Source organism: Salvelinus namaycush, chromosome 13, assembly GCF_016432855.1.
Source record: "Salvelinus namaycush isolate Seneca chromosome 13, SaNama_1.0, whole genome shotgun sequence".
Taxonomy (NCBI): domain Eukaryota; kingdom Metazoa; phylum Chordata; class Actinopteri; order Salmoniformes; family Salmonidae; genus Salvelinus; species Salvelinus namaycush.
This window is the reverse complement of record NC_052319.1, coordinates 12748611-13017413: the sequence shown is the minus strand read 5'-3', so window position 1 is coordinate 13017413 and position 268803 is coordinate 12748611. Positions and strand designations below refer to the sequence as shown.

The window sequence follows — 268803 nt, the reverse complement described above, 5'->3', positions numbered from 1 at the left end:
CTGACCATTTTCAAGTTAAAAGTCTTCATTTTCTATTAGTTCTCAGTTGAATTTACTTCAAATTTAGGAAGCGAATGTAATGGATTTGTTTGCCAGTGCCAGTCTAGATAGCACTAGCTGTATTATTCCTACAACAGTGAAGTTTCAGTCCGCTAGTTGTTTCTCTACAGCATGGGCATATCTCTGGGTGACATGGACATTCCCATGAAACATAGAATTATAATAGATATTTGGTGAATTTATGAGTTATGTATGGAGTCTTTGCCACTCAAAATAATTTGTTATAGAATATTTAGAAATCTATTTCGTCACTCAAAATCTGACCAAAGCATATTCTGTAGGAGGGGTTTGTCACGTGTCTGAACTTATTTCCTTTGTTTAGTCTTTATTTAGTTGGTCAGGACGTGAGTTGGGTGGGTATTATCTATGTTGTCTGTTTCTATGTGGGGTTTTCTCGTTTGGCCTGATATGGTTCTCAATCAGAGGCAGCTGTCAGTCATTGTCTCTGATTGGGAACCATATTTAGGTAGCCTGTTTTCTGTTGGGGTTTGTGGGTGATTGTCTATGTGTAGTGTTTGTGTCAGCACTATTGTTATTTAGCTTCACGGTCTGTCACTTTGTTGTTTTTGTAGTGTTCAGTTTCTTTCATTAAATAATGACGAACACTTACCTCGCTGCGTATTGGTCCTCCGATCCTTCTCGCCTCTCCTCGTCAGATGAGGAGGACGAAGACAGCCGTGACAGGGTTAATATGAATTTAAAATCATTTGACATGATTTATATGAATCGGGTCATGAACATATGGACTTTGATTTGAACAAGGGAGAGGTTAAACGTAGGCTAAGTCTGGTATAAACTTATTCCCACACTTTACAATAACTCTGTTGCAGCGGTCTTAGGTAGTCTCCATATAGGCTATTCCCTCCATCGCAACACTGCTGCCCAGTTGAAGAGTTTGTGATCTCCATGCAGCACCACAGCACAATGCCCGTCTGGAGGCATGAAGCCATAGAGTCATTATACCCTAATGCAGGCCTATTTGCCTACTAGCCAACTAAAGTGCAGAGCAGGCATGATGCATGCAACTCATCATTCCAACATATTTGAACATTTAATTCATCCTTCACTCAGATCAGTCAGTATGTCATCCAATTTTGTCATTTGTCTGAGTTGCAATAGGAGAATAGAACTGCCTTATCCATTTGTTTATTGAAATCCATGTGTGTATTCAAAATTATCAAAATTCTACAAAGTTCTTTAGCCTATCACTTTAATAATTCCATGTTTAATTTTGACCTATCCAAATAAAAAAATAAGCCTTCAACTTGTAGGCATTGCAATTTAGGCTATCATTTTGAGTATTGGTGTCTGGCGGAATAATTTTAGAACTCTATTTGTGTTAACTGTTTTTATTATAGGCCTCCCCTTAAAAAGAGACCCTAGCTCACAGGCCTCTAAATATAGCCTCTAAATAAATGTTCAACAAAATAGTTGAGAAGCACATGCAGTGGCTAATAGGGAAAACAGATCTGGCAATAAGAATAGGCTATAGATCGTCTTGACCATTTGGGACCCCTTGGCTATTTCGCTCAGGACAGGTTATAGCCAAGACTTAATAAATATTTAGTTTTGTCTCAGTTGTTGACGTGGATATAGCCTCTGCGTGATGGGGTTGTGCAACACAAATGGCTATGACAAGTATACATACAGAGTGGAATTTGCAAATACAACAGTCAAAATGCCTAATATAAGGCCTTCAGTCTGTGCTCCCAAATACTGCAAAAAGTGTGATTCATTAGGTTAGATGATCACCACAGTAGCCCCACGCGGCTATAAAAATGTATTATGCAATTATTTGGCCATTAAATAACACACAACAGCAAGGCATATTTAGATAGTGGAATAGGCCTAGCATAAATCATATTTACTTTCTATTTTGCAGGTCAGGCGGTTATTCTAGACAAGGCTCTTCTGTGTCTTTATAGTATCATTCTCACACAAATAATTTGCTGAAGGCCCAAGCCTATACTACGCCATCTACTGGTATAACGTCGATATCGAATGCCATTGTAAAACAAGAACTAGACTTTTATTTTGGAAATGAAACCGGAAGCTGCAAAGCAACTCTAATGTCTGGGCTAGAGTTGCTTGATTGACTAGCTAACTTCAGCTAGCTACGTTCGGTTCATGTCCTTTGCAGATGCCACATCTTGACAAAAGTTTATATATATTAAAACTATCTGTAACCGAGTAAAGGGAGACGTAAAGTAAGAATTGAACGTGTAAATGCTCATTCATAGTCGTAACATAGGGTTTGTACATTTACAGATCTAATTTAACGGTTACATTTCATGTTTCAAGCATGGCTTTTCTTACGATCTTAACAATTTCCGTATGTATTTTCTTACGATCCTAATGATACGTACGTTCAACCTTTTGACAGCTATCTGGCTCCATAACACTGCCAGCAGCAGTCTTGGGGTTTCAAAAATGCACTGCAGCATTCTTGTAAGTGTAATTCTTGAGGGGACACTTCAAAGTTGTTATATAGGGACTTGCCACTGAAACTCAAAAGTAACCTATTGCAATGTCAAATCAAATCAAATCAAATGTTATTTGTCATATACACATGGTTAGCAGTTAATGCAAGTGTAGGGAAATACTTGTGCTTCTAGTTCCGACAGTGCAGCAATATCTAACAAGTAATCTAACAATTCCACAACAACTACCTAATACACACAAATCTAAGTAAAGGAATGGAATAAGAATATATCAATATGTAAATCCTTTCATATCTGATGAAAACAGTTTAGTGTAATTGTATTGTTTAATTTGCATTTTAATACTTGCTTTGATCACTTTCCCCAAATTTTTGGTTTCATTCATTTCCTTCCCAGCTACTTCAGTTTATTATTTCCGAGTTCATGGTTCATCCAAAGAGGAAGTGGAATCATTTGTCATGTTCCATCTTTGCTTTTCAACGTTTTTTGATAGCTCAATGTCTCTTCACATGCATTCGCTCTCTCCGAAAGTGCACTACTACACTGAGTGTGCTTTTTCAATGAACAGAGGATGCAATTTTAGAGACTCGTCATTGTGATTAATCAGAACTTGATGGTACAATTTGGGTATACAATATCTCTCAAGAACCCAAGTGGGTCATACCCAGTTTACAGCGGCCCCCTTGGGTTATAAGCTGACGATACTGATAACAGCTGGCTCCTTCCTGAACTACAACCCGGATGCTCTGTATAATCCCGATGTTGTCTAAACGCAAATAGGCCTCACTTGCGATACAGTTTTGGGAAACCTTTGGAACTTAAAGGAAAACAATCCCTCAAAAACCTTATTTTGATGAACCCGTTGATACAGTACCAAAAAGTGTTGCATGTCAGCAGAGCTGCCAACTCTGGCCCCTCCCCGGATTTTGTGATAAATACTCTACAACAAAGTTTTCTTAGTGTCCAACAAGCTTTCTCTACCCTTAACCTTGTTCTGAACACCTCCAAAACAAAGGTCATGTGGTTTGGTAAGAAGAATGCCCCTCTCCCCACAGGTGTTATTACTACCTCTGAGGGTTTAGAGCTTGAGGTAGTCACCTCATACAGGTGACTACCTCATGGCTACACTGTCCTTCTCTCAGCACATATCAAAGCTGCAGGCTAAGGTTAAATCTAGACTTGGTTTCTTCTAGGTTTCCTCTATCGTAATCGCTCCTCTTTCACCCCAGCTGCCAAACTAACCATGATTCAGATGACCATCATACCCATGCTAGATTACGGAGACATAATTTATAGATCTGCAGGTAAGGGGGCTCTCAGGCGGCAAGATGTTCTTACCATTCGGCCATCAGATTGGCCACCAATACTCCTTATAGGACACATCACTGCACTCTATACTCCTCTGTAAACTGGTCATCTCTGTACACCCGTTGATGCTTATTTATAAAACCCTCTTAGGCCTCACTCCCCCCTATCTGAGATATCTACTGCAGCCCTCATCCTCCACATACAATACCCGTTCTGCCAGTCACATTCTGTTAAAGGTCCCCAAAAGCACACACATCCCTGGGTCACTCGTCTTTTCAGTTGGCTGCAGCTAGCGACTGAAATGAGCTGCAACAAACACTCAAACTGGACAGTTTTATTTAAATCTCTTCATTCAAAGACTCAATCATGGACACTCTAACTGACAGTTGTGGCTGCTTTGCGTGATGTATTGTTGTCTCTACCTTCTTACCCTTTGTGCTGTTGTCTGTGCCCAATAATGTTTGTACCATGTTTTGTGCTGCTACCATGTTGTGTTGCTACCATGTTGTTGTCATGTTCTGTTGCTACCATGCTGTGTTGTCATGTGTTGCTGCCTTGCTATGCTGTTGTCTTAGGTCTCTATATTGTGTTGTGTTGTCTCTCTTGTCTTGATGTGTGTTTTGTCCTATATTTATATATTTTACATTTTTAATCCTCTCCTCCTTCCCCGCAGGAGGCCTTTTGCCTTTTGGTAGGCCGTCATTGTAAATAAGAATTTGTTCTTGACTGACTTGCCTAGTTCAATAAAGGTTAAATAAATAGAAAACTCTCACACATTCCCCATGAGACAGAAGCATTTGACCCTTCTCACGCTCAGATGGCACACTTCTTATATCTCACGCATAGAAAACTACTGCTTTTATTTTTATAATTAGTACATTATTGCGCAAACTCGTTTTGAAATCAGAGCATCTGCTCCTGCAATTTAACATCACGAGCAGAACATCTATCATTGTTCTGTCTTACCACAGCACTGTGAACTGTGGCACATTGAAGTATATGATTGGTCTAGTTATGTGAAGGATCAAGGCTATTGGATGCATGTTTTAAAGAAACGCCCATCAAGATTAGAGTGGAAGTGAATGGAGAGACAGAACGTTCTCTGCTGGTTTTATAGAGCTGTAAAAAGAGCAGCATAGTAGCGCTCTTTTATGTCAAATGTTGCCAACAAAATTATGTTGTCATAATACAGCCATAAATATATTGCAGAATGCAGCCTTTTGACAGCATGTACTAAAATCGATTTAATCCACACTCGCATTAGTCCCCTCATATGGTTTTAGCAGGGACATTTGGTAGTGACCTGATTTGTAACTATGAAAATTATTGTCAAACAGATTGTGAACCCAAAAGTGTATTTTTGATTCTGGAGTTGGAAGAAAATAGAATAATTATTTGGTTAGGGTGTAGGGGCAGATTTATGTTATTAAATAGATTGTATTAGCTATTTACTTTATTTAGTCTGATCAGTGGAACAATTCTCATTCTTAACAATGGGCTAAAATATATGGTAATTACTGTGCTTGTCAGCAAGAACAATACTGTTATTCCCCAAACGTATTTTATTATTCCACTTCTTCCCAATTTTGCCAGTGTAATCACATATTAGAAATCTGATATGCCAACTTGTGTCTTTGAAAATGAATGATATGAGGCTATGTATCTTTGCAGCCATTCATGGACAGTTTTGAAAAAGTCGTATAAATAAACATTGGATATTAAATGCTCAATGTATCAAATATAATTTTGAACATGTTAGTATTGTGCACATGTAACAGTTTAACTTTAGTCCGTCCCCTCACCCGGGCGCGAACCAGGGACCCTCTGCACACATCAACAACAGTCACCCACCGCTCCACAAAGGCTGCAGCCCTTGCAGAGCAAGGGGAACCACTACTTCAAGGTCTCAAAGCGAGGGACGTAACCGTTTGAAACGCTATTAGCGCGCACCACCGCTAACCATTTCACATCCGTTACACTCACCCCCCTTTCGACCTCCTCCTTTTCCGCAGCAACCAGTGATCCGGGTCAACAGCATCAATGTAACAGTTTAACTTTAGTCCGTCCCTCGCCCCGACCCGGGCGCGAACCAGGGACCCTCTGCACACATCAACAACAGTCACCCACGAAGCATCGTTACCCATCGCTCCACAAAAGCCGCTGCCCTTGCAGAGCAAGGGGAACCACTACTTCAAGGTCTCAAAGCGAGTGACGTAACCGATTGAAGCGCGCACCACCGCTAACTAGCTAGCCATTTCACATCCGTTACACACATGCTAGGCAGAGATGGTAGCATGTGCCCAACACTAAAATGTCAAAAATGATTTCCATCATAAGGCATTATTTCTTCTATGTAGAGTAACATGATGACAAGCATATTCAACTAGTGTACATAAACTACCTGAATATTAATATTCATTCGATTTTTCTTGAAGGTTAGGTGATTTAGAGAAATTAAATGTTGTAACAAGAACATTTTCAAACACCAAAACTTGGGAAACATAGATCAGGGGTGGCCAACCCTCCTGGAGAACTAGCAGGATTTTATTCCGGCCCTATTTTAAAGAGATAGTTCACCTAAATTACAAAATTACAAGGAGACTGCAATCTATGATTTGGTTACCCTCTGCCATCAACCATTAATATAAAAAAAATCCTGTGTAAAGCCGTGTTGTAGTGGTAACACTCCCCGGCACATGTTGCACACAACTTTCCACCTGAGAACAGGGATCAATCCCTGCTTCCAATCTTCCCACTGTTTCTAGTATTTACCTGTATGCCTATTTAATTTCATGACTTTCTGAATGAAGTGTCAAACCACCTAAAAAATATGTTTATAAAAATATTACCATACTTAAAATTTCAGCCCCCCAAAAGTAACAAAGTCGTCGAATTTTGCATTTTAATGCTCAAAGCATCCTGAATACACCTGACCAGTGGGAAGTCAAGTTTTCAAGATATTGGACATTCAAGAAACAAAGGCCGTGTCGAGAGGATCAGTTAAGCCATGAGTTATTATGAGATTTTTATCAGGCGAAGCCTTCGCAGGTTGCTATGGCAAACAAAATTGGTTGCTAAGAAGGCTTTTCCACACTTGCCTAGGAACATATGCAGCGTTCATGTGCTAGTCGGAACTAGGAAACTCTGAAATTTCCGACTTGCTACTGGTTGAACGCTGCACGTGTTTAACTACAACCAGTTAGCAAGTCTGAAATGTCCAACTTTCCTAGTTCCGACTAGCACGTGAATGCGGGAATACTGCCAGATGCGTCATAATAGCCTGGAAGTAAAGTAATGGGAACCACATTTTAAATGGAATACATTGAATACATGGAGCAAGGTGGAAAAAATTGCATTAAAACATGATTTAAATGTATTTTCAGAAGGGCTGTGGTCACCATTCATGACCAGTGTAGAACCATGACTATAGGACCTAGGCTTTCAGAGGGACCAAAAATCTTCCAACACATTGTAACAAACTCAAAAATCAAGAATATAACAGAAAAAATTTATTGGGAGTCCCATAGGGCGGCACAAAATTGGCCCAGCGTCATCCGAATTTGGCCGGGGTAAGCCGTCATTGTAAATATGAATTTGTTCTTAACTGACTTGCCTAGTTAAATAAAGGTTAAATAGGGAAGGAGGAGCAATGCTTTTTGATGACTTTCAAATCATATCAAATTTTATTTGTCACATACAACAGCTGTAGAACGTACCGTCAAATACTTACTTACAAGCCCTTAACCAACAATGCAGTTCAAGAAATAGAGTTAAGAAAGTATTTTCTAAATAAACTAAAGTAAAAAAAAAAATACAATCAAATTTGAAAGTAACAAAAGAAAATTACATAACAATAATGAGGCTATATACAGGGGGTACCGGTACCAAGTCAATGTGCGGGGGTACAGGTTAGTCAAGGTCATTTATAAAGTGACTATGCATAGATAATAAACAGCGAGTAGCAGCAGTGTAAAAATAGTCTGCGTGGCCATTTGATTAACTGTTCAGCAGTCTTATGGCTTGGGGGTAGAAGCTGTTAAGGAGCCTTTTGGTCCTAGACTTGGTGATTCGGTACCGCTTGCCGTGCGGTAGCAGAGAGAACAGCCTATGACTTAGGTGACTGGAGTCTTTGACAATTCTTTGGGCCTTCCTCTGACACCACCTTATATATAGGTCTATATGCAACCGCTCAGGATGCTCTCGATGGTGCAGCTGTAGAACATTTTGAGGATCTGGGGACCCAAATCTTTTCAGTCTCCTGAGGGGGAAAAGGTGTTGTCGTGCCCTCTTCACAACTGTCTTGGTGTGTTTGGACCATGATAGTTTGTTGGTGATGTGGACAACAAGGGACTTGAAACTCTCGACCCGCTCTACTTCAGCCCAGTCGATGTTAATGGGGGCCTGTTCGGCTCTCCTTTTTCTTTAGTCCACGATCAGCTCCTTTGTCTTGCTCACATTGAGGGAGAGGTTGTTGTCCTGGCACCACACTGCCAGGTCTCTGACCTTCTCCCTATATGCTGTCTCATCGTTGTCGGTGATCAGGCCTTCCACTGTTGTGTCGTCAGCAAACTTAATGATGGTGTTGGAGTCGTGCTTCGCCACGCAGTTGTGGGTGAACAGAGAGTACAGGAGGGGACTAAGCACGCACCCCTAAGGGGCCCCCGTGTTGAGGATCAGCGCGGCAGATTCGTTGTTACCTACCTTTACCACCTAGGGATGGCCCGCCAGGAAGTCCAGGATCCAGTTGCAGAGGGAGGTGTTTAGTCCCAGGGTCCTTAGCTTAGTGATGAGCTTTGTGGGTACTTTGGTGTTATTATGAATGAATCAACTGCATGAATCATGAATGACTCATAATGTCCACTAAGGTGGACATTGTGATTGAATCAAACAGGCCTGGCCGTTCTTCAGGTTGCAGCACACACAGAGACAGAACCAGCATGGACACAAGACACACATTATAAAATAATGCACTGTTTACACAACCTATGTTAGCCTAACACCACTATCACACTATCACCATAGCGACAACAACAGTGTCACATCAAAGGTGACTGTCACGATCTTTCAAGATCGAACCCAGAAGCAGACCAGGACAAGGAGCGTAGGAAGAAGGTGAGTATTTATTTACAGTGAAATGTGAAAAGGTAGATATATCCAGATGGCGTAGCGGGCAGCGGTGGTGAGTAGATGAGAGGAAATAGGTGAATCCAATGTAGTAGCAGAATCCTCTGTCAACCAGGCGGGAATGGAGTGAATGATCCAGGTGAGTAACTGAAGACAAAACAAACGGAGGTAAGTTCAAGGCAAGCAATACGTAAATGAAAACAACAAAACAAATTCTATCCAACTGGAGTCTGGTACTCAGGCACAACATACTGTTCATGGCTAACGATCCGGCAGGGAATGGAAGTCAGGTCAGAGCTTTTGAAGGGTAGAGATGATGATCAGGACAGGTGTGCAGATTACTGACGGGAAACAGGTGCGGGTGAAATCAATCTCCCAATGAGCTAATTCGCCCGGCAACCAGACAGGGTGCGTTCCAGGACACCTGAAACACACTCCAGGACAGACACACAGGCAAACCCAGACTCAGGAAGCGGGATTCGTGACAGTGACAGGCTCATGATGCTGAAAGGACAGTGACCGTAATACCTGTGCACTCCATGGTGCCGAAGGAAAGACAGTTTTTGTCAAACAAATAGACACGGCTGACAGACAGGCGTCACACACAGCATCAAATAATGTTAAAGTTACATTATGCAGAAATCGCTCCGCCATTGCCTGGTTGCTAAAAATCTAATAGCTTGGCTAATTTCAGTTTATGTGACAATAAGCTAGTAATAAAATATATTTTCCATAACACAAAATATTTGTTGTTTCAGCTATTTGAAGCTGGTGTACAAACTGAAAGTAAAAGAGGCAAAAATGAAACTTAAGCACGGGAAGCATATAAATTGCGCACATAGAACATATCTACTGCTTCTTAGACTTGCTTTCAAGTACACTGATAGATCTATATGTCACGACTTCCGCCGAAGTCGGCCCTTCTCCTTGTTCGGGTGGTGTTCGGCGGTCGACGTCACCGGCTTTCTAGTCACCATCGATCCATTTTTCAGTTTTGTTTTGTTTTGTCTGTATTATACACACCTGGTTTCAATTCCCCCCATCATGTTCCCTATTTAATCCTCTGGCTTTCATTTCTGTTTTGTCCGTGATTGTTTGTGCGTTAGTGGTTGTGGTTTATACGTGTATGTATTTGATTATTTCCATTTGTGGAATTTTGCCTTATTTTTGAGTAAAACACTGTGGTTTCGCTCAACACCTGTGTCCTGCGCTTGACTCCGAATATTCTCCGCACACAACCCTGACAGAATCACGGACCTTCTTCAAATGGAGTCAGCAGGCGCAGCCAGCCCTTCTCTCCCAGTAGAGGAGCAGGTTCAACAGCACGCGACCATGTTGCATAGTTTAGGGACAGCCATGGATCGCGTGCTGCAAACAATGGACAGATGGGAGAGAGGAGGTCTCCCAGTAAATCATACCCCAGCACCAATACCCGCACCTCAACCTACACCACCATCCATCCCTCCACCGGTCGGAACCAGTGGAATTCGGCTCTCGCTCCCAGGAGCGTATGACGGAACAGCAGCCGGGTGTCAGGGTTTCCTCCTACAGCTGGAGCTATACCTGGCATCTGTTCATCCGTCCCCTTCGGGACACGAGAAGGTGGGCGCCCTCATCTCCTGTCTGACTGGTAAAGCCCTGGAGTGGGCCAACGCCATCTGGGGAAGAGAGGGTTCTACCCTGGATAACTATGATGACTTCTCTCGCCGCTTCCGGGCAGTCTTTGATCATCCACCTGAAGGGAGAGCGGCGGGAGAGCGATTGTTCCATCTAAGACAGGGGATGAGGAGCGCTCAAGATTTCGCCTTGGACTTCCGTACTCTGGCCGCTGGTGCGGGATGGAATGAGCGGGCCCTGATCGATCATTACAGGTGTAGTCTACGAGAGGACGTTCGTAGGGAGCTAGCCTGCAGGGACACCACTCTCAACCTGGACCAGCTGGTGGATTTATCTATCCGGCTGGATAACCTGTTGGCCTCCCGCGGGCGTCTAGATCGGGGTCCGCCCATTCCATTACCCAGCTCCTTGGATCCAACCCCTATGGAGTTGGGAGGGGCTGCTAGGAGGGAGACCGGAGGGGGAACCACTCCATGTACCAACTGTGGACGCAGAGGGCACACTGCTGTCCGGTGCTGGGGTGTTTCTCCTGGAAGTCGAGGTAGCAGGCGGAGCACTGGTGGGTCGTCTCAGGTGAGTAGGCACATAACTCACCCAGAGCCTTCTGTTGCACACATGTGGTTACCTATAGAATTTCCTGAGTTTTCCCCACATCCCCAGCATAAGGCGCTAGTAGATTCAGGCGCAGCTGGGAACTTTATTGACCGCTCTTTGGCTCATAGCTTAGGGATCCCTATTATTCCTGTTGATGTTCCCTTCCCTGTACATGCCTTAGATAGTCGTCCTTTGGGGTCGGGGCTGGTTGGGGAGGTCACAGCGCCCATCGCTATGAGAACGCAGGGGGATCACGAGGAGAGAATTAGTCTCTTCCTGATCGACTCTCCTGCGTTTCCTGTTGTGTTGGGTCTTCCCTGGTTGGCCTCTCATGATCCGATTATTTCGTGGCAACAGAGGGCTCTCAAGGGATGGTCCTGTCAGTGTTCAGGGAGGTGTGTAGGTGTTTCCTTAGGTGCCACTACGGTGGAAAGTCCAAACCAGGTTTCCACCATGCACATTCCTCCCGAATATGCCGATTTGGCATTCGCCTTCTGTAAGAAGAAGGCGACTCAATTACCACCCCATCGACCGGGGGATTGTGTGATAGATCTCTTGGTAGACGCTACACTTCCCAGGAGTCACGTGTATCCTCTGTCACAGGAGGAGACGGTGGCTATGGAGACATATGTCACCGAATCTCTGGGACAGGGATACATTTGGCCTTCCATCTCACCTGTCTCCTCGAGTTATTTTTTTGTGAAGAAGAAGGATGGAGGTTTGCGCCCGTGTATTGATTATCGCGGATTAAATAAGATCACGGTAAAATACAGTTACCCGCTACCACTTATAGCGAGTATGACCGAGTCATTACACGGGGCGCGCTTCTTCACAAAATTGGACCTCAGGAGCGCTTACAACCTGGTGCGTATCAAGGGGGGAGATGAGTGGAAGACAGCATTTAGCACCACTTCTGGGCATTATGAGTACCTCGTCATGCCGTACGGGTTAATGAATGCTCCATCAGTCTTCCAATCCTTTGTGGATGAGATCTTTAGGGACCTGCACGGTCAGGGTGTAGTGGTGTATATAGATGACATTCTAATATATTCCGCTACACGCGCCGAGCATGTGTCCCTAGTGCGCAGGGTGCTTGGTCGACTGTTGGAGCATGACCTGTACGTCAAGGCTGAGAAATGTCTGTTTTTCCAACAGTCCATCTCCTTCCTAGGGTACCGCTTTTCAGCGTCAGGGGTAGAGATGGAGAATGACCGCATTTCAGCCGTGCGTAATTGGCCGACTCCAACCACGGTAAAGGAAGTGCAGCGGTTTTTAGGGTTTGCCAACTACTACCGGAGATTTATCCGGGGTTTTGGTCAGGTAGCGGCTCCCATTACCTCACTGCTGAAGGGAGGACCTGTGCGACTGCAGTGGACAGCTGGGGCGGACAGGGCGTTTGGTCAGCTGAAGGCTCTGTTTACCTCAGCTCCCGTGCTGGCTCATCCTGATCCTTCCTTAGCATTCATAGTTGAGGTGGACGCGTCCGAGGCAGGGATAGGGGCTGTGCTGTCTCAGCGCTCGGGTACGCCACTAAAGCTCCGCCCCTGTGCATTCTTTTCGAAGAAGCTCAGCCCGGCGGAGCAAAACTATGATGTGGGGGACCGGGAGTTGCTGGCTGTTGTCATGGCTCTGAAAGTGTGGAGACATTGGCTTGAGGGGGCAAGACACCCTTTTCTCATTTGGACTGACCACCGCAATCTGGAGTACATCCGGGCGGCGAGGAGAATGAACCCTCGCCAGGCAAGGTGGGCCATGTTTTTCACCCGTTTTGATTTCACCCTTTCCTACAAACCAGGTTCCCAGAACGTTAAGGCAGACGCACTGTCCCGGCTGTATGATACAGAGGAGAGGTCCTCAGATCCCACTCCCATCATTCCAGCCTCTCGCCTGGTGGCACCAGTGGTATGGGAGGTGGACGCGGACATCGAACGGGCGTCACGTTCAGAGCCCATTCCACCTGACTGTCCAGCTGGGCGTATGTACGTTCCGTTTGATGTCCGCGATCGTTTGATCTGTTGGGCTCATACGTCACCCTCCTCTGGTCATCCTGGTATCGGTCGGACGGTGCGCTGCCTTGCTGGGAAGTACTGGTGGCCCACTTTAGCTAAGGACGTGCGGGTTTATGTTTCCTCCTGTTCGGTATGTGCACAGTGTAAGGCACCTAGACATCTACCCAGAGGGGAATTACAACCCCTTCCCGTTCCACAGCGACCGTGGTCACACCTATCGGTCGATTTTGTGACGGATCTTCCCCCGTCGCGGGGTAACACCACGATCCTGGTCGTTGTGGATCGGTTTTCTAAGTCCTGTCGTCTCCTTCCTTTGCCCGGTCTCCCTACGGCTCTACAAACTGCGGAGGCTCTGTTCACCCACGTATTCCGGCACTATGGGGTACCTGAGGATATAGTTTCTGATCGGGGTCCCCAATTTACGTCTAGAGTCTGGAGGGCGTTTATGGAACGCCTGGGGATCTCGGTCAGCCTTACCTCAGGTTTTCACCCCGAGAGCAACGGGCAGGTGGAAAGAGTCAACCAGGATGTGGGTAGGTTTCTGAGGTCCTATTGCCAGGACCGGCCGGGGGAGTGGGCAGCTTACATCCCCTGGGCAGAGATGGCCCAAAACTCCCTCCGCCACTCATCTACAAACCTATCACCGTTTCAGTGTGTGCTAGGTTACCAGCCGGTCCTGGCACCATGGCATCAGAGCCAGATTGAGGCTCCTGCGGTGGATGAATGGTTTCGGCACTCAGAGGAGACTTGGAACGCTGCCCATGTGCGGTTACAACGGGCCATCAGGAGACAAAAGGCGAGTGCCGACCGCCACCGCAGTGAGGCCCCGGTGTATGCACCGGGGGATCGGGTCTGGCTCTCGACCCGAAACCTACCCCTTCACCTGCCCTGCCGGAAGCTGGGTCCGCGGTTTAAAGTCCTGAGGAGACTGAACGAGGTTTGTTATAGGTTACAACTCCCCCCTGATTACCGTATTAATCCCTCGTTCCATGTGTCTCTCCTCAGGCCGGTGGTGGCTGGTCCGCTCCAGCAGTCTGATGTGCGGGAGGTTCCTCCGCCCCCTCTTGACATCGAGGGGGTCCCGGCGTATATCGTAAGGGCCATCATGGATTCTAGACGTCGGGCGAGGGGCCTTCAGTACCTCGTGGAGTGGGAGGGGTACGGTCCGGAGGAGAGATGCTGGGTACCGGTGGAGGACATTCTAGATCCGTCCATGTTACAAGAGTTTCACCGTCTCCACCCGGATCGCCCTGCGCCTCGCCCTCCGGGTCGTCCCCGAGGCCGGTGTCGTCGCGCTGCTGGAGCCGCGCGTCAAGGGGAGGGTACTGTCACGACTTCCGCCGAAGTCGGCCCTTCTCCTTGTTCGGGTGGTGTTCGGCGGTCGACGTCACTGGCTTTCTAGTCACCATCGATCCATTTTTCAGTTTCGTTTTGTTCTGTCTGTATTATACACACCTGGTTTCAATTCCCCCCATCATGTTCCCTATTTAATCCTCTGGCTTTCATTTCTGTTTTGTCCGTGATTGTTTGTGCGTTAGTGGTTGTGGTTTATACGTGTATGTATTTGATTATCTCCATTTGTGGAATTTTGCCTTATTTTTGAGTAAAACACTGTGGTTTCGCTCAACACCTGTGTCCTGCGCTTGACTCCGAATATTCTCCGCACACAACCCTGACACTATAACTCACATTACTATGTGAATTTGGTTGAGTCGCCCAAAAAGTTACGTATTGCCACTTCACTCCAGTAGGCCCCATGAAATAATAACAATACAAAGGCACAGCCATTTAATTTCCAAAATTAAATAAACAAACCAGATATTACTTCCCATTGCAAATATATTTTATCACGTTCATCACACTAACAGGTGATCTAAAGTTTAAATGCAACAATTTTTCAGTCATTATTTTCAAAGAGATAGCTAACAGCAAGTGCGCTGCAACAAAAAAACAGTGCCACTCACCAGATGAGGATCATTTGTAAACGTTTGAAAGTTTGAAATAAAATCTTGAAAAGTGTGATGCTAACCAATTAGCAACAACATCCACCTTGAAGTTGATAACAGTTGCTGCAGCCGACATAGTCACACTACTACAACACAAGCTAGCTAACATTGTGACACTACTGCAACACAAGCTAGCTAATGTTACTAGGGTTAGCTTGGGAAAGACAGTACAGTATGAAGATAGGCAGAAACTGCTTCTCCAAAGAAAACCAGATCAGGCTTGCAGGCGATGTCATGGTGACGTTAGCTAGCTACATTCATGTACAGAAACACGTCATCGGGTCTAAAGGTCATCTCGCACTCCTTTGATATAAAGTAGTTTTTGATGAAAATTAAAACGTGTCAGTTCGTCACTTCACAAGGTTGTTTTTTTGGTCTTCTTGGGTATGGCGCTACAAGCTTGGCACACCTGTATTTGGGAAGTTTCTCCCATTCTTCTCTGCAGATCCTCTCAAGCTCTGTCAGGTTTGATGGGGAGCGTCGCTGCACAACTATTTTCAGGTCTCTCCAGAGATGTTCGATCGGGTTCAAGTCTGGGCTCTGGCTGGGCCACTCAAGGGCATTCAGAGACTTGTCCCGAAGGCACTCCTGCGTTGTCTTGGCTGTGTGCTTAGGGTCGTTATCCTATTAGAAGGTGAACCTTTGCCCCAGTCTGAGGTCCTGAGCGCTCTGGAGCAGGTTTTCATCAAGGATCTCTCTGTACTTTGCTCCGTTCATCTTTCTCTCGATCCTGACTAGTCTCCCAGTCCCTGCCGTGGAAAAACATCCCCACAGCATGATGCTGCCACCAACATGCTTCACCATAGGGATGGTGCCAGGTTTCGTCCAGACGTGATGCTTGGCATTCAGGTCAAAGAGTTCAATCTTGGTTTCATCAGACCAGAGAATCTTGTTTCTCATGGTCTGAGTCCTTTAGATGCCTTTTGGGAATCTCAAAGCGGGTTGTCATGTGCCTTTTACTGAGGACTGGCTTCCAATCGGGTTTTTGGTCACCTCCCTGACCAAGGCCCTTCTCCCCCGATTGCTCAATTTGATCAATGGAAACAGGATGCACCTGAGCTCAATTTCAAGTCTGATAGCTAAGGCTGTGAATACTTATGTAAATAAGGTATTTCTGTTTTTATTTGTTATAAATTTGCAAACATTTCTAAAAACCTGTTTTTGCTTCGTCATTATGGGGTATTGTGTGTAGATTGAGGCAATGTTTCTTTTTTAATCCATTTTAGAATATTGAAAAAGTGAAGGGGTCTGAATACTTTCCGAATGCACTTTATGTTGAGGGAATTATTTTATAAACACTTCCTTATGCCATTGAAACCAGCATTTTTTTCTATGGTTCTATTGGTTTTAAAATCAACTTTTTTTCATTGTCCAACAGGCAAAGACACAATCCTAGTCATATTAAAACACATGCTAGTTGTTGCATCTTTAGATCTCCTCTCTTTCTAACAGATATTTTCATCTCTGTCACATGAAAACACTTGCATGTGCGGTGTGCTTTTTAGAATGGTGTGTTCTAGCTAAATGCATTTTGGAACATTTGCGCCGTGTGTGCATTGCTGCGCTTATAATGTGAAAAGATTATCGTTAATCAACATTTTAAGTGCAACGTTCTGATCTGTTGCATTAGCCTCATTGTTAAAAAAAAACGATATACAGTAGTTCAATGAATTTCAGATCTATCGTCCCAAACTGTCCCAGAGTCCTATTGTCACGTTCCTGACCTGTTTTCTGTTGTTTGGTATGTGTTTAATTGGTCAGGGCGTGAGTTTTGGGTGGGTAGTCTATGTTATGTGTTTTCTATGTTGGGTTAATGGGTTGCCTGGTATGGCTCTCAATTAGAGGCAGGTGTTTGGCGTTTCCTCTGATTGAGAGTCATATTAAGGTAGGTTGTTTCACATTGTTTGTTGTGGGTGGTTGTCTTCCGTGTCAGTACATGTTACCACACGGGACTGTTTCGGTTTGTCTGTTCCTGCTCGTGTGTTCTTCGTTTCATGTAAGTTCGTAAGTTTAGGTCTGTTTAGTTCGTTTTGTTATTTTGTATTTCTAAAGTGTTATTTCGTGTTTCGTCGTTTTGTCTAATAAATCATTATGTCCACATACCTCGCTGCGTGTTGGTCTGATCCATGCTCCTCCTCATCCGAGGAGGAGGAATATGACGACAATCGTTACACCTATACATATTTTTGTATTGTTCCCAGGACAACGGGATGCAATGGTATCTATTCATGGATACCAAGAGAAGCCAAGCTTCCCCAAATATTTGACCAATGACAAAATAACAATTATAAAATAATTTATCTTTCGTCTCTCTGTGTTTTCATAATTTTCCATCAATTCGCAAGTGGCTGAATCTCACTGGTGAAATCATCCAAGTGAGGGAAACAGTGCCCCTCTCAGTATGAGTAGTCCATGTTTCTGATGCTTTCTGGAAGAAAAGAGTATGACATGTTGCCGCTGTAGCATTTGATTGATTGATTCCAGCAAGCATTGTTCCAGCAAGCAAGCTCTCATGATAAAATAATTAGCCAATCAGCGTTGAGCTGAGCTCAACTGTGGGTTGTCCTGGCACAGCAAAATGTCCCCAAAGAGAGGCCAGTTTGGATTTGGCTTCACACTAATTAAAATCACAACCGAAGCAAAACATCAACATTGTCAAACAAACTTGTCTGTTTCTGGTCTGCTTGTGTTGATGTCCTGCAGTAGTTAGCTCGCTGAATTGACCCTTTCCTAAACCATGGATGGAGATTTGGACTTTATTCTCTGTACTGTCCAATGATTATGATGGCGATTCAGATCTAAACATAAATTCATATATTGTGCCACTGGCCTGAGACGATTGAAGTTCAATATGTAGCCTAGATGTAGCCTAGTAAGCTCATGTTAACTAGATAGCTAACTTAGCTGGTTCATTATTGCCCATGCGAGGAAGTTAGGCTGGCAAGTATTTTAGCTACGTAGCCTATGAAAACAAAAACAAAAAGTATACCATATGACAAAGCCATAGACCGTAGACCGACAACATGAAATAGAGGAGGATGACATTAGTGTTCAACTAGTCTACAAGTAGGGTGAGTAAACTTTAAATGTTTTAACTTTTTTACACACACACACACACACACACACACACACACACACATACACACATACACACACACAAAGAAATCAGTACCATGTACAACCACATGATGTTTAGAAACATTGATTGGACTAAATAGTTTTTGTTATCTTTAAGTTTGTTTTCAATGTATTAAATGAACCATATATAGCCTTTTTGATTTGATGATGTTAAAATGTTTATGTTGAAATGGTGCTGGAATAGCGGAGGCAGTGCTCATGTTGTCTTTGTGCTGGCTTGTGGTAGTTCTGTGGTTCTAAATTAGGAGTTGTTTAGTAAACTGTCAAAAACACATTGACGTGCTTGGCCATGCTGCAAGTCATATAACTGTTTGTTACGTGCAATATTTGCTTTGTGGACTTCACCGGACAGATGTTGCTCGCTGGTTTTTGTGATGAAACAAACATATGTGTAGTTTAATTTATTCCGCCACTGTGTGACTATTGCCTTTTTGTTGTCACGGCAGCTTATGAACGGGTGGGTTATAGAGCAAAAAACACAACTATTACAACATAGGTTGTAATATGGCTTTTTTATTGCCTTGGCTTCCCCAGTGATTTTATTCACGCACCGTTACTGCGGGACTGTCACGTTCCTGACCTGTTTTCCTTTGTCATGTATTTGTTTTAGTTGGTCAGGGCGTGAGTTGGGTGGGTTGTCTATGGTTGATTTTCTATGTTGGGATTTTGTGTTCGGCCTGGTATGATTCTCAATCAGAGACAGCTGTCAATCGTTGTCCCTGATTGAGAATCATACTTAGGCAGCCAGGGTTTCACTTGTGTTTTGTGGGTGTTTGTTCCTGTGGAGGTTTTGTTGCCACACAGGACGGTTTCGGTTTTGTCACGTTGGTTGTTTTTGTATTTTGAAGTGTTTTGTTGATTTTCATTAAAAGAATGAACACTAACCACTCTGCGTTTTGGTCCCCACCTTCTGTCAGCGAGGACAGCCGTAACAGGGACGCTCTTAATTTCGAGCCCTGGCTACCCAAAGAGAAAGCACATCGTTCGATCCTCTCTCTCGCTCTCTAAAACTGTTGGATGATTATTTCTCAGTTTCTCTCTTGCTGTGTTGTCTCTAGTAATGATTGGTAGGACTGGGGGGCGGGCAGGATACAACGAATGATGCAAATAAGAATGTATGTATAAAGTATGTAGCTAGCTAGTGATAGTTCATTAATTTGTTGTTCTCCCATCACTGCCTGCTGCAGCGTTCTCTCAACACCAATGACTGTGCTCAACACACACACACAGCCCTCCGGCCTTCCCTCCCCACTATTCACTGACTCACTGCCTGATAGTCAGCAGTAGCAGGTCACAGTGCAATTACTATATATATATATATATATATTTTTTTCATGCCAGGGCAGCTGTGATGCAATATAGAAGTAGACCAAAAACCTGCAACCCGCGACCAATTTTTTATTTTTTTATTTCACCTTTATTTAACCAAGTAGGCCAGTTGAGAACAAGTTCTCATTTACAACTGCGACCTGCCCAAGATAAAGCAAAGCAGTTCGACAAAAACAACAACACAGAGTTACACATGGGATAAACAAACGTACAGTCAATAACACAATAGAAAAATTGATATACAGTGTGTGCAAATGTAGTAAGATTAGGGCGGTAAGGCAATAAATAGGCCATAGTGGCAAAATAATTAAAATCTGGAGTGATAGATGTACAGATGATGATGTGCAAGTAGGGATACTGGGTGCAAAAGAGCAAAAATAAATAACATGGGGATGAGGTAGTTGGGTGGGCTATTTACAGATGGGCTGTGTACAGGTGCAGTGATCGGTAAGCTGCTCTGACAGCTGATGCTTAAAGTTAGTGAGGGAGATATAAGTCTCCAGCTTCAGTGATTTTTGCAATTCGTTCCAATCATTGGCAGCAGAGAACTGGAAGGAAAGGCGGCCATAGAGGTGTTGGCTTTGGGGATGACCAGTGAAATATACCTGCTGGAGCGTGTGCTACGGGTGGGTGTTGCTATGGTGACCAGTGAGCTGAGATAAGGCGGGGCTTTACCTAGCAAAGACTTATAGATGACCTGGAGCCAGTGGGTTTGGCGGCGAATATGAAGCGAGGGCCAGCCAACGAGAGCATACAGGTTGCAGTGGTGGGTAGTATATGGGGCTTTGGTGACAAAATGGATGGCACTGTGATATACTGCATCCAATTTGCTGAGTAGAGTGTTGGAGGTTATTTTGTAAATGACATCGCCGAAGTCAAAGATCAGTAGGATAACCAGTTTTACGAGAGTATGTTTAGCAGCATGAGTGAAGGAGACTTTTTTGCGAAATAGGGAGCAGATTCTAGATTTAATTTTGGATAGGAGATGCTTAATGTGAGTCTGGAAGGAGAGTTTACAGTCTAACTAGACACGTAAGTATTTGTAGTTGTCCACATATTCTAAGTCAGAACCGTCCAGAGTGGTGATGCTAGTCGGGCGGGCAGGTGCGGGCAGCGATCGGTTGAAGAGCATGCATTTAGTTTTACTAGCATTTAAGAGCAGTTGGAGGCCACGGAAGGAGTGTTGTATGGCATTGAAGCTCGTTTGGAGGTTTGTTAACACAGTGTCCAAAGAAGGGCCAGAAGTATACAGAATGGTGTTGTCTGTGTAGAGGTGGATCAGAGAATCACCAGCAGCAAGAGCGACATCATTGATATATACAGAGAAAAGAGTCAGCCTGAGAATTGAACCCTGTGGCACCCCCATAGAGACTGCCAGAGGTCCGGACAACAGGGCCTCTGATTTGTCACACTGAAGTCTATCTGAGAAGTAGTTGGTGAACCAGGCGAGGCAGTCATTTGAGAAACCAAGGCTATTGAGTCTGCCGATAAGAATGCGGTGATTGACAGAGTAGAAAAGCCTTGGCCAGGTCGATGAAGACGGCTGCACAGTACTGTCTTTTATCGATGGCAGTTATGATATTGTTTAGGACTTTGAGCGTGGCTAAGGTGCACCCATGACCAGCTCGGAAACCAGATTGCATAGCGGAGAAGGTATGGTGGGATTCGAAATGGTCGGTGATCTGTTTGTTAACTTGGCTTTCGAAGACTTTAGAAAGGCAGGGCAGGATAGATATGGGTCTGTAACAGTTTAGGTCTAGAGTGTCTACCCCTTTGAAGAGGGGGATGACTGCGGCAGCTTTCCAATCTTTAGGGTTCTCAGACGATACGAAAGAGAGGTTGAACAGGCTAGTAATAGGGGTTGCAACAATTACGGGGGATATATTTTCACCCGCAACGTAATTTTCAAAGTAGCCCAATTTTTCAGGAAAACTGTGGACATGGCAACAATGGATGGCACTTTTTACAAATGTGGCCATGTGTAGGTTGTCTAGTATATCATGGGCAGGATAGGCTTTAACAATGGGAATTCCTACAACACCTATAATGTATCATGGGTAAATTGTGACTGACTGACTGATCTACAAATAATAATGAGTAGTTATTTATGATGCAAGGTTCTTTGTAGATCAATCGGTCAGAGGTCGCCTTCACTGTCGGCTGCAATGTCAAACAAACCTAAAGTGTCACTTGCTACATCATCATGATGATGCAAAACGGATCATCATGATGATGTGGCTGGTGACACTTTGCTTCTCGAAAGTCCAATATCTTGAAAACTTGAATGCTGGCATGCAAAACATTTTGGGACTGTTCCCCAAACTGTATGTCGTGGCGTATTTGCATTTAGACAATCATTAAAATGTTGGTGGTTTCTTGCCTGGTTTTCCCAATCCATAGGCTAAATGAGAGGATCACGACCCCCCCCCCCCCCTAGCTGCAGTGGCTATGGGTTGGGACAGGGTTCCATGCAGACTAAACAGCAGAGGGGGATGACCCCCCTGCTCCTTTGGGACTTCTTTCAGCATAACATGTGGTATGTGTTTGCACAACTATTATTTTCATTCAGTGCAATTTTCAATGTGAAGTCTGAAGTTGATAATATACTGTGTCAAATGGCACAGTAGTGTATTTTGGATCAAGCATACATTCATGTTAAAAAACTTCTTTGGGATCGGTGTCCCTTCCACGGGACTGTTGAGCTAACGTAGGCTAATGCGATTAGCATGAGGTTGTAAGTAACAAGAAAATTTCCCAGGACATAGACATATCTGATATTTGCAGAAAGCTTAAATTCTTGTTAATCTAACTGCGCTGTCCAATTTACAGTAGCTATTACAGTGAAAGAATACCATGCTATTGTTTGAGGAGACTGCCTAATTTTGAACATGAAAAGTTCTTAATAAACATAATAGGCACATTTGGGCAGTCTTGCCAAACATTTTTAACAGAAATGCAATGGTTCATTGGATCAGTCTAAAACGTTGCACATACACTGCTGCCATCTAGTGGACTAAATCTAAATTGCACCTGTGCTGGAATAATACATCATAGCCTTTATCTTGCATTTCAAAGATGATGGTACAAAAAAATACAAAATAACATTCTTTGTATAATCTTTTACCAGATCTATTCTGTTATATTCTCCTACATTCCTTTCACATTTCCACAAAGTTCAAAGTGTTTCCTTTCAAATGGTACCAAGAAAATGCATATCCTTGCTTCAGGGCCTGAGCTACGGGCAGTTAGATTTGGGTATGTCTTTTAGGCGAAAATTTGAAAAAAGGGGCATATCCTATCCTCAGCAGCACATAGATCCACAGACAAGTGATTGCCAGCAGTCCTGTAACCAAGATGGGAGAGACACTGCAGTGGCTGCAATGCAGACCAGCTCTTTCCCAGGCGAACATGCAACTTTCAGGATCTTATAGACATTTTCATCTTGCTTTTATCCCTCATCCACTACACAGTTCAAATATTATGTAGTTAGAATAAATGGCAAGATGCATGAACTCTTGTAAATTGTGTTGATTTCACTGGCTCAGTAGGAGTCAAGTTTCTATTTTGACAGAATGTTATTTGTCATGTGTTGTATGTGGGGCTGGTAACAGTGTGTTTCCTATTGTCAGCTCTATTAAGTACAACATTATACATTTTTTATCCAGTCTAAATTAGTATTTTATACACTCCGATCAGAAACATGTATTGATGCATGACGTCAAACTGAGTCTGTGGGGTTAAATGGTTTACTTTTCTTACTCATTTTAGAATAAGGTTGTCTTTGTTGATGGCAAATGTTTTGGTATTTGCTTTGTTATGCAGACAACCTGTGCTAAAGCATGATGTTCATCTTACATAGAAATTTTGTCCAGAGGGCTTGGCAAGCCTAGGGGAGGAAAATAATGAGGAAGTGTTTAACCTTGACCTGCATGCATAATCCTATGAATGACTCTTGAATTATATGGAGTGTATGTTATCTGATAGCAAATATATTAGTCCCTCAGTCTACCTGCCTGGTGTGTGATTAATTAAGAGCAATTTGATCAGTAAATATTTACCGACTACTACAGTTAAGTCACTGAATGCCAATCGATTAAATCTACCTGTCATTATACAATTAAATCTTGTTTCCCTCCTTCATTTTGATTTGGTGTTTGTTGTGACAATTATATGAAATGAACCTGACAGGTTCCCTCTCTGTGTTGCTGTCTTGCAGAGACAGGGGCATTCTTATACTGCTGGTACTTTAGCCTCACGCTGTCTGTAATGAATACTCAGGGAGAAAAAAGGTGTAGATTCACATGCAGAGGCCGGCAGGGGTTTATTTCGCCTTTGCAGAAGGCGATGGTCACGATGGTCATGGTCACAGGCAGGCAATGGTCATACACAGGTAGGCAAACAAGCAGGTGAATCAAAACTAGGACTGAAGGCTCTAACTGGTTCTCACAAACGAGCTAGGAAAAGGCTTAGTAGAGTCAAAACGAACAATACCTAAAAAGTCACAAACAGAATGAATTGAACTAAATAAGGAGCTGATGAGACCAGTTGAGTAACTAACACAGGTGAAATCAATGAACAAAAATGAAAGACAGGGCTACGTTCAAGAACACAAAGAAACAGAACACAAGGTTGACTAAGAAAATAAATACAGAACCTTACACTGTCCAGCTGGTCAAGGTAAGAGACAATTTTCCAAACAAGTGAGATTCATTCAATCAAACATCGGAAATTACGTCATTACAAACAGGTTGAAATATGGTTGAAATGACATTGTTACAAAAACTTTGAAATTTGGTTGAAATTACGTCATGACAAACAGGCGTTTTTCACATAATTGTGATTATCCTTCTCTCCTCAAAATGTCTGCTATCACACCTTTCTTGCTTTGATGCCTGGAGGACATTTTATGCTCTTGTAATGGACAGTCTTTTATCCCTTGCAATGGGTGTCTTTTATCAAATGGCCATGATCAGCAGTCCAGGCATTATTGTACAGAATCCTTCACTGCAAAACAACGCTGAGAGATGCAGAACAGAGCAATCTACCAGGAACAGACTGTGTGCCCTCATTAGAGGTTGTTACATTTATCCTTATCTGTTGCCAGTTGCTTTGCAATTTATGGGTGCAATTCTTTCCAAGACTATTTAAGAGCTTGACATGTTGTTGCTCAATTAATGCAATCTACTCATGAAACACTAGGAAATGGCTAGTTTGTTCACATTGCTTATTCTATTGCCGGTTGAGTAACTACCTCATAATAGCTAAATTATCTCATTCTTTCAGACTATACTGTAATGTACTGGTGTGTTTACGGGTGCCTGCAGTTATATGCACCTTTTAGTGGTGATTTAGTCTAAGGTCTTGCCACTACAGAGTAATTTTTTGGGGGGGAGTACTTCAGTTTCCATAGCAACCCCCCTTTGAGACTTGCAGTAAAATGATCTGTCTGCAGGTTTTGAAGAGCACTTTTAACCTGAGAATGGTAATGCCTTTTTCAGCTACTGTAAGAAATAAGTGAATAATAGTTTTTTATTCAAAATTGCTTACATTAAACATGGCTGTTTTTCTTCTAAGGATGAAAATAATTACATTCTCACATAATGCCTAATCTGTGGGTTTATGTAACTATACAGTAGGACTGTGGGTCTTTGAGAAGCTTGTCAATACATTCAGGGGCATATTTTTCTGCATTTCAATTAGGTTTGAATTAAGCAAGAATTTTTGCTTATCCAAATTGCCATCATAAGAGCTCAACAGTAGGTTTTAAGTTATCCACTACATTTAACCAATGAATGAGTTGAATTGTAACATATTGATGTGACGAGGTGGACTCCTTTCCCTTCCTTCCACTGAGCCTGGATGTTATTCTGCTGGTCTTCGTGCTCTTCTCCATTCACCTGAGTGGTAGGTGAAGGTTAGGAGACAAAGGCAGGAGCGCTCACTCCCATTTATCACCTGCCAGCCCCCCACCCTACCCCACCATCCCTCCCCCCTTTTCCCATGCTTTGTCTGAATGTCCCTACTAACCCAACCCTCTCCACCCTCCAAAAACAGGCCCTCTAAAGGCGTCCGCATGCTTCCCAGACAAAACATTATTTTCCAAAATTCTGGAGTACACTCCAAAATTTGTGGGTCCAACAAGGGTTCAACTAAGATCCTAAAAGTTCCTTGAAGAACCTTAGGCTTCTTGGCTTTGAAAAATGCCCAACAAAAGGTTCTTCCAAGAACCCCAAAGGAGGTGGGGTTCATCGAGGAACCTCCTGGGGGTTCTTGCAGGAACCTAACTGCCCAACTGAAACATTTGGATTTGAATTTGAGATGACAGCAGGTGCAGGCACTTAACTGAAAAATGTAAAGATCTCCTCTATGTTAGGTAAGGTTTCTCCCATGTATGATCTAAATGTATATTGTTTTATGATCATACCATATATATTTTCATATTTGTACAAATGGCAGTGTTGTTTGACACTTTCTCCCTTTGAAAAATATTTCTAAAACAGAAAATGGACACAATTTAATGGATATCAACCAACAAAGAGGTGTAAGAATATGTTAAAGGCGATAGCTGCATTTGGTGCAGATGACTGAACTGCTCACTTTTGTGTGTGTCTGAGTCTGCAGGTATACTGACCAGGAGGCACACAAAGGCATGTACAATTGGTATTGGTATGTTGTGCAGATTACATCTATCATCTACAGTTAATTATAGTTTCTCTTTAAAACCTTATAGAACTCAGTCACAGCAGCCTCCCTTACCTCTTCAATGAAATGAAAATCAAGGAGGCCTCTGCATTGTGCATTATACATAGACTACCGTTCAAAAGTTTGGGGTCACTTAGAAATGTCCTTGATTTTGAAAGAAAAGGACATTTTTGTCCATTAAAATAACATAAAATTGATCAGAAATACAGTGAAGACATTGTTAATGTTGTAAATGACTATTTTAGCTGGAAACGGCGGATGTTTTATGGAATATCTACATAGGCGTGGAGGCCCATTATCAGCAACCATCACTCCTGTGTTCCAATGGCACGTTGTGTTAGCTAATCCAAGTTTATCATTTTAAAAGGCTAATTGATCATTAGAAAACACTTTTGCAATTATGTTCGCACAGTTGAAAACTGATTGTTCTGATTAAAGAAGCAATTAAACTGGCCTTCTTTAGACTAATTGAGTATCTGGAGCATCAACTTTTTTGGGTTCAATTACAGGCTCAAAATGGCCAGAAACAAAGAACTTTCCTCTGAAACTCGTCAGTCTATTCTTGTTCTGAGATATGAAGGCTATTCCATGCGAGAAATTGCCAAGAAACTGAAGATCTCGTACAATGCTGTGTACTACTCACAGAACAGCGCAAACTGGCTCTAACCAGAATAGAAAGAGGAATGGGAGGCCCCGGTGCACAACTGAGCAAGAGGAAAAGTACATTAGAAAGTCTAGTATGAGAAACAGACGCCTCACAAGTCCTGGCAGCTTCAATAAATATTACCCGCAAAACACCACTCTCAATGTCAACAGCGAAGTGGCGACTCCGGGATGCTGGCCTTCTAGGCAGAGTTCCTCTGTCCAGTGGATGGATTTAACTTTAGCATGCAGCTTTGATATGTGCTGAGAGAAGGACAGTGTACCGTCTATCCATAATCCCAAGTACTTGTATGAGGTGACTACCTCAAGCTCTAAACCCTCAGATGTAGTAATCACACGTGTGGGGAGAGGGGCATTCTTCTTACCAAACAACATGACCTTTGTTTTGGAGGTGTTCAGAACAGGGTTAAGGGCAGAGAAGCTTTGTTGTAGAGCGTTTAACACAAAATCCGGGGAGGGGCCAGCTGAGTATGAGACTGTATCATCTGCATATACATGGATGAGAGAGCTTCCTACTGCCTATGTTGTTGATGTAAATTGAGAAGAGTGTAGGGCCTAGGATCGAGCCTTGGGGTACAGCAGTGGCTGAGATAACAGATGTTCTGACTTTATACACTGCACTCTTTGAGAGAAGTAGTTAGCAAACCAGGTCAAAGACCCCTAAGAGACACCAATACTCGTTAGCCGGCCCACAAGAATGGAATGGTCTACCATATCAAAAGCTTGGGCCAAGTCAATAAAAATAGCAGCACAACATTGCTTTGAATCAAGGGCAATGGTGACATCATTGAGGACTTTTAAGGTTGCAGTGACACATCCATAACCTGAGCGGAAACCAGATTGCATACCAGAGAGAATACTATAGACATCAAGAAAGCCAGTCAGTTGATTATTGAGTTTTTCAAACACTTTTGATAAACAGGGCCAAATAGAAATGGCCTATAACAGTTAGGATCAGCTTGATCTCCCCCTTAAAGGACGCACTGTGGCTGCCTTCCAAGCAATGGGAACCTCCCCAGAAAGGAGAGACAGGCTAAAAAGGTCAGAGATAGGCTTGGCAATGATAGGGGCAGCAACCTTAAAGAAGAAAGGGTCTAAACCATCTGACCCAGATGTTTTTTGGGGGTCAAGTTTAAGGAGCTCCTTTAGCACCTCAGACTCAGTGACCACCTGCAGGGAGAAACTTTGCAGCGGGGCAGGGGAAAAAGAGGGAGGAGCATCGGGGCTAGTCACATTAGAAGGGGTGGGAGATGAGGAAATGTTGGATGGGCAAGGAGGCATAGCTGAGTCAAATATGAATTCTGACTTAATGAAGTGGTGATTGAAAAGCTCAACCATGTTCTTCTTGTCAGTAACAACCACATCATCAACTTTAAGGGACATGGGCAGCTGTGAGGAGGAGGGTTTATTCTCCAGGTCTTAAACCGTTTTCCAGAACTTCTTGGGGTTAAACCTACAGAGAGAGAACTGCTCCTTAAAGTAACTAACTTTGGCCTTCCGGATAGCCTGAGTGCACTTATTTCTCAATTGCCTGAACGAGAGCCAGTCAGCCTGAGTATGCGTGTGCAATTCTTGAGGTGGAGTAACTCTGCAAGATCACGGTCGAAACGGGCTGAACCTGTTTTTAATTCTCATTTTCTTTATGGGGGAGTGTTTGTTAACAATACCACTGAAAATATTAAAAAAGAAGGAATAAGCGTCTTCGACAGAGGGGATCAATCTGATTCTATACCAATTTACAGAGGCTAGGTCATGAAGGACGGCTTGCTCATTAAAGTTTATTAGCAGGCGTCTATGACAAATTAGGACAGGTCGTTTCACTGAGCAGCCATTACAAACACAGGCTGTAAAACAGTGATCACTAAGGTCATTACAGAAAACACCAGACTGATTATTTGTGAGGATAACATCGAGGAGAGTAGCCTTTTCCGGGTATTTGGAGTCATACCTTGTGGGATTGGTAATAATATGAGAAAGATTTAGGGAGTTCCATTGCTTTAAGACTTGGTCAGGTGGTTTAAGCATATCCCAGTTTAGGTCACCTAGCAGAGCAAATTCAAACTTAGTGTAAAGGGCCAGGAGAGAGTTTAGGGCAGGTAGGGTACAGGCCGGTGCTGATGGAGGACAATAACACCCAGCAACAGTCGACAAAGAGCTATTTGAAAGTTTAATGCCAAATCAAATTGTTTAGGGACAGACTTGGTGGAGACAACTGAGCACTGAAGGTGATCCTTGGTAAAGATTGCCACTCCCCCAACTTTGGAAGATCTGTCTTGCCAAAAAAGGTTATAACCAGAAAGGTTTTATTGGTATTTATTTATTTAACCTTTATTTAACTAGGCAAGTCAGTTAAGAAGAAATTCTTATTTACAATGACAGCCTAGGAACAGTGGGTTAACTGCCTTGTTCAGGGGCAGAACGACAGATTTTTACCTTGTCAGCTCAGGGATTCGATCTAGCAACCTTTCGGTTACTGGCCTAATGGTCTTACCACTAGGGTACCTGCCGCCCCAGAAAAAAGGTTAACATCAGTATTCAAAACACTCTTCCTTAACCAAGTCTCAGTAATGACCAACACATCTGTATTGGAGCTGTGAACACTTTCAATTGATCCATTTTGGGTAATAAGCTCCAAGTGTTAACATGCAGAAAACCCAGGCTTTTACGAGAGCGGAAATCAGTGAAGCGGATATCAGAGCACAAGTCAGAATTGGGGCTAGCAACAGTAGATGGGCCAGGGTGTACATGCACATTTCCAGATATCATCAACAGTAATACAATCAAGGCAGAGGACAGGGAAAGCTCTGCAGTGTTGATTTATGACATCTGAATGTGCATCAGATGGCAACAAGATCATATTGTACAGCAATTTCATCAGGTAACATGAATACAAAGCCAGCGAGAGGTGATTAGAATAGGATGGGAGGCCAAAAGTCTGTGTAACCAGTAGAGAGTCCGTCCCACGTGTGGGAACAAACACAGTCTGTCCCACGGTTTGGTAAACAAGAAAGTTCATAGTCAACAAAGCTTGCAGGAGTCATGAGGCAAATAGCAAAATAGCAAAATGCACAAGAAAAAAAGTATAACGACTTGGAGCTAGTCATTGTAAGTCGAGAGTCACTTGCCCCAACAGTGCCTGTGTGCTGGAGGCGAGTGAAAGCTCGGGAGAGAGAGGGGAGTGTGGTGGGGGTACCTGTACCAGACAGCGGGAGACAAGCCAGGGCAGACGGTGAACAGATACCCAGGTGGAATCTAAGCAGCAGTGCAACAGGCAACGGTAGGTGTCAAACCCACTTGGGATAAGCTTTTATTTCTGGCGTCAGATTTCTTGTCGAAAATGTCAGTGGATGGTCTCTGAACAGCGGAAGAGGGCTTCAAATGCCTCTGGATTTGGGTGGGGTAGCCTGTGAGACTCCTGTCATTTGTTGGGCTCAAAGGCTTTGACACCTCTCACGTCACACCTCCATGCTAATTGAAGTTGTATCTGTTCTGTCTCAGTTCCAGTTTGGATGGTGTCCTCAGGTCTCTGCTGTTCATTTACCAGAGCACCCTCTGTAACGCTTGGAAAAATCAACCCTTGGTAGTAGTAATCCTTTCAGGTACTTTTGTCCAAAATAAGGTTTGGAGTTTTGATCTGGAGTGAAGGTTATGCATATGCTCCATCTTTCAACTCCAAACCCACCACTGGTGTGCGTGGACAAAGTGCTCTATTTTCGTCTCATCTGACCTAGCACCCGGTTCCAATCCAAGTGCCAATGCCATTTAACAAACTCCAGGCATTTACATTTGTTGGTTATCCCAATAAAGGCTTTTTTTTGGGGCAACCCTTCCAAGGAGCTTATTGGCATGGAGGTGGTGAATAATTGTAGATTTGGAGACTTGGTGACGCCAAGATGCGATCAAGTTCTGTAATTCTCCAACTGTGGGCCATGGATTTTTCTTTGCCTCCCGAACCATCGTCCTCACAGTGCGTGGGGACAAGATACACTTGCGTCCTCTACCAGGCAAGTTTACCACCGTTCCAGTCGTTTTAAACTTCATAATTGTTGCCCTAATAGTGGTAAGTGAATTTGGTTGATTGGCTAATGTTTACCCAATGCCTGATTTATGAAAGTGAACAACCATTTGTCTCTTTTCATTTGTGAGTTATTTGCCTTTCCCCATGGTGATGGATGACAAAGGGATTTTGCATGCGTGTAACCTCATTTTAATACCAATGAAACAGTAAGCCATGGAAAGCCACAATACAGTTCCTTAAACTGAGATTAATTTAAAATATATAAAACGTTAATGTAGATCACATTTTGTTTGATTTTATTTATATGAATCATAAGGGGTGCCAATTATTGACACTTATATTTTTTAGATTTGTTTTTATTACTTGTTAAACACTGCCAGGTCTCTGAACTCCTCCCTATAGGCTGTCTCATCGTTGTCGATAATCAGGCCTACCACCGTTGTGTCGTACAGGAGGGGACTAAGCACACACCCCTGAGGGGCCCCCGTGTTGAGAATCAGCATGGCAGATGTGTTGTTGCCTACCCTTACTACCTGGGGGTGGCCCGTCGGGAAGTCCAGGATCCAGTTGCAGAGGGAGGTGTTTAGTCCCAGGGTCCTTAGCTTAGTGATGAGCTTTGTGGGCATTTTGGTGTTGAATGCTGAGCTGTAGTCAATGAACAGCATTCTCACATACAGTTGAAGTCGGAAGTTTACAAACACTTAGGTTGGAGTCATTAAAACTCGTTTTTCAACCACTCCACAAATTTCTTGTTAACAAACTATAGTTTTGGCAAGTCGGTTAGGACATCTACTTTGTGCATGACACAAGTAATTTTTCCAACAATTGTTTACAGACAGATTATTTCACTGTATCACAATTCCAGTGGGTCAGAAGTTAACATACACTAAGTTGACTGTGCCTTTAAACAGCTTGGAAAATTTCAGAAAATTATGTAATGGCTTTAGAAGCTTCTGATAGGCTAATTGACATAATTTGAGTCAATTGGAAGTGTACCTGTGGATGTATTTCAAGGCCTACTGTCAAACTCAGTGCCTCATTGCTTGACATCATGGGAAAATCAAAAGAAATAAGTGATAAGGGAATTTATATGTTTAACTTCACTAGAGTAGGGGGCAGCATTCGGAATTTTGGATGAAATGCATGCCCAAATTAAACTGCCTGCTTCTCGGGCCCAGAAGATATGATATGCATATAACTGGTATATTTGGATAGAAAACACTCTAAAGTTTCCAAAACTGTTAAAATAGTGTCTGTGAGTATAACATAACTGATGTGGCAGGCAAAAACCTGAGAAAAATCCATTCAGGAAGTAGTTTTCTTTTGGTTTTGTAGTTTTCTATTCAATGCCATTACAGTATCCATTGACTTAGGACTCAAATTGCAGTTTCTATGCCTTCCACTAGATGTCAACAGTCTTTAGAAATTGTTTCAGGCTTGTATTCTGAAAAATGAAGAAGTAAGAGCAGTCTGAATGAGTGGACCCTAAAGTGTCACAGAGCTTTTTCATGCGCGCGACCGAGAGAGTGCGTTTCTTGTTTACCTTTTATATTGACGACGTTATTGTCCGGTTGAAATTTTATCCATTATTTAGGCTAAAAACAACCTAAGGTTTGAATATAAACATCATTTGACATGTTTCTATGAACTTTACGGATACAATTTGGATTTTTTTGTCTTCCTGTTTTGACTGCGTTTGAGCCTGTGGATTACTGAAGAAAACGTGCAAACAAAACTGAGGTTTTTGGATATAACGAGACTTTATCGAACAAAAGGAACATTTATTGAGTAAATGAATGTCTGCTGAGTGCAACCATATGAAGATCAAAGGTAAGGGATTAATTTGATCTCTATTTCTGACATGTGTAACTGTTCTACTTGGCTGGCTACTGTTTGTAATGATTTGTCTAGTGGGCTATGTTCTCAAATAATCGTAAGGTATGCTTTCGCCGTAAAGCATTTTTAAAATCTGACACCGTGGTTGGATTCACAAGAAGTTAATCTTTAAACCTATGTAAAATATGTTTTGTTTTCTGAATTTTTATAATGAGTATTTCTGTATTTGAATTTGGCGCCCAGCAGTTTCACTGGCTGTTGAAGACGTGGGACGCTACCGTCTCACGTGCACAAGAGAGGTTAAAGTAATGACTAAAGGATTCCACCCTGAAATCATATAATTGTAGGAAATGTGTTAGTAGTCATAATTCCATAATATGTGTGACTAGACCATTGTGTTGCTGTGTAGTGGTGTGAGAGTTGAGAGAACAAAGGACAACAGGAAAGAGGCTCCTTCCAAGGTCCCTCTTATCTGGGGAGGAAAAGAACGGCGAGAAGCTGGTAGAAAAGTGATAAAACTGTGTGTGTGTGTGTGTGTGTGTGCGTAGAGGGGTTTATAAAGACTGTTCAAATTTTGGTTGACTTTAGAACGTTCTCGTGAATAAAGAACCAACCTTTTGCGGAAAGTGAGTCTTTGCCTAATTATTATTAAACCCAGGGTCTTACAAACCTCGGGGATTGGTCAAAGCTTAAATAATTGTTTAGTTATCATCATTGGGTTTGAAAATTCTCGTGACAACTTGGTCCTTCGAGCCGGATCTCAATACCTGTTTCTGTCGTTCCATGGGAGCGCCAAAAACCGTGCACGGGCGGATCAGAGATCCGTAGATTAAAAACCTGGCCCCATTCTGAGGGTTCTTTACAGGCCGGTGGCGAACTGGTACACGACAGAAACGGTGACGAGATCCAACCAAAATTGAATCTCAGCTGCAAGGATAAGGTCAGTAATCTTTATTCAGTAGTTTGGGGTTAAATTCTAAACTTACTAAAAGTGACTTCATTGGTCAAGATAAGGATTTTAGCTGTAAAACTAACAGTATTGATTTGTATCGGGTATACTGTCCATATAATCTAATGTAGAGAAAGTTTAAATACAAAAGTATCTATGTTAGTGTTGGCGGCACTGGGTAACAGATCGGGGAAACAAGAGAACGGGTCCGAAATGATTCGTGGTAGTTAAGGCCATTACCAAAAGAAACTACCCGGTATCGAGATAGTCCAAGACTATTAAAAGTATACAGGGGGGATTGAACTTGTTGAGTATTGGTGTAGAGATACATTAAGATAATTAACAGACAGAAATCCCGCTAGGATTGAACTTGTTGAGTATTGGTGTAGAGATACATTAAAATAGTTAACAGATAGAAATCCAATTGAAAAGGGTTTAGGATTATTCTAAGAACGCGCGTAGGTAAATAACAACCATATAACCCTATACCGTATAGAATAATATTTTCTAAAAACCAATAGAGGATACCATGGGTGGAAGAGATGAGAGATATATGACACACACATAGAAAGAATACACATTAGAAAATAACTATAGTAATTGAGTAAGAAAGTAAAAAGCACACACATAGAAAGTTTTCAATTAGGAAAATAAGATAATTACTTGCGTCTAAGATAGATATATTAATCAGTCGAAAGTCATAAGAAACAACGGAAGAATGGGCTGTTAACCCTGGGAAATAGCTTATTGTTGTATACGTGTGAGACCTAATAATCTATCAAAAGTCTTAAAATAATTATTCTAAGATCCTAGGAGAGATCAACGGGAGGTATTTATCAACATAGAAAGTAAAAGCACATACATATAAATTAAGGATAATAACAAATTATAGAAACACACAAGAATAAGCATAATAACAACAATAGTAATTGAATAAACATGGGTGGCAAATCCTCGAAGGAGGTTCCGGAAAAGACTCTAGTGAGGAAAAGGAGGAGGTTCAGGATTCTGTTGTAAACACTGATTGTGAAGTTTTCGAATTGGCAACTATTGATTTGGCATTACAACAGGAACAGAAACCCTTTTTGACATTGACAGTAATGGGGAAGAAAATAAAATTCCTATGTGATACAGGGGCTTGTCGTACAGCAATCTGTGCAGACGACGCTCCCAACGGGGTAAAAGGTAATGGGGAAAAGATCATAGTACGGTCAGCATCAGGACATCAATTCATGGAACGGCTATCCGCTCCTGTAACACTGAAACATGAGTCATCTGGAACCCAAGACCTCAGGAAAAAAATTGTAGACCTCCAAGTCTGGTTCATCCTTGGGAGCAATTTTCAAACGCCTGAAGGTACCACGTTCATCTGTACAAACAATAGTACGCAAGTATAAACACCATGGGACAATGCAGCCGTCACACCGCTCTGGAAGGAGACACGCTTTGTCTCCTAGAGATGAACGTACTTTGGTGTGAAAAGTGCAAATCAATCCCAGAACAACAGCAAAGGACCTTGTGAAGAGGCTGGAGGAAAAAAGTACAAAAGTATCTATATCCACAGTAAAACGAGTCCTATATCAACATAACCTGAAAGGCCGCTCAGCAAGGAAGAAGCCACTGCTCCAAAACCACCATAAAAAAGCCAGACTACGGTTTGCAACTGCACATGGGGACAAAGATCATACTTTTAGGAGAAATGTCCTCTGCTCTGATGACAAAAAATAGAACTGTTTGGCCATAATGACCATTGTGATGTTTGGAGGAAAAAGGGGGATGCTTGCAAGCCCAAAGAACACCATCCTAACCATGAAGCATGGGGGTGGCAGCATCATGTTGTGGCCGTGCTTTGCTGCAGGAGGGCCTGGTGTACTTCACAAAATAGATGGCATCATGAGGTAGGAAAATTATGTGGATATATTGAAGCAACATCTCAACGCATCAGTCAGGAAGTTAAAGCTTGGTCGCAAATGGGTCTTCCAAATGGACAATGACCCCAAGCATACTTCCAAAGTTGTTGCAAAACGGCTTAAGGACAACAAAGTCAAGGTATTAGAGTGGCCATCACAAAGCCCTGAACTCAATCATATAGAAAATGTATGGGCAGAACTGAAAAAGCGTGTGCGAGCAAGGAGGACTAGAAACGTACTCAGTTACATCAAATCTGTCAGGAGGAATGGGCCAAAATTCACCCAACTTATTGTGGGAAGCTTGTGGAAGGCTCCCCAAAACGTTTGACCCAAGTTAAACAATTTAAAGGCAATGCTACCAAATACTAATTGAGTGTATGTAAACTTCTGACCCACTGGGAATGTGATGAAAGAGATTAAAGCTTAAATAAATCATTCTCTCTACTATTATTCTGACATTTCACATTCTTAAAATAAAGTGGTGATCCTAACTGACCTAAGACAGGGAATTTTTACAAGGATTAAATGTCAGGAATTGTGAAAAACTGAGTTTAAATGTATTTGGCTAAGGTGTATGTAAACTTCTGACTTCAACTGTAGGTGTTCCTTTTGTCCAGGTGGGAAAGGGCAGTGTGGAGTGTAATTGAGATTGCGTCATCTGTGGATCTGTTGGGGCTGTATGCGAATTGGAGTGGGTCTAAGGTTTCCAGGATGTTGGTGTTGATGTGAGCCATGACCAGCCTTTCAAAGCAATTCATGGCTACCGACGCGAGTGCTACGGGGCGGTAGTCATTTAGGCAGGTTACTTTCGCTTTCTTGGGCACAGGGACTATGGTGGTCTGCTTGAAACATGTTGGTATTACAGACTCAGTCAGGGACAGGTTGAAAATGTCAGTGAAAACACTTGCCAGTTGTTCAGCGCATGCTCGGCGTACACGTCCTGGTAATCCGTCTGGCCCCGCGGCCTTGTGAATGTTGACCTGTTTAAAGATCTTGCTCACATCGGCTACGGAGAGCATGATCACACAGTCGTCTGGAACAGCTGATGCTCTTATGCATGCTTCAGTGTTGCTTACCTCGAGGCAAGCATAGAAGTAATTTAGCTCGTCTGGTAGGCTTGTGTCACTGTGCAGCTCGCGGCTGTGCTTCCCTTTGTAGTCTGTAATAGTTTGCAAGCCCTGCCACATCCGACGAGGGTCGGAGCCGATGTAGTATTATTCAGCCTTAGTCCTGTTTTGACGTTTTGCCTGTTCGATGGTTCGTTGGAGGGCATAGCGAGATTTCTTATAAACGTCCGGGTTAGAGTCCCGCTCCTTGAAAGTGGCAGCTTTACCCTTTAGCTCAGTGCGGATGTTGCCTGTAATCAATGGCTTCTGGTTGGGGTATGTACGAATGGTCACTGTGGAGACGACGTCATAAATGCACTTATTGATGAAGCCAGTGACTGATGTACTCCTCAATGCCATCGGAAGAATCCCAGAACATATCCCAGTCTGTGCTTCCTCCTTTAGTATTTGCTTGTAAGCAGGAATCAGGAGGATAGAAGTATGGTCAGATTTGCCAAATGGAGGGCGAGGGAGAGCTTTGTACGCATCTCTGTGTGTGGAGTATAGGAGGTCTAGAGGTTTTTTTCCTCTGGTTGCACATTTAACATGCTGGTAGAAATGAGGTAAAACAGTTTCCCTGCATTAATGTCCCCGGCCTCTGGATGAGAGGTTTCCTGTTTGTTTATAGCTATATACAGCTCATTAAGTGTGGTCTTAGTGCCAGCATCGGTTAGTGGTGGTAAGTAGACATCCATGAAAAATATAGATGAACATTATCTTGGTTAATAGTGTGGTCTACAACTTATCATGAGATACTCTACCTCAGGCGAACAAAGCCTTGAGATTTCGTGCACCAGCTGTTAACAAATATACACAGACCGTCACCCCTTGTCTTACAGCAGTTCTATCTTGCCGATGCAGCGTAAAACCAGCCGGCTGTATGTTATCCATGTCGTCGTTCAGCCACGACTCTGTGAAACATAAGATATTACAGTTTTTAATGTCCCGTTGGTAGTATATTTGTGATCGTAGCTTGTCTATTTTGTTATCCAATGATTGTACGTTGGCTAATAGGACTGATGGTAGAGGCAGATTACCCACTCACCATCGGATCCTTACAAGGCACCTTGACCTACGTCCCTGATATTTGTAACGCTTGTTCTCCTCCTCTTCGTCCGAAGAGGAGGAGTAGGGATCAGACCAACATGCAGCGGGTTTAGAAAACATAATGAATTTATTAAACGACGAAGACGAACACGAAACAACACTTGGAATAATTACAAAATAACAAAACGAACGAAGACAGACCTGAACTAGAGAACTTACAAATAACACGAAGAACACACGAACGGGTATAGACTACAAACAAAAACGCTACAGTCCCGTGTGGTACGAACATACATACAGACACAGAAGACAACCACCCACAAACAAACAAACAGTGTGAACACCCTACCTTTATATGGTTCCCAATCAGAGGAAACGTCAAACACCTGTCTCTGATTGAGAACCATATAAGGCTAATTACCAATGACCTAAACATAGAAACACAAAACATAGAATGCCCACCCCAACTCACGCCCTGACCAACTAAACACATACAAAAATAACAGACAACAGGTCAGGAACGTGACAATCTTTGTCTCTTTCTCATATGAATGATGGGGATTTGGGCCTTGTCGGGTGTCTGAAGTAAATCCTTTGCGTCCGACTCGTTAAAGAAAAAATCTTTGTCCAGTACGAGGTGAGTAATCGTTGTCCTGATATCCAGAAGCTCTTTTCGGTCAAAATCCAATGTATTTTCCATGTAGATTCCATGTCACAATACGTTGACAAATAAAATTTCAACAACGTTGATTCAACCAGTTTGTGCCCAGTGGGATGCAACTCTTTCACCAAAGAAACGTGCTTACCAAATAGATTTTTTTTCCATTAAATGTGTTCTTTATTTAGTATTAAAGATTTTTTGTAAAATATTGTGTGGTATTGAATAAAAATGATTCAGTAGCTATTATTGTGTGCTTTTATGTTTGCTTATTTTCTAACTCTATGTAAAAAAAAAACTTTTAGGTATTTCATAGTGCTAAAAGTGTTTGGGACCTCATTTATATTTGTATAACAGATACTCAAATTAGGACTGTGGGGGATTTTATTTGGCCCCCAAGTTTTTAATTTTTTTTTTTAATGTTGGACATAAAAGACTGTAAAAACACCAGCAAATCAGCTCTAAGTGATCTAATTTTGGAAATATGTTCCAAAGTATTCCCACACATAATAGAGCGATATATGTGATATTATAGCAATGTTAGCAAGGTGTGAAATGATTGTTTTAATGAAATATTATATATGTTATGGCTTATTGACTAGTTAAATAAAGGTTAAATAAAAAAATATAACAAAATGATTGAGGTCAATTTGCAGTCTACAAATTATTTGTAATTATGTTCCAGCCCCCTGACCATCGGCTCAAGAAAAAATTGCTGAATCTAGTAGATGATTCCTGTTATAGATGGTTATATATCAGTCCGCTAATACAGGACTAGTAAAGGCACAGTGCACTAGTTTTGTGAGAAAAAAAAGATTATATATATATATATATATATCTATATTCTTTGCCTCAAGATTTTTCAGGGTGCTGTTCCCGCGGCTATGTTTGTATTACATATTTTATCATGTGTGTGCATGTCTATGTACTGCTGTATCAATTTCTAAATTAAATGTACACTGATAATACAGTATATAAATTATTATATTCTGTTCCACACAATTTGGATGGCTTTTTCACTAGTGACATTTTTGCCTAGGAGCATGAACCTCGCGATAATGTTTGCACACGATGCGTGACGTTTGATGTAAGGTAGTTTATTAAGTTAATTTTACAAAGGGAACTTAAAGATCCACCGCAGAGGTCTTAATGTGGTTGTGTCCAAAAATGTTACATTCCAACATTTTATGAGGTTACCGATGGCGCCTGGACTTCTGTCTAAATATTGCCAGGTTTTTAAAAAATCACAAGATTTCACTGCCACTGACAGCGGTGTTTGTTTGCTTTGTCGTTTCAAAAAGTAGCTTGATGAGTGTCCAAAGTAACAGTGGAAGTTTGGAGGGGACGCCATCTTGGTCCCAGATCTCCACGTCCCTTTCTCAGCAACATATCACGGCAGGGGTGAAGGCCAAGGGAGGTAAAAATAATATTATTGAAACAAAAGTATTTGCTAGTTACATGTTTTGTGTGTCGTTTTGTCGTACGTGTTAAGAGTCATCTTGAAATGAATTGCAACTGAGTAACACCGAAGCCATGGTGTGCAGCAGCCTGCTAGCTAGCCATTACAGACGAGTGTTTGCTGGTGGTGTCTTCAAATGTCCATGAGAAATAACATGAGGAACGTTAGCTAGTTAACATTAGCCACAGTACCTAAACTACTGATACATGTGTTCTTTGTTTGCAATATAAGTGAAGATTGTAGATGTTTACATGCTGAAGTGGAGTAGTTAGCTAGTTGGCTAACCGACTACAGTACTGTAGTAGCCTAAGTTATCAACACTAGAGAATTTGCTATCCAGCTAAGGTAGCTAGCTAATATAGCTAGGTAGTTTAATAACTACATACTGCTAGCTAGCTGTCTCCATTGGCTAGCTACGTTGACAGCGTTAGCTAGCTAGCTAGCTATTATCGGTTGTTGAATGTTGTATTTGCTAGACAGCAAGCTAATATGTCAGATTTAAATCAGGGTCGAGAGATGACATGGTGGACCTATGGATTCAGTATTGCCAGATCTAAACGGAATTCTGTGGACTGTATGAAATGATATACAAATATATATCTCAACAACATATCATAGTTAGCTAATGCATGTCTGGCGACCCTCCTTTCCTTTGACATGAAGTCGGGATGACACCTTTTTATTGCAGTAACCAGCTAGGTACACTGTGCTGTGGAAACACAATGTACAATTGACCATATCAGATTCAGAAACTGGGGGTTATAATTGTATTGCACTCATTGACTAAATTAGGTATCCAACTATTACTATGCTAATGAGGGCACACCATGTATTTTCAATGGCTTGCGTGGACAGGACGGTGGCAATAGTTTGTAATTGGGCAGTGTATTACTTCCGACACAAGTCTAGATGTTGAGGCGATGTAGCGGGCTAATGGGGTGCCTATTAGCCATTACATGTTAGGTACTGTTTGGTATCCAACTATTACACGGATTAGCACGGATTATTTGCCTAGCACGGATTATTTGACGGCCTTAAAGACATCCTCCAGTGCGTTTTTGAACATTTCCTGTTGAAAAGCGATATCCCAAGGATAAATACAGGAAAGTACACACACTAGGCACGACTGCCAACTTCAAGGAATAGGGCATTAATGGAGTTGGTTTTATGGGAGGTTATGTCATCGGCCTCCCCTTTGCTTAAAGAGCAATAGAGAACAAAGAAAGCCCCCCTTGTGCCATGTCATGACTTACCTGGACTACCTATTGATGTGCATTTTGTTAAGTAAATCAGGTGTTAAATGATGTGGAAAGGAGACTGGCGTGCCAATGTGTATGCCACAATCATGTCTATTTTCAAATCTTCCCTCATTGATCGAGACAGGTGAGTGCGATGATATGCAGCACTTTGGGGTGGACACCCATCTGTCTCAATGAGAGAAGATATGAAATGGACAAGATGGCAGTGTACATGCTGGATACCTTCATGGAGCAAAATTATTACATTTTAACTGAGTGTTTTCTAAATTCAAACAAACCCCCCCCCCCCCCCCCCCCCTGCAATTAGACTCTGGAGCAGTGGAAACGGGTTCTCTGGCGTGATGAAGCATGCTGGAAGCCAACGGACGAATCTGGGTTTGGGGGATGCCAGGAGAAGGCTAACTGCCCCAATCCATTGTGCCAACTGTAAAGTTTGGTGGGGGAGGAATAATGGTCTGGGGCTGTTTTTCATGGTTAGGGCTACGCTATGACATTCTAGACGATTCTGTGCTATCAACTTTGTGGCAACAGTTTAGTGAAGGCCTTTTCCTGTTTCAGCATGACAATGCCCCTGTGCACAAAGCGAGGTACATACAGAAATGGTTTGTCGAGATCAGTGTGGAAGGACTGGACTGCAGAGCCCTGACCTCAAACCCATCAAACACCTTTGGGATGATTTGGAATGCCAACTGTGAGCGTGGCCTAATTGCCCAACCTCAGTGCCCGACCTCACTAATGCTCGTGGCTGAATGGAAGCAAGTTCCCGCAGCAATGTTCCAACATCTAGTGGAAAGCCTTCCAGAAGAGTGGAATCTGTTATAGCAGCAAAGGGGGGACCAACTCCATATTAATGCCCAGAATTTTGGAATGAGATGTTTGACGACCAGGTGTCCACATATGTTTGGTCATGTAGTGTATTTAGAGCAAATGTTCTGTCAGCAGTGAATAACTGATTTCTAGACATTGTGCTAGTTGGTCACATTCCTTAGATGGCTATGTTTTTAGTTTGTTTGTTTGTAACCCTAACAATACTGAGCACAGTACCCCTTAGTATAGAAGGCCACTGATGTGAAGAAAGTAGACTAAACTGCATCAAAGTAGTACAATTGTCTAATGCGTACTAAACTTACTCTGTTCACTACCTAATCAGACGTTAAGACCTACATGCATGGGAAACATTTAGTGTTGAAATATGAGTAGATTAACTGCATCCTCTAGTTAGCCTATAGTTGAGTTGTCAAAGTATTGTAACCCAGAATATATGTTCTGGTGGATTTATACAAACTGTGTACAAATTGTGGCACTTATTTTGATCCGAATCTAAGCTATAGGCGTAGTCTTATGCTAACTGGATTTTTGAATGACTGTCCAAGTGTCTGTCGTCAACAGGTGGACACTATGTTGCACAGCATGGAGCTCAAATGACATCCACAGCATTCTAAGGGTTCAACCACTGGCCTGTGCAGGGGCTTGAATTTGGTTGCTTGGAATGTATTGGCTACTTATTTATGCAGAATGTCTAGGAAATCATCCCTTCTTGCCAAAGAGAGAGGGCTTACACTCCACGCTTTCCTGGCTTTTTAAAATATGAAAACGCTTGTAGATCAAGTGCGCTCAACGCAATATTATGCTTTTATTTGAAGAGGACCATAGTTTTTGTGGTGTGTTTACTACCAAGTTAATGGTGACACGTATGAGAGCATGCACTGAGATGCTGCTGTAAAGTGAGAGCCGTGTCTAGTAGCCTGGTTCTTCAGACCATCATAAGGAAATGAAAGTGACAATCTAGATCTTGTGGATTAAGCTTTTCCAGGTTACGAGTTGGTTCAAAACAGTTAGAGGGGTGTTTTCTCTAGCACCTGTCTGTGTGCTTCATTTCAACCCTAAAATCATTAGGCTATCTGAAGTAGATAATGATATTTGGCATTAAAGTCGAGTATTATTTACTGTGTTACATCATCCTTGTTACATGACATTTCTCAAGTTACTTCATGTTGCACTGAAATATCTACTGGCAAGCCATAACATTACCGCACTCCATCACCTTAACCTCGCTTGTTTTTGTTAGGCTATATTGTAAATGATGGCTGGTTTTTCATTTTGTCACATTCTTTCAACTGTTGATTAACTATAAAATGTTATTGTTGTGCATAACTGCTGCTTATTACAGTATTGGTGAAAAATACAAAATACCTTATTCCACAAGTTCCACTTGGGCAGCTGTTACATACAATTATATTAAATCAAATTCATCTTTCCAAAAGGAGATGCATAGCATTGTTGTACTGCACTGTCCTGGGTTTGTACATTGATTCTCTAGAGCCCAAGTGCACCACAGTTATTTCACCTCTACTCCACAAATGAGCTTAAGGGGCATCCATCTTGGGTGTCTTGGAACCTGCTGTGGTATCTGATCCTTTGTCCCCAGGGTGTTGTCTTTTTCTTTCTTTTGCATATTTCACTTTAGAGAGACTGCCTGCATCTGGTGTTGCAGCATCCACAGACTGCAGATGAAAAGGAAACTCTAATATAGATTACAGGGTAGTTGACGTCATAGAATGGTAGCACGTATATGATATTAGCTATACAATTAGGCAATGAAATATTTTTCTTGCAGTGGACATTTTTGTAAGATGAACAGGAGTGTTCCGTTTCTCAGGGGAATTTGAAATTGTAGGTGAGGAAAGTGGATTGGAACGATGGGTAGCCAGATGGTTCTTTTGGATTTTGATATGAAGCCAGTACAGGGAACAAATTACAATTGCCATGTCACTGGTGGCAGCACTTTAAAAACAGTAGCACTAATGAGCGATCAATGTAGGGGAACCATTATCTGGCCTAATTTTAGACAGTCTAGCTCTCGCATACATTTTTTTCAGAACAACCTATTTTGTACTTTATTTGATAGGTTGATGTAAGTGTGTTTGATTTTAAGAGAACTGCCAGAGAAGAATTTGATGTACGTTTTTTTCTCTGTTCCAGCTCTGATACGTTGGTGCTCTCTGTCAAAGCCAAGTGAAACAGCCAGGCCCAGGTCGCTTGGGCCTACTACACTTGTGGGAATTGTCTTGGAGACAGACCTGCATTGTTCTCCAGGCTCATATTAGACGAGGTGGAGGAACTGTCGTCTTGTCTGTGGGTGCTGTAAACCACAAGCTGGTGGGAAACCACCATGAACTGTACTGGCCAGAGTAAAGGGGCTTGTAATGTACACACTGACTGCTCTGAGGAAACCTGGTGTATGTAAAGGATATACATCTAGGGCTTTGGCTTTATTTAGGCGTTTCCTCCACCCTGTCTTTAACTTTACTGGATAGTTGAGCAGAATTCAGAAGATTTATGGCAGTACCCGAGATGTAGATTCACTTTTGACCGACATTGCATTTGGTAAGATATATGTAAATAATCAGTGTCTCTCTGGCATTAGTCCTATCTGTGCTCTGACAGAGGAAGTGTTGCAGCAGACATGATGCACTGACTGAACAGGTGTTAAGAGACCTCATAGCCCTTTGTTGATACAAAATGGAGCGCTTGTTAGAGAAAGGCCATGTCAGCTGTCTCCCAGAGGGAGACAGTCCAATTCTATTCTCTGTCTAGGATGTAGCCTACTAGTTTAAATCCTTGTTTACATGTGAAATGATAAAGATCTAGCATAGGCTATTATCGAAACTCATACACTACATGACCCAAAAGTATGTGGACAGCTGCTTGTCGACTGTCTCGTTCCAAAATCATGGGCATTAATATGGTGTTGGTACCAACATTTTGCTGCTATAACAGTCTCCACTCTTCTGGGAAGGCTTTCCACTAGATGTTGGAACATTGCTGCGGGGACTTGCTTCCATTCAGCCACAAGCATTAGTGAGGTCGGGCACTGATGTTGGGCGATTAGGCCTGGCTCCCAGTCGGAGTTCCAATTCATCCCTAAAGTGTTCGACGGGGTTGAGGTCAGGGATCTGTGCAGGCCAGTCAAGTTCATCCATGACTATCTCAAACCATTTCTGTATGGACCACGCTTTGTACACGGGGGCATTGTCATGCTGAAGGGCCTTCCCCAAACTGTTGCCACAAAGTAGGAAGCACAGAATCGTCTAGAATGTCATTGTATGCTGTAGCTTTAAGATTAAGGGGCCTAGCCCGAACCATGAAAAACAGCCCCACACCATTATTCCTTCTCCACCAAACTTTACAGTTGGCACTATGCATTGGGGCAGGTAGAACTCTCTTGGCATTCGCAAAACCCAGATTTGTCCGTTGGCCTGCCAGATGGTGAAGCGTGGTTCATCACTCCAGAGAACGTGGTTCCACTGCTCCAGAGTCCAATGACGGTGAGCTTTACATCACTCCAGCCGACGCTTGGCATTGCACATGGTGATCTTAGGCTTGTGTGCAGCTGCTCGACCATGGAAACCCATTTCATGAAGCTCCCTACAAACAGTTATTGTGCTGGCGTGGCTTCCAGAGGCAGTTTGGAACTCTGTAGTGAGTGTTGCAACCGAGGAAAGATGACTTTTAGGTGGTTTCGTTCTGTGAGCTTGTGGCTTATCACTTTGCGAATGAGCCGTTGTTGCTCCTAGACGTTTTGACTTCACAATAACAGCACTTACATTTGACCGGGGCAGCTCTAGCAGGGCAGAAATTTGACGAACTAACTTGTTGGAAAGGTGGCATCCTATGACTGCTACGTTGAAAGTCACTGAGCTCTTCAGTAATGCTATTCTACTGCCAATGTTTGTCTATGGAGATTGTATGGCTGTGTGCTTGATTTTATACACCTGTCCGCAACCGGTGTGGTTGAAGTAGCCTAATCCAATAATTTGAAGGGATGTCCACATACTTATATATTACACAAGTGTCTTCATATAGAGCACCTAGTGTCATGTTTGGTTTGCCTTGAACACTCACCATGCAGAATGTGGTCAGCCACGTACTGGGATTAAGCTATTTTAGTGTTTATAAAATGTTATCTTGAGTATAAATTTAGGACATTACATCTCCCTTTCTCTGTTCAGACATGGAGTAACCAGACATTTTGCCTATTAAACATTTCAGACTTCAGGAAATTGCTTTCAGCTGTTATTTTGTACGTGACAAGGGAACAATCCTCATTAGTTTTGCTTTATCACATCTTTTAGTTATAACTAAGTGGATAGCTCGTTGATAATGCCTTTTAACAGATTCTCTGCAACCTTTTATGGTTGGGGTATTCCTCAGGACAAATCTTCAAGCGTATTCTGAAGGTTTTCAGGATTCCTAGTCAATCCTGATGTTACCTTACAGTTAATCCTTAAGACTCTAAGCTGTTACTAAGAACATCATTTAGTTGTTTGATTTGGAATTTTAGGACCCCTTTTAACCTCCAGGAAGAATGACAACTTTTTTACATTTTCTGACAAGCGAGTACTTATTTGGTCGTTTTCATACTGTCGTTCCCAAACATTCTGTAAATGTGAAAATTCTATAGCAATATAGTGGAAAAGCAGGCTGTGCGTTTGGACAATTAATAGACAATGGAGTCAATAAAACCTAAACATCGGCCTCGTCCAGGATGGGAGTCTACAGACCGGTGTGCCATAGCCAACCAGAGCTACAGTAGGCCTTTATGCAAATAAGCCATTTGCCACAAGGGCCAGCCATCATTCACTTTGAACTGGACTGAGCTTTTACAGGCGGTAGCAACAGTGTGACTTTAGATCAGGGGTTCTTAAATTTTTTTAGCCTGGGACCCAAATGAGAAATTCTGTGTTTTTCCTGGGATCCAAGCTTAGGAACATATGCAACTATATGTAAATATTGGTACATTTCATTGCCCTTATGCCTAAAAAATGCAATATAGACAAAAACAAATAACAATGAAATGAAATGGCCATATAAATAGCTATTCATGTTTATTTTCCCCCATTAAAAATGCTGACATCTGTCTAGGTTGGAACTGTTGCTGTTTAAAATGCAATAAATAATTTTCATTCTGAACTGGAACAAACTGATAACAGAACAGACACGCAGGCTTTTTGATAGGGTTGCACTAAGTAACAGTACAGATGAGAAATGATCAGGCCTACTGTACATCTTACTGTAGAAATTATTGTCGAAAGAAAGTCATGGTTGGAGCTGTTGCTGTTATTAAAATAGTCCGTTTTTTTATTTATTCTGAACTGGAATAAACTGATCCAGGCTGTATCACCTCCGGCCGTGTTTGGAAGTCTAATAGGGCTGTGCACAATTATCCCAGCGTCGTCCAGGTTTGGCCGGGGTAGGCCGTCATTGTAAATAATGATTTGTTCTTAACTGACTTGCCTAGTTAAATTGAAATTATATATTTTGTTTTAAACAAGCACACGAATGTAGACCGTTAAAACACACACACAGTCCTAATTAGAGGTGTTTCAACAAGCAGGTCTATTCTGGGCTCAGTTTCTGACAGTGTATCACTGAGGTCATGCTCAGCATTGAGACTGTTTCTGAACTTGTTTAAGTAATCCAGAGTTGAGAACCCTGATTGACATAGGTATTTGGTGACAAACAGGACCAGAACATCTACTGCTTTCTCAGTTAGGCAGGAGACTGCTTCCTGCTGTAGATGAGCAACCCAGAACTGTGTGAGTGTGTTTGCTTCAAAAAGTATCTCGCTTCAATCAGTTTAAAAATGATGAATTGTATTTTAACAGCAACGGTTCCAACCTAGACTTGTTTTCAACAATCATTTCTACAGTAAGATGTACAGTAGGCCTGATCATTTTTCATCTGTACTGTTACTTAGCTAGCTACTGATAGGGTTGCTTGCTTTGGATGAAGTTAGCTATTAGCTGTGTACAAGGCCAGGGGATTGTTTGAAAGAGAAACTCACATATACTACTATGCGATAGTACTCCCTTATTTCTGCTTATCATCACCTTTTATAAAATGACATCAATGTCATTAGCTAGCTAGCTAGCTGACTTTTCCACTGTCGAAGCACTGTTTCCTGAAGCATTCTGCCCTGTTCTGAAATAATTATCTCGGTATACTGTCATGCTGTGGATGTTTGGTGTGATAGAGCCTGGATTCGAACCAGGGACTGTAGTGATGCCTCTTGCACTGAGATGCATTGCCTTAGACCGCTGTGTCCATGTGCGTGCGTGTTAACTATTTAACTGTACTAGAATGCTTAAGGCTGCTAAAATTTTAAATATTGGTATAGTTTTCTTTTTTTTTGGCAAGGAAAATATCGGTGCATCACTACTTATTTTTTACCCCCTTCTATCCCCAATTTCGTGGTATCCAATTGTTAGTAGTTACTATCTTGTCTCATCGCTACAACTCCCGTACGGGCTCAGGAGAGACGAAGGTCGAAAGCCAAGCGTCCTCCGAAACACAACCCAACCAAGCCGCACTGCTTCTTAACACAGCGCGCATCCAACCCGGAAGCCAGCCGCACCAATGTGTCGGAGGAAACACCGTGCACCTGGCGACCTGGTTAGCGTGCACTGCGCCCGGCCTGCCACAGGAGTCGCTAGTGCGCGATGAAAAATCTACCACCCACTCAGATTTTAACAAACAAAATATAGTTTTTTTTGCAATTACACCAACAAAACACAAAAGCAGATGAGTGTGCTTTGTAATATTCCTAAAACCATAAATGTACTACTAGTAAGATAATGTGGTATATTTAATTTCATACATTTTGTGACTGAAGTCTTCACAAAAATATTACAGTTGTGAGAAATTCACCTGCCCCTTTAAGTGCGGGAAGTTAACGTGGTAACGTGACTAGTCATATGTGCCTGTGAAATTGAGTATGACCAGTAGCAGCTTTTCTTTTTCTTCTCTTCCCTAGCAGTTGAAACTTAAACATTGATACTACAAGACCCAAAAGTATGTTGGTGTGTGGACAGCTACTAGTCTGTTCTGATTCCAAGTGTTATTTCATAGTTCTGATGTCTTCACTATTATTCTACAATGTAGGAAATAGTAAAAATAGATAGAAAAACCGTGGATTGAGTAGGTGTCAACTTTTGACAAATGGAAGTGAAATGCTCACTCTGTGGAGCCCTGACCACCCGCCAACATGGCTGGTGTTAATTTTAGGCCCTGAAAGCTGTGATCCCTTATTGATGTCATTTGGTAAATCCACTTCAACCAGTGTAGATGAAGGGGAGGAGACTGGTCAAAAGAAAGATTTTTGAATCCTAGAGACATGAATTGTGTATGTGTGCCATTCAGAAGGTGAATGGGGAAGACAAAATATTTAATTGCATTTGAACTGGGTATCGTAGTAGGTGCCATATGCACTGTTTTTCCTAATGTTTGGTATACTTCCATTCATTCTTTTTTTTTTTGTACTGATCCCGGCCTACCTTCAGACGAGCCGTGTGAGACTCGTGGGTGTCCTAGAGCAAAACAACAGACATGTTTGTGAGATTCTCACCTTTCCATAGACGGGTCATATTAGTGTGTAGCCCAAACTGGATGCTACAAACAAGTTGGTAGTAGTCGGTACCGACTACTAGAGTAAAACCAAGAACATCGCTGTGTTAGTGAGGGGCTCATCTTTCCATTGAGTGGTCATATTAGTTAGTATGCCAAACTGTTCGGATGATATAGACGGTTTCAATTTTTCGAGGCGTCTCGTGGTCTGACAAAAACAGCTGTACCTCGGCCACCTTCACCGCAGATTCGAAAGGCTGCCATTCGGTGGATTGAGATGCAGCCCATGCAACAACAAAAAATGACTGTTGCAGGGAGCAGTGGGAGAGGGAGGAGCAGCATGAAACAGCTGAGATTCAGACTTTCTCTCAGTACTGGTTTTCATATCAACTTTATTTAGTTGTCCGGAAGCCAAAGGCACAATCGTAGTCGTATGAACAACCCATCCTCGTTGTTGCATGTTTACATTTTCCCTCAAAGTTTCGAACGGAGATGTTCATCTCTGTCACATGAAACGGCTCGCATCAGATGCGTCTTTTTAGAACGGTGTCTTCCCGCAAATTGGATTTTGGCAAATGTTTGAAAATGTGTTCCAGTCTCTGCTTCATTACTATAGTTTCATGTTCAATAATATGAGAGGATAGGCTTGCTATTGTTGCATGTTTTTATTTTTTTTTATTTAAGCTTTTAATGAAAAATGTCAGTTCCTTCCATGCATAGTATTTTCTGTTTGTCACGTCATTTTACTGTTTGGAACGAATTTAACTGTTTGTTAATAGGGGTTGGTTAATCGGCAACGAAATTGGCCGAAATTTGCATCCCTTGAAGAAAATTTTGCGAGCCAGTGCTAACTAGCGTTGGCGCAATGACTGGAAGTCTATGGTACTGTATCTACTAGCATGCTAGCAGTTACTGTAGACTTCTTAATTTCGCTAACGCAATTTAGCAATTGCGCTAACGCTAGTTGGCAACTTTCTTCAAACTGCATGCAGAGACCTAAACATGGTATCCACAAGTTCATTGGACTCTGGGGAAGTAGATAAAGGGCTTCATTGCCAAAATCCTGAAGTATCCCTGTGTCTGAATTAGCTGTATACCTGGTCTCAGTTATGGTCGAAGCTTCAGATCAAGTCAATGAAATGCAACAGTTTTCAGATAGTGGTGGACTTCACTGTGCTTTCTGTAGTTTGTCTAAATTTTGTCATGAAGAAATTGTAAAAAGAGCCAGACATTCTGGTTTTCCTTGTATAGGCCTAAACGAATATGTAGATGTAAGGATACTGAGTAGGCTATACATTAAGATAGAGTTCAGTAAGGTGCAACATAAAAATTGTGATGTTACATTGCCTGTCCCAGTAACCCCCCCCCCCCCCCCCCCCCCATACAAGACTGTAGAACACAAACACAACTCAAGACACTTCCATTTGGACTGCATTGCCTCAATAACATTTCACCTTCAGAACGAACACAAGGGGACAGCTGTGAGTGGGAAAAAGCTCACAAACCAGCTTTGTGAGCCTTTTCTAACAGCTGTGAAATATGATTGACTGTAAAGCCTTTTTTGAGGCTTGGCATCCTACTCTAATGGTCACCATTCATAAAATGTCCTACTTAAACGTTTCAAATAAAGCCTGACATAGAAGTGATGATCATGATGCAGTCAGGTCTACTCTGCAGCGATGACTGAGGAATGTGAGGATGTAAGGAGGAGTAGGCAATAAGTGGTTAATATTCTGTGACGGTGTTTCTCTTCTCTTCCAGGCACCATGGAGGAGCTGCACAGCCTGGACCCCCGGAGACAGGAGCTGCTGGAGGCTCGCTTCATGGGCACGGTCACTGGCACTGGGGGCAGTACCGGGGGCAGCACTGGCAGCACCAGCGGGGGAACCAAAGTGTGTGCACTTGCCTCAAACCCCTGATCCCCATACACTTGGCTGCATGTTTTCAGCTAGTCTATTTGTCTGTTAGGCTTATTTTGTGTAACAAAAATAAAGTAAATAGTTGTCATGGTTTCTTTTCAGAAGAATGTTATGACGTACTTCTGTTTTTGATTTTCAGGGCATGATGAACAATGACTCTTCAAATCAAAGTTTTGGAAGCCTGGGGTCCTCCAGTGACAAAGAGTCTGAGGTATGTTTCTTAACATGGTGTTCTTACAGTTGTAATTAAACATTATATAATGAATCAATGTACATGTTTGTTTGAACAGGCTCTTGTCAGACAATATAACTGGTTTCCAAGGCTTTTCTGTTTTTTTTTGTCTTTGACATTCCATCCTTTGTTTGGATTAAACCTATGTTTTGATTGGATGTTAGATGTGGGCTGGTTGGTGTGAGCAGGGAGATCCCACAGAGGGAGAGAAGCTGGACCCTCATGATCCTCTGTCACTGGTGAAAATGTCAGACGCAACCTAAGATGGAGCTAGCTCTAGAGAGAATAAAAATGTGCGGAATCTTGTTGTAATTAAACTGCCTTCTTGTGACGCATCATGCCTCTCTGTACAAACACGGTCTGTGCCAGGGCAGCCTGATCACAGGCGTCATGCTGCGTCTGTACCTCCCTCCACGCTGTTTTCCTGTGTTTGGCAGCACAGCTCTACGCTAATGAAGGCAAAACACAAATGGCTTCCAACTTGGGAGGGGATCCAGTGTCGCAGCCTGTTTGTGTGGGGTGGTGGGCTCCAACATTGTGTGGAATAAAGAAGCCTGAACCACTGCAGTGGAGTGTGTGCGTATACTAGCAACCCGACTGTGCAGGTGACTGTCTGCTCCCTTCCCTTCTGTACAGTTTGACTGGGTTAATAAGTCACTGATGGAGGCCTATGTGTGAGCATGATCTAGGGGTGGAGAGGAGGCAGAATAAATCCTCTCTGGCCTCCTCTGCTGCTGAATCTGCACAGATGTCACCCACACAGATGCTACCATACGTCATACACTCCCTAATGATGCACTGTTGACACACTCAATCAGACTAGCACCTGTCAGAAGATTCTCTGCACAAGGCTCTGTCCTGGTCCTGGGGTTTTGCATAAATGTCACGGTTGAAGTGGGCTACTCCTTTTTGATTTAGTTTGGGTTTTCTCAGTTTAAGCATTTTAATGTTTTTCTTTTGTAGGGCAGAAAAAATCCTCATGTTATCTTGTTGGTTGGTAATTAATTAAATTAGTTGATCATGATTATTCCTTGTTATTGGGAGAGCTTGTTTTTTTTCCTCATAAGTTTATTTCCTGAAGGCTTCGTTTACACAGGCAGGCTATTTAACTAATTGGTCTTTTGACCAATCAAATCAGTTCTGAAAAAGATCTGTGATTGGTCAAAAGATCAGAATTTGGCAGTGTGTGTATACTCTGTCATTGAGATTTGAATCAGACATTAGAAAAGGCTACTTAGACCACTGCGCCACCCGGGAGGCTAAGGCACTGCATCGTAGTGCTAGCTATGCCACCAGAGACTCTGGATTCGAGCCCAGGCTCTGTCGCGGCCGGCCGCGACCGGGAGGTCCATGGGGTGACGCACAATTGGCCTAGCGTCGTCCGGGTTAGGGACGGTTTGGCCGGTAGGGATATCCTTGTCTCATCGTGCACTAGCGACTCCTGTGGCGGGCCGGGCGCAGTGCACGCTGACCAGGTCGCTAGGTGTTGCGGTGTTTCCTCCGACATATTGGTGCGGCTGGCTTCCGGGTTGGATGCACGCTGTGTTAAGCAGTGCGGTTGGGTTGTGTTTCGGAGGACGCATGGCTCTCGACCTTCGTCTCTCTCGAGCCCGTACGGGAGTTGTAGCGATGAGACAAGACAGTAACTACTAACAATTGCATACCACGAAATTGGGGAGAAAAAAAAAGAAAAGGCTAGTTAATCTTTGTGCCACAGTTACCTGCTGTAGTCGCTTTTCTAATCTTTATTTCTCACAGCCTGTGGCCCAAAACTGGCAACGGGCTGCATTGGCCGTAGATAAACATCCTCTTTCAACTGTTGAAATTATTTCATTACAGTCTTATTAAGGTTTCCAATACAATGAATCTGTCAAAACAGGCTAATTATAAACGATATTAGTTATGTATTTCATTACATTGAACTCATTCTCTGTACCCCTCTTGTGTTTGCAGAGCTCCGATGTGAAAAGGGGGAGCTCTCCTGCATATTCGGTAGGTACGCCATTGTATTTGGAATACTAGGCTATGTTCCCCTTCATTTGTCATCTGCTGGGCGGTAGACAGCAGTGGTCGGTCAGTTCACCTACATTCAGGAACTCCCTAGCAGGCTGTAGGTTAGGCATTTTGCTGCTGCTACAGTATATTCACAACGCTTTTGTTTTTCAAAACAGTCATTACATCCTCATCTTGACATTTCAAGGAATCAAAGTAACTGTACTTGTACAACCTACCAGATGATGGTGGTTATTGGTTAAAATCAGTTTTTTTTGGACAGACTCCTGAAAAGAAACACTCTGAATCATCCAGAGGAAGAAAAAGGAAACCTGATATCCAATCAGAGAGCAGCCAAGGTAACTTCCCTTAAGCTGTTTCTGTTATACTCCGGGTACATATAGTCACTGCTGTATGATGGCCATAATTTATAAATGAAAGTCGATGGTAAATGTATTTTCTCTCTCACAGGGAAGTCTATCGTGCGAGGACCCAAAATTAGTGATTATTTTGATGTAAGTTACATGAGTTGGGAGCATGCTAAATGTTTTTTAAATTTTAAGTTCTACTCTTAATGTCCCTGTGTGCTGGAGCACCACGTTTGGTGTTCATCTGAGAGGTGTTCTGTTTTGGAGAATATCAATGAAGCTCCATTTCACTCAGAGGCAGTAAACAGAACCTAACATAAAGGAGGCTTTCTGTGCCTCTGTTTTTGCCAAGTGGCAGGCAATGATGGCACTCACACTGGTGGCCTCTCTTTCTCCAGTTCCAAGGAGGGAACGGGTCCAGTCCTGTGAGAGGTCTCCCCCCAGTGATCCGCTCACCCCAGAACTCACATTCCCACACCGCGCAGGGTTCCAGTGTAAGTTACCCTATATCCACTTCAATTAATTTACCGCTTGTTGCCATTCGAAACAGAAGGTAAGTATCCTTGTCCAGGCCAGAACAGCCCAGAGCCAGACCGGCCTATTTTAAACAGTCAATGTTTATAAGTAATATTGATGGGACAATTAGATATGCAAACAATTGTTGTCCCTTGTGTTTCAGATTATGCAAAACAGCTCATCTCCTACGAGTCTGTCTTTTGGGGACCATGTGATGCATCCTAAGCAGTTAGCAGTCAAATGTGTGCAGGTGAGGATGACAACCATTAGTATGTGTATTCAGCACTTTTTGAATAACTGACATTGTGTTGGAGCATTTTAAGAATTTGTTCTATTTGTTTTTGTTGCAGACTGACCTGACGGGGCTCAAGTTGGCTGCCCTTGAAAGTAACAAGAACCTGGACCTTGAGAAAAAAGAAGGCAGAATAGATGATTTGCTTAGGGTAAGAAAAGCTGTCTAATGAGCACAAACAAAACCTCAGCATAAACTCAATGAGGGACTTAAGAACTTTAAGTGTCAGTGATATATTACTCTGGCACAACTGAACACAGATCAATTAAAACACAGCTCGGTGTGCTGCCAGTGGACTCAAGTACATACAAAAATGCATGTTATCCATGCTAGACTGACAGTCTTAATTCTGTTTAGATGTCCGAGGTGTTAGAATTGTAATGATTAACCTAATGTGTGTTTCTCCGTAGGCAAACTGTGATCTCAGGAGACAGATAGATGAACAACAGAAATTACTTGAAAAGTACAAAGAACGCTTAAATAAATGCATCACCATGAGCAAGAAGTTGCTCATAGAAAAGGTACTTTCACTTCAAAGTGGAATGTCTAAAGCCCGGCATGTCCTTTTGCATTTCCGTATGAGTAATCTGGTATTTCGTATCAGTCTGTGATGTTTGACATTGTGTATATGTTGCTTAGAGCACCCAGGAAAAGCAGGCGTGCCGGGAGAAGAGTATGCAGGACAGACTACGGTTAGGCCATTTTACCACTGTACGACATGGAGCCTCCTTCACAGAGCAGTGGACAGATGGCTTTGCCTTCCAAAACCTAGTCAAGTGAGTACCTTAGACTCCAGGTCAACTTGACTTTCAACTATGGTATGGTTGGCAAGCTACATGTATTTCTCTTTCAACCAGGTATCAAAGACTTCTGTAGAATTAGTACTAAAATGTATAATTTTCCTTTTTATTCTAAAGCCTTAGCCAGGGTTAAACACAAGCTTAGCGGAAATGGTATTGATTGCATATAACGTTATCTGCAGACAGCAAGAGTGGATAAACCAACAGAGGGAGGAAATCGAGAAGCAGAGAAAACTCCTAGCAAAGAGGAAACCCCCATCCTCCAGCAACTCCCAAGCACCAACCACAAACTCTGAGCCAAAGCAACGCAAAACCAAGGCAGTGAACGGAGCGGAGAACGATCCCTTTCTCAAGCCCAGCCTACCTCAGCTGTGAGTGCCCTTGTCCTCCTTACTTGTGGCTAAGCCTAAACACACAAGACGCTAGATATCTATGAACATGTATGCCTGATCCTGTTGCCTTCATTAGTCATTTATTTTGTTGGTTCATTCCAAAGGTTGACTCTAGCAGAGTACCATGAGCAGGAGGAGATTTACAAACTGCGACTCGGGCATCTCAAAAAGGTCAGTGTGTAGATGCCCAACCTGGCAGGGCCAGGCAACACGAGCTGACCTTTCATTGTTTCATATGTCACATTGTTCATCAAGACAATGAAATGGGGATAAGACATCCTGATATAGAACCACTATTAGTTTGACTGCCTAGAGATTCTGTTGACTTGTTTCTCTCCAAACCTTATAGTATATTGAATTATTAGTTTTCCTAGGGATTAAGCATCAGACGGATTTCCCTAGACAGACTTTCTACCACGTCAACCGTTAGTTTTTAAAATGACTTGTCAGCCTCGGTGTAGAAGTGGGTTTTGATGTGCTCCCCTCTCCTTGTAGTCAGTCCTCTGATGTTCCTTTTTATGTCTGTTTGTGTGAATCATTACAGGAAGAAGCTGAAATCCAGGCGGAGTTGGAGCGTTTGGAGAGAGTACGGAACCTTCACATTCGGGAACTTAAGAGAATAAATAATGAGGACAGTTCACAGTGAGTCTGATCACTGGAATGAATCTCTGTGACGACAACCATAGATTGTTCAGTGAGGCAGTAATGGCCATGTCATGGTGTTTTTCACAGTATGTTACAAATCATTCTGGATGTCAGTTTTCCATTCTGCAACTTGAGGTAAAATGAGCCAGTTTTTCACTACTAGCATTTCAGTAACAAGGTCTGATTTAATGTCTTTATAGGGATTACTAGTTTTTGTGTTGGTGGAAGTCCTACCATTTGACTTCGTTTGTAATGAGTTGGTTACCTTTTTCTTCTTTTTTCTCTCTCCTGCTAAAGATTCAAAGACCATCCGACTTTGAACGAGAGGTATCTACTCCTGCATCTTCTGGGAAGAGGAGGCTTTAGTGAAGTTTACAAGGTGAGTCTATCGGAGTTTTCATGTGTCATCAGTTCCCTCTGCAAGTCTTTGTTTGAATAGACCAGTCAGAACTTTTCTGTTTGTTTATTATAGGCGTTTGACTTGATTGAGCAACGGTATGCTGCTGTGAAAATTCACCAGCTCAACAAGAACTGGAGGGAGGAGAAAAAAGAGAACTATCACAAGTATGTTCAACATTAAATAATTGCCACTTTTGCCATGTTCTGTTCATCAACACTGTGAAAAGTAAGTTTTTTTTAAAGCATTGCTCTGCTTTAGATAATTTTAGAAAAGCAGAGTCAGTTTTATGAATTACTGTAACAATGGCACAGTTTTATGTGTAATTCGCTGGCTTTAAGACTTTGGTTGTTCGAGTCCGTAAGCTTTGTGTCTGGGTTAGCCAATCAATCAGTCATACCTCCACCTCTGCGCCCCTACTGTCTTGATTCATTCATTTGGTTGCCCATGGTAACACCGCTCACCTTGTTGCAGACACGCCTGTCGAGAGTACAGAATACACAAGCAGCTGGACCACCCCAGAATCGTCAAGCTGTATGACTACTTCTCACTGGACACAGACACGTAAGTGACCCTTCCTCATTATACTGACGATATGTTCTCATGACATCCTCTCATCACTGCCTTTTACACATTGCCCTCACAGGTTTTGCACAGTTTTGGAGTACTGTGAAGGAAATGACCTGGACTTCTACTTGAAGCAGCACAAGCTAATGTCAGAAAAGGAGGCCCGCTCCATTGTCATGCAGATTGTGAATGCTCTCCGATACCTGAACGAAATCAAGCCCCCCATCATCCACTATGACCTCAAGCCAGGTGAACAGACACACTTCACACACTGCAGGGATAGTATGGTTACCTTTCCATCTGTAAAGAGATCCCATGTTCTCTGAGGCAATGTGCTCATTTGTTCTGTTCCAATTTCAAGGTAACATCCTGCTTGTGGATGGCACAGCTTGTGGGGAAATCAAAATCACAGACTTCGGTTTGTCCAAAATCATGGATGACGACAGCTACGGTGCAGATGGCATGGACCTGACCTCACAAGGAGCAGGGACCTACTGGTAGTGAACTGCCACCATATATGGATAAATATGCAGTGTGCCTTCAAAGTATTCACACCCCTTGACCTATTCCACATTTTGTTTTGGTACAGCCTGAATTCAAAATGGATTAAGTAGATTTTTTTTTTCTCTCACCCATCTCATGATACCCCATAATGACGACGGTAAAACAAAGGGATTTTTTTTGCAAATGTAAATACAGAAATATGTAATTTACATAAGTATTCACACCCCTTTCCTTTGACATTCCAATTTCCTTTGATCATCCTTGACATGTCATTCCAACTTGATTGGAGTCCACCGGTGGCCAAATTGTATGGACAGGATTTAGAAAGAAACACACCTGTCTATGTAAGGTCCCGCAGTTGACAGTGTATGTCAGAGCAGAAATTCTACCATGAAGCCCAAAGAACTGTCAGTAGTTCTCTGAGATAGAATTGTGATGAGGCATATATCTGGGGAAGGGTATAAAACAATTTCTAGAGTGTTAAAAGTTTCCTATTACCACAGTGGTCACCATCATTTGGGAAAAGACGACAAATATGGAACTACCCAATCTCGGCCTAGAGCTGGCTGGCCAACCAAACTCAGCAACCGGGCAAGGAGGACCTTTGTCGGGGAGGTGACTAAGAACCCATTGACTACTCTGACAGAACTACAGAGTTCCTTAGCTGAGATGGGAGAACCTGAAGGACGACAGTCTCTACAGCACTTCACCAATCTGGTCTTTATGGGATAGTGGCCAGACGGAAGCTACTCCTGAGAAAAAAGCACATGACAGCATGCCTGGGGTTTGCAAAATAGCACGTGTACGACTCCGAGCATAAGACAAAAGATTCTGTGGTCTGATGAGACAAATGTAACTCTTTAGCCTGAATGCAAAGTGCTGTGTCTGTGCTGTGTCAGGCACAGCTCATCACCCATCTAACACCATCCCTACCGTGAAGCATTGTGGTGGCAGCATTGGGATGCTTTTCAGCAGCAGGGACTGGGAGACTGGTAGGGATAGAGGAAATGGAGCCAAATACAGAGAAATCCTTGATGAGAACCTGCTTCAGAGTGCAAATTACCTTTTAGATTTGCGTTCCAACAGGACAATGACTCCGAGCATACAGCCAAAGCAACACTGGAATGGTTTCAGAACAAGATTGAAAGTACTTGAGTGGCCCAAACTTGAATCTCATTAAAAAATGTGTGGAAACACTTGAAGATTGCTGCTCCCCATCTAACTTAACAGAGATTTAGAAAATCTGCATGGAAGAATGGGAGAAAATCCCCACATCTAGATGTACAAAGCTGATAGACCTAACCAAGGTGACTCAATGCTGTAATTGCCACCAAAGGTGCTTCTACAAAGTATTGACTCAGTGGTGTGAATACTTATGTAAATGTGATTTCTGTATTTCATTTTCAATAAGTTAGCAAAAATGTCTAAACATGTTTTCACTTTGTCATTATGGGGTATTGTGTGTAGATGGGTGAGATATATTTTGAATTTGGGCTGTAACACAACTTTAGAATAAGTCAAGGTGTACGAATACTTTCTGAAGGCTCTGTATCAGGACCAGCACATGATTTTGATGATATGATGCTAGACTTATGGACAGATTTTGTTTTGTGTTCTCTCAAAGGTACTTGCCTCCTGAGTGTTTTGTTGTTGGCAAAGAACCTCCAAAGATCTCCAACAAGGTGGACGTGTGGTCTGTTGGCATCATCTTTTTCCAGTGTTTATATGGAAGAAAAGTAAGTGTTAGAGAACTGGCTTTATCGACTAAAATAACTTATTTTCACAACACTTAACTCGTCGCCTTATTTTTTTTATCTTTCAGCCATTTGGTCACAATCAGTCTCAGCAGGATATCCTGCAGGAGAACACAATTCTTAAAGCAACCGAAGTTCAGTTTCCTGTCAAGCCTGTTGCCAGTAATGAAGCAAAGGTCTGTGGGAGAAGTTGTTCTGAATATTACCATCTGACTGCAACTGTCACTTCTATTTAATACTTTGGGATTGTTTTATGATTAAGCAATTCCTGTATAAACATTGCTTTTGTTGAGACCTCTAGTGTTCATATAAGAGACTGACATTACAGCCCCTTTTGAGATGCGTTTCTGTCCAGCCATAAGTCATGATCGCCATCATACTCAGCGTCTTGCTCCAATGTTTCATTTAATTGGTCCTGAGTGCTGTCTTTTGAATGATGTCTCCTTTATTCCCCAAGGCCTTTATAAAGCGTTGCTTGGCATACAGGAAGGAGGACCGGTTTGATGTTCACCAACTGGGAAGGGATTCCTACCTGCTCCCTCACATGAGGAGGTCCAGCTCTTCAGGGAATCTGCAGCTGGGTGCTGGTGGCTCAGGACCTGCCTCCTCCAGCATCATCTCATACTGAGGGCCGGCTGTGCACTGACTGACTGGCTGCACCACCACGCCTGCAGAGCCCTCTCCCCCCACCCACGCCTGCAGAGCCCTCTCCCCCCCACTGACTGACTGGCTGCACCACCACGCCTGCAGAGCCCTCTCCCCCCCCACTGACTGACTGGCTGCACCACCACGCCTGCAGAGCCCTCTCCCCCCCCACTGACTGACTGGCTGCACCACCACGCCTGCAGAGCCCTCTCCCCCCCACCCACACCTGCAGAGCCCTCTCCCCCCCACCCACGCCTACAGAGCCCTCTCCCCCCCCCACCCACGCCTACAGAGCCCTCTCCCCCCCCCACCCACGCCTACAGAGCCCTCTCCCCCCCCACCCACGCCTACAGAGCCCTCTCCCCCCCCACCCACGCCTACAGAGCCCTCTCCCCCCCCACCCACGCCTACAGAGCCCTCTCCCCCCCCACCCACGCCTACAGAGCCCTCTCCCCCCCCACCCACGCCTGCAGAGCCCTCTCCCCCCCCACCCACGCCTGCAGAGCCCTCTCCCCCCCACTCACGCCTGCAGAGCCCTCTCCCCCCCCACTCACGCCTGCAGAGCCCTCTCCCCCCCACTCACGCCTGCAGAGCCCTCTCCCCCCCACTCACGCCTGCAGAGCCCTCTCCCCCCCACTCACGCCTGCAGAGCCCTCTCCCCCCCACCCACGCCTGCAGAGCCCTCTCCCCCCCACCCACGCCTGCAGAGCCCTCTCCCCCCCACCCACGCCTGCAGAGCCCTCTCCCCCCCACCCACGCCTGCAGAGCCCTCTCCCCCCCACCCACGCCTGCAGAGCCCTCTACCCCCACCCACGCCTGCAGAGCCCTCTCCCCCCCACCCACGCCTGCAGAGCCCTCTCCCCCCCACCCACGCCTGCAGAGCCCTCTCCCCCCCCACTCACGCCTGCAGAGCCCTCTCCCCCCCACCCACGCCTGCAGAGCCCTCTCCCCCCCACCCACGCCTGCAGAGCCCTCTCCCCCCCACCCACGCCTGCAGAGCCCTCCCCCACAGGACCAGGTGTGTGGGAGAGGAGCTGCCTGCCAACCAGCGGTGTATGGAAGGCATTTGGACCCTGCAGACTGAATGGTGTTGAATTTGGCCTTTGCCTGGACTGTGCTGGATTTCAAATGGGTGTTTACTAAAGACTTATTAATGAATGGATGTTTAAAAGAACATGAGTATATTACCTTGTGAAGGTTGAATAGAGCACTGCTACAGACAGTACTTGAATAAATGTGACTGGACACTTGCTGGTGGAAGCCTTACAGGGCCTAAGGGATACCTGGCAGCCCGCCGTTTCGAAGAATGAACATTGTCCTGCCGGGGTGATTTAACTTCTAGGAGTGGACAGTCGTTTTTTTTTTTTTGTAGGTCTTTAATGATTTCACCATCAATTTGGCTGTATGTTTTTTATTTTCAGAAAGTGTTGGGTTTTGAGTTGTTCAATTAGCCATGAGAATGTAATTTTTAGCATATGTGGGATCTGTCATTTAGGCCCAGGCAGCATACTAATGTTGAATGCACAAAATAACCAAATGTCAATGTACAGAATCCTATGCAGGAAGATTTTAATGAATTTCTTTGAGAGTACATGTATATTTGCTGTACAGAAGACGATTTTCAGATTTCGAACTGCAGCTGTACCATTCTGTACAAATGTTTAAAGGCCCAGTGCAGTGATTTTTCCCTTTGTTTTGTATACACATTACCACACTGAGGTTGGAATAATACTGTGAAATTGTGATGATTATGATGATGCCCTTTAGTTTAAGAGCTGTTTGACAAGACCACCTGAAATGTTTGCCTGTGTGGTGGGATTGAGTTTTCGCCTGCCTGCTGACATCTCCAGGCAGTAAATTAGTTTATAGATCAATAAGAAAGAGTTCCAAACCTCACTGCTAATAACAGCTAGTTTTCAGTTTTTCCCTTCCCCACTCAGACCACTATCAATTATTTGCTTCAGAAATTGCTATGTTTTGTTTCTGATCATGTTTTCTATTAAAAATCTATTAAAGGTACTTATTTGTTACCCAGAAATGACTTGATATTGAGATAAAAATGGCTGCATTGGACCTTTAACAACTTCTCTTGTACTTTATTATTTTTTTCTCGATTTGTTTTAAATTTTTGCTGCTTTTGATGTTGCTCTTAATTTGTAGGGCTGTATGTTCCACTCTGGGTACAAAATGTACAGTTCTGTAAAAACAATAAATGATGACGATAAATACCAGGGAATCACAGCATGCTATACAATGGATTTATTTTGGAGACTACGATGGGAGGAGCTCTCCAGTGTTCTGTGACTTGTATGTTTTGATGGATGGATGAAGTTGGGCCTTTTCAGTCAGTGTAGTCCTGACATAAGTTACAAAGAATTCCAGTCCCATCTTAAATTACATACAGTGCATTCTGAAAGTATTCCGACCCCTTGACTTCCTCTTTTACGTTACAGCCTTAATCTAAAATGTATTAATTCACCCCCCCCCCCCCATCGATCTACACACAACCCCCATAATGACAAAGCAAAAACAGGTTTTTAGAAATGTTTGCAAATGTATTATAAATAAACTATCACATTTGCATAAGTATCTAGACACTTTACTCAGTACTTTGTTGAAGCACCTTTTGGCAGCGATTACAGCCTCAAGTCTTTGTTACGATGCAACAAGCTTGGCACCTGTATTTCAAGCTTCTCCCATTCTTCTCTGCAGATCCTCAAGTTCTGTCAGGTTTGATGGAGTGTCGCTGCACAGCTATTTTCAGGTCTCTAGAGATGTTCGATCGGATTCAAGTCCAGGCTCTGGCTGGGCTGCTCAAGGACATTCAGAAGCCACTCCTGCATTGTCTTGGCTGTGTGCTTAGGGTTGTTGTTGTCCTGTTAGGTGAACCTTCACCCCAGCCTGAACCTGCTCCAGAGCACTCAGGACCTTTCATCAAGGATCTCTCTGTACATCTTTCCCTCTCCTGACTAGTCTCCCAGTCCCTGCTGCTGAAAACATCCCCACAGCATGAAGCTGCCACCACCATACTTCACCGTAGGGATGGTGCCAAGTTTCAGGAAACAGGATGCACTTGAGTCTCATAGCAAAGGGTTTGAATAGTTATGTAAATAAGTTATTTCTGTTTTAATTTTTTACTTGCAAAAAAAATCCCAAAACCTGTTTTCACTTTGTCGTTATGGGGTGTTGTGTGTAGAAAAAGTCAAGGGGTCTGAATACTTTCCAAATGCACTAGCTTGTCTGGCTACCTTTTCTCAATTGTGCCAAAGGAAAATAGCTGTACTCCCAAACCTGTGCTTTTGCTCAATTGCATTTCCTGTACTTGTAAAGATTAACTTGTTGATTCTGCTGGAATTGTAGACGTAGCCCAGAGTAAACACCTCAACAATGTATATTTGGCTTCCTGACAATATTGGGGATTTTTGTATTGAGCCCTACTTGAAGGGCTCAATACAATTAACATGCAGCAGGCCGACAGAGTGAATCATACCAATTTCCATGTAACACTGAATGGGAATACTTGGTTTATACAGAAATTTGGAAAAATACATTGACAGCAAATATGTTAAATTTGCAATTGCATGTGACGTTTGAGGTATAATTAACTTTTTTGTAGCCAAGATGCACCAACTTGGTAATAGTAAGTGCAAAATGAATCTATCCCATTGCAAAGGAATCTGCTCAAGGTACATTGTGGGAAAATCTCAACTGCATCCTCTCTCCTCAAAACCCACTGGAGAAGGTCAGCGGGGCGGTACCTCTGGCTTTCTTATGATGGGTTGAGGATAGAAGACAGGATGAGTATTCCCATTCCTACACTGACACCCTGTGGTTTTCAGCAGTAAAGCACCATTTTTACACCAACCCAAGAACTACAGAACTGAGGTGGAAGTATGAGAAGTCAATTCTGCAGACGAGAAAAATAAATCAATTTATTCAAGAAAGGGATGTCTCAATTACACACTTTAACTCATATGTTTTAGTACTTTTTTATACAGCAAAAATAAAGACATGATTCTGCATTACAACAGGCTAAAGCAGATCTCTCACATAATAATTCTCACATTTCTGACCGCCCATCGTTCTTCCGAAGACCCTTGCTGTTGTTTCAGCCACCAAGGCTGCATCCCGATTCTCCACCCTTTTTCCAGAGTCTACACTCCCCATCATGGATTTAACAATGGTGGAAACTTCTCCAGCCAATGATTACACCAATCCAATGCTTGTAAATCCATAACAAGAAATGTGCAAATATATACACACTTCTGGAAAAGGGTGGATAATAGGGGATGCCGCCATAGTTTCAGGAGTACAACGGAGTGTTTCTTTCCTTGTTGAGTTTTAAATACAGTAGATCTTGTCGGTAAATGGTTCTCTGCTAGGAGGAGTCAAGTCACTGGTGCTTCTCTAGGTTCAGAGGAAGCCGCTGGTGTAGGGAGGAGTGTTTCTGTCAATGTGTCACTGACCACTGGGGCTCTGGAGGAGGATGTTGCGTCCAGGATGAGGGTGTCTGCTCATAGGAGATTGCCGCTTGCGGAGCTAGGTGGGAGAGTGAACTCAAATGGAGGCAGAGTTACTCCTGGGACCAGAGGCAGCTGGGAGTTGAGCATGGGGAGGAAGAGGGGCCAATGGAGGGAAACCTGAGGAGACAGGTGGAAAGTTACAGCAATACAGGAATATTACTAACAGTAGTATACAAATATCCATAAAACTACATCTTAAAAACCATCAAAGAATCTTGAAAACATTACCTGCTGGTGGCATCCCTCCAATACCTGGTAATGACACAGTGCCCAAGTCTGGTAAAGTGACATTTAAATTTGCCAGTTTGTAAAGGGGAGGTAGGCCTCCGGGTAACGACATTAGACCTGTGCAGGACATATGAACACAATGAAATACACCAAGCCACATAAACATAATACATGCATCATATTGTTCCCAAACTAGAACCGTGTCCAACAATGACCTGGTAATGTGGTAGCAGGGATGACTGGAGGTATAGTGCTTAGCAGGAGGCTGACTTGGCTAGGCAACATTGGCACAGTAGGTACTCCTTGGACAAAGATACAATCCATTGTTAATAACTCATCTCTTACTTGGTAATATCAAGTCTGTAAGCAATATGCATCTCAATGAAAAGTAGTGATACCTAGCATACCCGTTTGAAGAGTGCTCGGGACAGTGAGAGGAGCTGAGCTAACTGACAGGTCAAAGAGATTTTGTTCCAACCCAGTTGGAGCAGAAGGCACTGCAGATTGAGAACTGACAGCAGAGAGCTGTACCTGAGGAACAAATGAAAACTGGGATCAACACCCAGTGCTGTAGAATATTCTCATTCCTTCACGTGACTGGCAGATATTGGGAGTGAAAAGAAGTAGGTCATTTACAAAAAAAAATCTTACCTCTGTGAAGCCATCCTTAAGTGGGGAAACTGGTTCACTTGGAATATGTCCAGGGAAACTGATGTTCTTACCCTCTTCAAATGTATGTGTGGGTATCCTGTGCAGGTAGCCATAGCCAATCCCACAGCCTAGGCTGAAGAAGGGCACAGAGAGTATGTGTGCTATGGGCCAGCCTATAGGCATTTCAGCTAAATGAATTAACAAAACGTCAATGCCATACCTGCCCTCTCCACCCCATTCAAAGTTTGGAATGATAACCACATCCCGACAGTTGTCCGTGTCAGTGTTATACACATACAACTTAAGCCCTTTCCCTTCATGCGTCTCAATGAGGGAGAAGAGATCCTCAGACTGTGGGGAAAAGTCCAGACAAAAACCATAGTCAAACACTACATTAACAGCTTAGTGTAGGGAAAACATCATTGAAATGACACCTAAGAAAGGCATCCCACACACCTCGTTCATGACAGTGTCTGCACCTATGATGTAGTCAGTGTGTGGTCTCAAACCAGCCATGGCTGCAGGAGAGTTTGGCTCCACTTCCTAGGGACAAGAAATAGAATACAGACCGAAATTGTAAACACAGTGTACCGTGAAAAAGTATTTGTCCCCTTTCTAATTTTCTCTACTTTCGCATATTTTGATACTGTGTGTTATCAGATCTTCAACCAAAACCTAATATTAGATCAAGGGAACCTGAGTAAAAAAATAACAACAATGACATACTTCATTTATTTCATAAACAAAGTGCAACACCCAATGCCTCTGTGAAAAAGTAATTGCCCCCTTACACTCAATAACTGGTTGTGCCACCTTAAACTGCAATGACTACAACCAAATACTTCCTGTAGTTGTTGATCAGTCTCTCACATCACTGTGGAGGAATTTTAGCCCACTCTTGCATGCAGAACTGCTTTAACTAAGCGACATTCGTGGGTTTTCAAGCATGAACTGATCGTTTCAAGTTCTGCCACATCTCAATTGAGATTAGGTCTGGATTTTGACTAGGCCATTCCAAAACTTCAAATTTGTTGTCCAAAAAGGTATACTTTTGAATCATCTGTTCATAGAACATTCTTCCAAGAGTCTTGAACCATCCAGGTGCTTCCTTGTGCTTTTTGGCAAACTTCAGTCAACTTTTTGGACGACATGGGTCCAATTATGCCTGCCGAAAACAAAACACTGCATTCCACAGTAAGAACCTCATAGCAATGGTCAAGCATGGTGGTGGTAGTGTGATGGTTTGGGGATGCTTTGCTGCCTCAGGACCTGGACGACTTGCCTTAATAGAAGGAACCATGAATTTTGCTCTGTATCAGAGAATTCTACAGGAGAATATCAGCTATTCATCTGTGAGCTGAAGGGCAGCTGGGTCATACAGCAAGACAATGATCCAAAACACACACTCAAGTCTACATGAAAATGAATAAAAAGCAACAAATTTGAAATGGCCTAGTCAAAGTCCAGACCTTATCCCAATTGAGATGTTGTGGCCGAACTTAAAAACGAGCTTAAAAATGTTTGCAAAAATAGAGAAATTATTAAGGCAAATACATTTTCACAGCACTGTATATCGGGTCACTCCAAGTCTTCACATCAACAAATTTCCAGTTTTCCATTTATTCATATGTGCAGCTCTAAATGCTAAGGCGATTCACTCACCAGAACATGCCACACATTCTCATTGGCTCCTTCAAAGCTGCAGAATCGGATGCTGACACCCAGCAGCCCCTGACCTCCCCATATGTTGTTGGGTGTGACTGTTGCCTCCCTCAGCTCAATCGTCTTGCTGCTGTATACCAGCATCTTGATGGGTTTCTCCACATTCACCTTCAGCAAGTCTTTTAATGTGTCATCATCTTTGTTCTGACAAAAATGTACAGATGATGCACTTTAATTAACATCACCTGTAAACAAAGTTAGTCCACCTATAGGTTGTCTTGTAACCATGGCTTTGAATATAGTTGAGCTGCAATGGGATCTGACAGCTTCAGGATGTAGATAATTTGAGAAATGACAGTTTACCAATCTTGTGTCACTGATGGAAATAATAAAGTCAAAGAATGGTTCCAATCCTGCACGATGCCCAGGGGAATTCTCTTGCACCTGCAAATTGAGACAGGATTTTTGCGCATGGCATAAATAACATGATATTCATATTGCCTTTAAAAATTCAAAGACCACACTTTTACAGCGAACACACAGGTGCAATGCCCTTTGCAAATGTGTTCTGAATTGAAACGACATCCCACCCCCGTCATGCACATTGACAGACCCGTTGCTCGAGTCAAGTGACGACCTGGTACTAGTTAACTAACTAACTAGCTATCCAAAACAGCTTGCACAATTTCACTCGTCAGACATTGCTCTGTTTAATTGGTTAGACTACACCGTTTTTTTCTGAACGACAAACGTGGTGAATTACTCACATGGAGCACATAAATTACACACTGACATTCTACAACAACCTGATGACTGCAACAACATTATCGTCATTCACACTCATGACAAGTATTTATGTGTTACGTTCCCATCATCAACTAGCCCAGTTACAGCTCGTGGTTTAGCATGCTACTAAAGATCCATACTCTGAGGACGTGATAACCTTCGGATCCTCCTCCAGGTATTTCGATGCTCTGTGCACCCCCCATGTCTCCTCAAACCCTGGATATTATTCTGGTGAATAAATCAGTGTAGCTGGCTAGACACAGTAGCTAACACTTTCCGCCGGTTCCGGGATGATGCTAAAATCAAGATTGCCTACATAGCCACCCTTCCGGTACACTGTAAGAGAGCGTTTCTGGCATCATCTAAAATATTTAAAAAATACTAAAACCTTGTATCTTTCCTCTACCATATGTGTTCAGTGTGTTTTTTATATATATTTTTTTCTCTAATTGACTACCCAATCCCCGGCCTGGTCTTGGTCTGTTTCGCAAGCGTTCCCGGAAGTCTCGCGATATTGTGACTCGGGGTTTAGAATCTGTGCTATGCATTTATGCAATTTTATATGCTCTTATTTTAAGGATACTTAAGGTCCCTTTAAAAACGGTTAATGTTAAGGGTAATAGAAGGTTAAATGACCCTGAATTGGTTATTTGATATGTTTTAGAATGAGAGTGGAGCTGATGAAAGCAGTGTATGCTATGGTGTCTAGCTCATGATTGGGGAATCATCACACACAGGAGCCTTATTAATCTGTCTCACGTAATCCATCGTGTTCCAGGCTTTACGTATGATGAAAAAGGAATTTAATGTTGAACAATTGGATGATAGACGACATAAATGTAATGTGTTTTCCTCAACAAACTATCAGTGCCTTTGTCCATTGGGGCAACAACCAAACATTGTAAATGAAAACAACAACATCTTTGTTGATGCCATAGGTGCTGGATGGTGCTGTCTAATACAATCACTGGAAGGAGTATGGCATATTGCTATCATTTTAGAACAGGAGTGGAGGAGGCTGAGGTAAACTGTAAGGAACTTCGCTTGCACAAACAGATTAACCCTATCAGTCCTGAGACCCCAGCAAAAAAACAGCTTTTCATTTATCTGACTTTCATTTATCATCAAGCCCTCATATTTAGCCTCACAATTAATTGTTTTACCATTTTTATTTTCAGGAAAGCCAGGGCTATAAGTAGAACACAACATAATTTGACATTCATGAGTTTTATTGACATGTCAATTAAATAAATAAGGTCCACCAAAGCAAAAACCTGATAAAAATTCACTCACCAGAACATGTCACACATTCTCATTGGCTCCTTTGAAGCTGCAGAATCTGATAAAATGTATTTATATGAAGGCTGTAAGTACAGTAATTATTTGCTCTGTGGGAAATTAATATCCGACTAGTGACAACTGTTTGGAGTTTGTGACAGAAATTATGTGAGTTCATTACAGTATTATACAATGGGTGGGTCTAATCCTGAATGCTGATTGGTTAAAACCGCATTCCAGCCAGTGTCTAGTCTGACATTAAAATGCCAATTTTCTCTGTTCCATCTGACTGCGCAATCCACTACCTCATCAGCCCAGCCAGGCAATTTATAAGCTTCTCCACTATAAAAAGCATCTAGACATAATCTCACATTTCTTTTAGACTAACATTTAGTTTTCAACAGCGGAGATTTGTATTAACCTTGCTGTCTGTCTCTCCGACATTTGCAACATTGTTTCAATATTCAACTCCAGCTGTCCCAGAGTAATAATGAAGGTGTCGGGAGTCGGAACGAGACAGACAGGCAGTGTTTCTCAGCCAGTCTAAATCATGAATCAGCTGGCATCATTTTTATGAATATATACAAAAAAAGGTAAATTGAAAAAAAGTCAAAAGAAACAAAGTGCAGCTAGTTTGCAGTATTTCCAGCTTCAATTTAAAGTGATTGTGTTAGCTGTATTGTTGGCTAGCTCCTCTGAACAGCAGTATCCTGAGGAGAGAGCACATTTTCTATGCCAGGCGAAATCGCACCTCATTATCAAATCCAATCAAATCAAATTTTATTGGTCACATACACATGGTTAGCAGATGTTAATGCGAGTGTAGCGAAATGCTTGTGCTTCTAGTTCCGACCATGCAGTAATATCTAACAAGTAATCTAACAATTTCACAACAACTACCTTATACACACAAGTGTAAAGGAATGATTAAGAATATGTACATATAAATATATGGATGAGTGATGGCCAAACAGCACAGGCAAAATGCAGTAGATGGTATAGAGTACAGTATATACATATGAGATGAGTAATGTAGGGTATGTAAACATTATATAAAGTGGCATTGTTTACATTGATACATTTATTACATCCAAATGTTAGTTATAAAAGTGGCTAGAGATTGAGTCTGTATGTTGGCAGAAGCCACTCAATGTTAGTGTGGCTGTTTAACAGTCTGATGGCCTTGAGATAGAAGCTGTTTTTCAGTCTCTCGGTCCTAGATTTGATGCACCTGTACTGACATCGCCTTCTGGATGATAGCGGGGTGAACAGGCAGTGGCTCGGGTGGTTGTTGTCCTTGATGATATTTTTGCCCTTCCTGTGACATCGGATGGTGTAGGTGTCCTGGAGGGCAGGTAGTTTGCCCCTGGTGATGCGTTGTGCAGACCTCACTACCCTCTGGAGAGCCTTACGGTTGTGGGCGGAGCAGTTGCCGTACCAGGCAGTGATACAGCATGACAGGATGCTCTCGATTGTGCATCTGTAAAAGTTTGTGAGTGTTTTTGGTGACAAGCCAAATTTCTTCAGCCACGAGTTGAAGAGGCGCTGTTGCGCCTTCTTCACCACGCTGTCTGTGTGGGTGGACCATTTCAGTTTGTCCGTGATGTGTACGCAGAGGAACTTAAAACTTTCCACCTTCTCCACTACTGTCCCGTCGATGTGGATAGGGGGCTGCTCCCTCTGCTGTTTCCTGAAGTCCACGATCATCTCCTTTGTTTTGTTGACGTTGAGTGTGAGGTTATTTTCCTGACACCACACTCCAAGGGCCCTCACCTCCTCCCTGTAGGCCGTCTCGTCGTTGTTGATAATCAAGCCTACCACTATAGTGTCGTCTGCAAACTTGATGATTGAGTTTGGAGGTGTGCATGGCCACGCAGTCATGGGTGAACAGGGAGTACAGGAGGGGGCTGAGAACACACCCTTGTGGGGCCCCAGTGTTGAGGATCAGCGGGGTGGAGATGTTTTTTCCTACCCTCACCACCTGGGGGAGGCCCGTCAGAAAGTCCAGGACCCAGTTGCACAGGGCGGGGTTGAGACCCAGGGTCTCGCACTTAATGACGAGTTTGGAGGGTACTATGGTTTAAATGCTGAGCTGTAATCGATGAACAGCATTCTTACATAGGTATTCCTCTTGTCCAGATGGGTTAGGGCAGCGTGCAGTGTGGTTTCGATTGCGTTGTCTGTGGACCTATTGGGGCGGTAAGCAAATTGTGGCTCTAGGGTGTCAGGTAGGGTGGAGGCGATATGATCCTTGACTATTCTCTCAAAGCACTTCATAATGATGGAAGTGAGCGCTACGGTATGATAGTCGTTTAGCTCAGTTACCTTAGCTTTCTTGGGAACAGGAACAATGGTGGCCCTCTTGAAGCATGTGGGAATAGCAGACTGTTCACGTGCATCCTGTTTCTATTGATCATCTGTAAGATGTTTCTACAACTTGATTGGCGTCTACCTGTGGTACATTCAATTGATTGGACATGATTTGGAAAGGCACACACTTGTCTATATAAGGTCCCACAGTTGACAGTGCATGTCAGAGCAAAAACCAAGCCATGAGGTCGAATGAATTGTCCGTAGAGCTCCAAGACAGGATTGTGTCAAGGCACAGATCTAGGGAAGGGCACAAAAAAAATGTCTGCAGCATTGAAGGTCCCCAAGAACACAGTGTTCTCCATTATTCTTAGACTACTGCGCCACTCGGGAGCCCAAGGCACTGCATCTCAGTGCTAGAGGCGTCACTACAGACACCCTGGTTTGAATCCAGGCTGTATCACAACCGGCTGTGATTGGGAGTCCCATAGGGCGGCACACAATTGGCCCAGCGTCATCTGGGTTTGCCCGGTGTAGGCCGTCATTGTAAATAAGAATTTGTTCTTAACTGACTTGCCGAGTTAAATAAGGGTTAAATTAATAAAATAAAAAATATGTATTCTTAAATGGAAGAAGTTTGGAACCACCAAGACTGAGCTGGCCGCCTGGCCAAACTGAGCAATCGGGGGAGAAGGACCTTGGTCAGGGAGGTGACCAAGAACCCGATGGTCACTCAGACAGAGCTCCAGAGTTCCTCTGTGGAGATGGGAGAACCTTCCAAAAGGACAACCATCTCTGCCGCACTCCACCAATCAGACCTTTATGGTAGAGTGGCCAGACGGAAGCCACTCCTCAGTAAAAGGCACATGATAGCCCACTTGGAGTTACCCAAAAGGCACCTAAAGACTCTCAGACAATGAGAAACAAGATTCTCTAGTCTGATGAAACAAAGATTGAACTCTTTGGCCCGAAAGCCAAGTGTCACGTCTGTAGGAAACCTGGCCCCATTTTTCAGAGGCAGGGACTGGGAGACTAGTCAGGATCGAGGCAAAGATGAACGGAGCAAAGTACAGAGAGATCCTTTATTTTTAAAATATTGTTTTTACACCTTTTTCTCCCCAATTTCGTGATATCAAATTGGTAGTTACAGTCTTGCGGACTTGGGAGAGGTGAAGGTCGAGAGCCATGCGTCCTCAGAAACAAGACCCCGCCAAGCCGAACTGCTTCTTGACACACTGCTCGCTTAACACGGGAGCCAGCCGCACCGATGTGTCGGAGGAAACACCATACAGCTGGCGACATGAAGCCAGCGTGCATGCGCCCGGCCGCCACAAGGAGTCACTAGAGCGTGATGGGACAAGGACATCCAAGCCAGCCAAACCCTCCCCTAACTCGGACGACGCTGGGCCAGTCGTGCGCCACCTCATGAGTCTCCCGGTCGCGGCCGGCTGCGACACAGCCCGGGATCGAACCCGGATCTGTAGTGATGCCTCTAGCACTGATCAGTGCCTTAGACTGCTGCACCACTCGGGAGTCCTACAGAGAGATCCTTGATGAAAACCTGCTCCAGAGCGCTCAGGACCTCAGACTGGGGCAAAGGCTCACCTTCTAATAGGAAAACGACCCTAAGCACACAGCCAAGACAATGCAGGAGTGGCTTCGGGACAAGTTTCTGAATGTCCTTGAGTGGCCCAGCCAGAGTTCAGACTTGAACCCGATTTGAACATCTCTGGAGAGACCTGATAATATCTGTTCAGCAACGCTCCCCATCCAACCTGACAGAGCTTGAGAGGATCTGCAGAGAAGAATGGGATAAACTTACCAAATCAAGCTCGTAGCGTCAGAAGACTCAAGGCTGTAATTGCTGCCGAAGGTGCTTCGACAAAGTGCTGAGTAAAGGGGCTGAATACTTATGTAAATGTCATATTTCTGTTTTTTATTTTTAATAAATTAGCAAACATTTCTAAAAACCTGTTTTTGCATTGTCATTATGGGGTATTGTGTGTAGATTGATGAGGGGGAAAAAACTATATAATACATTTTAGAATAAAGCTGTAACGTAACAAAATGTGGAAAAAGTCAAGGGTTCTGAATACTTTCTGAATGCACTGTACATGTCACTATAAATCAGCTTAAACAAATGCAGCTACTTTGTTGTTATTCTCGCTACACTGTTTGACGTAACTGTAAGTTAGCCGTAATTTGCTAGCTAGCAAGCAAGAGATAAGAACATTGACAGCCAGTATGGCAATGGAACATTTAGAACGAACGACTGGGTTGCATCTCCGGTAACCGTACCGATAGAACGAATGACCAGCCACCTTGGGTATTAACCTTAGATTTGTGTCAGGAGTATATCTTGTGTAAGGATGAAATAGTATGAATAATGAAAATATGTCAACTTCGTCTCGGGCCTAACAACACCCGTGCCAATATATACTCCAAGCACTGGCTTCCCGGGCATTATCACTTAATTATAGACACTATGTCCTTGGATTTCCTATGATCTTCTATGATCTCCCCTTACCTTCTAACAACTCTTGTGTAGCTTGTGAGCATCATAGAGTAAAACATGTTACATGTGTGTTTTTGAGAGTCTCAGCTTTTCATAAATAGCTTTTAATAGTTTGTAGCTCGGACTCTACAAACGTTTTTGTAAAAAGACCCGGCCCCGGGCCCCTTCGGGATCTGCCCTTGTCTCACAAATACCTCTCTAGCTCAGCCCCTTTTAATCACACAGACTAATGGTGTTGAAAAGGGGTTAGTAGCCCAAATTGCGTTGGCGTCACAGTGGGACTCATTGAGTTAATGAATAGATAATTGAATATCTTTGGGATGCAAGTTTTATCATATCATTTGAAATAAAGTTGTTCAGAGTTATGCTTACACTCATCAATCATGAACAGTCCTTTTAGTCTGAATGTCCATGTGATCAACTTGATATGGGCATACTCTGATCTAGAGTAGCTTTCCACAGCAGCCTCTTGCAGTGGACAAAATTCCCGAGGAGCCTATATGTTGGAGTGAAATTCTACAGGTAAACAACTGTTTCCACTCTTGTTGTGGTGTGAAATTGAACAAACAGATAAGCATGGATTGTGGTAATACAATAAAACAGCTGAGATGAATCAACCAATGTGGAGGGCCGTATAACCATACCCCAAATGTAGAGGGTTGCTTGGACAGTGAAGTGAATCTCTCAATGTCAGAGATTGGGCCTACTAATCAATATTAAACCTTCTATAACTTATATATCAATTACCTTTATTTGTTTTGTAAAACATATAGTAATATACCGGTATTGATTAAGCAAATATATTAACTTTAAAATTAAGCTTAGCCTATTATTTCTCTTATAAAGAAGGAGATATATGAAAGGATTCAAGTATATTGCCTTCTGTACTGTATGTTGGGCTAGGCCTCTACAAACTGTGGTTGTAAAAGTTCCATCTTACTGGCCTTTCACTATTGTAAGGGGGAAAATGCATCATACTGGGATAATAATCTCCCCAGCGGAAGGATACCTTTATGCTCTGGTTTTGAGGCCAAATTACCCCCACTTCAAAGGATTACACCCATCATAGACTAGAAAGAAATAGTCATTATCTGCCCTCGTCCTTTAACATTATGTTGAAAATGGTCTCTGTCGATAATGCTTTCAAGGCTGGGAGGACAAGAATCATACTAGCGTCCTATGAGTAGTATGTTGAAATATCACCACCATGGCTTATGTAGCAATGACTCTGATAACAAACTGTAAGAATGAAATGCTTAATCTGCATTCCTGGTCATAAATGTATACAATATGTGTGCTTGTATGTGCATACTGAATTTACAATTTAATTCAGTACTATGGTAATAATGTTTGATTTATACATATGATTAATAATATATTTTGCTACAGTATTACATTTGTGACCTTAAAATTGTTGTCCTTTTCACTTTTAATCACTGAAGAATTCTCTGTCTACAGTGACGCTATCCTACTAGAAGTAAATAAATAAACTCAGTATTTCACTCGCAGCTTGCTGACACCTTAAGTCCCTGCAATCATCACTCCTCTCAGGGCCGCTCTATGTGGCTGTCAGGGATTTATATCCATTCAGTCCTCCAAGTAATTTACAATGCAAGTCTGGACTAGGGAATCTACTATTCTTAGTATACATGAAAATATATTTTTACAGCACTATAAAATATACTCTGGGGAGTTTTTAGGACACGGACTTGAACGTTTTGTGAGAGTCAACATTTTATGGTGTATATTACTGAAGAAGTACCAAATACGTTTGGGAATGTCAAAACTAGCTAATGCTAAACACTGAAACCTGTAAAATAAATGAGTATATTTTACTTATGAACTGGCAACAATCTGGGCAATAAAATTAGTATGTACATAGAGAAGATTACCAATATTTAACATTATGGCAATGTTTAAAATACTCTTTAGAGCGGAGCAAAAACATTACCCGTCTGGGTTAAACTTGGCAGTCAACGTGCTGGATCCTTCAGCGTGCACCACATGGCAAACAGCTGTGTCTTTTCTGGATTGCCATGCTGACCACACCAACTGCCTGGCCTGGCCTGGCTCCGGCCTGTCATGATGGCGGATGGACCTACCAGAGCTGTGCTCGCCAACCATGATCTCCTTCCTGTCTGTCTTTGGCTCTCTGCTTGTAGTCCAGTTGGAAAGCTAATGAGAGCCTTCCAAATGTATTCTGACAAAGCTTAGTGATTGCAGTCATAATCAAGCCGAGTGCAAAAATGAATAGAATTGTGCACTGCAGCGGGTTTGTATTTTAATGACATAAACTTAATGAATCCTCTGTGACAGGTCATTATCCCTGGGTAGAGAAAACTGTCAAAATAATGGGAGCCTGTGGTTAGAGGAGCTGTATAATCTCACAGACATACTGTGCTGGGAGGCAGAGATAAAGTGCTCCTCAGAGAGAGAGGGGGGGGGGGGTTAGCTGACAGTTCAGTACAGGTACCTGCTGGTGAAATGTTTATCACACAGACTGTTTACTATTTTCATTTCAACTACTGACACGATGTTCCCTGCCAGGTCAGTTCATGGCTTGTAGTCAGTATACGTGCAGTACCCTGGAAATGTCAGCCCTCCTCATGTTAGAAACAATTAACATTTAACAATTAGAGTGAGGCTGAGCACTGCATTACTGTCACATTCCGTGGGTCGTCTTGTTTCTTTAAAGCACATGATGGTAATCAGCATGCAAGGCCTGGTTGCAGTGTAATTGCTCTTGGCAAACACTAATTGCCTTTAGAAACTGTCCAAGACAGACATTTACTAGCAGTCTTTCAACTTTAACAAGAGCCCCATTAGGAGTTCAGACGTTATAGCCGGAGAGATGAGCAAGTTGCTGTTGATGCATTGTTAATTCTTCCATTTATACATTTGCTTTCTCCCAAGACAGATCAACCCTTGCACTGGGAGTGAACCACGAGGTCAATAAGAGGAGGCTATTTAGATAATTGTGAACTATTATCATTGCTTTAGGAGTGAAATGCCCAGGCCACCGGTTTGACAATTAATGTCAGTGTTACCTTCACTGCTAAAACACCCTTTAGAGAGTTACTGCCATGTTTGTATATCTGCTAAAGATTTAATGAATAAACTATGTTGATTTAAATAATACACTCCTCTCCACTTGGCCAAGATATGTGTGTGTGTGTGTGTGTGTGTGTGTGTGTGTGTGTGTGTGTGTGTGTGTGTGTGTGTGTGTGTGTGTGTGTGTGTGTGTGTGTGTGTGTGTGTGTGTGTGTGTGTGTGTGTGCGTGCGTGCGTTGCTAGAGAGAGACAGACAAAAGGGGGTTGTGTGGCAATGAGCCTCCATCAATATCATCATCATCATCATCACCATTTCATTAGACTAGCCGCGCACAATGGGAACGTCAGTATCTATCAGGAGCCTAATGTGGCAGTGATTCCCGGAGGTGGAAGATAGATCTGGCACATCAGGAACCCAATGACTAGACTCATGGATATATATGAGAGGAGAGCTTTACAGCTGAGAGGGGATAGGGGGAGAACCCCATTGTGGGGAGAACGTCTAGGACCTGAGTGATCATATGAGGACACTGGAGGTCCAAAGAGATACCAGTTGAGATGAAACTCACTGTGCTATGGTTAGGAGGAAAGATACTGCATCTCAGACCTGAAGCACAAATCAATATCTCACAAAATCAATGGAAAGATTGTATAACAAGCACATGCAACCAATACCATAACTATCAGGAAATTATTTATTTAACAAATAAAAACCACTTGGAGACCAGAGGTTCAGCTACATTAAAAGCCCAATCCAACCGTTTTTATCTCAATATCATTTCTGGGTAAGAATTACGTACCTTACTGTAATAGTTTTCCACTAACATTTTAAAAAAGAAACAAAAATAGCTGTTAAGCAAAAAAATATTTCTCAAGCAAGAATTCCGCTAGGACTGTCTCAGAGTGGCCTGAGTGGGGAGGGATATGTAATCTGAAAACTAGATTGTATTTTCAACAGGTAACTATCAAGAAATATAACACTGATCAAATTTCTTCACACTTTTACAGTGTTAGTTTAATCACCTGTTGTACAATATGATACAAAAAATAGGGAAAACTTAATTTTGACTGCACTGGGCCTTTAAGTTAGATTGGTTCATTTTCTGTTGGACATGAAAACTAAGCCTCTTTAGGACCACCATCTCCTCATAGGCAGTGTGTTAGACACAGAGAATCTTAAGTTGTGGATGGTGTGAAATGGAGGGTGGTCAGCGAGTCAGACAGCAGGCATTTCACAGTCTGGTGTTCATAGACAGTCTACCCCCAGAGACTGAGAAAATGGAGAGGAAATCAGCCATGCTTGTTATTTTCAAACGCCTGCTTTGGACTTGTTCAAAGTTTAATAATGCTTGTAATTGCGATTGATGGGCTTACTGATTGTTGGTTAAGGTGATGGAGCAATGTGAAATTCAATTCATTATGAATGTTATGTTCCATATATATCAGAGAGCTATTCCAAAGTGTACATTATAAAGGGTGTGAAGACAAGACAATGCAAATTAGAACATATTTCTCTTACATTTTTCAGTCAAAATAGACAGACATTCTGTTCAAACAATCTTGGGAATGCTAAAATAGCTCTGGAGATGATACATTTAGCATTGTGTGGAAGGACAAGCACTGATATTTATGTTCCAGTGTAGGTTGAGAATATAACTTACGGTGGGAGGCCATTCGTCTCTGCTTAGTCACTGGACTGTGACAGCTAAAGGAGCCAATTATTGGGAGATACAAAAGCTGGTTCAGGTACTGCAGTTCAATCTGGCTCCTTCATTTTCATTTACTTTCAATTATTTCAAGAGCCTCAGACACCTGCTTCCAAATTAGCTCTGTAATTATGCATCAGTTCAATTAAGCCCGGACAATATTATCACCATTGCTGATGCAAACAACTAACCACTTTGTTTAACACACTTCGATTCAAAGAAAATAAGGTTTTTGATTTTTGTTACCCCCTTAAGACTGTGATTTATCCAATCCTGTATTTTGTGTAACTCTACGAAACATCCAATGACATCAAGTCCATAATGATCACGACAGTGAAGGGTGGGGGGTAGGTAGTTGCTGGCCTAGCACCGCTCAAACACTCCGCTCCTGTACGACTGGATTCAGATAAAATGCACCCAGGCAGAGCCTTGAAATTGGCTTCTCTGAGAGATAAAAAATGTAAAGGAAGCACAGTGTGATGCGTTTTATGATAAATATCTTCAAAGTATGAGTAATGAGAGGAGTGGAGTACACAGCGGGGTCTCGTGAAAGCTCAGCTGTGAGATGATCAGCCAATAAAACTCCCCTCCAGGGTGATTAATTTGAGGAATGGGGAATGATAATCACATAGGCTCTTTGGAGAATTTGGACAAGGCACTGGAAATACATAGACATTTGCTCATACTAGATCTTCGGCCTGGGGGAGTGAGGGGCTAATCAGTTCACAGGCCATGGTTGAAAAAACCAATACATTAATTGCTCATTTCTACTGCCCATACTGGACTTTGATACTGCACCTTCCATTTCTGGGCTATCAGAAATATGAATATGTTGTAAATGCGGAGTATTTGAACATGCCAGTGTACCGTTGAGATAATTGCATTCTGTTGCCTCTGACGATGAATGGAAGGTGGGTGGCAAAGGCAGAGGGTCTTCTGAGGTAAATCATTTCAAAATTTCTCTCACATCATTGCTGTTCCCCATGGCTGACCCGCGTCCATAAAGGCAGGTCTGTCACCAAAAGCCTTTTTCTTATTCAGCCACCAAACACAGGACCCCAGAGGGAATATTACTGCACACTGTACGGAATTAAAAACAGCAAGCCATTTCACTCGTCGACCGGACTCATAGCCACAGATTTATTCATTGAAGATGATCATTGGACCTCATTAATAATAACTGCAAAAAATGCCCCAAAAAATGTGTTAAAGCTGAGATTTTTATTGGTGCTGTCAATAAGACAGTAATGTTCTGTACTTAGTATGAGGCTAAAGTGGCTACCTTGACAGGGGATCTCCATCCGACTCACCGAGGAATGTATTCAATCAATCTTATCGCAGAAACAAACTCATCATCATGACTGTGCGTTTGTTTTGTCAACATCTCAATGACAAACAATTGGTCTCTTACGGGATAATATTGACCACACGTGGGTCATATAAAGACCAGAAAATCCATGACATAGTTTATAGATTTGAAAGATTCTATATTTAATTAAATGGCCCCCTTCATTAAGTGAAATGCTTCAAAACAGTCAATGCATCACTGTTAAAATACAAACAATCCTTTGTCCCTACGATAAAAAATTTCCGCAGATGGTTTAGCATTTTGCTTCTCACTAAATAAGGGCTTTATTGAATCCGTATCGTGGAAGCTTAGCATTACAGCGTGATTTAAATTTAAAGGCAATGTTCCCGCATTATAGTGGAGACTGCATTCACGGTAAACGCTACATATGTCGGCTCAACGGGAAATGACCTTTCAATTTCTATTGCGCAATCTGCAACTCTTCAGCGATACAGATTGAATAGAGCCCTAAAGAACCAGCAAATTTGCTGCCAGAGCTCAGCTTCCCTCCCACAGCTAGTCGTGTGACACTATAACATTCAGTCAATGTGATTCACAATGACATATCACAGTTACACAACAAAGATTGCACTAAGGTTAAGGGTGGTGACTGAGTTACATATTCTTATATAAATATCTTAATCCATCTATTGGTTATATTAAGGGATTTATTTATATATATTTGTAAGTATACCCTTCTTTGGTTCACAAATACACTAAAATACCTTTAATATGCTTATTCGAAACACAGTAGCCTTTCAAAATACAAGTAAGGACACATTACAAATGGAATAGATAACAATATAAATAAAGTGATTAATCTATTAAATACTTATATTTAGTGGTTTTTATAATCATTTGAACATGTGTTACTGAAAAACTAGGACATATATTTGCCACAAAAGCAATGTAACAATACTATACACAATCTCGACAAAATTCATTAGCTCTAAAAACGCAGCAATAGAATACAGTACCTGTTACAATGACTGTTACATATTTCCTCTACTTAATATGAAAGGGGAAAACCAGATACAATGTGGTGTTGCATACAGTGCACCTGGCTTAATAACTACATAGACAACACACAGCACCAATATTCAGTACATTATAATATATATACAGTACCATTCAAGTTTGGACGCAGCTACTCATTCAAGGGTTTTTCTTCTTTTTTTCTTCTTTATTTTTACTATTTTCTACATAGTAGAATAATTGTGAAGATATCAAAACTATGAAATAACACATATGGAATCATGTAGTAACAAAAAAAGTGTTGAACAAATCAAAATATATTTTATATTTGAGATTCTTCAAAGTAGCCACCCTTTGCCTTGATGACAGCTTTGCACACTCTTGACATTCTCTCAACCAGCTTCATGAGGTAGTCAACTGGAATGCATTTCAATTATCAGGTGTACCTTGTTAAAAGTGAATTTGTGGAACTTCTTTCCTTCTTAATGCGTTTGAGCCAATCAGTTGTGTTGTGACAAGGTAGGGATGGTATACAGAGTATAGCCCTATTTGATAAAAGACCAATTCTATATTATGACAAGAACAGCTCAAATAAGCAAAGAGAAACAACAGTCCATCATTACTTTAAGACATGAAGGTCAGTCAGTACGGAAAATGTCAAGAACTTTGAACATTTCTTCAAGTGCAATCACAAAAACCATCAAGCGCTATGATGAAACTGGCTCTTATGAGGATCGGCACAGGAAAGGAGACCTCTGCTGCAGAGGATAAGTTCATTAGAGTTAACTGCACCTCAGATTGCAGCCCAAATAAATGCAGAGTTCAAGTAACAGACACATCTCAACATTAACTGTTTAGAGGAGACTGCATGAATCAGGCCTTCATGGTCGAATTGCTGCAAAGAAACCACTACTAAAGGACACCAATAAGAAAAAGAGATTTGCTTGGGCCAAGAAACACGAGCAATGGACATTAGACCGGTGGAAATCTGTCCTTTGGTCTGATGAGTCCAAATTTGAGATTTTTGGTTCTTTGTGAGACGCAGAGTAGGGAAACGGATGATCTCCGCATGTGTAGTTCCCACCGTGAAGCATGGAGGAAGAGTTGTGATGGTGTGGGGGTGCTTTGCTGGTGACACTGTCTGTGATTTATTTAGAATTCAAGGCACACTTAACCAGCATGGCTACCACAATCATTTGTTTTCAACAGGACAATGACCCAACACACCTCCAGGCTGTGTAAGGGCTATTTGACCAAGAAGGAGAGTGATGGAGTGCTGCATCAGATGACCTGGCCTCCACAATCATCCAACCTCAACCCAATTGAGATGGTTTGGGATGAGTTGGACCGCAGAGTGAAGGAAAAGCAGCCAACAAGTGCTCAGCATATGTGGGAACTCCTTCAAGACTGTTGGAAAAGCATGAAGCTGGTTGAGAGAATGCCAAGGGTGTGCAAAGCTGTCATCAAGGCAAATGGTGGCTACTTTGAAGAATCTCAAATATAAAATATATTTTGATTTGTTTAACACTTTTTTGGTTCCTACATGATTACACATTTCTACAACATAGAAAATAGTAATAATAAAGAAAACTCCTGGAATGAGTAGGTGTCTCCAAACTTTCGACTGGTACTGTATATTACAATACTGTACATATCTATGCCATGAGGTCCCTTGCATTGTCCTCTGTCTCTACTGAAAAGGTCACTCAAGGTCACTCAGTATGTGAATATGTATTCTCTTACATAGGCTATACTGTACAATAGTTAAATCTAACAATGGCATAGTCACTGCTAAAAGACAGAACAGACAGGAAACATATGAGACCCACATTTATTATTCTGAAGGTTACCTGTGGTCTAAAAAGACCTACAAGCAGCTGAAGATTCAAAGTCCTACATGATTGGTCAAGAGACAACAGGAATATGAAGCTCAGTGTAGCTCAGGGTCTTTTTAGAGCTGGACATGACAAAGCTGAGAACGAAAGGTCAAAGGGCAACATCCTCCTAATGGGTGTGGCCATTACAAGTCCTGCCCCAGTCTCTCAATCTCATCGGTCAAGAAGTCGATATCTGACCTGGTGGCGGCAGGATTGGAGATGACCATGCGGAAGAAGTTGACCTTGTCTCCCTGAGGCTGGTAGCCCACCATGGTGGTTCCAGACTCCATCATCAACGCCTTGATCTTGGGGGCCACCTGGTTTAGAGGCAAGGACAATTCAGAGAAATGTACAGTAGGTCAGTGCTGTCTCATCTGAATACAGAATATAGTCTTCATGGGCCGAAGCTGACGAGTCCTTTACTCCTTACCTTATGCAACTTCTCCCTCTTCTCCTGACCATCGGGCATGTCACGAATGCCTGGCGGAAGGTACCAGAAGCAGACATTCGTGTGCTGGGGCTGTGGAAAGAAAACAGCAACATTGTTTGTCCGTGTCTTTACTCAATGGAGTGTCTAAAGAAGAAGTAGCCAACCTCACTAAGAGACCAAATTGAGATCTGAGGCTCTGCAAGGCAAGTTCATAAATCCACAAGGAGTTCAACTGGGGATTCTAAAGCCTAGCACCACCTCTACAGGCAGACAGGGAGGAGAGTTGGCCTGCCTCACTACATTGTGTTGCTCAGAATACTATTGGGCATCTCAGTTAATGAGTTCATATTAATCAGATATGTAATTCCTCTCACGCTCTAATAGGGTAATCCATTAAAAGATATTGCTGTTTTTGGAAACAGAACCAAGTAGTAAATGAAGGGAGAAAAATCTCACCTCTCCATCGAACACCATCTGATAGCCCTCGCGACCCTTTATTTTAGTGTAGAGATAATGCGAGAGGTCCAAACACTTGTCGATGTGCTGTTCAAACCCTATTGTTCCCTGTTGGAGTGGAAATACACAAAACATAGACAGATCATTCATATCAAGAACTACCCGTTTTCTGTTCCATGAGCCAAGATCAGCATCCAAGATCAATCCCTGTTCCATGCTAACGCTTTAAAACCTGATTAAGTATTGCAATAAGAGCTTGGAGAGATTTGTGCACATTACCTTCGCTTTCCACATGAGCCAGAATTTGAAGATATCTACATGTCGTCCACACTGGATGGCCTTGTCCCCCGTGTCGTACGATACATCGTACTGTTTGTCTGGTTGGAAGAGGTAGCCAGCACACATGGAGTTGCAGCCTGATAAAACTCCCTGTAAAGATCAATGGTGTGGTTAACGGACAAGGACGAAAGGCAGACACTTCAAGTTCAACGGTGCCTTCAAACTGGGCTATATTCATAAGAATAGTAGCCAACTCTCTGTGACCTCTGACTTAACTTAAGTGTGGTTTCATGGCATTCATAAGGGATGATAACCCATCTATCAGAATTGCTCTTACCCTCTCTCTGACCAGAATGGCAGAGCACTGCAGTGGCACACCCATCATCTTGTGAGGGTTCCAGGTGACCGAGTTGGCCCTGTAAACATGGAACACAGACTGTAAGACAGGCCACAGTCCCCATCAATGAGTGTGTGTGATTGGTTTAAAAAGGATATCTTCTCAGGGCTGTAGCCTACCTCTCTACGCCACACAGCTTGTGCCTGTGCTTCCTGGACATCAGTAGGCCTCCTCCCCACGCACCCTGAACAAAGACAACAGTTTGTTTTGAGGATAAGGATTAGACACGCAAGTGGCTTATATGTTCAAACTAAAGCTCAGCCGACCATTGAAATGTGTTGCAATTAACCCTGAAATGATCTACATCACCCTAACCTTACTGTATTCATAGTAGGACGACGCACTTACATCCACATGTAACCACATGTTGTATTTCTCGCAGATGTCTGCAATCTCGTGGATGGGATCGAATGCTCCATACACGGTGGAACCAGCTGTAGCATTCACGAACATTGGGACACAACCCTGCAAGCACACACCATGAGAATGAATATGGAGTCTTGTATTATTGGAGTGAATTGAAATTGTTGCATTATTTTTCTGTAATCTTTTACCTAATATGAATGGGTTAGAGCAGATTTAAATGACATTGGACTATTTCTCTTGGCAAGCCTTTGTAACACCAGAACTGCACGTTCATTGCAGACAGCCTGCTATCACCTCTCTCCTGTAACGGAACTAGCTTCAGGAGACTGTGCTTTGGAGCTAGTGGCAGTAGGTAAGATAATACTTAAGGAGGCATAAGTACTAACCCTAAAATGAAAGTAGACATGTTTTTATTTTGTAAACATGTAAGATTACCTGACGACCGGAGTATTCAGATGACTAGATTCATATTAGGCAGCTGTTCTCATTAGAATTCAGTGTCAGTGCATCACATCATTGTGCAGAAACAAACAGAAGGTGTTTCATGTCTTCAGGGGGTACGAATCCACAGTTTGAAGTTGATTGGCTGACAGTTTGAAAACTCACCCTCGCCTTGGCATCGATGACCTTGGCTTCCAAATCAGCGGGAATGACTCTCCCTCTAGAGAAGCAAACAAGACATGTCAAAGGGATGTTCTCACTGGGTTGTTTCATTCAGTGCAGTGTATTGGACGTGGCTCCACAAACCTCTCATCTGTGCTCAACAGGATCAGGTTTTCTGTTCCAAAGCCCAGAGCAGCACTGGCTTTCTTTATAGAGTAGTGGCTCTGACAAAACACATGAGCATGACATTAGACTACGAACCTATCAGCTGAGCTCTGGCATATAGTCAGCTGATGTATTGTCCAATGGTTGTATTTGTTGTGTTGCTTTGAATCAGGCATGCCACAAACCCTTTCTACAGAATAGACAGGGTCAATCAAGCAGTGACAATAAATAACAATAAGACTTTGTCTTGGTAATACAATACTGCTTATGAGACTAGAGACCTGTTGTGTGGTGGAAATTAATGTTCTGCTCAGATGTTAGGATGAGATTTACATGCTCGGAGGTGAAGAGCACCAGTCTGGGGGCAGCAGTCATGCCTTTGGTCTTGACTTCAGGGAAGAACTTGTAGCGGGCGATCATCACACTGTACATGTTGGATATCGCTCCACCTGCACAAACGTTGCATATAATCTTTCCCTAAACTGCATTCGATTATCTGAAGGCTTGTGTAAGGAATATTCATCTGTAACGGTAGGTTTATTCCCATCTCAGATTCTCAAGGCATGGCTGAATTCATAACCGTTCATCAGAATTGGCTTCGCACTCACCTGGTGAGAATATCCCATCGCCCTCTCCATCAGGCCAGCCAATGATCTCCCTCATCTTCTTCAGAGTCAGCTGTTCCATGAGCACGAAGACTGGGGCGATCTCATAGGTGAACCTGAAACAGAGCACCTGTCTCCAGTTACCCACTACCAATAGAAATCCATTCTATCATTGGTCTAGAACTCTCCTATTGCCATTTGTTTCTCATATCTACATTGTCTATATTGACATAAACAGAATCAATGAAGGCAGGTGGCAGAATCCCAGGATAAGGCATCACCATGCATCACCATTGTGATGAAGGCCAATAATTGTAGATTATTTTGTCTATTTTTCTTTGTGCAAAATAGATTTAAATGGTGTTGTTTTGTTGAATTATCATTACATAAGTTTCTTATTGTGTATATTGAGCAATGCCACGTTGAAGCCAGAGAAAAGAATGGAACACGCTTACTACTTTTAACGCCGTCACGATTCAGTGATAGCTCTGTTACACTGTATTACCGATACCATTTGTTGGAGTGGAATGAGAAAGAACATCAATGTCACACAGTCTGAAGTCCATTAAGAATATTCCACCAAGAGGGAACGCCTGTCTCTGAGTTCGCAAGAAGAAGAGGCTAGGAAACGTGATGCAACACAATCAGAGCGTCATTGCCTTTGTGTCTGAGGTTTGTCTTGAGGCCAGCTTCCACTGAGCTTGTTTTGAACGTGTTTTTAATTAAAACAGTATATTACCCTCATGGCCCGTCTCTCAGAGAGTAATGATGGAAGAATGGTCGTTTCTCCTTTAGAATAGGAATTATATCATTACAATCATGTTTATTCAATGCAATCACAATTACAACATCAACGGATTGTTTCCATATCATTAGAAACTTCCTCCAGGGTAGTGCAATATCAATGTAGAATGAAATGGATCCCCATCTAACTCATCTATCTTCACTATGTCCTGCCCAATGCTCTTCTCATTACACTGCCTGTCTATTCATGCAATGAGTCAATGCATTAGTGGGGCAATGCAGTGTATCACACTGTGCCATACACACAGCACTTATTTTGTTTTGTTCTCTGGCTCATCATATCCAGCAGAAATGTTTAAAAATAGTCCGGAGCTATTGTCCCAAATGAATTTGCACTCGCTCACTTATGTAGAGTAATCCTGATGATAACCCTGGGACGTGATTGTCAACCTATTAGTGGCAATCAATACGTGTCAGGGGTAATTAATGATGATGGAGTAATTAGCTAATGCAAATAACAAATATGTATGCAGTCAGAGCCAACCCTCTGATTCAACTCATCCACAGTAGTGTTGATATATAGCATACGCAGGGTGGCAACACTCTCACCAGGAGATCTTCGACACCATATCAATCCCATGAGCTGGACCTGCTAAACACTCTTCAAAACACTGGGGGCAAAGAGGGATACATCCATTGAGGATTACAATACATAGAAGGTCAAGTCAGCCAGGCCATGTGTTGAACTTTTAATTAAGTCCAGGGCCAGGCAAAATGAATAATTGAACCCCTGACATGAAGAAGACCAGCCTTGGTGGTGAGCTTGTATTTCTGTGCTGTGTTTAGGCCAAAAAATGATGGAAATTGACCATGACCACACAGATTACTCTGGTTATTACCACTCAGAAATGCAATGTTTTATCAATGTTCACAACACAATATTTTTCATATCATGTGTTTTTTTGTAATGATGATTTTACAATGCTGTGACGGGTTCCCAGGCTGACATCATAGACAAGATCAGCATTGTACAGCAGCTGATACACTCTGACCGGTGCCTTAACTGACCTGGCAGCCTCAGCTGGTAATCTGTGTGTACTGGTCAACAATAGTCCATGGCCAACGAAGCATCAACTTTTCTCTTGGACAAGTCCCTGGGCACCTGGTGTATCACCATGCTGTCTCTTACAGATTTCCTTTCCCCCGGGAAAAGCAATATTGAATCACAATGTCTATTGTTCACATTTGCGCAGAAGATCTCAGGGGCATATCTCATTCTGTTGTGGAACCATTATCTCTGAGGCAAAGAGCATTCCATAAAACAACCACCCAATATAACTTTGAATGCTAATCAATGTGCAATTTAGTTTGCCTGCAGGGCTGTATTATCTGACTATAGCCACAGTGTCGGTCAACAACAATAATAAAGCAAACAGATAGTGAACTCACAACTCTCACTTTTTACTTGCTTAAAAGGCAGTCTGTAAGAGCATCCTTGGGATCTTTCACTTAGAAGCTTATGAAGGGCCCTAAATATGTCACTTCCACTGATCTTCATCTTCAAACGAAATCTTCTGAGGCAATTTGAAATGGTAGGAATTGTCATTTTTCTTCAACGCCTTAAACCAAACGAAATCCACTCTCTGCCAAATTAGATCCTTCAACCTCTTATCACAATCACAGCCTAAAACGAAAACTATGTTATGCAACTCTTACTAAGATCCTTTGTTTAGGCACATTGTTTACAAAATTGACAGGACTACTTTAATACTACAAAATCTAAAGTTCCTGTGACTTTCAATAATAAACATGTATAAATGTATTATAACAAATGTGTAATAACTGTGGGGAGATAAAGACCACTCACATGTTAGTGTTTGCAGTGGAGGTGAGCCATTCTCCTGACAAGCCAATGATGTCTAAGCCAGTAGATAGCTGATTGAAAAACCTGGGGTGACCTGGGAGGGAGACAACACCATTTGTCTTTAATACATTTCTCATGAAAGCTTCATCATTCAACTATGGGCTTATCTGTAATCATTAAACCACATTGTAGACAAATGAGAGATATTGATTGTGCTGGGGGGTTAGCCATGCTTTATGCCTCTGTCTCCTCTGTCCTCACCCGTTCTCACTCCATATTTCAGGGTATCCCTACAGTCCACCAGGATCTGCTCCAGAGATTCAGGTTGGTCAGACAGCTCCAGGTTGAAGCCCTCCATGCCTTCCAGCAGCTGGTGGGGGTGGTGGAAGTCCAGGACCTTGGTGGATCTGTCGAAGGTCTTCCGGACGTAGTTTGTGAGAATATCCACCACCTCCAACAAAAACTGCATAGTTGGCTCCTCTCCATTTTTAGCTGGTAATAAATCTAGAGTGAGAAATTGAAGCATGTCAACAATATTTGTGTTTTTCTCATTTTCGAAAAATAAATTTGTCACTTTTGTTTGCATCCTTCATCACTTGAGGATGTTTTTAAGAGCTTACTTTCACAATCTTCTGTAGAATGTGTCATGACTTCATTCTACTTCACATCTTGTAAACTATTTCTTTGGTTTTCCTCTCTAAAGCTGGTATAAATTATATAAATTAGAATGTCATTTTCAGCAACAAATGAATTACTCTTTTTGGTATTTCTCCAGTGAGTATCCCTGAGTAGCCTATGCTATTTTACAGCTATTACAACTTGATCTAGCCGGTCATTATGGTAAACCAAATGGTGAATATTGATTTCAAATAGGCATAGCAATCAATTCAATTTAAATTACTAACAACCTAATGATTTAGGGTTTTATTATTTTCCACAAAAAGTTTTTTTTTTTTAAAGACATTTTATCATCAAACATCACTAAATTGAAAGAAATCCCAGAGATTCAGACTGATTATAAAGATTTCGTATTTTCAAACCAGATCAAATCAGGCTAATCTTTGCATCAGTAACAACATTTAAGATTTTAAATTGACTCATGTTCCATGTAAAACAACTGAACAAAACGAACATCAACAAGTTCCCTACATCATTTTTATTCATAGGGCTACATTTCCCATAATGAAAATAATCCGGACATCTACCTCTAGCAAATAGATTGGAAAAGTCCGTCTCGGTGCGTCTGAAACGCGAATCCCTGTCGCTGTTATCCAGCAGGTCCTTAGACGATCTTTCCTTGAAGGAACTAATCTTCTCCTCGAGGTTGTTGTTCTTCTGCAAAAATCCTAAATTGTTGCAAAGGGCAGAGGATTGAAATGAGTGATTACTATCATCACTCCCAATCCCAAACATTTTGATGACACCCTTTTTACTCAAAACACATGCCTAAATGTCTCTCACTGATTGAGCTGACAATGACGTGGTGTGGGTTGGTTTTGAGAAAATTCCCATCCTGTCCCGGGAAGCCTTTTTATGGGAAGAAGAGTCAGTGGGAGGTTGAGCCCAGTGACAGCAGCACCAAAAGCCAGTCAAGCAAAAACAAATAGCCGTCATTTCGTGTAGCTGTAAATTCGTATTAATTCCCTCCGACAGATTCCACTTCAGTAAGCAGGGAACAGCACACAATGAAGTGAACCGATGTCCTTAAAGCCTGAAGTCAGACCTAATAGTTGGACTGGGCTGTGATGATATATGGGACATTTTATAGCCTATCTGCTCATAGACCTGTGGAGGACACCACATTAACTCAAATCTTATTTAACGAATACCGTTTTTTTTGTTTTTCAAAAATGTATTTCTAGGTTGGCCCTCGAAAAAAAGAACACCTATTCCAAATCTTCTGCTAAGATTATTAGTAATACAAATTCCTGCAATGTGATCTTATTTATGATCTTATTTTACAATCAACAACGCAATATTTCAGATAAACTAGCTAGGCCTACAAGATGTGAAACTCAACGATATGCCATATCCCACACCCTTTTAGAGTAATAAATAAAAGTACATAAAAGTGTATCAAGAGATGATAATTTGATGTATTTTTACTGTTAATTCATTTTATTTCGTTTTCAATATAGACTAATTGTAGATACTTCTATTATTTCATATTCAGAAAGGATATGTTAGATTATACCCCGAATAAGCATAAATCCAACATTTCACTAGGTCAAGTTTTTGATGTTGTTTTTAGACCAATATCATTGCACTTAATAAACAGAGATGAAAAGTGGAAAACGGGCCTATAGGCCTATAACTTGATAGTGAATCAGATAAAACCAAAACGTAAAAATTGCGTAAATATCGGATTGAAACATGAAACTTGATTTATCCTTTCCTTTCCGTAGGGCTCCCGAGTGGCGCAGCGGTCTAAGGCACCTCAGTGCAAGAGGCGTCACCCTGTTTCGAATCTATCATATCCGGCCGTGATTGGGAGGCCCATAGGGCCGTAATTGTAAATAAGAATTGCTTCTTAAATGACTTGCCTGGTAAAATTAAAATAGGTCTATACTGTTGGTCCTTGATTGGCCCTGATGGCACAATAGACTCAACGCTTGGCCATATCAGATAGGGCTAATGCATTTTGCTTCCACTTAATCGGAGCGTATTGTGGAGAAGACTGACAGTAGTCCTACTATCTCTGCAAAACAGAACCTTGACGAATTGCGATTTGAATTCCCTGGAGCAGAAAAGATGACTATCATGATGAGAGTAATCTTTTCTCTTCTGATGGACTCGCATCATGATAAGGACCGATACATATCATTCCACCAAATATAGCTCTTTAATAAATGACACCAGCTCAGAGGCTACCGATATATGTTGAGAAAAAGACAAAGGCAGGTGCGTATAATACAATATTAAGATTTGGCTCAGCAAATATAAAGATAGGCTATCTTACTTGTGGATAACTACAATGAATGTAGTAAAATCAACTGTACATGTTCATGTTTCAGTCGAAATTACCTAAAAATAATGAAAAGGGGGTTGCATAATTTAGCCGGCTATTTGTTTATTCCAAGGTCATTAAGCATTGGCAAACGTATATGTTTTTCCAGGTAGGCCATAAGAGGGCGCAATAGTACGATTTTATTAAGAATTCTATATTTTTTTTAAAGCAAGGTAAGAAAACACCCACATTGAAAACATACCCAAGGCTAAAGAGAGCTCATATTCCATTTTGGGACGTGCCAACGTAGACCTATAGTTCTTTTTGGACCAATAGCTAGTCTCTGCTGTTTTTCAAACTGATTTTAATATTGATTAAAAAACAGGTTTGTTACTATAAATTCAGTGGTAATAATCAATATGGCCATTTTGATTCTTTCTGCATGAAAACCCACTCATGCGACCAGAGAAAGAAGAAAAGGGGCAGAAGGCATTCAAAGAGCAAGTAATCACAGCCGCCCAGGCTGCACAGTCTTTGTGTATTAGCCCAAAACAGTATGGCTAATAGCCTATTCATCAGATATCAGAATGGTCTGCTTGCTCGACGTTGAGAAACACATAAAATATGCAACGTAGCCTACATTATGTAACCGATGATATTGATATAATTATTTTGACGTAGGACTAGTTGCATTCTAAAAGACACATAAGAACAAAAGCCTACATGAACATGTATTATGAGGTCCACGAAAATAAATGACATGAAAATAGTAAACTTACCACATATCTTCATTCCCAATTTTCTAGAACATCCGTGAGCAACTCCACACCAAGCGTCATAGCCTAAAATAATTTTGGAAAACTATTGAGAAGGCCCTTACATTAGGCCTGAAGTGCATATTATTTCTGCAAAAATACTCCCAAACTCAAAGTGATGGATGAGAAAATATTGAAGCATGTTGGATAAAACAATGCATACGACTATCAATTAACATGTATCTGTGTGTGTTGTAAATCATCTGCTCCATCCCAATGATACCACTATGGCCATAGGCCTATAACGTGGCATTTCAGCTGAACATTCCACGATTTAGCCATTTCTGACTGTGCTAAGGACCTAATTGGGTGAGAAGATGCTGAAAAGATCAGACATGCATCACCAGACATTGGCCAGTGACAAAAAGGGCTGAGCATTACGTCGCTATCAAGGACTTCCAGGGATTAAATTGGGGAGGTGGGGAGTTGGTGTGTGTCTGTGTCCCTTCCACTGGAAAAGCGGCCAGTGGAAGGGACAGGCAGCTCCACACAGAATGACGTTTAACCGCTGCTTAGGATCACAAATCAAATATATCTGGACCAAATCTACGCCAATGTTACACCCACGAAGGCAAATGCAAAGGCAACAGAAATATCTGAAATAAGACGTGTGTAATGCCAAATAATTATGCCAATTATGAGTGGAATAAACTTGAGATCCACGAGCATAATTCGGATTTTCGCGTAAGTCATGCATTGATGTCAAAAGAGATACAGACACAATTGAAGTTGCACATTAATAGATGTAGCCTAATACTGGCATGACAACAGTCTAATGGCTTTGGCACACCATCAAGCCCAAAGCAAGCAAATTCAGCCCTAATTGAATCCATTTTCTGGTGAGAAAAACGGAGGTGCAGTTTTTCTACATTTAAATCTGATCTGACTTCAAAATAAAATTTCGTGGTTTCATCTTTTACCTTTGCAAATGCATAATTTACATTGGAGTGTAGTCAATATCAAATCAGAGCTTTATGATATGTGAGAAAAATAGGACATTGGTGGCGAGCTTCGCATCAAAATATGAATGTGCTGGGACAACTCATTGGAATGTAACCTAGGCTATAGGTTAGTTATGTTTGTCTTCAATAGCTCTTGGATAATAAAAAGTATTGAGGCAGAGCTGTTGGCCGCTTACATCTCTACATCCCCCCTCAGCTGAAGGTACAATAAGGTGCTTGAACACATGCCATTAGGGCCAATTTAGTGTGGCTACAATTAACGCCACTTTGCACATAATAAATTAGCATTAAATTCACTCTCACTTTTTATTCAACCACGACGGAATAAATACACTGAAAAATATAGCCTACTATAGTCTCTTTATGGAAGGCAATAATAATAATAATAATAATAATAATAGGTTTATAACAGCAGAATAATAATTCAAGAAGACTGTATATTTTTTTGGAAGATTATGTTAAATTCTTTTGGGATTTTTGCATTTATCAATACCGACAGGATGGTACTAGTCTAGCCATTAGTATTTTCTAATTGCTTCAGTTCATGTTTTTAGAGGACATCACCTATTTTGACAGCAAGATCCGTCTATCAAGCAGATGCCGGGAGGTCTGCTGCGCATGCAATGATGCGGTGATTTGTTGCGTGGGAGGCATTTAGAATGGTACAGTTTTTTTCCTCCATGGAAATGATTAATGGCATTGCCCACAAAGTAAATAGCACAAGTGAAATAGCGTTTTATCTGTGATGGACCTACTTGAGCCTGGTGGTCGTAAATTTGTCGAGTTGGGATCCGGTTCGTTGCCAGACGAGGAAGGTGCAGACGCCGCCATCACTCCTAAGATACAGTACAAATGTCCTCACTCCAAAGCTCGCTGTCACTTTCTGCGAAACCTCTCTTATTTTATTCAAGATGAAAAGTCACATTCACTGCAAGGAGAGTAAAAAGAATAGCTGTCTCTGAGCCTTAAAATATATAAATAATGACATGCCTATCTAGGCTATTTTAAATGTATGAATATGATATTTTAAGATCGATCCCTCATTCAAACGCTGACAAAAATATCCACAACTACGAATAAGCAAGGAGACAGGACACGACAGACATGTCTACGACATCGTCTGGCAACCAGAGTAGCCTACAATTATTCTCAAACATCAATTAACAGGTTGGCTGAGGCTGCAGTGCACATGATTTTTTCCCTGAATCCATAGGCTACAGATATGAGAGAAAAAATGCTAAATAACTTATTGGCTATAAATACAATACATTTCATTAGGCTTTATCAAATCAACATCGACAATGATGCTCATTAATTCTCACCAATCCACTCTACAACCTGATCTCTGCTGTCAATGTGGATAATGAGGCATCACTGCAAGTGCATTTCTTTGTTTTCAGAGAGTTGTATATGTATCTGCCTTTGATGATAGGAAGGTAACCCGGGCAGTTGGGCAACAAATAGTTTAACCCTAAAACATCATGTATTGAAAGTGAAAATACTGAATTAGCCTTGATAAATGATCAACTATGCCATAACAGCTAATCTGGTGATTTATCACATAGGCAAATTAGGTGAACTGTCAAACCTCAGATAAATGAAGTATTCATTTTATAATAATGACAAAAAATATGCTATGTTTACATAATTGATTGACAAACAGGATAGTGACTCCTCAATTAAGAGGATGATTTGTAAATAGTGATGACCCTTATCCAGGTCAATGTCACTTCAAGGGAAAAGCATGCCCATGCAATGAAAAACCCTACGTCAAAGCTCAAAGAACTGTAGTTTAATGATACCACAATTGTATCAATCAATAACTTTAATATCAGCAAACAAATACTATGCATAGCTTGTTTTGTTCTCTGTGTCTATCTTACAAATCGTTTATGAAAGATGTTAAAACACCTGTTTGAGCTTCTCAAACGTCAATGTATCATAAAGCTTTAATGAACAAAGCACACTTATCCAGCTCTTGTAAGATAATAATCCCTGTTAAAAACCATCTTACCGTGCTGAGGGTGGGTACAGGTGACCAAGTAGAGCCCCAAAAAGAAACTATAGGACGATGGTGAAATAAAGTCCTTTGGCAACGCAACGCAACGTCTGGTGCGCTTTTGACACTTCAAGAAAAACAGGGTTTTGAATATCAGTTGTCTACAAAATCCCATCCACGGTGACCTTTTTAGAGAAGTAGCCTACGTTTGATTTGCTGATATTTAGAGCCGCGTGCATTGACTATTTATTCGTTACTACGCACGCATGAGTCACACCAATACCTCCTCTGGTGCTGAACATTCCCCCCCAATATCGAACAGATCCGCTTTGTCTGCAAATGTACACAGAATAGTGGCGCTTTCAGCTATAACGTGACTTTTGGTAAGTGTTTGATAGCCTTTGAGGCTATATACCTCGATTTGGAAACTGATTTGGAATCCCGGTCACGAACCTGGATTTGGGAAGTTTGATCCTATGCAACACATTACGCTCATATGGGATGAAGGAGGGGGGAGGAGAGAGGTCCTTGGCTTGTTCTTGTGAAATCGGAATAGTAGGGAACCATAATCAAAAGAACCATCTCCTTTTAGGTTATTGTTGGTCTTCTTCTGTGGGATTAATATGTTTTGTTGAAATCTCAGCGTGTATGGCATCATCTGTTTTTCGATGTAGGCTACAATAAATATATTATCAATAACGAAATTTATAGACAAGTAGGCTATTTTGGCCAAAGCTACAATGTCTTCTTTTCTTCCGAATTTTAAGATGAAAGCGCAACATTTATCTTATGTTTTTTGGTAAAGAAACAGTGAAATTCAAAGTCAGTGCGTAAAGGTTGAAACAAAGTCCACAAGGTGGCAGTAATGAATCATCAATGATTCCTCCCAGAACTCCACACAAATGAAGTGGGCCACTCCGCAAATACTTCACGAATCTAATAATAAACCAACACATTAATCAGATTTGCTACATACCAAAGCTACATGAGTGCAATGGAACGGAACAAGAATAGGCCCAGTGCGCAAGAATAAGATTCGAAGGAACAAGCTATTCATAGACTAGGCTATAGACTACAGGTTTAATCCTTCAATCAATTAAAATATAAATTCGTCATCATAAACTATCATTCATATAAATACTGGGCACATGGAATTTTTATCTTCATCTAGTATCTTGCATAATCAATAAGTAAGGTCAAAGTATTATGTTTGGCTGTAAGGTCAATAAATAAAGCCATTCAAAATGTCTGACTCTGAAGCCTCGTATATACCTGGTTCTAATATGTGTCCTATGTCCTAATCTTGGCCATATTCTGATTGTGCTCACATTTTCAGACATGTGTCTACACATCACAGGAGGTTGGTGGCACCTTAATTGGGTAGGATGGGCTCATGGTAATGGCTGGAGCAGAATGAGTGGAATGGTATCAAAGAAACCATGTGTTTGATGCCATTCTATTCGCTCTGTTCAGGACGTTATTATGAGCCGTCCTCCCCTCAGCAGCCTCCTGTGCTACACATGCTATTAAAATGTGTCTCTTATCCATCCACTGTGTCCACATTGTGACCAGATGTTCTGGTCCCTCCCTGTATGCAAGTTATTTGACAGGAGACATGCAGAGGCCAAATTGAGGTCCATTACACATTGGCGTGCACCTCGCAAAATGTTGCTCCGTATAGCGCCATATAGCTCCACATTGACATGGTTGGTTGACCGTAGGTGGGGGCGGGAGGTCCCGTATAAATACAAACACACTTTCTTGACAACTTCCTTCGGAACAGCTCTGCTCAACAGCTCTGCGCTGCTCCGCGAAGCGCAAGAAGTATGAATGCCCTCACTTCTGCAGAAGCCCAGCACGGTAAAATGCTGCACGGCCAATGCAGACGTCAGACCACGCAGCGCCTTTTAGCCCACTTGAGCCCATGTGACCTCAGCGGATCTTGGCTGTGCTTCTATGGAGTTTTCAGCACCTGGACAGCTCCTCCAACGGTTTCCAGTTGACGCTGTCAGACCTGTTATGGCAAACTCTATTTGGGCTATTTTTCAAGTCATTGTGATTGGCAACATACTGCCAATGTGATCCTGAATATCCCAATGTATCATGTTTGTGATTAATCTGTTTTGATACATTTATCATAATTAATCAAGTGACAGTCGTTAAAAATCAGACGTCAGATCTTCATTGACATCCAAAGGAAAGTGAAGGATGCAGTCCTCTATCGCGTTGCATAGATCTTCTTAACAGCAGTCTCCAGGAGATGGCGCTTCCTCCTACCATTGAAACCAGACAAACCTCGAACCCCAGTGTTGAAATCACCTTGAAAGTATTATAACCACGGAGAGATTGCCCACAGAATGCCGAGGGAAACACTATTGTAAAGCATTTAAGGGGAATGTGAGCATTAAAAACACATCTAGGCAGTAGCGTTCATAAATGAGTCTCTATTATTGATAATGTCGTCACTCATCAAAAGCTAGACTAGGCCTATTAGAGAAAAGGCTCAATGTTGATAACAAAAATGTTTGTTCCATTTCAGTGAAAAAACGGCTGAAGCAGTGGAGAGGTTTGGACATCAGGTTAGAGCCCCCGTGGTCATACAGTCAAACGACCATGACGTCTTTCATCTGCAAAGCAGAATTGCGCTATCCTGGGTTGATAGATCTACTATTACCTGGATGAAAGACCAGATGGTTCTGGAAGTGTCAGAGGGCCTAGGGGACACTCTTCCCTCTGACGGAGACCCCAATGTCCTTGGGTAGTGATAGGGACACTTCCCTGTAATGTGTGCTTGCTCTCTTTCAGTTGAGACGCCCTGACTCGGTATGGTCACTCAAGCTAAAAGTGGCAGGTTTGTGTTAACCCAGCTGGCTAAGGCTTATGTGATGCTGTGCCTTGTTTGTGATGAGATGCAAGACACATTTTGAATTATTTTCCCTACTTGAACCTCGTGCTATCATGGTCATTTATCCCCTGGTTTATAATTGATGATGCACGTTTCACCTCTAGCCCAGTCACAGAGCCAGTGGCACCATGACACTGCTGCCATCTTTACTTGAGTGCTTCACTGTTTCTGAATGTGAAAGTAGGATCCTTCTCTCTCTTCCTTCTTCCTCTGAAGGAGCAGCTGTCAGAGGATTCCCCTTAGCTGTCAGAGGGTGTCAATGGTGTCACACCAGTCATCTGCATCAACGTCTTTGCCACAGCAATCATTCATGTCTTCGCTCTGCTAATGTGGCATCCTTTGGATAGAAAAGAAGCCATAAACAATTTGGATGTACACGCTGATGTTGGCATAATCCAAGCATTTACACAACTTTTCAAACCAGTGTCACAAAATATGTTGTTTTGATATAACCGTGATTCTCAAGGTTATGTTTTATTCATAGGACTCTGAATGTGTAGGTCTTTGTGTAGAATAAAACCAATACATTCATCTGGGGAAAAAAGGTTATACAAGGTTATATACTTTTATTGATATACAGTGCCTTCATAAAGTATTCACCCCTTGACTTTGTGCACATTTTGCTGTTACAGCCTGAATTTAAAATTGATTAATTTGAGATTTTGTGTCACTGGCCTACACACAAAACCCCATAATGTAAAAGTTATGAATTAAAATAAGTATTCAAACCCTTTTTTTTATGTCAAGTCTAGATAAGTTCAGGAGTAAAAATGTGTTTAATAAGTCACATAATAAGTTGCATTGACTCCCTCTGTGTGCAATAATCATGTTTAACATGATTTTTGAATGACTACATCTCTGTACACCACAGATACAATAATTATCTGTAATGTCCACCAGTCGAGCAGTGAATTTCAAACACAGATTCAACCACAAAGACCAGGGAGGTTTTCCAATGTCTCACAAAGAAGGCCACCTATTGGCAGATGGGTAAAAATTAAAAATGAAGCATTGAATATCCCTTTGAGCATGATGAAGTCATTAATTACACTTTGGATGGTGTATCAATACACCCAGTCTCTACAAAGATACAGGTGTCCTTCCTAACTCAGTTGCCGGAGAGAGGAAGGAAACCGCTCAGGGATTTCACCATGAGGCCAATGGTGACTATAAAACAGTTACAGAGTTTAATGGCTGTGATAGGAGAAAACTGAGGATGGGTCAACAACATTTTAGTTACTCAACAATACTAACCTAAATGACAGAGTGAAAAGAAAGAAGTCTGTACAGAATAAAAAATATTCCATACCATGCATCCTGTTTGCAATAAGGCACTAAAGTAAAACTGTAAAAAATGATTGGGGCAAATCCAACACAACACATCACTGAGTACCACTTTTTATATTTTGGTGGCTGTATCATGTTATGGCATGCTTGTCAATGGAAAGGACTAGGGAGCTTTTTTGTTGATAAAAAGAAACAGAATAGAGCTAAGGACAGGAAAAATCCTAGAGGAAAACCTGGTTCAGTCTGTTTTCCATCAGACACTGATAGACAAATTCACATTTCAGCAGGGCATTTACCTAAAACACAAGTCTAAATGTACACTGGAGTTGCTTACCACGACATTGAATGTTCCTGAGTGGCCTAGTTTTTTACAGTTTTGACTTAAATCGGCTTGAAAGTCTATTGCTAGACTTGAAAATGGCTATCTAGCAATGATCAACAACCAACTTGACAGAGCTTGAAGAATTGTAAAAAGAATAGTGTGCAAATATTGTACAATCCAGGTATGCAAAGCTCTTAGAGACTTACCCAGAAAGACTCACAGCTGTAATCGCTGCCAAAGGTGATTCTAACATGTATTGACTCAGGGGTGTGAATACTTATGTAAATGAGATATTTCACTTTGTCATTATGGGATATTGTGTGCAGATGGGTGAGAAAAAATGTATGTAATCCATTTTGAATTCAGGCTTCAACAACAAAAAGTTGAATAAGTCAAGGGGTATGAATACTTTCTGAAGGCACTGTATGTACCATGCAATTGATATGTTTTGATGTGAGACAATGTCACGTACTGACTTTTTTAGATCCCTTTTCATCAAAATGGCATGAAATTCTCTCTCTATCATACATTTTTTTTTCTATCCTACTAGAATAAGTCAAAGTTAGAATCCAATTTAAGAATTTTGCACGGTTAAATACCCTGCACCCTCTTTCCTTAAAAGCCAATTAAAATATGCAAAAACACAATCCTTTAATTTTCTTATATCCTTTAATTTTCTTATAAAAATGTAAATGACTCACAAAAAAAGCTAGTTAAAATCTGAGGAATTATGATCAAACAATGAAAAAGAAACCTTTATTTCTTTATTGAGTTAAAAGCAATTGGATAATGGAGTAAAGATTGAAAGAAGATCCTTAGAGGAATAAATAAGGCATTATGGTGACATCCACGTGTTAGAACTAAAAAGTACCGCGACTGAAGACACTGTCACTGAAATGTTGTTTAGTAAACGGATTGGTCTAATACACCATTATATTTTATCAGTGCATTGCACATGGCCTATTAGCAATTCACTTATCCACCTGCAGCGTTGATATCTGATGTGCAACATTGAATTTGGGGATACTATGGATTATTGAAGATTTGTAATATTGGTAAATGGCTGCGCTAGATGTTTTGGAGGGAAAGAGTGTTGAGATGATTAAATTAGTGGAATTAAGTCAATCTCACATGGCTTTACTATGGTTGGTGTTTCACAGTATAAGACATTGCTACATTACACCTCAATAAGGACTACCTTTCATCTTTGCAAGCACAACCTAATCAATGATAAGTCAACAGTTATCAAGATAACTTGTTCAATAACGTGCTAATTAGAGATAAGGGAGAAAGTAGGCTCTGTCTTTCCAATGCCCCCATGGCTTTACAGTCGGTCCCTCTGTTGGGTTATGACAGAGATCCAGGTGGTCACGGTGTAACCCTGAAAATTACCCCTTATGTGTTTAAATCACTTCCAATACATTACACAGTAATACATCCTAATTGCTGTGGTGTGGTGGTGATTCCTGAAAACGAGCTAACAGGTCATGTGTACATGTTCATAGGCACTTGTTAAAATAGTTCACTTTTCACTTATTTCAACCTCAGCCTTGGCTCAGCTTCCTGTCATAGTAGACTCATGGTGGGTCCCTGTGGTACAAAACTTGTCCTCTTTCAGATTCTGCTGCTGTCCTAATTAATCAGTCATGAGTTCAATATAGCTCAAGATCACAAGCAAGTACCACACTTAACTCCTCCCCCTAACCAATCACTGCATATATACATGACATCTACCTGTCACTCATGTCTTCCTGGTTTCTGCACCCCACCTCACATCATCTCTCTGTTTTACAGGCCCTCAGGAGGTATATTGCGTCACCATCATGAGGAGACTCCACCAGTCTCCACCACACTCCACACTCTGAGCTATCCCACCAAGACCAAAGCTACTACTACTACCAGGATATCAGACACGTGTATAGTTACATAGGTTGAAGAACTTTTTTTGGGGGGTGTTTTGGAGACCAGTACTTCCTACTTCCCATCCTATCACCAGGGGTCTGGCACAACTGATCCATTCCATCTCCAGCTGATATGATGCCCATGGTCAGATCCCCAAGGCCCCTTAACAAAACAAGATTACCAGCCTCTTTACCAAACCAATAGGGCCCTCAAACTCAACTCTAGACCTCCAAGCCAGCTCCACTGCATATGTTCATTGTTCCCCTCTAATCAGGGACTGATTTAGAGCTGGGACACCAAGTGTGTGCAATTCATTATCAGGTAGAACAGAAAACCAGCAGGCTCCAGGATCTCATCGGATCGTAGAGTTGAATCTCTCTGCAATAAGGCCTAGATTAGCACTCCCTAAATTAAATTTTACAAGCAACTGCACTGATGTAAATGTATACCTCTATATGTCAGGTGAAGTCAAGAGATACAGAACATCAAAACAATATGATTAACTATTTGATCAAATCTAAGGATGTGTTGTAATTGTACAAACAATCATCTTAAGTATTGGAAGTTAATAACTCTGCACAACCAGACAGACTCTAATAGTATATTCTAACAATACAACTGAACTTAATGGAGTGAGTAGGCTTTGTATTTACAGCCATACAGTAAAAGAACACCCACAAACCTAGTGTAGCAGGAAGATTGGAATGTTGTGAACCAAGAGGTTGTGAGTTCTAATCCCAGGTGAGGACATGCTGCATATGAAATACTGTGTAAATAAACAAGCACAATGTAATCATGTATGTCAATATGTAAGTTAAAAAGAATGTATGTTAAAATCACTGTGTGTGCGTAACTAGTTCCACAACCTTTTTTTAGGCCAAATAATAATTTCTAGTTGAATGAACACGAGACATTTGTGCAAACATAATTTTATGTCGACTGAAATTTTGCCTGCGTTTTCTCATGTTGGAGCTAAGTTTGGGCCAACTAAAAATGTTAAGTTCAGGTAACACTTTGACCAAAAGGTTGAGTTAACAAAAAAAGGATGTCAAATCAAATGAATTTAGAAAGCCCCTTTTACATCAGCAGGTATCACAAAGTGCTTATACAGAAACCCAGCCTAAAACCAGTTACTTAATAACATTTAGTTGAAACAACTAGATCTTTATTTTTACAGTGCGTGCCCCCCCCCCCCCAAACAATCTCTATAATTCCACAGTTATTATAATCATGGCTATCTTGGACGTTTAAAGCCAATCAGTGGCCAACAAAGCCTTTGTCTGCCATTAGGAGCCTCCATGGATGAGTTCAACGCATCCTTAGAAGTCATTGCTTCATAATAGGATAATGAAATTTGGATCAAGACTTAAAAGTTCAAATGGTGAAAACTCCTTTCAATGATCACCACCGATGTATTTGGTTCACAATACCCCCTCCTCTTCCCTCCCCTCTTTTGTGTGATGAATGTACTGTAGATGACTATTGTTTGTCCGTGGAATGTGGAGAAGTCCTGTGGGAAAGCTGGATGAAGCACTCAATCTCATTAAGTGTTTAGATATGAATTTTCTCAAGTACTGAGTTTTAAGGTCCCTATTCAATCAAACACTGAGTTACTGGATCTCAGGCATAGGCCAAGTTGAAAAACCTCAATATGCTTGTGGCTCAAGAATACCCATTTGCATTCATGTGTCCAACATTTCGATGTTTACAGGATGATTTAAGTAGAGACTTATTTAGACTGCATATTATTTCAAACATGCTCTGTAGCTGCAGGGGAAAAGGCTGTCCGTTTTAACTGATCCCAAAACCTGGCCACTGCATTGGTTTCAGTAGGGCCTCAAGCTCGGAGTTCATATGACAGAGGTCTGTCATGGCTCTGAGAGTTTCTTCTGATATGTCAATGTTTATGGGCTTGGAGCTGTGCTTCACTGCTCTCAGAGGAGCCCTGCAATGGCTTCTTATTTTTTTTGTGACAATATTTATGATTGTTTGGTGACACAGTACCTACAGTCTAATCAATGCCTTACTTTAGTTTAGATTTTGAACTTAAATATGTGTGAGACTTCCAAGTAAACTAAATGTATTTCTCTAAAGAAATCTACAGCAGAAGAAAAGCTTTAAAGAACAATATGGTGCTCATAACACCTCCAATTTAAATATTTAATTCCTCTTCAGATCAACTTTTTCACTGTAAAATGGTACCATTTCAATATCATCTCTATTGCAGCCCAATAATATATGAACAATATACTGACTGGTTATTTCACACAGTATTTCTCATGTACTGGGTTGGGAACAACTGGTGGATATACATTCCTACTGGGTCTCAGGAAAAGCACTGGTCTTGGGCAATAATTATTCTGTTCATCTGGAGGGTCACAGAAAATGTACATCTTTAGGTGACATTTTTTAAGCATTTTTTTCTTGACATAACAGTCACAAGAAGAAGCTAGCTAGCTCGTATGTTCTGAAAGCCATCTGTGTTGCTGAATACAATTATGTTCATTATGTCATAACAATTAAACATACATACACTAACTTTTCATTTTAGTTGTAGTTGGACACCTTTTCTGCAGAGATAGTATGATTCTAGCTGATTAGTGCTGACATGATCATGTAGGCTGATGCACACTGCTGTATGTGATGTTTATGACCAGTTTCATTATCACAAATAACAACTTAGAGAACCTATGGTTTTACAAGCTCTATGTGCCAACATCACTGATCAAGGTCAGGGGGAATCCTCAGGCAGGAGCAACTTCATTTTTTCTTGAGTTTGAAAACCATATTTGCCTAAATGAATCTTCTAGATTTCAATTTGTGTGGTTTTCCATATTACTTGAAATGAATCGTTTTATATTCCTTCAAATTATGAAAATTCCATAATTCACTATTTTATCATCGGTTTGGCCAACTTCTCAGTTACAATTATGGCATACAACTTTTCCTATTATTAATATACATTCTCAGTCTAAGCAGCAGCAATGAGTGAATGGTCCGGACTATGGTAAACGGAGGTTAATCAAAGCGCAAGTCCTTACACAGGACTATAGTATAGTGTGTGTAGCAATATAAAGTTTGCTTTAACTATATATCTTTGTCATGACTACAACACAAAACATATTGAAACAGGGTGGAAGTTGTAGGATATATATATGTTTTTCAGGTAATATGTTAGGAAAAATTAAATGAGACTAATTCTGATATGGGACATTTGTATATTTTTTATTCTCACACAGTATTTGGGTCATATCAACAATAGCATATCTTTTCAAGAGCATGCTAAAACACCCCACATGGAGCGAAAACGGACACTTTCATTCAACAAAAGCTATTAAATATTATTTACAAGAAAGTGAAATCTTCCACCGAAGACAATGATCCAAACACAAGCTGAAACTTGTCTTTCTTGATATGGTTTATAGACATTGAATACTAGCCCATTGGGGTATTAAAGTAAGTTCACCAGGATCCCATGATAACTTTGAGACAGATGTCATATATACAACAACAAAAATCATCCTAAACAGACCTGCAATGTTAGAGAAATTGTTTTTCAGTACGTAAGAAAAAACAAAGTAACCAAAAATAATGGAAATGTCAGTTTGTACTTCAACTAAGTAAAGGACTTATATTGCACTATCTTGATTATGATATCAAATTGACTCTAATGTAGGCTACTACATGTTCCTCATATCTTCCCTTTTCACGTGATGATCAAACGTCTTCTCATGACACTTGTTTTTTTTGTTTTGGTGAGTTTTGACATGTTTTGCCAAATGGTCACTCCTCATGAACCTCTTGCAACAGTCTGGACAAACAAAGCGCTTCTCCCCAGTATGAGTCCTCAGGTGTCTCTGCAGCTCATCAGACCTGGTGAAACTCTTGCCACAGAAAAGCCAGTTACAAACAAATGGACGCTCTCCCGAGTGCCACCTCAAGTGCGCTTTGAGATGGGAAGTTTTGCCATAAACTTTCCCGCACCCTGGTATGTGACAGATGTGTTGCTTTTTCTTGCCGGGCTCATCGTTTGAGGTGGAGGACTGACAGTTTGGACACCTGCATCTCCGACATCTTCGGGCTGTTGCGAGGGGGGACTTGGTGTGAAGGAGGGCAGCGATTTGAGTCTGATACTGCGCGAAGTCTGTATGCCCCATCACCAAGCCCCTCTGCAGCTGGAAACGGTGGTGGCCAAGGGATTGAGTGGTGATTGAGTGGTGATGACTGACGTGGTTTCCCTGTTGGAGACTCCACCACGGAATATCCTCCCCTGGGCTAGGGGACAACTGCCTCTGTTGCTGATGCACAAGGCCAGAATGTCCCGTAACGAAACCTGGCATGGCAGTTGGCGCTGCGTAAGATACAGCAGGGACGTAGGTGGGTGGGCAAGAGGATTGTAACGACTGCATTGAGCACGGTAACATATTCACTGGAGAAAAGTCATAAGGATATGAAGGATCCGCTGGAGGGGTGAGAGGGAGCTCGTGGTGGGAAGTAAATGAACTTTGAATGTGGAGCTGGGATTTAGATGATAGTCCAAAAGTAGAATTGCTAGAGAGAGTGCTTTGAGGATTCCCCTCGTTACTCCAAGGATGAAAAATTCGCGATGGCGAGCCTAAAGTAGTGTCATAAGGAACCTGGAGGAAATCCGCCGGACTTGATCCGTGGTGGTGTCCGATCCGGTTACAAGTGGCAGCTAAGAGCGCCAGTGGAGAGTGCTTACAGTTTTCTGGAGAAGAGTTAGGAGTGCGGTCCTGCATATAAGTAAAACAAATAATGATTAATTATGTGTTGACTTGGCTCTAAACTAGAGTTGTAACTGTATTGAAAAAAATTGACACTCCGGCAATTAAAACGACATTGATTTGCCTAATATTAGTTTTAATGCACTCTCACTCCAGCAAAATGACTATAATACAAACATACAGTTGTAACATAATCATTGAATCCGTTATTATTCGCCACATACAGTAAATCAAACAGCCACATTTCCGTTATTATACAATACGTTTTTATAGATGAACCAGGTTCAAATTCGCATTATGCGCACACGCGTAATAACTAACAATACGCGCGGTCTAAACTATTTTTTTAAACTACCGTATACATACAGTAATATTTTGAGAAGGACAAATAAAACCACAACGAGAGCCAAAAGTTTTTAACAAACCTGAAGAAAAGCCTGGAGTGTTTCATTCCGCAGTACAGCCACTGCTGCCATGGTAAACGTCCTCTTTCTTTTTGTTAAAAACAGATCACAATATCAAAACTAATTGAGATAAATGTAAAACCGTAGAAAAATGTCTTGACGTGGTAAAGTCTTCACTCTCAATACTTCCTCTCCTCGAGATATCCTTGGACTATCTGGAGAGTGAGGGATCACTTCTTAGAATTTGATAAGGACTTTGGTGGGCCGCCAGCCAGTCAGAAATAAGATTTATTACTTTGAAGTTTGCCGCTGCCCAATCATCAAAGAATAGCGGCTCTATGAGAGGGGAAAGCAAATCCTTTGAATCCACAAAGCTCCTATGGTGTGTTTGTTGGTCTGGATAAAAGAGCTGATTATTAGGGGGGATGGGAAGGGAGGAGATAAAGGCGGGACAATTAATGAAGTAATCACTATGTGGGAAATGTATATACACAAATAATTGGATTTTCTTGATCAAAGACCCCCATGCCGCCTGGAGACCCTGGTATTGGATGCTGTAGTCATCTGATCCTCTTTTTGTAATTAAGGATTTGTAGCACGACCCTATGTGACAATGTAACATTGTTATCTCTGGAGATCTCCTGGCGCATAGCTGTTTGATAACTTCAAGAGGAGTAGCTAATGAGTGCAAATCAAGTCTCAACACAAAGTTAATGTCGTTGGGGAAGCATTTACCTTTTTTCTAAATATAAATTAAATACTTTTTTATTATAACAAACAATTATGATGTTGTTATTGTGTTTCCATGGAACTAAAATGCTCCTGATAGTTTATTAATCAAACACATGTCAACTGGCAGACTACAACATGTCTTGGAAGAAGATTAGTTGATACCCTGGCCTGCTTACAGACATGTCAATGTCAATATCACTTCACTTCTTTCATTCTTTGATAGTTAACCTCAAAAGCCCATAGTGGTGTCATTTGCGTTCTAGTGTGTAAAGTGACTTTTACGCACTAGTGGCAAAATTGGCTATGGATAAGTTGAAAGTGACAGAAGCAGTAGCCTAACAACTATATCCCATAGGCCACTTTCAGTAACGAAATGCAACTGTTGTAGCACTTCATTTATTTAACTACCAGAGTATTAACCATAACCTATTTAGATAGCCCTCAATTGATCCATGTGTCAAAAGTGGCAGATAGAGAGGGTGATGTCTCTATGTGTGTTTTCTAAAAAGTTGTGTCAGTTTCAGAGACCTGGGAAGGAAGGAGGAGTTCCCATCCGCAAGAAAGTGTAAACAATTCTGAAACCCCCTGCCTGCATCTCTGCCTTGAGCTTGTTGGGCTTTCATGGCCAAGGACCAACCTGGTCTCAGATAATTTCGTATTATTCTGTACGTAAATCCGAGAAACTGTACAAAAAAATGCAACATGTAAAGTGTTGGTCCGATATTTCATGAGCTGAAATAAAAGATACCAGAAATTTCCCAGAAGCACATAAAGCATATTTCCCTCAAATTTTGTGCACAAATTTGTTTACATCCCTGTTAGTGAGCATTTCTCCTTAGCCAAAATAATCCATCCACCTGACAGGTGTGGCATATCAAGAAGCTTATTAAACAGCATGATCATTACACATGTGCACATTGTGCTGGGGACAAGAAAAATGCCACTCTAAAATGTGCAGTTTTGTCACTTAACACAATGCTACAGTTGTCTCAAGTTAGGAGCGAGCGTGCAATTGGCGTGCTGACTGCAGGAATGTCCACCGGAGCTGTTGCCAGAGAATTTAATGTTAATTTCTATACCATAAGCCGCCTCCAACGTCATTTTAGAGAATTTGGCAGTACAACTGGTCTCACAATCGCAGACCACGTGTAACCACGCCAGCTCAGGACCTCCAAATTCGGCTTCTTCATCTGCGGGATCATCTGAGACCAGCCACCCGAACAGCTGATGAAACTGTGAGTTTGCACAACCAAATAATTTCTGCACAAACTGTCAGAAACTGTCTCAGGGAAGCTCATCTGCATGCTCGTCGTCCTCACCAGGTTCTTGTCCTGATTGCAGTTTGACATCGCAACCGACTTCAGTAGGAAAATGCTCACCTGTACCAGGCAGATGGCACACAACGTTGATGTCAACGTTGTTAACAGAGTGCCCCATGGTGGCAGTGCGGTTATGGTATGGGCAGGCATAAGCTAAGGACAATGAAGACAATTGCATTTTATCAATGGCAATTTGAATGCACAGAGATACCATGATGAGATCCCGAGGACCATTGTTGTGCCATTCATCCACCATCATCACCTTAGGTTTCAGCATGATAATGCACAGCCCCATGTCGCAAGGATCTGTACAAATTCCTGGAAGCTGAAAATACCCCAGTTCTTCCATGGCCTGCATTCTCACAAGACATGACACCCATTGAGCATGTTTGGGATGCTCTGGATTGACGTGTACGACAGTGTGCTCCAGTTCCCGCTAATATCCAGCAACTTCGTACAGCCATTGAAGAGGAGTAGTACAACATTCCACAGGCCACTACAACAGCCTGATCAACTCTATGCGAAGGAGATGTGTCATGCTGCATGGGGCAAATGGTGGTCACACTAAATACTGACTGGTTTTCTGATCCACGCTCCTGCCTTTAAAAAAAGTTATCTGTGACCAACAGATGCATATCTGTATTCCCAGTCATGTGAAATCCATAGATTAGGGCCTACTGAATTTATTTAAATTGACTGATTTCCTTAAATTAACTGTAACTCAGTAAAATCTTTGAAATTGTTGCATGTAGCGTTTTATATTTTTGTTCAGTGTAGTTTGATATGTTACATTTCATATGGTATGTATTCATTTGTGGATGTCCATATCCCATTTCGTATGATATGTTACGAATTACAATTCGTATTATATGTTACGAATTTACAAAACGAGTTATATGTTACGATTTGCAAAATGCGTTATAAGTTATAAGTTACGAATTTGAAAAACATACAATATGTAACGAATTTGCAAAACGTATGATATGTTATGAATTTGCAAACGTGTGATATGTTACGATATATTAACTAGGCTAGGTTTTAGGCGTTAGGGTTAAGTTTAGGAGTTAGGTTAAAGGGTTGAGGTTAGGGTTAGCTAAAAGGGTTAAGGTTAGGGTTAGGTGAAGGGTTAAGTTTAGGGTTTGGGTTAGTTAACATGGTAAGTAGTTGCAAAGTAGTTAAAAAGTAGTAAGTAGTTTAAAAGTTGCTAATTAGCTAAAATTGTCTGTGATGTGATTCGAACTCACAACTTCCCCCTAGTTGCTAATTAGCTAAATGCAAAAGTTGTCCGTGATGAGATTCTAACTTGCGACCTTTGGGTTGCTAGACCTTTGCCTTATAATCATCTGTCTTATGTAAACATACGAACCGTAACATATCATACTAAATGGAGTGTCTCGAATTTACGTATATAATAACACGAAATGCTCTGAGACCAGGTTGCAACAACATAAGCATATAAGACCTTAGTGCCTTCAGAATGACAGAAAGTGTTTGGAAATAGATGAAATAAAACAAAGAAACAAACTAAGGTTTTTGTTGTTATAAAGGAATATATTTTCTAATAAGAATTATAAACCATCTCATTAAGTAACAACAAAATACAACACTGAAAATAGTTTCAAAAACATTTGTAAAACTGTTGTAGTCTAGTCAACTTCAACTGTAGAGCAATGGAAGTTTTCTTCTATATCAACGCAGTGATCATTATCAGGCTTCCCTGCAGAAACAATCACTGTCCTCTCAAATACTTTGGAGCGGCTGATTTAGAATGAGATCTGTTCCTTTGAAGGGATTAATGTTCCGGTTCTCTCCCACGGCTCTACACACAGTCATGGGGGAAAGGGGGAGTCCTGTTGGGCCACGCAGAAACCCTGTTTCTCTGCAAAGCCATAGGCCGCTTGCTTGCAAGAGTGGGGAAGCTACACTGAATATATGAAATTAGTTTAGGCCTGATGCCTAAATGAATCGTATTTACAACTATGATCAATGAAGACCAAGTTACACAACATGTCAATAAGGATGTAATTTCCTACGCACATTATTGCTGCATAATATAGTGCACAGCAATCTTCATTTTCCCAAAATAATCTCACCACTAATCCACTAAACTGTATGGACTACAAGAGAGACGGCCATAGAACTGGTGTTTGCTAATATAAAGTTAGAACATGGTTTGAGGAAGAGCAAGTGCATTATTGTTTTTACATGAATTCTATTAGCGTACTGCATTTACAACCAACAATAAGTAACTCAAATATTCATATAGTTTGATATTCTATATAGTCTAAAAACATACATTTCTGGCATAAAAATGGTCTATAACTATGAATGCATCTTGTACTGTACATGTGACCTGGGTAGATGCCTGTGTGGTAGGCCTACTGACAGTTCAAACAAAAGGCAAAGATTTGAGTAATGTTGTATCTTTAATTTGTTTTAATCACTTTATTAGAATGGTACAAAACAATGTCGATACAAAGAAATATAGTGAGAACATGTACATGTAAAATCAGTATGCAGTGAGTTCACCAAAAAATGCCAATCTGCAAGTACTACTGGCTACAACTGATTCCACATTGGGGGTGAATTACACGTTTACAATAAGCTGCTATTTTACATTATACTGTATAGAGTGGAATACATACAAAAAATAACAGCAATTAAAGCCAGCCATTACACTAAAGGTGACTTAAGGTAAATTATTTAGAATGAGTTGTTTGATAAACCATGCTATTTACAATTTTATATCAATTTCATGTTTTTGGATAAGTGACATCAATGAAGACTATTGATCATGGCCTTCAAAATCACTTTTTTGGGGGGCAATTCATATTGCTAATCAAAATGCAGAGACGGAAACACACAATCACTTAAGAAAAGAACAGCTTTCACATCCACTTACAGGAAAATAAATCATCCACGGTCATTACTACAATATACAGTACAATTCAAGTCTGACAAAATATACAGGTCTTTTTGGTTGACGTCAGGTTTAAAGAAGGCAATCTGTAAAAGAAAGAGAGACCAAGCCAGTTACAATATGTCATACATTTCTTTTGTATTACTTGAACATAGTTGACTTCAAGTCCAGAGAATTAAGACCTGGAAATTAAACACTGAAATGCTTTTTCAACAGAGAACAGAGGGGTCATTTCCAGGCACAATGGCTTATAGACACAATGGCTTATTCCATCTATATACAACGTTTTTGACTATTCACTTTTATTCATAGGGCATGTTTCACATTTCAGGAACAAGTATTCCCTCCAAAATTGCAAATATGTGGAGTAAGTGAAAGTGTAGTTGCATCCGGTCTCATAGCATTGAACACATTGACAGTTAGAACTGCAGCTGTGAGGGAGTTGGGGGGTAATGCCACAACATGAACCCCTTTTTAACTATTCATATTCTCTGGACAGTTGGAGAGAAAACAGGTTCCACATCTGTCTCACACGAGAGACATGAGAGACAGAGAGAGGGGGGCTGAGAGGGAGAAAGCAAGAGAGGCGCTCGAGGCTACTGGATACTTGAGCCGCTATAATGGCGTCTCCTATGAGAAAACATCTGTGAATTTCCTCAGTGATCTACAACAAAGTATAACTCAGAGCAGTCACTCAGCAGACCTTTGAAGTTGCTCTCTGACAGAAAGCTGCCATTGTTCACAGCCCCCAACATAGAAGAGCTCCAACTTTGGTCTCACTAATATTCAAGATTTTCCCTGCAATGCGATACAACTCTTGTTTCTCCCCCAACCTATGCAGCAGAGGATCTCTGCATTTTCAAAAGCAAAGCCATGGCAATGTGCAGGCTGGCCCGAGGTCAAGGAAGGAGGGACAGGTCATTTCACCTACTCAGCCCACCCTGTGTGTGGTAATCCAGCCCTCCCATAATAATTCTCAGGGTCACAGCCTGATCTGCCAGGAAGGATGAGGAACAGAGATATCATATCAGGAGGCAATTAGGCTGAGTGATATGCCAGCCAGGGACAAGAGCACATCTTGCAGACTAACTTACTGCGTGTGAAAGTTCTCACTACTCAGATATGAGCAGATTGACATGTGGTCAAGCCAATACAACATGTAGAAAGACTAGCTTGTCTAACTTCACAATGTAGAAACATTGTGTAATGTTCTTACTTATATACAACACCAGGCAAAAGTTTGGACACACCCACTCATTCAAGGTTATTTCTTTATTGTTACTATTTTCTACATTGTAGAATGCTAGTGAAGACATCAAAACTATGAAATAACACATATGGAATCATGCATTTTATATTTGCGATTCTTCAAAGTAGCCACCTTTTGCCTTGATGACAGCTTTGCACACTCTTGGCATTCTCTCAACCAGCTTCGTGAGGTAGTCACCTAGAATGCATTTCAATTAACAGGTGTGCCTTGTTCCACCCTTTGCCTTGATGACAGCTTTGCACACTCTTGGCATTCTCTCAACCAGCTTCGTGAGGTAGTCACCTGGAATGCATTTCAATTAACAGGTGTGCCTTGTTAAAAGTTCAATTTCTTTTCTTCTTAATGCGTTTGAGCCAGTTGTGTTGTGACACGGTAGGGGTGGTATACAAAATAAACCCCTATTTGGTAAAAGACCAAGTCCATATTAAGGCAAGAACAGCTCAAATAAGCAAAGAGAAATGACAGTTAATCATCATTTTAAGACATGAAGGTCAGCCAAAACGGAACATTTCAAGAACTTTTAAAGTTTCTTCAAGTGCAGTCGCAAAAAACATCAAGCGCTATGATGAAACTGGCTCTCATGAGGACCGCCACAGGAAAGGAAGACCCAGAGTTACATTTGCAAATAAATGCTTCACAGAGTTCAAGTAACAGACACATCTCAACATCAATTGTTCAGAGGAGACTGCGTGAATCAGGCCTTCATGGTCAAATTGCTGTAAAGAAACCACTACTAAAGGACACCAGTAAGAAGAAGAGACTTGCTTGGGCCAAGAAACACGAACGATGGACATTAGACCGGTGGAAATCTGTCCTTTAGTCTGATGAGTCCAAATTTGAGATTTCTGGATCCAACCGCCGTGTCTTTGTGAGACGCAGAGTAGGTGAACAGATGTCTCCGCTTGTGTAGTTCCCACCGTGAAGCATGGAGGAGGAGGTGTTATGGTGTGGGGGTGCTTTGCTGGTGACACTGTGATTTATTTAGAATTCAAGGCACACTTAACCAGCATGGCTACCACAGCATTCTGCAGTGATACACCATCCCATCTAATTTGTGCTTAATAAGACTATCATTTGTTTTTCAACAAGACAATGACACAACACACCTCCAGGCTGTGTAAGGGCTACTTGACCAAGAAGGAGAGTGATGTAGTGCTGCATCAGATGACCTGGCCTCCACAATCACCCGACCTCAATCCAATTGAGATGGTTTGGGATGAGTTGGACCGCAGAGTGAAGGAAAAGCAGTCAACAAGTTCTCAGGATATGTAGGAACTCCTTCAAGACTGTTGGAAAAGCATTCCAGGTGAAGCTGGTTGAGAAACTGCCAAGAGTGTGCAAAGCTGTCATCAAGGCAAAGGGTGGCTACTTTAAAGAATCTGAAATATAAAATATATTTTGATTTGTTTAACACTTTTTTTGGTTACTACATGATTACATATGTGTTATTTCACCGTTTTGTTGTCTTCAAAATAATTCTACAATGTAGAAAAAAAATAAAAAATAAGAAAAACCCTGGAATGAGTATGTTTCTCCAAACCTTTGACTGGTACTGTATATGTGTTATACTATATCTTGTGTCTTAAGAAATTGACATTTATTCTTATAAAAGCCTACATTTCAACCAGTCAAGTCATGGATGCATCTGATGAGAATGTGATCTACAGTAAAATTAGGTTATTTCATGAAGCACCAGGTGATATGATCCTATTCCTCTTGGCGGTGGCAGAAAGACAGATTTCCCCATTTTGCCTCCCAAACTACAACAAGGCCGCAGTGATTCTCACACTGTTTCCCGCCAAGCGTTTATTCTATGGCAGCTGGTCACACCATCTGGGCGAGCAGTGCCGAGGCAAAAACAAAACAGGTTACACCTTTGGCCATGCCAAGTCTGCTTGTGCCCTGTTCAGTCCACAAACTGAGAGAGGCTAATCAGAATTTCATGCTCTGATTTGTCAAGCCCCATTCCAACACAACAACTTTTTAGGTAAACACATTTTGTAGGATACAGGATGAATGTTGTTTCCTTACGCTGTTTTGTATATTCCATTGCTAGCTTAAAACCCCTTACACTCGTGAGAATTGGCCTATATGGATAGGGCTAAATTGAAATGTTAATTACAAAATAAATATACAAATCATATGCATAACCATGGTTGCAATTAAATGGGAACAGTTTGGAGATTATGGGAAAATGATTAGACTAAAGGTGAGGACACAACACCTCACCCGAGACAAGACTGATTCCAAACATTACACTGTTGATTTTATGTGCATTTTACAAGTACTGTACTTTTTGCTGCATTTGTTAATAACAAAAACTGAAAATACTCTAGATACATCCAGTAACATGATAAGAATATTATTGGATAATTTGGGGTAGGTGCAACATAAGACAAAAAAATGATAAGGGTTTGAGTGAGAGGTCAAACTGAGGTTTCCAAGTGGCCACACAACTCTCCAAAGTGTACACATTTCCTAAGTTATTTTAATACATTCTTATGGCTCAAAGAAGAGTCTTCAACTATAAGGTGCTTTTTGGGGGGCTCTCCTAGCTGTGCCGTTGAGGAACTAGAGCAAGCACACTTGTAGTTGTTTTGAACACAACCCTGCATCCCCGCCGTCACACAATTACTGTTGTTGTTTTAGCAATCCAAAAACAGTCCTTTATAACCCGCAATTTGGGTCAGGTGGGCATAATTTGAAAGCTTGTTCCATTTGCCAACATGACTAGCTAAATTATAAAATATGATTTTACATTGTTAGGCTTTCACAAGGCAATTCAGAGAAGCAGATTTTTGGTGCGCTTAGAATGGAGTCATGAGAGCATTCACATGCGTGGTCCACTGCAAATGTTCTTCACATTACAACAAACACAGGCTCATTCTGTTCAGGACAACCCAGGGTATAACGCCATGTCATCTTGTACATCAAACATAATGATCATACATGTTGACACTGTATTACATGAGTTTCATGATATGGAAATGTGAAGTGAACGTTTGGACGTGTTTGGATCGCTTATATGACATCAAAGCGGTATTTATTCTAATCCTCAACGTCTCATGTTTTAAAATACATATAGTCCTCAAAATGTACAGCATTTCCCCAACTAAGACAACAAAACATTTGCAAAAGTTGCACAATTAGCAGGAGGATGGCTCTCAAGTTAACGGCGGCTGTCAGTCAAAACCCATACAGAGCTGTGAAGTGGAGACCCTGAGCTCTGACATCATGTATAGCATGTTACTGTATAGCCACTGCTTTCCAATTTAGGCGCTTATCAGTGCCAAAATCTGCAATTTTCAACCTGTATACGGGTACAAATGTAGAGGGCACGTTTCTCAAATAAAAGTCTTCTGAGGAGAACCGGTCATTAGCTACCCAAATTACAGGGGGAAACTTTCCAGGAAAGGTCCTCTCTATCCCATCACGCATACATTTTCTATTCATGCATTTTCTATTCATGCAAATGTGAGCATCTCAACTGTGCATAGAATGCCCTCAACAAATTGCAGGTGTGAGGAAGCTGAAACAAAAGCCACTGTAACTCTAATGGCGTCCCTTGTCATTAAGAGGCCTTTGATGTGCGTACTCAACAGACTCTTTTATCTCCTTCTTCCCTCTATCCCTCTTTACTCTGTATTCTCTCTCCCTGGCTCAACCAGTTTCTTTATTAATGCACTCTTCAGGGAATGTTCTTTTGCACAGAACCCTCAACACATCTGACATCTGTTTGACATTCATGCCTGCCCATTTCTTCAATCATTAGCTTGCTAAGAGCATCATCGAGTAAGGTAAGACTTTAACGCACCTGTTCAGTCCACAATGCACCCCCACCCCACCAAAGTAGAAGAAAACAAACACCAAAAAACACACAAAAATGACAAATTAAAATCCCTGACATAAGCTGTAACTTAAGATAGAAATGCATGATCATATTCAAATTATTACCATATGTCTACTTGGGTCCCTGTTGAAATTCTTTAATGCAAAGCGAAACATCTGTATATCAAAAGCACATAAACTTAATTAAAACAGAGTGTGTCTGCAAAGACTGCTGAAGAAACATTGATATTCAAAAACTCTCCCTTTGAACTCAAAGGATATAGAAACAGGACAATGTTGGCTTAATCGTGTTTGCTCTTTGAAGTAAGACATCACTATTAGTAAGACATCACTATTAGGAAAAAAGGTAAATGTGCCTGCTGTGGAAAATAAAAGCTTTTCATAATTTGTAAAGGCTGTAGCATGAGATATCAGATAGGTGGTGGTAGTATGAGACTTAGTTGATATGAATGTTTGTAGGCTGGCTGTAGGTTTAAAAACAACTTTATTTAATTAGGCAAGTCAGTTAAGAACAAATTGTTATTTACAATGACGGCCTACCCCAGCCAAACCCGGACGACCCTGGGACAATTGTGCGCCACCCTATGGGATTCCCAATCACGGCCAGTTGTGATACAGCCTGGAATCGAACCAAAGTGTCTGTAGTGACGCATCTAGCACTGAGATGCAGTGTCTTAGACCACCGCGCTACTCAGGAGCCCTGTGTTTGGAGCAAATAGTTAAAATGGCAAGAATAACATCAGTGGTAATGTTAACCACATTAAAGGAATCCTCTGTTCCACCAGATGCAGGCAGATTTAATGAGGGAAAAACAAAAGGGACCTGGGTTTTATGAAGAGGTAATAAACAAAACAGGTGGCAGACCTCAAGCCTTTACCTGACACACACACACACACACACACACACACACACACACACACACACACACACACACACACACACACACACACACACACACACACACACACACACACACACACACACACACACACACACACACTCTGGTTGGTGTCCACCTCTCCGTCCAACACCACCACGGCTACTTTGGCAGGCATATTCTAAGCTAAGAACAAACGGTGTAACATCGTTTACCATATGACACATAATCAAGTACCCAAGCTTGTTACATCCACAGCTCACCTCCTCTCATATGCTCAGGCAGACAATCAGCCAGGGACTTGATTTGGCAGAGAGAAAGAGGGAAAGTAACACCCACTTACAGCACCATATGTTACCACAGTCCAACCTTGTTATTACAACTAGTAAGCCTATTTGAAATTCCTCTCCATGGTTAAACAGGGCCAAAATAATCAAGGGAGCACGATCACACTTAATTGATTCAGTGTACTTTTAAGACGCTCTATTGGGTGCTGTGGTGACCTATTTTAGCCGGTCTTCAGAGGAACAAAATATCCCCAGTAAGGGGGTAATGCACAACTAGTATTATAATTACTGCTGGATCCGTTGCTGCACAACCGGAGGTGAAGTGCTTTTGAACTAACTGCACAATCGCCAAAGCCACATTATACTGAGGCCAATGATTCTTGGGGTATTTTTCTTGCAATTTCCATATGAAATACTCTCAGCGCAGTGTTGAAATGTAAAATTACCAAAGCACAAGGCGAGACCCAGATGCAGACACAGGAGGCAGATGGTTGGAGTCTTACAATGTAATCCAAAGGGTTAGGCAAGAGAATGGTCGTGGACAGGCAAAAAGGTCAAAACCAGATCAGAGTCCAGGAGGTACAGAGTGGCAGATACGCTCGTGGTCAAGGCAGGCAGAATGGTCAGGCGGGCGGGTACAGACTCCAGAAACAGGCAAGGGTCAAAACCGGGAGGACTAGAAAAAGGAGAATAGCAAAAGGAGTACAGGAAAAACACGCTGGTTGACTTGACTAAACATACAAGACGAACTGGCACAGAGAGACAGGAAACACAAGGATAAATATACTGTGGAAAATAAGCGACGCCTAGAGGGGGTGGAGACAATCACAGGAACAGGTGAAACAGATCAGGGCGTGACAATACCCCCCCCCCCCCCCCCCAGGCCTTGGTTGGCTCGCCCCGACTGGCCGATGACCCAATAAGGTTGCAGAATGCCTTCCAGAACTGAGATGAGAACTGAGTACCCCGATCGGAGACCATGTCTACCGGGAGTCCATAGATCCGGAAGACATGCTGCACCATAAGCTGGGCCATCTCCTTGGCCGAAGGTAGTTTGGGGAGAGGGATGAAATGGGCGGTCTTGGAGAACCAATCGACTACCGTCAGGTTTGACAGTGTTGCCATCATATGGAGGGAGACCAGTGACAAAGTCCAGAGATATATGAGACCAGGGACGATGAGGGACCGGTAGTGACTGAAGGAAGCCAGAAGGAGCTTGCCGTGGAGTCTTGTTCTGAGCACACACTGTGCATGCTGCGACGAAGGCAGAGACATCAGGAACCATTGTGGGCCACCAGAAACGTTGTTGGAGGAAGACTAGTGTACGACGGGACCCTGGATGACAGGTCAGCCTGGAGGAATGAGCCCATTCCAGGACCCGAGACCGGACAGGATTAGGGACAAACAGCCGGTTAGCCGGGTCCCCTTCAGGTCCAGGCTGGGAGAGTTGTGCCTCGCGGACCAGGTTCTCAATACCCCAATCCGCAGTGGCAGCAAGGCATGAGGTAGGGAGAATGGTTTCAGAGGTCGAGGGTGTGGCAGAGGAACTGTATAGGCGGGAGAGGGCATCAGGCTTCACATTTTTGACCCTGGGCGGTAGGAGATGGTGAAGTTAAATCTGGTGAACAGGAGGGCCCACCACGCCTGCCTGGAGTTGAGGCGCTTGGCTGTATGGAGATATTCCAAGTTTTTATGGTCGGTCAGGACCAGGAATGGCTGTTCTGCTCCTTCCAGCCAGTGCCTCCACTCTTCCAACGCTATCTTCACCACCAGGAGTTCTCGGTTGCCAACATCGTAGTTCCATTCAGCAGGATTGAGACGATGGGACAGGAAGGCACAGGGATGAAGCTTCTGCTCCTAGGCAGATTGCTGGGACAGGATTGCCCCCACTCCAACATCCGAAGCATCCACTTCCACCACAAATTGCGCGAGGGCTCCGGATGGATGAGGATGGGTGCTGTTGTGAACCGATGCTTCAGGTCCACAAAGGCTTTGTCGACAGCTGGAGAACATTTAAACAGTATCTTGGGAGAGGTGAGTGCCGAGAGGGGGGCCGCCAGTGTGCTGTAGTCCCGAATGAAACGGCAGTAGAAGTTTGCAAACCCAAGAAACCATTGCAACTGCACCCTGGACGTTGGTTGAGGCCAATCCACCACTGCTTTCACCTTTCCAGGATCCATCTGAACATTGCCCTCAGCAATGACATATTCCAGAAAGGTGATTGCAGAGCGGTGGAACTCACACTTCTCGGCTTTCACGAACAGTTGGTTCTCCAGGAGGAGCTGAAGGACCTGTCTGACATGAAGAACATGTTCTTGTGCAGATCGGGAAAAAAACTGGATGTCGTCAAGGTACACAAACCGGTTTAGCATGTCCCGAAGCACATCATTGACCAAAGCTTGGAAAACAGCGGGGGCGCTGGTGAGTCCAAATGGCATGACCTGGTACTCATAATATCCACTGGCTGTGCTGAAGGCTGTCTTCCACTCATCCCCTTGCGTATCTGAACCAGGTGGTAGGCATTTCGAAGGTCCAACTTGGAAAATATGGTGGCCCCCCTGGAGAGGTTCAAACGACGAGGAGAGGTCGGGGGTAACGATTCTTGATAGTAATGTCATTAAGTCCCCGGTAGTCAATGCACGGACGCAGGGTCTTGTCCTTCTTCTCCACAAAGAAAAACCCTGCGCCAGCAGGAGATGCAGACGGACGGACGGCCCCAGTGGCCAGAGTGTCCTCTATGAACTCCTCCATATCTTTGGTCTCTGGTCCAGACAGAGAATACAATCGACCCCGAGTTGGTGTAGTGCCTGGGAGAAGATCAATGGTACAATCATAAGGACGGTGCAGGGGGAAGGGAAGTAGCACGTGCCTTACTGAACACTTCCAGATGGTCATGGTATTCTGTGGGGATAGCAGAGACATCCACAGTCTTGCTAACATCCCGAGGAAGACGACTTGAGGATGGCTGTGCTGCTTGAAGGTAGTGGGAATGGCAAAATGGGCTCCAACCCAGGATGAAGCTTGTGGTCCAATCAATCATCGGATTGTGCTTTTGAAGCCAGGAAAATCCCAAAACAACCAGAACATGGGGAGATGCAATGAGGAGGAACTGTATTGTCTCACTGTGAAACCCATAATTGAACGGGCACAGGACTATGAGTGACTTCCCCTATAGAGCGGCCGTCCAATGCCCTAGCGTCCATTGGCAGAGAGAGGCTGAGTGGGAATACCAAGCTCCGAAGCTATCGTGGCATCCATAAGAGAATGTCTTATGGATGCCACTCGTAAACTCGTTTCTATAGCTGCCACTAATCAAGACTGGCCTCTGACTTATTAATAGCCAATAATCTTTCAATTCACTATTTACGCAGGCATGAATAACATTATTAGTACATATAAGAATAGTATGTCTCACCATGTGAAAGAAAGACACAACGTGTAAGCTAACTGTTAAACGTTTGGTAATCCCACAAAACCTGAATGCAACTCGACTTAGTTCTGACCCTTACGGTATGTAGTCTTCCTCTCCGATGGCCACCTAAAGCTTCTGAAACCAGAGTAAACCCTGTACTGTCTGTGGCTGGTCCTGCTATCTAGACAGAGCTCTAATGTTTTCCCCGCTGAGTACAAGGGATCTTCAGTCATACCACCCTACTCTTCCTATTAAGATCAAAATCTCAGCTTGAGCCCTGGGGTGTCAACAAAAGGAGATGCAGTAAATGATATGCAAATCAGGGGGGAAAAAAGCACTACAGATCAACTTGCCAGCCCTGCATTTCCGACACATCTTAAAAGGAAATTTCTATACTGTGGGTGAAATTCAGAGTTACGACTAGCTCTCTGTCTGCTTTTAGACAGGAAATGTTTTAGAGGTTCTAGTACACAGTATATACCACTCACTCCTTGGTATAATGATAATCATATGTTGCAACCATTATTGAAGAATTAACTGCAAAATGGTCAAAGTATAACATTGACTTTTCACATGATATCTCTATGCTCTCAATGCAGCATTTCAGCAAGGAGACTTGAATTGTAACACGTACTTTATTACACAACAGTGAACAGAGAATTGATTCAGTGACCATTAAATTATTACAAATTTATGAACACTGCACTGACTGAGGATGATGGGCACCTGTCTTGTTCTCAGAGTCTGGTTCCATGCCAGATTTCCATCTGAGCTCTAATTTGGCCCGAGCTTGGTGTTAATGGAGTCTTGGTCTATTGTTAACGTTCAGTGACAATGAAACTTTATAGAAAAAAAAACATGATTCAATATATATTTTTCTCTGCCACTAAACAGCAGTGTCATTTTCATGTACCATTTGTCAGGATTTTGAAAGACAAATATTTTTCCTAAGATGAGTCTCTTGTGTGAACCAGATAGAAAAACAAGCCTGAAGACGATTGAACGACACCATAACTAATCCCTACATTACTGGAGCCTATCTGCCTAAATTGAGAGGTGTGTGGGGGAGGTGGCAATGTACAAGGAACTGCTAATGAAAACATGGTAGCAGAACTATATTCAACAATCTTAACTGTGGAGTTTGCGTTCATCCAAATACACACATACAAGGGGAGCATCATTTGTCATTATTTTAAACTAATAGACATTTACTCTGGTCTCTTGTACATCACTGGCTCTTGTTATACATGGTGCATATGGAGGAAATGTTATTTCAGTATGTGTCTGGCTAGTGCTCTTTGACTCGTACCGGTTGACAGGGGTTGTAAGACTCAGCTCTGACTGACGAGTGGCCCTCTTGACAGGGTGGGAGGGGGCCCGGTCAAATAGTCTTCCTCAGGGATTGATTCCACCGTTGACAGTAATTTGTAGTACTCATCCTCTCCATCCAGTACTTTGATTTGGCTGTGATGTTCAAGACAGGGAGGGTATGAGGGAAAATAGACTGCTCTTCTAAGATGCCTCTGACCAGAAAAAGCAGAACATTTCACTTAAATAAGAGCAATGATATCTAACAAAGATAAGGCAGTGAGGAGTTAACCTGGTAGACTATAAACCAGGCTTTCATTTACAAATACAAGTCAGACCATCAGCAATTAAAATTAGCATGCTGACAAAGCCTTAATATGTAGCCCTCTCTAACGACACAAAGGAGCTTGTAAAAAGCTCTGTTATTTTCAGCACTCCATTTACATGATAGGAAAACAAAATCCATTTCTGGATTCTTCTATTCCACAAAGGGCCTGCTCTGTTTAGAGTTGCTGTAAGTAGGAAAGCAGTTATTTACCCAAGTTTTCTCGGCTTCCTCTTGCTCCCCTGGTAATCCAGAGTTCTCTGTGGAAAGGGCCAAGAGCACAGTCAAAAAGATGAGCAGAGAGTCATTCATTTTTAATTCAAAGTGATTTTGTGTTGAATGCGAGCAGATGCTGATAATATCAGAAGCATAATTTTTTGGGATCAAAGGGCTCAAGTGAGCCTGATGAAGCATGCATCTTGCTCAGCTTTGATAAACCACATCAATTATTCACCGTGAAGGCAGACATCCTGACATGAAAGCAACAGATAAAGAACATAAGCACATGTTCAAGACAAGAGGCAGAGAAGCGTGGGGGTGGGGCTCGAGGGTCTGGCACAGGTAGATTTAATTGTATTATCATCTGGAACCAAAGTCAGACAAAGGACTTTATCGCCACTTTGAACTCACATTTAGCTGGTTGTAATAGAGACTGTCTTCAGGGCTGTTCAGCAGTTTGGGCTGCTGGCCCCGCCGGCGAGGGGTTCGCTGCTGCAGCTTGAGCACTGGACCTGCAACAGAGACAAATCACTGAGAAACAGCACAGCAACAACACTCCCGCACTGATACACAGTGTGGTAACAGCCCCAATGGACACTGAGATGCATTCAGATTGCACTGGAACAAAACACAATGAGTTAACAAACCTCACAACAAATCATAAAGGCATAAAAACCATAAAAGCTGTAAAAGACGAGGTGAAAAGCAAATATTCCCACAGTCATGTCAATGGGGTTTATTCCCCTCTATGGGACTCGAGGAAAACCAAGCTCTCAGAGCTAACTATGCCAATATGGCATGAGCAGATCAATGACTCAAACTCAGATCCACTTCTTGAAGCAGAAGACTGTAGCATTGCCAATTTCATGTTGTTTTCTTTTCATGTTCAAAGCCGCATGATTGTTACTATTTATTATTCATAATACCATAGATGGTGATATAACATGGTAGGCTTTTGCAATTGATAATGACCCAGCTTACACAATCACCTGATTAATCAAACATAAGACAATTTAAATATTTTCTACAACTCTATGACTAAGTTAAGATTTCAGAGTAAAAAAAAAAACGTTTTTTAAAACTCAGACACCTTTACAACGAAGCATCTATTTTTAATGCCAGACAGCGTTTCATCTTCTACCCTTCGTTTTGGGTGAGACAGGACATTCCTTCATCATCTCCTGTTACTTCAGCTTCCCAACCTTGACTAAAGCTGCATTTACTTTTTGCAGCTTAACACTACTTTGTACTCACTTTGAACAGACCTCATCACATCTCAATCCTATACATCAAAGCTCAAGAGTTTTTTCCTCCGCTCCTTCTGCTTTCTTGATGTTATTCAAACCAGCGTAGATTTACTAAATTCACACAACCTTGAAAATGCCCATGGAGATGCTGTCATTTCTATATGTCTGCACTTCTAATGTAGATATTTTATTTATCAGGAAGCAGTCAGAAAGATTTCTTGTCCCAAAGAGTCAGGGCACAATTTCTCTCCAATGCTGTTGTTTATATATAAACTAAAATTATATAAACAGGGTGGAGAGAATCAACCTTCTTCATTAAAACAAAACTTAAGGTTCCTTTCGTAACCCCGGTTCTCTGATATTATGAGGGAGATATCTCACATGGAGGTTCGCTAGGACCGCCTACTCTCTTGGAAGTACCTATCGAAAGCGTCTGTTGGAGACAGGCAGGTAGAGTGGAGAATGAGGGGAGACCCTCACTTCCATTAAAGGAGCCACTTTCCCGCCCTCTGGTTATTCTCAAGCATGTTTCTCTTCCTCACGCTCATGCGAGCAGAGGAATGTGGTGAGATACCTCACTCACAATATCAGAGAACCGGGGTTACGCAAGTAACCTTAAGTTCTCTTTCAATTATTAGTTTTGATATCTCACATGTGGGTATATGGCCAATTCCCGTATCATAAAACATGCTCTCCGATACCAGAGTAGTCACAACATCAGCATCTCGGAGGTGCCGAAAAGGTGCAGAGACAACCCAACGGGGAAAAACCTCATAACAAAGTAAGGGGAAGCCCAATACAGGATGCATACAATCTCAGTTGAATGAGAAATGCCCCAAAAACCAGAGGATGCTCTCTGTACTAGCGGGCCCTTCCAGGCCCATTCGAAGGCTTTCACCCTCGCCATTATAAATCAATATTATGGTCCCCATGATCCGGCAGGATATCATTGAAAAGAGAACAGCCCACCCTCTTTGCCCAATGAGCGAAGAGCATGACACCATTGCCCGAGCACTCCTACAATCAAAGTTGATGCGAACTGCACCTACTGGACGACAACTAGGGCGCCCTTCTAGGGAAGGCAATACGTGAAAAGCCATAGGCTCCAAGGTGCAACAATGGGGGAAAAAGTCCTGCAAAGCACATAGGACCATGGAAAACAGAGTGTAGGGAGGAACAATCTGTCTAGTCACACAACTTCTCCATGACAAAAACGCACCAACTGTAAAACATAGAGCGTACAAAATGGGCTGGCACTCTTTTCCAAGAGTTGCGGGCCTGTCTCTTTCCTTTTTTAGTTCTCTCTCATTGGCTATGCCCAGAAAACTAAAGCATCCGAGTTCACTCGGGCAGGGGTTCCCAAACCTTTTCACTCGGGGCCCCCCCAGCATTGGGGAACATCCCACACCCACCTGCGTGTGCGTGCACGCGCCACGTCAATTTCTTATATATATTTTAAAAAGTCACCCCTTTTTTCTCCCCAATTTCGTGGTATCCAATTGGTAGTAGTTACAGTCATGTCTCATCACTGCAACTCCCGTACGGACTCGGGAGAAGCGAAGGTCGAGAGCCATGCGTCCTCCGAAACACAACCCAACCAAGCCACACTGCTTCTTGACACAATGCCCATCCAAACCGGAAGCCAGCCGCACCAATGTGTCGGAGGAAACACCGTACACCTGGCGACCGTGTCAGCGTGCACTGCGCCCGGCCAGCAACAGGAGTCGCTAGTGCGCGATGAGACAAGGATATCCCTGCCGGCCAAACCCTCCCTAACCCGGACGACGCTGGGCCAATTGTGCGCCGCCCCATGGGCCTCCCGGTCACGGCCGGCTGCGACAGAGCCTGGACTCGAACCCAGATGCAGTGCCTTAGACCACTGCGCCACTCGGGAGGCTCCACGTCTATTTCTAAGGGCACAAGCACTGTTCATGGCACAAACTGTTCACACCCCTCTTGTTGATGGAGAGAATTATTCAGGTTAAAGCTTATTTCCTGCAATTTTACACATTTTATCATGGGGTGCATTTTTTTCACCTATAGGGTCGTCACTTATACCAGGCTGCAGTAAATCAGTCTGGATTAGGGTTGCACATTTTGGGGAATATCCTGAGGTGGAAACTTTCCATGGGAATTAACGGGAATATATGGGAATTAACAAGAATATATGTGAATTAACAGAAATATATGCAAATTAATATTAATACCATTTAAATGTAGATGTTTTTTTGCATTGGATATATTTACCATATCATATGGAGACTTTAATTAAATGAGTTGACTCTTCACATGGGTTGATTTCACTGAACAACAAAAGGGAATATTGAATGATCCCCAATAATCCATCGCATCTCCCAAAAACGTGTTCAACATACATCTGTAAAATGATAGTCTAGAAACTAAAACTTAGGTTCTCTTCCTCTCAGGCTTCCATGTCTTCTCCCTGGACCTCCTCAATGTCCACCTCTTGAACATCAGACTCTGAGCCCTCATCTTCACTGTCACTTTCCAACCTTGTTGAGGATGGCTTGTTGTCAGGCTCAAAAAGCCTCAAATTTGTCCAGATGGCCACCAATTTTTCAACCCATGTATTGGTCAGCCTGTTGCGTGCTTTGGTGTGTGTGTTCCCAAACAAGGACCAGTTGCGCTCTGAGGCGGCTGATGTTGATGGGATTTGGAAGATGATGGCGGCAACAGGGGAAAGAGCCTCAGATCCACAAAGTACCTTCCACCAGATGGCTGATATTGGCACGACTGCCATATTGCATCTCCATCCCAAAGCCCTTGCTTGGAAGTGTACTTCGCCAGACTGCCAAGAACCTTGCCCTCATCCAGGCCAAGGTGGCGAGACACGGAAGTGATGACACCATAGGCCTTGTTGATCTCTGCACCAGACAGGATGCTCTTGCCAGCATACTTGGGGTCCAACATGTACGCTGCGGTGTGTATGGGCTTCAGGCAGAAGTCTCACACTTTTTGATGTATTTCAGACAGGATGGCATTGTCTCCCTCAATCCGTGCAATGGCTACTGCTATTGGTTTCAGGAGTTTCAGGCTGCTTACCACTCTCTCCCAAAATACATCATCCAGGAGGATCCTCTTGATTGGGTTGTCCATATCGGCAGACTGTGATATGGCCATTTCTTGGAGACTCCTTCCCCTCCAGGAGACTGTCAAACACGATGACAACACCACCCCAACGGGTGTTGCTGGGCAGCTTCAATGTGGTGCTCTTATTCTTCTCACTTTGCTTGGTAAGGTAGATTGCTGCTATAACTTGATGACCCTCCACATACCTAACCATTTCCTTGGCTCTCTTGTAGAGTGTATCCATTGTTTTCAGTGCCATGATAACCGTTAGGAGCAGATTCAATGGACTCCTCCATTTTAGACCAAGCAGCCTTCATGTTCGCAGCATTGTCTGTCACCAGTGCAAATACCTTCTATGGTCCAAGGTCATTGATGACTGCCTTCAGCTCATCTGCAATGTAGAGACCGGCGTGTCTGTTGTCCCTTGTGTCTGTGCTCTTGTAGAATACTAGTTGAGGGGTGGAGATGATGTAGTTAATTATTCCTTGCCCACGAACATTCGACCACCCATCAGGGATGATTGCAATACAGTCTGCTTTCTCTACGATTTGCTTGACCTTCACTTAAACTCTGTTGAACTCTGCATCCAGCAAATGAGTAGATAAAGCATGTCTGGTTGGAGGGGTGTATGCTGGGCGAAGAACATTCAGAAATCTCTTCCAATACACATTGCCTGTGAGCATCAGAGGTGAACCAGTTGCATACACAGCTAGAGCAAGACATTCATCAGCATTTCTCTGACTGCGTTCCTCCATTGAGTAAAAAAAAATCGGATTTCAGGGGGACCATGAGCTGTTGCTATCGATAAGGTATCTCATTCATCACTTTCACCTCAAATAGAAGTAGAGGGACTTTTGTCAGAGGTTGCTTGTTGTGAGCGCTGAGGGAACATTATGCACTTGGCCAGATGATTCTGCATCTTTGTTGCATTCTTCACATATGATTTGGCACAGTATTTGCAAATGTACACAGCTTTTCCTTCTACATTAGCTGCCGTGAAATGTCTCCACACATCAGATAGCGCCCGTGGCATTTTCCTGTAAAGACTAGAACAAAATTAGTAAAATAACAAACAAATGCAATTCCACGTACAGATAAATAGTTAAGCAGTTAGATTAAACAACTCCTTTGTAAGAATAAAAAAAAAAAATGAAACATGTATGGAAACAGGTGAATTAACACTCCTCAGTTTGCAGGCTCAAGAAAGCTAAAACCCACATGGTAGCAAAAACTAACTAGCAGAAATTGTTAACAAGTTACAATTATTTAAACACACTTTGCTGTAGGCTGCTATTTACTAGTAAACAAAAAATCATGTATGTCATATAAAATATATTCACCCCACCCAGTACTGTAATCAAAACTTACCAGAAAGCATGTAGTCCTTGGCTCAGACAGTGTAGTTGTGTGGGCTCAATAGCATCTCATTAGTGTGCAAGATCTTGAGAATCAGCTGTGATGGAAGAGTGATGGAAGAGTGCACTGCACATGTGATGGAAGAATGCACTGTGCATGTAGAGGGTTGCAATTCCATTGAATTGGGGATAGTTTAACCAAAATATGCTACAATACCTAGAATTGCATTATATGTATCCCACAAAAAAAGGTTCACTCTTATAAGCTAACTTTTTTGATGAATTTAAGCAAAATTCCCCAAATTCCAGGGCTTAACTTCCCATGGAAACTTTCCTGGAAAGTTTCTGAACCTTTGTAACCCTAGTCTGGATAGATGCGGGAAGCTCTCTCTCTCAGAACAGAGCAGCCAGCACCATGAAGGAAGATGTCAGGTAATATAGCCAGAGGAAGAAGGAAACACCGGCAGCGCAGTATTCCTTATATTCCTTATACTGGGCAGTAGGACAGCTACAAAACTGGTATGTCTTGGCCCTGCTCCATGGGTGGTCAAGAGTTGTTAGCCAGCTACTCACTCCCCTAAGATGGGGAGGCAGAGCAAGCAGTGGCCCGGTTCCGTGAACCAATCGCAGTAAAAAAAAGGACGAGGAAAGCCGAAGCTTTGTGGCCTCGGGAGTACCCTTTTCATCCAGACAGTAAAGTAAGGAATTACTACACTGACTGATCTCTAGCTCAATGGAGAGTGTTCTTCATAACAGAGCCAAGTAGTCTTTGCCAAGCAGAGGAAAAAAACGCCCCTCAGAATCCGTGGTGGAAAAAGTACCCAATTGTCATACTTGACTAAAAGCAAAGATACCTTAATTAACAGAAAATGACTAAAGTAAAAGTGAAAGTCACCCAGTAAAATACTACTTGAGTAAAAGTCTAAAAGTATTTGGCTTTAAATATACTGTAGGTATCAAAAGTAAATGTAATTGCTAAAATATACTTAAGTATCAAAAGTAAAAGTATAAATAATTTCAAATTCCTTATATTAAGCAAACCAGACTGCACGATTATTATTATTTTACATTTTTGGGGGATAGTGAGTCTGCCAGATCAGAGGCAGTAGAGATGACCAGGGATGTTCAATTGATAAGTGTGTGAAATGGACGATTTTCCTTTCCTGCTAAGCATTCAAAATGTGGGTGTCAAGGAAAATGTATGGAGTAAAAAGTACATTTTTTCTTTAGGAATGCAGTGAAGTAAAAGTAAAAGTAGTCAAATATATATATAGTAAAGTAAAATACAGATACCCCAAAAGACTACCTAAGTAGTACTTTAAATTATTTTTACTTAAGTACTTTACATCACTGCTCAGAGTACTAAAAAGGGCTGAGGGGGTTTTCAAGTGAACACTGGAATTCTGTCCAATCATAGAATGGGGCAGCAGAATGGTTAGGGTTTCCCTGTCTTGTACAAAGTAGCGGGCATCCTTTGACGGAGCACAGCATACCATAACTGGCTTGACTGTGATAGCTTGCGCCATATCAGTCAGAGGCAAAAGGTCATAGGCACGGGGAAAACAGTGCCACAGTGGATGGTGAGACAGATTTCTGTCCTGCTCCGTGTGTCGTGATGCTGGAGGGAAAGCTGACACGCTGACTTCTGTCCCTGGCTGAAAACCTCAGAAGGTGGCGGGGGGGGAGAGAGCCTCAGGGGGAAAAAAAAGTGTGTCCTCCATTTTTTCATGTGAGTAGGGTCACAAAAGTGAGCTGCTGCACAGATAATAGGGTTTTGTCTTAATGCAGCTCTGCCTTGCCACTGCTGCAAAACTCAGAGGGGAAGGAGTAGCGACCATTAAACCCGAAGAGAGAGGGTAAGGCAGAGAGTCGTTGGCCCTGGACACCATCCTCAGCTGCCAGGGCTGCGCCCTAGGTTGGCCGACCTAGGAGGGATAGCAGTCTGCAGTGATCACAGGACTCGAGAGCCTTCTGGGCATGTTCATTAGCCAAACAATTGATGCATAGAGGGTGGGCATCTTTCCCAGCAATCATGGAGCCGCAAGCACAAGAACGTGGGGGTTCAAGTGCTAGGCTTGTCCCGGGGCGGGATAGCAGTCGCCATTGCGAGGGACAAGGCTTGTTAGGGGACCGAGCAATGCTTGTTGCAAGAACAACGTGTAGACGGCGTAGGCTAGCAAGTTAGAAGCCCTGCGGCTTGTGGCTAGCAAATAGTATCTTATATAAATGGCGTACCAAGCTAGCTAGTTAGGAGCCTTGCCTCTAAGCAAGCCAACCTCACTAGCATACCCTACCAGCAACACGATAGCATTGCTAGCTCTGTTCTCTCGTCTAGTTGAACCTACAGTGCCTTCAGAAAGTATTCATACTCCTTGACTTATTGCAGGTTCTGTTGTGTTACAGCCTGAATTCAAAATGGATAAAAACTGGGGGTTTTCTCTCACCAATCTACACACAATACACCATAATGACAAAGTGCAAACAATGTTTTTTTGCAAATGTATTGAAAAATAAATACAGAAATTCTAATTTACATACATTTATTCACACCCCTGAGTCAATACATGTTAGAATCACCTTCGGCAGCGATTACAACTGTGAGTCTATTCTGTACAGGCTTCATTCTTTTCACTCTGTCAATTAGGTTAGTATTGTGGAGTAAATACAATGTTGATCTATCCTCAGTTCTCTCCTATCACTGCCATTAAACTCCGTAACTGTTTTAAAGTCACCAATGGCCTCATGGTGAAATCCCTGAGCAGTTTCCTTCTTCTCCGACAACTGAATTGGGAAGAACCCTGTATTTTGTAGTGACTGGGTGTGTTGATACACAATCCAAAGTGTAATTAATAACTTCCCCATGCTCAAAGGGATATTCAGTGTCTGCTTGATTTTTAATTTTTACCCATCTACCAATAGGTGCTCTTCTTTGCGAGGCATTGGAAAACAGAGATGAGGTAGTCATAAAAAAATTGTTTAACACTATTATTACTGTCGTGGAAAATTGCAAGATTATGTTATAATGCTTGTATTGCATTATAATGGTTGTTTTATTCGACAGAATAGAATATTCTGTTAACTATTGTGTGTGTGTGTGCACTGACAGAGAAGATTTACGATGTCTTTGGGTGATAAAACCTAAAGAGCCTAAAAAGGTACTTTTTCAAGGGTTCATTAGAGATAGCGCATCATTGAAAGTCAAAAAGGCTATTGCAAAGCTCTTATTAAAAAATATGTAATTTAAGTATAACTCTGACTGGTGTGTGAAGTTTGTAACTCTCCTCATTGGTAAAGCAGAAATATGCCACCACATTGCACACAGAGTGAGTCCATGCAACTTATTATGCAACTTTTTAAGCACATTTCTACTGCTGAACTTATTTAGGATGCATAACAAACGGGTTTGGATACTTATTGACTCAAGACATTACAGCTTTTCATATTTTATTGTAAAAATGTCTGAAAACATAATTCCATTTTGATATTATGGAGTATTATGTAGGCCAGCGACAAAAAAAAAGAAATACAATCAATTTGAAATTCAGGCTGTAACACAACAAAATGTGGAAAAAGTCAAGGTTGTGTTAACTAGAATGATTCTCTCAGCTTTCATGGCTGAAGGCTAGCTCGGTCACACGGTTTCTTTCAGCCAGCACTGAGCTAGCCACGGCACACCTTCGCCACGAGGTAGCTGCTAGCTAGCCTCGTGGCTATAGCGTTATTTGTTGCTCAATATTGCTAGCTGTTAGCTGCAAGGCACCTAACTAGCTAGTTTGGTACGCCATTAACATTAGATACTAGCCAAGTTAACCTAAGCCTTGCAGCGTGGGCTAACCCAGTCCCAATAGCTAGCAATGACGCCAACTACCAATGGAGACTGAAAAGTAGAAAAGGAATTTCTACTCGAAAACAAAAACCTTCCCGTTAGTACTCAACCTCTCAACAGGGTCTGAAGACCTACGCTCAGCAGCGATATCCTTCACGGTTTACTTGTGAGCAGATAAGAAGGCAAACAGGTATTCAGTCGATATGAGGAAGAGAAGTGAGAATAACCAGAGGGAGAGAGAGTGGCTCCTTTTATGGAAGTGAGGGTCTCACCTCATTCTCCACTCTACCTGTCTGTCTCCAACAGACGCTTTTGAAAGGTACTTCCAAGAGAGTAGGCCGTCCTAGCGAACCCTCACATCTGAGATATCGAAATTAATAACTGAAAGAGAACCCTATGCTACTTTTGACTTATACTGTTTGTCATATAATTCTAACTTGAGGTGTCGAATACATTTAGATTAGCAATTGGCAGCCGGGAATTGACAAAATGCCCTTAGGACACTGTTTCCTTCATGGTTTGATTCTGAATGTGTAGTAGGCGTACTAGTCAACCTCCTGTGCAAATACCATTCTGAAATGTATCTAAACAACCATTAGCTCAGCTGGTTGGAGCATGGCACTATTGGTGTAGGGATTGCGGTTTTGTGTATTATGCACCTTAGGTTTTTACAAAAAATATGTTATTTTAATGATGTCTGAAATGGGTTTGATAAGCAAATTTCTAATTCCCCTGAAACAGCATCAAAGCACTCAATCAAGAATAATGACGTCCTTGAACAAAGTTTCATAATGTAATCATACTGCAGAATAATGTAACTATATAGCAGCACGAACTGTTAATCACTGGAACAAAATATGTTGTTAAGAAAATTTTAAAAACTAAGAGTAGTCATGCTAGAGATAGCTAGTTAGCTGACATGCAATCTTGTTATTTCACAAGGTCTGTTCAGTCAGGCATGGCCCTTTCCTTTAAAACAAACAAACTAAGGACATCAGATGTTCATGGCAAAGCAACGATTCATCACAGCACTACACGACTGAATGGAGGAGATTTATGTTTGGGGTCTGAGGTGAGATGTTTTCTATATTCACATTAGACCCTCCATCCTGAGTGAATGATTGTAACTTGGCTGCTCTGATATACAGCTGGATCCCTGTGTGTCTGTGCAGTCTAGGAGTCAGAAACACAACTCTCAGTTCCAACATCCCCATTTATCCAGCATGACCCGCAGCGATTAAAGCGTGTAGCAGATCAGAGAAAGGGTCAGGCTTCCCATCTCCGCCTGTTTGGGAAATCACTGCCATTTGATCCAGGCCAGCCCCAGAGGAATGTTGTTGCCGCAGATATCTTACAGACACTGAGGCTGCCAAACGGGCTTCTGGCACGAGAGCATTTTGGACCCAGGTAGGTCTGGGAAGAGGTCAGACAGTGGCTCACACTAGGCTTGCTATATGATAATAGTGGGCACCATCTGATGTTTGCGGTGAGGAATAATGATCAGAGAATACAGAAGATTAAAAAATTCCAGCAGAGTTTGCAACAGACTTACATTTTCTACATGCTTGCTTCTCCAGATAAAAATAATTTTTTAGATAGGTACTTTCTTTCATTTTCAAAGAGGTTCAGATGATTCATAATACATGTCTAAATACCAGTATTAAATCCCTTGAAAATCAGAATGCTCCTCAGAAACAACATCGAAGAGCTGCTAAATGGGATTTTAGCCGAATAAATTAAAGAGATGTATCGATTTACTTCCTGAATCATGTGCTGTGATCACCTGACTTCTCCCAGACCCCAGTTATCCACTTGGGCTTTGTTTATTCAGATGGAGGGAGCCGAAGCACCAAAAGGCATGGATTATAATGAAAAATCATCAGTGGAGTCCTTTGATGTCTAAATAAGACATGTGGAGCCCATACCTCTCTTTTTCCCTCACAAACCCTCACATGCACGCACGCACGCGCGCACACACACACTGTTTATTGCTAACAGAAAGTCCCTGAATAGATAGCTAACTCTAGTCAAACTTCAATAGGAGTTCGAGAGCTTTTCAGGACTATTGTGATTTATTACCAATGTCTTAATTTGGTAAACCATGTGCTTTGAATTATAAGGCACACTAGGAAAATCACAAGGTTTTCCAGATAATGGTCCAAAGGGCATTTCCTGCATCTGTTTTTAACTAATGCAGGCAGAGGATGTTATTACTTACAACCAATTTTCAATTTTTCACACTGAAATCAATCATTTCCACTGATGGCAGATTTGGGGCTTGACTTCTGAACAAATCTTCATGTGCTGGGAAAATCCCACAGTTTTTTGGAAGTCAATAATTTGTCAGACCTCTGTATAATGTATCATTACAGCCTTCCAGATTGAGCAGTGAGTACATGTTGGTATGTTGCACAGGGGAAGTCGGGCAGTCATTGAGAAAACATCCTACAAGTGAACCAAGCAACTGAAATGTACTGTGATGGATAATATACATTCTTATAACCACTTCTAAAGATCAACAACTAAAGGACAACAACTTAAAAAAATGGGATATCTTAAACGGGATATCTTCAATATCAAATAATTTCTGGGTAACAATTATGCACCTTTCTGTGACTGTTTTCAAATCAAAATCGTAAAATATAAATAGCTTCTTAGCAAAGAGCAATTTCTCCAGCAAGAATTTTGCTAGGACTATCTGGGACAAGGTCTGAGTTGGGAGGGGAAAAGTGAAAACTAGCTGTTACTGGCAGAGAGGTTTGGAACTCTCTTTCTTTTGGTCTATTGTTGAATTTACCGCCTGATGATGTCACCAGGCAGGCCAAAACTCCATCCCACCAAAACAGGCTGACATTTCAGGCGGTCTTTTCAAACAGCTTTTACACTAAAAGGGCATTAGTATTATTATACAGTATTAATCCAACCTCATAGTGTGGAGATATACATAAAACACAGGATTTTTTTGACTGCACGGGGCCTTTAAAAGTTCTGGCATTACAAAACGTTCCAAATAACCCAAACCACTTGTACGATACTAAAAGAAAAGTTACAATATAATCTTATACCTTCATATACTACAGGTACGTTTGAAAAGATTATTCTGTAGAAATTGTGATGATGAGTAGTTTGGAAGTACATCCTGTTAACTACTCTCACTGACATTAAGAGGATTATGGTAGGTAGTGGCAGACAAGAGTCCTCCTTCCGTTAAGTTGAGTCTTCCTATCCACTCCAAATTTCAGCTACCTCTGCGACGCACCTGTAATTTCAGCCTCTATGATGGGTGGAGACAGACAGATAAATCAAAAAGGTTGAGAGACAGTGAGAGAGGGAGGGAGAGTATTTGTCTGAGGAACACGGAGAGGGTGGATCATTTGTCTTGCAGATGTATGTTGATATGGTGGTGTTGGTGAGGGTAGGGGCTGGACTGGGGGAGTAGGTTGCTCAGCTAGTGGGAGGACATGTGGTAAGTGGTGTCAGAGTTGCTGGTAATGAGCAAGTTGGACGGTAGGAAAGTGGGATGGATCAGTAAACGTGGGTTTTAGAACATTGCAACTGGGTAATTCCATGTCCTAATGCCGTGTTCCCATTGACCACTCACAGCTGCAGCACAGCTCAGGGTGCCAACCAAATCAAGGCACAATGACTAGACTAGTACACCCTATACAGATGTAGGATCTTCATTATTTTGTTGCTGAGAATTTTCCTGCACTGCAGGAAATGCAAACTTGTAGTATATTCAAGGTTTAAAAAGGCTTCTAAAGTTTGTAATTTCCACATTAAAATGTCGGACTTGGTTTGCCCTAACAAAAAATGTATCAACCCCTACAAAAAATTTCCATTAATTATAATTCACATAATAATTCACATTTTCTGTTGTTGCAGGATTATTTTCCTGCTGTAGCAAACTGGCTCAAATTAAGATGCTACATCTGTAGAGTCGAGGTACAGAACAATAACCTCGAAGGTACTGAGCCTTCCTCTTTTCCTTTCCTTTTTCTTCCCTACTCATCAAAAGACCAGGTTAAGTGTCTTTCTAGACGCAGCGGTAATTGGTCTCTGTGTTGTGACTCCTCTTTATCACTGTTTCACTTCTGACATGTATGTTTACCAGGACTATAATCTTCAAAAAGCCTGTTAACATAAGTAGCTCAGCTTTCATAAACCATAAAGTCAGCCTCTGACTGATCCTCGGCACCAGCCTGTTTACCACACTGAGGAGCGTAAACAGCACTCTGATCATATCGCCGCATTGCTCGCAGAGCCTTCGTCTGCTTGACTCATTTTGAATTATTATTCATATTGTATTAATATTCAGGCTAGTGAGACAGGGAGAGAAGTTACATACTGTAAGTGTTCTGTTTACATGAATGTTTGGTGGATGCACCTCACTGAACTTTTTTGGTGACAAAATGCTGCAAATCAAAGGTTGACACTTTTGTGTGTCAAGCTTTGACACAAACCACATCATTTCATCATGGAAATGTGGGTAATTTTTGGTTGAGACGTTGATCGATGAGATTTCAACCTTTCTTCACCCACTCAGAAAGACAGTCAGAAGTTTGTTGAGTTCCCAATGTGTTATCACTGCACTTTCAACCATTTAAAAGCACAACAAAGTTCAAATGGGAATACAATGTCAGATATTTTATATTTATACAACAACTTAATGTGTTATCACTGTATTTCATCTAATAGCACAACCAAATTACCAGGATTGTAGTTGAGATTACATTAAAAGTGCTGTTTGAAGTTCTGTGAAGATCGCCACAGACCTGCGACCTTTGCATGCTATGCTGAACATGCACACTTGATTACATAATAATACTTTTATAGTTACAGTAACCTCAAAATGTGGCCATGGATGAGTTACTCATTTTAAGGTTGAATAAAAACTGTTACATTAGTTTGTAAAATAGCCTCATTACAAAAGTCATTTCGATTTGTGTTAGGTTGACAACAGGGGGGGTTAACTCAGATAGGGGTCTCTACTTAATGCTGAGAGTTAGAATAGTAGAATACACAAGGTGCAATTTCAAAATTTGGTTGTGCTTCAGCGGTTTTTCTTGTTATGTCAGTCACTAACCACGTTTCCATCCAGTTTCTATGAGTAAAGTCATAATGTATAAAAACTAATTACGCCAGCTGGGATGGAAACAGGAAGTTGCGGTTAAATTGTATGCATTTTGGGGCGGCAGGTAGCCTAGTGGTTAGAGCGTTGGTTTAGTAACCGAAATGTTGCAAGATCGAATCCCCGAGCTGACAAGGTAAAAATCTGTCGATCTGCCCCTGAACAAGGCACTGTTCCTAGGCTGTCATTGAAAATAAGAATTTGTTCTTAACTGACCTGCCTAGTTAAATAAAGGTTTTAAAAAATGGTGTTAATGCTGACAGATAATTTGTTCGTTCGACATGGTGTGATCTTTTGTGTCGTTAAAATTAATAATGAGAGAAATGTTAGTGGAAACCCCTTTGCACAAATATTGATATAATAACCATCATGAGGAAGTAAACTTGGTGATATGTTGTGTGGTCCTCCCACTACGACTCGGGAAACCATGCAGTTTATTAGGCTACAGATTAAATAATTTCTGATGAACTTTACAGGGCGACTTACGTTCAGTCACTGGAAAATAAAGTAGACGTGATCAAGCCGAGAATCTCCTACCAGGGAGACAGAGACTGTAACATACTCTGTTTCACGAAAATGATGCCTCTCTCCGGATATACTGTACCCATACATACAGCCAGCTGGTTTCTCAGTACATCGCACAGACAGGAATAAAGAACTTTCCAGGAAAAGAAAGGCGGAGGTGTATGTTTGATGATTAACTACTCATGGTGTGATTGTGGTAACATATAGGAACTCAAGCCCTTTTGTTAACTCAACCTAGAATATCTCAAAATCAAATGCCGACCGCATTACCTCCCGAGAGAATTCCCTTTGGTCCTCATCACAGCCATGTATATTCCCCCTCAAACCGATACCACGACAACTCCAAAGGAACTACACTGAACTTTGTGCAAACTGGAAACCACATATCCTGAGGCCACAAGCTGGGGACTTTAATAAAGCAAATCTTAGTAAAACTCTACCAAACTTTTAACAACAAGTATCAACGAGTGGCCTGCGCCACTCGCGCTTCAAAAACTCACGACTATTGCTACTCTCCCTTCCGGGACGGCTACAAGGCCCTCCCTTGCCCTCCCTTCAGCAAATCAGATCACGCCTCTATCCCGCTCCTCCTTTTCTATAGGCAGAAACTCAAACAGGAAGTACCCTTGGTAACGACTGTTCAATGCTGGTTTGACCAATCGGAATCCATGCTTCAAGATTGTTTTGATCACGTGGACTAGGATATGTTCCGGGTTACCTCTGAGAATAACATTGACGTATACACTGACTGAGTTCATCATGAAGTGTATAGGGGATGTTGTTCCCACTGTGACAATTAAAACCTATCCAAACCAAATATCGTGGATAGATGGCAGCATTTGCGCAAAACTGAAAGCACAAACCACCACATTTAACCACGGCAAGATGACTGGGAATACGGAGTAGAAACAGTCCAGTTATACCCTTCATAGGCAATCAAACAGGCAAAATGTTAGTACAGAGACGAAGTGTAGCGGCAATTCAAAGGCTCAGACACGAGACGTATGTGGCAGGGACTCCAAACAATCACGGATTATAAAGGGAAAAGAAGCCACGATGCGGACACCGACGTCTTGCTCCCGGACAAGCTAAACACCATCTTCACTCACTTAGAGGAAAACACAGTGCCGCCGACGTGGGCCACCACCACTTCGCTAGACTGTGAGCTCTCGTTCTGCGTGGCTGACGTGAGTAAGATATTTAAGCTTTTTAACCCTTGCAAAGCTACAGGCACAGATGGCATCACTAGCTGCGTCCTCAGAGCAATTAAAATGCAAATTAATTACTTAAAAATCATACAATGTGATTTTCTGGATTTCTGTTTTAGATTCCGTCTCTCACAGTTGAAGTGTACCTATGATAAAAATTACAGACCTCTATATGCTTTGTAAGTAGGAAAACCTGCAAAATCGGCAGTGTATCAAATACTTGTTCTCCCCACTGTATATTAAAAACTTCCCCAAAAAATTTCCACCCTATTGCAAAATCTGTAGAATTGCAGGAAATACACTGTAAAAACTGCAAAATTTTCTCTCCATGCCATGGCAAAATGAGTAGAATTACATGAAATTATTACTATTATTCTCTACACCCCATGGTAAAATGTGTAGAATTGCAGGAATGTCTCCACTGTCAAGAGGGGGGCTGCTAAAATGTTTTGCTCGCAAGGGGTTTCCACAACAAAATTTCACCCAAAAGACTAGGACGGGTTCTAACAGCATGTGTGGGTATGGATGTGGGTACGCAGGCCCGCAAGTCACTGCAGCCCCTCATGATGAGTTCAGATTTTTAGTTGCCCCCACCCCCATCAAAGTTGCCCATCCCTGCTATAAATAAATCAACTCTCCAGTAGGATGTGCTGCCCAGTCTACTGTTTTTTTCTTCTGATAGTGGATATAACATTGAAGATCTGACATTGTTTCAAAGGTACAAATTCAACATATTATATACAAGTTTTGTCTATGTAGAATTGTTTTTTTACCATAATGACATAATGGTGATGACTTTCTGCAATCCAATGTATTTTCCACATAGATTCCATATTACAATACGTTGACATATTACATTGAAACAACGTTGATTCAACCAGTTTGTGCCCAGTGGGATGTAAAGAAGGGCTGCGTCTGTGGAGTGCTTTAATTCTCTCTTTCCTTCTTCCTTCCACAAAGACAGCACTGCAGGTATCTGGCTAAAGCTGGAGGATAGTCCCTTAGCCCTGTGTTAAACATACACTGAAACAGACATCTTTGAAACTAAGGGTAATCTCCCCTGTCTTGCTTTCACAAATGGGGCTGTCCTGGACCACACACCACAGCTGAGCTCAGTCAAATTACTTAGAAGGGACTTAGCGTCCATCAAACGCAGAGAGGTGCCGGGTCGTGCCACAGCTCTTTTGGCCAAACGCAAAGCGGATTTGAATTTCCTGGGCTAATTTTCAACTTTCTCTGTTGGTGTCCTGAAACACTCCAGGTTCACCTCAGCCCCAGAATATAAGTGTTCACCAGGGGCGTCGGCAGGATGAGACACAGGAAGAAGCCTGGTCTCCAAACATCTGGCAGGGCCAGGCTTCCATGACTCGCTCAACCTCAGGATAAAAAAGGCCTCAGATCTGCAGGGATCAAAGTGTACCCTGGGTGCCTGAGCCCGTGGCCTCCCTCAACGTATTCAAATATGCTTTCCTGAAAGCAACTTGAGCCATAAGCAGACCTCAGAATATAAACGTGGAGGAAAGAGATGATGAATACCTGAAAGTCTATGTGACCTCTACACACAACACAAGTGAAGCATTATGAAAGCCCATGGCTTACGGAAAATGAAAATGTTTTTATCACAGCATTTAGCATTTTGCCCCGAAACCAGCTACCCTGCTCTCAGGAGAAGGGAGTTTCAAACCTCATTAATGGACCTAGCTAGTTATAATGAATATTTTCCCAATTTATAATGGCATAACTGCTTAATTATTTTTGCTAGTATAAACCAGGGAACTACAGTGGGGGAAACACTTTAAATGCATATTTCAATGAATGAAATTAAACTCAAACTGCTATTCCTTCCAGCATTTCCCTTCATATTCACACATCATAAATTCTTAAAAGCAGTCCCTTGTCAGCGGCAGTGATGCTTCAGAGCGGGGGTCACCTGTATCCAGCATTACCGAATTAGCTGCTATCTAACCCAGACCTGCTGTGGCATGCTGACACTAATCCCGCGCCCGCTGGAGAGCCCTGTCTGTGTTATATTATCATGTCTAATCCACGTAATCTCCCGGTCGTGCAGCTAAACGGTATTCCACCTCCGTCTCTTACCTCAGTCTCGTAATAACATTAATGAAGGGCCGGGCCCCCATTACCCAGGCAGGCTAGTGGTGGGCTGGGTGACGGCCGTAATCAGCAGCCCCCTTCTCAACCACCCACTCAGCCTCCCAGGCAGCATGAATTAATGGAATTCAGCGCCTTGGGCAAAGAGCAAACCAAACATATGTTCAACAAATCAGGGTTTGTGTATTTTCTTGTCACCGTTACGATGGGTGTCTATTAGCGCCATTGATGAGATCTTTAGCAAAGGGCTTGGCGTGTAGGAGAATGAGGCTTTGAAGTGCTATAGCTCCACTTCTAAAACCCCTGCGATGAGACGTCGTTTATGACCAGTTGACCCAGGTTAAAATACCATATAAATATCACTCATAATACTTTCTCCCTTTGTTGTCAACAAAAAAAGGCAGGAAGGATTGGTAGGGATGAAAGGGTTCCTGAATTAAAAATGGCACTTTATCAATTAAAGCTGGATTTCTCCTGTCTCCTGTCTCCTTACGTAATTACCTGCACCCTTCAGCTCTGTGCTCGGGCTTACCTTGTTTACACTGTGTGTCTCGTAGGCTGCCTGTCTCCCTGCAAGGCTTCACTGTGTCTTCTCTGACTTTGTCTCTGCTGTCATTTCTCAGTTGTTTATCATGGCGGTCGGGAGCAACCTTTAAAGAAGAAGCATAAACACAGCCAGAAGAGTACTGTCAATGGAAACACAAAATACACAGACAGAAAGACACAAGTAAAAGCAGGCCGCCTATTTATTATTGTTTCTTAGTCATACTGGATTCAAATTCATTTATTTTTAATTTACTGTTTTGGCAGACACAACCCATGAAAGTGTTTTGCAATGTTAATCACATGCTAATGCAGTCGCATAGGCCCCGCTATTACCCCTACCTCCCTGCAAATAGCAGCACACTGACTTAATTGTGAGGTTGAAAATAACAACACAGACAGACCTCTCATATAAAGAAATTACCTTTGAATAAAAGAGCTATAGGAAAGTATTAATCTGCTTAACATTTCTAAGTACATCCTCCAAAGGATTTTGCTTTTTAAATCTTACATATGCTCAGCAGAGTTACTGCGTTTTCCTCATTTCATCCTTTCAACATCAAATGGTGAGCAGCAAAAATTGGATCAGACTTCAAAGACTGTGATGTGCTCCTAGTCACGGAGTGGCTCTTCTATTTCACATATTGAATTCGAGCAGGATATCAAAGTGCTACCAAAGAACCTCAGGTCTTTACCAAAAAGGGGTCTAACATCTGTAGAAAGAGAAGCGCAAAGACAAATCACCTCCGGGAACAGCGAGCATTTATTCTCAGCCGCGAATTTCCAGCCTTTTGATTCTCCCATTCCTGTACCACCCTGTCTCTCTATTGAGATGGAGTTTGGAGCAAGAGAAGTCTTTTGTCTCAAGGACTCAAAAAACTAATGAATAATCTATGTTCAAGGGGCTTTGTAGAAGTACAGTATTATGCTAAAATATTCATTTCTCTGATAAAAACTTACCTTCTCTCTGTGATCATTGGAAGTGTTTCTGCCATCATACCTACAAAGGTGAAAAAGAGAGTTTAGAGGACTGATCCTAAACCACCTATCACAATAGATTTCACATGGTACAACATAGATAATGATATACAAACTATTACGTAAGATTTACCATCCTTCATCTTGTCTCTCTTTCATATGACATATAGACACACGACTGAACACACAGTAGAGCAACAGAACAGAGCTGGGGAATATTATTCAGGTTGGGCAGTGTGATGCAATAGAAACCTTTGGAGATAGACACAAACGTAGACAGTGTGCAAGGCACTGAGTGATATAAAAGGGGAAAGTAACAGCGTGTAGGTAAGAGCCCACAGATCTTAAAAAGGGGAAAATGGGCCAGATCTCGTCAAAATAAATCTATATGGAGTGATTCCAACACTGATTAAACAGAATTGTTAAGTTGAGGTTTGAAGTTTTCTCACCAAGGAATATGATTGTAAACACGGAGAAAAAATTCCCAGAAGAAAAACTTCTCAGCCCGGGTATACAACAAGCATAACATTTTCAGATGTGGAAATCTAGTCTTTGAGTCTGGAGAGATGCATTGCCGCCCTTGACCGACAAATTCAATAAAAGCAGAAATGAATAAAGATTTCAGCTTCTCCAACAAAATGGGGGATCTGTGCATCAGTTGGCAATATACTTCCAAACCCAAGTACTGCCTATGTATTTACTTTCTTGAAAAATATATATATAATACCCTTAACATTTGAAGATGATGGAATAAACCAATAATATTCCAAATAAGAGAGAATCAATAGTGGTCTTGAATGAAAGAACAAGTGTTGAAGGAGAGTGGTGCGACAGTCAGCTCGGTTGGACTTGTGAGCAGGACTGGCCAGACACCATGTGTACTGCTGTTCAGCTGCTGCTCTCCTGCTTCACACATACTTCCTTAATGACTGGCCTGCCCATACGCTGAGTAAACACAAACTGCGTTCAGCTCTTACATCTGGAGACCAGCTCAGAGCCCAGCCCCGTTTGCGGTCAGACAAGTGCACTATCTTGGTGGAAAGTTATTTATTACATTTATAAAAAGGAGAGGTGGTGCAATAGGAGGAGCTTCCTCTAGTGGTTGAAACAACAGTACATTAACGAGGGGAGGAAAGAGGTCTGCGTAGTAGAGCTCAAGTTGAGTGACTGGTATGCAAACCCCTTTGCCCCATGACTGTGGTCTCTACCGGAGGTCCTTCTGTAACAACTTGAGAACGAGCTTGGCAGGGGTGCACACCAGGCTCAGATCTAATGGCCTTCAGAGACACTTAACACTAAAAAACTACAGTAAACCACAAACAAACATACAGAAACACAGAATATCATCCCTATGGAGATAGCTGAACCCTGCTGTCTGTGGCTAGACTTTGGAGCATCCTTATCATTAGGGCCTAATGGATACATCAACACAATCACACACTGACAAAAACATAGCTAACTGTTTTAGATCAAATATAACACTGGTAAAGGGATGAAGAAACTGACCCAAAATACTCGTTCCTGTCAGTGTGTCCTCCTGCCCCTGGGTGAGATCTGTGCCTCTGGATTCCATGGTCTTTACGCACTCGGTGGCCCCTGTATGCTGTGGATACAGTAATATGACTACCATCAATGCATTATTATCTGGGATTTAAATTAATTTCAGCGTATTAAGCTATGCTTAACTGCACAACTTAAACTTGATAAGACAAAGAAAAAGGACACAAGATGTTATTTGGAATAGTTTAAAGAACACTCATTAGTGTGGCTTGGGCAATTACTGACTGGCAACTAACAAAGCCTTGTATCTTACAATTTAGTAAACAAAGATGTTATCCAAGTGTAAAAAATTATACCAGTTAGTGGTACAAAAGTGCATCCATTTTTCCATCAATCCAAAAAGGAGGGATTCACTTTCAAAACAATATGTGATGACAAAAGGGGACCCTAATGGATGGCACTAAACAGAGCATGCCACGCTATTCAGTCAAAGGGCTTTGTGTTTTAGTTGTAAAATTACACACAGTGAAAAAGAATGTTGGGAGTACATTGTTGAGCAGCTCTATTTTCCATGGTCTAATCTGATCGATGGTTAGCATGCCCCCCAGGTCCTGCTGAGATCTGAGGAGCCACCAGACTCATACATTTGAAAGGCATCTGTTTATTTAAAAAATGCAAATGCGGCCCACCTCAAAGGCTATAAGCTGCAGTGAACACACAATGTGAGCGTGTTGGAGTGTTCCGTCGGGGGGCTGAGGCCCCACTTATGTCAGGTTTGGCCTTCTCCTCAGCCCGCCCGCCCACACACAAACACGTCAATGTGGAGTTCTACAAAGAGATAAAGAGCGAGGGCCGACAGCAGGGCTTTTCTCACACCAAAAAACCTGTTTACCTATTCCACAGCGTTATTTACAAGGGTTTTAATGGAGGACATTTACACAAGGTGTGCAGGCGACTGATATGCTCCGTGTGCCAGATGAGGGCAGCCCTTAGGAGAGCCACATAAAACAATGCCAAGTCTCCACCCCCCCAGCCCTCCTCTCCCCTGCCCCTCTTGGCACCGTCCCTTGTCCTCCAATGAGAGGCTCAAAGGAGTGGGGGAGGCCCGCAAAGGTTAATGTGCCCACTTTGATCTTCGTCAAGGCACACTGAGTACGAATTAATTTACATTTCAGATGAAAAGGTTGACAGTATAAAAAGGCATCTTGTTTCTGGTATGTGAGAGCAGTGTAATAGACTGGGAATTTGACAGAGGAAGTTGTGAGGAAACAGAAGGGATAACCCCCCTCTCTTGCCTTTACTGGGAAAGAGATGAAAGGAAAAAAAGGATCTCAATATGCACTGTTCTTCTGAATCATGGGGACCAAATGCTGCCCAAACTTTCAAAAGCCTTTCCTTATACATTATTAATTAATTATTACGGTTTCATGGGCTGATTATTGAGATCAAAAAGGTATTTCATCAAACCATAAGGTTTTCAGACCTTTATTCATTTTCTCTTAAAAATATATAAAGAAAAACTCCAAAGCACATAATTTGGATATAGAAGTACATGAAATTTTCAGAAGTGCCCTATTTTGTGTGTTGAGTACTTCTGAGAACAATTCAACCACATCTGCCATGCTTTACCTGATTGTATGCAAACAGCCGCGTCTTCCCTCTCCTTTCTGGTTCGCTTGAAATTCTGCCGGGTAGTGTGGCCCCTCCAGGCTACAGAGAGAAATAAGCTACTGATCAACCTCAGTCAAACAATATAGTCGGCACATACAACATGAGACCCCACTTCAAAACAGAACACAACCAGGTGGCAATGAACTCTCAGAGGTCTTATTATCTACTCTGAAGCATTGCTCTTTTGGCCTATATGGGTCACACTGTGGTTATCAAACTAATCTCTTTTATGAAGTATAGTCCTCCAGATTAGGCCAGGTGGATGGCTACCTGACTGGATGACGATGGCCCCACGGTTCCTCTTCTCCTTCTCTCTGCGGTAGCGCCTCGCCCCCAGCCAGCCCTTGGTGTAGGCCTGCATCACCATCACCCGTGCTATCAGCTCTCTCAGCAGCAGGTTCAGCTGCTCCACATGGTAGTACTTCAGGAACACCTGACATACAGTACACCCAGGGAGCTTAACATCGAAGCACCTCAATCCATGGACAAAGTTGCGATGCCATCCGTATGTTTTGAAACAAGAATCACTATAATTTCCCCTGGCTAATCATCATCACTTTACCTTTGTTTTCCCTAAGACCCAGTTCTCTAGTTTGGCCCGCTCCAGTATGGCAACGGCATTTTCTTTGCTGGTGTCAGGCATCTGGTGAGCCCGGAAAGCAAGGTAGTAATACCTATAAAAGCGGGGAGAGGGAAAGATATCTGACTTTTATCATATGTAATCATATTCTTTTGCTGTGATTCCCGTGTTTTCAGACAGTTCAGAAACGTGCCTTTCATACAACTTCCAAATATATTTATATCAAAATTAATTCAATCGCCATCCGTGGATCAGTGCACAAAGAAAACGAGGCTCGCTGAGGCATGAGTCACTAACAGAGGCCTATTGTCTGAGCTTTTCTGAATGGACTATGCGCTCTTATTTCAATCACCACACAGATGACGCTCATCTGTGTTAATCAGGTCCAGTGCATGTCTCTACTTCATTGTCTAAGGCCCTTGACTGTCCCGCCTGTCACAGTTTATAAAACACCCGCATAGGACAGAGCTGATATAACTGTTTGTTCAGGGACATCAAGGCTCCCAAACTGCTGGTTCATTCCTTGTGTTCTGGTGTTGGTCAAAGAAAAGAAAAACAACAATGGAGATGGAAGAAAATCGTCTTTGAACCCCCCCCCACCCCCCACCTCATCCTACAGCCTTTCATTCTAATTCCTGTTGATACCTGTTCTTTCTTTGATGGTAAATACAAAGCACACTCCTTCGCAACATCAGACGACTCTTTGATATGAGAGCACAAATTTAAATCAGTTTTGCACTAAAGGTGCAGTTTAACTATTCAGTCTGTCAGAATTATTTCTGCCTGGCTTGGATGGGATAGATTCAATGGCAAGGCTGAAAGCCAGGTACATGTCAGGATATGGTTTCCTATACTCCAAACAATAGATAGGTCAAATCAATCTAGTAACACAACAGGACAGTAGCTTTAAACACTGCTAAATGAGAATCTAGCCCCTCCCCCCTCCTCACACACACCTACACGTACACATTCATTCTATCTGAGGGTTAACAGGCGATTGTCAGGTGATGCACTCTCACTTTTAAAACCAAACTAAGTGAACCCTAAACTAAAATAGCCTCACCAACAATGTCGGAGAATTGGGACAGGCAGAAGAACGACATGTGGTCATTCAAGGTTTCCTGCTTGAAATCCGGCTAAATTAAACACACAATCTTTTAAAAGCTCCCCTAGAGCAGCGAAACTAACCAGCCGTCCCACTGCTTTTTACACAGGCCACAAGCACAAGCCCAAGCTAATTAAAGTGTACATCATATTAAAGCACCCCATTGGAGGTGCCTGGAATATTTTTCAAAGGATAATTGATCAAACGTAGGTTTCCTACGTTTTCCCAAGGACCTAGTTTGAGTATGTATTTTATTCTTGATGGGTCGAGGAAGGTTTAAATCCTTGTTTTTTTCAATAGATGGAATTCTTATTACAAATAAAAAACGTATCTAATATCCTGTATCTAACCCAATTTCTTCATTACTTCATTACCCACCTGGGGAATAATGGGGTTCTATCTCAGATATGGACTATATCTGAGACACTGAACATAAAAACAAACCCTTAATGAATAGTAAAGAAAGATTAATTAAAATGTCTATGGTCAGCCTCAGAGTTCCTCTCTGTTTGAATTGTGCCCTTATTTCCAAGTCCCGTGAAGTGAACCCACCAAGTTAAGAGAGTTGAACCCACGCAGTTAAGTGAGTTGAACCCACGCAGTTAAGAGAGTTGAACCCACCCAGTTAAGTGAGTTGTACAGGATGTAGTCTTACGCTATCACTAATGACTGCCAATTAGTAAGCCTATTGCTGTGCTCAAGTTAACTCCCATCTAATTAAGGAAGCCGTGTTTTGTGTGATGTAGCACACACAGTGCACGTGTTCTGCTCTACCACTGGGGTTGTGTCGGCACTCGGCGTGCACATCTAGCGCCGCGGCGCCCGGACTCACTGCAGTTGTTACCTGTTAACAAACTCTTCGAACAGGATGCGGTGGGAGTAGCCCTGGCGGCGGATGTTCACGGTCTCCAGGATCCCGGTGTAGCGCAGCTGCACCATCACCCTCTCCTTAAAGAAGCGTAGCGCCTGTCTGTCATCGTTGGGCTTTATGCAGCGCACAAAGTGGGGTTGACCCACCACCATCTTAGACAGCAGATCCATCAGGGAGTACTGCCAACGCAGTGAGGAGACAAAGCAAGGCGACGGGGGCGGAGCAAAGAAGTTAACAGGGATTATTCTTTGCATTATGCATTACTTCCTACTGTCATCGCGGAATTCACAGATTCTGTGCTGATGCAGTTTTGTTGTTGTGTCAGCAAAACAATATTTTTACTGACACGCTCTTCACTCTTTGATAGAAATCAACCCAGAAATTAAAACCCTTTTCTATTTTTGTACTGTATTAGAGGTCAATGAAAAACTTTGCCGAAACGGAATGGTTGGGTGTGGTGATGGTGATACATACCCGGAAGTAGGAGGCCACTGTCTGTCTCCTCATGTTGGTGGTTTCCTCAGGGTGTCGCATCATCTCCATGGTGTCCACCTAAACACAAGCTGTACCATTAATTCCTTCCTCACAATGGGATGGACATGAATACATTACATTGTTGCTTGTACTGTGTTGTCTGTGAAGGGTAGCAGCACCATAAACACTTAAAGCCAACAGTGTAGAGAATGGATGTGTACAGCTGAGGGGCATGGGAGAATTGCAGCTAGCGCTGCACTGTATAATGAGGCTTGCCATCTCAAACCAGATAGTCCTTCTAACAACGGATTAACGAGGACACAATATAAGCATTCTAATGGCCCTCACACTTCATGGCTTCATAAAAATGAATGACGCAATCAATATTTTATAGTAAGTCTACACAGCAAAGTGCATATCTTAATACTTTATTTCATCTTAGCACTGGGGGAAAGGTATGTCAAACATTTTCAGAAACAACTTCATGTAGTAATTGGATGTCTTGACAGTGTCTATGTTGAACGCTGTTCAGACAGAAGTACCAGCAATCATCCCCTTTCTGTTCAACTACTTCTGCCCGTGTATTTTAACAAGGGCCGTCCACACGTCTGCACTAGTTCAACCATTTGTTTGCAATGATAACTTTTACCAGCTTCTCATCTATTAACTGTTTAGAACTTTCCACAGATTTTGATTGGGCAAAGGAGAACATGCATTTTACATCAATCATATTTCAGAGTTTGACTCATCGTTACCATGTACTTTCTTTACACAGAGTAAGTATAGTAGTGTAGCTCATAAGGTGGTTTGATGCTTTACAAAGAGTGTATGAAAATGTCACAATGTTAAACCACAGAGAAATTTAACCCCTCCACATGATACCAGTAGCCAACCATTGGAAACAGTAGAAATGTTGTTAAAAATATTAACTGAGAAAAATAAGAAAGTCATGCAAGATAAGGTAGAAGGTAAAAAAAGAACCAAAGGCTGTTCTTACCTTCAATAAGTATTTGGGAGACTGAATACAGGAAGGTGTTGTTGAGAAACATGGAATGAAAGGAAACGATAAGAGGATAGACAAGAAGTAAAGAATCTGAAATCACCCTTAAGGGGTATAACACCAAAAATCATAATGTGAGTCATTTCTTAATATACAATATTTGACAATTGACAAAATCTTAACAGGACATTATGATTTTACTGCATGCTCCCTTTAAAAGAGGTTCGTTCAGACAGTGAGAGATGAATAGAGCAACAGAGTATTTTTCTTATAATTACTTTTATGATACACTAAGTCAGTAAAGTCAGTTAAGAACAAATTCTTATGTACAATGACGGCCTACCCCAGCCAAAACCTAACTTGGACCCCACTGGGCCAATTGTGCGCCGCCCTATGGGATTCCCAATCACGGCCGGTTGTGAGACAGCCTAGAATCGAACCAGGGTCTATAGTGACACCTCTAGCACTGAGATGCAGTGCCTTAGACTGCTGCGCCACTCGGGAGCCCAGAGCTTTGGATAAAAGCATCTGCTAAATGGCATATAGCATGATTATTTATTATATATTATGTTCACTACACTAGTTAATAGTGAAGATTTAAAACCAGATAACCCTTTCATAGGGCTGCAGCAGGATGTAATTGTTTATGGCCTAACTGTGGCCTCATTTTGGCTAGAGGCCTGTAACACGATGTTCCATCAAACGTCTACCATTCCACATGTTGTTCTTTATAATAGGAATTGTACGAGAAATCCGTACCAGCAGTCATCATTTAAAGCCTCCTTCCTAAAAGCTGTTGATGGGGTAAAACACTGAGATATGCCCCCTTTTAACGATGCATCTTTATAGTGTCAGGGGGATCCCAGTTAAGGGTAGAGCATGGTGCACTTAGACTAAAATCGTTCTCAATGTTCAAACGATTCAAATCGTTTTCAATGATCTCGCAAGCTGCTACAATGGACTAACAGCTCAAGTAAATACAATGTCAGTCACAACTGCCTGAATCTGAACAATACTACCAGACAGCGTGGAGATAGACAGCACCACGAGCAAGACAGTGAGGATAGCCAGTCACAAGGGAATGCTATGTTGTGTTTGATTTCTACAGTTTGTTTTTGATGTAATTCCTGTGAACTCATACACAGGGCTCTATTTTAACAAACCTAACATAATCGTCAATCTTAGTGTTGGGCGGTAGTGCTTTTGGTTCGGGTGATGTGTCAGAAATATTTGAGCTATTTTCACAAACACAATTATCGGCGCAGTTGCTGGCGTTGGCGCACAAGGGCTGGGTTTTGATGAATAAACAAGTTGTGGGTGTGTCGAGGCTTGGCCCCTAACTGGACAATCAGAACGTGCTCCATAGCTAAATATGTGGTTGCTTTGAGTTGTGTATTTAAGGTACTTATGTACTTGAAATCAACTCCAATTCCAATGTTAGTCCATTAAAGTTTGTTAAACAGCTTACAGAAACAAAATAAAAAAATGTACAGTAGACCTATCCCATCTTTGCTAAATATGTTAACTTGAACCTGTTTGCAGTCCACATTGTCCTCTCACTGTCAGCTGCGTTTATTTTCTGCAAACTTAACATGAGTAAATATTTGTATGAACATAAGATTCAACAACTGACATATAAACTGAACAAGTTCCACAGACATGTGACTAACAGAAATGGAATAATGTGTCCTTGAACAAAGGGGGGGCTAAAATCAAAAGTAACAGTCAGTATCTGGTGTAGCCACCAGCTGCATTAAGTACTGCAGTGCATCTCCTCCTCATGGACTGCACCAGATGTGCCAGTTCTTGCTGTGAGATGTTATCCCACTCTTCCAGCAAGGCACCTGAAAGTTCCCGGACATTTCTGGGGGGAATGGCCCTAGCCCTCACCCTCCGATCCAACAGGTCCCAGACGTGCTCAATGGGATTGAGATCCGGGCTCTTCACTGGCCATGGCAGAACACTGACATTCCTGTCTTGCAGGAAATCACACACAGAACGAGCAGTATGGCTGGTGGCATTGTAATGCTGGAGGGTCATGTCAGGATGAGCCTGCAGGAAGGGTACCACATGTGGGAGGAGGATGTCTTCCCTGTAACACCGTGTTGAGATTGCCTGCAATGACAACAAGCTCAGTCTGATGATGCTGTGACACACCACCCCAGACCATGACGGACCCTCCACCTCCAAATCGATCCCGCTCCAGAGTACAGGCCTCGTTGTAACGCTCATTCCTTCGACAATAAACGCGAATCCGACCATCGCCCCTGGTGAGACAAAACCGCGACTCGTCAGTAAAGAGCACTTTTTGCCAGTCCTGTCAGGTCCAGCGACGGTGGGTTTGTGCCCATAGGCGACATTGTTGCCGGTGATGTCTGGTGAGGACCTGTCTTACAACAGGCCTACAAGCCCTCAGTCCAGCCTCTCTCAGCCTATTGCAGACAGTCTGAACACTGATGGAGGGATTGTGCGTTCCTGGTATAATTTGGGCAGTTGTTGTTGCCATCCTGTACCTGTCCCGCAGGTGTGATGTTCGGATGTACCGATCCTGTGCAGGTGTTGTTACATGCGGTCTGCCACTGTGAGGACGATCAGCTGTCCGTCCTGTCTCTCTATAGTGCTGTCTTAGGCGTCTCACTGTACGGACATTGCAACTTATTTCCCAGGCCACATCTGCAGTCCTCATGCCTCCTTGCAGCATGCCTAAGGCACATTCACGCAGATGAACAGGAACCCTGGGCATCTTTCTTTTGGTGTTTTTCAGAGTCAGTAGAAAGGCCTCTTTAGTGTCCTAAGTTTCATAACTGTGACCTTAATTGCCTACCGTCTGTAAGCTGTTAGTGTCTTAACGACCGTTCCACAGGTGCATGTTCATTAATTGTTTAATTGTTTATGGTTCCATCTGGTGCAGTCCATGAGGAGGAGATGCACTGCAGTACTTAATGCAGCTAGTGGCCACACTAGATACTGACTGTTACTTTTGCATGTTCATTAATTGTTTATGGTTTATTGAACAAGCATGGGATTTTTACAAATCTTCTTTGAAAGACAGGATCCTGAAAAAGGGACGTTTCTTTTTTCGCTGAGTTTGGGTATATACTGTATTTCATACCATCTATTGCATCTTGCCTATGCCGCTCTGTCATTGCTCATCCATATATTTATATGTACACTACCGGTCAAAGTTTTAGAACACCTACTCATTCAAGGGTACTTCTACATTTTTACTATTTTCTACATTGTAGAATAATAGTGAAGACATCAAAACTATGAAATAACACATATGTAATCATCTAGTAACAAAAAAAGTGTTAAACAAATCAAAATATATTTCATATTTGAGATTCTTCAAATAGCCATCCTTTGCCTTGATAACAGCTTAGCACACTCTTGGCATTCTCTCAACCAACTTCACCTGGAATGCTTTTCCAACAGTCTTGAAGGAGTTCCCACATATCCTGAGCACTCGATGGAAGCTTTTCCTTCATTCTGCGGTTCGACTGATGCCAAACCATCTCAATTTGGTTGAGGTCGGGGGATTGTGGAGGCCAAGTCATCTGATGCAGCACTCCATCACTCTCCTTCTTGGTCAAACAGCCCTTACACAGCCTGGAGGTGTGTTGGGTCATTGTCCTGTTGCAAAACAAATGATAGTTCCACTAAGCCCAAACCAGGTGGGATGGCGTATTGCTGCAGAATGCTGTGGTAGCCATGCTGGTCAAGTGTGCCTTGAATTCTAAATAATTCACAGACAGTGTCACCAGCAAAGCACCCCCATGCTTCACGGTGGGAAATACACATGCGGAGATCATCCGTTCACCCACACGGCATCTCACAAAGACACGGCGGTTGGAACCAAAATCTCAAATTTGGACTCCAGACCAAAGGACAAACTTCCAACGGTCTAATGTCCATTGCTCGTGTTTCTTGGCCCAAGCAAGTCTCTTCTTCTTATTGGTGTCCTTTGGTAGTGGTTTCTTTGCAGCAATTCGACCACGAAGGCCTGATTCATACAGTCTCCTCTGAACAGTTGATGTTGAGATGTGTCAGTGAAGAATTTATTTGGGCTGCAATTTCTGAGGCTGGTAACTCTAATTAACTTATCCTCTGCAGCAGAGATAACTCTGGGTCTTCCATTCCTGTGGTGTCCCTCATGAGAGCCAGTTTCATCATAGCGCTTGATGGTTTTTGCGACTGCACTTGAAGAAACTTTAAAAGTTCTTGAAATGTTCCGGATTGACTGACCTTCATGTCTAAAAGTAATGATGGACTGTCGTTTCTCTTTGCTTATTTGAGCTGTTCTTGCCATAATATGGTCTTGGTCTTTTACAAAATAGGGCTATCTTCTGTATACCCCCCTACCTTGTCACAACACAACTGATTGGCTCAAACGCATTAAGGAGGAAAGAAATTCCACAAATTAACTTAAGGAACACCTGTTAATTGAAATGCATTCCAGGTATCTACCTCAGAAGCTGGTTGAGAGAATGCCAAGAGTGTTGAAAGCTGTCATCAAGGCAAAGGGTGGCTATTTGAAGAATCTCAAATATTAAATATATTTTCATTTGTTTAACACGTTTTTGTTTACTACATGATTCCATATGTGTTATTTTATAGTTTTGATGTCTTCACTATTATTCTACAATGTAGAGACAGGTGCAGGAATGCGTAATAGTTTTTTTTATTAAGCCCAAATTACGGCGTGCCGTGTAAAGTCACGGGGACGAAGACCAAGCAAACATGTAACAAAACACAGGGTAGAAACCAAAAACAAAAGAGCGAGGAGTATCTCGAATAAATAACACACGCACACAATGATTAACACACGGGACGAGACCTGTAATCATCTGCGCAATCTACAATGGCACGAAAGCCAAAACACACAGCACAGGTACTCACACGCACCAACGGACATTGTAACAATAATCGACAGACAATGGAAAGTGCACACTTATACAAATACTAATCAGTGGGAATAGGGGACAGGTATGCGTGATGAATGTTCCGGAGGGATCTGTGACAGTACCCCCCGACGCGCTGCACTAGCAGCGCAACGACACCGGCCTCGAGGACGATCACAGGAACGCAGTGCGGCTCGATCAGGACCCACTGCAGCTGCCGAAGTTGCGTCGTCGTCGGACGGGCCAGTTGCCGCTGCCAAAGTTGGACGGACCAGTAGTATTGGCGTCGGACGGACCGGTAGTGGCGGCGTCGGACTGGCCAGTTGTGGCTGCTGAAGTGGCGTCGTCGGACGGACCCATTGTGGCGACGTCGGACGGCCCAGTTGCAGGTGCCGAAGTTGCGGCGCCGGACGGACCAGTCGCAGCGTCGTCAGACGGGCCATTCCCGCTCCCTTAATGGTCGATTATTCTGTCAACGTTGGTAAAAGGGATCGGGAGACAGGCGCAGGAATGCGTAATAGTTTTTTTTATTATATCCAAAATTACCCGTAACAAAAACAAAGGGTTGAAACCCAAACAAAAGAGCGAGAGGTACCTCGAATAAATACAAACGCGCACAATGATTAACGCACAGGACGAGACCCGTAATCATCTGCGCAATCTATAAGGGCACAAAAGCCCAAAACACACAGCACAGGTACTCACACGCACAAACGGACATTGTCACAATAATGGACCGACGACGGAAAACAAAGAATACTTATACAAGTACTAATCAGTGGGAATAGGGGACAGGTGTGCGTGATGAAAGTTCCGGAGGGATTTGTGACAGGAGTGTATATATTCTTATTCCATTCCTTTACTTAGATTTGTGTGTATTAGGTAGTTGTTGTGGAATTGTTAGATAACTTTTTAGATATTGCTGCACTGTCGGAACTAGAAGCACAAGCATATCGCTACACGCGCAATAACATCTGCTATTCATGTGTATGTGACGAATACAATTTGATTTGGGAATGCGACGTTCGACGAGCAGGTGTCCACATACTTTTGGTCATGTAGTTTATAATGTTTTATATACATATTGGAACCATCTTACAGATCGCATTTACACTTCTCCAGAAGTTGCATTGCATGCGTGCCACGGACGTTCTCACCATAAAACCAGTACAGTGAATCATTCTAATAAGTAAAAAAAAAAATACAATTAAACGAAAAACAAACAGTTGGGGAATGCTCGCTGTTTTGCTCCTCTCAAACATGATCTTTTAATAAAGCTTTGCTGATTAAGATTTATCTCCAAGTGGTCTCGCGAGCCAAACACTTTATAAATGGTCTTGACTAGCCTACTTGATTAAATTGGCAAGGACAAAAAGAAAACAGCCTTCATTGAGAGGAGGGGGGCTATGCTTGGTTTTTAATAAAATAAATCGAAATGGGGAAAAAACATGACTGTTTTATGTTTCTAAATATGAAGTATCCAGGCACCAAAAGCACATCTTGTCCCATGTGCATATGGGCTGTGTGTGTCACGGCTGGATAAGCTGCATTTCCGCTGTCAAAATTCATGCCATAACCAACTTTGTTACCGCTAAAACCAGCTTTTGGTTGGTTTTAAACATCCTGACCAGCACTGCCTGAAATTAGCATTTTGGATCATGTTTTTAAGGACACACCTACAATATTTCCACCCCTCCCATCTGAGAGCAAGCGAGCTGATGTAAGACGGGTAAATTGCCGAATCTGGTGTTAGAGCTAAAAAAATGCCAGTGTGCCAGTTTTTACATGATGACATTGCAAACTAACGTAAGTTTAACACTAGCGCTGCTTTAACGCCAGCCAAATATAGAGCCGAAAGAGTGATATGGTCTCAACTTGGATGAAATAATAGCCCTTAAAAGGGTTTAAAGGATACTTCGGGATACTTCCCCAGAGCCAGATGAACTCATGGACAGCATTTTTAGGTCTCTGCATCCAGTATGAAGAAAGTTAATTTTGAGAGCCAATGCTCAACTTCCTTCAAAATGCACACAAAGACAAAAAATTGTATCCACGAGTTCATCTGACTCTGGGGATGTAGAATCTTGAAGTATCCCTTTAAGGGAGAGAGAGCCCACCTTGTTGCGTCCTGAGCTGAGCTGGGGTGGCAGTGACCTTGAGGCAGCAGTGACTCTCGCCCTGGAAGTGGCCAGATTACCTATTCAAACCAACACAGCAAAGAAACAAGTCAATACAATCCCACATACTCTTTCTATGACATAAGACTGACCAGGTGAACTATGATCCCAAATCAGTGTAGCTGAATGGGAGGTTAAAGAAGGATTTTTAAGCCTTGAGACAATTGAGACATGGATTGTGTATGTGTGCCATTCAGAGGGTGAATGGGCAAGACAAAAGATTTAGGTGCCTTTGAACGGGGTATGATACTGTAGGTGCCAGGCGCACCAGTTTGCGTCAAGAACTGGGTTTTTCACACAGTTTCCCATTTGTATCAAGAATGTTCCACCACACCAAAGGACATCCGGCCAACTTGACACAACTGTGGGAAGCATTGGAGTCAACATGGGCCAGCATCCCTGAGGAACGCTTTCGACACCTTGTAGAGTCCATGCCCAGCAAATCACGTTAACTGCTGCTTTCAACAAGCATGTCTCTTGAGAGCAGGCCAGTTCCATTGTGGAACAGTATGTTGGGTAACCCTTTAGGTAGACAGAAAGGGCAGTTTAGGACCTCACCAGTCTGAGCTGGATCTCACTGCAGTGCTACAGTCACTCCCAGACAGACGAGAGGATATGACCCGAGCATATGCAAGACAGTCTGAAACATTTCAAAGTTTCTGCACAAGATGTCCAAATGTTTTCTCTGGCTATATCTTCAGAGGCTAAACTGTGATTAATAGCAGCGAAATAAGCCTTTGAAGCAGGATTGGTGACATCAAAGTCCTAATCCATGGGTGGCAGGATTTTTATAATGAGTGGGAAGTATCTTAACACATTTCAAAGGGTTTACTCCATGAATAAACAATAGCTGCACAGATGTGCCGCACACACCTTAGAAAAATATGGCTACAGAAACAGGAGGCAGTATTAACCAGGCTGCAGTGTACACTCCGAAGAAAACCTTTGTTTTCGATGAAGCTAAAGCTGAATTGACAGACAAACAATCGTCCTAATTTCTTTAATTTTTCTTTTTTTCTCTTCTTTTTAAATTTTTTACCCCCTTTTCTCCCCAATTTCGTGGTATCCAATTGTTAGTAATTACTATCTTGTCTCATCGCTACAACTCCCGTACGGGCTCGGGAGAGACGAAGGTCAAAAGCCATGCGTCCTCCAAAACACAACCCAACCAAGCCGCACTGCTTCTTAACACAGCGCGCCTCCAACACGGAAGCCAGCTGCACCAATGTGTCGGAGGAAACACCGTGCACCTGGCTACCTTGGTTAGCGCGCACTGCGCCCGGCCCGCCACAGGAGTCGCTGGTAGGCGATGAGACAAGGATAAACCTACCGGCCAAACCCTCCCTAACCCGGACGACGCTAGGCCAATTGTGCGTCGCCCCACGGACCTCCCGGTCGCGGCCGGCTGCGACAGAGCCTGGGCGCAAACCCAGAGTCTCTGGTGGCACAGCTAGCGCTGCGATGCAGTGCCCTAGACCACTGCGCCACCCGGGAGGCCCTCAATCGTCCTAATTTCATATAGACCCGTACGTCCATAGACAAAGATGAGGTCATTCCTTTCACTATAATATAACACTTTAGGTCAAATCTCAAGGGTTAATGACTGAGAATGATCAACCTAAAACAACTATGGTGTTAGATCACAATTCTGTTGTTCCAAAAGACAAACAATCAGTTTATATTCTACAGTATGACTCATACAGTTTTGCATCTCTGGAGAGATAGAAATCAATTTGTGATGGATTAATTAAAAGTCAGATCACATCTAACTTTAGAACAGGAATGTCCTGCTCTCGCCAAAGGCTTTGTTTCAGGCCAAAAGGAATGTTTTGTCACATCACACTCACACAGCTGTAGTCAGGACAGTCCACAACATATGATGTCAAAAAGCATATATAGTAATTACATCGACGGTAATAACAATGACATTGTCTTTAGGGTCTGACAGTCACACACTTTACTGTTCATATGTCTGTAAGATCCAGCAACAATATTCACGATATGGTGTTTAGGAACTCTCCCTTATCTAATTCAAATTATAAACTGGGTAGTTTGGGTACTGGATGCTGATTGGCTGAAACAGCATTTCAGCCCTGTGTATATCAGACAATATACCATGGGTATTATGCAAAAATACTTGTTTAATGTTCTATTTATGTTGGTAACTAGTTTATAATAGCACTAAGGTACCTCTGGGCTTTGTGGTCTATAGCTAATATACTACAGCTAAGGGCTGTATTCAGGCACATTGCTACACGTCGTGTCTAAGAACAGCCCTTCGTGGTGGTATATTGGCCATTATAAACTGGGTGGTTTGAGCCCTGAATGCTGATTGGCTGACAGCCGTGGTATATCAGACTGTATACCACGGTTATGACAAAACATGTATTTGTACTGCTCTAATTACGTTGGTAACCAGTTTATAATAGCAATATACCACGGCTAAGGGTTGTGTCCAGGCACTCTGCGATGCATCGTGCTTAAGAACAGCCCTTAGCCGTGGTATATTGGCCATATACCACACCCCCTCGTGCCTTGTTGCTTAAATATACCACAACCCCTCGGCCATATTGCTCAAAGGCAATAAAAGCCCTTTATCTACTTCCCCAAAGTGGATACCATTTTTATGTATCTGTGTCCAGTTTGAAGGAAGATAGAGGGAGTTTCGTGAGCCAATGCTAACTAGCTTAGCACAAAGACTAGAAGTCTTCAGGTACAGCATGCTAGCTAGGGAAGTAGATAAAGGGTCTAAATGCCAAAATTCTGAACTATCCCTTTAAGTCTACCTCTACCTTATTACTTAATGCTACAATATGTAACATTTTGGGGCAATCTGACCAAATTCACATAGAAAGGCGAGTTATGGATCTTTAAATCTCATTGAAAGCAAGTCTAACAAGTGGTAGATCTGTTCTACGTGCACTATTAAATTTAGTTTTGGAATCTTTTACTTTCGGTTTTGTACACCAGCTTCAAATAGCTGAAAATACAATATTATTGGTTATGGAAAATATATTTTACAGCGGTTTAGATGGTACAATGATTCTCTACACAATGTCTCCTTGCTTTGTCACCTAAACTGAAATTAGCTATTAGAATTTTAACAACCAGGAAATGGCGGAGCGATTTCTGCATAGTGCATCTTTAAGTCTACATTTGGACATTTCAAACAAAAATAAAATAAAAATTGCACAGTATTGCAGAAATTATTCAATCATGTAAACAACCTAATCACTGTAAACAACCTAAAACAGGGCTAAGAAAAGAAATGTCAGAAATCATCATCTTATGACTGACGAAAAATAAACATCTTACGGGCCAAAATACACAAAGACGGATCTCTCAGAATGGTGCCCACAGACAAATGGTGTCAGGTAGCCCAGTGCTCAAGCAGGGACGCGCTGCAATTAGCCCAAAGTAAAGCTGGATGGATTAATTGGAGTCGGTCTTGTGCAAATGAAGAGCCCTCTCTCCTCTCCCCATTAGTGCTGCTGGGCCAGATCATCTGAGCACATTTGTCATGATGAATTAGTGGCTGAGTGTCGAACGGGCCCGTGGAGTGTCACGGTGCTTTCACGCCTCTCACTTGCATGACACCATCAAGGGGAGATGAAGGGGCTGTGTTATGATGAGGGAAGCTATGACAGTTGTACCTAAGCCTCAAAACAGACACTCTTCTACTGCTTTCTACATATATTCCTAGGCGGCTCTTATTAATTCATTATTTTGTGGTTCCTTATCGACTTATGACTACATGATTAGTGCATGGGTTAACTGTCTCTCCGCTCAAAGATGTCTTGAAACATGTTAACACCTGAGATGTCCAGCATAAAAAAAACATCCTTATATCATAAAACTGTAATGAAGTCAATGGCAGATTGAGAAACAGCGCGTTTCTGTCCGTTGGTAATTCTAGCATAGTATTCATACTGAGCACATACGGAGTGGGAAGAAGTCACCGCTGCACTTTAAAGGCAATGTGCCTGGAATGTAGTTTTACGTCTAGTATGTAAGCTTATGCCTTTTAATGTGCATGGGCCATCTGCAATTTTTTTTTTCAATTGCTTAGGTAATTCACCTCTCTGACTAAGCCTGCACCTTTTCTTTTTAAAACCAGATAACATCCTCTTACTAAAAGCCCACCATGCCTATTCTCAATGTTCGGAGTCATCATAACAACTGTACAAAACGGTATATATTCGCAAAGGGGTTAATCACTAGAGGCTGTAGGGGTGTTGTGAGAAGAGCGGAGGAAGTAAGGGGGTCCATCTCCCAACAGGTCATCCTGTCTTAGGGAGCAGGCGGTGGTGGAGGATCACACTGATCGCTTCTGCTTCACGCGTGTTGCTCTTGGCATGGGCTGCCGCCACAGATACACAGAGTGAGGAGAAGGAGAGGGAGAAAAGAGAAAAAGCCATCCCTGGCATCTGTGCGTACACTTTGAAAATTAAGCCCAGCAAGAATCCTATAGAAAAAAAGCTCAAGCTGGCAGTTGTATTGGGTTTCTATTGACAAGAATAGTCAATGTGCCCGGGATTAAAAAGCAATCCCACGTTCAATATGACACCTCCCTACATTCTTTTATGAGTGCCAGTGCGCGCCTTGTAGTTCAGAAGCTATGGATCGAGCTGTCGACACAGGGGACAATCAAAGTTGTAAGAGAGCAGCCTCTTAGAGCTGAGTTTGCAGAAGCTCCGTGGATATATCTCCCTTCTCTCCCGCTCTCTTTTTTGAATAAATGTGATCTGGAAACTCAACTCAGCAACCAAGCAAATGAGATTATGGCAGCCATACCGCCCCCACATAACCAGCACCCTTTACGCCCAGAGTTAGTTGATTTCAATGCAGAAAAGGGTCATCAGAATCTGACTGCTGACTAAAAACATTCCTGTGATTAGAGAAAATATAAAAAAGTATAACTTAAAGGAAAATTCCACCCCAAAACTAAAATTTGGGTGGATTGTTGATATGTCAGCAATCAAGTTTTCAAGACACAGTATATACAGTGATTTCGGAAAGTATTCAGACTGCTTGACTTTTTCCACATTTTGTTACGTTACAGCCTTATTCTAAAATGGATACAATTGTTTTGTTTCCTTATCAATCTACACACAATTGGCAAACTTGATAATGGTATTGGAGTCGTGCTTGGACATGCAGTCATGAGTAAACAGGGCGTACAGGAGGGGACTGAGCACGCACCCCTGAGGGGCCCCTGTGTTGAGGATCAGCGTGGCAGATGTGTTGTTCCCTACCCTTACCACCTGGGGGTGGCCCGTCAGGAAGTCCAGGATCCAGTTGCAGAGGGAGGTGTTTAGTCTAGGGTCCTTAGCTTAGTGATGAGCTTTCAGGGCACTATGGTGTTGAATGCTGAGCTGGAGTCAATGAATAGCATTCTCACATAGGTGTTCCTTTTGTCCAGGTGGGACAAGGGCAGTGTTGAGTGCAATAGAGATTGCTGTGGATCTGGTGGGGCGGTACGCAAATTGCAGTGGGTCTAGGGTTTCTGGGATGATGGTGTTGATGTAAGCCATGACCAGCCTTTCAAAGCACTTCATGGCTACAGACGTAAGTGCTATGGGTCGATAGTAAATTAGGCAGGTTACCTTAGTGTTCTTGGGCAAAGTGACTATGGTGGTCTGCTTGAAACATGTGCGTATTACAGACTCGGCCAGGGACAGGTTGAAAATGTCAGTGAACACACTTGCCAGTTGGTCAGCGCATGCTCGGAGTACACGTTCTGGTAATCCTTCTGGCCCTGCGGCCTTGTGAATGTTGACCTGTTTAAAGGTCTTATTCACATCTGCTAAGGAGAGCGTGATCACACAGTCGTCCGGAACAGCTGGTGCTCTCATGCATGTTTAAGTGTTACTTGCCAGGAAGCGAGCATAGAAGTAATTTAGCTCGTCGGGTAGGTTTGTGTCACTAGGCAGCTCGTGGCTGTGCTTCCCTTTGTAGTCTGTAATAGTTTGCAAGCACTGCCACATCTGATGAGCGTCAGAGCCGGTGTGTACGATTCAGTCTTAGTCCTGTATTGATGCTTTGCCTGTTTGATGGTTCGTCGGAGGGCATAGTGGGATTTCTTATAAGTTTCCAGGTTAGAGTCCCACTCCTTGAAGCGGCAGCTCCACCCTTTAGCTCAGTGCGGATGTTGCCTGTAATCAATGGCTTCTGGTTGGGGTATGTACAGCTCATTGAGTGCGGTCTTAGTGCCAGCATCTGTCTACGGTGGTATATAGACAACTACGAAAAATATAGATGTACGGTGGGGACGACGTCATCGATGCACTTATTGATGAAGCCAGTGACTGATGTGGTGTACTCCTCAATGCCATCGGAAGAATCCCGGAACATATTCCAGTCTGTGCTAGCAAAATAGTCCTGTAGCTTAGCATCTGCTTCATCTGACCACTTTCTTATTGACCGAGTCACTGGTGCTTTCTGCTTTAGTTTTTGCTTGTAAGCAGGAATCAGGAGGATAGAATTATGGTCAGATTTGCCAAATGGAGGGCGAGGGAGAGCTTTGTACGCGTCTCTGTGTGTGGAGTAAAGGTGGTCTAGAGTCCCCCCCCCCCTTTGCTTGCACATTTAACATGCTGATAGAAATTAAGTAAAACTGATGAGTTTCCCTGCATTAAAGTCCCCGGCCACTATGAGCGCCACCTCTGGATGAGCGTTTTCCTGTTTTCTTATGGCCGTATACAGCTCATTGAGTGCGGTCTTAGTGCCAGCATCGGTCTGCGGTGGTATATATAGACAGCTACGAAAAATATAGATGTAAACTCTCCTGGTAAATAGTGTGATCTACAGCTTATCATGAGATACTCTACCTCAGGCGAACAAAACCTAGAGACTTCCTTAGATATCGTGCACCAGCTATTGTTTACAAATATGCATAGGCCGCCGCCCCTTGTCTTACCAGAGGCCGCTGTTTTATCCTGCCGAAAAAGCTTAAAACCAGCTGTATGTTAATCATGTCGTCGTTCCGCCACGGCTCTGAAATATAAGATATTACAGTTTTTAAATGTCCAGTTGGTAGGATATAAGTGCTCGTAGTTCGTCTATTTTATCATCGATTGATTGCACGTTGGCTAATAGGACCGATGGAAACGGTAGAGTACTCTCTCGGGAACGGATCCTTACAAGGCACCCGGACCGTCGTCCACAATACCTCCGTCTTTTCCTCCTGTGAATGACGGGGATGAGGGCCTTGTCGGGTGTCTGGAGTAAATCCTTCCCGTCCGACTCGTTGAAGAAGAAGAATTCCTCCAGTACGGGGTGAGTAGTCGCTGCCCTGATATCAAGAAGCTCAGTCATTTTCGGTCATAAGAAACATTATCTACAAAATAAGTTACAAATAACATGAAAAAACATACACAATAGCACAATTGGTTACGGGATCGTAAAACGGCGGCCGTCTCTTTCGGCACCATTACATTCGTCAACATGAAAGAGAGGAGGATGCCGTTTCTCTACAAGTAGGGTGAGTCAACATGTTTTTCTACTTGCATGAACGTACACACACGCATGCACGCACACAGAAATCAGAACCATGGACAGCCACATCATATTTAGCTTACGTTGATTGAACTGAATTGTTCTTGGTATCGTTTAATTGTCACTGTATTAGACTAAGCAGATGTGATTTGATAATGTAGACCTGCTGAAGTTGAAATGGTGCAGGAATAGTGGAGGCAGCTCCTGTTTTCTTTGCGACTTACGGTAAGTCTCTGTGGTTCTAAATCAATAGTTGTTTCGTGGTCTGAAAATGTCAGAAACATTATCTTGCTTGACCATGCTGTAGATCATGTAACTGTTACTGTACATGCACTATGCTTTGTCGACTTCAATGGACAGAGGTTGCTATCCGGTTTTGTGATGAAACAAAGGTGTGGTTGAATTTATTCTGCCACTGTGTCTTCTTATTGTCTCGGCCTTTAGGCCTATATATCACGGCCGCAAGGCATATGAATTAATAGGTTATAGAGCAAACACAATTATCACAACACATATGTTGTAATATGGCGGGGGGGGGCTTGGCTTCCCCAGTGATTTACCCACACACCGCTACGGCATCCTACTCAGTGAATTTACATTTTTATTTAAATGGTGAAACATAAAAAAAGATACAACTTTCTTTAGATGAAACTATACTAAATATATTCACGTTAACAAATAACGGATTAACTTCTTTGGGATAGGGGGCAGTATTTTCACGTCCGGATGAAATGCGTGCCCAGAGTAAACGGCATGCTACTCAGGCCCAGATGCTAGGATATGCATATTATTAGTAGATTTGGATAGAAAACACTGAAGTTTCTAAAACTGTTTGAATGATGTCTGTGAGTATAACAGAACTCATATGGCAGGCAAAAACCTGAGAAAAGAATCCAACCAGGAAGTGGGAAATCTGAGGTTTGTAGTTTTTCAACTCTTTGTTTATCCAAGATACAGTGGAAATGGGGTCATGTTGCACTTCCTAAGGCTTCCACTAGATGTCAACAGTCTTTAGAACCTTGTTTGATGCTTCTACTGTGAAGTGGGGGCAAATGAGAGGGGATTGAGTAAGGTCTCTCCCAGAGTGCCACGAGCTGACCATGCGTGTTCATGTGAGAGTTAGCTTGAGTTCCATTGCATTTCTGAAGACAAAGGAATTCTCTGGTTGGAACATTATTGAAGATTTATGTTAAAAACATCCTAAAGATTGATTCTATACTTCGTTTGACATGTTTCTACGGACTGTAATATAACTTTTTGGACTTTTCGTCCGTACTTTCCGCTGGACTTGCACGCGAGTCGTGAGTTTGGATTGTGTACTGAACGCGCGAACAACAAGGAGGAATTTGGACATAAATGATGGACATTATCGAACAAAACAAACATTTATTGTGGAACTAGGATTCCTGGGAGTGCTTCTGATGAAGATCATCAAAGGTAAGTGAATATTTATAATGCTATTTCTGACTTCTGTTGACTCCAACATGGCGGATATCTCTTTGGGTTGATTTGTCGTCTGAGCGCCATACTCAGAATATTGCATGGTTTGCTTTATCCGTAAAGTTTTTTTTAAATCTGACACAGCAGTTGCATTAAGGAGAAGTGGATCTAAAATTCAATGAATAACAGTTGTATCTTTTATCAATGTTTATTATGAGTATTTCTGTAAATTGATGTGGCTCTCTGCAAAATCACCGGATGTTTTGGAACTACTGAACATAACGCGCCAATGTAAACTCTGATTTTTGGATATAAATATGAACTTTACCGAACAAAACATACATGTATTGTGTAACATGAAGTCCTATGAGTGTCATCTGATGAAGATCATCAAAGGTTAGTGATTCATTTGATCTATATTTCTGCTTTTTGTGACTCCTCTCTTTGGCTGGAAAAATGGCTGTGTTTTTCTGTGACTTGGCTCTGACCTAACATAATCGTTTGGTTTGCTTTCATCGTAAAGCCTTTTTGAAATCGGACACTGTGGCTGGATTTACAACAAGTGTATCTTTAAAATGGTGTAAAATACATGTATGTTTGAGGAATTTTAATTATGGGATTTCTGTTGTTTTGAATTTGGCGCCCTGCAGTTTCACTGGCTGTTGACGAGGTGAGACGCTACCGTCCCACATACCCTAGAGAGGTTAAAACAATTTTGCAATGAAGGTCCACATTAGCCTCAACAGCACTCTTTGGGGTAGCACCATGCTGTAGCCGGAGGACAGCTATTTTCCGTCCTCCTCTGGGTACATTGAAGTCAATTCAAAACCTAGGAGGTTCATGGTTTTCACACCGTTCCATAGAATCACAGTAATTATGACGACTTCCGGAGGACGTCCTTCAACCTATCAGAGCTCTTGCAGCATGAACTGACATGTTGTCCACCCAATCAAAGGGAATGTATCTAGTACTGAAAGCATAAGCTACAGCTAGCTAGAGAGAGAGAGCTATATTTCACTGTAGTTTTTTCACTTTCATTACCTAGCTAGCTAATGCAGCTGGCTAATTTAGCTTACTCAAACACCTGGCTCAAACAGAGAGGAATGCTATTTATGTTAGCTAGCTGGCTAAGGCGATCCAACACTGGAACTCGTCCAAGTCAAGGTAAGTTTTCGGTTTTATTAATTTATTGCCACAGAGGCCTGCCATTGTAATTGCTAAACTGTTTGCTGTACACTGTACTGTGTGATTGTAGCGGGTTTACTAATGCGTTAGTTCTAGTAGCTATGTTGACTATGATGTTAGCTAAAATGGTGACAACAATGTAGGTTGTGTGTAGCGGTTAGCGGTTATGATATGAAGGTTTGGCTTGGAAAGCTTTTTTTACCTGGTCACAGACAGCTGTTGTGTTGTGCACAAGTCCACAAGCGAAGGGAATAGGTAAGAGGAGGAGAGCGTGTAGATGCTAGAAGGAATTATACAACGAGGGATGCTATGAAAGTGAACTGTGTGTGCGGGGGATTTGGGGTATATTCATTCCGCTGATTCTGTAGAAAAACATTTCTTAAACAGAAGCAAACGGAATGAAACTGGGATAAATCTACCTGAACTTGTCCAATAGAAACTCTCGTTTCCAACTGTTTGGACTAATGATTTCACCCTAGATCAGCTAGATGCAGGCAAGAGTGTGCAAGGCTGTATTGAATGAGTCACTGTCTGTCACCTTGATTACTCCAATTTGTCTCTCGACCTGTGCACCTGATGATAAACATTAATTCGTCGGCTAGGTTGTAATAACCTCATGATAGGGAAAATTCAGAGTATCATATAGTAGCCTAAACCTATCGATGTTACATTGAGCTAGGTGAATGGAATATGAATGACAGTCATCCAATATGCTGTAATAGAAATAAGGCCATGGTTATAAAAAAAAAAAAACGTCCTCCCTAATCTTAAACGGTACAGACCGCCACTGACTCTGATGATAGAGATAAATGTGGAATAATCTGAAATGTGTAGTTCTGACTAGGCTCTTGAAGAGGTGATGATATTAAAGCCAAATAGTTATACATTTATTTAACAATTTATTTAACAACCCCCTTTATTTAACAACCATTGAAAACGGCACATAGTTGACAATGGTTTTAGCGGAGCTGGATGTCTCCTTTCCCCCCAGCAGCCAAATCGAACACTGCACCGTATTGACGTTTTATTGATAACGACAGAAAGTATCCCTATGAATGTAACCCAGTGGGATGAAAGCCAGACTACTAGCAGAGAACAAAGAGCACAATGTGTCATCATGCTGCACGGCTGAAGGAACATGTCAGTTCTTCACAAGAGAAACTCTTAACACGAAGAGAGGAACATTGTACTGTCTTGGAGTTGTGAAAATGTTGAACCAATATGTAGCTTTCATTTCGTACATTTCAAACATCACAGTGGAATTAAGTGCAGTAAACTCGAGCCATTACATTACTGTTGATGTACAGTATGCACAACATTGGAACATTCAGCCCTGTCTGGTATGTGAATAAAAATAATTTGCAAGAAATTAAAATCAGTCTCTGTGATCACTTTCTTCTAGGACGTTTGAAATGTAAGCTTGTGTATATACAATGAAAGTTACACGGCCCTACACACAGTATTAGCATTTTCTCTGCAATAAACTAAGGTTGCCACTAAAAAGAGTCGACTACAATGATACATGGCTAACATCCCAGAAATATAGATAAATATACATTATGTTAATAGAGTTTTAGTATCCGTGCCCATCTACACACTAGAGACTACTCTCCCATCCAATAAAAATATGCAAGTTAGGCAATTATAAATTACACACTAATTTACTTGTCATATTTTCACCAATAAGCCAAGGATACCTACCTAATAACTCAAAACGCACACAGATGATCCTGACACCAGTCATGTTCATATTACTGGGTTATTACTGTACATACAACATGGTTTATGTATGTACATACTAAAAGCCCTGTGAAATACATAATGCATATTAATATGGTGTGAGAAAGCAGAAATATATTGACTTCTGAGGTACAGTAGATGAATACGAGGAACCATGCACCATAGAAATAGAATTAGATCACTATGCCCTGCAGTCTGGTCTGGCAGAGTGAGGGCTGTCATAAGGTGCCATGGTTGTGTGCACTGTGATCTGCTGACACTAACCCTAAGGATACATACAAATCCTCTGACCGCAGGCCTCCCAGGCCTCACCGGACCATACACAGCTCAGCCAATTCAAGCACTCTGATCTGAGGGATCTGGGAAAGACCCTGGCTTAGAGGAATTTGTCCATGCAAATACATCCCATTTCCTCTGACAAAACCCCACCACATGCCCAAACCTCAAGGACCCTGCCTGATGAGATTATTCTAGGCAAAAGTGGTCCAACTATTCTGTCAAGGAAAGCTTTTCACTTTTTGGTTCCGCACGACTCTCAAGAAACTCTGCGTATAATCACATCTTACTTATCAATATGCAACATTTCAATTTATTTCAACATTTCTAGACCAGTCCCATTCCCAATTAGTAATATTTACTGTAATGTTCCAGGCAGTAAAGTGTTCACAGTATCTTCAATCATTTCGTATCCGAGATATCATTTGATAACAGTAAGGGTCACTTGCTTTGGTTATCTTGCCTCTGAATTATAATTTGATATTCACATTTGATAAGACAGATAAAATATAGTCAAGTAATCTCTATGTGTGGTGCCTCGTTCCAGACCCATCAATGTCCTTTAATCTCAAAAATGAACATGAGGATCAACGAGGCTGACACCTAGTGGTCATAAAAAGAGCCATCCGGTTGATACAGTATTCACAACTTGACAGCATAGAACTAAACCACCCGGGTTAAATAGATTTTCATCTGATCCCACAGATAGCAGTAATTTCACAGATAACACTGACTCTATAATATGAACTAAAATGCAAATTAAATTCCCCCAGATTTTACCCTGAAGAATCGAATTATCATCTTCCTCTGCTATTTTTCACTTAAAAGGGAACTCAAGCTTTTCCCACTTGATAAGCAGAAGTAGATTGTCTCATAGCTGTTATCTTATGTGATCATCTCTACCATCATGAAGTGTCAAGAAGACAGGACCTCTTTATCAGAGGGATGGTGAAGATTGAGTGAGGGCACCCTGTAGACATTTTTTAAAAGAGATGAGTTATGGAGGAAGATTCCATAACTGACGCACTAGACACTAATAACTCCCGAGTGGCGCAGCGGTCTAAGGCACTGCATCTCAGTGCAAGAGGCGTCACTACAGTCCCTGCTTCGAATCCAGAGTGTTTTACATCCGGCTGTGATTGGGAGTCCCAAAGGGCGGCGCACAATTGGCCCCGCGTTGCCCGGTTTTGGCCGGGGAATTGTAAATAAGAATTTGTTCTTAACTGACTCGCCTAGTTAAATAAAGGTTAAATAAAAAATATGAATAAAATAACAAAAACAGACGACAACAACAGTGGCTAGATTACAACTACACAGCAATATAACACTTTTACTGCAGTCAATCATGAAAATCCCAACTTGATACCTATTACCTACTATGCACTTGACCCAAAGACATTGCTGCAAATATGTCCCTTATGTGTTGTGCTGTAGACAAGAAAGCCTTCGGATGAGCTGAACCAAATTAGAGGCTTTTAGGCCTAATTGACACTATGTCTGTACCCATGAATGGTGAACCACATCTCTGCTGTCACTCATTACTTTGGAGTACCAAAGTGCAGTGAATTCTCCCCCCCGTTTCATTCTACCGAATTAACGTTCAAATGGTAGTGTATTTTTCTGCAATCAAGAAAAGAGTAGGATGGCCGTGGGCTCACCTTTTGCACTACCTCCCATTATTAAAACCTAGAGATTTAACACATGGATTTCTAATGGAGGCTAAACCAAGGTACACATCATAAATTGGAGCTGCTCTTAATTCGACTATAACTGAAAGCAGTCATAATATGGCTTAACTTAAGAAAAGTATGAAGTGCTGCATCTGGTAATTGAACACATCCATTAGCATTCCGGCTCAGCCAAGTGACCACGGGCACCAGCCACGGCTATTGACGAAGATATTACCACCTTCAGTTAACTGCACAGAAAAGACTGGAAAGAAGAGTAGCTTTTATGCTCTCTAAATACCGTTTCTTCATCCCCTGGGTATTTGGAAACCTTATCACAAAAATATCCCGCTGCTGCACAATCTGTAGATAGCAGCAAGCAGCAGGAAACCAAAAGGGACAGCTTAGTGAAAATAAAAACAGAGCCCTCCATGGAGAGCTGAGCCTCTCAGGAGATAATGGAGACTGGAGATTTATTCACACACAGTATCGGATCGCAGAGAGAGAGAGGGGATTTGAGTGGAGGACCAGGACGCTGTCGCGTCCAGAGAGTCTTTAAAAAAAATTACCTGAATGTTTATGGAGACATGAACCCTAGGAACAAACACACACTCACACAACACCGCCATCGGCTCCCCAATAACTTTCTACCACAGTGTAAACAGAGTGAAGATTACTTAGTTGTTTGTACAAAAAAGGGAAGTTTCCAAGTTCCTGTGTGGAATATGGGGCAGTAGTGTAATACCACTCCAAAGGAGTAAACTGCTGATGATAATGAATTCTACAACATTTTTATCACAAGTCTTGACACCTACCTGTTTTTGTCAATGGACTTGAAAACAGCTGCTGCAGAAGTTTGTTCTCTGATGTTCTCAGAACCACAACGATGTCTGCAGGGAGAGTGTCTCGGTTCTTCTCAAGAAACCCGTTCACATTGTACAACACCTGTGTGACAGCACAGGGACAGTCAACTCAAACCACACCTGACAAAAGACGACCTAACCAACTGTATCAGTGGGCAAACAGCAATGAAACATACTGATCCATACATACTGCGGTGATCTATACCTTGCCAGCATAATGCTGAATTCCAAAGCAGAGCTCAAAACGTTTTGGTCTCCAGAAGTACTTGTAGCGGAGATTGTCCTCAAATTTATCTGAAGAGAAAACATATTTTGTGGATAATATAAAAAAATATATAAACTGCTTGATCCAGCATAGATATTTTCAGAGCCTTCTACGTAAGGCTTCTTTCTAAGACTTTGGTTGTTTTAGTACACATGGACTTGAATCGGTCTGCTTGTGAGGCCATGTGTATATATAGTCTCACAAGGCTATATACAGTTGAAGTCGGAGGTTTACATACACCTTAGCCAAATACCTTTAAACTCAGTTTTTCACAATTCCTGACATTTAATTCTAGTAAAAATGACCTGTCTTAGGTCAGTTAGGATTACTACTTTATTTTAAGAATGTGAATGTAAACACACTCATGAATGTAAACACACTCACGCTACATTGACACTCACATAAAACCTACACACATTCACATACACTACATATGCACACACATAACAGACTCACGCATACCGACAAAACACACACATTTACACTCATAATTTGCTGCTGCTACTCCGTTCTTAATTTGACTCTTATTATTATCTATCTTGATGGCTAGCCACATTACCCTGCCTTCATGTACATATCTACCTCAAATACCGCTTTCTGCACATTGATCTGGTGCTGGTACTGTATATAGATCCATTATTGTGTAATTTATTCCTCTTGTGTTACTATTTTTATTTTTAGGATAATTTTTTAAACTGTGCATTTCTGGGAAGGGCTCATAAACAAGCATATCACAGTTAGACTACAGCCATTGTAATCAGTGTATGTGACAAATACAAATGGATTTGATTCGTCTTACCCACTAGGGTCTGGTCGGTGGCCTGGGGGAAGCGGCTCTCCTCATCCAGCAGAGAGAGCAGGCCCATGGGCTTCTGGAGGAACATGTCCAGGATAGGACGGTTGTCCTCATACTCCACCAGGCTGGCATCTACCCCCTCGCTCTGGTACTCCATCTAATTAAAACACACAGAATTTAGAACATTGCACAGTTAATGATTTCACTAAATAACCCAATTAAACAATCTAGGCTAAATAGGATTTGTGCATGTTTGTTTTTTTTAGTAAAAAAAAAAAAATACAGTCCTTAAGCAACAGCACCACTGTGATGCAGAGAAACACTCCAGTTACTATTTCTAAAGTCAGTCGCTGAAATTATACAGAACTGTTCTGAAATAACAGATAGAGCCACGTACTAATTCATAATTTAGTTCCATTCGCAAATAACCCAGAGTCATATCACATTATTGCATCTGCTTAATTTAGATCAAAAAGTTATTTTAAATATATATTTTACTAATAAAGTGGAACCAATGGATCTAAACCGTCCTCATGTTTAAATCATTAACTTAGAATAATCAGCTTCTGTGTACCACTGGATTGAAGCCATTTTCACATTATAAAAATCCCTTTTCCGCTAAGCACTAGCGCTACATCGAAAGCAACTAATACTTATACGTAACAAATCATGCAGGAAAGTTGCCTAGTTAAGAACCAGGAATTAAGTATGCCTAGTTAAGCCTTGGTAAAGTAAATATACAGGGCAGTTTCAGAACACAACCCCAATATAGTTCAGTTCTTCTCTATTCATTAGACTGAATAAAGTGATCACTTTATAAATACCAACTCTCTCTAATTCCCTTGAGAGGAATTGCTAAAGAGCCAACATTAAGACAAAAGGACACAAGAGCAAAAAGTGCTCTTGATTAATGTCTATACAGTGTTGTCAGTGACAACGAAAAGCTCCCACACTCCAGGGTAAAAAGCTTAATTAAATCAATTAAAGATGCACTATGCAGAAATCGCTCCGCCATTTCCTGGTTGTTAAAATTCTAATAGCTCGTCTAATTTAAGTTTATGTGACAAAACAAGCAAGTATAGCGCAGAGAGAGAATCATTGTACCATCTAAACCACTATTAAATATATTTTCCATATCCAAAAATATTGTATTTTCAGCTGTTTGAAGCTGGTGTACAAAACTGAAAGCAAAATATGCAAAAATGAAACTTAAGAACGGGAAGCATAGAAATAGCGCACATAGAACAGATCTACCGCTTCTTAGACTTGCTTTCAATGAGAATGACAGATTTATAACACAGATTTCTATGTGAATTTGGTCAGGTTGCCCAAAAAGTTCTAATCTCTAGTATGTAAGGGAGAAAAACATTCATGTTAACGTCATATAAACGCTATAAAGAAGATAACGCTGGATTACAATGTTTCATTAAGAGACACTTCCTCCGTGATTGATGAACAAGCCGGGATACTATAACGCGACTTTAAATATACAAAATGATGCTCAACAAAAATGGTCAACATGTACTACACACAACAAAAGGACATTTTCAGCAAAATCTAGTATACCTTCAATTGTCACTGTTAATGGACTTACTGGAGTTAGAGAAACAATTCATCTAGATTCTCTAAAACATGAGCCACCCCATCTGCAGGCTCACCTGTTCCAGGGCAAAAATGTGTTGGTTGAAGTAAAACTGAATCTGTTCATTTGCAATGTTGATGCAGAGTTGCTCAAAGGAGTTCTTCTTGAAGTTCTCGAATCCAAAGATGTCCAGGATTCCCACATTCATGCCACTTTCTGCCACACTTCAAAGGGGAAAACCAGGATAGACAAACAAAGTTCATCTTGTGTGGAACTGTGTGAACCACATTGACTTATGAAACTTTAACGATGAAGCAAGTTCAACCCAAATACAGAATATTTTGATCTGAATGGCCAATTCTACTGTTACGGGGGAGTCCTAATGAACTTTTAAACAAAAGTGCTGAAAGTTCAGAGATCCTTGACTATGATCAGTTAATCATAAAATGTTAATTGCTGGCAAGGGTTGTACAAACAGATTGATAGTAAAGCCTGTATTTAACTGTGATCGACACAATCGACACAATACTTCATTTAGGCCTACACTAAATACAGAGCTTACAACACATACGCACAGAGTGATTTCACTTTTTATTGCTAAGATCGAGAGACATCATTTCCCATAATCCCTTTCATTAACAAGACATTAGAGGTCACCTTTTGTCTTGGTTAACAGGTTATTAATGGCAATAACAGAGTGTACAGATGACTGAAGTGGAAACAGACCCTGTGGGCCTTCTACAGCTCAGAGAGAGAAGATGACTCCCTGACAGTCCACGCTCACATTTATGAGGGAATTCTTTTGGATCAATGAACAACCCTTTACAGTCTCTCTGAAGTCTTTTTAATCATCAGAATATTATTTCCTCAGCACGTAACTCTGCATAAAACATTTACTCTTATTTTTCTCCCTTTCTTGTCTTGTGATGTCCATTGCTATTCTACTCCACGTGGTTGGTTCTCTACTCAGACGTAAAGGTCACTAGAGCTTAATAATATGCAGCAGCATCCACACACACGGTAGTGTGAAGCACAGTGCAACAACCAAAGACAGAGATACCTTACACTTACCAGATATTCATATCAGGCTGCAGGAGGGCATTGATGCGGTTGACTATCCAGCTGAAGAGGCGTCCGTACAGAGCCTTGGACATGGCGTCCCGGACATCGGTGGCTTTGTCTACAGTATTGGTGCGGATGATTGTCTCTCCACGGGTCACCACACAGTGGGACGTCAGAGCCTCCGTGAGCTCCTCAGGGCCGATGCAGAGCAAGGCCGCAGCTGAGGGACAGGGCAGGTTCATGTCACAGTCACACAGAGTCCCAAGGAAACAACCATTCAGCCATATTGTGTAAATACAAAAAGAGGTGGGAATCTTACTATCAATTCTTAACCTGAGCAAGAAAAAAAATGTGTTTGCTAATAACACTGAAGTACAGTTGTCTTACCATTTTCCAAGGCTTCAACATTAGGCACTTCACTTTTATCAGTCTGGTGTTGGGAAGTAATGGCAGTGAATTCAATATTTCCTGTATTCAAAATGGCGCAGAGAATTCTGTATACAGAATTGACCTCCTGTTAAAAAAGGAAGCACAGAAATCAGTGTACAGTGAGTGAAGAAATGCTATGGATATTTAGACACAGTACCAGTCAAAAGTTTGGACACACCTACTCATTCAAGGGTTTTTCTTTATTTTTGCTATTTTCTACATTGTAGAATAATAGTGAAGACATCAACACTATGAAATAACACAAATGGAATCATGTAGTAACCAAAAAAGTGTTAAAGAAATCAAAATATATTTTAGATTCTTCAAAGTAGCCACCCTTTGCCTTGATGACAGCTTTGCACACTCTTTGCATTCTCTCAACCAGCTTCATGAGGTAGTCACCTGGAATGCATTTCAATTAACAGGTGTGCCTTGTTAAAAGTTAATTTGAGGAATTTCTTTCCTTCTTAATGCGTTTGAGCCAGTTGTGTTGTGACACGGTTGTAACGTTCGTCTTGTGGTGAATGAACGGACCAAGGCGCAGCGGGTGATGAATACATACTGATTTATTAAATGAAAGACGAAACACTAAATGAACACTAGAACAAACTACAAAACAATAAACGAAGGCAACAGACCTGAACAAACGAACTTACATATAGACGAAGAACGCACGAACAGGAACAGATTACCTAAAACGAACGAACAAACAAAACAGTCCCGTGTGGTATACACAGACACAGGAACAATCACCCACAAACAAACAGTGAGAACAACCTACCTTAATATGGTTCTCAATCAGAGGAAACATCAAACACCTGCCTCTAATTGAGAACCATACCAGGCCACACATTAACCCAACATAGAAAACACATAACATAGACTACCCACCCCAACTCACCCCCTGACCAACTAAACACATACAAAACAACAGAAAACAGGTCAGGAACGTGACAGAACCCCCCCCTCAAGGTGCGAACTCCGGGCGCACCCCTAAAACTCAAGGGGAGGGTCTGGGTGGGCATCTGTCCGCGGTGGCGGCTCCGGCGGTGGACGAGGACACCACTCCACCACTGTCTTTGTCCCCCTCCTTAGCGTCCCTTGAGTGGCGACCCTCGCCCCCGACCATGGTCCAGGAACCTTCACCAACGCCCCTCCTAAATAGAGGAGACAACTCCGGACAGAGAGGTAGCTCAGGACAAAGAGGTAGCTCAGGACAAAGAGGTAGCTCAGGACAGAGAGGTAGCTCAGGACAGAGAGGTAGCTCAGGACAGAGAGATCGCTCCGGACAGAGAGGTAGCTTAGGACAGAGGGACAACTCTGGACTACTGGCAGCTCCGGACTGAGTGGCAGCTCCGGACTGAGTGGCAGCTCCGGACTGTAGGGCAGCTCCGGACTGTAGGGCAGCTCCGGACTGTAGGGCAGCTCCGGACTGTAGGGCAGCTCATGACTGGAGGGCAGCTCATGACTGGAGGGCAGCTCATGACTGGAGGGCAGCTCATGACTGGAGGGCAGCTCATGACTGGAAGGCAGCTCATGACTGGAGGGCAGCTCATGACTGGAGGGCAGCTCATGACTGGAGGGCAGCTCATGACTGGAGGGCAGCTCATGACTGGCTGGCGGCTCTGGCAGCTCCTGACTGGCTGGCGGCTCTGGCAGCTCCTGACTGGCTGGCGGCTCTGGCAGCTCCTGACTGGCTGGCGGCTCTGGCAGCTCCTGACTGGCTGGCGGCTCTGGCAGCTCCTGACTGGCTGGCGGCTCTGGCAGCTCCTGACTGGCTGGCGGCTCTGGCAGCTCCTGACTGGCTGGCGGCTCTGGCAGCTCCTGACTGGCTGACGGCTCTGGCAGCTCCTGACTGGCTGACGGCTCTGGCAGCTCCTGACTGACGGACGGCTCTAGCGGCTCCTGACTGACGGACGGCTCTAAAGGCTCGGGACAGACGGGCGGCTCTAATGGCTCGTGGCAGACGGATGGCTCAGATGGCGCTGGGCAGACAGATGGCTCAGATGGCGCTGGGCAGACAGATGGCTCAGACGGCGCTGGGAAGACGGATGGCTCAGACGGCACTGGGCAGACGAGCAGTGCAGGCGGCGTTGAGCAGACGAGCAGTGCAGGCGGGGTTGGGCAGACGGCCGACTCTGACCTGCTGAGGCGCACAGTAGGCCTGGTGCGTGGTGCCGGAACTGGTGGTACCGGACTGGAGACACGTACCTTAAGGCTAGTGCGGGGAACAGGAACAGGGCACACTGGACTCTCGAGGCGCACTATAGGCCTGGTGCGTGGTACCGGAACTGGAGGTACCGGGCTGAGGGCACGCACCTCAGGGCGAGTGCGGGGAGAAGGAACAGTGCGTACAGGGCTCTGGAGACGCACAGGAGGCTTGGTGCGTGGTGCCGGAACTGGAGGTACTGGGCCTGAGACACGCACCATAGGGAGAGTGCGTGGAGGAGGAACAGGGCTCAGAAGACGCACCGGAAGCCTGGTGCGTGGTGTAGGCACTGTCTTAACCAGACGGCTAGCACGCACCTCAGCACGAGTATGGAGAGCTGTTCCCGGTGACATCAACTCCCCGACACGTTCAGTCGGGCGGATGTCGTGCCTTATGCACCAAACCAGTACATCCCTCATAACTCTCTCCTCCAATTTCCCCATTAACTCCTTCACTGTCTCTGCGTCGCTCACCTCCAATACCGCCCTGACCGGCTCCTTACGGTAAGCAAGGGGAGTTGGCTCAAGTCTACAACTTGACCCAGCTACACTCCCTTTTATCCCCCCCCCCCCCCCAAGAAATTTTTGGGTGAGCCTCTCGGGCTTCCAGCCGCTCTGCCTTGCTAGCGCCTCATAATGCCGCCTCTCCGCTTTAGATGCCTCCAGCTCCGCTTTGGGGCGGCGACACTCCTCTGGCTCTGCCCAGGGTCCTTCTCCGTCTAGAATTTCCTCCCATGTCCATTCCTCCTTGTACCACTGCTGCTGTCGCTGCTGCCCGTTAACCCGCTGCTTGATCCGGGTTTGGTGGGTGATTCTGTAACGTTCGTCTTGTGGTGAATGAACGGACCAAGGCGCAGCGGGTGATGAATACATACTGATTTATTAAATGAAAGACGAAACACTAAATGAACACTAGAACAAACTACAAAACAATAAACGAAGGCAACAGACCTGAACAAACGAACTTACATATAGACGAAGAACGCACGAACAGGAACAGATTACCTAAAACGAACGAACAAACAAAACAGTCCCGTGTGGTATACACAGACACAGGAACAATCACCCACAAACAAACAGTGAGAACAACCTACCTTAATATGGTTCTCAATCAGAGGAAACGTCAAACACCTGCCTCTAATTGAGAACCATACCAGGCCACACATTAACCCAACATAGAAAACACATAACATAGACTACCCACCCCAACTCACGCCCTGACCAACTAAACACATACAAAACAACAGAAAACAGGTCAGGAACGTGACAACGGTAGGGGGGTATACAGAAGATAGCCCTATTTGGTAAAATACCAAGTCCATATTAAGGCAAGAACAGCTCAAATAAGCAAAGAGAAATGACAGTCCATCATTACTTTAAGACATGAAGGTCAGTCAATCAGGAACATTTCAAGAACTTAAAGTTTCTGCAGTCGCAAAAACCATCAAGCGTTATGATGAAACTGGCTCTCATGAGGACCGCCACAGGAAAGGAAGACCCAGAGTTACCTCTGCTGCAGACGATAAGTTCATTAGAGTTACCAGCCTCAGAAATTGCAGCCCAAATAAATTATTCACAGAGTTCAAGTAACAGACACATCAACTGTTCAGAGGAGACTGCATGAATCAGGCCTTCATTGTCCAATTGCTTCAAAGAAACTACTACTAAAGGACACCCATAAGATGGACATTAGACTGGTGGAAATCTGTCCTTTGGTCTGATGAGTCCAAATTAGAGATATTTGTTCCAACCGCTGTGTCTTTGTGAGACGCAGAGTAGGTGAATGGATGATCTCCACATGTGTGGTTCCCACCGTGAAGCATGGAGGAGGAGGTGTGATGGTGTGGGTGTGCTTTGCTGGTGACACTGTCTGTGATTTATTTAGAATTCAAGGCACACTTAAAAAGCATGTCTACCACAGCGATACGCCATCCCATCTGGTTTGCGCTTAGTGGGACTAACATTTGTTTTTCAACAGGACAATGTCCCAACACACCTCCAGGCTGTGTAAGGGCTATTTGAACAAAAAGGAGAGTGATGGAGTGCTGCATCAGATGACCTGGCCTCCACAAAAGAGTGAAGGAAAAGCAGTGCTCAGCATATGTAGGAACTACTTCAAGAATGTTGGAGAAGCATTCTAGGTGAAGCTGGTTGAGAAAATGCACTGGAGAAGCATTCTAGGTGAAGCTGGTTGAGAAAATGCTTGTGCATTTTCTCAACCAGCTTCACCTAGAATGCTTCTCCAACATTGTGCAAAGATTGTGCAAAGCTGTCATCAAGGCAAAGGGTGGCTCCCTTGCAAAATCTAAAATATTTTGATGCGTTTAACACCTTTTTGTTTACTACATGATTCCATTTGTGTTATTTCATAGTTTTGATGTCTTCACTATTATTCTACAATGTAGAAAATATTAAAAATAAATGAAAACCCTTGAATGAGTAGGTGTGTCCAACCTTTTGACTGGTAGTGTATGTTCTCAGACAAGGCAAATAAAAATAATGTTCACACATTTGCTTTTAAATGAACAGAGAAACTGTACCTACCTCGTCAGTGAAGCCAATGATGCGGAAACAGTCCTGAATGGCATCAAACTGCTCCTTGTAAAGTTTACTGGAGACAATGTCCTGCATCACTTTGCCATGTTGATTTTCAATATATCTAGACAGAAACAGTTTTCAGTGCCAGTTTCTGCATTAGTCAAGTGATAGGAAATAACTCACTATATTCAGGCTATATTGAGGTGCCAAGTAATCAAAGCCAAGTAAAGTGATGAAATGCTAACCTGGGGGGTTTCTTGTCAGGTAATTTGTACTTCTTCAGCTTCTCTTGGTGATACAGACCGGCATAGATGTAGTAGAATATGTGGAAGTTTTTCTCTCCCCTAAGAGCATAAAGAGAAACGGTTAGCCATCTAGCCAGTTAACTTCAATTGAGGATGACAGTTGTGATGAATAATATCCCTAGCACATCTTTCCATTCTTACGTGGCCTGTTTGATGACCCTGGACTTCTCCAGCAGGTACTCTGAGATCTTGGCCCCCATGACGGCCCCGGTGGGGGTAAACTTCATCTCCAGGTACTTCCCAAAGCGACTGGAGTTGTCGTTAATGGCCGTGCACGCGTTGCCAAACGCCTCCACCAGGGGATTCACCTGGAGGATCTTCTCCCGCAGCGTCCGATTGTTTGCCTGGAATCACAGTCAATCTTTTTTTTTGTGGGGGGGCATAACTCCCTCCAGAGACAACACAAACTAAATGTGTAGGACTGAATCTATCAGTGTCCAGTCTGTCCATTCAATAATGAATTCCACTGAGGTTCAATATTTATGAACATGATGATGGACTGACAGCACCAGATGTTTTAGTAAACAAGCAGTACCTTTCCCAGAAAGGTGAGATGCTGGACAATCAGATGGGCACTCTCTGTCTTCCCAGCTCCACTCTCTCCACTGATGATGATGCACTGAAACATAAGGACACATCAACAACTTTGTCATCGGGATGTCTCTAACAAGCACATCACTAGATCTCTAAACAAAGAGAATATTTTTGTTTAACGCCAATGATAACATTATCCATATGAACCGGCATATCACTAAATAGGACTTCCTCACACAAAGTGTATCCCCCCTCAAGTACCTGGTCTTTGCAGAAGGTCACCATGCCCTGGTATGCTGCATCAGCAGTAGCAAAGATGTGGGGAGGATTGTCTGCTCGCTTCACCCCATGGTACAGCTTAGAGAACTGTGAACAGACACCCCACATTAGAATATCAATACTGTTCTGTCTTTACAGAGGTGTGAAGAGGAATTATGGCACACAATGGCACTGCCGTAGCAAACAAACCTGTGGAGAGTAGATGCTTAGAGTTTGAAAAGGATTGAGAGCGATGAGGATGTCTCCAACGTATGTGTATATCTGCAGCTCGTCATATCTCTTCGAGAGGTGTTTGATGATGGTCTCCTGTGGAGAAGAAGAACACATACAGTGGGTACTGTGTACAATACCTACATGATTCACATACCGTCCTCTAGTCCAACAACAACGAAGTCAAAGTATGAAATCTTACCTCATCTAAAAACTCCAGGTTCACCAGATCATCATCAGGACTCGTCTCTATTATGAGTGTTTTACGAGTATTGATTCTTTCATGCCTGTTGGAGTAAAGGACATAATACTGGGTTAGAAAGCATTACAGTGACGAAAGAATACAGATACATTACTAATACTAATCTGGATATAAAATCCATTCATTTAGATGGGTTGCCGGTTGGCCCATAAGGGTGTTCCCCAGGGAGATCTCCACCATTATCACAGGCTGTGATTGCACTTCATCTCCGTTTGACCTATCACTCTACAATGGGGCCTACCGGTCAGAGGTCAGCACGGAGGCAACTGCCTCATTGGGATTATGCAAACCCCCAAGGGCCTATTGCGGTGATGTTTGTTTGTTGGTGTGTGTGTGTGTGTGTGTGTGTTTGTGTGTGTGTGTGTGTGTGTGTGTGTGTGTGTGTGTGTGTGTGTGTGTGTGTGTGTGTGTGTGTGTGTGTGTGTGTGTGTGTGTGTGTGTGTGTGTGCACATGTAAGCGAATAGAGCACTTTTGTCAAAAACATAAAGCTCTAAAATAACAGTTATCACCACTTAAATATTGCACCCAGAAATTCCAGTCAAGTTCAGATACTAAACCTAACATGAACAATGAAATGGACCAACATGTCAGTCACAGAGTGTATCTATTCTATGATAATAAATAATAGATACACTGAGTGTACAAAACATTTCCATGACATAGACTGACCAGGTGAATCCAGGTGAAAGCTATGATCCCTTATTGATGTCACTTGTTAAATCCACTTCAATCAGTGTAGATGAAGGGGAGAAGACAGGTTAAATAAGTATTTTTAAGCTTTGAGACAGTTGAGACATGGATTGTGTATGTGTGCCATTCAGAGGATGACAAGACAAAAGATTTAAGTGCCTTTGAACGGGGTATGGTAGTAGGTGCCAGGTGCATCGGTTTGAGTGTTTCAAGAACTGCAACGCTGCTGGGTTTTTCACGCTCAACAGTTTCCCGTGTGTATCAAGAATGAGGCTGTTCTGAGGGTAAAAGGGGATGCAACTCAATATTAGGAAGGTGTTCCTAATGTTTTGTACACTCAGTGTATATGAAGTGAATAACATAATAGTAAATCCATCCTACGAGTGAACAATGATTTCCTATTTTGGAAGATTACATATCACAACATAGGCACAGACACATGCATATACACACACGATAACATACGCACTATACACACACGTACACATGGATTTTGTGTTGTAGATATGTGGTAGTGGAGTAGGGGTCTGAGGGCACACAGTGTGTTGTGAGATCTGTTATGAATGTATTGTAATGTTTTTAAAATTGTAGGACTGCCTTAATGTTGCTGGACCCCAGGAAGAGTAGCTGCTGCCTTGGATCCATAATTAACAAATATTCTGAGTAGAAATCCTACAGAAGTTCAACAGGGAAACATAATGTCACAACTGCCAATGGAGCACTGTGTAGTATGGAATCCTCAACACTTTCTTCTCCAGAGACATCCCTTCTGAAAAAGATTACAGGCCCTCAGCTTCTACCTTCTCTTACTTCGAAGCATGATACATGTTGTAAACCATTCCACCTACTTAAATCTGCCTGTCTCCTGTCTGTGCAGTGTGCTGATCTTTGGCACCAGTGACTAAAACTGGGAAAGCACAGTTCCTTTTCCTTCAAGCCTCTAATCTCATTATGCACTTTCACTGTGGACAGGGACATAAGATCACCATCTCACCACACACACACTCTGGAGTAAACAAACACATGGCATGGCATCAAGACTCTCTCTCATTCAATGGCACGTGTACTTAGCTCTTTTCTTTAGGGACACGGAAAAGTATTCCACCAACAGATCATTGGGGAAATAACAAGGTAAACATATTCGTTTTGCAAACACAAACAACAGTTTTTTAATAAAAGCTCATGGCATACCAGATATAAATCATTCAAAATTCTTAATTCAGTGATAATGCGACCTGCAAGGTTGAACAGTTAGCATTTTCCACAAGTAAATCAATCTGAGACTAAAGTGTTTTATTCCCTCATTGGTTTAATCATATGGGTGGAGGGCTGCTCTGTCCTAAATGCTCCTCGTTGTCACACTGTTAAAAGATCCATTGGGATAAAAAGCTTTTCTTAATCTAACTTTGAGTCAGCACAATCACTCATATCAAATTAGTTCCACTCCCCTAACTTATCTTTAATCACATCATTTTCATAACTTCGACTACACATCATACACTATATATACAAAAGTATGTGGACACCCTATCAAACTAGTGGATTCGGATATTTCAGCCACACCCATTGATGACAGGTGTATAAAATTGAGCACACTGCCATGCAATCTCCATAGACAAATATTGGCAGTATAATGGCCTTACTGAAGAGTTCAGTGACTTTCAACGTCAGTTCATCAAATTTCTGCCCTGCTAGAGCTGCCCTGGCCAACTGTAAGTGCTGCTATTGTGAAGTGGAAACGTCTAGGAGCAACAACGGATCAGATGCGAAGTGGTAGGTCACACAAGCACACAGAACTGCTGGGTGCTGAAGCGCACAGCGCGTAAAAATCGCATGTCCTCAGTTGCAACACTCACTACCACGTTACAAACTACCTCTGGAAGCAACGTCAGCACAATAACTGTTCGTCGGGAGCTTCAGAAAATGGTCTTCCATGGCCAAGCAGCCGCACACAAGCCTAAGATCACCATGCGCAATTCCAAGAGTTGGCTGCAGTGGTGTAAAGCTCGACGCCATTGGACTCTGGAACAGTGGAAATGCGTTCTCTGGAGTGATGAATCACGCTTCACCATCTAGCAATCTGACGGACGAATCTGGATTTGGCGGATGCCAGGAGAATGTTACCTGCCTGAATGCATAGCGCCAACTGTAAAGTTTGGTGGAGGAGGAATAATGGTCTGGGGCTGTTATTTATGGTTTGGGTTAGGCCCCTAAGTTCCAGTGAAGGGAAATCTTAATGCTACAGCATACAATGACATTCTAGACGATTCTGTGATTCCAACTTTGAGGCAACAGTTTGGGGAATGCCCTTTCCTGTTTCAGCATGACAATGCCCCCATGCACCCAGCAAGGTTCATACAGAACTGGTTTGTCGAGATCGGTGTGGAAGAACTTGACTGGCCTGCACAGAGTCCTGACCTCAATCCCATCGAACACCTATGGGATGAATTGGACTGCCGACTGTGAGCCAGGCCTAACCGCCCAACATCAGTGCCTGACCTCACTAACACGGAACCCAAACCGGCTGCGCGCGTGCGCAATCGTGCACTATCTTGCATAAATGTATTTTGTCCCACTACACCAAACGCAATCACGACACGCAGGTTAAAATATCAAAACAAACTCTGAAACAATGACATTAATTTGGGGACAGGTCGAAAAGCATTAAACATGTATGGCAATTTAGCTAATTAGCTTGCACTTGCTAGCTAATTTGTCCTATTTAGCTAGCTTGCTGTTGCTAGCTAATTTGTCTTGGGATATAAACATTGAGTTGTTATTTTACCTGAACTGCACAAGGTCCTCTAATCCGACAATTAATCCACACATAAAACGAGTCGTTTCTAGTCATCTCTCATCCTTCCAGGCTTTTTCATCTTTGAACTTATTTGGTGATCGCATCTAAACTTTCATAGTTTTACCACGACTACCAGCAAAACAGTTTGTCTTTCAATCACCCACGTGGGTATAACCAATGAGGAGATGGCACGTGGGTTCCTGCTTCTATAAACCAATGAGGAGATGGGAGAGGCAGGACTTGCAGCGCGATCTGCGTCAGAAATAGAAAGGAGTTCTATTTTAGCCCTGGGCGTCGCAGACGCTCGTTGGCTCGCGCGAGCAGTGTGGGTCCAGTAATTGAATAACATAGATTTCTAAATTTATTTTGCGATGCTCGCAACGCGACGTATCCGGTCTGGTCAGCATGTAATGCTCTTGTGGCTGAATGGAAGCAAGTCCCCGCAGCAATGTTCCAACATCTAGTGGAAAGCCTTCCCAGAAGAGTGGAGGCTGTTATAGCAGCAAAGGGGGGACCAACTCCATATTAATGCCCATGATTTTGGAATGAGATGTTCGACGCAGGTGTCCACATACTTTTGGTCCCGTAGTGTATCCATTACACTAGTTTGGACGGACACAACAGTTGAAGGAAATGAAACCCTGCCACCCACTGGTGAGAAAACACATCTCATCTCAGCATTTCATCCAGTTCACTCTGTCTTGCTCCATAGCATTGTCTCTCCAATGTAGATTAATTAATCAGCAATAACAGATACATAACATCATTGATTGATAGATTTAACAGATGTCATCTCAGAGAGATACATCAATGAGATCTGCAGAGGGGATTGTTTCAGAATTCTTTAACTGAGAATGTTAGCATTTCTCTGAGTAGACGACACACTTACTTGGTCTTGAGTTTGCAGCCCAGGTCTTGTTGCTCGCAGATTAGTGTGGACAGCTGTTGACCGAGAGCCATTTCTTTGCCATGGGCCTGCTTAATGAAGGGGTGTTCCAAGAGGTGGGTCACAGACGGACGAGTCTCAAAATCCTTTATCAGACACCTGTGTAGCGAGAGAACGCAATTACAACATCATAATACATCATAAAAAGTAAAAGTACAACCTTTTTTGGGGTTTAAACCCTCTGATCACTAATTCACTGATCACTAATACAATGACCTGAACATTTTACAAAGCGGATTTTTCTGGATTATCTCTGACACGAGTGTGTTCAGTAGGGTGCTTCTATGGAGCTTCTCATCAGTGCTTCTGTGTCTGGGTGACTGACCAATGTGTCCCCTCTTTGAGCACCACATGGTCTGGTCATCACCATGGCCCCCATTGCAAACAGGTCTGTTTCTGGATGGCCCCTATCTGCCCTGTGCAGTGTTTACTCAGAGACCACTTTTTGTCATAGTGGTCATATCCTAGCAAACCGGAAACATTCCCAGAACATTAGCTAATATTCCCATTAAGTTCTAGTTAGGGTTTTATCTAACATTAGGATGATAACATCCCCAAAACATTGTTTTTGATACAAATAAAAAATAATTCTCAAAATGTTTTAAATAAAATATCCTTGGAATGTTCTCTTAACATTCACTAAAATGTTGTGCACAACATCTGTAACTACCACAGAACATTTCCCAAACGTTCTCATTAAGTTTCCAGGTAATGTAATAACACAATGTACCAGTAATGTTTTAGAACATACTGCTGCAACAAAATGTGAGAGCAACGTTCTGGGAACATCAGGCGTATGTTTTATACAAACATTGTATAATCATCAGTACAACTGGACTGTTTTTGTGTTATGAGAAGAACATTTGCAGCAACATAACTAATGTTCTGGGAACTTTCACAGAACCAATTTTGGTTAGCTGGGATGTCACTATTCTACTGCTTTTACATTATGATATAATTAATATGAAATATTTTCAATCCAGAGGCAATACACTGTTGTTCAAATAACTTTATATCATAAGTAAAATAATTTGTAAAATATGTAGTCCATGGACATGGTGTGATACCGTTTCAAATGGCGAGGGTATTTAAACCAGCTGCCTAGCACTCCATTTGAAATGTATGTTTTTTTTAAACAAAATTATTCTGAAAAGACGTTACCAATAGTCATCGCACTGTATCTATCCCTTTCATTCAGAATATCCATCATTCCGTACCTAATCTAAACACTTAAACGCCTGAATATGTTTTGGTGTACTGCAACACAACAATGCAGGCAGGCGAGAGATAAGAGAATAATACCAATCTGACTCGTGCTACCTAATCTAGGCTGAAATTCTGCTTGCTCTTTCTATCAGTTTTTATGCTCTGGAAATTCATTCATAGAATTCATTAGTGTCAGGACATTAAGCAGAGGCTGCAGCCATTAGCTGAACTGTGCAGCCAGGATGCTAAACATCAGGCCACTTTGTTATAAAAGGCAGCTCTTTTGGCTGCACAGGGACAGACACTGGTGATGCATTTATTATCGAGAGCAATGACAGTAGTTACCTACCCACCCGCACACACACTGGTCTGGCTGAGAGCTGGAGAGTCCTCACAAACAGCCTGCCAGGCCTGATAACATTGTCCATGCTCCACACATTGTAGCCTGGTGGGCTTTGTTTGAGGAGATTATTTCTGATCTGATATCATACAATCCATTACCTCATACTCATGAGAAAGAGAGAGAAAGATTTTAAAAAGCACCTAATAAAATGCATTGTATCGGAATATGGAAAATGGTCAAATAGAAGAGGATTCATTACTATAACACAGGGATCATCAACTATAAACAGCTGCGGGCCGATGTTTTCTTGAGCGGATGGTCAGTGGGCCGGAAAATCATTACAAATCATTTGTAGACCGCAAATTGACGGAAAGAAGCCCAAACAGATATAATATTTCACTAAAACATAATCATTTCAAACCTTGCTTACAATCTGGAACAGGTTTCCAAAATGTAAATCACTTGGTGCTGATTTGCTGGTGTTTTTACAGTCTTTCATGTCCCCCACCCCCCTTGCTTAATGTTTTTGCTCAGAAAACTTGGCGAGGACAAATAAAATCGCCATCAGTTGGGGAACCCTGCTATAAGATGTTTCATTACATTTTTTGGGACGAATCAAGTAAAGGTTGTATGAGCTGTGTTCTCTAAGAATGTTCTCTAACTGAGTTTAAGAGAAGCAATAAAGACGTCAGGCAAAAAGGAAAACAATGAGGATCTTTACAATAAACAAAAAGTATTCACACCCCTTGACTTTTTCAAAAGTTTGAACCAAAAACCTATGTAATTTTTCAAGAAACAGAAACGGAAACAGAAACGAGAACGAAAGTAATCCGTACTAGGCCTCCCGAGTGGCGCAGTGGTCTAAAGGCCTTACTAGAGATCCGGGTTCGATCCCGGGCTGTGTCGCAGCCTGCCGCGACTGGGAGACTCATGAGGAGGCGCACGATTGGCCCAACGTCGTTCGGGTTAGGGGAGGGTTTGGCCGGCTGGGATGTCCTGCACTAGCGACTCCTTGTTGCGGCCGGGCTCATGCACGCTGACTTCGGTCGCCAGCTGTACGGTGTGTCCTCCGATACATTGGTGTGGCTGGCTTCCGGGTTAAACGAGCAGTGTGTCAAGAAGCAGTGCGGCTTGGCGGGGTCGTGTTTCAGATGACGCATGGCTCTCGACCTTCGCCTCTCCCGAGTCCGTACGGTGTACGGTGATGGGACAAGACTGTAACTACCAATTGGACATGATGAAGGGGTAAAAAGTACCAAAAGAAATCTATAAAGAAAGTGATCCATACTGTTCCGGAACAGAAACACATACTGTTCAACGGGACAGTTGTAAATCATGCAGCGCCTTGTGTCACCATTGCAGATTTTTAGAGAAACAACAAATGTTGGTACATATAAGTGTCTTATATCGGCTGAAAGCTTAAATTATTTTTAATATAACTGCACTGTCCAATTTACAGTAGCTTTTACTGCAAAAAAATGCCATGCTATTGTTTGAGAGCTCCTAACAACAAAACACTTTTTTCACTACGATAGGTTTGATAAATTCACCTCTGAAGGTGAAATGTGTACTTACATTCTGAACTTTTCCTCTGATTTATCATCCAAAGGGTCCCAGAGATAACATTAAGTGTTGTTTTGTTAGATAAAATCCTTTTTCATATCCTAAAAAGGTCCATATAGCATGCACGATCGATTTTGTATTTCCACTTGTTCAATTTGCAAAGAAAGGAATCTGTGAAAATCTAACTCTAAACGTTGTTTCAACCAGACAAATCACGTTTGTATGTATTCCTCAGAGATCCTCGAACGTAACCAGACTTCACTATATCATTAGGGGTGTAGTATATCCTATAGGACACCATATTTGGTCAGAGAGTGACGCCTTCATGGCACACCGATGACGTGGGCAGTCTTCACTTGAACAACTCTAACTTAGTCAAATAAGCACCAATCAAGGTCAAACGAAGCTAGCTAGATAGCCAATGAGTTGGGATTTACGTGATTATCTGGAAACCCTGTATCTGTGGTCAAATGTAGCTACTAACCTTGTGCGACAGCATGCCTTTTCCTTTTGGACAAAAATTATAAGAATATTCAGTTATGAATTTATGAAAACTGGTTGTTTTGCAAATCTTGAACTGATAATATGGCTACTAATACTGGAAAAACTAAGTCAAAGTCCAAGTATACAGATTTGACGATAATCTTGCAGAAAAATGTAATATGAATTCAAATGTCTCTTGTGGACACCATCAGAATTACAACCAGAGTGATGGCTAGAACTGGGACCTTTCTCTTGCATTTCAATGATGGTTGTAGAAAAGAAACGGTTGGTTTTTTCTTTGTATTTTCTTCTACCAGATCTATTGTATTATATTCTCCTACATTAAATTCCCATTTCCACAACCTTCAAAGTGTTTCCTTTCAAATGGTACCAAGAATATGCATATCCTTGCTTCAGGGCCTGAGCTACAGGCAGTTAGATTTGGTATGTCATTTTAGGCAAAAATTTAAAAAAAGGGGGCTATCCCTTAAGAATACTATAGGCCTAGTTATTAAGTTTCCCGTTGGATTTATTAACTACAAAAAGGAAGGAGGTTTTTTCAATTCTGGTGCTGCTCTGCACACACAAGAGTGTTAGCAAGCTAGCTCAAAGGACATTCAAAGTTCCTCCATAGAAGCCGCTCATCGTAGGCATAATTATGTGGACATAGCTATTTCAGATAATGCATGTCATAACAAGATGCCCAGCACTTCAAGCCTCTTCCTCAACCCTCTCTTAGGTTATGGCTAGAAGGGATCCAGCTTTTGTCAAATTAAAGTCAAAACTACAAATTAATGAAAAATAAAAAGCTGAAATGTCTTAAGTTAACAAGTATTCAACCCCTTTGTTATGGCAAGCCTAAATAAGTTCAGGAGTAAAAATATGCTTGACAAGTCACATAATAATTTGCATGGATTTTTGAATGACTACCTCATCTCTGTACCTCACACATACAATTATCTGTAAGGTCCCTCCGTTGAGCAGTGAATTTCAAACACAGATTCAACCACAAAGACCAGGGAGGTTTTCTAATGCCTCGCAAAGAAGGGTACCTATGGAGGGGTAAAAAAAAAAAAAAAAATCCCTTTGAGCATGGTGAAGTTATTAATTACACTCAGTTGTTGGAGAGGAAGGAAACCGCTCAGGGATTTCTCCATGAGGCCAATGGTGACTTTAAAACCGTTAGAGTTTAATGGATGTGATAGGAGAAAACAGAGGATGGATCAACAACATTGCAGTTACTCCACAATACTAACCTACCGGTAAATGACAGAGTGAAAAGAAGGGAGCCTGTACAGAAAATAAATATTAAAATATATGCATCCTGTTTGCAACAAGGCACGAAATAAATACTGTAAAAAAAAATAGCCTAAGCAACTCACTGTTTGCCCTGAATACAAAGTGTTATGTTTGGGGCAAATCCAATACAACACATTACGTACCACTCTCCATATTTGCAAGCATAGTGGTTGCTGCATCATGTTCTGGGTATGCTTGTAATCGCTAATGGAATAGAGCTAAGTACAGGCAAAATCCTAGAGGAAAAGCTTTTTACTAGACACTGGGAGATGAATTCACTTTTCAGCAGGACAATAACTTAAAACAAAAGGCCAAATCTACACTGGAGTTGTTACCAAGAAGACAGTGAATGTTCCTGAGTGGCCAAGTTACAGTTTTGACTTAAATGTACTTGAAAATCTATGGCAAGACTTGAAAATGGTTGTTTAGCAATGATCAACAACCAATTTGACAGAGCTTGAAGAATTTTGAAAAGATTAATGGGAAAATGTTGCACAATCCCGGTGTGGAAAGCTCTTAGAGACTTACTCAGAATGACTCACAGCTGTAATCGCTGCCAAATGTGTTTCTACAGTATTGACTCAGGGGTGTGAATACTTATGCAAATTAGATATCTCTATTTAATTTTCAATACATTTGCAAACATTTATAAAACACGCTTCCACTTTGTCATTATGGGTGAGAGAAAAATATATTTGATCCATTTTGAATTCAGGCTGTAACACCACAAAATGTGGAATAAGTCAAGGGGTATGAATACTTTCTGAATGCACTGTAAATGAGAAATCAGCTTCTTTAGGGTACCTATAACACAACAGCACCAACTATTTGTTACTGTTCATGTGGGCCTTGAACCATCTCCTCAGCTCTCCAGCTTCACCAAATTATTAAATAACAAGCCAAACAAAAGGTACAACATCTTAAAGCAGGGCTTTTCTACATGCATTATGAAACAAAAAGGCCTGTATGATAGGCCTTATGACAGGGGATCCATTCCAAGCAAAGCTTTAACAATATTATAACGCAGTAGTGTACAGGTCATGCAACTCTACATTGGACTCAGCTACAGCTTCTAATCCATCTCTGACAGACCTGGTGCTATGATAAATGCACGACTAACACAAATAAATGAGTCTATTACCCCTAATGGCTATGGGTTCACAGCTGTACTGTTTGATGTTTCCATTATTAATAATGAATTAATAACCACTGCCTTTCAATCTATTCCACCACTAATAATAACACGAAATTCCCCCCCACAAATAACCCCAGAAGAAATAGATTTGTTTCTCTCTCATTTACTTGCACTGCATGCTAGATATTAAGGTTGTATATTCAGCGAGACTATTATGGGCCAATGTTGACATGATTTGTTTTCCACACTGGAGGGACTGATTACTTATCTTGTCCTGAAGATATAACTGATAAGTCAGTAGAATGAGTTTTTTCCTGTGACAGATTTACGCAAATGAAAACCGAGGAAATGCGAGGAAGAGAAAAGGGTTGATAAAATCTATCTTAAAAAAAAAAGATCAATTTCTAGTCCTTTCCATTTCCAGTGATCAAAGGATGCCCAGAATCAAATGCGTAACCAGTGCATTCTGCCCCCTTGGCCAAATGGGAAAAGATTGAGGTCTCGCCATTGAAACCCATTCAAATAGGCTTGTGTTGTTTAAAAAGTAACAATGAATATATTTTGTTGTCATCACCATTAACCAACTGCATTAGAGCCAGTTGGTTGCAATCACTTCAAAGACTAAATAAACACAAATAAACATGTATAGATAAATTCTCCCACTGGATTAGACCCAACAACTTCCTTACTGTGTAAGTAAGTGTAGAGGAACACATTAATTTCAGCAGGAAGCAACTTCATTGTCATAGAAAGAGCAGGTTACTCACTGGGCAATGAAGTGACTGAAGCTTCTGCACCACTCCTCTGGGTTGCGTAACGTTGGGGAAGGGTTTCTGAAACGAACACACAACACAAAAATCAGTTGTTTAATTTCTTTTTTTTTCTTTCTTTTTTTTTTTTTTTTTTTTTTACATTGAACTGAAATGTTTAAGTTACTGATGGTGTTGTTGTTGGCCTAAACACGATAGTTCTCATGAGACTGGAGCGTCAGAATGGTTGGGTATAATCTGAGTGCTGAGTATAGTCAGTGACAAATGATAACAGCTCCTCAACTGTCTGACAGGAAGCATCTGCCAGCAGGAGCCAAAGTTATGGGAGCCAGTAATACCTCTGTCAGCAGCATTTAAAGAGACCATCTATAACGAGGCAAGCACCTCAAGACTAGTTCAGTGGATGATATCGGGACAGAGCCAGGGCAGTACCAAGGCTCAACAACAGGGCGCTACCATTCTTCAAGTTCAAAACATGCTCATCAAAGAAAATAAAGAAATAATGTAATGGGGAAGATAGTGATTAAAGTTATGATTTTGCTCATACTGTCATTTTGGATAGGGTGCTTTTGTACACTTAAGCTTTCAAACTTAATTTTCAAAGTATCATCAACTCATTTCTAAAATGGAGCCAGCTTTGTACATCTAAGGCATGCAGAAAACAACCAAGAACAAATGGTTCTAATTTATATGATAAGAAAACATTATCAATAACAAAGCTTTATGCTACACACATATGGGAGCCTATTAAATGAGGAAATGTGTCATTATTCCCAGCACTAAGTCACGCACGTCTGTGATAGAGACTCAGAGTCAGACAGTCCTTTCTGAAGTGCAGATCAAAGCCTAGTAATGGACTGCTTCAATGCAAAATATAATATGAGCCTGCAGCAATGCTCTTGCCTTGATGTTGTACCACTGCACTGCTTATATATTACAAAGTCAATACACCAGCACATTGGTGATAACACTGTCAAGTACCCTCATTGTGCTTAGAAAATCAGGCATTTTTCTTTCCAGTATATATGGGAGCACTGACTCATTTTGTAAACACAATTGGCTTATTTAAATTTAGGTCGGGGGACTCCTTGTGCTGTCAAACATGTGTCAAAGTGGATTGAGTCAAAATCAGTGGTTCTCAGCTCCACTTTTGAAGCCCTAAGTCTGCTACTAAGCTCAGGAAAAAGACAAAAAAGCATGCTCGTGAATATGATACTTTGTATGCAGAGCTCATAATTCTTCCCATTTTCCTAATAGATATAAAAAAGTCAGATAATTTCCATGAATCCTGACAGCCAATGTCATACAGTAGATATAGTTATAGAGCATGTTATAGAGCATAGCAGGGATAATCAACTAGATTCAGCCACAGGCTGATTTAGTCTTGAGCGGATGTTCGAGGGGCCGGAACATGAATACAAATTATTTGTAGATTACAAATTGATCGCAAGAAGCCCAAACAGATATAATATTTGACTAAAACATAATCATTTCAAACATTGCTTATATTTGTATACAATAACGTGTCTCTCTATCACGTGTGGGAATTACTGGGGAACAGATTTACAAAATTGAAATCGCTTGGAGCTAATTTCCTGCCCCCCCCCCAAAAAAAGAAGTATAAATACATTTGGGGGCCAAATAAAACCACCCTGGTTTTATTTGTTTATAGGATAGCCGCCAGTTGGGGAACCCAGAGTACACACAGTGCATCATGAAATAAAGACACTATCTGGCAGTGTTTGAACTTTGAGGGCCTAAAGAGCAGCACTACGGGAAACACAAGAAATACTCTTCTGTGGGCCAACCGCTCAAACTCCAGCTCATCTATCATCAGAGCGCACCGGCAGTTCTGTTGAGCACACATGAATGAACACGGAAAAGTGCTGCAACATTTTTCTCTACAGGATAGACTGTGAGGGTACATCAGTGTGCCTGCATGGAATAACTGCATAACAGACAGACAGAGGCATTCTAAACACAACCAATGTCACACCCCCAATATCCTATCACCTCAGAGGTCGAAACAGCAGATGTGTATTAGATTATGTTAAAAACAATAGGATATTGAACGAGGGAAAACAAGTAGTCAGTACAATACATTTTCTCTGAGATAGCTGTAGGATAATCACAAACAATTCAATATTATTTGAAGAAAAAATAACATAACTAGGTCAGAAACCTTTCCAGCCTGTGTTCTATTACTGCTACATTTCTCAGAACAACCAGTGAGGAGTTTCCAGAACAAATGACCACACAATGTTGAAAAATAATTGTGGCGAAGTAACTACATTCGTTTATAAGCCATAGCGTGACTCTAAATCATTACAAGACATTTGAAAAACGACCACTGATCGTTTGTCATAAAAAGTCCCACGGAGAGATACAAAACAGTACCCAGCAATAGTCTAAAGCCTTGTTCACACTGCAGGCCTTAATGCTCAAATCCGTTTTGGATTATTGACTGTCCAAACAGCAAGTTACAAGTGACGTGTCCAAAACGGATTTATGAGTGTTCAGACAGCAGTCATTTGTTGACACTAGCTATGCTAGTTGTAATGACGGGTGTGTGAGCAGTGGTGCAGGCTGATTAGTGGTGGTGCTCGTGCTTCCTATCACTCAAGAGGTTATGTAGCAAGCTAACGTAACAACAATGCCTGCCATGGACGTTTCCCAGTTTCTTTGAATGTTCAGAATCATAGTGTAAGAATGCTTTTAAAGCCTCACAGGATAAGATGTTCCAACTTTTTCCTGCAGGAAAAAGAACAGATTCGAATCGGATATGCAAAAAAAATAGGATTTAAGTCACTTCAAACTGCCAATGTGAACAAGGCTTTAGAAACTATGATGGATTCACCAGATGACATATTGCCAATAGTAATCTTCCACATACAAAATGCCAAACAATTGTTGTGAAAAGTACATACCAAAAGCTGTGTGAGGTTTACTTTGAAATTAACGTATCTCAATCTCAAAGACTCAGTTTATAGAAAAGTAAGCATAATTCTTAACCCCAACCCTAACCCCAGCCTTTCATGTGCATAAAAATCACCAAAATGTTACCAGGGCTGAATGTCAAGATTACAATACAAGAATCACAGTTTACATTCTGCTCAGACTTAAGTTTACATTTAACATTGAACCAAGGCCTGCATACTGTGCTGCTGATGGTCAGGTGTCAATTTCAAAATCTGACCCTTATCAAATACATTCCAAAATGGATAAACAGTATTGGTAAAAGAAAACAGTAAAAATGGTAGCGATGTCTTTCAATCTTGACTGTTCTGCTCTGCAACCTTTACATTACCTGTGGCTTTTGGCTGGGGTATTGCTTCTTGCCAACACTGGTTGCCCTATGATTTCATTAGCCTTTGTTGGCTCTGACAACCCATCATCTTCCTCACTTCACGTCTCCCTTCAGACAGATACAAGCCCAGTTACATACAGTGAGCTCCAAAACTATTGGGACAGTGACAGATTTTGTTGTTGTGTGCTGTAAGTGCTGTAATCTCTAAACGGTTCATGAGATATGGATGAAAATACCTTCAAATTAAAGCTGACAGTCCGCACTTTAACCTCATAGTCATTGTATCATTTCAAATCCAAAGTACTGGATTACAGAGCCAAAACAACAACAAAAATATTTACTGTCCCAATACTTTTGGAGTTCACTGTATTTTGCTAATATCCACTGGGATCTGGGCGAATAAACACAGCATTGGACTTCTTTGCCAATTACCTTTAACCTTCACAGACTTTATACATACACATTTCCCTATGACTTTACACAGGACTTTACTCTGGGTTTGGCAAATACAGCATGGAGAATATTGGCTCAAGCAATTAACCTTTCCACATATTGAATATCTGAGAGCATCGTCTCAAGTTTCCGTAATTAATTCTGCAGTTAACCGTTTTACAGCTTTACCCTTTTACATGCTCCATTACCCACATTCATGATAACCATGGGCCCCACATATATGACATACTATAAAGCAGGCAAAATCACATCCAATCTTCTCATCATGATATGCTGTAGGGCATATCATCTGTTTCCCGTAGAGGAGGATCTGTGATTGGCTCTTGGAGGTCTATCTACAACAGATTGGCTCCCGGGCCGGCCTTACTTTACTGTTAATAGTGATTTACAATGGTGTTGGAATCAATACAGTTCTTTCTATGTGATGCTATCTGTGGAAAAGAGCAAGCAGCAGGTATGAATGGAGTGGAGGAGCAGAGCAGCTTCCCTGACAGCGATCTGAACTCCTCTCATCACTTCACACTGGTCGCTGTGAAAGGGATACCATCTGTGCAAGTTCCCACCACAAATCTAAAGCTCTATCACGTGGCTTGCAGTAGTCCTGCCTGTATTCAGCCCCAGTGTCAATGGCCCCAGAGGCCTGGCTACGTTAATGGTGCTGTTGCTTTATCTACACGGTGAGTCCACACCCTAAGGCCACTCCATCTGCTGTATGACATGGAGGAGATAATGTAGTACAGCGAAGGGCATAGTCCTGAGCCAGCCAAAACAACCAGAACCCTCTCAGATCTCAACCCAGGGTTCACATACTGCCAGCTACATCACAAAAGGATATACAGTTGAAGTCGGATGTTTACATACACCTTAGCCAAATACATTTAAATTAAGTATTTCACAATTCCTGACATTTAATCCTAGTATAAATTCCCTGTTTTAGGTAAGTTAGGATCACCACTTTATTTTAAGAATGTGAAATGTCAGAATAATAGTAGAGATTTTCTTTTATTTCAGCTTTTATTTCTTTCATCACATTCCCAGTGGGTCAGAAGTTTACATACACTCAATTAGTATTTGGTAGCATTGTCTTTAAATTGCTTAACTTGGGTCAAACGTTACGGGTAGCCTTCTACAAGCTTCCCACAATAAGTTGGGTGAATTTTGGCCCATTCCTCCTGACAGAGCTGGTGTAACTGAGTCAGGTTTCTCCTTGCTCGCACACGCTTTTTCAGTTCTGCCCATAAAATTTCTATAGGATTGAGGTCAGGGCTTTGTGATGGCCACTCCAATACCTTGACTTTGTTGTCCTTAAGCCATTTTGCCACAACTTTGGAAGTATGCTTGTGGTCATTGTCCATTTGGAAGACCCATTTGTGACCAAGCGTTAACTTCCTGACTCATGTCTTGAGATGTTGCTTCAATATATCCACATAATGTTCCTGCCTCATGATGCCATCTATTTTGTGAAGTGCACCAGTCCCCCCTGCAGCAAAGCACCCCCCACAACATGATGCTGCCACCCCCGTGCTTCGCGGTTGGGATGGTGTTCTTCGGCTTGCAAGCATCCCCCTTTTTCCTCCAAACATAACGATGGTCATTATGGCCAAACAGTTCTATTTTTGTTTCATCAGACCAGTGGACACACTCCAAAAATATATTTTTCCCCATGTGCAGTTGCAAACCGTAGTCTGGCTTTTTTATGGCGGTTTTGGAGCAGTGGCTTCTTCCTTGCTGAGTGGCCTTTCAGGTTATGTCGATATAGGACTCGTTTTACTGTAGATAAAGATACTTTTGTACCTGTTTCCTCCAGCATCTTCACAAGGTCCTTTGCTGTTGTTCTGGGATTGATTTGCACTTTTTGCACCAAAGTACGTTCATCTCTAGGAGACAGAACGCGTCTCCTTCCTGAGCGGTATGACAGCTGAGTGGTCCCATGGTGTTTATACTTGCGTACTATTGTTTGTACAGATGAACGTGGTACCTTCAGGCATTTAGAAACTGCTCCCAAGGATGAACCAGACTTGTTGAGGTCAACAATTTTTTTTCTGAGGTCTTGGCTGATTTCTTTTGATTTTCCCATGATGTCAAGCAAAGAGGCACTGAGTTTGAAGGTAGGCCTTGAAATACATCCACAGGTACACTTCCAATTGACTCAAATGATATCAATTAGCCTATCAGAAGCTTCTAAAGCCATGACATAATTTTCTGGAATTTTCCAAGCTGTTTAAAGGCACAGTCAACTTAGTGTATGTAAACTTCTGACCCACTGAAATTGTGATACAGTGAAATAATCTGTCTGTAAACAATTGTTGGAAAAATGACTTGTGTCATGCACAAAGTAGATGTCCTAACCGACTTGCCAAAACTATAGTTTGTTAACAAGAAATTTGTGGAGTGATTGAAAAACGAGTTTTAATGACTCCAACCTAAGTGTATATAAACCTCCGACTTCAACTGTAGGTGAAGCCGGACAGAAGCATTAACTAGATTTAGATGGTGACACTGAATATGCAGTTATTGCCATATTTCATAAAAACATCCGTTGTGTTTTTCATAATGCTTATACCCAATATAGACCATGTTTGTCATGGTAATGTCCTACTCATAGGAATAATCTTGGGATTTACACAGCAGATTAATAAATACAGTGTGCCATTGAGTGGATTGTGAGATGGAAATACAGAAATGTGTGCAAAGACATACAATCTTATGTCATAAGGAATTATAAATTGGGTGGTTCGAGCCCTGAATGCTGATTGGCTTTATTTTATACCACGGGTATGACAAAACATTTATTTTTACTGATCTAATTACGCTGGTAACCAGTTTATAAAAGCAGTAAGGCACCTTGGGAGTTTGTGGTATATGGCCAATATACCACGGCTAAGGGCTGTATCCAGGCACTCTGCGTTGCGTCATGCGTGAGAACAGCCCTTAGCCGTGGTATATTGGCCATATACCACACCCCCTCGAGCCTTATTGCTTAAATATAGCATGTTTTAGTGTCCGTGGGATTTTTTATTAAAACCTATTATTCCCAAGGACAATACTCTATCAGGAGAAGCCACTGATTATGGCAATTTAAAGAGCAACTAAAGCATGCGTGGAACACTCACAGGAAACAACAATTTAATCTACCTCATTACAATTATTAAATCGATCTCATTACAATCATTAAATCGACATCATTAAAATCATTAAATCGACCTCATTACAGTCATTAAATCTACCTCATTACAGTCATTAAATCTACCTCATTACAGTCATTAAATCTACCTCATTACAGTCATTAAATCTACCTCATTACAATCATTAAATCTACCTCATTACAATAATTAAATCCACCTAATTACAATCATTAAATCTTCCTCATTACAATCATTAAATCCACCGCATTACAATAATTAAATCTACCTCATTACAATAATTAAATCTACCTCATTAACAATCATTAAATCTACCTCATTACAATCATTAAATCTACCTCATTACAATCATTAACTCTGCCTCATTACAATCATTAAATCTACCTCATTACAATCATTAACTCTGCCTCATTACAATCATTAAATCTACCTCAATACAATCCTTAAATCTACCTCAATACAATCCTTAAATCTACCTCAATACAATCATTAACTCTGCCTCATTACAATCATTAAATCTACCTCAATACAATCATTAACTCTGCCTCATTACAATCATTAAATCTACCTCATTACAATCATTAACTCTGCCTCATTACAATCATTAAATCTACCTCAAATCAGTCCTTAAATCTACCTCAATACAATCCTTAAATCTACCTCATTACAATCATTAACTCTGCCTCATTACAATCATTAAATCTACCTCAAATCAATCCTTAAATCTACCTCAATACAATCCTTAAATCTACCTCATTACATTCATTAAAGCAATATATTGTGTATCACTATAATTTCTGTGCTCAAAGTGCAGAATAAAAGTGCAACACACAGGTACACCATTTTGTAACACATGTCCTCTGTTTCAAATAGAACGCACATACAACAGACAGACACTGTCAGACAACCTTCCCTTATAAGTTTGACTGCCTTGTTGCATTGATGGGAAAATATATTTGAGACAGATGACATGTTAACAGAATCATTTCACGGTTCAGTGTGCCCGCACTGTGATTTATCCTGGCGCCGCCCAGCCAAAGGTCCCAATTCAAAAGATTTATGGGCCAGGGCCAAATATCTATTTTGATTTTGAAAAAGAAACCCCAGTCTTAACAATGGTAGATTGCTGCACGTGTCTAACTCTATTCATATCCAAATCTCTCACAAAGTCAAATTATTTCATTAAAAAGGTGATAAAGAAAAATGGATGAATGATAACAGAAGAGAAATGTACATGCCCTTCCATTGTTTATCATGACCTCTAGTGAATGTTATCTAAGGGCAATTCAAATCATTCACACAGAATGCAAAACCTGCTCTGGTACTGTATCAATAGCTGCATCTACTTTAGATGCTGTCTGCTGTTTTCATCCTTCTACCAAAACAGGCCAATCACCAACTCAGCACAATACAGAATTTAGGTGTACATCCCACTGAAAAGGTTCCATCCTATCAAATCAGATGACTGAATGCATGCTTCCCCACAGACCCAGTAGTGTTATTTCAGGCTCTGTGATTCGGGAGCATTCGTTTGACCAGGACAGCTTCCTCTGAGCCTGTAATTGCTGTGACCTGTTTTACCTTTCACTTGAGTTTGGTGTGATAAACCGCTGCTGTGGTTCCCATAACTACTACAGCGACACGATGCATGCTTGTTTCTCATCAGGTTTGGTGGGGTGGAGATAACACCGTGATGGGTGGCTGGTGACAGCCTCATCTCAATGTGAATGGAGCTAATCACCAATGCAAATTGCAATCAGAAGGGCACATCCTCACCAAACTGAGAGATAATTGCATGATTGTGCCAATAGTAAAAGGTCAGCCACTTGTACCATCAGAGCTTTTAAATAATCATTCATCAGAAATTGTGAATACATCAGAGGAGAGTTTTTAGATTAAATAACATATTTAAGGGTAAGGCCAAATGTTGTTCCATTAATTAACTCTTGATCAGTTCTGATCAGTTTATCATTCTGCAATTTTCAATTGAGTTTCCAATCTAGCCTTGTAGCTTGGAAACACGGATTGTAGAACGCTAATTATTTTCCTGATTTAATTCAACTATACCAGGTCTATCCTGCATTTCATGACCACACAAAATTACATTAAGAATCTTTACAATTTCTTGACATATTTGGCATTTCATAATTTTTCAGAGAAAGGGCTCTGTGACGATCCACTCTTAAATTCAGTTTACCATTGTCCTCCAGCCAAAATCAAAAGCTTCTTATGAGAGCGCAACTGCTGCTGCGTGTCTGGTCTGCCCCAGCCAGCCATGTGCAGAGGGAGCCCTCTAGTGCCTTACCGTGGGATCTTGAAGAGGGCTTTGACGGGGTGCATCTCGGACAACGGGGGGTCTCCATCAGCCAGCTCTATGGCTGTGATGCCCAGTGACCACACGTCACAGCGGGCGTCATACGTGGAGTCATACTGCTGCTCACAGGCGATGACCTGGGACGACACAGGCAGGACAAGCATGACACAAGCAGGTGGACACTTCTCATGCAAGTTGCTGCCATGTTTCTTACTGTCCATGATGATATGACGATAATGTCTTTACAACAGCGAGGTACTGACTTCATTATGGCCTCTTAAAAGTCTTTCAATTTTGTGGAGCTGAAATCCGATGAGCTTTGGGCAACAATTCAGAAGACGATCAAGTCATTTTATAATTGCCTGTGTTTGAAAAACGCATTGTAATGTTGATTTAAAAAGGGTACAGTTAAATTCATTCATCAGATAAGGTGCGTTGCAGCTAGTATTGAACCTCCCTTCTCTCACCGTCAAAAATCATTACTGAGATCAAAATGAACAGCCTCCTTTATTCTAATTGCCCCTGAGGACCCCTCCTACCAGCCCAATCATCATGCCTCATTTCTGCCAAACAGTAAGCTGGGGCAGCAGACTCCCAGCTATTAACCTTGGGGCGACCTCAAGAGCAGGGCGCGTGGAGGGGAATGCACAATGACAAGGGGGTGTTACATATTGAACAGCCTCAGCAGAGTACATAGTCACTCGTCTATCTCGCTCTACAGTCCACATAGCACATCTAATGCAACTCAATGGTGTCATCATGTAGGATATTTTGACGCTTAGTGTTCTCATGTAATTGCAAGCAAAGTGGTTTAGTTGGGCATGTAAAAAAAAAAGGCTAACCTCAGGTGCCATCCAAAAGGGAGTGCCAACGGATGTGTTTCTCCTCAAACGTGCACTCGTCAGCTGAGCAGAGACACCTGGATAGAATTCAAGCTAATTAATAAATCACCTCATTCTCAGTGCATCAGCGTTTGGTGCAAAATACGATTGTTTGTGTTATACCACATTACAGCCTGTTATAATTACATATTCACAGTTGTTTAATACGCTTTATGTGCATATTACATGATTATGAATTACAGAGGGAAAGTGTGTGTGAATCAATCAATAGCAATATGGCATATCATTTGGTGGGGCAACCTGCCATACCAACATAAATTGGCAATAATAATTTCAAATTAAGTGTGACAGATTTTTATCAGCAGGAGTCCACTTCATTCCCAACACACAAGGACATAAACATGCCCGGGGCAACTCAGAGTCATTTGCTAGAACAGCTTTCTTTTTATATGCAAAGGATCAAATAATGCAATTTAAATTAGCAATAATAGCCTTAGGTTAAGCTATGGTCCATGAAATACCAAGATGTTACATAGGGTAGGGAGGAAGCAAGATGTGGACTGCATCGAAGCATTGATCTCCACATGCTTGCATTCATCTTATACTCTTTACCAATAATATCACAGGCTTTTTTGTGGACAAAAAAACATGGATTAACTTCCATCTATTAATGATAAGTCATCTGTTAAACGAAGACCCAGACAGAAGAAACAGAGCCAACAAACAACTTCCCAGAGCCCCCCTGTAATATGCATGTATCTCTTTCTACAAGCCATCAATTAGCCAAAGTGCACCCACAACAAGATAACAAAAGCCATTACCAAAGTCAACAAGTTTGACCCCTCCCTCGGTGGTCAGAAGGATGTTGTTTCCTTTGACGTCACGATGGATAATCCGGTTGTTGTGTAAATGCTGGAGACCCTGGCAGGCGGGAGGAGGAAAGCAAAGGGGGGCTTAATAAGCGTCAGTAACCCCATTATCAACGGTTTGTGATTAGTACAATTTGAATGTGTTTCAAATAAAGCTGTCTACTGCCATGCATATCAAAGAGCTCCCCCTGCTGTTTAAAGGGATGGAAATCTATTACTCCCACACCCCGCCACCACCTGAGTCAATCCCCTGCCCACTGTGTGTGGATGCCACCCCTTTCCGTCATTAGGCGTTTTGCAGTTGGCCATCTCACCAAGAGGGCGCCGTATAAGATGTATGCGATAACGGGCTCCAGCAGTCGCTGGCCCCGCATGAGCAGGCCTTTGATGAGATCGGTGACTGAGCCCCCGTTGCACAGCTGTGTGTGAGAGAGAGAGAGAGAGAGAGAGAGTGTGAGTGAGTGACAGAGAGACAGAGAGAGACAGAGAGAGAGACAGAAAGCCACAGAGAGACAGACAAAGAGAGACAGAGAGACAGACAAAGAGAGACAGAGAGAGACAGAGACAGAGAGACAGAGAGAGACAGAGACAGAGAGAGGGAGAACAGTGGCTCCTCCATTACTCACTACTCTAGATTATGATTCATTACACAAGAGCCATCCCTCCCACACATACAACTAGACTGGTGTCACGGCTCTTTCTTCCAGAGCTTTTAAAACATACGATTTTTCCCAGTGTAGGAGGGTGACCTCCTCTCAGCTGATGTGATGGATTTCACTCCCGTGATATAAAGCAAACCTACTGTTTGTGATCCTTCTAATTCTCAAACAGACAACAACTATAAGACTACGTGATCATAGTGGAGGAGATGTAACACAGGAGAGAGATAAAGTGCAGCTACTTATATTGAGCACAAGCAGACTGTAATGTTTGACATGCAAACACCACTGGGTTATATTTCCTCCCGTGACAAAGTCATACAGTATGAGCACTTTAATGATTAACTCCATATGTGTAGTGCTGAAGATGCAGAGATGTTATAGATATACAGTTTTTGACAGGACTGTAAAGCTGGGCAAAGTCTTACTTTATAAGCGAGACAGAATAACCCAGGGGATCTCACCTCTAGAACCAGCCAGAGCTGTCCGCCTGAGAGGTCGTCTGACTTGTAGAACATGCCGTAGAACTTGACCACGTTGGGGTGGTTGGACAAGGTCCTCAGGATGTTGTACTCAGCCTCAATCTCCTCATCAACATCCTTTGTCAAAGAGGACACATTTACATCAGCGACACACCATTTTGACTGAGGACATTTGTCATAAATCACACAACAAACTGTATTGACACTTCTGACATTTAGAAGAAAAAAAAAAGGAAAAAAAGGATTTTGAAATGAGATTATAAGGAAGCGATAACACCTTCAATCAGAGCCCGGAACCATTAAACACAGGGGAAACTAGTTCTTGGTCAGAAGTGACAATTGAGCTTCTTCTATATCAGTTTAAATCTCAGTGGAAGTGAAGAGAAAGCGTCACAGAGGCAGAATTCCTCTTCCTGGATGTGTGAAATATACTGTCAGCGGTCTAATCAAGGAGAGGAATGAGCATGGAAGCAGCTGCATCTTCATAACTGGCCAGGCAGGGAGCTGCAGCAGGGGGCTAGCAAAGAGAGTCGCAAGAGGGATTGGAGCACCGACACAATCATAAACAAGCACTCAGCCCTGAATCTCACAAACACACAACATGGCGCCACTGCAGGGCCCATGGCCCCAGGCATCTTTACCACAGACAGGTCTGGCAGCTAACTGCACATCACTAAGGTAGCGACACATGCATAATGGGGAAGGTGGACACAGCGACTGGTTAGGACGACCGTGGAAAGCGGGTGTAGAAATGGGAGTGAAAATAGGTGAAAAAGGAAACAGGTGGGAAGTGGCGTGTCTAGAACATTTTGAATGGGGGTGGCCAAGGTGGGCCACAGACTCAGTTTACAGGGGGCCATAACATTTTGAACCTTAATCGATCAAAGTGGATTTTTCAATATAATTATGATGGTTCAATGCATGAAATGCTTCAGCTTAGGTTTGGTACATTTCCCTGTTAAAATAAATCATAAATCAATTCCAAAAGTATTGATACAGTGTCTGCATGTAAGGTGTGTGCGAATTACACCGGGACATTCGGGGGGGTCTCAATTCTTTCTACAGGACCTCCTATGAAAATGTTTAATGTGTTTTATAGTAAAGACATGGAATTTTACTGTACAAATGTATTACCTTTTCATTTGTCATGAACACGATGAGTCATGAAGTTTTCATCTGACTGTCAAACAAAATCACCTCAAAGTAGGTTACTTGCGTACTTTTGTCTACTCCAAAATAAGTCCAGCATCTGAACATGGCACTGTGCACCCGCCATTTGAATGGAAAGGGAAACTCTATTACAAACACCATAAGTTTAATGACATTCAGCCAAAAAAGTGGCGGCATCCCCAAAATGTTTTACAATAAAAAGAGAAAGAAACTTAGAAATGTCTCCTTCGTGTCTATCCGTGTTTAAAAATGTTCGCAAGAGGCTAATTCACAAGAGGCTAATTCACAAGAGGCATAATTCGCAAGAGGCTGAATCTATTTCACCAGAGAAAGCATCGGAGTGAGGCAAACATTGCCCCTCTGTCTTAGTATATGTAGGCCATGTATCTGATTTTGTCTAGCCAAAAAGAGTGTGACATGTCCAGACAGCATCAGATACATGGGCTACACATACTAAGACATAGGGCTGTTTCGCTCGCACGGATGCTTTCTCTGGTGAGATTGAGGAGTCTTGCTGTCAGTCAATATATTCACAGACGCCCTATGAGATCTCAGAATTTCTGGGGGGCCACTGGGGTGGCGAATCAGATTTCAGTGGAGGGGCGTGGCCAGCCTGGGCCACCCCCTGGACACGCCACTATAGGTGGGGAATCTACTACTGAACAGTAAACACAGGGGCAGGTACAGGAGGAGGGGTAGGCAGGTACAAGGAAATAAGCGAAGAAACTTACTCTGTTTGTATGCCTGGTATACTGAGACAAGCCAAACAATAGTAAAGAAAAACAGAGAGGATTTCCTTTATTAATTTTTTGGTTTAGTGTTGTCACAGGTCAGGGTTGACAATTCTAGGCGGGAGAGCACCTAAACTTGCTAGATCCATAGCAATTATGCTCCATGCACAAGGTGGCACATGCATTAATTGTATGTCTTTTGCAATTACTTACATTGATTGGGTCCAGGACTTTGACTGCTGCCTGACTCCCATCCTTCCTGTTGTTCACTCTGTAGACTTTACCATAGGTTCCTTTACCGATGGTCTCCGCAATGTCCCAGTCACCCGATGGATCCGCCAGGCTCTCCAGACCGATCATACTGGCCTTGTAAGGGTATAGTCCATACAGCGATCTCCTACATTGAATAATAGAGATCCAAGAGAAATGCTTCGTTCATGTACACACATTGGAACTAAATATGCATCCCTGCCAACACTTTCTCCTCTCTAGGGGAAGCTTTGCTAATCAAGGAAAGATGGCAGGCAACGTGTCACCATAACTTTAAGCTTAGCTTCAAAACATCACGCATATGGCTTTAACCACACTGATGTGCATGTAACGCTCCACCAAAACACACTTTCTCACTAGCGATATATCAACAGCAAAGATCCTAACAGCTTGCTATGTTATACAGTAGATTACTTCACCACGGACTGTGCTCAATGACACATCTATTTGGCCATGGGAGGCGCTTAACAGATTTAAAACTGATGAAGAGAAAGCAAAATACAAACCATACGACGGTACTTACATCGGGACTGTTATTTTCTGCTGACTCATTAAGCCTTGGGCAGTGCACACAAACGACTAAGGTGTTTCATAGTAAAACAAGACCCATACAGATGGCGCTCGCTTATCCCCGGGAGGACATGTAACAAGCAGCATTGCACCGGGACGCCGAATTAGCGCGCACCACAGGGACCCAGTCTATGCCCAAGAACACGCCACTAAGATCACTTCAATCTCTTTAGAATCAATTGGATTGGCCTGAGATTAACTTGACTGGTGCTTTTGTCTACCGCAGAACCAACCCCGCCCCGCAGGCTCCACACATAATCAAACTGAAAGAGTTTTCTAAAACAATTCCTTATTTCTTTCTCTCCGTTGTATCATTTTCAAATCTGACTTTGGTGTCTTTATCCGATGACAGGTCAAGCTCAAATCATACTAAGTAACTGCATAATGAGGGGCAGTTTCCCCGGACACAGATTAAGCCTAATCCTGGACTAAAAAGCATCTTCAATGGAGATTCTTAATCTTAATCTGTGTCCGGGAAACCACCCCATAGTGTCATAAATGAAAGATAAATCCCTATTATCAGAGCCGAGGGGTTAGGCCTGTAATAAATCATTCTGGGGTGTATACAGTGGGGGCATAACCAACATGACAGATATAATGGGTTAATGGTGCAAAGCAAGAGGTGTCAAAACACACACCTGAGTGAGCAGTTGTACGATGTGACCGATCAGGAAAACGTATTTACATATGTATATATTCCGTATATATTCCGTATTCCCTGAATGATTGATATTCTCAGTGAGAGGAGTTCAGTTCTCCCATCCCTTCAGTTTGTCACATAAGTGCAATGTATCACAGAGGTTGACTGACCCTGAGGGAGACAGGGGAGAATTTATTTTGAGTAGCGGTTCACGTGAAAAAAAATAAAAGATTTTTGGACCACCAGGGCTCTCTGCCACTGCACCAGCGTGGATAGATTTATGAATTGGCATAGGAGCAGGGTGAGTGATGGCTTGACACTAGATGGACATAACAGTAATTTGAGGAGATGTATAAACATGCAGAGCAAAGTGGTGACTGAAGTCCTTCAATTTGTCCTTCCTCAAAGAAACCAAACATAGCGTGGACAAGCGGGAGACAATAGCCTTCTTTGAAAGTGTAACATTAGGCAAGACCGCCTAATCATTTTCCCCACTGTCCGACTTAAGTAAAAAACAACGCTATCATCACCGATCATCCAGAAATTAATCTACCTGCTCAGTCCCGTTCAAATACAGTAAATCACACATGCCTTGTGCATCAACAAGGTCAACAAACTATTTTTGAGCCATTGATTACTCGAAACGAACGGAAACATTTTTGTTTCTAAGCATCTTTGAGTCTCAGTGCATTGAATACATTGTGGTTCCCTTGTTGCCCAGGCATCTATGCCAGGCTTTTGTAACAACAGTAGGCTCATATTGCTAGAGAGCAGCTGTGTGACCAAAGTGGCTGGCAGCATCAGACACCCAGTCTAGTATATCAACTTTCTCCTGGTGCTTCAAAACTAAGCTCAAGCCTCGGATCTGCATTAGTAACCTATTGCCAGTCCAGCTGGTACCGTTCTCATGAAAATACTCAATTAGTGGCTGAAATATATATTTTTGAAAATCATTTGTTAAAAGGAAAACAGTATGATAACACTATGACTGAAATGAAATACCACGCTACACACAACCCTTTACACCTCTCTAACGTCTCCTTTTGAATGTCAAACATCACACTGACAATAAGCACTGGTAGCATAACAAGAACGCTGAGATAAACACAAAAGAGAACATGTCAATATAACATCATCCATCCTTAATCAGAAATCCCACATCTCCTTTCACCTCAAACATTACATAACATACGTACAGTACGGTATACCACTCTGAATCTCAAACTGAACTCTCAAAAATATTTTCTGGTAAAAAAAGCCCATGCATACCTTGTTTGTGACAGTTGATTCCCTATCACGTTCTGCTAAAAGTGTGTCTCTGTGTCTACCCTAGCAACATGTCCCTGAACAAATCATGCTAATCAGCAGCGATCAATAATTCATCCAGTAGTAATCAGCAATGTGATCTAGTTTGAAATATTCAGGTGCCAGATGTATCCAGTCATAAACGAGGTAGATATGAAGCCTCTCAGGTTGCACACAGGTAACCAGGAAGTTCTGGATAGTTACGAGGTCACGTGACCCACACATGTCTCCAATCAGTAAATTAACTCTACCTCACTGACATACTCTTGATAAAATTCTTGACTTTGGATTCAGACAACTCTTGATCTTCATTGAAATTCTAAATGGCTAAAATACTAGATTTAATGTGCAGTTGTGTAATGTCTTAGTAGTACTTGTGTTGCAATGCATTGTACTCATTTGTTGAATGGTTAGCAGCAAAAACAAGACTTATTTCACATGAGCAACAAACACCAGCAGTCATGTTGCTATGAGTACAAAGCCCAGGGGGAACACAGAGATAAAAGACGATCACACTGACTGAACACAAAAGATAACCGCTGCCTCGCTTCCACAACAGCTTCCATTTCATACAGATAACTGTCAGTATACCATGAATAGATCAGATTTGAAATTGAACTGACGTTGTTGAATCTACCCCATGCAAACAATTCATACATTAACACCAAACGTGACCTGTTTTTATATAAACCCAAATTCGAGAGATTGATATATTCCCGACCCCTGAGACTATTGTGTATTAACAGCAAAATACTGTATATCTTATCACCACAGCAATGAGAGAGAAAATGTTCCTACAACCGTTCTCCCAAACGGATGTGAGATAAACCAATGTCTGGGAGACAAAGAAAGAGCGCTCTCACAGAACAGGACACCAGAACTGCCTGATGGCAAGGCTCTGGTTACTCATTGTCTACGACACTGTGTCAACAACATGTGGAAAATAAAAGACACGCCGTAAAGAATGCAATGCTGTTAATGCATGCAAACAATGCAGTTGGATACACCAGCCAACATAATCATGTATATAAAACATTATAAATGTATTACATATTTATGTGCACTCAGCATCATTGAAGGATAAAGCCAAAAGCATTTGCCAGGAGTTTACAATGCACTCAATATTGGAGCCAGTAGATGTGACAATACAACATGCAATGTATTTTCCTCTAGCTCTACAATGTGTTTCATCAGCTACTGTACATATACCGTATAGGTATATTTAGCATGGTTCACCAAATCACTATGATTCTTCATAGGCACAACCAAACAGGTGATGTGTGGACATGGTGGCAGTTACAGGTCATGTGACCAGTTACTAACACAGATTACCTTTGTGATGGCATTTTCCTGTATTACCAAATGAGGAGAGTTACAAACTACACACCAGTCAGAGTTATACTTAAACTTCATCTTTAATGAGCTTTAAGCTTTAGCCTTTGACTTTCAACAATTCACTATCTAAAATGAATTTTGAGAGTCACTACAGAAGAATACAAAGATCTTTTATAGCCAAGATACACCCCTCTCAACTTACATGACGAACCACAGATCTTAGGAACAGTTCACAAAGGTTAAGATTTGTATGAAAGATATCTATAAAACATAGCAGACAGTTACTGCTGTGTCAACAGTTCTCATTGTAAAGACCAGTGTCTGGCCCCCTCCTACTCCAAACTGGAACCCGTCTCACCCTGGTACGGTATAGCACAAAAACATTACCTTTACTATCTGGAATGCTCTTTAGGCTTTATTACCCAAAGACATCGTAAATCTCCTCTGTCAGTGCTATCTCAGAGGCCCATCCTCAGTGGAACACACACACACAATAGTCAACAGAATATTATATTCTGTCGAATAAAACAACCATTCTAATGCAATACAAAGATTATAATATAATCTTACAAACACTATAACATAATCTTGCAATTATCCACGACATCTTCCACACTGGACTGGAACCAGAGTGCAAGGTGTAAGAGGAGAATCTAACTCACACACTCTATATCCCAAGCTGACTGGTAAGTTTTACATGGTCTGTTGCAAAAATACTCAGTTCTTCCCAACTTTAATCCCTGTTAAGGGGATATGAAGGGGCTTTACAGTACTGTAAACCTCCATCAACGTGTCAAACTTGAATCGTCATGTCCTTGCAATAACCCTGTCTGACCAGTGACCACAGTCATGGAGAGATTACAGTGGTGGAGATGAAATGTGTTGCATCCCTCTATTCAAACCTCATCGTTTACAGGTAAGTACTTCTGTGCTGCCATTGGTACACTAGGTACTGATGTAACACTAATATCATACTACAGGACACTGTATGATAGCCTGATCCATGACCATCCTGAACGCTGCACTCTCGTTTCGTGTAGCGAAACAGAATGTAAACTGGCGAGACTTCAGGATGGTTGTACAGTAGGAGGCTAAGGCTAACTGTATGATATGTAGTGGTGAAAGCCAAAGTGGGAAGAACTGAGTATCTGATCTGGTCTCTCACCATATCCTGCCGTGTAGGTGGAAAAACTCTTTTGCCTTGAGGTGATTTTCCTCAGTGTTTCCATGTATCCTGAGCATTGAGTAAAAACGACACACCCTATTGTCAATACAGTACATGTATGCCATGTGTGCTGTATTTGATAATTTATGTTGATATGCGACATGAGTTTGTAAAAGGCAGTAGCCAAGCCTAAGAAAAAAAGCTTCTTAGCAAACAGCAATTTCTCAAGCAAAAATTGTGCAAGGACTGCCTGGGAGTGGTCTGAGTGGGGAGGGGAAAGCAAAAAGTTGCTGTTATTGGCAGAGAGGTTTGGAAGTCTCTTTCTTATTGGTCTATTGACTAATTTACCGCCTGGTGATGTCAGGCAGGCCAAAACTCTGTCCCACCTAAACAGGCTGAAATTTCAGGCGCACTTTTCAAACAGCTCTTACACTAAAAGGGCATTATCATTTTCACAGTATTATTCCAACTTCATAGTGTGGAAATATAGACTGAGTGTACAAAACATTAGGAACACCTTCCTAATATTGAGTTACACCACCCTTTGCCCTCCGAACAGCCTCAATTCATCGGAACATGGACTCTACAAGGTGTCAAACGCTTTCCACAGGAATGCTGGCCCACGTTGACACCAATGCTTCCCACAGTTCTGTCAAGTTGGTTGGATGCCCTTTGGGTGGTGGACCATTGTTGATACACGTGGGAAACGGTTGAGCGTGAAAAACACAGCAGCGTCGCAGTTCTTGACACAAACCAGTGCGCCTGGCACCTACTACCATACCCCATTCAAAGGCACTTCAATCTTTTGTCTTGCCCATTCAACCTCTGAATGGCAAACATACACAGTCCAGGTCTCAATTGTCTCAAGGCTTAAAAATCCTTCTTTAACCTGTCTCCTCCCCTTCATCTACACTGGATTTAAAAGGTTACATCTATAAGGGATCATAGCTTTCAACTGGATTCACCTGGTGAGTCTATGTCATGCAAAGAGCAGGTATTCCTAATGCTTTGTACACTCAGTGTATATAACACAACAGAAAAAACTCATTTTTTGACTGCAATGGGCCTTTAAAGCCTCTATGTAATCTTCATGTCAGCCAATTTATTCTTTGCTAGGTACTGTAATCATATGTTTGTTTTTGGTACAGCTGCTTAAAGAAAAAAATAACTTGATTTCCTTTCAGACTATTTACATTTAATTTCAAAATATTGCAGTCATGTATTTTGAATATATTTTTTATTAAAGCCTTACCCTGTCTTTGCTGCGTCAGTATTTCCATTTGTGAACCCGAACCCTGGAAATGTTTTAAATGATAGAAAAGACTCAAACAAATGAGAACTTATAAAACATCTTGACAGGCATAAAAAACTACTAACAACACATTTTCCTTTCAATTTGATAATTTGCGACACATGACATGGCCAGTTCAAACGCAGGCATCCCCATCTCAGGAATGCGGAGATAATGAACGACATTCCGACGTTTGTAACTACACTATGACAAACGTTTTTAGCATATTGTAGACAAGCATCATCCAATTAATACACTTTCTCTGTATCTTACCGTCCATAGCGACATATCCGAACTGATTTTCTCGGTTTTCTCACTAACCACAATCACCCGTCAAGGGTTTAATTATTAACAGGAACTTGATAAGCAATTGAGAGGAAAGAATATACCCTAACCTACTTGCTCTGCAAGCTACTGCTCCACATTCTGTATATGTCTTACTTAGGCTTATGTAATATAGCACATACAAAATGTTTTACAAATTCAAAAAATGGTTCAAATAAGATCTTACCAAAGCACGGAACCAACAAGTTCCTCAAATGTAGGGATGCCTGTGGCGGGTATTTCAGTGCTCGTGTGATCAGAGCGTGCGAGAAAAGCTCCATTTTAGAAAAAGGCCTTGGTTTAGCTAACTATTTAACAAATGTTGAAACTCTTAGGATTCCCTGCTGGCATCATCTGCATGTCTGACAAATTCCACTAATTAGAGATGATGCCATGACATAGAGGCTTTGTACAGTACTGTTCATTACGTTGAGAGGCCTTTTGTCTTTGAAACTTCAACCCAGTTTTCATCCAGTGCACAATATAATCTGTTGCTGTCATTCATAGTTCCTATTTGGCATGTAATATCCTCATTGGCTTGCAATGATGTATTGTGAATAGGACTCTGCCTTGTTTTTTTTCTCATTTAAAACGTGAGTTTCTCTTTAATTCTCACAGATGTCTGTGGTTTTATATCAAACCAAATTGCACAACATCCTTTATTTCTAACTACAAAGACATGTTTTCCACAGGCCACAGAGACTGTATAGGCGAAGTTTTTTTTATATTTAACTAGGCAAGTCAGTTAAGAATAAGAATAAATTCTTATTTATTTCAAATTGTACATTAAATCATATATTCAGTCAAAGCAACCAATGAGTAAATGACCCATAGTGCTCCCAGTCCCAGAACAATGATCTGTTCTATCTGCACATTTCTGCAACAATACCCAGAGACAAAATTCACTGTGGCAAGAAGTAGATCAATCTTAATCAATGATGTAATGTGTTTTATTTCGATTACAGTATGTTTTTTGACTTCTTGTGATGTAGTAGGCATATGTGATCATGTACATGGAAACATTGTAAGCACTAACAATACATTTCACAAAAATGAAATACAAATGACAGTTTTCAACATATGACCAAAAATGAAATACAAATGACAGTTTTCAACATATGACCAAAAATGAAATACAAATGAGTTTTCACCATATGACCAGAGCAGAACTTTGACCATGTGTCTGAGGTTGGGAGAAAGAATATTTAAAAGTTAGAATATTGCCTCTTGGCACTAACATGTACATCCTGCTCTTACAGTCAACCATGCACTCGAGCTGTGAGAAGAACCTGAACTGTCCAAATGGAAAATAATTATATTCAGCCCCAAATTGTGGCCGAATATTTGTGTATTATTCTTTTCCATTTTGGACAGTTTAGTTTCTTCTCACAGCTCGACTGTAAGAGCAGGATGTACATGTTAGTGCGAAGAGGCAATATTCTAACTTTTTTGGGCAACCCGAACAAATTCACAGAGAAAAGGTAGTTCTAGATCGGTCACTCAATGCAAGCAAGTCTAAGAAGCAGTAGATCTGTGCTATGTGCACTATTTTCTATGCTTACCGTTCTTAACGATTCTTCTTTGCTTACTTTAGGTTGTGTGCACCAGCTTCAAACAGCTGAAAATACAATAATTTTGGTTATGGGAAAATATATTTCAGCGCTGTTGCGATGGTAAAATGATTCTCTACACTGTACTTGCTTGTTTTGTCACAAACTGCAAAAATTCTAATAATTTACTGTTTGAAATTAGGAAAACTGAGTGCTTTTTACATAGTCCATCTTTAAGGGTTACCATGGAGCTAACCTCAATTTCAACTTGAGGTCCTGAGAAATCATAGTTAATGGCCTGAGTAGACAAAGGAAGCACAAGGGGCTTTGCTGCAGGCCAATTATGTTAATCATCTGAATGGAACGACAACACAAACCCACCGGAGAATAAAAATAGGATATATATTTGTTCCATATCGAATCTAAATGACATCAGCATGGAGAATGAAGATAAACGAGTCAGTGTGTTTATATTTTTATTAACATATGTTACATTTTGCAATAAATGTCCAAGTCACACTTTCTGATCCAACTCAGAAAGCCTGAATCAGCACCTACAGTAATGTACTGTATTCCTTCTGATTTTCATTCATACAGGAGAACAAAGAACTTTCAATTAGAACGTACACCCATCACTCATTGGATATTTTGTTGCAGTCATGTAGGCTACAAAGTAGGGACTGGCAAAAAAGAGGGAAGGGAATCTCAGAGTAGACAGATAAGCAGCATGCGTGGATGGAAACAAATATTCCCGAAAAGATTCCTCCTTCGAGCACGATGTGGACCAGCAATTCACAAAATACTTTCACCAGAATAAATCACCCAAGAATTTGAATGTGCTGTTTTTCACTAAAAGTTATCTTGCACGCACAAGAGGATAAGTAGGCCATCTACTCATCCAGTTGGTGACATTGTAATTTAAACTAAGCATTTAAGACCCAAACCTCAAAAAGTGTGACTAAAGTGTGACTGAAAAAACTATATGTCATGCATACATTGTGTATTATGGCTGAAGTCTGATGTCTAACATTGGAATGTATCCATGACCTAAGATAATAATTTAAACTTGGAGAAATTTAGGCATAGGGAAAGAGTCTTCCTTATAAAATACACTGTAATTATAACTTTTGGCAATCAAAAGCATACAAATAATCTGTTATTTGAAAGTATAAAAAAATGATATCATTGGACCACAAGTGTGGATTAAATGAATGACAAATTTGTTAAGATTAACGGTATTACACTTCGCAAAACCACCTACAATTACATCTACCATCATCTTCAACAATTTCCCAATTACTTGTCTTTACCTATGGTTATTTAAAGATGGGATCTTGCATTATGAGCCCATATACATTTACTATAACTTTACAGAGAAACTAAGGAAATGTGAAAATCAGGCCAAAAAAATTAATGAAACTGTATTTTAAAACTGCTAAATTCTTCACCAGCACAAAGGATGAAATGATTCCCATTCCCTTAAAGAAAGCCATATCAGTACAATAACTTTGAAATAAAAATATTTCAATTTAACTATAGCAAAATCCCATTGCACATGACATTCTGAGCAATGGAGATTTTGAGAAAAGCATGCCAATTACATTGGACAGATATACTCCACAACAGTCTTTTCTGTGTACTCTACTGTGGCCAGACTGGTGAGTGGGCATTGAGTTTCCTCAGGGACCCGGGCCGGAGGCGTAATGAAAGGCAGGACTGCAAAGACCAATAGAGATGACTGTCTCCCTCAACCTTGCAGCGAGCTGGAATCAACAACCTGTTGCCAGCCATCTACCATAAACAAAACTTTAATTTCTTAGAAAAAGAAAACAAAAATAATCTTTACAAAAGGTAAAATTACTTATTGGAACAATGAGCAGCAACATTTATTAAAAATATTAAAAACGTTGAATTTTAAACTACAGCAAAAAAATTATACCTGAGGATGAATTTAAAAAAAAAATTGCCTTTGCTTAACTGCAATAAACTCTTTGTTGATGAGCGGACTTGTGTCGCCTACCAGAATGTCCCAACACACACACTGAGCACACAATTTGCAATAACATTGGTATACTTATCAAGAGCTTTAAACTCATGCCAGCAGTACGAAGTCAAAAAATGAGGGATATGCATCAATTCGTACATGGTGACAAAGATGATAATCATTAACCTTACCAGGGGCAAATCTGTCATTCTATATACTCCAAATATCGAGTAGTTCGAACTCAACCTGTAAGCCAATCAGAGTGTACAAATATCCACCAGAATCTGAGTATTTTTTGGTGAAAAAAAAACTGTCTGTCTTCAGAACCTCTTCCAAACTAACTGGACAAAGTTCTGCTTTCAGGTTTCTCCCTGTTGAAATTCACACAGTAAATCACTTAAATAAAAACATACACACACACACACACACAGTTAGTCTTTAGGCATGATTGTACACCAAAATCCACATAATCCAAGGCTGTGGCAGTGACACTCACTGCATATTTGCTTATATCACATGATACATTTCCTATATGTTTAACAGAGGCAGACACATAAGCCAAAGAGATTCTTTTCCATCAGGGTGTGGGTTCAGGTAACCTTACAGTCCGTTGTAGTGAGGTCCCCAGCGCTTGTTAATGTGATCGAAGGTGTGCGAAACCCACTGTTGCTGCAGCACTCTATACCTCTCCACACATAGAAACAGGGGCTTGCCACGACTGCAAAAAGATTGTAAAAATGTAAATCACTTCAATTATCAGCATAGTCCGCACCACATCAACCGTTCAAGTGAGAACCTGACAATATCATTGTGTGAGATATGAAACTGAAGAAGTGTTCGGCAATGTGTCTATGGAGTGTGTTCGTACCGTAGATCGCGGTCCTCCTCTCCGTGGGCATCCAGGTAAACAGAGCCCCACAGGCAGAAGCGATGCCCTCGGATGATGATGATGACAGAGGCGTTGATCAATAGGAAGATGCCTGTTGCTGCACCACAGTGTTGAGAGTGCTAAAGACAGATATAAACAATCTCTTCACCTAATCAGTCATCTGCACACACAGCAGCACCACCCAAGCAAGCAAGTAATAATATCCATCAATGACCTAAAAATTAAGCACATCGGGCCACCCAATGAATAAGACATCTTTTAAAACACAGTATGAAAATCATGCTGTTTTTTCAGATATAGTCTAATATGGCCTTCGAAAAAGCAGGGCCACTCACCAAAACACATTCACAGATCCCCTGCTGCTTGCAGCACAGCCCTTTGAGGCAGACGAAGGCGCCACAGACGAGGCAGAGTGCTGGGTCCTTTGGCACCTTTTTGCAGGAAGTGCAGGCCTTCTTGTGGTAGTACTGGAAGATGATGTTGTAGTGGTCAGGTAAGTGGAGGAGGTGGGGGGACGCCCACTGTGGATCCTGGACAAGCAAGGTCTGGATGGAGAGGGAAAAAAACATGTTTGTCACAACATTCCAATTTTGAACTGCAACTTTGTGACCTAGGCAATCCATTGTAACAGCTTGGATGGCATAGGAGCTGGTGCTCACTATTGTGCCTTGTCCATGGTAGGCCTACCCTTCAGCTGCCTCATCACTTAAGAACAAAACCAATTCCGCAAGAGCTGACTCTGAAGTCCCTTTCATTTAGCCATGTGCTCTTCTGCGCTCTCTAACCTGTCAATAGAGTCTTAATCAGCGGACTCATCAGGTTGCCTCGGCAACCTTTAGACATGGAAGAAAATATGACATAGCCCTTTCATCCTGCTCCTTTAAGCATCACCCCCAAGAAACACTTAGGCTACTGTACATTCATTTCAGTTGGGGCATTGTCTCTCTCCACTTGTTACTAAAAGGGATTTAAGAATATAGGAAATTAAAGTAAGTTTTAAGCCTTCTACTGAATAACTTGTCAAGAGTTCCTAAATGCCACATTTTTCAGTATGCACTTCAACTCCAGGGTGTAATGTTGTGGGTTGAAAGGTATGTAGAAACAATCCAGAATGGCAGTGTGAAGCAATGTGAAGTTTCATCTTGTGATGTAAGGCAGCAAAGGTCAGTGCCGAGTGACAAAGGCAGGGTGGGGAAAACATTACTCTCGCAAGGGCTATATTCAGCACTGAATATACAGTAGAGGGGCTATACACAGCACTGGCTAAAATAAAGGGCCTGAAATGCCATGGCTCACACATGGTGTCAATACTCTTTTATAACACAATAGTGAAACACAAAATGACACCACCATTGATGCTTTGGAGACGTTATAATGGAGCACACCGATTGGTGGCGTTAAGTGCTCAGCCTCAAACCTACTATTGATTTCTTTGCCTGAGTGTCAGAGAGCCCCGTGACCTCAGAGCACCATTGAGTCATCAGGTCGAAAGCGTTGACCGTCCAGTCAAGACACGAGGCACTGTAGATGGGGTTGGATGGTTGAAGGGCCGGGGCCAGGAGCCCTAGACAGCCGGCGAGGCCTGAGAACTCCTCTACCTCCTGAAAAAGAAACAAATGGTCAGTATTAGTTAAAGCCGTGGGGTTGGAGCTGCTACGGTGCAGGCAGGTAGGTAGACAGACAAAGATGTGGAACAGTAACAGTACCGGGCAACCTGACAGTTTGTCCCCATAGAGGTGGTGCTGCAGGAGACAGGAGAGGCGGAGGTAGGGCAGGCAGAACTGCTGGAGGCTGTACTCTATGGAGTGTGGGGACCACACACTGGAGCTCAGCTGGGGAAGGAAGCACAGGAGTAATGCCTCATCAATAACCTTTCAACAGCTGGCTGATAATGGGGTGATATACATCTCCTTCAGAGAGCACAGATATCAAAGCATTGTTGTTCTGGGTAATGGCCAATTTATCATGTAAGAGAAAAGAGGAGAAAACCAGGGGGGGGGGTGGATTACCAAGAGAGATGGAGCTAGCCAAGCACAGAGTTCGGAAGCTTGGTTTTGAAACCCCAAACGCTATATGGCTTACCATAGACGGCACTTCAGTGTTCACATCATACACAGTCTTCACCTTGGACAGCTCACCGATGACATGGCTGAGAAGAGCGTCATAGGACTTCTCGGCATTGAAAGCATTCTGTGTGAGAAAAAGTCAAAAAGTAGTGGAGAGGTGACAGAGTACTATAGAATGACACTACTTTGAAACAATTCAGCTTGTGCCACTGGAACCGTTTCATATGATATTCAAGCAGTCAAATGTCAAGTATTTGAGATGTGCTGCGGTGTGCATATTTCCCCCTCAAAAATGTGCAGCACTGTATAATATCTTATGCAGAATAAGCCGAGGACACATTTTCATGCAATAAAATATTTCACCGTTGATAAGCGCCAAGACATTACTGAATGTGTGTTCTGATAAAATTAAACTGGTTTGACTAATATTCTATATGGAGTAAAGCTGCTAGCATTTATCAAGTTGACGGTGGGAGAATATAAACCATCAGCCAGTCTTATCTAGCCTGGCGTTCTCAATCCTAGATTTATAGCTGGAGGAATTTGGAGTCAGGATTTCCTTCCTCTGGGCTCGGGATCTCGGTTGAGACTTTGGCGTCTTTTTATCAACTGCAATTTAAATACAACGACATCCCTCCAAATATGGCCCGTGTTAACAATGAGGATTTCCGAGCGGTCTTAAATGACAGTGCTGCATTGTTCGTGACGGAGTGGGGGAAGATATTCAGCAGTGCCCCAATAGATAGAAAACACTAAAAGGGTGGGCATTTTGCTGTTTGCCCATTTACATTCCAACCAGCCACTTGCTAATACAGATTTAATAGACTGAAGATGAAAAGCCAATTAATGTCAGCCCTCTCCGGTAATCTCGCTCTCCTTGATAATGATGATCGATACATCTACAGCCCAAACTGCTTAAATTAACTAGGCCAGGGCTTAATCTTTATTTGCATTCACACTCATTTGCTACGGCTGTAAACAGTTCCTGGGAATAACAGGTAGAAAGTATAGAGACACCGCATGCATTGGCTTCTCAATCAAGGGAACTTTCCTAGTACAAGGCAGCAGTACGGTGAGGAGGGTGGGTGATATGTCCATTACCTTCTTGAGAGCTCCAGACGTGCTCCAGGCCTGCCTCTCCTCGGGGCTGAACTTGGCTGAGAGAGATGCCAGAGCCTGGGTGTACTGCAGGTTGTACAGCATCCTCACCAGACAGATGAAGTGTTCTGCAGGAACAGAGAGAGGAGACACCCATGTATAGTGTTGGGATACTCGCGCTACATCGTTTTGGTCAGACTTTCATTGTTTTGAGAAGAATAATGGATTCATAATTAAAGTTGTTGCCATTCTTATTCGAAGAACCACTCATGGATGAAAATCTGCATATCATAAAAACAGGAATATGATGGCAACAAAGTTAATCGTTTTGGAAGAATATGCAAATTACCGCCCTTCATTTGCATTTATCTTTTACAATAATTATGGGCATGGATAGAGCATCCAAGCAATCAGCAAAAACAGGAAATCACAACAGCCAAGATGTGTTCTCCACAGACGAATTACTAAGTGGAACAATACATTAATACAGGCATACAGTACATTATCTCTTCCCAGTGACTACTTTGAACACCTTGTTAAATAGAAAGCAGTTTCATCTATGTTCAACAGTAAAAGGAATTACTTAAAGGAGGCCTAGAATGACCTTTAAGAGCTGGACAATCAGGTTGCCTTCAAAGGAGATGAAGCCTTTTTATTGGGCTAGAAGACAAGTCAATAGGTTAAGTTTGGTCTCCAGAGGAACGATCCAGTGTTTATAAAGGCTCATCAAATAGACTTGTAATTAGCAGGAGGCAACGGGCTCAATAGGTGGGAGTTGGGATTTGGAGCAGGCCTTAGATTTGAACCGAAAGAAAAACAATTCCCCCTCCTTAGGAAAGTGGTGGTGGTGACAGGTCCACTGGGCTGGCCATTGTGTTGCCCCCCCCAACAATTCCCCCCCCCCAAAAAACCAACCTTTACTGCCATGAAGGACATACAGGCTGTTAGGAACCCCCCCCCCCCCCCCCCCCCGCCTCTCCCTCCTATCCACTCTAAATGAGACAAAAACCCAGACATGTCCTGACCTCCATCTCCATGCCACGGATATAATAAAAATACTTCATTCACACCCATCTCGCATAGTGATGTGTTAAAAATCAATTCTCCATGTCACAAGGAGGGCCATAATGATGCTTATTTGGCTTAATCAATATGGAATTGAAGACGACACAAAGTCCATCTAAAAGTGCATAAGACATTGAGGGCAGTTTTCCCCGACAGACTGAAGGGCAATGTAAGGAGGTGTTAATCAGTCAATAGGGAGAAGAGGTCTAACAGCTGTGAAATGGCTTTCTCTGGAGAAAAAAAACTTTAAAAAAAACTGTCACAGCTATATCAACTCACCAATACTATCTCAGGCTCTTTTTCACTCACCATGTACAATTATATTGTACTGTATATTGTTTACCAGAGTTAAGTATAGCCTATATTTCAGAGTATTCTAAATTTCTCCCCCATTTTGATGCTAGGATAGATCTTTAGGCCTCATACCGCCTCAGTGTCCATGGATTCAGGCAGTTCAGCACAGCACAGCTTTGTATGGCATGGCACCCATTAAGTAGGCCTATGATTGCTGCAATTTGGGCTCCAATGTAGTGGCCCTCCCCTCGGGCACAGGGCTGAGCCTGGAGGAGATCAAACAGGAAGCACTCAGCTGGAGATGAAGGGCATGTGAAGGGTGTACAGCCTCCATAAACAGGGCGATGTCACTCTGCTCCTTACAGCCAAAAATAGAGGGAACGGAAGAACAGATAAGAACTCTCCCTACATTCAGTCACGATTAGGACTGATAACGGTCTGTCATTCTGACCCAGCCGATGAGAAACCTCCCTCTGTAGCCTCGTTAACTCCCCTTCCCCTCACGTCCCTCGTCTGATTTAAAAAATATATATATTTTAATAAAAAAAATTATGGATAGTTAGTGACAGCACCTTTGCGTAGTGGCTGTGGCATGGTCAACACAAAGATGATGAGCAGGGATGGGCAGTCTCTGAACAGCATGGGGACCTCTGGCCTCTCGTCATCCAGGCAGCTGTAGAGAAAAACACACCTGAGGTAAGACTAAGACATATTGAAAAACATACAGTACATTCGCATTAAGATAAGAGTTAAGTATTCATTAAAACAAGAAATACCAGGTAGGTACACATACAGTGCATAAGGAAAGCATTCAGACCCCTTGACTTTCCACATTTTGTTACGTTACAGCCTTATTCTAAAATGGATTAAAGGAAAGAAAATCCCCAATCTACACACAATACCCCATAATGACAAAGCGAAAACAGGTTTAGAAATGTTTGCAAATTTATAAAAAATAAAAACTTTATTTACATAAGTATTCAGACCCTTTAGTATGAGACTCGAAATTGAGCTCGGCTGCATCCTGTTTCCATTCATGGAGTTTGCCAAACGGCACCTAAAGACTCTGACCATGAGAAACAAGATACTCTGGTCTGATGAAACCAAGATTGAACTCTTTGGCTTGAATGCCAAGCGTCACGTATTGAGGAAACCTGGCACCATCACTACGGTGAATAATGGTGATGGCAGCATTGGCAGGGACTGGGAGACTAGTCAGGATCGAGGGAAAGATGAACAGAGCAAAGTACAGAGAGATCCTTGATGAAAACCTGCTCCAGAGCGCTCAGGACATCAGACTGGGGTGAAGGTTCACCTTCCAACAGGACAATGACCCTAAGCACACAGCCAAGACAATGCAGGAGTGGCTTCGGGACAAGTCTCTGAATGTCCTTGAGCGGCACAGCCAGAGCCTGGACTTGAACCCGATCTAACATCTCTGGAGAGACCTGAAAATAGCTGTGAAGCGACGCTTCCCATCCAACCTGACAGAGGTTGAGAGGATCTGCAGAGAATGGGAGAATCTCCCCAAATACATGTGTGCCAAGCTTGTAGCGTCATACCCAAGAAGACTCGAGGCTGTAATTGCTGCCAAAGGTGCTTCAACAAAGTAAAGGGTCTGAATACATACTTCACTGATTTCCGTTTTTTTAGATACATTTTCAAACATTTCTAAAAAGCTGCTTTTGCTTTGTCTTTATGGAGTATTGTGTGTAGATCGATGAGGGGAAAAAAATATTTATCCATTTTAGTATACGGCTGTAACCTAACAAAATGTGGAAAAAGTCAAGGGGTCTGAAAACATCTTATTTTTCCCATGGGTGGAAACGGGACGGGATGAATGAGGGGGAATGCACCTTCCGGTTTAAATTTGAATACAATTGTGGGTAAATCCTTTGAACAGTTATTATTAAAATGTCCATTCAAAACATTGTGCTGTGTTGCTCTTTCAGAACGCACCTCAAACCTTGGCTCAAAGACATCTCCAACCAATGGGAATACACCTCAGTCTGTCCCTCAGGTAGGAAGCTAGAAACAGCGATGCTGAGTGACTGAACAGAAATAGCTTCTAATCAAAAGATAAGAGCTATTTTCGTAACTGCATGTAGGCGCCGGTATGTGCAAGACGCTATGGCCCAAGCTTATTAGCGTGCTTCGTTCAGGAAGACCACTCCTGGTATCTGGTACTTTTCTAATCCATCCTACTAAAGTAAATCAGAATGATTGTTTACAATATTGAACACCTTTAACTTGTTCATCTTGAATTCTCCATTAGCCTATAACAATTGAAAACTTCTTGATCTACCATAATATAACTTTTAAATGGCAACTCACTCAAATTCCTTTTACTGCTTCTATTCGCCCCACCACCTGACAAAGAACTGTATTATAAACTGTACATAAAAAAACTTTGAAAACAGCAGCAACAAGTGAAAGAGAAAGGAGGGGGAAAAGACAAACAAAAGAGGACATGGACAAGACTGGATGGAACTAACAAATAGAAAGAGCAGAGACATCAGATCAGTTTGCCAGTTCAACAGAATATATTTTTAGCAATCGCTGTTTAAGTGGACCCCTAGCTGGGTTTACCCATTCAATTATGTCAATTTCCACCCTGATTATTCCCAATAACTACTGGTAGGTGCAGGTAAGAGAGAATGTGCACGCTAAAATGCATTGAGCTGCAAAATAAATTGGGACAGTGACATCTTTTGCTGTTTTCTGCGCTCTGTACTCCAGCACTTTGGATTTGAAATGATAAATGACTATGGAGGTTAACGTGCAGACTGTCATCTTTAATAACACTTCTACATTAATGTGGATGTTGTCATGACTACAGATAATCCTGAATAATGATGAGTGAGAAAGTTAGAATCACAAATATTATAAACCCCCCTGTTGTTGTAATGGTGAGAAGATAGCATGTCTCTACAAATTTGTAGAGTCACAAGCTTGAGGTAGTCATTGCGTGCTATGAATATGGGACCAAATAGTTAACTATTTACTAATTTAATTTAAAGTGAATTTGTCCCTCAAATGGGGGGGACTATATATACACAAAAAGTGCTGTAACTTCTAAACGGTTCACCCGATATGGATGAAAATACCCTCAAATTAAAGCTGACAGTATGCACTTTAACCGCAGTCATTGTATCATTTCAAAGAGTACAGAGCCAAAACAAAAAAAGCATCACTGTCCCAATACTTTGAGCCCACCGTAGATGCCCATTGCCTTTATCTTCTCAGGGCCAAGAACAAAGTCCTCCCTTGAATATACTGTATACGCTGCACTCAGTGGAGGCTGCTGAGGGCAGGACAGCTAATAATAATGGCTGGAATGGAGCAAATGGAATGGCATCAAACACACAGAAACCATGCGTTTGATACCATTCCACAAATTCCGCTCCAGCCTTCACCACGAGCCCGTCCACCCCAATTAAGATGCCACCAACCCCCTGTGGCTGACCTTAATATGCTGTGCACTTAACTTGCAATGACGTCACACTTCCAATTGCCCTCGAGGAGTCCCCCACTTTAATGCAGTGGGAGAAAGCAAAACATTTTTCCTTATATCCCTTGACCCACTTCCATAATGCAACCCGAGCCACATATTGTTGTTGATTGCCACCTCCATTTAAAATGGCTGCTTTTCATCTGGCTGCCCATAGAGAGCCTCCATCTCCACTCAAGACCTCCGGGGACATCGAATGAAGGGAGGTGCACTTACACAATAATACATTCCATTTTGAAGGCACTCGCCGGTTAATTCTAGCGTGCAATAGAAGAAAACCTTTATGACGCAGCAATCTGCTTTTCATTCCATCATTCAAAAAAAGACCTGCCTACAGTGAACAGCCCACACAACAAAATATATGTTGCACATCTCAGTCAAATCCAGATGACTAATAAAATCACATGAGCAATGTAGTCTTTTGAAAATGAGACTTAATTAAATGTAAGGCATCCCACATAAATGGACATAAGAGAGCGGTTATGAAAAACAGATTGTGTTATAGTCAGACTAGGCAGGCACGGGCATCGACGTTCTCTGTCCTAGTTAAATAGAGGAACACGACTGGCAGGGTGTCAATGACATAGTTGCCTTCCGAATCTCTAAGGGATCTTGAACACAAAACTGCTCCTCTGAGACTCCTGCCTGGCTCAGAGCATTTAAATAGTAACAGGTGTAAAAAGCTGTCTTCCACTGCTAACAGGGAGGGAGAGAGGTCGTTAGGTCACCTAATAGTGCTAAGTGTTATACGACTGGGATGCTAATAGCTCTCAAGACTGGGAAGCCAAACTGTTCAAGACAGAGCACGTCTGACCAACAAAATCAAGCTCTGTAGCGAGAGCATGAATAAAGGGGAGACTGTGCTTTGTTACATTTCTCTGTTTCTCTGAACCTGTGAAAGATGAGGCTGGGCAGCGGAGGGCTGAGATGTGTGGTGCGGTTGTTTCTCGGTGCAGTGATCGTGACAGGGTCGTTTCGCTCTCTAACGAGCACCCGGTAATTTGCCAGATGCAGCAATTATTGGTATCTATGGCAACCACGCATGGTGCCTTCTCGGTTTTTGGCTCCTCTTTGTCTAGAGGAAAAGCTGCAAGGGCCAGGGGGGATGGTGGTGTTTAGCGTGAGGGGAGAGTGGCACTGTGATTACAGGAAGGGTGCGTGTGTTGCGTATGTGTTGAATGGGCTGTTCGGGTAAACTGGACTTAGGAGAGGGGTGTAGGGATGTCAGGTGGATCTGCACGACTCGGGGGGGGGGGGGGGGGGGGGGTCAGTGTGTGTAGTGGACCTGCAGGGCGAGGAGAGGTGAGAGTAGAGTACCGAATGTCTGTGTAGTGTAGCTTTAGGATGGCCGTCACTCACTCGTCTCTTCTCTGAGCCACCTGGGTCAACCTGGTCCAGGGATTGTACGCAGAATCAATGCTGTACAGACGCATGTGCATGGCAAGCACATGGAAAAGCTGATCTGAAAGACAGAAGAAAAAAAAAACACATGGATTTAAATGGTCAGCCAGATAGATCAAAACACTGGAGCAGATATGAGACGGCTAACTGTAGCTGGCCACCTGCATGTCCATTGGCCAGTGCCTACTGGCACACCAAGCTTGAGTGTATCAAAATGACAGATGCAGTTGACTTGAACTGATTGCACTGAGCTTAATGGTTTGGCTGGGTAGCGGCTGGGACAAAGCAGGCCAGATGGATAGACGGCACTACTCCGCTCCCAGCTATCCTCTCTGCTCAGGAGTCACACCTGTTCACTGTGGAACTAATGGAACATGAAGAGCGCCAAACCTTTCTCTCGCACTCACACACACAAAAAATGTAATCTCCTCCTGGAACAATGTCCTCCTTTAATATTAACACCAAAAAAACTCATGACATCTACTTCTCCTTAATGGCCCACTAAGGTAGTGCTCATTAGAACCAGAGTTAAATGTCTATTTGAAATCTGAAAAAAATCTACATTTCAAAATTACACCTGTAAAGCATACAATAACAAACCATATGTTCCTAATATAGAGGCCAGCGATCATGTTGGCTACTTTCTCTCACGAAGAACAACCAAGTGGTCTGAAATACTAACACAGTTCCAACATCCAACAGACCTGTAGCCCAATAGATATATTTTCTTCTGATAGTTATGACAGAGCTGTAATGCAGCAAAACATTGAATTCCAGTGCTGCAATGTGGACCTTCGGGTGAGTTGGCTCACACGGCTGTCAAACTAGAGCAACACTGCCCTCTACAGCTGACACATGGTTGCAGCAGGATACGACCCAGAGGTCGAAGGAGGTGAGTGACTCTGCTTCAGTCCCTCCGTCTGTCAGATGGGGTTAGAGTCCCTCCACTAGAGGACGAAGATATGTGAAGAGTGACACTGTGGTAGGAAGGATCACCAGTCAATGCCCTTCAAGCTGGCAGGGAACCAGGCTTCAATTGCTGCTCGCATGGCTAACACCTCTTCCATCAGTCAGCCCCTGCCTGGTATGTGCCTGTTCTCCTCTCCCAGTCTGCTGCGATGTTCTGTGCTCTGTACCCCCCCACAGACACACGGTCTGACAGCACCAATAGAGAGGTATTCAGTTTGCCGTCAGATATTGATCTGGCTCTGCTTTCTATTAAAGCTCATGCTATTTGCTATGATCTTTACCCCCGCACTTGTCATCCCTCCGATATAGATTTGTAATGGCTGTGTGACTTACGTTGGGATTAGATTACTTTAACACCCACCCTCCTGCAGACAAACACTTCAAATGAGAAATTCTCTTGGACACATCTCATCGTGATAGGCCGACACCTACCATAACAGTATTGTATTGGACGTTGAAGGCCATCTTCACTGTAAAGACCACATCACTAGACTTGCCTAATTCAAAAATGGCAGCTATACCAGAGGCGAGCCATTTGAAGGTGGACTCTCCACAGTTGATTTAACACGAGAGAGACTGCCGGCTCCACTCTCCAGCCCATGACATCCTCATCAGCTAAACGATATAAGTGCCTTGTGGGATATGGGCTTAGGAAGCCCCTTGGGTTGTAGTAGTTAGCGCATGTCCCCTGTACCCCCTTCCATATCCCATTCCCTACGAAGTGGCAACACTAATGTACTGCAACTGAGTAAATGTGTCCGCCGGCGTGGCTACACAAGTTAATGTAGCTCAGAAAACGGCAGTCCTCTAGTGTGAAATCTCTTTTGGCCCACTCAAGGATGACAGGCGTCTCACTAGAGCAGAACGAATTTATCGCCACTAAACAGAGCAGGAAAATGGACTGCTCTCATCCCCAGGCTCAGCTCTGATAGAACATAATGTTAAACACATCAAAAAAGGTCAAGTTCAAATGACAGACAAAGTAGAACCAAGGAGAAACACCTTGGGCATCTTGAGTCGACCATCCAAAAATCAGAACCTCGCATCTTCATCTGCACCTCTGAGCATAAGTGTGTGTCGTCCTCCAATCGACCACCAATGTCGGAGGCTTTGTCTTCGGCATTGTTGTCACAGCGGGCAGTCACAACGCTCAAGACGGCGACATCACTCGGTCTTCATTTCCAGTCCACCCCAGAGTGGACCACCCTTGCCACACAATCAACTAAAACAGCACTTGACACGTTCGTTTGCTTCATTTACCCTGACGACAGAAAGAGTCGGCAACAGCTCACTTGGGATAGCATTTCTCCTTCCCTACCACTGCTAAATTGACAATCTTTACCAACGGTCCAACGGTTACATGGACGAGCGGCTTCAATCTCACCTCAGACACTTTATTACACAAGGGCCGTTGGGACAAGGCTTCCCACCACCTCCGATTCCCTCAAGTCCCCATAATCAGCCTAAATTCCAATGGACCTTATCGTAAAAGAACAAAGACTAAAATGCTTCATTCTAATCTCTTTGAATCTAAAAAAATATTTCAAACTGTTGGTATACGAAACATGGGTCAATGGCTTTACACAAGGTCAACTTCGGATGTACACTATAGCTTAGTGGTCGAGTAGAGGGCAACACACTTCATATAGCACCGAGCAGACGGAAGGAGGCTTCATGCATGTTAATCTAGTGAGAAGCGAGGGGAGTGGTGTATTGTACTCACTGAGACAGGAGCGCTTGGCTGCAGCACTGGCTCCTCCAGAACACAGGTTCCCTCCACGGTGCACCAGCTCCAGCTCCAGGTTTGTCCTGAGGAAAACAACCATTACTAAGTACACACACAGTCAACTGCTTGGGCTTAGTGGGACAAGAGGAAGATTTTGGGGCATTTTCACAGGCATTTTTAGCTCAGGTAGTCTGACAGGAGTTTTTCCCCCCATTCAGAAACAGGACAAAACAGTGGACTATTAACATTCCTTCATGTCATCTACCTGCTATTGCAGTAGCGACCTAAGACGGGAGGGCTCGTAGCGACCTAAGACGGGAGGGCTCAACTAGCGAAATTATCACCAATATCTGGTGAGGTTACTGACTAAACCTCTATTTACCCGTTTTATAAGAAATATCAGATATAGAAGATGTAGCAGACATTGGCTGTTGTGTTTGTACCAGCAATTTCATATCAATAACAAAATGTTTAAATAGCTAGTCCATTGGCATAACAGCTGTTCCATCCAGTTTCCCTTGTATAATCTCGGCTGTGAATTTCCCATGCATATCCAAACACATTTAATTTAATATTTCAATTTCTGCCACCAAATAAAGAAAAGAAGACCATTAGAGAATAAATTGATATTAAAAGCATATAGGTGTCGCTTAAATTAGACTGAACAGGGGTTGTTTTGATCCTGCCACTGGACGTTTCCTCCCGTAGGCTGGGGAGGTGGGGGCAAATCCTCGGGCTTCCTGGGAGAAAAAGCAATTTCACATAGATAATGCAGCCATGCCGAGCTTCATCTGGCTGCTACTGATAAGAGCGCCCTTCCGACAGAGGAATTTTCCACTGCTCAGGCAATTTGCGCTGTTCACTGAAATTGTGAAAGCCAACAGGCACCCAGACACAGGGAGCAAGGACTTCTCTCTGCAGGGCACAGGTTGAGAGAAAAAGGTGAGGGGGAGGAGACTGGGAGGGGCCAAGGGCATCCCACAACCCTTTGCCTATGGTGAGAGAATAGAAATGACAGTTCCATTCTCTAGTCCCTGTAACGCATTATCAATTTCAGACGATGATAAAAGCATAATTTAACGTCATTTAGAGGAGCGTGTCCAAACACAAGCAGCAGCAAAACTGTGAATAAGTACTCTGGAGAAAAAGAGCTCAAAAATCAGTCGAAGAACGGCAGAGCGTTAAACCCATACAGTCAGAGGTAATAAAGGATGGTGGAACCAACCAGTCAATACCATTTTACTGCAGCGTCAACTGACAAAGCTGCCAATGTTGCTTAGAAGAATTTCCAGCGACACCTCCAGCCCCACACTGCAGTACAATCAGAGGTATGAATAAAGCCAATCAAAAAAATTCACAGCTACCGAGCAACTTCAAAAAACACCAAGTAATCTATATATCCGGTGCAGGTACAAAGACTAAAATTCAATACGACTGTACACTACAGATATTGTACAAAAGCCTTTTCAAGCGGCCCTCAAGCGAAGAAGTGCGCTCAATGGATAAATGCAACAAAACAAAAATACAACTAAGCTAAACTCAGGAAATGTTGCAGTTCTCTTTCTGTGCCCAGTCATTGTAATGCAAGGCAGGGAGCTGGCTTTCAGAGCACAAAAGGAGAGGAGCAGACAGGCCAGGTAGCCAGTGTTTTGGCCAGAGGCCACAAGACTAGAGTCAGCGGGCTGCATAACAGAGAGCAGTAGGAGGAGGACCTCCCTGTCTGATTGGATCACGCATAGGGGTCACTAGCCACGGGAACACAGGCCATTGCTCATCTCCCAGGCCTGCACGACTCACACCATATGTTACCAGGTGCACTTTCACTTAGTCTCATGGAGCTGGAAATGGAAAATTCTCCATATGACTGTGATAAATGGAGTTTCTCTTTGGTTTCATTATTTTGAAGCATCTCAGAGGAGTCTGTGGTGACATTTTTACTGCGTCATGTCCCTCACCTGGCCACAGAGTACATGAAGAGGAAGTCGTTGTCAGGGGAACCGGGGTTCTTGCCATAGTCCATGTACTTCCTCTGGGTGGTGTTCTTGATGTCCTTGATCACCGACTCCATTTCTTTACTCAGGTTGGACTCCGTCTGGAAGGGAAAGGTTGCAAAGTGACGAAGCAGGATCTCCATTTTGAAGTGTTGTTGACTATGGTAATATTGACAAATGGCCACCTACATGTATGCATTTGCAAATCATTGGGAGAGTACATGAAACAAACCATAGCAAATGTTTGGCAGGAGATGACAGGTGAAATATGTATTGAGGCCAAACTGGAGTAACACCAAAACAGCTACAATACTGTTGGCGTCAGTCTCATTTGTCCGGAAGTGTTAAGATGGCGTGATCGGGGTCAAGGGGATAGACTTGGGTGAAGCGGTGTATATCTCTCTGCCTTACAGTGGTGCTTACTGAGAAAAGCCCCAGCTGCTCCTGCAGGTCCTCCACCTCCTTCACCAGCACAGCGGTCTTCTTGTTGGTGGGCATGTGCCAGCTGACCACCTCGGTGCTCCGGCCCGGGCGGCAAGGCAGCACGCTGTTGGCAAACTGTCTGCACAGCGGGCAGGTGAACTCGCCCTTATCCACAGAGAAGCCCTGCAGCACCTGGTCATTCTGGGTAAAACAAATATATATATAAAAAATAATATGTGTGATTATTACAGGAAACAGGGCAGGTAGGACTGTCCTATGTTATGACCCTTATGTCAATCCATACTTTCATAAGGATACCCCTACCCGCAGAGACTCCATGTAGGACTTGTGGCAGTCTATGTGCAGGGTGTGTCCACAGGTCTGCACATACACACCCCCATCCCAGCCTATTGAGACCGACTGCAGACAGGAACTCTGCGAAACAGACAAGAGAACAGCTCAAGACAAATAAGAGTCTCTTAAGTTCCATAACGGTAGAATAGAAACCACAGGGGGTTGGCGGCACCTTAATTGGGGAGGACGAGCTCGTGGTAATGGCTAGAGCGGAATGAGTTGAATGGTATCAAATACATCGAACACATGGTTTCCATACACTCTGTTCCGGACATTATTATGAGCCGTCCTTCCCTCAGCAGCCTCCTTTGACAGAAATATATACAAGAAGTTGATTTAACTACATTTCTACAGCAGCATTTTTATGTGCGAAAAAGGCAGGAGGAGCCTTTTCTGGAGAAAGAGACAGGAAATGGCAGAACAGCAGCGCAGCTAACACCCGAAGACCGTGGCAGTGTTTCTTTGTCACGCTGACTAACTGCCTCAGAGCTCCCAGAGAGGGGTAGAGGAGGAGTGAGGGAGGAGAAGCTCTGTCAGGAGGTCTTAATCCTCCATGACCAATTCTCTCTGTTTTCTGGCTGCTGGAGTCTGGAGCTGCTGACAGACTGGCAGGCTGGAACACTTGGCTGGGGGCTGGGCTGCTGAATCACCTGAACCCAGCTCAGGAGGAAACGGTTCAACATGCATGATGGGAATCCACTCTATGTGCATAAAATAGGCTTAGAGAAAGACTTCAGAAACGGTAGTGCTTACATTGAAACGCTTCACTGTGTTACAGTGAGCCTTTACTAGCTAGATCCAAGCCAAGGACACAAGGGAGAAGTAGAGGGGAAGGGGGGGGGGGGGGGGGGAGGAAGGTGCGAGGTAGAGAGAGTGTGTGTTTAAGTGACTGGGTGCGTCAGTCAAGACACCTACATCTTTGAAGAAGCGTTGCATGAGAGCGAGTCTGACGTCTTGAGCCGCCCCGCACGTGTCCGCTGGGTAGATGTGCTCATCGTCAGTGGTAGGCAGTTTCTTCGTCTCGTCACTCTTGCATCGGTGTCCCAGCACTGAAACAAAAATCAGAGCACGGGGGCTCGCAGTGAGTGACAATGAGCTTTATTATAAATGTATTAGCATGAGTAATGAGCTCTCAGATTCCCATTTATAGATCTACATAACATTTATATAAAACAAATCAAGGGCAATGATTGCTTGGAGAACACGTCACGTTTTAGGCGTGCCTGTAGTCAAACGCAGATATTTTCCCCTTTCCACATCAGGAACAGAGGATAGTGACTGATACGTCAGTTGATAATGACAGCTAATCTCCCAAACATCCACTCAGTAAATCAGTGGCAGCCTGGGAAAAAAAAAAATTCTGCTTCAAATGATTAAGGCTATGAAAAGGACAATAAAGATCTGACAGATAATTCACTTAGTGTTTACACTGTCTTTTGAGAGGCGTAATATGAAATAGCAGGTGGCAGATCATATAAGGTGTTCTTTTGACCTCGAGGCGGCGAGTGTTCCCAAACCGCAACTAATTACTAATCAAACATCCCGTCTATTTTCATGACAGTGAATGATCCTGTCCGGCAGCACGGCATAGAAAGGCAGTATGAAAACTCGGCCAGGGATCAACATGAATGATAAATGAGCCAATTAAAACAACAGCTAACCTGCCTATTAAAATGTGATTTTCCAATACGCTGGTGCTAAGCTGCCATGAATAACGGTGTATCTTTTAACAGGCAAGGGCTGTGCTAAGGGGGGGGGGGGAAGTAGATTTTCATATCAATGAAATACACTACCTTTAATTTGACTCCGTATCGCCAGTTCATTTGTAGGTGGTTGAAATTGAACAACAAATCAGGACAGTGGTAAGAAAGGCAGACGGTGTAGGCCATTAATTCAGATGTGTGACACACTGAGGGGGATACAGTGCAGTAGTACCTGACGATGCCTGGAGGAGAACCACCAGGCCAGTGGGCCGGTCCTCAGTGGAAGGGCCACTCTGGCCACAGATCACACAGTCATAGAGGACCTCAGACTCCATCACCTCAGAGGCACCCAGGTCCATGGCTGCTTCAGCATCTGGAGATTCTGACAGAAAAATAGTTACTCTTGGGTCTTTAATAAAACACTTGATTAATACCACATTCAAAAGCTTCATCAGAAATGCATCGTATCTAGATGATATGTTGGAGCTGGATAGCAATTTTGCATTATTAACAGATTTTCTGATCAATTGACATTAAACTTAAAGCGAGAAGACACATTGGAATAAGTGCTTGGAGCTCAGGGAAGATATTGGCAAGCAATGTGCAAAAAATAAAAATAAAAAATAAAACTTTAGGAGGGTAATGTGGTGTGAAACTCTGCAGTCTTTGGGGCCGGCTAAAACCGGGTGCTAATAAAATGCCATTAGGAGGTGGTCACCGGCAGATATGCTCACATTCCTGCCTAGAAATAATACCATGCTCAATTACCTTGTTCTTTGCTAACTCAGAGCAAATCAATGACTAGTTCTATTAGAGTGAAGCAAACACGGATCTCGACATTTCCACTTTGGTGAAAAAGCATGTATTTTTCCCAAGAGCATTTTCTCAAATACAGGATGAGAAAGGGTGGGTAAAGAGGATAGGCATTGACAAAAGCACAGGAGGCTTTCAGACAACCTTGTCACTCCATTAGTACGCACATTACCACTCCACCTAATGTGTGCATTAGAGCACCACTCACTGTACTGTAGTGGAAAGGAATACAAACATCGGACTGTGCCTAGCATCAATGCTTCCAATAACCACACTTCAGCTCTCTGCTTCCTCTGTCCAAGGGATTGGCATGGCGCTAGAGATTAATTACTGATGTGAAATTAGTTTTAAAATGTTAAAGACCGTGTTCAATTTGAACAGTAGATTCTGCGTAGAAATGTCAACCCGTGTTGGAATTGATTTATTGCTTCAGGGTGCAATATGATCTCAGGAGAGGTCAGTGTGTTCCAGGGGAAATAAACAGTTTGCATTAGATGTCAATGGTACAGCTCAGGCCTCAGGCCCTCAGTATACACAGCACACACAGAGCTGGAGAAGGGCTGGGAGACAAGGACACCCGTGTTGCTATGCAGGACTACCGCCTTGCTAAGTTGCTATGCTATTTCTCTCTACTATACACACACACGTGTAAAATCCTACAGTCAATATTGTAGCGTGATTGTCGGTACAGCTATCTACAAACTCTATTTAAAAGCAGCACCGGGAGATTAATGCTTGAACAGATGCTCTTACTGTTGGACAAATTTGTCTGGTAAAAATTCCAGTGCAAATATTTATATTATCTGTGACCTTTGATTTAATGTAGCCCATGAGAAGTCAAGACCATTCTTTATACTGATAAGACACAAACACAAGCTAAAGCCGTTCAATAAATGTGGGTTAATGTCAGCCGAGACACCTACAAAAAAAATAAGAAAAATAGTGAAAGTACTAACTCAAATCACAAGAGTCTTAGCTGTGGTAGATTTCTTCAACGGCAGTGCACATTCTCCGTGTATATTGTTCAACCATATAGCCAATACATTTAGTTGTATTACATCTTTTGACAAAATCAGAAAACACAATTATCAATGAAGTTAATGTGCATCTCTGTCTGCCCCTAGTTGTGCCAATACAGTAGAGGTATGTGAGGTGGATGTTGTGTATGTGAAGCTTGTAGCCAGCCAGGCAGCAGTTAGCCTGAGGGAGATTAGAGACAATTCCCAAATGGCACACTATTTAGTTTATAGTGCACTACTTTTGACCGGGACCCATAGGACTCTGGTAAAAAGTAATGCACTATATTGGGGAAAGGATGCCATTTGGGATGTAGCCCTGCACACAAGGCGTCTTAGACTGCTTAGCCGGAGGCCCATCCGTAGCCCTGCCTAAGTGCTCCCTCTGATCAGAGACCATTATTCATCCACTAATCACGCTGTGTCAGGGTGGTCCCTGTGAGTCCATCCCACTATTAGTGCTTTGATCCGCAGTGCCCTCAACCAGCACGGCTCCAGTCTCAGAGGAGTGCTTTCCTCTCATTGCTCCTAACAGGCCTGGGGAAACCAGGGAGGCTGTGGCCAGTGTCACCTTGCCACATTGACATTAAAAAATAAAAAAAATAAAAGCAAAGCTGTATTTTTATCTTTTTTACTTTCCTTCAAGGACTATAATGGAACGTGTGCACAATACGTCCTCAACGTGAGTGGAGTCCACTTGAAAGTTATAGAGAACCAGGCCCTGTATCCAAGTGCTAGAATATAATAGCGCACCATGTAACAAATCTGACTATACATTAGTACATCTAAAAGCTTGGACAGGTTCTGAATAATAAACTTTCCTGTGTATTAGACAAACTGACCAAACATTCAGAATAGTTAATAGATGAGGGAACAACATGAATAAGCTTTGAGAATGAGAAATGCTGCTGGCCCAAACAGGGGGGGCACGGGTCACTCCTTACCGACATCCATGGCTGTTTCCATGAAACTCTTCTGTCTGGAGGCAAACTCAGCCAGTAGCTTCTGCTGTCTCTCTCGAGCCCTCTGACGCCTGAAAGACCAGGAAAAACTAAACTTAGCATAGAAGACTACATAGAAAATTGTCATCATGATACATCAGTCAATCCATTTTACGTAACTGTCAAAGTGTTGCATAGCGTGGAAAGTCTGAAACCACCACACAAAAACAAATAAACATCCTATCGCGCTATTCAATTCAAAATGTACTTAAAATAGAGTGCCGAGGCATATGGCCCAGACTTCCATTATTTTGATGCAGGAGTAATGCCTATTCTCTACACACTGAAGGGGTTAACCCCATCTCTATAGCAACAGCTTCTGTGGGTAAGTGGAAACGCTTGGTTTTATATAACACTGAAAGCCCTTCTCTCAATGACTAGCCATTAAATCACCACTACTCACCCACCAGTGCATTCTCATTTCCAGAGTGACTGTCTGACCGTCACAGATGCTCATTTCCCCCCTCAGACGCGCTACCACAAAGGCATACTATAAAGCCCTCAAACTCAACTCTGGACCTCGAAGCCAGTTCCACTGCCTTTTTCCATTGTTCCCCTCTAAATCAGGGTCTGATTTAGACCTGGGACACCCGACGGGTGTAATTAATTATCAGGTAGAAAAGAAAACAAGCAGGCTCCGGACCTCGTAGGGTAAGAGTTGAACACCCATGGTATAAAGTGTAAGATGAACTTTGTAGCATTGGACACAATACATACAAAGTAAGAGTCTGATTTGAATAAGGTTACAGTATGTGACTGGGTGCAGGGCTGGCAAGGTGATTATTTCCCTAATGTGGCAGACTGTAGCGCCTGTGCAGACTTCCAGAGAGCAGGGTTGAATGTAAATAGAGACTCCTAATAAGAGGACATAAACAAATTGTGACAGGAGTGCCACAGCTCAGTAATTCCCACTGACAGCTTCAGGGGCACAGACGGCCCGCCTGAGAAATGTGCAGCACCCCTTTCGGCTTTCCTCTGCCATTGGCTGGCCCACAGTCGCCCTGGCACCACCACGAGCGAGAGATGCTACCTTCGTCTGCGGGTCTAGTCAACCCAAAAATAGGTCATCATGGAGTGCTTATAGCCCATTCCATCATCTTTAGTGGTGGGAAGAGAATAAGGATGTTGTGGCCGGTGAATGTGAGCGGAACTGCCAAATCCGGCTTCATCTTCATTTCAAAACAGACTCCACAGTGGGGTGAAGGGGATTTACAAAATACAAAATCCCTCTGCAGAAGCCCTTTGAACAACTTCAAAAGAGGGACTCATTTCAAAGGCTAATAACCTTTTAACATTGTATTCATTTAAAGTGGTACAGATAAGTTGGTGTTCATGGTTTTGCAAACAGGACGGGAGCCTGTAACAAACCTCTCGTCCTTATCCATGGTCTTCTTGTCAGTGGGGCTGTTCTTCTTGGGAGCGACGGGAGGAGAGACCTTCCCACAGATCTCCTGGATGCTGCGCTTGCTCTGGCGGCTGCGCGTGGCTGCCTTGGTGAGGACGCGCTCGATGGCGGTGATGCCATCCCCGTGGGCGTGGCTGCTGGTTTCCATATCCTCCAGCCAAGTGGCCGACAGAGAGTTCTGCTTGGCCGACAGCTTCTGGTGCAGCTTGATGAGCAGGGAGAGCATGCTCTCGCGGATCTCCAGGATCTCTGTGACCAGCTGGGGAGGCGTGCCGGGCGGGACCCAGCGCGTAGAGCTGCTCTTGGGCCTCACCACCTGGCTGGCCTCGGTGCTGCTGCGGTTGATGATCTCCTGGAACTTCCTCCTGCGCTCAGCCACCAGGCTGAACACCTGCGCCTCCCGGACGTTCTACAACAGCAGAAAAACACATCAGATCTCTGACACACACACTTTCCCAAACCTGCAGTTCAAATAATGGCGCTCACTAAATACATGCAGATGATGTAAGCCGTTACATAACCAGCAGAAATACTGTAATCGGATTAGATACTTTTGAAAAACTAGATTACTTCTAGCATTACTTTTGAATTCAGAAAGGATGTTTACATTTTTTTAAAGATTAAAAATAAATAAATTAACAAGTTAAGTTTGTTTCCTGCCTGAGCAAGTGACCACAAGTCAGCGACCACTATGATGGCACACCAAATGCATTTTGATGCATCGCGGGGAAAGAACAGGAAAAGGCTTTTGTAGGCTAAAGTCCAAGATAGTTGCACCATTGGAAGAACAAAGATTATACATCAAAGTTGAATAACCAATTGGAGATAAGGATGACAGCAGTGGTGTAGCCTGCTGGTGATACAGATATCACTTATTATTGACCTGTACATAGCAAAATTATGTGAATCACACTGCTGCGCTCTAATTTTGCTATTTGCGCCTTACGGATTGTGGATAGCTGTATATAAAATTTATGAGCGTATTTTAACCCAATAAAATCTGTCTGTTTCTGACCGTTTGAGCAGACACATGCACATTTGTGGCCTGCTGGAGGTCATTTTGCAGGGCTCTGGCAGTGCTCCTCCTTGCACAAAGGCGGAGGTAGCGGTCCTGCTGCTGGGTTGTTGCCCACCTACGGCCTCCTCCACGTCTCCTGGTAGCGCCTCCATGCTCTAGACACTACGCTGACAGACACAGCAAACCTTCTTGCCACAGCTCGCATTGATGTGCCATCCTGGATGAGCTGCACTACCTGAGCCACTTGTGTGGGTTGTAGACTCCGTCTCATGCTACCACTAGAGTGAAAGCACCGCCAGCATTCAAAAGTGACCAAAACATCAGCCAGGAAGCATAGGAACTGAGAAGTGGTCTGTGGTCACCACCTGCAGAACCACTCCTTTATTGGGGGTGTCTTGCTAATTGCCTATAATTTCCACCTTTTGTCTATTCCATTTGCACAACAGCATGTGACATTTATTGTCAGTGTTGCTTCCTAAGTGGACAGTTTGATTTCACAGAAGTGTGATTGACTTGGAGTTACATTGTGTTGTTTAAGTGTTCCCTTTATTTTTTTGAGCAGTGTATATATATAAAAGAAACACACTACCCCATAATGACAAAGCAAAAACAGGTTTAGGAATTTTAGCAAATGTATTAAAATAAATACCACGTAAGTTCTCAGAACCCTTACTCAGTACTTTGTTGAAGCACTTTTGGCAGCAATTACACCCTAGTCTTCTTGGGTATGACACTACAAGCTTGGCACACCTGTATTTGGGGAGTTTCTCCCATTCTCTTAAGCTCGGTCACAGAGAGCTATTTTCAAATCTTTCCAGAGATGTTCGATCAGGTTTAAGTCCGGGTTCTGGCTGGGCCACTCAAGGACATCGAGACTTGTCCCGAAGCCACTCATGCATTGTCTTGGCAGTGTGCTTAGGGTTGTCCTGTTGGAAGGTGAACCTTCACCCCAGTCTGAGGTCCTGAGCACGTTTTCATCAAGGATCTCTCTGTACTTTGCTCCGTTCATCTTCCCCTCGATCCTGACTAGTCTCCCAGTCCCTGCCGCTGAAAACACCACCACAGCATGATGCTGCCACCACCATGCTTCACCTTAGGGATGGTGCCAGGGTTCCAGGGTTCCTCCAGACATGACGCTTGGCTTTTATGCCAAAGAGTTCAATCTTGGTATCATCAGACCTCAGAATCTTGTTTCTCATGGTCCAAGAGTGCTTTAGGTGCCATTTGGCAAACTCCAAGCATGCTGTCATTTGCCTTCTGAGGAGTGCCTTCCGTCTGGCCACTCTACTGTAAAGGCCTGATTGGCAGAGTGCTGCAGAGATGGTTGTCCTTCTGGAAGGTTATTCCGTCTCCACAGAGGAACTCTGGAGCTCTGTCAGAGTGACCATCGGGTTGATGGTCACCTCCCTGACCAAGGCCCTTCTCCACCGATTGCTCAGTTTGTCCGGGCGGCCAGCTCTAAGAAGAGTCTTGGTGGTTCCAAACTTCTTCCATTTAAGAATGGAGGCCACTGTTCATGGGGACCTTCAATACTGCAAACATTTTTTGTTACCATTCCCTAGATCTAGATCTGTGCCTCGACACAATCTGGTCTCGGAGCTCTACGAACAATTCCTTCAATTCCACATAGGCCGTTTAAAACCAGAGAAGTTGGTTCTAAGGGGCAGTTGACCTTTAAATGGGAAGTAATCAGATTAGGCAAACTCTAAAGTAATCCAAAAGTTATGTTAGTGATTACAATTTGACAAGTAACTAGTAACAGATTACATTTAGAAAGTAGCTTACCTAACACAGCAAACATATCAAAGTCACATTAAACACCCCTTAAAAAAAAAAAAAACTTGGCTGACTTTAAGAGAAGCGCAGAGTGCTAGTTCATATGCTGAGAGAAAATTCAACCCCTAACTTTAAAAACGAAAAATGTTTTAACGCTTGTGATTACCTACCCAGACAAAGGACCGGAGCACTGTTAAATGAACATACATCAAACAGCCCAGTCGGAGCGCCACCAATCAAAGTCACATGAAGTTAGAGCATTTACCCAGACTCACATTATACTGAACAAAAATATAAAAAACGCAACATGCAACAATTTAAAAGATTTTACTGAGTTACAGTTCATGTAAGGAAATCAGCCAATTTAAATGAATTCATTAGGCCCCAATCTATGGATTTCACATGACTGGGCAGGGACACAGCATTTGAGAGAAATAAGCTTTGTGCACATATGGAACATTTCTAGGATCTTTTATTTCAGCTCATGAAACATGGGACCAACACTTTACATGTTGCGTTTATATTTTTGTTCAGTGTAGTTTCAGCAGTCAAGAAGGAAACCCCATCAGAGCACTAAACAAACCAAGGCAGAGTGCAACCTCAATGACTAAAAATCATAAGACACACAAATATAACAGAGGAGAGAATAACGTAGTCATGAGGTTTTTCACACAACGGTCAGAACAGAACACACTCCAAGGCCCTGAGGAAATCAACCAGGTCTTCCTCTTCTTAATATGACCAAACAAACACTCCAATGCAAACAGCTACCTCTCTCCAATTCCCTGTCAGACGCCTGGAATTCTGTGGAGCAAAAGTACGGCAAACCAACATACGTAAAATGCTTCTAAAACATGACCCGCCAAAGAGCAACCTCTCCGCATCAGGAAGAGGATATGACAGGCTACATAATACAAAAATAACCAATATACCAAACGCATTGAATGAACATTATACCTTATCTACCCTGAGGCAAGCAATTCTGAGCCCACTCTGAACATGAAATGTAGTATGAATACAGAAGTAGTGGCAGTACCACCCGGTGTGCAGACAGGGTAGAGACAGATGTTTATCTGACCTGGCCGAAGTTGGATGCCTGAGCGCTGGTGCTGGGAGGGGGATCCTTCTCCCTCTTCACCTCGGGGGCAGTCTCAGGCACCCTCACCCTCACGTAGTTGATGACATGGTGCAGGTTGGACAGGAGGTTGGTGCCTGGGAACCAGCTGTCATGGCAGTGCTCCTCAATGCAAGGCTCCTAGTCACAGTACATGAGACAGATTAATGTGGAGAACACGTTGATGGTCCCTTAATAATACTAAAAACAAAATAACACATTGAGCAGTTGGGACTATAAAAGGTTCTATCTGCAAAAAAATGATTGGTTTTAAAGTTCTGAACCTTCATTGGTTTTAAAAAACAGTGTGAACTATTTTTTTAATCTAGTATTGTTTTGAACTTAACATGAATTGGGGTATTTAGAGTACCATATAGGTAGAACATTGACCAGAACAAGGCTATGTCAATAACACAACTTTGACAAAAAATGCAGGTAGAACCTAAACTCCCGACATGTTACCAACAATGTCTTCGAGTGGCTAAAGGTCAGATAGTGATCAAGCCAGTATACATCTTACCTCCTCCTCCTTGTCCTCTTGAACCTGGTTGTCCAAGCCCAGCTCAATCAGGTAGAGCACCATGCACAGAACATGCTCAGACATGTTGGAGTGATCCAGCCAGATCTAAAACAAAACATTACAGTTCTGCCAAATTCAAATCATAGGGCAATCTCACCATCAGTTTTATCAAACAATTACATTTTGATGGACAGGTGTTTCTTTGCATGACAAATTAAGCAATGAATAATATGAATGAAGAGAGCAGTTGGAAGGGTCACCTTGTAAAGCAGAGTGAAGATGACAATGTGAAGAGTCTTGCAGTGTAAAAGTCTGTCCAGGCCTTTGTAACATGGGTGCAGAGGAGTCCGCTCTTTGTACGGTGGCCATGGATTCCCTGTCGTGTGCATCCCAGACTGTTTCAAGCTGGGTACAACAACAAATCAGGTCAATTCCATGCAGTAATACAGTCAATTTAAAATAATATTCAATAGATATCCAACATCAAATGCATAGGTAATAATGTGACACGAAATAATCTGGAGTAATTGACCACACAAAATCTTTCAGTCTATGCAATGGAACAGCCAATCGGCTGAAAGTGTCACACTATTAGCCATGACAGGATTGCGGTTATATAAAACGTTGCCTGGCTGACAGGCAATCCATCATATTCAAACAGTGTGAACCAGTAACATAAGCCTGATGTCACAGACTGAGTTGGGGAAATATCAACTTGCTTCAAGTGGGAAATAAGCTATCGTGTGGTCATGACATCAGGTTTACTACATTCCGTACCAGAATGGTTTCTTTCAACGTGATGAAATGATAATCGAAAAATACCAAAACAGAAATGAAATCAGTATTTCTTGTTCAACATTGAAAGAATTGCTTGGATATCTAAATTGCCTTTGTTCAATATAGCCTACATTTGGTTTTGAAGAGACCAGAGGAAGAAAAGCACTTAAATCCATTACCAATGTTTGCTTTGCTTGCCCTTTGCTTGCCTGCTATTTCAAATGAATAAATGCTGCCAGGAGTACACTTCTGTACATTTAGTTACTTCACATCTTAAAGAGATCTTCAGGAAATTAACCTAACACTATCTCCTTCACCCCAACCATCACATTTGTCTTCGGAGACGTCCAACCTAAATCTAACAGGGGAAGGATTTCCTCAATTCTATTACAGTTTGCCTTGAAATATTGATTTTACGCGACAGAGAACTAATTGGAACCAACCCTATCACTATGTTAGCCTAACCCCGCTTTTCATTATGTTGGCCTAAACCCCCTCCTTCCTCCCTTCACTATGTTGGCCTAACCACTATCTTTCCTCCCTTCACTGTTGGCCTAACCACTATCTTTCCTCCCTTCATTATGTTGGCCTAACCACTATGTTGGCCTAAACCCCCTCTTTCCTCCCTATGTTGGTCTAACCACTCTCTTCATTGTTGGCCTAAACCCCCTCTCACTGTTCGCCTAACCACTCTCTTCAAGGGCAGGTGGGAAAAGCGACCCTGTAACATTCAGCAGGGCATGACATCCACCCACTCAGTTTGGCATGGCTGTTCAAACATTACCATCCCAACTGCAGAACTGAACGAAACAGAACTATATAAAAAGACACTAAATGTACTGTTAAAATACATAGGGTTTTGAATGGTTATTTATGAATACATAACTACTCACATGCTTTGAAAAAATGTAATAAACCATTCACTTCCAGGTGGAGGCAATGAGCTTCGTGACCGTTAACTTACAATGCTGAGTATCTGTCCATTGCTGACTGGACATCACGACGGTAGACTGTTCTGAGAACCACCATGATGGGGTCAAACTCCTTCTCCCACACCTCCTCTGGAAAACAGAAAGAAATCCTTTACACCCGCTAAAAAAAAAAGTCACTGACATACAAGTCATTCTTTCTTTTTTTCTTCTACTGAGCTATCAGAAAGTGGTGTTAGGCTGCCACCCAAGTGGAATGTGCAATGACAGTGAATGTGGAGTTGCAAAGACAATCTGATGCCTCCTATGACAAAACTAACGCTCTCCTGATTGTTACCAACCAACAGAAGAATCATATCAGCAGAGAATGGCCTCATAAAACAAATCGTATAGGAGGTGAGGTCTCCATTAGAAAAACCCATTTAAACTGGACATTGGGCCAAAATGGCTCAAACTACAAAGTCACAGGGCTGATATTAGGATAGGACACCTAATGAGACAAATCCTGATCTGATATCATAAACGCACAATGCTTTATAAGAGCCATTGACTTGAAAATACACACGTCTCTGCAGGCAATGCCCTATATTTGGTAACAGGGGAGACAAAGCGTATAGATGTAACTGCCTGAAGGGCATCACAATAACAAAGTCTTCCAGATGGACCTTGTTTTGATTTAGTCTTGTGAATTGTGCAAGTCCCTAGTTCTGTATGGTTAGAATTATAGTCAACTGTGGTGCATGAGTGCCCTCTCAAGGCAGACTGGTGAAAAAGCACCTGTGATTATGTTCAAATGGAAAACAACACGCTTGGTGATGATCCAACAAAGCGTTTGGACAGCATTAGTCACACATCGTAGCAAAACTTTTGCACTGTAGTAAAAAAAAAAATGCAAGAAAAAAAGAAAAACGAGTTCATTGGACAAACTCCGGGAGGTCCCTCCCTGTTAAGTTCCATTTGCTTCCATTCTGTAGCTAGTGAATTCACACCAGGCCATGAGATAAAAGGGACAACTTACCTTTAGGTGTGTACATGCCCTGCTGCATGGAACCCCCAGGTTCAAACACGGGGGCTTTGAAGTCAGCCACAGCAGACAGCATCTCCTCAAAGCTGCAGCTTCCCGGGACGATCCCACTCTTGGGGTTGGGATTCTCAGGAATCTGAATATTCACTTAAGGAAAGTATGCACCTAGGCAAATGTGCAGCATAATAAATGTGACCCCAAAAAAATGTTAAACGCAAAGACTGTTGGCTGTGTGTTAAAATATGGAATTTTACATTGATTAAACCAATCACAATCAGATTCACATGTAATAACAGGGGGAGGGTCTGGTGAAAACAAAGTGTTATTGGTGCTTTTTCCAATTCTAGCACATTCTAGCAAGGGAACAAACAAGCGTCTTCAGAAAGAGTTACCACTGACAACCACTGACACTACAAAATCCAGAGACTAAAAAGCCAGCTACAAACTCAATGAGAAAATACTGACCACGGGTTAGGATATTCAATTAATTCTGTGAATTAGAGGCTGATAAAGCAGTGAGGATACGAGGTCCAACAGTGAACTGTGGGTGCGGTCGTTCATGCACAGTTGGGAGACCATCTCGGCTCTGAGAATTTCATCATCTGCCATGCCTATCAATGAGAGGGAGAAATATTCATTCATGCATCTACGGATAACGCCAATATAGTCAGGATGATACAAATATTCCAATTGTTGTTCATGTACAATTTCCTTCTCCCCTGAATGCATCTGCACCTACCCAAGTGAATGCGAAGACTGGACAAGATGACAAGAAACGTCAAGGCTCCCTCCAGCATTGGCCTCTCCTGCTCACCGTCCAGTACTGCATTCTGGTGCACAGAGGCCATGGTCAACAGGTCCACCACTTTGAATCTGGATATGAAATACATGTTACTGATAGAGCTGTTGCGGTGACCATATTCCCACACAGGTAGTCATGACAGCAGTCAAATTCCACGTGACACGGCCATCTCCTCGTATACACTCTGGACATGCGTTGGTAGTACCCAACTCGCTAACGACCTGGTATTCAGGGCTCTATTGTCTCCCTAACATCAATGCAAATACAATCGAAAAACAAACATTTACCGTCAAAACAGTATCATGCTTTTTAAATCTCACCGTTTAGCTACATTTTTTTTGGACCTCACTGTGATAATTTGAAGTAAGACGTTCAACAACAGGTTGAAACAGAAGAATTGTGGATTGTGGATTTGTTTCAAAGACAAACAACGAAATGGACAGCATTAAGGTGATGATTAATTCAAAGCATTTAAGACATTTCATGTAGAACACCCATAGGCATAAGCTATGAGTCCACACCAGAAAAAAAAGAAAAAAAAACTGAATTAAAATAATTGTGCCGTTATACAATACATAGCCTAAGATTTAAGATGTCTGATCTAGCCTATAGTCCAAAATTAAACAAATTCTAGTAAATCGCCTTTGAGTGTGGACTGTATTATTATAACACACACACTGGATGAACTGGTTACCTTAAGCTATACTCCAAACGTTGGGAGAGAACATATAGGCCTAGGCAATGCCGTTGGTTCATTGATTGGGCAGGGCAGCTTATAGACATGCTGACCACACCGCTTGCGTCACGTGCGTTGCAAAATAAATGTACACATACATGTTATTCAAATCACAGCACCCAAAATGCTCGTGAGTGTCTGCGTAACCAGGTGCTAAAATAGAACTGGGTCTATTTGTGATGCTTGACAGGCTATAAGTCCCACCTCTCCCATCTCATTGGTTTTTAGGAACATAAACCCACGTGGGTGATTGAAAGATGAACTGAGGTACACACTCCAGTTGGTGGTGGTAATGCACCTTAAAGTTGGTTGCCAACCATCATATAAAGTCCAAAGAAGAAGCCTGAAGGAGGAGAGATTACTAGAAGCAAGTCAGTTTACCCTTTTATCTGTGGATTAATCAGAGTAGAGGACCTTGTGCATTTCAGGTAAAATAACAAAATCAACATGTGGGTGATGGCAGAAGCGCGAGCAGTCTAGTCAACATGTTACCCTACAATTATAGTGAATTTGCATTTGAATAGCCAAGTAATTGGCTGACATCACCTTAAACTACAGAATCTCAAAACCGTGCGTTTCCATCTCCTCCCCTTTCTCGAGCACACAGAGATAGGGGCTATCAACAGTTGAATTGTTGTGTTGTGAAAACATGTTACTATTGATGTTCCCGAACAGATTTCACTTTGTTTCACAAATTAAGCACTGGGTAGCTGCAGGAACATGGTTGGATCCCATGGCATACAGAGTTTGAGTAGAATGCAGGCTGCATGCTCCTTAAACAGTGGTTGATGCATGAAGTGAAAGACGTGTTCTTATAAGCCCAGACATGTCTATGTGCAATCATGTGAAAGTTGATGGTTGCCACTAAAAAGAGGATCCCAGCAGCTACTATATTTAGGCCTATCTCGTATGATTTAAACTGCAGGAAAGTGGCCTCCATTCGTTATTCAAGCAATCATGTGAAAGTTGATGGTTGCCACTAAAAAGAGGATCCCAGCAGCTACTATATTTAGGCCTACCTCGTATGATTTAAACTGCAGGAAAGTGGCCTCCATTCATTATTCGAGTACATACGGATAACGTATTATTCCCCCTGCTCCTACCCATTTGATAAAATGGGCCATTCTGCATCATGCAACCCATATATGTTTTGATTTAAGACATTAAGGTTTGTATCATTCACAACAAAATGTTCCAAATTCAAAAATCTAGCGTATAGGACCTGTTTCAAATTATCATTTTTACACTCAACATAGCCACTTCAAATGAACACTCACTCCTGAATGGAAAAAATATCCTTTCTATTTTATTCAGCTAAATTCAATTATATTATTCTTACAATAAAAACATAAAATAATGGCACAGGACTTAAGCATTTTCTTGTCAGCTAAAGGAACTAGCTTACAGCCTATTGCATGGCACATAGCCAGATAACATACAGTTGGCCGACTCATTTCGGTTATTCTGAAATATATTTTATTCATATCACAATGTTTCTTTAGACCTGCCTAAAATAAATAATGGATTTATTGTGATGGTGTATATTAAATAGATTTAGACGTTCCGAAGGCGTGCATCAGCAGCTTGGAGATGCTAATTAACGGTCAATTACCATTCAACTGGTCAGGATGCACCATTGAGAGCATCCTGACCGGTTGCATCACCGCCTGGTATGGCAACTGCTCGGCATCTGACCGTAAGGCGCTACAGAGGGTAGTACAAATGGCCCAGTACATCACTGAGGCCAAGCTTCCTGCCATCCAGGACCTACAGCTGAAGTCAGACATACACTTAGGTTGGAGTCATTAAAACTCGTTTTTCAACCACTCCACAAACTTCTTGCTAACAAACTATAGTTTTGGCAAGTCGGTTAAGACATTACTTTGTGCATGACACAAGTAATTTTTCCAACAATTGTTTACAGACAGATTATTTCACTTATAATTCACTGAATCACAATTCCAGTGGGTCAGAAGTTTACATACACTAAGTTGACTGTGCCTTTAAACAGCTTGGAAAATTCCAGAAAATGATGTCATGGCTTTAGAAGCTTCTGAGAGGCTAATTGACATCATTTGAGTCAATTGAAGGTGTACCTGTGCATGTATTTCAAGGCCTACCTTTAAACTCAGTGCAGCTCTGCTTGACATCATGGGAAAATTAAAAGAAATCAGCCAAGACCTCAGAAAAAAAATTGGAGACCTCCACAAGTCTGGTTCATCCTTGGGAGTAATTTCCAAATGCCTGAAGGTACCACGTTCATCTGTACAAACAATAGTATGCAAGTATAACCACCATGGGACCACGCAGCCGTCATACCGATCAGGAAGGAGACGCGTTCTGTCTCCTAGAGATGAACGTACTTTGGTGCGAAAAGTGCAAATCAATCCCAGAACAACAGCAAAGGACCATGTGAAGATGCTGGAGGAAACAGGCACAAAAGTATCGATATCCACATAACCTGAAAGGCCGCTCAGCAAGGAAGAAGCCATTGCTCCAAAACCGCCATAAAAAAGCCAAACTACGGTTTGCAACTGCACATGGGGACAAAGATCGTACTTTTGGGAGAAATGTCCTCTGCTCTGATGAAACAAAAATAGAACTGTTTGGCCATAATGACAATCGTTATGTTTGGAGGAAAAAGGTGGAGGCTTGCAAGCCGAACACCATCCCAACCACGAAGCACGTGGGTGGCAGCATCATGTTGTGGGGATGGTTTGCTGCAGGAGGGACTGGTGCACTTCACAAAATACATGGTATCATGAGGCAGGAAAAGTATGTGGATATATTGAAGCAACATCTCAAGAGATCAGTCAGGAAGTTAATGCTTGGTCGCAAATGGGTCTTCCAAAATGGACAATGACCCCAAGCATACTTCCAAAGTTTATTGCAAAATGGCTTAAGGACAACAAAGTCAAGGTATTGGAGTGGCCATCACAAAGCCCTGACCTCAATCCTTCAGAAAATGTGTGGGCAGAACTGAAAAAGCATGTGCGAGCAAGGAGGCCTAGAAACCTGACTCAGTTACACCAGGTCTGTCAGGAGGAATGGGCCAAAATTCACCCAACTTATTGTGAGAAGCTACCCTAAACATTTGACCCAAGTTAAACAATTTAAAGGCAATGCTACCAAATACTAATTGAGTGTATGTAAACTTCTGACCCACTGGGAATGTGATGAAAGAAATAAAAGCAGAAATAAAAATCACTCTCCTATTATTCTGACATTTCACATTCTTAAAATAAAGTGGTGATCCTAACTGACCTAAGACAGGGAATTTTTACTAGGATTAAATGTCAGGAATTGTGAAACTGAGTTTAAATGTATCGCTCCAATACCGCTTGCCGTGCGGTAGCAGAGAAAACGATCTATAACTTGGGTGACTGGAGTCTCTGGCAACTTCTGACTTCAACTGTATATAATAGGCGGTGTCAGAGTCAAGGCCCAAAAATTGCCAGAGACTCCAGTCACCCAAGTTATAGATCGTTTTCTCTGCTACCGCACAGCAAGCGGTATTGGAGCGCCAAGTTTAGGACCAAAAGGCTCCTCAACAGCTTCTACCCCCAAGCCATTAGACTGCTAAACAATTCATAAAAATCGCCACCGGACAATTTACCCCCCCCCCCCCCCCCCCCCCCCCATACACTGCTACTACTCGCTGTTTGTTTGTTACCTATGCATAGTCACTTCGCCCCCACCTACATGTAGAGATTACCTCGACGAGCTTGTACCCCTGCACACTGACTCGGTACCGGTGCCCCCTGTATATATCCTCGTTATTGTGTTACTTTTTATTATACATTTTTATTTTAGCCTACTTGGTAAATATTTTCTTCTTCTTGAACTGCACTGTTGGTTAAGGGCTTGTAAGTAAGCATTTCACGGTAAAGTCTACACTTGTTGTATTCGGCGCATGTGGCAAATAAAGTTTGATTTGAATTTGCATGACAATAACCGGCTGACAAAATGTCATGACCGCCACAGCCCTAGTTACTGCTATTAAAATTCTGTTTCGTTACATCTTGACTTTCAAAACTGGAGTTTAATGGGTGATGATAAACAAGGTCAATCAAGTTCAGCGAAAAATAACAAATTGCAAGGACTTTTACAACAGCTCAGACTATACCTCTCGAACACTGAAGAGATGAAGTAGTCGGGATCAAGCCTTGACGCACACACCTGTCCACAGATTGGGAAGAGAAATTATACAATGGAGTATACGGCATTCAAAACAGTCCATAATGTTGTGATCACCAGGAGTAGGTAAGTAGTCTTTACCTGGAGCAGAAAGATGTCTGGATCGATCATGGAGTTGCAGAAGTGAGACTGCACGTACGTCATAGCCTGTCCTTTGATCTGGAGACCATTTCTTACCCACATGTTACTGTGAATCTCTGACAGGCTCGCCTACAAGAAAACACGAGGGACATAAAATGCTAATTACATACTGTATACAAGGGATGGGCAACTGGCGGCCTTTTGAGAATGTGACTACAGCTAAGCGCTCAACACCATAGTCCCCTCGGGACTGGACACCTCCCTCTGCAACTGGATCCGGGACTTCCTGACGGGCCGACCCCAGGTGGTGAGGGTAGGCAACACCACCTCCGCCACGCTGACCCTCAACACTGGGGCCCCACAGGGGTGTGCTTAGTCCCATTCTGTAGTCCCCGTTCACCCACAAATGCGTGATCACGCACGACTCCAACACAATCAAGTTAGCTGACGACAGTGTTAGGCCTGATCACCAGCGACAATGAGACAGCCGACAGGACAACAACCTCTCCCTCAAACTCTTCCCAGTGGAGCGGGTCGAGAGCTTCAAGTTCCTCAGTGTCCAAATCACTAAGGACTTAACATGGTGCACACACACGTTGTGAAGGAGATTGAAAAGATTTTGAAATGGGCCCTCAAATTTCTACAGCTGCACCATTGACAGCATCTTGACTGGCTGCATCACTGCTTGGTATGGCAACTGCACCACCCTCGATTGCATGGCGCTACAGAGAGTGGTGTGGACAGCCCAGCAAATGTTTCTATCCACCCCATGGCAAAATGTGTAGAATTGCAGCAAACTTACTTCACAAATGCAACATGTTCTCTATGCTCCATGGCAAAATTGCAGGAAATGAACTAAAACGTTTTTTAAAAAAAAGTTTTATTATTATTCTCTCCGTTGTCAAGAGGGGAGCCGCTAAAACGTTTTGCTCGCAAGGTCGTAGGTGTCCAACAGAATTTCACTTAGGGACCCCAAAAAGCTAGGGCCGACTGACTGCATGCATGGTAAAGAATGTGGGTATGTGGACTCAAGCCACTGCGGCCCCTCATGACAAGTTCAGATTGTGGCTCCCACTCCCATCAAAGTTTCCCCATCCCTGCTGTGCATAGTACATTGAACACACTGTCATGACTCTCCTGTGAGGAGCCAAACGATCAGGTTACAGTGAATCAGCTCTACAGCGCTCTCTCTCCTTGGTGAGGATCAAAGATCCCCAGACCCACACCCCCCCACCCCTACCAAAGGGGGGGGGGGGTTGTGACTTAACCGGATCCTAAATACCTTGCAGAAAATGTATAACAAGATAACTCTGAAAGTGTACACATTTTAGTGATCAGGTTTGCTACTAAATGTTGTAAAAAACATTTAGTATTTAGTATTATGATTAAGCATAAGAATACTTTTGAAAATATAGAAATTTGATTTTAGCCTTCTAAATGGGATAATGGCTTTTCATATAAACCTGGGCTTAGTCAATAACCACGCCCACGTGAGCACAGACATGGTTCCATCATGTTGACATAGCCTTTCCGACCAGTGTACTTAAAAGGACTCTTAACTAAACGTACAAGAACAGACAGCGTGGAGCGGTGGCTACGCGGCTGGAAATGGTTAAACGTACAAGACCAGAAAATAGTAAGACCCTCAAACTCTTAACGGGTGACAAAGGTGAAGACTAGATTAAAACATGCACAGTCTGCAGCTCTGCGTGTAATGTAGTCTAGGACAATTGACCAAGAAGAGGGAAGGACAAATTCCTCTCACCATCATAGGTACCTCTGAGGTATCTATTCTAACGAACATAGGGAAATACAGATCCCTCTGAACACCACGTGGTACACACCTGATGTAGCCAATCTAACAAACAAGCCTACAACAAAAGGACATTGTGACCTTTGGTGGACAAACAGAGACTTACATTTAACCACTTCCCATAGACGGATCGAGTTCAACAGAAACATCCACACGTAAATACAGTTGAAGTCGGAAGTTTACATACACCGTAGCCGAATATATTTAAACATTTAATCCTAGTAAAAATTCCCTGTCTTAGGTCAGTTAGGATCACCACTTTATTTTAAGAATGTGAAATGTCAGAATAATAGGAGAGTGATTTTTATTTCTGCTTTTATTTCTTTCATCACATTCCCAGTGGGTCAGAAGTTTACATACACTCAATTAGTATTTGGTAGCATTGCCTTTAAATTGTTTAACGTGGGTCAAACGTTTAGGGTAGCTTTCCACAAGCTTCCCACAATAAGTTGGGTGAATTTTGGCCCATTCCTCCTGACAGAGCTGGTGTAACTGAGTCAGGTTTGTAGGCCTCCTTGCTCGCACATGCTTTTTCAGTTCTGCCCACAAATTTTCTGAAGGATTGAGGTCAGGGCTTTGTGATGGCCACTCCAATACCTTGACTTTGTTGTCCTTAAGCCATTTTGCCACAACATTGGAAGTATGCTTGGGGTCATTGTTCATTTGGAAGACCCATTTGCAACCAAGCTTTAACTTCCTGACTGATGTCTTGAGATGTTGCTTCAATATATCCACCTAATTTCCCTGCCTCATGATGCCATCTATTTTGTGAAGTGCACCAGACCCTCCTGCAGCAAAGCACCCCCACAACATGATGCTGCCACCTCCGTGCTTCGCGGTTGGGATGGTGTTTTTCGGCTTGCAAGCCTTCCCCTTTTTCCTCCAAACATAATGACGGTCATTATGGCCAAACAGTTCTATTTTTGTTTCATCAGACCAGAGGACATTTCTCCAAAAAGTACGATCTTTGTCCCCATGTGCAGTTGCAAACCGTAGTCTGGCTTTTTTATGGCGGTTTAGAAGCAGTGGCTTCTTCCTTGCTTAGCGGCCTTTCAGGTTATGTCGATATAGGACTCGTTTTACTGTGGATATAGAAACTTTTGTACCTGTTTTCCTCCAGCATCTTCACATGGTCCTTTGCTGTTGTTCTGGGATTGATTTGCACTTTTCGCACCAAAGTACTTTCATCTCTAGGAGACAGAACGCGTCTCCTTCCTGATTGGTATGACGGCTGCGTGGTCCCATGGTGGTTATACTTGCATACTATTGTTTGTACAGATGAATGTGGTACCTTCAGGCATTTGGAAATTGCTCCCAAGGATGAACCAGACTTGTGGAGATCTACAATTACTTTTCTGAGATCTTGGCTGAATTCTTTTGATTTTCCCATGATGTCAAGCAAAGAGGCACTGAGTTTGAAGGTACACCTCCAATTGCCTCAAATGATGTCAATTAGCCTATCAGAAGCTTCTGAAGGCACAGTCAACTTAGTGTATGTAAACTTCTGACCCACTGGAATTGTGATAGTGAATTATAAATGAAATAATCTGTATGTAAACAATTGTTGGAAAAATTGTGTCATGCACAAAGTAGATGTCCTAACCGACTTGCCAAAACTATAGTTTGTTAACAAGAAATTTGTGGAGTGGTTGAAAAACGAGTTAAATGACTCCAACCTAAGTGTATGTACATTTCCGACTTCAACTGTATATGCATTGCAATTAATTTCGAATGAGCGGTCGTTCATGTGCAAAGTATTCATATTCCCATGAGCATAGCTTCCACATGCATGTATGATAAGTCCACGCTCTTTGTCTCTCCCGCTCATAATCTTTCCCCACCCCCTTTCAACTGTGTAACAAGCCGTCATATCGGGTTAGTCCATTAGGGACTTTCATATACATTACCGTAATTTCCGGACTATAAGCCGCTACTTTTTCCCACGCTTTGAACCTTGCGGTTTATACAATGACGCGGCTAATTTATGGATTTTTCCCGCTTTCACAAGATTCATGCCGCCAAAAAACTGAGCACCGTCACATAATGTGACGTAAATCGAGCGCGCTCAAACTTCCCATAATTCTGATTACGGTAGTCATTTTGTCACCCTCATCATGGCAAAGACACGGAGAAATTGTCACGTTCCTGACCTGTTTTTCCTTTTTCTTGTATTTATTTGGTTGGTCAGGGCGTGAGTTGGGGTGGGTTGTCCATGTGTTATTTTTCTATGTCGGGTTGTTTGTGTTCGGCCGGGTATGATTCTCAATCAGAGGCAGCTGTAAATCGTTGTCCCTGATTGAGAATCATACTTTTTGTATCTCGTGTTGTATCTCGTGTCTGTATTCGGGTCGTTTCTCTTTTGTCATTTTGTTTCGTTAGTGTTCCGTTTATTTGGTTAATAAATAATCATGGACACAAACCACTCCGCATATTGGTCTGATCCTTCTCGCCTCTCCTCCTCGTCCGATGAGGAGGATTACGCCGACCGTTACAGAAATGCATATGATGCAGCTTTCAATTTGAAGGCGATCGATCTGGCTGTTGGAAAAGGAAATAGAGCTGCTGCACGGGAGCTTGGCCTTAATGAGTCGATGATAAGACGTTGGAAACAGCAGCGTGAGAAACTGACTCAGTGCAAAAAGACAACAAAAGCTTTGAGGAAAGAAAAGCAGATGGCCCGAAATAGAAAATGAGGCTTGGATGACAAGTGGGGAGAAATCCTTCACTAAAACAGGCCGCATGCGAAGAGCAACTTATGGTCAAGTCTGCCAGTGGGTCCTGACAGCGTGGAGCATTGTCAAAAAAAATAAAAAAATCCACTATCATCAACGGGTTTCGAAAGGCTGGACTGCTGCGTATTGAAGAGGGCAGCATGAGCTCAGCGGGGAATTTGCCTCCGGATGAAAGTGACGAGAGCGACAATGAAAACGATCCAACATCGGATGAAGCAATTCTGAGGCTATTCAACTCCGACACCAAAGGAGATGACTTCAGTGGTTTCAGTGCACAGGAGGAAGATAGTGACCAATGACTTTCTTGGTAGGCTACTGTTTACTGCTATTTTTTTTTTAATTTGTTACAAGCCGTGTTTCGTTAAAGCCTATTTATTTTTGTTACAAGCCGTGTTTCGTTTAAAAAGCCTATTTATTTTTGTTACAAGCCGTGTTTCCTTTAAAGGCTGTGTAAAGTTCATTTGTTTCAATGTACCGGTAGGCACCTGCGGCTTATAGACATGTGCAGCTTATTTATGTACAAAATACATATTTTTTTTAAATTCAGTGGGTGCGGCTTATATTCAGGTGCGCTTAATAGTCCAGCAATTACGGTATGTTAGTAATCAATATAACCTATACCTTGTGTGTTTATGTAATTCTGTGATTGTTTAGTTAGTAAATATATTATTAAGACAATTTGTGTATCGCTGATACATCACTTAGGCTAAGGTTCGTGCAGATATCCAAGGATTATGCGACGTTCAGAGACTGATATGAGGAAATGATTAATTGATGACTGGTATGATATCGATATATTCTTGAGCTAATTCAGGAAACGGTAACTCATTAAATAAACTTTTCCCGTGGTGCCCCAAATTACTAAATAATTGTTACATGATTAATTTGAGTAATAATTAAACGTAGGAGGTAATTATTAGATAAACAGCAGTCATCACATTAATGGTAGTCACATCACGACAACACATTAAGGTAATCTCCAGAGTAGTCACATAGGAACCCTTTAAAATAGCCAGTCACCTCCTCCTGATCATATTTATAAGACACTAACAACTGTTCGGGTACGAGTCAGCCCTTCCTTTTCAGACATTGTGTGACGTTATTCACCACACAACCTGTTATGATATTTGAGCCATTGTCAAGACATTGCAAAGACATGTGTAATGGCCTGTACCGGTGCAATACCTGAATCTGGAGTGGATGGACCATGATCTTCATGAGCATCTCTTGGTGTGGGAGGAGACTGTCCAGGTCAAGCCCCTGGCACTTCACTGCCTATGAGACAATAGACACAGTCAACTCACTACAAAGAGGGCTTAAGGCACCAGGAACAGAACTTAAAGGGTTGTAGATCTGCCACACCTTGCTTAGGAACATGGCGTAGTAACGGTGCAGTGGCAGGTGAAAGGTCACTTGATTTGGAGCAGGCTACAGAGAAACAGAGACCAGATATAGACACTAAAGGAAAATGTTGGTTTACAAATGCATCCTGACTGTTGTGCATATTTGCTGAGTTACCTCGTCCACAAAGCCAATGGCATCAAACCAGATCTGCAGAGTCTCCAAGCAGTAACGCACCACCGTCTTGGTGTATTCCTGTGTCTCCTGCAAATCAACAATTATTCATAGTGTAATGATTTTCCTAACGGTTTCCATGCATATTACTGGAACGTCAAATAGCTAAAACGTGAAAAAAAAAAAAAATTTAACAAGGGATATTGGACTCACTTTGACTTTGCAGTGTGTGAGGAGACCCCACATTGGTTGTGCGCAGGCCTCCAACTCTGCCGCAAATGCTGCATAGTACGTCTGGGACTCAAACTCCACGTGCTCACTCAACTCCCGCTTATTCAAGTTCATACCTACAGGACCAGAGGAGCGCTTTCATGGTTAGTCATCACGTAACACGAAGCATTATTAGTGGTGTCGTTCACTGAAAGCCGCTTAAGGGACACAAAGGCAGGTGAGCCTGTCAAACATCTTTGTTGACATCCAGATAAATCTGTAAGAATGTACTTAAGGGCAGAGCAGTCTATACGCATAAAATAACATAGTGGCACTCTGCTCTATGCACCTTCCCTCAGTAAGCGGATACTCCAGTCCACAGTATCTGAGGCTAGGGGTTATTTTTAGGGTTTTGGTGGACACATGGCAGGAGTGCTACACAGACTATAATTCTAATAGAGACATGCACCATTATTCTCTTTTGGTCAGGCAGTGTAAAAGTTAAGTTGGATGTGACATAACATGCATTTTAAATCAAATCAGATTTTATTTGTCACATGCGCCAAATACAACAGGCGTAGTAGACCTTAAATGCTTACTTAGCTAGAGCAAATAGGGACCAACTAAAAAAAAAGCAGTGACTAACCAATGGAAGAGAATCCCAGAGGGCTAACATTGCATCATATGACTAAGCAGATATATTAAGAGACAGGTGATAGTATATGACTCGCATAGATAACGAATACACTACAAATCACACCAGCTACTCTACCTGGGACAATGACGGAGGAAAATACTGAATCACCACTGCTATTCATATTCTTAAATCCACAAGGAATTACCTTGAAAGAAGGACACAAAGCTCATCCACAGCATGAGCAGTGAGTGGTCCTCCAGGAATTTTTTTGCTACACTTTGGTGTGAGAGAATATTAATAAAATCGCTAACTAAAGGCCAGTAAGTGTTGTTCTTCAGCAGAGGCTCGCTGCAGTTGACCACAACATGGCTGCTGTTCTCTTCATCTGAAAATAAGGAGAAGAGGGAGAGGACACGAGGCTCAGTAGTGTGAGAAGCCCACTAGATTAATGAATGAAACAATCCACTCATCAGTATGGCCATTCAAACATAGCTCACCTTGAAGTTCACTTTTGATAAGGCAACTCTCCATCATGTAGAGGAGGACAGTAACCATGATGTCTAGGAGTTGACACTCCTCGGTGACGTGACGTGCTAGCTCCTCATTGCTGAACAGCTGTACACTGATATGTACGATGCGGTTGGACATGGTATCTGACTCATGGCTTTTCATCAGTGTCTTCATAATGAACGCATAATGTTGAACAAATGTTTTCGTGAAGGTGATCTACAAAAGGATGATAAGCGGGTGATTTTATGCATTTGCTGTTGTAACAGCTTCTCTAGGCAAGAATGCAGCAGTGCCAATACACCATAAACCTTAGGAATTAGAATATCTATGCACTACACTTAACCTAATTAAACATACCTTGTAGTCTTGATCTGGCAGCATGTTCAGTAGAAAAGTAACCATCTTCTGAGGAAACTCATACTTTATTGTCCAAAACAGCAACTCCTCCAGAAAACATTTGTGTTTTAGAGAGTCCATAATGGATTGATCTAAGAAAATAACACAACTGACTGGTCCCATGGTAATGCAGACTTTCACATAAAATATCTGTGCATTATTCATCATTAAATAGAATGTTAGGCAGGTTATGTGAATTACCTTTGGCAGTGCTACTAAGTTTAACTCTCTTTCTCTGTCCAACAGATTGCCCCCCATCTTGATCCTCCTTTAAAAAGACAATAGGAAGCAATATAACAACATCTATATTTCAATACTGAGGAGCGAGACTAACTATTCTGATACCGTATTCACATACCTCTTTATTGGACTCATCAGGGCTGGCTGGTGCTTCAGCTCCTAAGGAAAACAGAGCAGAGACAGAAAGCAGCTATTAGCTGATTATTCCCTTGTTTAATGAGTCATTGAGAAACATTACTTCCATAATAAATAAAGAGGGATGTTATTTTTGACTTATTTTGAGCTCCAACTCCTAAAGAGGGGATGAGGTCTTACCCAGTAAGCCCAGAGCCCCTGCGCCAGCCCCTGCCTCAGCCCCGAGAGTGGGCTCTGCAGCCCCAGACTGGGCCTTCTCCTCTACAGACACCAGGCATGAGTTCTTCAGCGCTGACAGGTATTTCTCATAGTTCATTTTTGCATATACATTATCCTCTTGACCTACAGGGCATATTCACACATGACATATTTATTAAACTAATTAGACATTCATTAGCATCACACCAATGCCATACGTGAAGTATTAAAGCATTAGTAGCCCAACTTCAGTATAGAGTTCTGCAATACTGATTAACTATCATTTTGATCATTTTCCCCACCAATGGTCAGAATAACATTCAACCAAGGGCTGAATGAGAGAGTAGAAACATACATATTTACCCATGCTCAGGTCCTTGAATATTTGCTGATTCGTTAGGATCTTTGTCAGTACAGTTCTCATTGCCCCCCCCATCTTCGTAAGTTCTTCTAAGAAGGAGATCTGGGGTTCCAGCTGCTGTAAGACCTTCTGTAGGTCCCTCTCAGTTGATGTGTCTGAGAGCAAGATAAGATAAAAGTTATGAAGTGTGTCAGATAGGCTCATGAAAACAAGCAGAATGACCTACATGAGATAAAGTTGTAAAAGAACAAGATTTCTCAAAATATTTTGATCTGAGGGCTGTTTATTTGCAATCGGCTATGAAAGGTGCCTTTAGAGCATGGGGCGGCAGGTAGCCTAGTGGTTAGAGCGTTGGGCCAGTAACCAAAAGGTTCTGGATCGAAACAAGGCAGTTAACCCACTGTTCCCCGCTAGGCTGTTATTGTAAATAGGAATTTGTTCTTAACTGACTTGCCTAGTTAAATAAAAAAAATGGAGTATCCTGTAGACAGAGATATGCTGTTTTTCTCACCTGGTTCAGTGTATCCATCCCTTAGGTATTGTATGATACAGATGATGAAGCGAGGCAGGACCATCTCTGACATCAGTAGTAAGTCTCTGGGGACTGTGGGGACATTCTCCCCGGTTCTTAACCGATGCCGATTGCAAAATCTGAGAGTACAACACACATGCATATATCTAGATTTTAGAAGTACCCAAAATAAATGTAAGTATTTGGGAACAATTACTCAACAACCTATCTAACAAACACTAGCAGTATATTTTATCTTCCTTTGAAAGTGCAAAATGTGCATTTTAATATAGGCTACTAGTATATCTGGCTGCCTTGAACAAACTGTTATGCCATCAAACAAAATAACAGCAGAAAAGTAAACTCAGAGAAATGTTGTGGAGTAAGGATCAAAGAAATGACATGTCACAAGAAGTGATTAAGTTATTCTGCTTGGAAAATGTGTCATTATCCTAGAAACCTTGCAGAAAAGTTACAGTATTTACATTACTACATCTGTTGTAGGGAGTTATCTACCATACAACAGGAAAAATAGCTGTCTGGTTCAGAGCGATTGTTCAAAGCGGTGTGCACTTGACTAGATTGCTGGGGTTGAGTCTATCCTCTGATTTTCTGTTAGTTAGCCAAATTACTGTAACTAGTGCCCCATAAAGACAGCACTTTTTCTTACGTTGTGTAGCTAAATCTAATAGTCAATGGTTTATCAAGCACAGCAATGGCATGCTCAGTGACAACATACATGTCAGTACAATTATAAAAGGCAGGGAGGGACCTTTCAAAACCGCACTGTTACATATTTTACAAATTGACACTCCCACGTAGAACTTTGCTAGCTAGCTGTTAGCCCGCAAGCTAGCCATCATCATTAACAGCCTAGTTAGTTAGCCAACCTAGTTAACTCGCCATAACACATTATTAAAAATGGGGGGAAATGGTAATGTCAGTTGCAGTCAAATAATGCCACGTATTAAGCCTCGTCAATTAATTAGAAATTGTCACTTACAATCTAGTTAGCTAGCTAGCTATCAGCCAGCTAACGCTCCTAAAGACTTACCCAGTCTCTCGCATGACATTACTGTCTCCACAGTCACAGGCCCCACCAGCCTGGCTCCTGAACATGTTGAAATCATGGCCTGTGTGATCGCCGTTATTAAAACATTCTGCACAAAGTGACATGCAAGGAGAAATGCCACAGGTCCGACAGCGGTATGCCACAAAATTGGCTGTCCAAACCAAGCCACATAAAGTAGCGTTGTCATAGGACCGGACCGTTTTGCAGAACTCTTCGAAACCTTCTCCTCCTGCTATTAGACATTTACACCAGTCAAGGGCTTCTGTGTCTGCCGCTGGCTTTTCTGGATTAAGAACACAATCAAGTAGTTCTTGAAGTTGTCGGACACCAGAGGTGTTGTCAGTCCAATTAAGATCTGCCTTTAAATGGGCAGCAGTAGAATTCTTGTCCCGCCGAACCAGCGACGCCGCCATCATTCACTCTGCTTGTTTTCCACAAATTTATTTTTGTTGTCTTGTTGGTGCGTTCTCGTGATTTCTCGCGATACATTTCGATAATAACATTGTGTTGAGTTGTGTTCAGCGTCTAGTGTTCAGTTGGTTCATTAGGAGTCAATCAACCACATTGGCCTGCGACTTCATTGCCAATCAGCACCAAGTTTGGCAAGTGACTAACTGTGTCGTAGTCTCGGCTACTGCTGTCCCGTAGGCAGCTGATCAACCGTGACAATGTCAGAACCCACGATTACAGTAATCCTACTAGAGACGATTCCAGTGCTTCCAATAACAATACACTCTTTATGGTGGCAGTAACTAGTGGACTAAGTATAGAATACGAAAATGTTATGCATATTTTGTATTGCAAAAACTCGATGTTCATAGTGGTACAGTTTTTCGTAGCGTCCGTTTCACTTCGGATTGTTTTCATTGAGACCCCACTAATGCGGAAGTGTTACTCTGTCTCTGTACATGCTCCCCGTGGCTCTGACGATGGGTGTGCTGTGAGTTGCAGCTTTTGCTGATTAAAGTCTAGCTCAAACTTGGTCAGCAGAAGGTAAAAAAATAAAACCTATGGGATTCCATTTACAGGCAGCAGCTACCGAGTGCAGACGAGATTTTAGCTTGTTCCGAGTAACCGTATCCCCTCTCAAATGTACTTAAATGTAACATTATAGTATAGCTTATAGTAAACACAATAGAGAACAACGCTCAGTATACCGCTAATTTGATCTGAAACTTGGCAAAATGGAAGAAAAAAAATGTGCGAAAGAGCAAAGGGAGGAGACGGCAGTTGCTAGCTGACCACTCATACACCAGAGAAAAAACGCCACCTGACTCCCCAGGAGAAGACATTTAGGAATTTGAACTTTCAGTTGATTCTGAAAATCCAGTCAATAGTCCCGCACCCAAAAAGACACATAAATAATTGTCTTGGCGCGAACTCCAGGTCAACATAATCGATGCTGTCTCTGCAAAGATAAACGAAAAAGCCGATGGTCTGGAGAAAATGATACGCGAAAACATATCATGCATACAAGAGTATCGAATAGCTTAAACTTGCAAACACTGCTACTTCTGATAAATGCACTGTACAGGAGAAGACCATTGCCGACATGCAAGAACGCTTATCGGAAGCAGAGCGATACGGGAGAAGGTGGGGGCTACGGTGTCCCGGAGGACCAGGGTGAGAATGTGAAGCGCATAGTAAGAGACATCTGTAACCGTGTGGCACCGGACTTCCCCGATTGATATATGGCCATGGATGTCGCTGATCGTATTGGGAAGAAACAAGATGCCATCGGCAGCCGCTCGATCATCGTCCAGTTTGCTTTTCGCACCGCGAGAGATGCCGTTTGGAAGAAAGCAAAGGAAAGCGCCTTTCTGAAAGAGATAATTTAGATTCGGTGAGGACCTGACTGCAGCAAAGGCAAAGTTGTGGCCTCTCATCCAACAGGCAGAACATCAAGGAAAGGGTGGATACTGTTGATAATGGGATATGGAGAAGGGTGAGCCGGTCAAGGATCGATTCAGACAAGGTGGTAAATTGTATGACAAGCGACAGTTTAATTTAAGAGTAAAGATATCTGGTACAAGCGTATACGGACTCGTTCATTAGCTCATAAGGAACCTGCAGAAAAAGCCCAGATAACAGAGTGCATAGACATTTTATACAGCACAGAAAGTAGGTTGAGTCTGGAAGTTCTGGTCCTCTGGTTGGTTCTGGACAGGTTGTTGTCTTCTCAGATTGGTCCTGATGAGCTGGGCGTCATCCTTCTGAGTCTTGTAGCAAAAGTTCTTTGTTACCAAATGTTCAGCTAAGCAGGAGATTTTGTGTGTGCGTAGATGTTCCCATTTTAATCAGTGTTTATGAAAGGTTTATGTCAGCCCTCTGTCCTTGGGTATGTGTGTGTCTTATTATCTCGTGAAATGCAGACCCAAGCACCCTTTTCTTATCAGTGTTTATGAAAGGTTTACGTCAGCCCTCTGTCCTTGGGTGTGTGTGGGTCTCAGTATCTCCTTATGAGTTTGTGAGAAACCCTGTTTTGAAAGAAGTTAGTTATAACAACGTAATAGCAATATGCTTGTGTTAATTTAAATGGTATTTATTACAATACTACAGGGGAATCGGAGCCTTCTTCGCCGAAGGAAAAGAAATACGACCGGCGTGATTTGTTCTGCCGGTAGGTTTACAAGGTAGCCCCTTCCCCACAGCAACCTGAGCGTTCTAGTTTTGAATTGTGGTGTTATGGTTTACAAGTTAAGACTTCTGTTAATACATATATGAAGCAACCTTTTATAGAGAGGGTAGAGTTGAGATTGCATAGGATTTTTCTTTCAATTCTGTTTATATGGACTTGAAGTTTGTCAATCAATGCCAGGGGGATACGAAACCTGTTGAAGAGAGAAACGTTTTTTTTTTTTTGTAAGGACTGCAACGCAGATCTTGTATTTGTTCAAGAAACACATTCATGCAAAGAGAACAATTTTTTTGAAAAATCAGTGGGGCAGTGACATTTCTTTGGCCCACGGGACTAATCATTGAGCTGGGGTTGCAATTTTAGCACACAATTTCAAAGGGAAATGTTTGTTTACTCAAGTGGACACCATTGGTCATTGGCTAGTAGCGGTCGTCAACCACATGGACAGATTATTTGTGTTGTTTAATGTATATGGATACTGTTCTAGTCCTCCAAATAACTTTCTTCTAGAGAAAATTCTTAAATCTTCTGAGAAAATATCCATCCAGTCAGATTATAGTTGGTGGAGATTTTAATATGGTTTAATCTAATGAGACTGATAGATTGCCCCATAGGCCTAACATTGGTGTGAACAAATTGGTGAATTTCTGCCAAAGCCTGGACTTAATTGACATATGGAGAGTTAAAAACCCTGGAGAGAGAGAAACAATACACATGGAGTAATAGAGATGGTTCACTACAATCAAGAATTGATTATATATATTATATTTGTAATAATGACAGTTACAACAATACTGAATGAACAATATACACTTATTTTAACTTAATATAATACATAAATAAAATCTATTTAGTCTCAAATAAATAATGAAACATGTTCAATTTGGTTTAAATAATGCAAAAACACAGTGTTGGAGAAGAAAGTAAAAGTGCAATATGTGCCATGTAAAAAAGCTAACGTTTAAGTTCCTTGCTCAGAACATATGGGGCGGCAGGTAGCCTAGTGGTTAGAGCGTTGCAAGATCGAATCCCCGAGCTGACAAGGTAAAAAATCTGCCTTGTTCAGGGGCAGAACGACAGTTCTGTTCCTAGGCCGTCATTGAAAATAAGAATTTGTTCTTAACTGACTTGCCTAGTTAAATAAAGGTAAAATATATATGAAAGCTGGTGGTTCAATATTCCCAGTTAAGAACTTTTAGGTTTTAGGAATTATGAGGCGTCGACTATTTCTCTCTATACCATTTGTATTTCATACACCTTTAACTATTAGATGTTCTAATAGGCACTTTAGTATTACCAGCCTAATCTCAGGAGTTGATAGGCTTGAAGTCATAAACAGCGCTGTGAATCAAGCATTGCTAAGAGCTGCTGGAAAACGCAGTAAAGTTTGAATGAATGCTTACGAGCCTGCTGCTGCCTACCACCACTCAGTCAGACTGCGCTATCAAATATCAAATCATAGACTTAATTATAATATAATAAACACAGAAATACGAGCCTTTGGTCATTAATATGGTCAAATCCGGAAACTATAATTTCGTAAACAAAACGTTTATTCTTTCAGTGAAATACGGAACTGTTCCGTATTTTATCGAACGGGTGGCAACCCTAAGTCTAAATATTGCTGTTACATTGCACAACCTTCAATGTTATGTTATTATTATGTAAAATTCTGGCAAATTAGTTCGCAACGAGCCAGGTGGCCCAAACTGTTGCATATACCCTGACTCTGCGTGCAATGAACACAAGAGAAGTTACACAATTACCCTAGTTAATATTGCCT

General features: G+C 42.2%; 5 protein-coding genes and 1 pseudogene across 6 annotated transcripts; 1 reads left to right on the top strand and 5 right to left on the bottom strand.

Annotated features, from left to right (window-relative positions):
• Positions 1-39646: 39646 nt before the first annotated feature.
• On the top strand, positions 39647-62898 carry LOC120058243 (serine/threonine-protein kinase tousled-like 1-B). Its single transcript, XM_039006763.1, has 22 exons — positions 39647-39932; positions 51401-51531; positions 51698-51769; positions 53744-53782; positions 54066-54141; positions 54254-54297; positions 54549-54644; positions 54830-54916; positions 55017-55109; positions 55369-55479; positions 55598-55734; positions 55941-56129; positions 56255-56321; positions 56695-56792; positions 57093-57174; positions 57268-57359; positions 57667-57756; positions 57839-58008; positions 58121-58256; positions 59888-59999; positions 60086-60193; positions 60475-62898. Exons 1-22 carry the CDS (start codon positions 39824-39826, stop codon positions 60643-60645), a joined length of 2310 nt encoding a protein of 769 aa, XP_038862691.1. The 5' UTR covers positions 39647-39823; the 3' UTR covers positions 60646-62898.
• A 2152-nt stretch (positions 62899-65050) lies between these two features.
• On the bottom strand, positions 65051-68743 carry LOC120057780 (annotated as a pseudogene).
• Positions 68744-83715: 14972 nt separating this feature from the next.
• LOC120057867 (glutamate decarboxylase 1-like) lies at positions 83716-95036 on the bottom strand. Of its 2 annotated transcripts, none has more exons than XM_039006336.1 (16): positions 94961-95036; positions 93208-93270; positions 90687-90827; positions 89743-89985; positions 89485-89575; positions 86877-86989; positions 86602-86717; positions 86248-86327; positions 86107-86161; positions 85483-85599; positions 85254-85318; positions 85075-85153; positions 84738-84887; positions 84459-84566; positions 84003-84092; positions 83716-83889 (listed from the first exon to the last, which is right to left on the bottom strand). In XM_039006336.1, the coding sequence occupies exons 1-16, from the start codon at positions 95034-95036 to the stop codon at positions 83716-83718; spliced, it is 1761 nt and encodes a 586-aa protein (XP_038862264.1). The 2 variants fall into 2 exon arrangements, with proteins under 2 accessions (XP_038862264.1, XP_038862265.1); XM_039006337.1 differs by having other exon boundaries at positions 94967-95036.
• An 11264-nt stretch (positions 95037-106300) lies between these two features.
• LOC120057866 (transcription factor Sp5-like) lies at positions 106301-107841 on the bottom strand. The gene is made up of 2 exons (XM_039006335.1): positions 107791-107841; positions 106301-107374 (listed from the first exon to the last, which is right to left on the bottom strand). Exons 1-2 carry the CDS (start codon positions 107839-107841, stop codon positions 106301-106303), a joined length of 1125 nt encoding a protein of 374 aa, XP_038862263.1.
• Positions 107842-112285: 4444 nt separating this feature from the next.
• On the bottom strand, positions 112286-215820 carry myo3b (myosin IIIB). The gene is made up of 36 exons (XM_039006333.1): positions 215769-215820; positions 215457-215499; positions 209133-209316; positions 207001-207135; positions 206192-206296; positions 205830-205929; positions 205009-205085; positions 204158-204303; positions 194947-195012; positions 188094-188249; positions 183657-183741; positions 183434-183550; positions 183227-183331; positions 182967-183050; positions 182573-182775; positions 182372-182470; positions 182133-182247; positions 177339-177465; positions 176961-177171; positions 175966-176113; positions 174311-174464; positions 173452-173540; positions 173199-173328; positions 158519-158598; positions 150501-150578; positions 150000-150205; positions 148033-148144; positions 147741-147903; positions 147429-147509; positions 145806-145902; positions 144282-144321; positions 143311-143428; positions 124699-124799; positions 124282-124328; positions 123745-123899; positions 112286-112826 (listed from the first exon to the last, which is right to left on the bottom strand). Exons 1-35 carry the CDS (start codon positions 215773-215775, stop codon positions 123767-123769), a joined length of 3942 nt encoding a protein of 1313 aa, XP_038862261.1. The 5' UTR covers positions 215776-215820; the 3' UTR covers positions 112286-112826; positions 123745-123766.
• A 2012-nt stretch (positions 215821-217832) lies between these two features.
• On the bottom strand, positions 217833-264837 carry LOC120058242 (E3 ubiquitin-protein ligase ubr3). The gene is made up of 39 exons (XM_039006762.1): positions 264365-264837; positions 263311-263450; positions 262802-262954; positions 262421-262582; positions 262224-262264; positions 262067-262133; positions 261827-261957; positions 261457-261685; positions 261165-261344; positions 260326-260459; positions 260116-260202; positions 259960-260025; positions 259783-259872; positions 254053-254181; positions 253901-253953; positions 248976-249109; positions 248762-248847; positions 248231-248372; positions 247248-247344; positions 245767-245911; positions 245507-245611; positions 244951-245127; positions 241042-241487; positions 239617-239705; positions 237076-237225; positions 236056-236189; positions 235111-235221; positions 234787-234987; positions 234328-234464; positions 232370-232455; positions 229636-229738; positions 225338-225438; positions 223410-223534; positions 222325-222432; positions 221949-222074; positions 221664-221843; positions 220578-220787; positions 220222-220361; positions 217833-220071 (listed from the first exon to the last, which is right to left on the bottom strand). The coding sequence occupies exons 1-39, from the start codon at positions 264796-264798 to the stop codon at positions 219954-219956; spliced, it is 5547 nt and encodes a 1848-aa protein (XP_038862690.1). The 5' UTR covers positions 264799-264837; the 3' UTR covers positions 217833-219953.
• Between the last annotated feature and the right edge of the window lie 3966 nt (positions 264838-268803).

Excerpts from the sequence above, each read along its gene's own strand:
- LOC120058243 (XM_039006763.1), top strand. The coding sequence starts at position 39,824 with ATGAGTGTCCAAAGTAACAGTGGAAGTTTGGAGGGGACGCCATCTTGG. Across the intron at positions 51,770-53,743 it reads CCAGTGACAAAGAGTCTGAG|AGCTCCGATGTGAAAAGGGG; the intron begins GTATGTTTCTTA and ends TTGTGTTTGCAG. Across the intron at positions 57,360-57,666 it reads AAAAAAGAGAACTATCACAA|ACACGCCTGTCGAGAGTACA; the intron begins GTATGTTCAACA and ends ACCTTGTTGCAG.
- LOC120057867 (XM_039006336.1), bottom strand. The coding sequence starts at position 95,036 with ATGGCGGCGTCTGCACCTTCCTCGTCTGGCAACGAACCGGATCCCAAC. Across the intron at positions 89,986-90,686 it reads TTCCAATCTATTTGCTAGAG|ATTTATTACCAGCTAAAAAT; the intron begins GTAGATGTCCGG and ends TTCTCACTCTAG. Across the intron at positions 86,990-89,484 it reads TCCACTGCAAACACTAACAT|GTTCACCTATGAGATCGCCC; the intron begins GTGAGTGGTCTT and ends GCTCTGTTTCAG.
- LOC120057866 (XM_039006335.1), bottom strand. The coding sequence starts at position 107,841 with ATGGCAGCAGTGGCTGTACTGCGGAATGAAACACTCCAGGCTTTTCTT. Across the intron at positions 107,375-107,790 it reads CACTCCAGGCTTTTCTTCAG|GACCGCACTCCTAACTCTTC; the intron begins GTTTGTTAAAAA and ends ACTTATATGCAG.
- LOC120058242 (XM_039006762.1), bottom strand. The coding sequence starts at position 264,798 with ATGATGGCGGCGTCGCTGGTTCGGCGGGACAAGAATTCTACTGCTGCC. Across the intron at positions 236,190-237,075 it reads TCTCCTCCAGGCATCGTCAG|TGCTGGGACACCGATGCAAG; the intron begins GTACTACTGCAC and ends TTTTTGTTTCAG. Across the intron at positions 220,362-220,577 it reads GGATCTGTGAATGTGTTTTG|CACTCTCAACACTGTGGTGC; the intron begins GTGAGTGGCCCT and ends ATCTGTCTTTAG.
- myo3b (XM_039006333.1), bottom strand. Across the intron at positions 204,304-205,008 it reads CCTTTTGGATGGCACCTGAG|GTCATCGCCTGTGAGCAGCA; the intron begins GTTAGCCTTTTT and ends GTGTCGTCCCAG. Across the intron at positions 124,800-143,310 it reads AGACACACAGTGTAAACAAG|GTCCAGTGCTCAAGCTGCAG; the intron begins GTAAGCCCGAGC and ends TCTCTGTTGCAG.